The sequence below is a fragment of the Capricornis sumatraensis genome, chromosome 7 (assembly GCF_032405125.1).
Source record: "Capricornis sumatraensis isolate serow.1 chromosome 7, serow.2, whole genome shotgun sequence".
NCBI lineage: Eukaryota > Metazoa > Chordata > Mammalia > Artiodactyla > Bovidae > Capricornis > Capricornis sumatraensis.
In genome coordinates this window covers 17,809,413-18,097,770 of record NC_091075.1, presented here as the reverse complement: position 1 = coordinate 18,097,770, position 288,358 = coordinate 17,809,413, and the positions used below count along the sequence as shown (strand labels likewise).

The following is a 288,358-nucleotide window of genomic DNA, read 5'->3' as shown; positions in this document are numbered from 1 at the left end:
CTTTGATAATCTTACTTGTGTGTGCCTGGTGATTATTATATTAATTAAAACGTCTTTTGTGAGCAGCACATAAATGGGTTTTTAGTCTTTGAAATAAGTTGATTTTCAAATTGATAATGTAGTTAAATTCAGCTTCATTTTGAAATGTATTTTAGAGTAGAAAAAAAATTGGAGCTTTCCCCCACTAAGAGTAACTGTGACTCCTTAGAGAGATGCTTGATTCTGGGTCTGGGTGAGGAAAAGCACAGGTGAGCTTGGGACTTTCTGTTTTGGCTGAAGGAGAGGAATCTCTCAGAGACTTCTGAGGCAGTCCCAAAGGGTGCTCATTGCCTAAAGATGGGACAAGCTGAGTAGCCAAAAGAGAATAATGACTACAACTGGTTGAAAAATATAAAAACCCATGAGTTAATAAAGATAATGAAAATAAGAGAGTGAAAGGGGAAAAAAAATCTCAAAACTCATTTGTCACCTTTGGAAGTCATGGCTGCACCAGACAGATACTCTGAAAATCATTTAAGGATAGAATTAAGAATTTATCCTACCTTTAGTTTCCAACATAAATTGTATTTTAGAGGCCTGAATTACCTGAGTTGATAGAGAATGATTATTTTTTGTTTTCCATTAAAGCTTATTCCAGGATGCTGAATATAGTTCCCTGGGCTATACAGTAGGACCTTGATGCTTATTTTACTTATAGTACTGTGTATCTGCTAATCTCAAACTCCTAATTTATTTGTCCTCCCACCCACTTTCCCCTTTGGAAACCATAAGTTTGTTTTCAATGCATGTGAGTCTGTTTCCATTTTATAAATACATTCATTTATATCAGTTTTAAGATTCCACATGAGAGTGATAATCATAATATTTGTCTTTTTCTGTCTGACATCCTTCACATAGCATGATAATCTCTAGGTTCATCCATATTGCTGCAAATGGCACTTTTCATTCTTTTTATGGCCAAGTGATATTCCATTTTATCTGTATATCTATATACCTCATCTTCTTTTTAAAAATATAAATTTATTTATTTTAGTTGGAGGCTAATTACTTTACAATATTGTATTGATTTTGCCATAGATTGACATGAATCCTCCATGGGTGTACATGTGTTCCCCATCCTGAACCCCGCCTCCAACCTCTCTCCCCATCTCATTCCTCTGGGGCGTCCCATGCACCAGCCCCAAGCATCCTGTATCATGCATTGAACCTGGACTGGCGATGTTTCACATATGATAATATACATGTTTCGATGCCATTCTCCCAAATCATCCCACCCTCACCCTCTCCCACAGAGTCCAAAAGACTGTTCTATAATTCTGTGTCTCTTTTGCTGTCTCGCTTACAGGATTATCATTACCATCTTTCTAAATTCCACTCAGTTCAGTTCAGTCACTCAGTCATGTCTGACTCTTTGCAACCCCATGAATCGCAGCACGCCAGGCCTCCCTGTTCATCACCATCTCCCAGAGTTCACTCAGACTCAAGTCCATCGATTCCATGATGCCATCCAGCCATCTCATCCTCGGTCGTCCCCTTCTCCTGCTGCCCCCAATCCCTCCCAGCATCTAAATTCCATGTATATGCGTTATTATAGGAGGACATCAAGGCTGTATATTGTCACCCTGCTTATTTAACTTATATGGAGAGTACATCATGAGAAATGCTGGGCTGAAAGAAGCACAAGCTGGAATCAAGATTGCCAGGAGAAATATCAATAACTTCAGATATGCAGGTGACACCACCCTTATGGCAGAAAGTGAAGAGGAATTAAAAAGCCTCTTGATGAACGTGAAAGAGGAGAGTGAAAAAGTTGGCTTAAAGCTCAACGTTCAGAAAACGAAGATCATGGCATCTGGTCCCATCACTTCATGGGAAATAGATGGGGAAACAGTGGAACAGTGTCAGACTTTATTTCTCTGGGCTCCAACATCACTGCAGATGGTGATTGCAGCCATGAAATTAAAAGATGCTTACTCCTTGGAAGAAAAGTTATGACCAACCTGGACAGCATATTGAAAAGCAGAGACATTACTTTGCCAACAAATGTCCATCTAGTCAAGTCTATGATTTTTCCAATGGTCATGTATGGATGTGAGAGTTGGACTGTGAAGAAGGCTGAGCGCCAAAGAATTGATGCTTTTGAACTGTGGTGTTGGAGAAGACTCTTGAGAGTTCCTTGGACTGCAAGGAGATCCAACCAGTCCATTCTAAAGGAGATCAGCCCTGGGTGTTCATTGGAAGGACTGATGCTGAACCTGAAGCTCCAATACTTTGGGCACTTGATACGAAGAGTTGACTCACTGGAAAAGACCCTGATGCTGGGAGGGATGGGGGGGCAGGAGGAGAAGGGGACAACAAAGGATGAGATGGCTGGATGGCATCACTGACTTGATGGACATGAATTTGAGTAAACTCCGGGAGTTGGTGATGGACAGGGAGGCCTGGCATGCTGCAGTTCATGGGGTCACAGAGAGTTGGACATGACTGAGCAACTGAACTGAACTGATACTGTATTGGTGTTTTTCTTTCTGGCTTACTCCACTCTGTATAATAGGCTCCAGTTTCATCCACCTCATTAGAACTGATTCAAATGTATTCTTTTTAATGGCTGAGTAATAACTCCATTGTGTATATGTACCACAGCTTTCTTATCCATTCATCTGCTGATGGACATCTAGGTTGCTTCCATGTCCTGGCTATTATACACAGTGCTGCGATGAACATTGGGGTACATGTGTCTCTTTCAATTCTGGTTTCCTCGGTGTGTATGCAAAGCAGTGGGAGTGCTGGGTCATGTGGCAGTTCTATTTCCGGTTTTTTTTTTTTACAGAATCTCCACACTGTTCTCCATAGTGGCTGTACTAGTTTGCATTCCCACCAATAGTGTAAGAGGGTTCTCTTTTCTCCACACCCTCTCCAGCATTTATTGCTTGTAGACTTTTGGACAGCAGCCATTCTGACTGGCATGAAATGGTACCTCATTGTGGTTTTGATTTGCATTTCTCTGATAATGAGTGACGTTGAGCATCTTTTCATGTGTTTGTTAGCCATCTATATGTCTTCTTTGGAGAAATGTCTGTTTAGTTCTTTGGCCCAGTTTTTGATTGGGTTGTTTATTTTTCTGGAATTGAGCTTCAGGAGGTGCTTGTATATTTTTGAGATTAATTCTTTGTCAGTTGCTTCATTTGCTATTATTTTCTCCTGTTCTGAAGGCTGTCTTTTCACCTTGCTTCCTTTGTTTCCTTTGTTGTGCAGAAGATTTTAATTAGGTCCCATTTGTTTTTCTTTTATTTCCAGTATTCTGGGAGGTGGGTCATAGAGGATCCTACTGGGATTTATGTTGGAGAGTGTTTTCCCTATGTTCTCCTCTTGGAGTTTTATAGTTTCTGGTCTTACATTTAGATCTTTAATCCATTTTGAGTTTATTTTTGTGTATGGTGTTAGAAAGTGTTCTAGTTTCATTGTTTTAAAAGTGGTTGACCAGTTTTCCCAGCAATATTTGTTAAAAAGATTGTCTTTTCTCCATTGTATATTTTTGCCTCCTTTGTCAAAGATAAGGTGTCCATAGGTGCTTGGATTTATCTCTGGGCTACTTTGTTCCATTGATCTGTATTTCTTTCTTTGTGCCAGTACCATACTGTCTTGATGACTGTGGCTTTGTAGTAGAGCCTGAAGTCAGGCAGGTTGATTCTTCCATTTCTATTCTTCTTTCTCTGGATTGCTTTGGCTATTCGAGGTTTTTTTGTATTTCCATACAAATTATGAAATTATTTGTTCTAGCTCTGTGAAAATACCATTGGTAGGTTGATAGGGATTGCATTGAATCTATAGATTGCTTTGTGTAGTATACTCATATTCACTATATTGATTCTTTCAATCCATGAACACAGTATATTTCTCCATCTATTTGTGTCCTCTTTGATTTCTTTTACCAGTGTTTTATAGTTTTCTATATATAGGTCTTTTGTTTCTTTAGGTAGCTATATTCCTAAGTATTTTATTCTTTTTGCTGCAATAGTGAATTGAATTGTTTCCTTAATTTCTCTTTCTGTTTTCTCATTGTTAGTGTATAGGAATGCAAGGGATTTCTCTGTGTTAATTTTATATCCTGCAACTTTACTATATTCATTGATTAGCTCTAGTAATTTTCTGGTGGAGTCTTAAGGGTTTTCTATGTAGAGGATCATGTTATCTGAAAACAGTGAGTTTTACTTTTTCTTTTCCAATCTGCAATCCTTTTATTTCTTTTTCTGCTCTGATTGCTGTGGCCAAAACTTCCAAAACTATGTTGAATACTAGTGGTGGGAGTGGGCACCCTTGTCTTGTTCCTGACTTTAGGGGAAATGCTTTCAATTTTTCACCATTGAGGAAAATGTTTGCTGTGGGTTTGTCATATATAGCTTTTATTGTGTTGAGGTATGTTCCTTCTATTCCTGCTTTCTGAAGGGTTTTTATCATAAATGGATGTTGAATTTTGTCAAAGGCTTTCTCTGCATCTATTGAGATAATCATATGGCTTTTATTTTTCAATTTGTTAATGTGGTGAATTACATTGATTGATTTGTGGATATTGAAGAATCCTTGCATCCCTAGGATAAAGCCCACTTGGTCATGATGTATGATCTTTTTAATGTGTTGTTGGATTCTGTTTGCTAGAATTTTGTTAAGTATTTTTGTATCTATGTTCATCAGTGATATCGGCCTGTAGTTTCCTTTTTTTGTGGCATCTTTGTCAGGTTTTGGTATTAGGGTGATGGTGGCCTCATAGAATAAGTTTGGAAGTTTACCTTCCTCTGCAATTTTCTGGAAGAGTTTGAGTAGGATAGGTGTTAGCACTTCTCTAAATTTTTAGAATACAGCTGTGAAGCCGTCTGGTCCTGGGCTTTTGTTTGCTGGACGATTTCTGATTACAGTTTCTATTTCTGTGCTTGTGATGGGTCTGTTAAGATTTTCTGTTTCTTCCTGGTTCAGTTTTGGAAAATTATACTTTTCTAAGAATTTGTCCATTTCTTTCAAGTTGTCCATTTTATTGGCATATAGTTGCTGATAGTAGTCTCTTATGATCCTTTGTATTTCTGTGTTGTCTGTTGTGATCTCTCCATTTTCATTTCTAATTTTATTGATTTGATTTTTCTCCCTTTGTTTCTTGATGAGTCTGGCTAATGGTTTGTCAATTTTATTTATCCTTTCAAAGAACCAGCTTTTGGCTTTGTTGATTTTTGCTATGGTCTCTTTTGTTTCTTTTGCATTTATTTCTGCCCTAATTTTTAAGATTTCTTTCCTTCTACTAACCCTGGGGCTCTTCATTTCTTCCTTTTCTAGTTGCCTTAGGTGTAGAATTAGGTTATTTATTTGACATTTTTTCTTGTTTCTTGAGGTATGACTGTATTGCTATGAACCTTCCCCTTAGCACTGCTTTTACAGTGTCCTGTAGGTTTTGGGTTGTTGTATTTTCATTTTCATTCATTTCTGTGCATATTTTGATTTCTTTTGTTATTTCTTCTGAGATTTGTTGATTATTCAGAAGCATACTGTTCAGCCTCCATATGTTGGAGTTTTTAATAGTTTTTCTCCTGTAATTGAGATCTAATCTTACTGCATTGTGGTCAGAAAAGATGCTTGGAGTGATTTCAGTTTTTTTGAATTTACCAAGGCTAGATTTATGACCCAGGATGTGATCTATCCTGGAGAAGATTTCATGTGCACTTGAGAAAAAGGTGAAATTCATTGTTTTGGGGTGAAATGTCCTATAGATATCAATTAGGTCTAACTGATCTATTGTATCATTTAAAGTTTGTGTTTCCTTGTTAATTTTCTGTTTAGTTGATCTATCCATAGGTGTGAGTGGGGTATTAAAGTCTCCCACTATTATTGTGTTATTGTTAATTTCCCCTTTTATACTTGTTAGCATTTGTCTTACATATTGTGGTGCTCCTATGTTGGGTGCATATATATTTATAATTATATCTTCTTCGTGGATTGATCCTTTGATCATTATGTAGTGTCCTTCTTTGTCTCTTTTCACAGCCTTTGTTTTAAAGTCTATTTTATCTGATATGAGTATTGCTACTCCTGCTTTCTTTTAGTCTCTATTTGCATGAAATTTCTTTTTCCAGGCCTTCACTTTCAGTCTGTATGTGTCCCTTGTTTCAAGGTGAGTCTCTTGTAGACAACATATATAGGGGTCTTGTTTTTGTATCCATTCAGCCAGTCTTTGTCTTTTGATTGGGGCATTCAACCCATTTACATTTAAGGTAATTATTGATAAGTATGATCCTGTTGCTATTTACTTTGTTTTGGTTTTGAGTTTATACACCCTTTTTGTGTTTCCTGTCTAGAGAATATCCTTTACTATTTGTTGGAGAGCTGGTTTGGTGGTGCTGAATTCTCTCAGCTTTTGCTTGTCTGTAAAGCTTTTGATTTCTCCTTCATATTTGAATGAGATCTTTGCTGGGTACGGTAATTTGGGCTGTAGTTTATTTTCTTTCATCACTTTAAGTATGTCCTGCCATTCCCTCCTGGCCTGAAGAGTTTCTATTGAAAGATCAGCTGTTATCCTTATGGGAATCCCCTTGTGTGTTATTTGTTGTTTTTCCCTTGGTGCTTTTAATGTTTGTTCCTTGTGTTTGATCTTTGTTAATTTGATTAATATGTGTCTTGGGGTGTTTCTCTGGCATTGCCTTTCTTTCGAATTGGAATGAAAACTGACCTTTTCTAGTCCTGTGGCCACTGCTGAGTTTTCCAAATTTGCTGGCATATTGACTGCAGCACTTTCACAGCATCATCTTTCAGGATTTGAAATAGCTCAACTGGAATTCCATCACCTCCACTAGCTTTGTTCATAGTGATGCTTTCTAAGGCCCACTTGACTTCATATTTCCAAGATGTCTGGCTCTAGATTAGTGATCACATCATCATGATTATCTGGGTCGTGAAGATCTTTTTTGTGCAGTTCTTCTGTGTATTCTTGGCACCTCTTCTTACTATCTTCTACTTCTGTTAGGTCCAGATGATTTCTGTCCTTTATTGAGCCCATCTTTGCATGAAATGTTCCCTTGGTATCTCTAATTTTCTTGAAGAGATCTCTAGTCTTTCCCATTCTGTTGTTTTCCTCTATTTCTTTGCACTGATCACTGAAGAAGGCTTTCTTATCTCTTCTTGCTATTCTTTGGAACTCTGCATTCAGATGCTTATATCTTTCCTTTTCTTCTTTGCTTTTCACCTCTCTTCTTTTCACAGCTATTTGTAAGGCTTCCCCAGACAGCCATTTTGCTTTTTTGCCTTTCTTTTCCATGGGGATGGTCTTGATCCCTGTCTCCTGTACAATGTCATGAACCTCAGTCCATAGTTCATCAGGCACTCTATCTATCAGATCTAGGCCCTTAAATCTATTTCTCACTTCCACTGTATAATCATAAGGGATTTGATTTAGGTCATACCTGAATGGTCTAGCGGTTTTCCCTACTTTCTTCAGTTTGAGTCTGAATTTGGTAATAAGGAGTTCATGATCTGAGCCACAGTCAGCTCCTGGTCTTGTTTTTGTTGACTGTATAGAGCTTCTCCATCTTTGGCTGCAAAGAATATAATCAATCTGATTTTGGTGTTGACCTTCTGGTGTCCATGTGTAGAGTCTTCTCTTGTGTTGTTGGAAGATGGTGTTTGCTATGACCAGTGCATTTTCTTGGCAAAACTCTAGTAGTCTTTGCCCTGCTTCATTCTGCATTCCAAGGCCAAATTTGCCTGTTACTCCAGGTGTTTCTTGACTTCCTACTTTTGCATTCCAGTCCCCTAGAATGAAAAGGACATCTTTTTGGGGTGTTAGTTCTAAAAGGTCTTGTCGGTCTTCATAAAACTGTTCAACTTCAGTTTCTTCAGGATTACTGGTTGGGGCATAGACTTGGATAACTATGATATTGAATGGTTTGCCTTGGAGACAGAGATCATTCTGTCGTTTTTGAGACTGCATCTTAGTACTGCATTTCGGACTCTTTTGTTGACCATGATAGCTACTCCATTTCTTCTGAGGGATTCCTGCCAGCAGTAGTAGATATAATGGTCATCTGAGTTAAATTCACCCATTCCAGTCCATTTTATTTCGCTGATTCCTAGAATGTTGATGTTCACTCTTGCCATCTCTTGTTTGACCACTTCCAATTTGCCTTGATTCACGGACCTGACATTCCAGGTTCCTATGCAATATTGCTCTTTACAGCATCGGATCTTGCTTCTATCACCAGTCACATCCACAACTGGGTATTGTTTTTGCTTTGGCTCCATCCCTACATTCTTTCTGGAGTTGTTCAATCTGGTTTTAGAAAAGACAGAGGAACCAGAGATCATATTACCAACATCTGCTGGATCATGGAAAAAGCAAGAGAGCTCCAGAAAAACATCTATTTCTGCTTTATTGACTATGCCAAACCTTTGACTGTGTGGATCACAATAAACTGTGGAAAATTCTGAAAGTAATGGGAATACCAGACCACCTAACCTGCCTCTTGAGAAATCTGTATGCAGGTCAGGAAGCAACAGTTAGAACTGGGCATCGAACAACAGACTGGTTCCAAATAGGAAAAGGAGTACGTCAAGGCTGTATATTGTCACCCTGTTTATTTAACTTCTATGCAGAGTACATCATGAGAAACGCTGGACTGGAAGGAAGAAGCTGGAATCAAGATTGCCGGGAGAAATATCAATAACCTCAGATATGCAGATGATACCACCCTTATGGCAGAAAGTGAAAAGGAACTAAAAAGCCTCTTGATGAAAGTGAAAGAGGAGAGTGAAAAAGTTGGCTTAAAGCTCAGCATTCAGAAAACAAAGATCATGGCATCCGGTCCCATCACTTCATGGGAAATAGATGGGGAAACAGTGGAAACAGTGTCAGACTTTATTTTTTGGGCTCCAAAATCACTGGAGATGGTGACTGCAGCCATGAAATTAAAAGACGCTTACTCCTTGGAAGAAAAGTTATGACCAACCTAGATAGCATATTCAAAAGCAGAGACATGACTTTGCCGACTAAGGTCCGTCTAGTCAAGGCTATGGTTTTTCCTGTGGTCATGTATGGATATGAGAGTTGGACTCTGAGGAAGGCTGAGCGCTGAAGAATTGGTGCTTTTGAACTGTGGTGTTGGAGAAGTCTTGAGAGTCCTTTGGACTGCAAGGAGATCCAACCAGTCCATTCTGAAGGAGATCAGCCCTGGGATTTTTTTGGAAGGAATGATGCTAAAGCTGAAGCTCCAGTATTTTGGCCACCTGATGCAAAGAGTTGACTCATTGGAAAAGACCCTGATGCTGGGAGAGATTGGGGCCAGGAGGAGAAGGGGATGACCCAGGATGAGATGGCTGGATGGCATCACGGACTCGATTGACATGAGTCTGAGTGAACTCCGGGAGATGGTGATGGACAGGGAGGCCTGGCATGCTGTGATTCACAGGGTCGCAAAGAGTCAGACATGACTGAGCAAGTGAACTGAACTGAACTGAACTGGGGTGTTTCACCTCAGGTTTATCCTATTTGAGACTCTCTGGGTTTCTTGGACTTGGGTGATTATTTCCTTCCCCATTTTAGGGAAGTTTTCAACTCTTATCTCCTCAAGTATTTCCTCATGGTCTTTCTTTTTGTCTTCTTCAGGGACCCCTATGATTTGAATGTTGGGGCATTTAACATTGTCCCAGAGTTCTGAGATTGTCCTCATTTCTGTTAATTCTTTTTTCTTTTTTCCTCACTGTTTCATTTATTTCTACTATTCTGTCTTCTACCTCATGTGTCCTATCTTCTGCCTCCGTTATTCTACTGTTTGTTTCCTCCAGAGTGTTTTTGATCTCATTTGTTGCATTATTCATTATATTGACTCTTTTTTATTTCTTCTAGGTCCTTGTTAAACCTTTCTTGTATCTTCTCAATCCTTGTCTCCAGGCTATTTATCTGTAACTCCATTTTGTTTTCAAGATTTTGGATCATTTTCACTATCATTACTTGGAATTTTTTATCAGGTAGATTCCCTATCTCTTCCTCTTTTGTTTGGTTTGGTTTGGTGGGCATTTATCCTGTTCCTTTACCTGCTGGGTATTTCTCTGCCTTTTCATCTTGTTTATATTGCTATGTTTGGAGTGGCCTTTCTGTATTCTGGCAGTTTTAGGTTCCTTTTTATTGTGGAGTTTCCTTGCTCTGGGTGGGGTTGGACGTGTGTCTTGTCAAGGCTTCCCAGTTAGGGAAGCTTGTGTTGGTGTTCTGGTGGATGGAGCTGGATTTCTTCTCTCTGGAGTGCAGTGAAGTGTCTGGTAATGAGTTGTAAGATGTCTATGGGTTTGGTGTGACTTTGGGCAGCCTGTATAATTAAAGCTCAGTGCTATGTTCCTGTGTTGCTAGAGAATTTGCATTGTATATCTTGCTCTGGAACTTGTTGACCCTTGGGTGGTGCTTGGTCTCAGTGGAGGTATGGAGGCATTGATGAGCTCCTATCAATTAATGTTCACTGGAGTCAGGAGTTCTCTGGTGTTCTCAGAATTTGGACTTAAGCCTCCTGCCTCTGGTTTTTAGTCTTATTCCTACAGTAGCCTCAAGACTTCTCCATCTATACAGCACTGATGATAAAACATCTAGGTTAAAGATTAAAAGTTTCTCCACAGTGAGGGACACCCAGAGAGGTTCACAGAGTTACATGGAGAAGAGAAGAGGGAGGAGGGAGATAGAGGTGACCAGGAGAAGAGAGGGGGAATCAAAAGGGGAGAGAGCAAGCTAGCCAGTAATCACTTCCTTATGTGCTCTCCACAGTCTGGACCGTTTAGAGATGTTCACAGAGTTACACAGAGAAGATAAGAGGGAGGAAGGAGACAGAAGTGGCAAGGAAGATAAAGGGAGGAATCAAAAGGAGAGAGACAGATCCAGCCAGTAATCAGTTCCCTAAGTGTTCTCCACGACTTGGAACACACAAACAGATTCACAGAGTTGGGTAGAGAAGAGAAGGGGGAGGGAGGAGATAGAGGCAACCTAGTGGAGGAAAAGAGTCCAAAGGGGGAGAGAGCAGTCAAGCTAGTAATCTCGCTCCCAAGTAAAAATGGATACTGAAGATTGGGTTCTTAAAGGTACAAAATTGATAACAAATACCAAAAAGCAGAGATTAAAAATCTAGAGTAGAGGTTGGATTCTCAAAAATAAAATATTAAAGAAAAAAACAAAGTCATAGAAATTATAAAATATATATATATGAAGTTTGCTTTAAAAAATAGGGTCTTTTTTTGCAAAGTAATAGTAGGTTATAAAAATGAAAATTAAAGGAGTATTAGAGGACTTAAAAATAAAACAAAATTTTTTAATTTAAAAAATGACAATAGTAAAAATATATCTAGGATTTTCTCTGGTGTTGTTGTGGACAGTGTGGGGTCAGTTCATTTTCAGATAGTTCCTTGATCTGGCTTATACTTCTCAAGATCTATAGGCCCCTTCCTATGTAGTCAGTTCTAACTACAGGGTTTTAATGTATTGCACCTGTCACTTCCAAGGCGGTTCCCTCTGTTTTAGTTTGTTTGCTGGTCTCTTCAGTGTCTAATTTCCACCCTGACACAAGGGGGTGCTGTGAGGAGGGAGGAACACTGCAAACAAATAACACTGGCATGTGTGGGGAGTGTTTGCAGTGTTGCAGCCACACTGGGTTTGCCCCCGCTCACGGTGTGTGTGCTTTCCCAGTCTACACTGCTCAGGCTCTAGGTTGCTCTGGCAGGAACTGTCTGAGACTGGTCCTGGGTTGAGTGCACTTCCCAGGTCTAAACCGCTCAAGTTCAGTTACTTGGGTACTCCACAAAGGCGCAGACTCGGTTGGACCTGCGTTTTTTTTTTTTTTTTATTTTTTTATTTTTTTTAAATTAAATTTTAAAATCTTTAATTCTTACATGTGTTCCCAAACATTTGTACCCTTTCCATGTCCGAGCAGCTCAGGTGACCAGGTGCTTGGCGAGCACGGTTGCTGCGACTTATCGCCTCCCCTGTCCCTGCCGCTCGGTTTTCTGGGTGTACAACCTGCACACCTTCTCAGGTGTGCCGTGTGTCTCTTCTGGGGAGCTGATCTCTGGCTGTGACCCTCCTGGTAGATGTCGACCATCCAGAATCCCAAGAAGTCTTGGTTAGCAATGAAGCCTGCTTGCAGTTTGTAGATGATGTCTCTTTGGGGCCACGATTGCCCCCTTCTGGCTCTGGCTGCCTCCACCTGCTTGTCTCCGGCGGAGGATGGGCCGGTCCACAGCTGGCTAGCTCTGCTCAGTCCTTTGTTCTGTGAGCAGGCCTGGCAGTGTCTTAGGTTAGGGCTTTTCACGGGATAGCTATGCCACAGTCTGGTTTGCTATCTCAAGTTAGTTTCCTCAGATTGCCCTCGGGGCATTCAGGCTTGGTCCTTACTCTAAGCAATGCAGCCTGTGCCTCCCTGCCCAGCCCCCGCTTGCTAGTGGCAAATGCAGGCGTCTGCACTGCTTCTCTGCTGGGAGTTACCATTTGGCATGTAATCTGTGAGTTTAAATTATTTATTTATTTTTCTTCCTGGTTATGTTGCCCTCTGAGGTTCCAAGGCTCGCCACAGACTTGCCAGTGAGAGTGTTTCCTGGTGTTTGGAAACTTCTCCTTTTTTTAAGACTCCCTTCCCGGGATGGATGTCCATCCCTACCTCTTTTGTCTCTCTTTTTATCTTTTATATTTTTTCCTACCTCTTTTTGAAGACAATGGGCTGCTTTTCTGGGTGCCTGATGACCTCTGCCAGCATTCAGAAGTTGTTTTGTGGAATTTACTCAGCGTTCAAATGTTCTTTTCATGAATTTGTGGGGGAGAAACTGGTCTGCCCATCCTATTTCTCTGCCATCTTAGGACCGCCCCCCTCCCATCTTCTTTATTCATCTATTGATGGATATTTAGATTGTTTCCATGTTCTGACTGTTGTAAATCAGTTCAGTTCAGTTGCTCAGTTGTGTCTGACTCTTTGTGACCCCATGAACTGCAGCACACCAGGCCTCCCTGTCCATCACCAACTCCCAGAGTTCACTCAGACTAACGTCCATCCAGTCAGTGATGCCACCAGCCATCTCATCCTCTGTTGTCCCCTTCTCCTCCTGCCCCCAATCCCTCCCAGCATCAAAGTCTCTTCCAATGAGTCAACTTTTCACATGAGGTGGCCAAAGTACTGGAGTTTCAGCTTTAGCATCATTTCTTCCAAAGAAATCCCAGGGCTGATCTCCTTTAGAATGGACTGGTTGGATCTCCTTGCTGTCCAAGGGACTCTCAAGAGTCTTCTCCAACATCACAGTTCAAAAGCATCAATTCTTCGGCACTCAGCTTTCTTCACAGTCCAACTCTCACATCCATACATAACCACAGGAAAAACCATAGCCTTGACTAGATGGACCTTAGTTGGCAAAGTAATGTCTCTGCTTTTGAATATGCTATCTAGGTTGGTCATAACTTTTCTTCCAAGGAGTAAGCGTCTTTTAATTGCATGGCTGCAATCGCCATTTGCAGTGATTTTGGAGCCCGAAAAAGAATAAAGTCTGACACTGCTTCCACTATTTCCCCACTATTTCCCATGAAGTGATGGGACCAGATGCCATGATCTTTGTTTTCTGAATGTTGAGCTTTAAGCCAAGTTAGTGCTGCCATAAACATTGAGGTGTATGCATCTTTTCGAATTAGTGTTCTCTGGATATATGCCCCGGAGTGGAATTGGAGGATCATATGGCAACTCTATTTTTAGTTTTTTTAAGGGGCCTTCATAATGTTTTCCATAGTGGCTTCACCAGTCTACTTTCCCACCAATAACAGTGTCAGAATGTTCCCTTTTCTCTGCACACTCTCTAGCATTTGTTATTTGCAGATCTTTTAATGATGGCCATTCTGACTCGTGTAAGGTGATACCTGCTTGTAGTCTTGATTTGCATTTCTCTAATAATTTGTTAGTGTTCAGTTTCTCAGTTGTGTCCAACCCTTTGCAACCCACTGGACTACAGCATGCCAGGCCTCCTTGTCCTTCACCATCTCCTGAAGATTGCTCAACTTATGTCCATTGAGTCAGTGATGCCATCCAAACATCTTGTCCTCTGTCGTCCCCTTCTGCTCATGCCTTCAGTCTTTCCCAGCATCAGAGTCTTTTCCAATGAGTCAACTCTTTGCATGAGGTGGCCAAAGTACTGGAGTTTCAGCTTCAGCATCAGTTCTTCCAATGAATATTCAAGATTGATTTTCTTTAGGATTGACTAGTTTGATCTCCTTGCAGTCCAAGGGACTTTCAAGAGTCTTCTCCAACACCACAGTTCAAAAGCACCAGTTCTTTGGTGCTCAGCCTTCTTTATGGTCCAACTCTCACATCCATACATGACTACTAGAAAAATCATAACTTGGACTATAGGGACCTTTGTTGGCAAAGTAATGTCTCTGTTTTTTAATATGCTGTCTAGATTGGTCATAGCTTTTCTTCTAAGGAACAAGTGTCTTTTAAGTTCATGGCTGTAGTCACCATCTGCAGTGATTTTGGAGCCCAAGAAAATAGTCTGTCACTGTTTCCATTGTTTCCCCATCTATTTGCCGTGAAGTGATGGGACCAGATGCCATGATCTTCGTTTTTTGAATGTTGAGTTTTAAGCCAGCTTTTTCACTCTCCTCCTTCACCTTCATCAAGATGTTTTTTTGTTCCCCTTCACTTTCTGCCATTAGGATGGTGTCATCTGCAGATCAGAGGTTAGTGATATTTCTCATCTGCATATCTGAGGTTATTAATATTTGCCCCAGCAATCTTGATTCCAGCTTGAGCTTCATCCAGTCTGGCATTTCACATGATGTACTCTGCATAAAAGTTAAGTAAGCAGGATGACAATATATAGCCTTGACATACTCCTTTCCCAATTTTGAACCAGTCTGTTGTTCCATGTCTGGTCTAACTGTTGCTTCTTGACCTGAAACAGGTTTCTCAGGAAGCAGGTCAGCTCGTCCTGTATGCCTATCTTTTAAGAATTTCCCACAGTTTGTTGTGATCCACACAGTCAAAGGCTTTAGTGTAGTCAAGGAAGCAGTAGAGTTTTTCTGAAATTCACTTGCTTTTTCTATGATCAAATGGATGATGGCAATTTGATCTCTGGTTCCTCTGCCTTTCCTAAATCCAGCTTGAACATCTGGAAGTTCTCGGTTCACATACTGTTGAAGTCTAGCTTGGAGAATTTTGAGCATTACTTTACTAGCGTGTGAGATGAGTGCAATTGTGTGGTAGTTTGAGCATTCTTTGGCATTGCCTTTCTTTGGAATTGGAATGAAAACTGAGCTTTTCCAGTCCTGTGGCCACTGCTGAGTTTTCCAAATTTGTTGGCATATTGAGTACAGCACTTTAACAGCACCATCGTTTAAGATTTGAAATAACTCAGTTGGAACTCCATCACCTTCACTAGCTTTGTTCGTAGTAATGCTTCCTAAAGCCCTCTTGACTTTGCACTCCAGGATGTCTGGCTCTAGGTGAATGATCACACCATCATGCTTATCTGGGTCGTGAAGATCTTTTTTGTATAGTTCTTCTGTGTATTCTTGCCACCTCTTCTTGGTACCTTTTCCTTCTGTTAGGTCCATACCATTTCTGTCCTTTATCGAGCCCATCTTTGCATGAAATGTTCAGTTGGTATCTCTAATTTTCTTGAAGAGATCTCTAGGCTTTACCATTCTATTGTTTTCCTCTATTTCTTTGCATTGATCACTTAGGAAGGCTTTCTTATATCTCCTTGCTATTCTTTAGAACTCTGTATTCATATGGGTATATCTTTCCTTTTCTCCTTTGCCCTTTGCTTCTCTTCTTTTCTTGGCTTTTGTAAGGCCTCCTCAGACAACCGTTTTGCTTTTTTGCATTTCTTTTTCTTGGGGATGGTCTTGATCACTGCCTCCTATACAATGTCATGAACCTCTGTCTATAGTTCTTCAAGCACTCTGTCCATCAGGTCTAATCCCTTGAATCTATTTGTCACTTCCACTGTATAATTGTAAGGGATTTAATTTCGGTCATACCTGAATGGCCTAGTGGTTTTCTCTACTTTCTTTAATTTCAGTCTTAATTTGGCAATAAGGTATTCATAATCTGATCCACAGTCAGCTCCTGGTATTGTTTTTGTGGACTGTACAGAGTTTCTCCATCTTTGGCTGCAAAATATAATCAATCTGATTTTGGTATTGACCATCTGGTGATGTCCATATGTAGAGTTGTTCCTTGTGTTGTTGGAAGAGGGTGTTTGCTATGACCAGTATGTTCTCTTGGTAAAACTCTATTAGCCTTTGCCCTGCCTCATTTAGTACTTCAAAACCAAACTTGCCTGTTACTCCAGGTATCTCTTGACTTCCTACTTTGCATTCCAATCCCCTATAATGAAAAAGGACATCTTTTTTTGGTGTTAGTTCTAGAAGGTCATGTAGGTCTTCATAGACTCATTCATCTTCAGCTTCTTCAGCATTAGTGTTTGGGGCATAGACTTGGATTACCGTGATACTGAATGGTTTGTCTTGGAAATGAGTAGATATCATACTGTCATTTTTGAGACTGCACCCAAGTGCTGCATTTCACACTCTTTAATTGATTATGAGAGCTACTCCATTTCTTCTAAGGGATTCTTGCCCACAGTACTAGATATAATGGTCATCTGAATTAAATTCACCCATTCCAGTCCATTTTAGTTCAGTTCAGTTCAGTCGCTCAGTTGTGTCCGACTCTTTGCAACCCCATGAATCACAGCACGCCAGGCCTCCCTGTCCATGACCAACTCCCAGAGTCCGTCCAGACCCATGTCCATCGAGTCAGTGATGCCATCCAGCCATCTCATCCTCTGTCGTCTCTTTTTCCTCCTGCCCCCAATCCCTCCCAGCATCAGGGTCTTTTCCAATGAATCAACTCTTTGCATGAGGTGACCAAAGTATTGGACTTTGAGCTTCAACATCAGTCCTTCCAATGAACACCCAGGTCTGATCTCCTTTAGGATGGCCTGGTTGGATCTCCTTGCAGTCCAAGGGAATTTCAAGAGTCTTCTCCAACATCACAGTTCAAAAGCATCAATTCTTCGGCACTCAGCTTTCTTCACCGTCCACTCACATCCATACATGACTACTGGAAAAACCATAGCCTTGACTAGATGGACCTTTGTTGGCAAAGTAATGCCTCTGCTTTTAAATATGCTGTCTAGGTTGGTCATTACTTTAGTTCACGGATGCCTAAAATGTCTATGTTCACTCTGCCATCTCCTGTTTGACCACTCCCAACTTATCTTGATTCATGGACCTAACAATCTAAGTTCTTACACAATATTCTTCTTTACAGCATCAGACTTTACTTCCATCACCAGACACATCCACAGCTCTTCATTGTTTTTGCTTTGACTCAGCCTCTTCATTACTTTTGGAATTAGTAATGTTGACCATTTTTTCATGTGTCCATTGACCATCTGGATTTTTTTGTTTGTTTATTTTGGAGAAATGACTATGCAGGTCAGGTCTTGCTGCCCATTTTCAATTAGACTATTGGTTTTTTTTTGTTGTTGTGAATGAGTTGTATGAGTTTTTTGTATACTTTGGAAACTAAGCTCTTGTTAGTTACATTATTTTTGAATATTTTCTCCCAGTCCATAGGTTGTCATTTCATTTTGTTTGTGGTTTCTTTAAGCCATTTTGAATTCATTTTTGTGTATGGTGTGAGGATGTGTCCTAACATCATTGATTTACATTTTGCTGTTCAGCTTTCCCAACACCACTTGCTGAAGAAACTGTCTTTTCTCCATTGTATATTCTTACCTCCTTTGTCAAATATTAATTTATTGTAGGTGTGCAGGTTTATTGCTGGGCCTTCTCTATGCTACTCCATTGGTCCATATATCATTTTTGTGCCAATGCTAAACTGTTTTTATTACTGTGGCTTTGTGTTATTGTCTGAAATCTGGAGGATTAAGCCTCTAGCTTTTTTTTCTTTTTCCTAAGGATTGCTTTGGCAAGTCTGGGTCTTCAGTGGTTCCATATACATTTTAGGATTACTTGCTCTATTTCTGTGAAAAGTGTCATGGGCAATTTAATAGAGATCACATTAAATGTGTTGATTGCTTTGGGTACCATGGCCACTTTAACAATATTAATTCTTTCAATCCAGGAACATGAATATCTTTCCATTTCTTTGAATCATTTTCCATTTTCTTTATCAATGTTGAATAGTTCTCAGTGTATAAGTCTTTCACTTCCTTGATCAGGTTTATTCCTAAGTTTTTTTTAGGATACAATTTTAAAAGGGATTGTTTTTAGTTTCTCTTTCCAATGTTTCATTGTTAGTGTGAAGAAATGCAAGTGATTTCAGTGTGTTAATCCTGTGTCTTGCTACGTTGCTGAATTCATTTATCAGTTCTAGTAGCTTTTGTGTGGAATCTTTAAGGTTTTCTATATAGAGTATCATATTATCTGCATACAGTGACAATTTTACTCATCTTCCAATTTATCTTTTAAAATTTTTATTGAATTATAATAAATTTACAATGTATTGATTTCTGCTATAGAGTAAAAGGACTCAATTATTCATATGTAGGCATTTTTTAAATTCTTTTCCATCATGGTTTATCCCAGGATACTGAATATACTTCCCTGTGCTGTACAGTAGGACATTGTTGTGTATCCATTCTATATGCAATAGTTTGCATTTACTAACCCCAAATTTCCAGTCCGTATTTCTGCAACCCTCACTCCCCCTTAGCAACCACAATTCTGTTCTGTATGTCTGTGAATCTGCTTCTGTTTCATAGATAAGTTCATTTGTGTCATATTTTAGATTTCACATAAGTGATACCATATGGTATTTGTCTTTCTCTTCCTTCCTTACTTCACTTGGTATGATCATCTCAAGGTCCATCCATGTGGATAAAAATGGTATTTCATTCCTTTTTATGGTTAATTTTCCATTATATGTATTTGTGTTGTATTGTGTTTAGTCACTCAGTCGTGTCCTACTGTTTGTGACCCATGAACTGTAGCCCACCAGGCTCCCCTGTCCTTTCGGGATTCTCCAGGCAAGAGTACTGGAGTGGGTTGCCATGCCCTCCTCCAGGGGATCTTGCCGACCCAGGAATCAAACTGGGGTCTCCTGAATTGCAGGTAGATTCTTTGCCAGTTGAGGTACCAGGGAATCCCTGTGTGTATGTGTATGTATACATACACATCTTATTTATCCATTCCTCTCTCAAGAGATACTTAGATTATTTCTATGTCTTGGGCATATATTGTCAATAGTGATACTATGATCATAGGGATGCATGTATCTTTTTCAATTGGAGTTGTCCAGATATATGCCTGGGAGTGGGATTATTGGGTCATATGGCAACACTACTGTTCATTTTTTAAGGAGTCTGCATACTGTTCTGGAGAAGGCAATGGCACCCCACTCCAGTACTCTTGCCTGGAAAATCCCATGGATGGAGGAGCCTGGTGGGCTACATTCCATGGGGTCACTGAGAGTCGGACACGACTGAGCAACTTCACTTTCACGTTCATGAATTGGAGAAGGAAATAGCAACCCACTCCAGTGTTCTTGCCTGGAGAATTCCAGGGATGGGGAGCCTGGTGGTCTGCCATCTATGGGGTCGCACAGAGTCGGACACGACTGAAGCGACTTAGCAGCAGCAGCAGCATACTGTTCTCCATAGTGACTAGACCAATTTACATTCCTGCTAACTGTAGGAGGGTTTGATGGCCATTCTGCCTGATGTGAGGTGATACTTTATTGTAAGTTTGATTTGCATTCTCTAATAATTAACAATGTTGAACATCTTTTCATGTGCTTATTGGCCATTTATATGTCTTAGCCCAGTTTTCTTTTTTTGGAAGGTATATACTTTTATTTTAACCATTGTATTACCAGTAGTAACATTTTTAAAAAAATCTGATAATGGCAATCCTTCACTAAACTTCATTGTGATAAAATTAGTATCAAATTAATCCATTTTTGATTGCTTAAAAAATTCTCAAACTTTTTCAGCAGTTGTACCTAGTGTTGTCAAATATCATAAGCCTTCTTAGGCCATAACCAGTTTCGCACTTCAAATATTTTCAATAGGAAATATGTAGGGAAACAAAGTGATTTTTGTTATTGCAATTTTTAAATTCTACTTCCATATAATATGTACTACATAAAATTGTGGTAGTAATTGTAATTTGTAGAAATTGCCGTAATGTGTGTGACATTTAATTTCTGTTCATGAGCAGCCAGTTAGCACAAGGATCCTTTATTTTATTTTTGTGTAATGAACAATTTGAAGATTCCTTTTTATCTTTATCAAAAATAATTGAATTTATACTTCTACTAAAATAGAAAGATGGATACAAAAACTAAACCAGATATGAGTGGATACAATTCTATCTTTATACAATGAAAGCCATATGGCTTTTTCAGTGAGGATGAGCAAAAGCACACTTTTAGAGTTTCACATAGGAAAACCACATTGAATCAGGTAGACTTGACTGACTATTTATTTTCTCTGTCCTTTTTTCCCTTAATTTTTATTTTATATTGGATCTGCTGCTGCTGCTGCTAAGTCACTTCAGTCAAATCCAACTCTCTGCAACTCCATAGATGGGGGCCCACCAGGCTCCCCCCATCCCTGGGATTCTCCAGGCAAGAACACTGGAGTGGGTTGCCATGTCCTTCTCCAATGCTATATTGGAACATAGTAGATTAACCATGTTGTGGTTTAGGTGTACAGCAAAGTGATTCAGTTATACATATATAAGTATCTATTCTTCTTCAAAATCTTTTCCCATCTAGGTTATTACAGAATATTGAGTAGAGCTCCCTGCGCTATTCAGTAGGTCCTCAATGGTTATCTATTTTACATATGTTAGGTTGAAGAAAAGTGGTGACAGTGGGCACCCTTGTGTTGTTCCAGATTTCAGCAGAAAGACTTAGCTTTTTGTGGTTGAGTATTATATTGGTGGTGGGCTTGTTATAAATGGCTCTTATTATGTTGAGATGTGCTTCTTTTATACCCACTTTGGTAGCAGTTTTTATCATGAATCAATGCTGAATTTTGTCAAATGCTTTTTCTGCATCTATTGAGATGATCATATGTCTTTTGTCATTTCTTTTGTTGATGTGGTGTGTATCATGTTGATTTTGCATATGTTGAGCCATCCTTGTGAGCTTGGAAAGAATCCCATTTGGTTATAGTATATAATCTTTTTTATGTGTTGGATTTGGTTTACTAGTGTTTGAGAATTTTTGTGTCTATATCCATCAAAGATACTAGCCTTTAATTTCAGTTTTTGGTATCTTTGTCTGGTTTTGGAATCAAGGTGTTGGTGGCTTCATATAATGTGTTTGGGAGTGTTCCCACTCCTTCAGTATTTTGAGTTTGAGATTGATTGGCAAAAGTTCTTTGTATGTTTAGTAGAATTTGCCTCTGAAGACATCTAGAATTGGATTTTCTTTGTAGAGGGTTTGTTTTCTCTTGTTTATTTTTATTTTATTTTTAAAAATTACAGATTGTAAGAATCCACCTGCAATGTGGGAGACCTGGGTTCCATCCCTGGGTTGGGAAGATCCCCTGGAGAAGGCTACCCACTCCATTATTCTGGTTCAGAGAATTCCATGGACTGTATAGTCCATTGAGTTACAAAGAGTCAGACATGATTGAGTGACTTTCACTTTTCACACACTTTACTTCTAGTGATCAGCCTGTTCAAATATTTTCTTGATTCAGCTTTGGTGGGCTGTATGTTTCTAGAAAGTTGTCCATTTCATCTAGGTTGTAGAATTTGCTGGTATATAATTGTTCATCATTTCAGTTCAGTTCAGTTGCTCAGTCGTGTCTGACTCTTTGCGACTCCATGAATCGCAGCACGCCAGGCCTCCCTGTCCATCACCAACTCCTGGAGTTCACTCAGACTCACATCCATCCAGTCAGTGATGTCATTCAGCCATCTCATCCTCTGTTGTCCCCTTCTCCTCCTTCCCCCAATCCCTTCCAGCATCAGAGTCTTTTCCAATGAGTCAACTCTTCGCATGAAGTGGCCAAAGTACTGCAGCTTCAGCTTTAGCATCACTCCTTCCAAAGAAATCCCAGGGCTGATCTCCTTCAGAATGGACTGGTTGGATCTCCTTGCAGTCCAAGGGACTCTCAAGAGTCTTCTCCAACATCACAGTTCAAAAGCATCAATTCTTCAGTGCTCAGCCTTCTTCACAGTCCAACTCCCACATCCATACATGACCACTGGAAAAACCACAGCCTTGACTAGATGGACTTTAGTCGGCAAAGTAATGTCTCTGCCTATGCTATCTAGGTTGCTCATAACTTTTCTTCCAAGGAGTAAGCGTCTTTTAATTGCATGGCTGCAGTCACCATCTGCAGTGATTTTGGAGCCCAAAAAGATAAAGTCTGACACTGTTTCCACTGTTTCCCCATCTATTTCCCGTGAACTGATGGGACCAGATGCCATGATCTTCGTTTTCTGAATGTTGAGCTTTAAGCCAACTTTTTCACTCTCCTCTTTCACTTTCATCAAGAGGCTTTTTAGTTCCTCTTCACTTTCTGCCATAAGGATGGTGTCATCTGAATATCTGAGGTTATTGATATTTCTCTTGGCAATCTTGATTTCAGCTTGTGTTTCTTCCAGTCCAGTGTTGCTCATGATGTACTCTGCATAGAAGTTAAATAAGCAGGGTGACAGTATACAGCCTTGATGTACTCCTTTTCCTATTTGGAACCAGTCTGTTGTTCCATGTCCAGTTCTAACTGTTGCTTCCTGACCTGCATACAGATTTCTCAAGAGGTGGGTCAGATGGTCTGGTATTCCCATTACTTTCAGAATTTTCCACAGTTTATTGTGATCCACACAGTCAAAGGCTTTGGCATAGTCAATGAAGCAGAAATAGATGTTTTTCTGGAACTCTCTTGCTTTTCTGATGATCCAGGGGATGTTGGCAATTTGATCTCTGATTCCTCTGCCTTTTCTAAAACCAGCTTGAACATCAGGGAGTTCACAATTCACGTATCGCTGAAGCCTGGCTTGGAGAATTTTGAGTATTACTTTACTAGCTTGTGAGATGAGTGCAATTGTGCGGTAGTTTGAGCATTCTTTGGCATTGCCTTTCTTTGGGATTGGAATGAAAACTGACTTTTCCAGTCCTGTGGCCACTGCTGAGTTTTCCGAATTTGCTGGCATATTGAATGCAGCACTTTCACAGCATCATCTTTCAGGATTTGAAACAGCTCAACTGAAATTCCATCACCTCCACTAGCTTTGTTCATAGTGATGCTTTCCAAGGTCCGCTTGACTTCATATTCCAGGATGTCTGGCTCTAGATGAGTGATCACACCATGATCATGATTATCTGGGTCATGAAGATCTCTTTTGTACAGTTCTTCTGTGTATTCTTGCCACCTATTCTTAATATCTTCTGCTTCTGTTAGGTCCATGCCATTTCTGTCCTTTATAGAGCCCATCTTTGCATGAAATTTCCCCTTGGTATCTCTAATTTTCTTGAAGAGATCTCTAGTCTTTCCCATTCTGTTGTTTTCCTCTATTTCTTTGCATTGATCACTGAAGAAGGCTTTCTTATCTCTTCTTGCTATTCTCTGGAACTCTGCATTCAGATGAGTATATCTTTCCTTTTCTCCTTTGGTTTTCACCTCTCTTCTTTTCACAGCTATTTGTAAGGCCTCCCCAGACAGCCATTTTGCTTTTTTGCCTTTCTTTTCCATGGGGATGGTCTTGATCCCTGTCTCCTGTACAATGTCATGAACCTCAGTCCATAGTTCATCAGGCACTCTATCTATCAGATCTAGGCCCTTAAATCTATTTCTCACTTCCACTGTATAATCATAAGTGATTTGATTTAGGTCATACCTGAATGGTTTAGCGGTTTTCCCTACTTTCTTCAGTTTGAGTCTGAATTTGGTAATAAGGAGTTCATGATCTGAGCCACAGTCAGCTCCTGGTCTTGTTTTTGTTGACTGTATAGAGCTTCTCCATCTTTGGCTGCAAAGAATATAATCAATCTGATTTTGGTGTTGACCTTCTGGTGATGTCCACGTGTAGAGTCTTCTCTTGTGTTGTTGAAAGAGGGTGTTTGCTACGACCAGTGCGTTCTCTTGAGAAAACTCTATTAGCCTTTGACCTGCTTCATTCCACATTCCAAGGCCAAATTTGCCTGTTACTCCAGGTGTTTCTTGACTTCCTACTTTTGCATTCCAGTCCCCTAGAATGAAAAGGACATCTTTTTTGGGTGTTAGTTCTAAAAGGTCTTGTAGGTCTTCATAAAACCGTTCATCTTCAGCTTCTTCAGTGTTACTGGTTGGGGCATAGACTTGGATAACTGTGATATTGAATGGTTTGCCTTGGAGACGAACAGAGATCATTCTGTTGTTTTTGAGATTGCATCCAAGTACTGCATTTCGGACTCTTTTGTTGACCATGATAGCTACTCCATTTCTTCTAAGGGATTCCTGCTAGCAGTAGTAGATATAACGGTCATCTAAGTTAAATTCACCCATTCCAGTCCACTTTAGTTCACTGATTCCTAGAATGCTGACGTTCACCCTTGCCATCTATTGTTTGACCACTTCCAATTTGCCTTGATTCATGGACCTGACATTCCAGGTTCCTATGCAATATTGCTCTTTATAGCATCGGACCTTGCTTCTATCACCAGTCACATCCACAGCTGGGTATTGTTTTGGCTTTGGCTCCATCCCTTCATTCTTTCTGGAGTTATTTCTCCACTGATCTCCAGTAGCATATTGGGCACCTACTGACCTGGGGAGTTCATCTTTCAGTATCCTATCATCTTGTCTTTTCATACTGTTCATGGGGTTCTCAAGGCAAGAATACTGAAGTGATTTGCCATTCGCTTCTCCAGTGGACAACATTCTGTCAGACCTCTCCACCATGACCCACCCGTCTTGTGTTGCCCCATGGGCATGGCTTGGTTTCAGTGAGTTAGACAAGGCTGTGGTCCTAGTGTGATTAGATTGACTAGTTTTCTGTGAGTATGGTTTCAGTGTGTCTGCCCTCTGATGCCCTCTTGCAACACCTACCATTTACTTAGGTTTCTCCTACCTTGGGCGTGGGGTATCTCTTCACAGCTGCTCCAGCAAAGTGCAGCTGCTGCTCCTTACCTTGGACGAGTAGTATCTGCTTACCACAGCCCTTCCTGACCTTCCACTTGGGATAGCTCCTCTAGGGCCTCCTGTGCCCCCGCAACCACTGCTCCTCGAGTTGCTCCTCCTGGCCACTGCCCCTGGCCTGGGGCGTGGGGTGGCTCTTCAGGGCCACCGCCCCTGGCCTCGAGCACAAGGTGGCTTTTCCTGGCCACCCCTGGCCTTGGACACAGGGTTGTTCCTCTCGGCTGCCGCCCCTGACTTCAGACACGGGATGTCTCCTCCAGGCCGCTACTGACCTCGGACGTGGAGTAGCTCCTCTTGGCCACCACTCCTGGCCTCGGATGCGGGGTAGCTCCTCTTGGCCACTGCCCCTGGCCTTGGATGTGGGTTAGCTCCTCTCAGCTACCGCCCCTGACCTTGGATGCGGGGTGTCTTCTCCCGGCTGCCCCTGACCTCAGACGCAGGGTAGCTCCTCCCGGCTGCCACCCCTGACCTCGGACTTGGGTAGCTCCTCTCAGCCATTCCTGCGCCATTGCAGCCTGGCACTCTCGGCTGCTGCCCCTGACCTCGAACGTGGTGTAACTCCTTTCGGCTGCACTTAGTGCGCTGGGTCGCAGCCACCCTCCTCTTACATCTAGCTATTAGTATCTCTCAAATTCCTAACCTCTATAAGCTATAGTAAAATATGCTAACATTACAACATTCCTTAATTCTTTAACTTCTAACTATTTTAATTATTTCTAAGCCCTAAATTCAGTAAACTCCTTTGCCATAAACATTTTCCTCACAAATAGGCTTCAGATAGCAATCCCTCCCATGGCCTCAAGCTGCTGCCTATGTGCTCATCCTGGAATACTCTTTTGTAAAAGTCCTTAAACAAATGTCAATGATTAACTTTATGAATTACTCTCTGAGCACATGTGCAGAAGGTTTCGTGCCTTCTCATGCTCCTCTCAAGAACAATAAGCACCTTAATATTCCTTTTCAGTCAACTCAGCCGAGGAGAGGAAAAAATTAGTCAGAATCACAAGGCCTAATTCCTTCATCCCAGGTCCGTGCCTGTGGGACAAAGAGAGGGGGGTTGGGGCTGTGCCTCCATTTTGTCAGTAATGCCTAATGTGGCTCCCAACACTTGTGTTTATCTTCATTTTCACAAATAGATTATTTTTTCCTTTTTGATCTGTATACTGGCTTCAGTGATTTACTTTTGAATTTTGATTTCCTTTTTCTTATATCATCTTCTTTCCTATTTAGAAAAGCTATTTCAATATTTCTTTAAGGATAAGTTTAGTATTGCTATACTCTTTTAGTTTTTGCATATCTGAGAAATTCTTTATCTTTCCTTCTATTCTAAATGATTATCTTGCTGGGTAGAGTAGTCTAGATTGCAAATATTCCCTTTTCAAGAATTTGAATATATCTTGCCACTCCCTTCTGGCCTGCAGTGTTTTCTGTAGAGAAATCAGGTGATAGCCATATGGCTTTGTAATTGACTATCTGCTTTTCTCTGCTGTCTTTAGAATCCTTTAACTTGCTATTTTTATTGTAATGTGTCTTGATGTTGGTCTGTCAGGGTTCATCTTGTTACACTCTATACATCCTGTATCTGGATATTTGTCTTCTTTAGGTTTGGGAAGTTTTCAGCCAGATTTCTTCAAATACATTTTCAATCACCTTTTTATCTTTCTTATCCTTCTGAAATCTTTATTGTGTCTAAATTGGCATGCTTTATATTATCCAATAGGTCTCTCTTATATTGCTTTCATTTTTTCATTTGGCTTTCTGTCTGCTGTTATGATGGGAGCTCATGTCTGCTCCTGGTGATCTCCTATTGCCTGAGAGCATCTATGACAGTACCACCTCTTTCCTCGTGTGCCCGCTAACAATGGCACTTTGCCTCTCTGGTGCGCCCAATGTTCTATCACATATATCCTCAGTTGCCATACTCCAGCCCCTTCAGGCTGTCTCTGCACAGCCAATCATGGTCCTTTTCCCAGGTCTGACCCCTAAATCCTGAGCTTCAGCATCCAGCCCCCACCTCTACTGGCAGACAAGCATCTCAGCCTGGAGAGTGCAGGGTAGTGGTACCAACCGTCTATGCAGGTCACTCTCTGTTTTTCCTTCCTCAGACTGATTGCTGTGCTCTCCTCCAAGGCTCCAAAGCTCCCCCTTCATCCAGGCTGACCTTCGTGCCAGCAAGGGTACATCCCAGGGTGGGGGAAACTTTCCTCCTTCACAGCTCCCTCACGGGGGCACAGGTCCCATCCTGATTCCTGTTTCTCTTTCCTCTTGCCCTACCTCGTTATGTGGAAGTTTTCTTGCCCTTTCAGAAGTCTGACATCTTCTGCCAGCATTCAGTAGATGTTCTGTAAGAATCATTCACATGTACATGTATTTTTTAGAGGATGTAATGTCTGTGTCCTGCTCCTCCAGCATCTTGATTGCTCCCTTCTCTTCCAATTTGGTTACCTTTTATTTCTTTTTCTTCTTTGATTGCTGAATCTAGAAGTTCCAATACTATGCTGAATAGAAGTGCCCAATATGGGGATCCTTGTTTTGCTCTGATTTCCGTGGAAAGGCTTTCGGTTTTTCACCATTGAGTATTAGGTTGGTTGTGGGTTTGGCATAAATAGCTGTCATTTTGTTGAAATGTTCCCTCTATACTTACTTTAATAAGGTTTTTAAATCTTGAATGGATGTTGAATTTTAAGAAGTGATTTTTTAAAGCAAATATTGTATTTATTACCTATGACTGAAAGATATATCCCTGATTTATTATCTCCATATTCAAAAAGAATTTCAAAGTAACAAAGTAAAAGTTTTATACACCATACAATCCAGGGTAGGGTGGGACTCAGGGGACCAAATTCATTATTTACAGGGTGGGCAGAACCCTCTGCCTCCAAACAGTGTTTTGAGTTAGTTTAGATTTCAGCTCTGAGTCTTGGTCCCAGGCTTGAAATCACAGAAAGTTAGGGGCCAGAATTACTCAGTTATAGAGATGACCTTCTAGTTCAAACATGAGGAGAGGGCTTCCTGGAAGGGACCAATGAAGCCTCTGCAGCAGAAATAAAAGACAAGGGCAGAGGGCATGGGACTGAACCAGAGGGGCTTGGCATGGAGCAGGGGAGGGTGAGAAGCCCTCTCACCATGCATCTCTACTCAGTAGAACAGGGGCTGCATTAGAGCAGCAGCAGTTAGTAAATCTGATGTAAAAGCGTTCTTCTCATAGCTTCCAGAATTTAAAGACAGGGCCGAGTAGGACCCTTGACTGGACCCAGGAGAACCCAGGATGCCAGGATCTGCAAGCCCTTGATAAATGAGGTGTCTCAGCCAGTGGGCCCAGCTCCTGGAAGGCACGGTCACATTGTTTTACAGGGACAGCCGTCAACTAGGTCTGACTTACCTGCCCAATGACACTGGATTGGGACATAGAGACTCCACGTTGCTCAGGCCTCAAGTCAAATCCCTTGATCCTGTGCTCAAAGAACACAAAGCAGATGCCCTTCTTGATGTTGGTGAATGCATGTGTGATCCACAAGGAGAAACTCTCTGCCACCAGACAGGAAAGTGTTTATAAAAAAATGATGCAGGATGGCATGCTGCTGCTACTGCTAAGTCACTTCAGTCGTGTCCGACTCTGTGTGACCCCATAGATGGCAGACCACCAGGCTCCCCTGTCCCTGGGATTCTGTAGGCAAGAACACTGGAGTGGGTAGCCATTTCCTTCTCCAATGCATGAAAGTGAAAAGTCAAAGTGAAGTCACTCAGTCATGTCTGACTCTTTGCGACTCCATGGACTGCAGTCCACCAGGCTCCTCCATCCATGGGATTTTTCCAGGAAACAGTACTGGAGTGGGGTGCCATCAGCTTCTCTGGCAGAATGGCATAGTTAGCATCTAAAAGTTTGATGACTAGCTGATACAGATGGTCACTGCCTTGTTCTGTCCAACAGAGAGAGACACAAATCCAAATCTTTGCTCTATCCAGTTCTGGCCCCAAACCCTCCTTCTCCAAGTCTTACATTTCTCCCTTGTACCAACACCTGTAGGCAGGGCAGTAGCTTGCCTCCCAAGAAGCTCCTGGCCTGACCGCCAAGTTTTCCTCCTCTTCCTAGTCATTGCCACCGTTTGGCATCATATGGTTACAGAAGCCTTTTTTGCCTGTGGGGTTCAGGATGAATTTACATCCTTTGTTTCTGCACTCACAGAAGCAGCCCAGGATGCAGGCCTGGGGTTGTCGTCATCCTGAGTGGGGTGGGAGTGGGGAGACAGGCAAGTGTTGATGATGAGCCACAGCTTGGCATGGTTATAGGGCAGGATGTTCAGCTACACATCTTGGGTGTCCACCAGGGGTGCCAGTACCAGCAAATCTGGCGACATTGCTGGAGCAGCATGCTTGGCAGCAGGTAGCTCAGCATTTCCAAGAGCAGCTTCAAAAGCAATTGGTTTAGGCCTGGTGCCTCGTCTGATTCTCGGTTGGGAGCCAGGACACTGGTGGACAGGCCCCGGGAGGCTGAGGCACACATGGTCTCCTTATCAGGCCCCCGCTGCCTGCATCTCAGCCTGTGCTCCTCAACAGTGGGCCTTCACCTTGCCTCACTATAAGGAGTGATTTTTTTTTTAAGCAGAAATTTTTTTGAGTTACTGTGGGATAAAATAAAAGAATGATAAAATCTCAGCTCTTTTTAATCCCCCAGTGAAATAGATGATTCAGGCAACTATTATCAAAATGGATGCCCAAAGGATTAGGTTGATTGAAAGGTTTATTGTTGTTCATTTGCTAAGTGGTGTCCAACTCTTTGTGACTCCATAGACTGTTCAGTTCAGTTCAGTTGCTCAGTCATGTCTGATTTCTTTGTGACCGCATGGACCGCAGCACACCAGGCCTCCCTGTCCATCACCGACTCCTGGAGTTTACTCAAATTCATGTCCATTGAGTTGGTGATGTCATCCAACTGTCTCATCCTGTGTCTCCCCCTTCTCCTGCCCTCAATCTTTTCCATCCTCAGTCTTCTCCAATGAGTTGGCCCTTTCCATCAGGTGGCCAAAGTATTAAGGCTTCAGCATCAGTCCTTCCAGTGAATATTCAGGGTTGACTTCCTCTAGGGCTGACTGGTTTGATCTGCTTGCTGTCCAAGAGACTCTCAAGAGTCTTCTCCATCACTACAGTTTGAAAGTATCAATTCTTCAGTGCTCAGCCTTCTTTATGGTCCAACTCTCATATCCATATCTGACTACTGGAAAAACCATAGCTTTGACTATACAAACTTTGTTGGAAAGTGATGTCTGGTTTTTAATGTGCTGTCTAGTTTTGTCATAGGTTTTTCTTCCAAGGAATAAGTGTCTTTTAATTTAAGGAACTGTATATTTGAAAGATGTCAAAATACTAGCCTATAGTATAAGGGGGAAAGAGGACATTAATCTCAGCCTCCCTAAAAGTAGGATATGCAGGCATTGTGCACCTCCTTTGAGAAGCAGTATAGCATGCTTGAAGCATGTGTGCATGCTTGGCCGTGTCTGACTCTTTGTAACCCTGGGACCATGACCCACCAGGTTTCTCTGTTCATGGACTTCCCAGGCAAGAAAATTGGAGTAAGGTACCATTTCCTACTCCAGGGGATCTTCCAGACCCAGGATCAAACCACATCTCTTGTGTCTCCTGCTTTGGCAGGTGGATTCTTTACCCCTGTACCACCTAGGAAACCAATGACATATTCTTGCCAAAAATAGCTTGAATTTAATCAAACTTTAAGATTTTACCTCTTTAAGTCAGAAAGAGAAGGAGATATATCATATGACATCCCTTATATGTGGAATCAAACAAGAAATAATACAAATTAACTTACGAAACAGAAAGAGACTCAAAGACTTAGAGAATGAACTTAAGGTTTATGGGGGGAAAGATGGTGAGAAGGGATTGTTAGGGAATTTGTGATGGACATGTACACATTGCTATATTTAAAATGTATAACCAATAAGAATCGACTGTACGGCACATGGAACTCTGCTCAGTGTTATGTGGCAACCTAGATGGGAGGGGGAGAATGGAAGCATGTATACGTATGGCTGAGTCCCTCCACTGTTCACGTGAAACTCTCACAACATTGTTAATTGGCTATTCCCCAATACAGCCGCAGCCCTGGGCTTCCCAGGTGGTGCTAGAAGTAAACAGCCCACCTGCCAATGCAGGAGAAACAAGAGACTCAGGTTCAATCCCTGGGTCAGGTAGATCCCCTGGAGTATGAAATGGCAACCCACTCTAGTAGTCTTGCCTGAAGAATCCTGTTGACAGAGGAGCTTGATGGGATACAGTCCATGGGGATGCAAAAGAATTGGGCACAACTGAAGCAACTTAGCACATACCCCAGTACAAAATAAAAAGTTAAAAAATTTGACTTCTCGCTGATAGGCAAAAAATTTTGACTTCTCAAGAGATAGATGAATAAGTTAAATGATGCCACAGTAGCAAACAGAAAAATCTAGAATGTTGGATATTTCATAAGACCATTAACCCTGTTTCTTTATAAAGCACTCAGCATGAAAATAAACAAGGAGAAGCTCTCTGAACAAATGCATTTTGGAGATAGCCAGGGATTTTGAAAAAAAAAATGGCTGGCATATTAGATGGTTATCAGAAATTATTAGTAATTTTTCTAAGTATCACAATATCTATACTGTGGCTATGTAAACAAATACCTTTTCTTAAAGCAGTGATTCTTGAAATATTTAAGAATAAAATATAATGCCTGCAATTTGCCTTAAATATGGCAGATATGGCAGATGTTAATAAATGTTAAAAATCTAGGTGCTGAGAAAATGGGAGCTTATTATATTATTCTATTTTTATATGTGTTTAAAAGTTCTTATAATAAAAGGATTCATGAGTGGTTCAGTTCAGTTCAGTCACTCAGTCATGTCCAACTCTTTGAGACCCCGTGGACTGCAGCACACCAGGCCTCTCTGTCCATCACCAACTCCCGAAGTTTACTCAGACTCATGTCCATTGAGTCGGTGATGCCATCCAATCATCTCATCCTCTGTCGACCCCTTTCCTCCTGCCCTCAATCTTTCCCAGCATCAGGGTCTTTTCAGATGAGTCAGTTCTTCACACCAGGTGGCTAAAGTATTGGAGTTTCAACTTTAGCATCGGTCCTTCCAATGAATATTCAAATTGATCTCCTTTAGGATGGACTGGTTGGATCTCCTTGCAGTCCAAGGGACTCTCAAGAGTCTTCTCCAACACCACAGTTCAAAAGCATCAATTCTTTGGCACTCAGCTTCCTTTATAGTCCAACTCTCACAACCATACATGACTACTGGAAAAACCATAGCTTTGACTAGATGGACCTTTGTTGGTAAAGTAGTGTTTCTGCTTTTTAATGTGCTGTCTAGGTTTGTCATAGCTTTTCTTCCAAGGAGTAAGTGTCTTTTAATTTCATGGCTGCAGTCACCATCTGCAGTGATTTTGGAGCCCAAGAAAATAAAGTCTCTCACTGTTTCCACTGTTTCCTCATTGTGAGTGGTTAGGCTCAATAAAATCTTTATGAATTAAGCTGTAAGGAGCAGCCCAAAATACAGAAAAAACTGAAAATTCCTTAAAAAAAAAACATATATGTGTAAATATGGGATATTTTGATAAGAACCAAAACAGCTTTTCAGATATAGTAAGGATTTTCCTTGATAAACAATTTTTATGTAACAACAAAAAAAAGGAAATGTAAACAGGTTCTAACATCCTGCTTGTTAGGGATGCTGACTTTATTTTAGTTTCAGAGCTGTATGTTGGATAAATCCATTAAGTAGAACTGCAGTTTTGAAGAAAAAACATGCTGTTATAATTGAAATGCAGTTACTGTAAAATAATTGCAGATTAATACAGAAATGTAAAGTGCACGAAAATTCTAGACAGAGAACCCTTTTTAGTGGCATTATACACTATTATTATATTTAATGGCAATATAAATTAAATGAGGTTTAAATAATACCCACAGGTCAAAGCAAAATCCATGGTCTAAAACCTCAAAATGCCTTTAATCTAGTTCAAATAGGCAAATATACCTCCTCGCACGAGAACAAGTTTTCTTCATAAGACTTCATTACAGACACTTAAAAATTGAAGTTTTATTTGTGAGCTTAAAGGTAAAGGAATAGGTCTACATCTAATGATGCTTCTAGTGATCAGTGTTTCATTCACTACTTTTGAATGACAAGTACATGTTTAATTAGCTTAGAATTTTATATGTAAATTCCAGAATTTTAGGGCCTTTTGAATACAATAATCCTTTGGGAGATGTCTGTATTCCTGGAGTCAAGTTTCTTTTATTAGAAAGCTTCATTAAAAAACACACATTAGTTATTGACAGAAACAGCCACCAGAGCCATGATACAGGAAGGCCATTCTGTTCGTGTTGTATTGAGAGCCCTGGCAACTTTTCAGTGTGGTATGCTGAAAACCTAATATTAAAGCTATGCATCACAAGAACTCACCTCTATCTCCTCAAGAACTCTTTTTTGCTACAGTATTGATGCTAGAAGTGAGCTGTGGAGCCAAATGATCTTTCAGGACAAGTTAGAAGGCAATGGCACCCCACTCCAGTACTCTTGCCTGGAAAATCCCATGGGCAGAGGAGCCTGGTGGGCTGCAGTCCATGGGGTCGCTGGGAGTCGGACATGACTGAGCAACTTGACTTTCACTTTTCACTTTCATGCACTGGAGAAGGGAATGGCAACCCACTCCCAGGGATGGGGGAGCCTGGTGGGCTGCCGTCTATGGGGTCACACAGAGTCAGACACGACTGAAGTGAGTTAGCAAGCAAGCAAGCAAGAATAATATCTGCGCACAAATACTGGGTACTCAGATGAAAGATTTTTTTTTTTCTTTCTCTCAAGGATCTTGGTTGATCAGGAGTGGATATCAAAAGCAGCAAACAAAAAACAAACCATGACAGGAATGTCAGAAAAAACTTTACATTTACCCTCATTGTTTTTTTTTTTTAACCTAGCATCTCATTCTATTTTAACCTAGAAAGGATATTTTTGTTGTTTGTAGAATGCATTATAATAATAAGACAATTTATATAGACAAACTTTAGGAGGATCACAGTGAAGACAAAACAGAGGTTATTGTATTTGTGGGCTTCCCTGGTAGCTCAGCTGGTAAAGAAGCCACCTGCAATGCAGGAGACCCTGGTTTGATTCCTGGGTTGGGAAGATCCACTGGAGAAGGGACAGGCTACCCACTCCAGTATTCTTGGGTTTCTCTGGTGGCTCAGAATCCGCCCGCAGTGTGGGAGACCTGGGTTCAGTCCCTGGGTTGGGAAGACCCCCTGGAGGAGGACATAGCAACGCACACCAGTATTCTTGCCTGGAGAATCCTCATGGACAGAGGAGCCTGGTGGGCTTCATGTAGTCCATGGGTTGCAAAGAGTCAGACATGACTGAGTGACTAAGCACAACGTGTATATTTTATCACCCAGAAGAGAGAAAGTAAGAAATAACAGAAGTAGTAACATTAGCTAATATTTATTGAGCAGTTGCTACGTGACAAGTACTATGCTAAGGGCTTTACATGGATTAGCTCATTAATTCCTCACAATAACTATGTGGTAGGTATATCATGTCAAAGGCAAGAGGAGCTGGTAAAATCTCTTTTTTTGACTTAGGAATGCCATCTTCATACTTTAAGGACTGAGAATCATTGGAATTGATAGGAATTACAACAAGAACTTAAAAAGAAGGACAGACAGTTTTCAGTTTGGGTTTTCTGGGGTTTTGGCAGAGGATGAGACAGATAGCATCACTGGCTCAATGGACATGAGTCTGAGCAAACCGTGGGAGACAGTGAAGGACAGGGGAGCCTGGCGTGCTGCAGGCCATGGGGTGCAAAGACTCGGACACGACTGAACAACAACAGCGTTGCTGGGATTGAAGCTGAATTTTGATGTAATGGTGGGATTTCAACAGGCAGAGACAAGTAATGTAAAAAGCAGGCAAAAAGGAAAGGCACTACGTCAAAAAATCAGATTAAGGAGAAGAAATACCTTTGTAGGAGAGGTTTATTTGGAGATGCTAGCTAGAGATAAGTCTGGAAAACCCATTGGGAAAAAAAGTAAGGATAATTAATTGATGAAAGGCATTATGCAGAAAAGGTTAACCCATGACTATTTACGTGGGGAGAAAAGAACTAAATCTATACATGAGTGCATGAGAGAAACTGCAGGTATCCAGGAAAGAGATGATAAGGATCAGGCAGGACAGTGACTTCAGGACAGACAGAAGAGGATACAGTGAAGGGAACGGTCTGGAGGCAACATAGTCAGGACTGGCAGACTAACTGGCTACGGGGAAGAGATGAGCTAAAGTTACAGATCAAGGATGCTCCAGAAGTCTGATCTGACAGCCCACCTTTCACTGACATTAGAAACAGAAGAACCAGGTTTAGAAGGGAAGGTCATGGGTTTGGTGTCAGATGTGCTGAATGTTAGATATCTAGGAAGAGATGTCTAGAAGATATCTGGATAAATAAATCTGAAGCACAAGGTTAGGACTTGGGATAAAGAGTTAAGTGGAAACTTGGCAGAAAAGAAATCAGTGAGATGGTCATAAAAAAGGGTGTGTGTGTGTATGTGTGTGATATCCTCACACGTGGATATGTATCCTCACTGTAGTTCTGATCTTGAAATTTTAACTATATGTCAGTTTATTCATTATATTCTTAGATTGATGTGTTAAGTTATTGGTATGCCCATTATCAATAAAGAACAGACTTGGTGGGGGGAGGCCTTGTTTACTTGTTGCAGGATGCGTAGTAATTTCCTTTATGTTGGAAGCAAGGAAACAAAAACAAATTTTACGTAAGTATCCTCCACTTAGAAAAAGAGCTGTTGGAAAATAAATTAAAATAATTAGCTGGTTCAAACCACCATAAAAATAGGTTGGAGTCTGGATAATAATCTAAATGGGTTGTTTTGCACCGATCAGCTCCCGTACTTAATTCTGGAACCCTGTACTAAGTCTGCAATGATACTTAGTTGTGGCTGCCTCACCTGCATCGGAAGTCCTTTGTTTAAGTTTTCACCCAGACCTTGCTGTTCATTTGCTGGCTCAAGTTATTAAACTACTGAACGTAGCCTGAGAGCCTTCATTGGAAACAGTGTGCCAGATGATTTATGAGGCAGTCAGGCAGTTGTTTTAAGTTGATTCCAAGTGAACGGCTTGGTGCTTGCATCATCACTTCCTCTCCCTTCAGCTTTCTCTGAGGTTTCCTTAATCTCACCCACTCAGAGAAGTCAGAGGAATGCCTTCCCTTTTGTAAAACTAACAAGCTACGCAGAATTATGTTTTTAATGTGCTGGGTCTAGTAAGTGACTTATTAACATGATGTGGAGAGGCCCCTGTAGAAAAATGGTTTACCTCGGCACATTTGCCTAGCATTATAATTATTCAGGACATACCCAAGAGTTACTCCTGAACAGACTGTGATTAGCCAGGCTTTTTCCATTAAATTTGCAAAACAATTCATCTAATTTTAAAAAGAAGCTTTCACCACTGAATAAAACCCCTCCAGAGAAGTCATTGTCTGAAATGGTTTTTTAAGGCTATCTCATGTACATTGTTTTCAAATTTGCATATATTTAGAAAACTTTAGTAACTCTGATGGAATTTAGCATATACAAATAGGGCCTTTTTAAAAAACTGAAGAATACTTGATTTATAATATTAGTTTCAGGTTTATAGTATAGAGATTCGATATTTTTACAGATTATACTCCATGTAAAGTTACTATAAAATATTGGCTACATTCCCTGTGCTGTACAATATATCCTGAGAGCCTGTTTCATTCATAGTGGGCTACACCTCTTAATCCCCTGCCCTTATCTTGCCGCTCCCTGCTTCCCTCTTCCCACTGGTAACCACTAGTTTGTTCTCTGTATCTGTGAGTCTGTGTCTGTTTTATTATATTTGTTGTTGCAAATAGCAGGCTCTCATTCTTTTTTATATATATATAAATTTATTTAATTGGAGGCTATTTACTTTACAATATTGTACTGGTTTTTCCATACGTCAACATGAATCCGCCATGGGTGTACACGTGTTCCCCATCCTGAACCCCCCTCCCTCCTCCCTCCCTGTACCATCCCTCTGGGTCATCCCAGTGCACCAGCCACAAGCATCCTGTATCCTGCGTCGAACCTGGACTGGCGACTCATTTCCTATATGATATTATACATGTTTCAATGCCATTCTCCCAAATCATCCCACCCTCTCCCTCTCCCACAGAGTCCAAAAGACTGTTCTATACATCTGTGTCTCTTTTACTGTCTCTCATACAGGGTTATCATTACCACCTTTCTAAATTCCATATATATGCATTAGTATACTGTATTGGTGTTTTTCTTTCTGGCTTACTTCACTCTGTATAATCGGCTCCAGTTTCATCCACCTCATTAGAACTAATTCAAATGTATTCTTTTTAATGGCTGAGTAATACTCCGTTGTGTATATGTACCATAGCTTTCTTATCCATTCATCTGCTGATGGACATCTGGGTTGCTTCCATGTCCTGGCTATTATAAACAGTGCTGTGATGAACACTGGGGTACACATGTCTCTTTCAGTTCTGGTTTCCTCAGTGTGTATGCCCAGCAGTGGGATTGCTGGGTCATAAGGCAGTTCTATTTGCAGTTTTTTAAGGAATCTCCACACTGTTCTCCATAGTGACTGTACTAGTTTGCATTCCCACCAACAGTGTAAGAGGGTTCCCTTTTCTCCACACCCTCTCCAGCATTTATTGCTTGTAGACTTTTGGATCGCAGCCATTCTGACTGGCATGAAATGGTACCTCATTGTGGTTTTGATTTGCATTTCTCTGATAATGAATGATGTTGAGCATCTTTTCATGCATTTGTTAGCCATCTGTATGTCTTCATTCTTTTTCACAGTTGAACAACAGTCACTGTATACACACACACTACATCATCTTTATCCATTCATTTGCTGGTGACTCTTAGGCTGTTTCCATATCTTGGCTATGAACATTGAAGTGCATCTATCTTTTCAAATTGGTGTTTTCACTTTTTTCCCAGATAGATACCCAGGACTGAAATTACTGGATCACATGGTAGTTCTATTTTTAGTGTTTTGAGGGACCTCCATGCTGCTTTCCACAGTGACTGTACCAATACATATTCCCTGCAATGTCCTACCAGGGTTCCCTTTTCTCCACATCCTTACCAACATTTATTATTCGTACTTTTTGTATTCCTGTTGTCAATGTGGTGTATCACATTGATTTATGGATCTTGAACCATCCTTCCATCTCTAGGATAAATCCTACTTGATGGTGTCTGATCTTTTTTATTTATTGTTGAATTCAGTTTGCTAATATTTTGTTGAGGATCTGTATATCTATATTCATCTCTGTTTTTGCTTATTTTCAGTATCAAATTAATGGTGGTTTGTGGAGTGAATTTGGAAGTGTTCCCTCCTCAATTTTTTTAGAATATTTTGAAAAGGATAATGTTAACTCTTCTCTCTGTATATATTCTATATTGGTAGAATTCCCCTGTGAAGCTGTCTAGTCCTGCATTTTTGCTTGCTAAGAGTTCTTTTTAAATTGGTCTATTTCAGATTGTCTTTTTGTTCCTGATTCAGTCTGGAAGACTGTATGTCTCTAGAAATGTATCCATTTCTTCTAGGTGGTCCAATTTATTGCTTTATGCTTTATAGCTGTACATAATATTCTCTCATGTTTATTAATCTTCGTTATATTGGTTATAATTTCTCTTCTTTCATTTCTTTATTTGTTAATTTGTGTCCTCTCTCTTTTTTCTTGGTGAATCTGGCTAAACATTGATAAATTTTGTTTATCTTTCCAAGGAACAGCTCTTGGTTTTATTGATTTTTTTTTCTATTTTTTTAGGTTTCTATTTATTTCCTTCCTGATCTTTATTATTTCCTTCTTTCACTGACATTGGGCTCGGTTTGTTCTTTTTCTTTCAGGTTGTTTATTTGAGACTTTTCTTGTTTCTTGAGGTGGCATGTGCTTCTATAAACTCTCTTAGAACAGTTTTTGCTACATCCCATAGACTTTAGATAGTTTTTATTTTCATTTGTCTCAAGGTATTTTCTGATTTCCTCTTGATTTCCTGATTGAAACACTGGGTTTTTTTTTAGTAGCATGTTTTTTAGTCTCCACCTGTTTGTGTTTTTTCTCATTCTCATTCCTGTAAATGATTCCTATAGTTTCATAATAGTTTCATAAAAAATGCTCGATATAATTTCTGTCCTCTTAAATTTGTTTAGACTTGTTCTGTGGCCTAACATACATCCTGAAGAACATTGCATGTACTCTTGAGAAGAATGTGTTCCTGTTTTTGGATGTAATATCCTATGGATACATATTAAGCACAACTAGTCCAAGGTGTCATTTAAGATCACTGCTTTCTTAATGGTTTTCTAATGATCCTATCTGAATGACTGTCCATTGAATCTAGGAATTTTTACTTTTAGAAGAGGGTTTTCCCCATAAAATCACATAGGCTCTGAACTTAAAAAACAGACAAACAAATAAAATCCACATTTCATAGCCCTTCTGGTTGATGAATGTCACTATATGTACACCAGTGTAAGTCCAGATCACTATGATTGAGTGGGACTTGCTGTAACTAACATTTGCTGACAGGACCACCAACATGGACCAAACTACCACACAGAGATCTCACCAATACCGTCCCATTCCATTTCCAAAGGTAGGCTCCAATGTACTATAATATAATAAGGCATCTTTCCCCTACAATCAAGCACAATCTCTTTTAAAGAGAGATTGTGAGCAAAGGACGGAAAATTCTTCTTTCTCTTAGATGCTTAGGAGTACATACTGTAGCATAGACACTGAAACCAAGTATTTGAAAACCTACCCAATGGCTGTTGCTTAGAATAGTATTATTCCACTCTTCATCACATCACCTCCCACACACATGAAGGTGCATGCACATGCACATGCTCACGTGTGCACACACACACATGCTCACATGCACACACACACACATGGTCTCTCTCTCATATTCCCAAATTAGTGGGCTGGCTTATTTCTGAGATGTGACTAAACTGAAACATTCTTGCAGAGAGTAACTTTTCCTTTTCTTTTGTCTGAGAAAGAAATCAGAATCCAGAAGAATTCAGAAGAAAAAAGCAGCTGACTAAACATGGAGTTGGAGCTAATGAATCTTATTATAAACCTTCAGTATTCTGGGAAAGTGTATAGGTTTCTTTATGTTCTGATGTATTTGAGATTCACGCTTCCCTTGTAGCTCAGTTGGTAAAGAATCTGCCTGCAGTGCAGGAGACCTGGGTTTGATCCCTGGGTTGGGAAGATCCCCTGGAGAAGGAAATGGCAACCCACTCCAGTATCCTTGCCCAGAAAATCTCATGGACAGAGGAGCCTGGTGGGCTGCAGTCCATGGGGTCGCAAAGAGTCGGGCACGACTGAATGACTAACACTTAGGTATCATTCTTATGCCCATTTCACAGATGAGGAAACTGAGGCACAGGGTAGTCAAATAACTACCTCCAGGCAGATGGCAGAGTTAGGCAACTTGATGCCAGAGCCTATTTTTTGAAGTCCTAGACAAGAACTTTTGCTAATCAAACCATGATATTGCATGAGATTTAAAAAATTCCCACTGGAATAAGCAACTAATCCAGTGGCTCAAAACACAGTTCTGCCTATTTGTAAGTATACAGTGAAAAAGGACAAGAGCTTTCCCAGAGCACACAAACATTTACAAACACACAGAGCACACAGAGGAGAAAGAAGACAGAAATCTAAAATGCTGTTTACATCCACAGCTGCAACTAACATTTTTTTTCATCAGTTCAACAAATATTTAACTCCAAGGCACTGGAGTCGCCAGTGGGGACGGGAGAACTTGATTCTTTGTGCTATAAATCAGCAGTCCCCAACATTTTGGGCACGAAGAACTGGTTTTGTGAACACAATTTTTCCGTGCATCAGGAGTTGGGGGGATAGTTTGAGGATGATTCAAGTGTTACATTTATTGTGCACTGTAATTCTGTTATTATTACCTCAGCTCCTCCTCAGATCATCAGGCATTAGATCCTGGAGGTGGGGGACCACTGCTGTAAAGATTGTAATCTACTGAAGTCAGATTTTTCAACAGTCCACAAATAACACATAATATATTTATGTGGTGATTAGCCACACAAGGTAGGAATGCACAGGCAGGGATATAAGAACTCAACAAGTGCCCTAACCTCTACTTTCCAGGCAGATGAAATGTGCACACGAGAAGGCCATAGTCAGGGATAAAGAGAGAAAGTCTAAGAAATTGTCATGACTTTCTGCAGTTTACCTGTTTAATTCAAAAGTTGATTTTCACTAGAAAGGAAAGAACTTGTTTAAGTATGTTTTCATTATTCAGTAGCTCAGTTCAGTTCAGTTACTCGGTCTTGTCCGACTGTTTGCAACCCCACAGACTGCAGCATGCCAGGCTTCCCTGTCCTTCTCCCAGAGTTTGCTCAGAACTCATGTCCATTGAATTGGTGATGCCATTCAACCGTCTAATCCTCTGTCTCCCCCTTCTCCTCCTTGCCTTCAATCTTTCCCAGCACCAAGGTCTTTTCCAGTGAGTCGCCTCTTTTCATCAGGTGGCCAAAGTATTAGAGTTTCAGCTTCAGCATCAGTCCTTCCAATGATTATTCAAGGTTGATTTCCTATAGGATTGACTGGTTGGATCTCCTTGCAGTCCAAGGGACTCTCAAGAGTCTTCTGTAGCACCACAATTCTAAAGCATCAATCCTTCAGTGCTCACCCTTCTTCATGGTCCAACTCTCACATCCATATATGATTACTGGAAAAACCATGGCTTTGACTAGATGGACGTTTGACTAGATGGCATATCTGAGGTTATTGATATTTCTCCCAGCAATCTTGATTCCAGCTTGAGCTTGATCCAGCCTTGCATTTCACATAATTTGCTCTGTATATAAGTTAAGTAAGCAGGATGACAATATACAGCCTTGACATACTCCTTTCCTAGTTTTGAATCAGTTCATTTTCCCACGTCTGGTTCTAACTATTGCTTCTTGACCTGCATACAGGTTTCTCAGGAGGCAGCTCAGGTGGTCTGGTATTTCCATCTCTTTAAGAATTTTCCACAGTGTGTTGTGATCCACACAGTCAAAGGCTTTAGTGTATATAATGAAGCAAAAGTAGATTTTTTTCTGGAATTCCCTTGCTTTTTCTGTGATGTAGGAAATTTAATCTCTGTGTTTTCTAAGTCTAGCTTGTATGTCTGGAAGTTCTCTGTTCATGTACTATTGAAGCCTAGCTTGAAGGATTTTGAGCATTACCTTGCTAGCACGTGAGATAAGCACAATTGTGGGGTAGATTTAACATTCTTTGGCATTGCCCTTCTTTGGGATTGGAATGAAAATCGACCTTTTCCAGTCCTGTGGCCACTGCTGATTTTTACAGATTTGCTGGCATATTGAGTGCAGCACTTTAACAGCATCATCTTTTAGGATTTGAAATAGCTCAGCTGGAATTCCATCAACCACACTAGCTTTGTTTGTAGTAATGCTTCCTAAGTTCCACTTGACTTCACACTCCAGGATGTCTGGCTCTAGGTGAGTGATCATACCATCGTGGTTATCGAGGTTTTTAAGACCTTTTTCATACAGTTCTTCTGTGTATTCTTGCCACCTCTTCTTAATGTCTTTCTGCTTCTGTTAGGTCCATACCATTTCTATCCTTTATTGTGCCCATCTTTGCATGAAATGTTCCCTTGGTCAGTGTGCTTAGCATTTCATTTTTACAAACTTGGCAGGGTGCCTGGGCTGAATTTAAGTGCATCTCAGAGATGCCTGGACCTGTAATGGGGACAGATAATGGGGAGCCAGGAGGAGACCTGGGAGGCTTCTAGAAAAGGAGCTCCACCTGTGTCCTCTGTTAGACTCAGATGTCAGGGCAAGTCTAAGGAGCACAGGTGGTCGCCATAGGAGTCCATTTATAGTGGGGCTGAGGGACTTCTGGGGATAATACTTCTCCAGGTAAAAGGAGATCCAATTAGCTCAATCCAAGGGCCGGCTTTGCCCCTGGCAGAAGAAATAGACATTCTGATTCAGTGCAGTGGCCACTTCTCAAATCCATTCTTCAGTTCCTGGATGCATGTCTGGCTGTTAGGTAGAGAAGGGGGTGCTTTTTCTCACAAAGCACATCTAACCAAGGGAAAGAGGCATCTTGTCTCACTGCAGAGCAGAGGGTGCCCTGTCTCTCTGACGGGCAGTGGAGGCCTTCTGAGAACCGCTCCACCTGGCCAGGCTGAGAGGTTGCAGGGCCCAGTGAACAGATGCAATAGCAGCTGGGCGGCTGTGGAAGGCAGGGAGGTGGGGTGGGAGTGACCACATAGCAGAAATGCCTGACAGAGGCTGTGAGACTCCCCTTGGTGATTTCTAGAATTAGATGCAAGGGACTTGGCAGGAAGTCAGTGGGAGCTACAAACCAGCAAACAATTTGCCTGTACAGGCCAGTGGGTCCGGGGGAAATTCGGCTTAGGTGAAAATAAACAAATGAGTTGCCTTGGCTGCCTAAGTCAGTTTAGAAGCTCAGTAGATTTATGTTGTATAGATTTGATTATTCTAAAACCAAGTTGAAATAAGAACTGCTTCTGACTAGGAGACAAAGTGCTCATTTTGCAAAAATGAACTGGTATTTTATAGTAACTCACACAGAGTTACGAGCCAGACGAGATGCAAGCATTGCAAACCTGTTTGCCTTCTCTTTGTAGAGAGAGATTGGCTGCCTGAAGAAACACCCAGTAGAGTTTTCATAAATAAAACATAGCAGAGCAACACCCAGGGGGGCAGTTTTTCCCTCTAGTATGAAAGGAATTAGTGTAGTCGATAGAAAAGGAAGCTGTGTATGAAACCCCAGCCTGTAGCACAGGGCTTTCACCCTGGGGGGCTGAAAATACCAAAGATTGCAGAATCCAGTAGTGAGATGGCAGGGGTTGTGTCAGGAGGGGCCACCCCACGGGTTTAACCCTGAGAATGCTGTGTTGTTTTCTGAGAGCCTATGTATGTTATCTTTTCCATATAAATACGTCTTCTATAATGCATATATTTCCCCTGGTGGCTTGTATGGTAAAGAATTTGCCTGCAGTGCAGGAGACCTGGGTTCGATCCCTGGGTTGGGAAGATCCTCTGAGGAAGGGAATGGCAACCTACTCCAGTACTCTTGCCTGGAGAACCCCATGGACAGAAGAGCCATATATAAGTAAGGTGGAATACTAATGGTTACATCCTTCAACTATTACATAGGTAAAGAATGAAAAGCAGAAGGAAATGTCAAAGGTTACAGAGTGAACTGGGTTGGTGCATTTCATCTGATCTAATCCAGAGCTTCTAATCTTGCCTGGAGCCCTTTATGGTGACATGAGGGTGCAGATATCACAGGCTAACGGGGAGAGCATATGTATGATTCTGTGTATGTCTGAGTGTACAGTTTTGTGAGGGCTGGGGTCACTTGGTGCAGGCCACCTCTCCCCGCACAATGGAAACCCCTGTGGTCACCAGTGCACTGAGCAAGACCTCCCTGTTTAGTCTCAGGACAAGTGTTTGGCAATAAACGAAACCTTGCCCCAGATCTATGAGACCTGGAGATTCATCAGCAATAGACCAACCAGTGGGGAGCCCGTTTAATTACTTTGTGTTGACCATGCATTTAATGATACCTTATTATGGGTCCAATTAATTTCATTTATGTTGCAGAAACAACCACGAGTGGTCATGTTGCTGAAATACTGTATTCTGACCCTATTTGTATTTTTCCATCCCTGGGAAGCCTGCTATAGCATATTCTTGGTCTTGAAGTGTCATCAGTACAGCATTTTTGCTATATAGTGATATAAAAGGCTCATGTTTTCATGTGTGCCATGTTCATTTCTGAAGCTTGTATACTGTTATACGAGATTGTGTTTCTGTCAGAAGCTACCTGATGGCACAATCATTTGTATCGGGGTTCTGAGACTGCTATGGAAAAGAGAAACACCTCTAAGGTTTGCTTCTGCTTTTCTTCACACACACTATTTTTTGTTGTTGTTGCGAAGTTAATAAAAATGACTTTCTGTGCAGTATAGGTCTCCCCCTTCCCATCCACCCATTTGGACCTGAGTTCAGAACATACATTAAATGAGTTACAAATGGGAAGTTTTGTCTTATTCTGAGATGATGTGAAAAGAAAGGCGTGTTCATAGCAATTTAGCTACAGAGAACTTTCACAAGTAACAGGTTCTTGGTTTTAAATATAAATACTGTAGGCACTTTGCTATTGTACACATTGTAGAGAAAAACACGGACATGTAGCCTGAAACATATACAGCAGATCATACAAAAACATTAGGAGTTGAAGCCAAATTGCAGCAGTGGGGAGCAGACGGCTGTGCTCCCCTTGCTAGTCACGGGGGTGTAAGCGATGGGAGGCAGGCGCTACGTTTCCTGTTTCCAACACATTTTGTCCTGGAACTCTTTGTCCAGTGACGTGGCACCGTGCTTCCTGGTGCAGGGCTGAGCCTTGGAATTTCACTCACTTATACTTCTTTCAGGAGATTATGTTTACATCTTGTTCCTTCTACTTCAGTGACATTTGATCTAACGAACATATTTTTCTCAACCTGTTAAACAGGGATCCAGCTTAGACTACCTGCCCTATGAGGACTGCCCTGACATGTCAGGTCTGGATAATGTGCTGTGTTTCACCCTTGAAACACCATGGGAGGGCTGGACACCTGTTGGGTTTTGATCAGAAGTATCTGGCACCCACATCGGTCCTGGGCTTTGCTTGAAAACTGGGGAGTTTCAGTGACTCTCCTGTGTCCATGAGCACACTGGAAGGCCTTTCTGAGATTTCTAAGTAGCCTTTATGGATGCCTCCTTTGTACTGCCCAGAAGAAGAAAGAAAAGAACGGGAAACAGTTTGGTTTTAAATCAAAAAGTTATGATTTTATTTTTAATATACCAGAAAAAAAAATTTCTTTTAATGTCGTGAAATCAGCACTTGAAAATAACAATTCCAACATTGCTGTGATTTGCTCTGTGAGGCTTATATGGGTGGGCTTTTAGTTGAATAGAGGCACTGGGTCCTCTAAGAAGCAGAATCTTCCAGTGGTTTTCCAGGTAGCAGTAAGCAACCTCTTGCCTGAACATGCCCAGAGAGCAGACTTGTTTGAATTGACAGGCTTGGGCAGCACTATGAGGCTACTTCTGGAGCATTCTAGGGTTCTGTCTTCTGGGGAAAAGTCTCCAGAGACACCAAGCATTGAGAGAATGACAGTGTTCAATACCAGCATTGAGTCGGGACCTTGAAATCTTGGCTTAAATATGTTGCGAAAATGGCCTGACTGTGATTTATGCAACCAGTTTCTTTAACCAGTTGCTTCAGGAGCTGTTTACTACAATGTAGTGCTATGTTTGGATTTCTGTGAAGTGTATCTGATGTGAAGACTTTTACTTGCCCAACATGAAATTAAACCGCCATTCTTAAGATTTCCCCAGCACCCCTGAACTCCGTCACAGATGTGTTCCCACTGTCTGTTTTAGTGCTAGAATACCTTGTTTCACTTAAAAGAAAAAAAGTATAATTCAGGAGGAAGGGAGATCTGGGGCCTATTTTTCCCTCTCTGTGAGCCCTGAATTTTCAGAGTATCTGGGGATGAAGCAAGTAACTTGGTGATTCAACAGGCCTGTGAATAGTCTTTGATGCTCTGCACAGGGGTACCTAACTGGTCTCTTTAGCTATGGGTTTTGCCATATGGCTCAAAGATGTTTATAATTGATATGTTACAACTGGCATTCAAGAAAATGCTATAACTACAATGATTCTTTTTTTGCTTAAGTATTGGGTACCAGCATACAGAGGCTGTTGGTTCACTGCAAGGCTGGGACCTAACACTTCATCCTGATTGTCAGCACAAAATAGAGTATCATTGCTTTATCACTTTAACGTGTATGCAACAGAGGCCAAACCCTGTGGTGCATTCTTATCAAAATCTCTTTTGGTTGGTGATGGGTCTGAGGCACAAAGAATTGGTTCCTGTATACAGATAGAAAAAGGACAGAATAACAAGTTAAGTTACAGGAGACAATGACTCACAGCACGAAAATAGGCTCTACTACCATCCTGAATTGATAGCAAAATATTTATTATTGAAAACAAAAAGATCGGACCACTAGACTTTCATCATAAAGCTCTCACACAATTGTAATTTTCAGGATGGAAACATTTTCAGGGAAAGAAGTGTCTAAGAGACAGGCACAGACCATGCACACACAGCTCAAAGCACTGAACTCAAGGAGGTGGTCTGTTTGACCATCTCCACTCTCCTAACAGCCCTCTTGAGTCAGCACATGACCAACCCAACAACTATGTTGAAGATTCATTAACCAAACTGGGGGGGGGGGGGGGGGGGGAAGTGTACTGGAGCTTAGTTGTATCTGAAGAAAGGCTGTTCTCTCATAATAGCAACCTGAGCTTATTTCTCCCTGGTAACCCAGCAGTCTGGAACCAGACCAGACTTGTGGAATATTCTACTCCAGTGTAGTTTACTCCAGGTGCTTTGTTGTTCTTAATGTGACAGGTTTTATCTTATGATAATGATACCACAGCTGATTAAAAAAAAATTTTTTTTTTTTTCTGTGAGTCTCTTTCCTAGAAGTATTCTTCCATCTCATTCTGCAAAAACCCTACTCAGTAAAGTTCCAGACTCAGAGCCACATTAATAGAAATGACAGGGAATATAATTTTTTCTTTCCATATCAGCAACATATTTGAATGTATTGTCCCTGTCCCCTTGTGTTTATAGCAGCGTATGATTAGAAAGTTTTCCCTGGTGGCTCAGATGGTAAAGAATCTGCCTGAAATGTGGGAGATGCGGGTTTGATCCCTGGGTTGGGAAGATCCCCTGGAGAAGGGAACAGATGGTTAGAAGGATGGGAGTAAATTAACTGAAATAATCATCTCAATACATGATTTTTGAATATAGTAGTGGCTCTGTTCTCATGAGCAAAATTAGAAGGTCCAGATAAAACCTCCTGATCTGTGAATAGAGCATTTCTCACTAGAATGTTTTTCACTGCAAACTCATAGACTTGGGTTGATGCTCAGACCTTGTGTATCAAATTGCATGTATTTATGTTTGAAATGAAGATTTGGTTTAAAAAACTTTTTCAATCCAGGAATGTTTTCACGATACTGGAATTGAAGTGCAGTGGAAAATCTTCAAGAGAAAGGAAATCTATTGCAGCATAGTGGGGCAGCTATAAAAACTTGCCTGCCCAAGTTTTTCTGGAATGTTAAGTGATAGCAGGATTATCTATGTGGCAGTCAATTCTCTTATAGGCTTCAGATTTGCCACGGGGTAGTGGTCCAGCCTCATGTATTAATAGAATTAATCACTTAAGCTGAGATGTTAGAAACAGTGTATTGAACCTGTAATACCAGAATTTCAGTTTTTTTAAAGGTGTGATTTTTTCCCCCTCCCATGATAAGCATCGGAAATGCCTTTAGATATATTTAGCTAATTTTAAAACTATTTATTAGACATTCAACCCGTAAACAAAATTTCTAAATTATCTCATAAGTAGACACAAGTATGAACCTGTACCAAGATGAAAGTGCTTTGGAAGCATCAGAGTCTGTTTAAGGTCTATGATTATTTCCTTATTCTAACCTGCATTAAAGGATCACTGATAAATCAATGGATTAAATCATTAAATTAAATTAACCAGATAAGCTCTAACTGTCCTTCAGTTAAATTCAAGTCAACTGTTATTTGGCCTTTTCCTCATTATTCTGCTCATTTTCTGTTATAAGAAAAAAAAGCTTATTGCACAGTATCATGTATTTTCAAAGCTCAAAATAACATTGTTTGCATCCTAATAATCTATTAGTTGTTATAGCAGGACTTGTCTTTTCAGTCCATGTCAGTTTTTGCCCTAATAATACATTCTCTGATCAATGCATGTATGAACCAACGTCAAGACGTCATAGATTGTTCACAATAATTTAACACAGACATAACAGCTTCCCTTCCCTGCATACAGCCCACCCTCCATCCCATCAGTCATGACTTGGTTCGCACGGATTCTCTGTTCATGGTTCAGACCATTCACACAGAATGGAATAAAACTTTATTCTTTTCAATTCCACACATAGACGAGATGCTGAGAAAGCCCTTGTCATCTCTGACAGAGAAGCACAGCAGCTCTGTTTCATGAATGACAGCACAATTAAAGCTAAAATAATATAAAAATAATTTGAAAAATCCCTTTTCTGTACACACTCAAAGCAAGAAAGCTAAACAGCTTCTTTTTCTGCTAGCCAGAAAACATGTTTCTATTTATTTGGGCTTTAAAGTTTGGTGGACTTCACATCTGTGTGTATATATGTGTGGTTATGCATGTCTAATCTATGCAGTGTAGTAGCCCCTAATTTTTATCTAGTTTGTCTAATCATTAAGCTATATAACCAATTAGAATACTATTATATCACATTGAACAACTTGACATAATTGCTTCTTTGAAATACAGGAATGTTTACACATTTGGCTTGTAAAGGACTGAAATATTGCAGATATTATAGTATCTAGCTTTTTTTTAAAAGAATATGGCTCTTAATAAGTTGATTTTTGAATTCCAGAGCGTAAGTCCCTTTTCAAAAAATTTCTGAAGCTGACTCAAAGTAGGAAGAATGTCTTCTGATTTGGCCAAAAATATGGTGAATATTTTATATCATTTAAAATTTGAAGACTAAGTCTCGAAGGGGGCCGTTTGTGTGTCAACTGTTCAGCGCAACTTGCCATAAAGTGTGTTTGTCAAAGTATCTCCGCTTGACCAGCAGAGGGCACTTTAAACACCTCTGCATTGCTTTAGGGAGCAAAGGCAGATGATGCAGAAACACAGTGTTCACCCAAGATCAAGGAGAGCCCTGTGGGTTGCTTTGTGAAATTCACAAAAATATAGAAACTATGGACTGTACCACAGGGTTTCATTTGGAAAGTTATGTGTGGAGTCATCTATGGAGGGGTGTACTTATTCTCTTATATTGATCTTCGGCTCATTCCTCTTTCCCAGCTCAAGAACTTCGGTGTAGGGCCGCAACTTTTTACAGGTAAGAGAGTCTATTTTTCAAATAATTTGGTTGAGTTGTCTGTTTTTTATATTTATTCTTCTGTTTGAAAGCCCAAGGCAACTGAACAAAGGATGCTGTGTCCTACTCCATTTAGGGGTAGAAAATAAAACTATCAGAAATACTGAGATTGGAGCTGCCCTTTCAGGAGTTGGGCGGCACTGTTTCCTTCCTCCCAGGGTGAACCCTGGGAAAATACTGTGCCCCGTTTTGTTATGGTGAACTCACTAGACTGAGGCTATGCTATGAAGGGGAACGAGTCTTTCTCATAGTTGAAATATAGTTTATCATCTGTTTTCTCAGGAGGTGATTAAGACATCTTTTCTCACGGGGGCTACAACCCATAACCTTTCTGAAAAAGTACTTTCAATTTTGCAAACGCGTTACTCTAGATACACAGCCCGTGTCGCTTCCATTTTTACCTTTTCTGTTGGCTCCAGTTTAGTGTCAAAAAAGATTAGAAAGGATTGTGTGTATGTGCTCACATGGTTTTTAAGTAAACTTCTGTGATCCTTAGAGAAATATAACAGTAAATTCATTTTTTCCATATACTGTTAATAGCTTGTTTGCCTTCCTACTTTGTTCTCATTTCTCCTAGAGTTGACAGATAAGGAGGGAATGGATTCTTCCAGCAGCAGTCCTTGAGATGGAGGTGCACTCAGTGAGTCCTCACCCAAAAAGGATCACTAACTTACTGGGTTAAGTCAACCTAATTATCCCTAAGCTGCCTTGGGTTGTGTGTTTGCTCATATGTCTTGTTTTGTGTTAGCTGCACCATATGTGATTCCTTGTGCCATTTTCTTTTGTCTGTTATTTTTCTTGATGACCCTGAGCTACGGCTTCCTCCTCAGTCCCGACACTAGTCAGCCTTCGTTGCTTTCCTCATCTTGCTGCCAATGTAGGCCTCGAAGAAGAAGTGGCAGAAGAGCACGAAGTAGCTGAGGTACATGAGCGAGGACCAGAAGATGTTCTGGAAGTGGGAGTGACACTGGTCGTGCTGCATCCACTGGAAGACCAGGTAATTAATGACGCAGCCCACCAGCATCTGAAGGATCTGGGACAGGGTGATGAACATGGCGAACTTCCGGGAGACGCGGAAACCCGCCGCTCGCAAGGCATAGTACGAGTACATCACAGAGTGCACGCTATAGTTCATAGTCATAAACCAACCACCCCCAGCAACCATGTCCTTGTAGGAGTACCAGGAGTACAGAAGCACAGTGATGTGGTGGTACCAGTGTAGGAAGATCAGCTTCTGCTTCCTCAGAATAATGAATATTGTATCTCCTGGAAGACACAAACAGAAACGGACGTGAGCCGCCTGACTAGACTCCATATCAAGAAGGTGAATGTCTTGAACTTGTACCTCAGAATGAGACGGATTGGGGTTAGACTTGTGGACTGATATTTACTAGCTCGGTGCCCGTGGCAGGTTATTCGTCCTATTTTCTAGTTTCCTCATGTGTAATATGGAGACAATAGCTTGGAATTATTTGAAGATTCAATAGGATACAAAACAGGCACATGGTAAGCACTCCATAAATGTTACTGTCAGAAAGCTGTTTTGCATACAATCATATTTTTGATTTGGAAGGGACACTAGTAAGTATATTGTCCATTTCCAATGAGGCTATGCATTTTAGGAAATATCACCTAGAAGAGAGTCAAGTGATATTCATTAATCAAGAGAAACAAATTTGAATTCAAGTCCCCAGTAAAATGTTCTTAGGCCGCTCTGGGGTAATAAAACCACCTTTCTTTGGTACACGACAAAAGTACACACTTTTGCAGGTTCCCTATAAAATGTAAAGCCTTGGCATATGGAAATTAGAAAAGTAAAATGTAAACAAAAGGCTATTCCTGGATAAGAGACAAGATAGCGGAGTAGGACTTGAGCTTACCTCTTCTCACAAAAACATCAAAATCACAAGTAACTACTAAACAACTGTTGACACAAAAGATACTCTATATCCAAAGACAACGACATCACACTAGTCAGAATGGCCATTATAAAAAAATCTGTAAAAAATACCTTTTTAGGCTATTTACATATAAGTAATATTATATAACATTTGTGTTTGACTTATTTCACTCAGTATGACAATCTCTGGATCTATTCATGTTGCTGCAAATACCAATATTTTGTAATTTTTTAATGACTGAGCAATATTCCAGTCTGTATATGGAACTTATTTACAAAACAGAAGTAGAATCACAGATGTAGAAAACTAGGTTATGGTATGTAGGATTACTACGGGATAAAGTAGGGGAGGGATAAACTGGGAGACGGGGATTGACTTACATACACTCCAGTATGTAAAATAGATAACTCAGAACCTGCTGTAGAGCACAGGGAACTCTACTCAATACTCTATAATGGCCTATATACAACTGATTCACTGCTGTATACCTGAAACTAACACAGCACTGTAAATCAACTATATTCCAATAAATTGCTTTTAAAAAGTCTACAAACAATAAATCCTGGAGAGGGTGTGGAGAAAAGGAAAGCAACCTGCACTGTTGGTAGAAATGTAAATTGGTACAGCTACCACGGAGAACGGTATGGAGGGTCCTTAAAAAATTAAAAATAGAACTATCCTATGATCCAGCCATCCCACTCTTGGGTGTATATTCAGAGAAAACCATAACTTGAAAAGATACATGCACCCTAATGTTCACTGTAGCACTATTTGTAATAGCTAACACGGAAGTGATATAAATGTCCATCACAAGAGGAATGGAAAAGATGTGGTACTTATATACAATGGAATATTAGTCATAAAAAAATGAGTAAAATAATGCCATTTGAAGCAATGGATGAGAGATTATCATACTAAGTGAAATAAGTCAGAGGAAGACAAATATCACACAATATCACTTATACATGGAATCTAAAAATGATACAAATGAACTTATTTGCAAAACAGACTTCAAAAACAAACTTATGGTTTCCAAAGGGTGGGGGAGGGATAAATTAGGCATTTAGATAATCAACAGGGGCCTACTGTATAGCACAGGGAAATCTACCCAATACCCTAATGATCTATATGGCAAAGGAATCTGAAAAAGAATGAGATGGATTTGGGATGGATATTTATAAGTGAATCATTGCTGTGTACCTGAAACTAACCACACTGTAAATCAACTGTACTCTAATATAAATTTTGAAAAGTTAGGCAAACAGAAAAAGAACAAAAATCCTCTGTATTTACTGAAGAGGATAATAGGTATTATTTTGGTAGCAATGAATCAAGTGATAAAAAACTGAGGATGACACTTTCTTGTGGAATTAACTCTGAAAATGCTTTACAGGATTATCCAAAATCTCAGTAACATTAACCCCTTGAAGAAAAAGACTATTGTTTCTCTGGTCTGACTCTCCCATCTGAGCTATTCTGGCTACCCAAAAGACCACTATTCACATCTAAGGTAAAGAATTTATGTTATAGAAGCAAGAATGGTGCTCATGTAGGTAGATGATAATGATTCTCTGAAAAGCCTAGGGATTCTGAAAAATATACTTTCGAACACTTACATAAAAATAGATGAAGAGCAGGCACAGTAACAAATACACCCAATTCCATTAACAAGTACCAGAGCAACAAACACGGATGTGGGACAAAAGCAGGATTTATGTGGCAGATGCTTCACTCTCTTTCCTATCTCTGTGGATTTCAGATATGAGAAAAATCAATATCCTTCATGACCTTTGGTGACCTTGATTTCTTTTTTGTATAGCAAGGGTAACTAGTACTTACCCTTGTCTTATCCCTTATTCTTCAAGGATGCCCTAAAACATTGGGTACAAAGGAAAGACAATGTTGGGTCTTGGAAAGACTTAAGGTTCTGATGGGACCTTAAGTAAACAGAAAAGACTGATGGGAATGTAAATTGGTACAGCCACTATGAAGAACAGTATGGAGGTTCCTCAAAAAACTAAAAACAGACCTACCATATGATCCAGCAATCCCACTCCTGGGCATATATTGTGAAAAGACAAAATCTCTAACTCAAAAAAATACATGCACTCCAATGTTCATATAAGCATGATAAACAACATAAGTGTCCATCAACAGATGAATGGATAAAAATATGATATGGCAACCCATGCCAGTCTTCTTGTCTGGGAAATCCCATGGACAGAGGAGCCTGGTGGGCTACAGTCCACAGGGGTCACAAAGAGTTGGACAGTACTTAGCTACTAAACAACAACTACTACTACACACACACACACACACACGAAGGAATATAACTTAGCCATAAAAAAGAAATATTGCTATTTGCAACAACATGAATGGACTTAGAGAATATCATAAGTGAAGTCAAAGAAAAATATTATAATGATATCACTTATATGTAGAATCTAAAGTATATGCAAATGAATTCATTTACAAAACAGACTCACAAACATAGAAAACAAACTTATGGTCACCAAAGGGAAAAGTGGGAGCAGGGCATGGGATAAATTAGGAGTTTCATTCCAATCCCAAAGAAAGGCAATGCCAAGCAATGTTCAAATAATCATACACTTGCACTCATTTCACATGTTAGCAGATTATGCTCAAAATCCTTCAAGCTAGGCTACAGCAGTTCATGACCCAAGAACTTCCAGATGTACAAGCTGAATTTAGAAAAGACAGAGGAAGCAGAGATCAAATTAGATCTGGTAGACAGAATGCCTGAAGAACTATGGACAGAGCTTTGTAACATTGTACAGGAGGTGGTGACCAAAACCATTTTCAGAAAAAAGAAATGCAAGAAGACAAAATGGTTGTCTGAGGAGGCCTTACAAATAGCTGAGAAAAGCAGAGAAGCTAAAGGCAAAGGAGAAAGCGAAAGATATACCCAACTGAATGCAGAGTTCCAAAGAATAGCAAGGAGAGATAAGAAAGCCTGAAGTGATCAATGCAAAGAAACAGAGGGAAATACTAGAATGGGAGATTAGAGATACCAAAGGAACATTTCATACAAAGATGGGCACAATTAAGGACAGAAACAGCAAAGACTTAACAGAAGAAGAGATTAAGAAGTGGCAAAAATATACAGAAGAACTGTACAAAAATGACAGTTAATGACCTGGATAATCATGATGGTGTGGTCACTCACTTGGAGTGTGAAGTCAAGTCGGCCTTAGGAAGCATTACTACAAACAAAGCTAGTGGAGGTGATGGAATTAAGTGCTCTACTCAATATGCCAGCAAATCTGTAAAATTCAGCAGTGGCCACAGGACTGGAAAAGGTCAGTTTTCATTCCAATCCCAAAGAAGGGCAATGCCAAAGAATGTTCAAATTACAGTACAAGTGCACTCATTTCACATGCTAGCAAGGTAAAGCTCAAAACCCTTCAAGCTAGGCTTCAACAATATGTGAAAAAAGAACTTCCAGATGTACAAGCTAGATTTAGAAAAGGCAGAGGAACCAGAGACCAAATTGCCAATATCTGCTGGATCATAGCAAAAGCAAGGGAATTCCAAAAAAATCTCATCTACTTGTGTTTCGTTGACCATGCTAAAGCCTTTGACTGTCTCGATCACAACAAACTGTGGAAAATTCTTAGAGAGATGGGAATACCCAACTATTTTACCTACCTTCTGAGAAACCTGTATGCAGGACAAGAAGCAACAGTTAGTATTGCTTAGTTAGTATACATGGAACAATGGACTGGTTCAAAATTGGGAAAGGAGTAACTTAAGGTTATACATTGTCACCCTGCTTATTTAACTTATATGCAGAGTACATCATGCTAGGCTAGATGAATCACAAGTGGAATCAAGATTGACAGGAGATATCAATAATTTCAGATATGCAGATGATAGAAAGCAAAGAGGAACTACAGAGTCTCTAGATGAAGGTGAAAAAAGACAGTGAAAAAGCTAGCTTAAAATTCAACATTCAAAAAATTAAGATCATGGCATCTGGCCCCATCACTTCATGGCAAATAGATGGGGACAAAGTGGAAACAGTGTCAGATTTTATTTTCTTGGGCTCCAAAATCCTGCGGTTGATGACTGCAGCCATGAAATTAAAAGACATTTGCTTCTTAGAAGAAGGCTATGACCAACCTAGACAGTGTATTGAAAAGCAGAGACACCACTTTGCCAACAAAGGTCCATATAGTCAAAGCTATGGTTTTTCTAGTAATCGTATATGGATATAAGAGTTGGACCATAAAGAAGGCTGAGTACTGAAGAATTGATGCTTTTGAAGTGCGGTGCTGGGGAAGACTCTTGAGAGTCCCCTGGAAAGCAAGGAGATCAAACCAGTCAATCCTAAAGGAAATCAACCTTGAATATTCATTGGAAGGACTGATGTTGAAACTGAAGCTCTAATACTTTGGCCACCTGATCAGAAGCAGTTCATGGGGTCACAGAGAGTCGAACACAACTTGGTGACTGAACAACAACAGCAATGGGATTAACAGATACACATGCTATTATACATAAAATTGATAAAGATTCACTGTATAGCATAGAAAACTGTATTCAATGTCTTGTAATAAACTATAATGGAAAAAAAATTTTTAAACAAAAAATCTGAATCAGTTTGCTGTACACCTGGAATTAACAAGATTGTAAATCAGCTATTCTTCAAGAAAACACATAGTCAGCTACTACCTAAGGAATATGAAAAAAAAAGAAAAAAGAAAAAGCAAACTCCAACATTATTACTTATTTGTTTAGAACAGAAAGGAAGTTTCCAGCTGCTGCATTTCTGAACCTTTTATAAAATTTTCTTTGAAGTCTTCTCTATTGTGAGATGTTTGACATATTAAACCTATAAATGTCAGACGGAATAATGATCAATGGTGACAGTAACTCTCAGTTGTATGTTAAAGGGAGACAACTAGTGTTAGGAGACCTGGTGTCTACTTATTTGTGTTAATCTGTGCTATTTTTGTGTGCCTGTCAAAGATCCACTATTTCTGTGTAATTACTACTCTGCGCCTCCTTTCCTTCTATGGACTATAACATAGACATGGTAATTTCAACTTACCTTTGTTCACAGCAGAAAGAAGGTAGAATTTCCAAGGAATTGTATGTTAAAAGCAAATTTATTTATTTGTAATTGAGACTCTGAGTCTCTAAGTATTAACTAAATTAAAGCCTGTACAATATTCAAACATAATTATTTGCCATAAAATAATGAGCATTTTATCCTTTTAAATTCCTTAGATTTAATTTTACCTCTGTAATCACCTTTATATTAAAACTTTATTGTCTAAAGAACAGTCTGAGTGGGAAGAGTGGTAGGGGACAAACCATAGACCATGAGAATGGGCTAACATAGAAGCTACAAATCTGGAATAATATTGTGTTCTTCCTGTCTGAGTGGGGGGCTCTGGCTTGATATAAGACATACTAGGTGTTTTCACTTAACATGGGGAGGTGGGGGCAAAGGTCATGCCATGATATCTTCAAAATGAAATTAATTTAGATACACATAACAGTTTTTCTCAGAACAGCTATACAGGGTGATTAGATGGAGAAAGAAGATGAGAATCTTCCAGTAATGGCCCTGAATCTCTCAGGAGTAGCACTCCGATTCCATATCAAAGTTACTGTCTCCAGGCAGGCCACCAACCAAGAGAAGGGGAGTTTCCCTTGAATGAGGTTCTAGAAAGGACGCCCTGAGACCTCTCACGGTTCTTCTGATATCACAGCTGAGATGCACCAGTCATGCAGCTCTGGGAACAACTACACAATAACTCATTTAATTTGTTGTGAGCCAATCATACTGATAGCATTCCACATCCAGGCCTATCAAAAGCTACAGAGCAACCAAGAAATGCAAACAAAAGATATTGAGACTGTGAATGCAGTGTCAGCCAACCAATCTTTCTTGGTCAAATGTCCTGCGGGCATTATGGGAAGAATTTTGGCCATGTTTAGGGAGTGGATCTTCTGACTCATGAATGTTTTGGGCATGTCACATATTTTAGCTTCCTCTGGTTCATGTTCTTTACCACAGTCTAACCTTTGGTTTGGCTATTTTCAGTCAAGAGCCAGCCTGAAGCCAGATCGTGGTGATCCGGTATCTAAGTGTCCCTCCTGAACTCTGCCTGCTACACCTGTGTTGTCAAATGCAGGCCTGTGTGCAGCTCTGGAGAAGCTCATGAGCATGCGGAAGCCCCAGCCGCCAAGAGACGGAGCGCCCACTGGGTGTGTGGTTTGTTACAGATGGCTGTGCCCCTCTTCGCAGAGTTAGCGGGAGCTCCGCTGAGTCAGAGTTTCAAAAACAATGACGAGCTCAACTGAGCAAGGACCTAGACTCAGAGCAGATGTTTCCAAGTTTTAACAAAACAAAACCTCAGCAGGTTTTAATATAATTCAAACAGTAGTCAGTCAAAGATTTTGGCACACAAAGCAGGTTGGTGGCTCTCTTCCCCTCACTTGTTCTAGTAGACAGTAGCTGTGGAATTCACTGAAATGAGCTCATTGTTCTCTGCTGAGACAGAAAGCCCTTCTTGCTATTAAAAGTCCAGTGAAGGGGGAATGTTAGTGTTTAATGGGCACAGAGTTTTCAGCTGGGGAAGATAAAAGTTCTGGAGGTGGATGGTGTGATGGCTGCACAACAATGCCAACGCCCATAATGCAGCAGGCCTGTTACCTGGAAATGGCCAATTTTACATATGCTTTGCCACAATTAAAAAAAAAAAAACTTTAGTGAAAACTGTAGGCAGGCAGGTTTTGGGAGTGGGAAAATAGAGTTTTCAGTATTGAACATAGAAGAACTGTTCTTTTTTCTCTCTCAAGACCTTTTCTTTCTGGTATACATTAGGAAGTTCAGAATAGAGAACTGAAAGCAGAACTGGGAACCTAAAAAATAAGAAAAATTCTAAATAATCCAAATGAATAAAGCTTTCTTAATTAAATAGTAGCGACAAGGTTTTCTAAGAATGTTTTACAGGGAAGGAATTTAAATTCCCAAACCAACAAAAAGCCATCTAAAGCACACATGTTCACTAAACTAGGCGAACTGGTTTAGGATCTATTTTGATGAAGCGGTTTACCTTGGGAAGATAGCTATCAAGTAAGATCCAGGATATCTGAAAGGGAATAAGTCATATTTGAAAATTGGAAAAGGGTACTCAAGACTGAAAATATCTGTATAATGGATCTGAAACCACGGGAAGAATTGGTGTCACACACTACCCTCATTAAAGAGCTGCATCAAGTTTAGGATTTGTTTTTCAACTCTTTAGCCCACTGACAGCACTTCAATCCCTTGTTTGAACTGTGAAGGAATGGACTGTTTGATATGCAGCCTATAAACTGCTGTGGTGAATGAGGCTTCTCCAGGCAAAGTGATTATCAAGCCAATGGCATAAGGAACTAGAGTACAGCTCCCCTGGGCCTCAAGAGGGAACAGAATTGTGTCTAATTACAAGGTCTACATTGGGGCAGGAGGGAGTGGTATGTTCGAGCCTACAGTAATAAAGACAGGTGACTGACTGCCCTACCCTCCTCAGGACCAACAACACTCCAACAAGACAGAGGATTATAGCACAAATACCTCTGAGTGATGCAGTTCTCATCCACAAATCCTAACCTTGCGACTCAGGTGTCCATCTAGAGTAGAAGCTGGGAGGACAGACAGCACAGAGCTACTCACGCCTTTGAAGGAAAATGGCCACTATGAATGGGTTGGTGTGGCTCTTCCATGTATTATTCCTTCAAAAGGTAGAAGGAGCTATTTTTATTCTCAAGTCCCTCAGACACAACTGGCTAAAACTCCGAACATAGCTAAGCAGCCCTGGCAGGGAAATGCATTTCCAGAAGCCAAGACTGAAGTACCTCCTTTGCAATTAGAGGCCTAAAGGCCAGAAGCAGAGAGGCACCTTTCCTGACTAAAGCAAGCAAGAAAGTACTTTTTGAGGGTAGGGAGGGGGAAACTGTAAAGGTGTTCAGGGATGGCATGCAGAGGGAATCAAGGTTCATGCATTTACTGTATTCATGTATCTGTAGACAATTCTTTACCAAAAAGGTGGGGAGGCAGTTCCTAAGGATACTTACACAGAATAAGGTAAAAGTCAAAGGGATATATTTCTCAATTTGAATAATTCTTTAGTCTGACTCATAGCAGAGACTCTATGACTCTAAATAAAAAGTCACTATGAGAGATGTAGACAATCTTTTTATCTATACCTGAAAATACAAAATTAAAATGTCCTCACAGAATTTTGAAATTCCTAAAAGACACATCTGTAGGCTTTTAGGCATTGTCTATAGCTCCAAGTCTGAAAAACACTTCTCTAGTGTAAGACTTTGCAGCTAGTGGTCCTAATCTAAATATTAAAAAATAGCTGCCTGGGGGCCTGGCTCATAAAAAAATTCATACAATAAATTTCTCTTTTTGATAAAGTAGCAATTCCATTTCAGCATTTTAAATGTCTGGCCCATGGTAGATGCTTATTAGAAGTTTATTAAAGGACACACACACCTATGGTCAAATTAATCTTTGACCAAGGAGGCAAGGGTAAGAAAAAGACAGTCTCTTCAGCAAGGGGTGTTAGGAAAGTTGGACAGCTTCATAAATAAATCAATGAAGTTAGGACACACCCTCTCACCATACACAAAAAAAAACTCAAGATGGCTTAAAGACATAAATATAAGACATGATACCATAAAACTCTTAGAAGAGAACATAGGCAAAACATTCTCTGATGTAAATCTTACCAATATTTTCTAAGGCCATTCTCCCAAGGCAATAGATATAAAAGCAAAAATTAAAGGAGCTAATTAAACTTGCAAGCTTCTACACAGCAAAGGAAAACATACACAGGAAAAAAAAAAGACAACCCATGGACTGTAAGGAAATATCTGTAAACAACATGACCAACAAGAGCTTACTTTCCAAAATACACAAACAGTTCATACAGTTTAACAACAATAAAAACAAACATCCCAATTGAAAAATGGGCAGAAGACCTAATAAGCATTTCTTCAAAGACATACATATGACCCGTAGGCACATGAAAAGATGTTCAACCATCAATAATTATTAGAGAAAAGCAAATCAAAGCCACAATGATGTACTACCTCATACCAGCCAGAATGTTCATTATTAAAACGTTTACAAATAACAAACGCTGTAGAGGACGTGGAGAAAAGGGAACCCTCCTACACTGTTGGTGGGAATGTAAGTTATTAGAGCCACTATGGAACAGTATGGAAGTTCCTTAAAAAACTAAAAACAGAGCTACCACATGATCCAGCAATCCCACTTGTGGGCATATATTCAGACAAAACTATAATTCAAAAAAATACATGCAACCCCTATGTTCATAACAGCACTATTCTCAATAGCCAAGACATGGAAACAACTAAAGTATCTGTCAACAAATGAATAAAGATGCCGTACATATATACAGTGGAATGCTGCTCTGCCATAAGAAATAAAATACTGCCATACGCAGCAGTGTGGATGGGACTATCATACTAAGCGAAACAAGTCAGAAAAAGAAAAGCAAATACCATACGATATCACTGATATGTGGAATCCACCATATGACACAAATGAATTTTACAAAACAGGAATGGATTCACAGACATAGAGAAACGACCCGAGGGTGCCAAGGGGGCAAGCAGGGGAGGCATGAAGTGTGAGTTTGGGATTAGCAAATGCAAACTATTGTACATAGAATGGATAACAACAAAGTCCTACTGTAGAACACAGGGAACTATTAATATATTCAATACCCTAAGATAAGCCATAATGAAAAAGAAGGTAGAAGAGAAGAATGTGTGTGAATAACAGAATCACCTTACTGTACAGCAGAAATTAGGGCAACATGTAAATCAACTATACTTCAATAAAAAAATTTAAAAATTTATTAAAGGAATAAACCAATGAGTCCATACTAATGCAATTCACTGTAAGACTTTTGATAGGCTGTGTGTGTGAGTGCTGAAGTTTTTTCCTGCTGTTCCTCCCGTGTCTTTGGCCTGGGAAGAAGTGGTCAAACCAACAGTTCAAACCAATTGCCAGCAGACTAGAGCCCCTGCTGCAGAGTGGCTAGAGGAGAGGATGCATACATCAGAGACACGTCATACCCTCTGTGAACAGATACAAACCAGGGGAACCTTTCAGAAAGACTCGATAGCTAACACTGTAGGTAACTTAAAATGAAATCACAACTTCCAACCCCCTTTTCAGGAGAAACAGGAGATGGAACGCAATTGATAGATAAGAATTTGGAACTAAATAAGCCAATTCTTAATTATAGACAAAACATTAAGAAACCCAGAGGATGCACAGGTGTCCCCTAAGGATGTGGGCCAATTTGTGAGACTCTGGCCAGCATGGCTCAGAGATGAACTCAGATCTTTTTATCACTGGTGGCTCCCTTTTTCTGGCAACAAAGATATTTTTCTGGGAAACTGTGCCTGTGTTAAAAAAAAAAAAAAGCCCTTGCTACTTGATTTTCCACTGTCTGTTAACTTGTGACACACTTATAGTCAAGACTATTAAAGAGTTAAAGCAAAAACTGTTAGGAATCTACCTATCTATCTAGTACCAGAATTTTGGACTAATTTCTAGAAGATGAATTACATTTCTCTAAGGCCTATTCCTTCAACTGATTAAAATTAAACAACATCAGAAACTAACCCTTAATATTTTGTGAATGAGAACATAAGGCTACTCAAACAAAGGCTGAATGTCCTAGTCTGTATCCAAACTCCAGAGCTGAACATACACTTTGCTATGAGACTGGGAAATAGCTGTGAGGCTAACTTTCCCCAATATTCTAATATTAGCTCAGCTGTTAAAGGCCTCAGAGAAGGGGCTAGGTAGATGTTCTTAGCCCCTGGAACTGTGCTTTCAGTGGGGCTTGGATCCATGCACATTCTGTATAAACTTTTTGGCTCTTGATATACACAAGGTACAATTATTTAAAAGGAGGGAAAAGAACAAAAATAACAGAAGTTAGTTAAGAATGCAAATTCACTTATTGTAATTTTCCTGCAACCAGTAAAATAGGACCTTCAAATTATTTTTTTGTTCATTTTTCAATAAATATTACACGTATGTAACTACAAAGGGGTGAGGGTGGGAGAGGAAATGGAAGGAGAAAAGACACTCACCTAGTTCGGGTGCTTTGCTTAGCACAAATGCATAAGCCCAGAATTTGCTGACAGGTCCATTGTAAAAACCCTGGTCACAAACTGAATGCTTCAGGCCTTTGGTCATCACAGTGTACACCATATAAGCACCAGTTCGAAGAGCACCGAATATACTTCATAATGAAAAGAGAAAAGAAACAATATTCAGGAAAATAATTTCATGTCTGACATTAACCATTAGTAGAAGACTGCCATTGGCAGAAATAGGCAGAACTGCACCACAATCATTTGCATTTACCCAGAAGCATTTAAAAACGTTTTGTTAAGAGCAAGAAAACTGCTCAGAGCTTTATTCTGAAGGCCGTGCCACTTCACTCTTCATCCATGTTCCAAAAAGAGGTCATGGAAAAGGGGATTAGATCCAGGGCAGGATCTCAAGAACGCCAATTACCTTAGTGTTTCAACTTGAGAACGATCCCTTGGGGATGAGAGGGAATTGGCTGAAAACTTTTGGAATTATCTCAGTTCTGTCCCTTGCCCAATCATTCTCCAAATCCCCTGCCTCTGTTCCCTTGAATCTCTCTAATCCATTTTTTTCTCACAGAAGCCAGAGGAAGAAGGCTGAGCTCTACTGTCAACCCTGCAGCGCATCCAGGTTCACTCCCCTGAGCTCCCAGAACTAGGCCCTGACACTGTGCCAACACTGTTCTTCAGTGCCCTGTAATGTATCTGTCTCTGCGTAGTCAGAGGAGCTCCAAGTGCGGAAAAAGTCAGATCGCTGCTTGAGAAGTAAACTCACACATGGACTTGTTATCACGGAACTGCTAAAGAAACAGGAGAGCTCTGGAGTGTGTTGAGCTCAGCGACGTAAGTGAAGTATGAGAGGACTTGTCAACTGGAACACACAGGCTCCATCACGGTGTGAACCCCATAGACATGTGTCCCAGAGTTCACAAGCCACATGCATGAGTGAAGGGAGAGCTGACTGATCACGGGAGAGATGTGTTTGCCCATCTTTTTTTCTGGCAGCATTCCGTTTTTAGGTTCTAAAGTCAGCATAGAAAACAAACTTACGGTTACCGAAGGGGAAAGGGGGTTGGGGGAGGGATAAATTAGGAGTTTGGGAGTAGCTGACAAACACACTGCTATATAAAAAATCAACAACAAGGTCCTACTGTATAGCACAGGGAACTATATTCAGTATCTTATAATAAACCATAGTGGAAAATATGAAAAAGAACTACACACACATATACATATATATGTATGTATAACTGAATCACTTTAGCATTTAAAATGTCTTCAGTGTTGCTTGACTAAGTCATTCCACTTGGCTACCTCATCCACAAACATGCATCCGCTAGCGAGAACTAAAGGCCAGCTTTGCATAGAATAGAGGTGATGAAGTTGAATTCTTGGCAACTGCCTATTAATTAAGTGAGGACTCTATAAGCAGCTTCTCTAATAACATATGGCCTACCTTAAACAGAGTTACTCTTTCCAACACATAAAACCATTCTGCATAGGATTATTGGTATGATTTTACAGATCCCTGTTTAATCCTTCAGTGTCTTCCTGCTGAACACAGAATGTAACCCCCAGCTCCCTAATAGAAACTGCAAGACTCTGGATGGCCCGTCCTTCTTCACCCCTGCATCCTGCCACGCTCTTCCTGCTCCTGTGAGCCAATCACTCCAACAAGTTCTGATCCTTCCAGTTTTCTGCCTTAGGACCTGTGCATATGATATTTCCTCTTCTTGGGGAGCTTTTTCCTGTGTTTACTCGAAGGCTGCTCTTCTCACTCTTGTCTCAAAGAAATGTCCCCTCCTGGTGGAATGACCTAAAAGCCTTTAGAGTCAATAAACTTGTCCCAATTTGAGGATGGGGAGTTGGATTTCATTGGTACTGTCAAATAATGCAGAATTTTCCGTCTTAACCTGAATTGATTTTTCCTGTTTTGTCTTTATTCCACCTGACGATGGCTAAATTTCATATGAAAAGTTGCCACCATCACCAAATTATTAGCAAATTGGGGACTGATTTGCTGCTGTGGAAGGTAGTACGCAAAAATGGATATAGCACTTCTGCTGAGCCTACAGAGAGACTTTCTGTTTGTCTATTTGGGGACCAAGTCCCTTCCTCCTTCTCCATGTGATGATTTTGTCCAGGTTCTCTCAAATCATGATTGCCTCCAGGAAGGTGATCTTATCTTCAATTTAGGAGTAAATCCTAATTACCTAAGCAAGTTTTAGTAATCCCATTTCCCTTTCTCACAATGACTTGTTAGGGTGGACAATGGCCCAGTTCTAATCAATATGATGCGAGGAGAGAGCTGCTGGGGGCCTTCTGGGGAAAGTTTTCCTTGCTCATTAGCACATACTATTTGGAAGAGCAGCAGATGTCTTGCCACCAGGAGGAAGCTCCCTTGAGGATAAAGTTTAGTCAGAGAGGATCTCAAAGTATTCCTCCAAGGTGTGACTGACCTGCTGAATGCGCCAATCTTTCAGTGACTTTACCACAAGACTTCTTGGCTTGGGGATACAGCTTCCTTACTGTATAAGCCATTTGGAGGCCTGCTTTTTATTATTTAGACCCCAGAGCATCCTACTTTCAGGAAACTTCTGAACACTGGTTAACCTTTTGTGGCTATCAAATATGTCTTGGTCACAGATGCTGCTGGTGAACCACCTACTGTATCAGTTAGCTGGTTTTCATAGATACGTCAGTGGGAGACACATCAGTGATTTCTATGCCAGTTGAAAGCAAAGAAACACACACTTTACACACTTTAAGATGTATCAGTCCCTGCTCCTGAGGCCCCAGATCTGTGACTTTTCTGAACAACCAACGCACTGTAGAGACCATGTCTTTCCCTGCTGAGCCCCGCCCAGCACACCCAGGAAGCAGAGCCCTTCCTCCACCACATTTTGCTGCTAGACTATGTGCTTCAGACATGACCATAGTAGATCCAAGGAAAGGAGTTTTGGAATGATGATTTTGTTTATCTTCCTGAGTTTCAAAAGTCACTGTAGTTTAACTATACCCGATAGTCAAGTATTGGCACAGCTATTCATTCTTTCACTTGTTAAATACTCATTGGCAATGTTCCAGGTGCTAGGGGGACAAGAATCGGTACATTAACACTGGCTGCTGCTAGCAGTCCTGGAAGAGGAGGTGGCATTGGAGTTAGGTTAAATAGGTATCCAGACTCTGAGGGGAGGGCACGAAGGGGAGGTCATCTCAGAGCACTGCAGAATTAAAAGTTTAGGTCTCACAGTGACCCACAATATTACTGGCAACAAGTCCATAGCTCATCTTATTGTCCCATATCGGGACATGCGCCTCCCCGCCTAAGCTCTGAACAATAAGGCTGACTCAAAACAGAGGACAGTGCATTTTTCAGGGAAAACCTCAGTGCCAGCCGTCGGGCGCATGTGTCTGAGGGCAAAGGCGCTTTGTTGTGGTGTGACAATGCCACTGCCGGGGAGCCATCAGGGAGCTGCTTGGCCAATGGGCTGATTGTTATTTGTGGGAAACCAGTACCTCTGGCCCTGGCATATCTCAGCCACTGTGCGCTTTGGAACCAGGCAGCTTTCTGTTATAAGTGGGCACAGGGTTCTTAGACTGGGAGACTTCACCAACATGTACTTTAAGGGAGGAGGCTTTTTCCCCTCCATAATTTACATCATATTGCTATGATGCAAGAGATAAATATACAGCTTATGTCTGGCTATTCCCAGTCCTTACTCATGCTCATGGCAGACAGTATTCTTACCAATCTTGACACACTTTCCAGGCCACGTGCCTGGACCACTGAGCCGATACCCATAGATTAGAGTTGCAAATTCCAATCACAGGGCTCTCATTAGTTTCATGACTAGACAAATTACTTAACCTCTCTCAGTCTTTATTCATCTGAATTAATACCTAATTTGTAAATTAGTTCTATAAATTTTATAGGACAGTATAAGTAAGGTATTTAGTTAGCACACAGCCTCTCATATGCAGGTGCTGAATAAATTATTATACTATTATTTCTTTTTTTATTATTTATTGTTATCATTGCTGCTTTACTTTGTCTGTCCTTTAGTGTTGAAAATCACTTTTAACTTCCTCCAGTTAAGGCTAAATATCCTTAATTGAAATTGTCCTAATTGGAAGTCAAGGAAATTGATAAATGGAGAATTTGATTGGCACTGAGATCCAACCAGTCCACTCTAAAGGAGATCAGTCCTGGGTGTTCTTTGAAAAGAATGATGCTAAAGCTGAAACTCCAGTACTTTGGCCACCTCATGCAAAGAGTTGACTCATTGGAAAAGACTCTGATGCTGGGAGGGATTGGGGGCAGGAGGAAAAGGGGACGACAGAGGTTGAGATGGCTGGATGGCATCACTGACTCGATGGACATGAGTCTGAGTGAACTCCGGGAGTTGGTGATGGACAGGGAGGCCTGGCGTGCTGCGATTCATGGGGTCGCAAAGAGTCGGACACGACTGAGTGACTGGACTGAACTGATGATTATTCATGTTATTATGTGTTTTATTCTTAAGTGTTATGGGCATTTGCTAACAGAAAGAAGAGATTGTTGGTATAGAAAAGCTCCTGGTTCATGTGAAATTTATCTTTTGATCAGATGATGAAGATTGTAAATCTAGGGCTTCAAAGAGGCTAAGAGTATGGGCCATTGTATTTAATGGGGGCATGTGACTACATGCATCATCACATCCTTTTCCCAGCTGTAAAGTCACACCAGCATCCTTTTTTTTTTTTTAAAGAAATACATCATTTTTCTTTCCTGAGTCTAGTTTTGATTAGAAGAGTTAATGGAAGAGGGGAGAGCTCAGTGGAGGTAGATGTTCCTGCCCTGCTTCAGCTACTGGGTCCTATTAGACACAATGCAGGAAGATCGGGAAGAAACCACTGTCCTGATTAACTAAGGTGCTTCTCAATCAGATGTTCTAGATTTCTGGCCCAGAAGAACCCTGTTTCATCATTATTACCATTTGCCACAGCATGTACTCAAGGAGGTGCCAAGAGTGCCCACTGGACTCCTGCTGTGACACTCTGGGGATGGAGATGGGAACCTATTTTGTACCGTACACAGATTTCTGCAATGCCTGACTATTGGACAGCAAGCTGGTATTAGACGGACAATTTTAAAAATACATTTTAAAATAGGCACCTACTTACAACTGATACGCTGAATAATCACGATGGCACTAGCTTGCAACTTCTTAGTATGAGACTGAGAACTACTCCCTGATTGCCTGTGGATGACACACGGGCACTGGTGAAGAAAGACTGACTCATTTATTGAATCAACATCTATGTCATCAACATCCACCAAGTATCAGATATTATAATCCACTGGGGCAGGAAGAGACTCTCTACAGCTCATTATAAGTGGTAATAAACATATATATATATATTATATAAACAAATTTCAAATTCTGAGAGAAACAACTCACGGTATAAACACTGGGGTCCCTTCTAAAAAAGCTTGAGCAGTATGGCTAATCTTTCAAACCCACACTGTGATCATGAGGTTTGACTATGTATTTACCTGAGAAAAAGTTGAATAACTGTATTCTAATCTTCCAATTTTAGTGCCTTCTGGAAGTCAAAGTGGAATATCTCAGTAATGACTATAAGAATTCCAGAATTCTACCCTGAGAATAAAGAGCCTTGGGTATAAATCATCAATAATACTTTCAATTATTTCTGCATAAACACTAAGAGTTGATAAAACCACTTTTGCATTGCTTCCTTCTTGGCCCTCAACTTAAATGTATTTAGGGCTCAAAACAAGGATTCTCAAAGATTTTTTATTCTACAGTGCCAACCACCCTGGTCTCCCTTCCTCCACCCCCCACCCCCTGCTAACTCAATAACCAAAGGTGCAATCCCTTCCAGTATTGAGCAACAAAAATGTTTCATTACACTTGTATTTGTCATCAGGAAAAAATATATCTACCAGATCTTATCAGTTGTCAAAAAAATGAGGATGGCTGATCTAACAGTAGCAACTTTGTAAACATGGGCGAGGCCACTGATTTCCCTGACAACAAACTTTAACTGCCATTAGACTGTCTTAAAGTGCAAGTGAAGTTGCTCAGTCACGTCCGACTCTTTGCGACCCCATCGATTGTAGCCTACCAGGCTCCTCTGTCCGTGGGATTTTCCAGGCAATAGTACTGGAGTGGATTGCCATTTCCTTCTCCAGGGTATCTTCCCAACCCAGGGATCGAACCCAGGTCTCCTGCATTGTAGACAAGACGCTTTACCATCTGAGCCAGACTCTGACAACTGTCCTAGACTCTGACAGTTTCCAGAATAGGAAGAATACTCAATGATCCCTGAATACGTTAAAGCAAATCAATGAGAACCAAAATATTACAGTGCTTATGACACGGAATGAAGGCATCTCCACATCAGTATCTTGTCTCTACCGACAACCCACCTTTCCACACTTGAGGACACATATCTGTAATAGAGAATGTCTCCTTTTGTGTAGTCTAGACTGTTCCTTGCTACAAACACATTTTCCAATAATAATATAGCAAGTCAAAGTCTGAAGCTTTTTTTTTTGTCCAATAAACAGGCAGTAAAATGGGGATGTATTGGATTGGCCAAAAAGTTCCTGCATATTTTTCTGTACAATACTATGGAAAAAAACCAGAATGAACTTTTTGGCTAACCCCACATAATGTAGTTTTTAAAAATTTATTTTCTCTACTTCTTCACTAACAATTCAGAGTGCACAATTTCACTTTTTAACTGAGTGGTTATTTATAGCTGTGACTGATTGCTCTTGACTTGGATATTTAGTTGCATATCTCCATTAGCAAGTTTGAAGTTTCTTTTGGATCAAGAATGTTGATATTAAAATTGTATAATGTAATGCATATATATATATATATATATTTCTTCTTGAAAAAGAAATGCAAGAAGGCAAAGTAGTTGTCTAAGGAGGCCTTAAAAATAGCTGAGAAAAGAAGAGAAGTAAAAGGCAAAGGAGAAAGGGAAAGATATTCCCAACTCAATGCAGAGTTCCCGAGAATAGCAGGGAGAGAAAAGAGACTTCTGAAGCAAACAATGCAAAGAAATAGGGTAAAACAACAGAATGGGAAAGACTTGTGATCTTTTCAAGAAAATCAGAGATACCAAGGGAAAGTTTCATGCAGAGATTGGCACAATAAAGGACAAAAATGTCAAGTACCTTACAGAAGCAGAAGATATTAAGACGACATGGCAAGAATACACAGAACTGTACAAAAAAGCTCTTAATGACCCAAATAACCATGATGGTGTGGTCACTCACCAAGAGCCAGACACCCTGGAGAGTGAAGTCAAGTAAGCCTTAGGAAGTATCACTACTAACAAAGCTAGTGGAAGTGATGTAATTCCAGCTGAGCTATTTCAAATCCTAAAAGATGATGTTGTTAAAGTGCTGCACTCAATATGCCAGTAAATTTGGCACACTCAGCAATGGCTACAGGACTGGAAAAGGTCAGTTTTCATTCCAATCCCAAAGAGAGGCAATGCCAAAAAAATGTCCAAACTACTGTACAATTGTACTCATTTCACATGCCAGCATGATTATGCTCAAAATCCTTCAAGTAGGGCTTCAGCAGTATGTGAACCAAGAATCTCCAGATGTACAAGCTAGATTTAGAAGAGGCAGAGGAAGCAGAGATCAAACTGACAACATATGCTGGATGATAGAAAGAGCAAGGGAATAAAAAAAAAACCAAACACATCTACTTCTGCTTCATTGACTATGCTAAAGCCTTTGACTGTGTGGATCACAACAAACTGTGGAATAGTCTTAAAGAGATGGGAATACCAGACCACCTTAACTGCTTCCTGAGAAACCTGTATGCAGGACAAGAAGCAGCAGTTAGTACTAGACATGGAATAACAGACCGGTTCACAATTGGGAAAGGAGTAAGTCCAAGCTGTATATTTGTCACCCTGCTTATTTAACATATATACAGAGTGCATCATGTGAAATGCTGAGCTGGATGACTCAGAAGCTGGAATCAAGATTGCTGGGGAAAATAACAACCTCAGATATGCAGATGATACCATTTTAATGTCATAAAGTAAAGAGGAACTAAGGAGCCTCTTGATGAAGGTGAAAGAGGAAACTGAAAGGCTGGCTTAAAACTCAACATTCAAAAAACTAAGATCATGGAGTCCAGTCCCATCACTTTACAGCAAAAAGATGGGGAAAATGTGGAAACAGTGTCAGATTTCATTTTCTTGGGCTCCAAAATCAACACCAACGGTGACTGCAGCCATGAAATTAAGACACTTGCTTCTTGGAAGAATAGCTATGACAAACCTAGACAGTGTATTAAAAAGCAGAGACATCACTTTGCAGACAAAGGTCCATATAGTCCAAGCTATGATTTTTCCAGTAATCATGTATGGACTATAAAGAAGGCTACACACCAAAGAATTGATGCTTTTGGACAGCAGTGCTGGAGAAGGCTCCCAAGAGTCCCTTGGAGAGCAAGGAGACTAATCCAGTCAATCCTAAAGCAAATCAACCTCTTAATCTCTTTTGGAATATTGCCAAATTACTAGGACAGCAATAACTCCAGTGCAAGACAAATAGCACTGACCCATTAATTCCATTGCACAGTCTTAACTAGAGTTCACAACTGAATATTCTATTGGAAGGACTGATGCTGAAGCTCTAATAGTTTGGCCACCTGATGCGAAGAGCTGACTCATTACGAAAGACCCTGATGCTGGGAAAGACTGAGGGCAAGAGGAGAAGGGGTTGACAGAGGATGAGATGGTTGGATAGTATCACTGACTCAATGGACATGAGTTTGAGCAAACTCCAGGAGATAGTGAAGGACAGGGAAGCCTAGAATGCTGCAGTCCATGGAGTTGCAAAGCGTCAAACACAACATAACAACTGAGCAACATATATATATTCATCAAAATTGAAAATATACACATCTTTTGAAACCTAGCCTTTTGGGACAACATGGGTGGACCTTGAAGTGGTTTAATAGGTAAGTGAAAAAAGTCAGACTGACAAATTCCATATTGTTTCACTCATATGTAGAATATGAGAAAACTAATAAACTAACAACAAAATAAATGAATAAACCAAACCAAACAAAAAAACACGTAGATGCAAAAGAGAGAAGGTATTAATTACCAGAGAGCAAAATGGGTAAAGGGGATCTACTGTATGGTAACAGATACCAGAAGTTTGCTGGTGAGCAAGCTGTAAGGTAGACAGAAGTAAAATTGTTACGTATTGGGTTGGCCAAATGTTCATTTGGTTTTTCTGTAAAATCCTGTGGAATAATCCAAATGAATTTTTGGCCAACCCAGTACCAGTGGGCTTCCCTGGTGGCTCAGATGGTAAAGAATATGCCTGCTATGCAGGAGACTAGGGTTCAATCCCTGTATCAGGACGATCCCCTGGAGAAGGGAATGGCAACCCACTCTAGCATTCCTGCCTGGAGAATCCCATGGACAGAGGAGCCTGATGGGCTACAGTCCATGGGGTGGCAAAGAGTCAGACATGACTGAGCGACCAGCAACTTTCGATACCCATAAAACTTGTAAAATATTATGAGCCAATGTTACTGCAATTTAAAAAATTGATTAAAAAAAAAAAGATGGCTAAGACATAATATAAACCTCTCAATATAACTGACATGAAATGATTAAATTAATTACAATGAAAATAATATAGCAATAAAATATACCAGGTACATTTGCCTTAGGTGTTGACATAGAAGAGCTCCAGGATATGTGGTGATTAAGTGAAAAATATAAGGAACAGAATATTCTATAGGATGATCCAGGTTGTAAACATTTTAAAAAGATTATACATACATAGACTGAGTTCAGTTGTAAAAATATATAAGAAGGTAAGTCACATGAAACCAGCTTCAGTTCTGCTAACAAGTGTTTAACTAGATGGTGGCATAGTATTTCACATTTAAAGAAATTTATTGAGTCCCTACATTATGAAATTTGATTTTCACAACAACTTCATGTGGTACCACTATGGTGTGGTATGTAACCTTCATGGTTACATAGACAAAGAGAGAAATAGGCATGGAGACGGCAGGGGACTGGCCTGAGATTACAGTTACTAAATAGCCGAATCTTCTGACTATAGCTCCAGTCCTTTACCCTTTATCCAGACCTGACCCTGAACTTGCCAGGAGGCTTTCATTTAGTATAGTGATTCTCAAGTTGACTGGACATTACAATCATCAAGATGCATGCTAAAACAATTCTAATAGCCAGGACCCATCTCATACCAATTCACTTAGCATCTTGGATGTGGAAGCACCTATGAGTGCTGGCTCTGAATTAGGGGTGTCCTGGAGACTTTACCCTGCAGACTGCCTTCCACTCCCTACTCCACGAGCCTTTGGATGAAGCCGTCCAGGTAACTGATGAAGACAGATGCCTGTCTCTGCATCACTGCTGTCCTAGGTGAGAGCTCTTCTCCCTGAATTTCACCACTGATGGGACGCCATCTAACTTATGCCTGGGTGAGTGGAGACTTGCTCATGACTAAGGTTTATTGACTGTCACCAACATATGGAAAGAACAATGTGCTGATTCCTGGACTTTTAAGATGGGAACAATGAGATAAAGTCTTACGATTAGTGATCCTAATTAAGTATGGCAGAAAATTAAAGAAAGAGATTTGAATGAACTAAAAAGAACCTGAAAATAAATGTGGGCATAGTAAAAATTAATGTTGAAGCAAAAAACTCACCAGAACTACAAAAGTGGTTACATATCTTGTTTCTACAGAAAGCTTTGTTCCTTTGAGAAAACTCTTAATCTCTTTTGGAATATTCCCAGATTACTAGGCAATGGTAACTCCAGTGCCAAGACAAATAGCACTGACCCATTAATTCCATTGCACAGTCTTAACTAGGGTTTGCAACTGCAAGAAGAAATCAAACTTTTTTTTTTCCACCTGAGAGATGATTAAGGAAAATTTCACTGGGAGGGTACTTGAATAATGATATATAATATTATTTGTATAAATGGTCTCTCCCCTGACCCAAAAACTGAAACAAAAAAGAAAGAAAGTGAGGAAAGAAGAGAAAAGTAACTATGATGCTCAGCTTTCCATATCCTTAAAACTGGGGACTACGAATGTCTTTCAGGATTTGAGCCCTAAAATTACATGAGATCATGTTTTACCCATAAGAAAGGGAGGAGACATAAGCCATAAGTTTCTGCTGTCTATGTGCCCAATTCCTTTTGTTGGGCTGTTCTAAAAATCCATTAGACAAATGGATGCATGAAATGAAAAAGAATTGCAGCAAGGCAAAATGGCTGTGAGGAGGCCTTACAAATAGCTGAGAAAAGAGGAGAAGCTAAAGGCAAAGGAGAAAAGGAAAGATACACCCATTGAATGCAGAGTTCCAAAGAACAGCAAGAAGAGATAAGAAAGACTTCTTAAACAAACAATGCAAAGAAATAGAGGAAAACAACAGAATGGGAAAGACTAGAGATCTCTTCAAGAAAATCAGAGATACCAAGGGAAAGTTTCATGCAAAGATGGGCTCAATAAAGGACAGAAACAGCAAGGACCTAACAGAAGAAGAAGAGATTAAGAAGAGGTGGCAAGAATACACAAAAGAACTGTACAAAAAAGGTCTTAATGACCTGAATAACCATGATGCTGAGGCCACTCACCAGGAATGTGAAGTTAAGCCAGGCTTAGGAAGCATTGAAAGTGAAAGTGAAGTCGCTCAGTCATGTCCGACTCTTTGTGACCCATGGACTATAGCTGGGATTCTCGAGGCAAGAGTACTGGAGTGGGTTGCCATTTCCTTCTCCAGGAAGCATTACTACAAACAAAGCTAGTGGAGGTGATGGAATTCCAGTTGAGCTGTTTCAAATCCTATAAAATGACGCTGTTAAAGTGCTGCTCTCAATATACCAGCAAATCTGGAAAACTCAGCAGTGGCCACAGGACTGGAAAAGGTCAGTTTTCATTCCAATCCCAAAGAAAGGCAATGTCAAAGAATGCTCAAACTGCCAGACAATTGCACTCATTTCAATGCTAGTAAGGTAATGCTCAAAATCCTTCAAGCTAGGTTTCAACAGTACGTGAACTGAGAATTTCCAGACGTTCAAGCAAGATTTAGAAAAGGCACAGGAACCAGGGATCAAATTGCCAACATCTGCTGGATCATCGAAAAAGCAAGCGAGTTCCAGAAAAACATCTACTTTTGCTTTATTGACTATGCCAAAGCCTTTCACTGTGTGGATCACAATAAACTGTGGAAAATTCTTCAAGAGATGGGAATACCAGACCACCTGACCTGCCTCCTGAGAAACCTGGATGCAGGTCAAGAAGCAACAGTTAGAACCAGACATGGAACAACAGACTGGTTTCAAATTGCCCAATCGCAGCCAATATCAACACCAGAGTTAAGAGACTGCCTGATAAATGACTCAGGACTTGCAGCCATAAACTGAATGCATTTCTCACTAAAGGTGAAGAATCAGTGGTGAGTGGTTGGAGGAAAGAAATAGAAATAAACATCAGTACAAATGTCTTGGGATAGGAATGCTACAAAGCATGAGAGGAGGAGGATGAAATCAGAACACTTCTCTATAACATACTATATATAACTATATGTTATAGGATGTATCAAGTTTTCATTCTTGTTGTTCAGTTGCTAAGTCATGTCCCATTCTTTGGAACCCCACAAACTGCAGCATGCCAGGCTTCCCTGTCCTTCACTAACCCCCCAAATTTGCTCAAACTCATATCCATTGAGTCAGTGATGCCCTCCAACCATCTCATCCTCTGTCATCCCCTTCTCCTCTTGCCTTCAATCTTTTCCAGCATCAGGGTCTTTTCCAATGAGTCAGCTGTTTGCATCAGGTGGCCAAAGTATTGGAGCTTCAGCATCAATCCTTCCAGTGAATATTCAGGATGGTTTTCCTTCAGGACTTACTGGTTTGGTCCAAGAAAGAGTCTTCTCCAGCACCATAATTTGAAAGTATCATTTCTTCAATGCTCTGCCTTCTTTATGGTCTTCATTATAGAATCATAATGAACTCAACCATTATCAACAAACCCTTTTAGGAGGTTCATAGAAATTTCAGATTAAGGAACCCATTGGTATTGTTTCATGTAAATATCAGAGTTCATAATCCTTACTTGAATTCTGAGACAAGAATCTGCACTCAATGTAAGTAAAATCATCGCACATATATCCCTTTACAAAAATGTAATCAGATTGTTTCTACCTAGGTTTATTCATTTAAAAATACTACTACCTTTTTATTCCTCATGGTGTGAAAGTTCCTATGATCTGCTGACAAACACACAACATCAGTGGGAAAAACCAAAAATGTTCCTGGAGATTTAATCCATCCGGGCAGCTGGTTTACTTCAAAAGAAGAAACAACTAATTCTCCCATCAGAAGTGCTAAAGCTAAGAGAAAGGGACAATATCAATGGTTGGAGAGAATGGGGAGCAACTGGAATTTTCACATGCTGTTGGTGAGAACTTAAATTGGTATAAGCTCTTTGGAAAACATTTAAGCCAAACCCTCTGACTGAGCAATTCCTCTCTTAAGTAAAAACTGAGCAGAAATGCCAACATAGTACACACTAAAGGACAGGTATTCAAATGTTCACAACAGCATTATTCATAATAGCTACACAGTAAAGACCAAATGTCAACCTACCACAGAGTAAAATAAATGAATAGATGAAGTACTATAGAGTAATAAGAGCAAAGCAACAACTTCTACATGCAAAACATGGATGAGTCTCACAAATGTAATGAATGAAAGAATCTGGACACCCAAGGATATGCATTGTGTGATCCTATTCATGTGAAGTTCAAATACAGGCAAAGTCAGATTGGTAGTTACTTTTGGAGAGATAACAGTTGGAAAGGGGGACAGAGGGAAGCTTCCGAGGTGCTGGTAATATTCTATACTTTGATTGGGGTGGGGATTACACAAGTGAGTTCACTTTGTTAAAAGAAAAATCGTTGCGTTCTACGTTAATTATTGTGCATTTTTTCTGAATATATATGAATATCTCAAATAAAAAGGCTTACAGAAAAAAAAAAAGTGATATGAGAACTGATGAAAAGGAGCCACTCTGGCCAAGACCTGGAGAAGAACGTGACAGGGACAGGTGACAGCAGAGCAGGAGTGAGCTGTGCGTGCTTGTGGTGTGAGGCTGGGAGGTGACAGAGGCAGGAGGGAAATGCGCTTCAACAGGTGGACAGGCCCAGCACTGGTAGGGCCTTTGAGGGTTTCATATGCCACAGTGATAGTAATATTAAAAATTAACAATCAACGTCATAAAATGTACTTCATTCTAACTGCACTGCACAGACATTGATGGATTTTAAGCAAGGGAGTGACACGATGTTGATATACATTTTTAATGATCACTCAGACCACTGTGTGAAGAATAGACTATAATACAATCAAAGACAACCACAATAATTAATGTAACATTAATAGCTAATCATAAGGACTTCCCTGCTGGTCCAGTGGTTAAGACTCCACCTTGCAATACAGGGGACTCGGGTTCGATCCCTGATTGGCTAAGATCCCACATGTCTCAAAGAAACTAAGCCCGTAGGCTACAACTAGGGAGTCTGTGAGCCCCAGCTGTATCCCAAAAGATCCATCATGACTTAATGAAGATCCTGAGTGTTGCAGCTAAGACCTGATAAGCCAGGTAAATAAACAAATTTTTTAAAAATAGATAATCATATATAATGAAGACTAATGTGTAATTATGAATAATATTAAATAATTTATCATTATGTAAGAAATCTACCAGGGAGAACATTTAAAAGGATATTATATTTCTATTTCCAAATGAGAGAGGTGGTCACAGCAGACATGAGCAGAAAGCAGCAGACAAATCTGTATGCCTGAGAGGATGCCCTGGACCACTGTGAGTGGGGCCAGATAACAAGGAGGAAGACTAAGATTTCTTGCCTGATGAACAAGAATGGATAATGATGCCAGGTACTTAGCAAGAGAGGACTTGACCTAATAGTGAACTTATCTGCATGTTAATGAAGTCATAGTGGGGCATGGGCGGAGAGGAAATGCAGACCTCTGTGTAAGGACATAAGACAGGAGAGGCCTACCATATGCACATCTAAGTGCAGATGTGCTTCTAAGTGAAGATGTAGCTTTAGATGAAGGGAAGTTTGCAGTTTAGGGAAGAGATCAGGGCTGGACACTTCAGTATAAGAGTCATCTGATATTTAAACATGGGCTGAATAAGGTGAGATCCCTTAGGGAGAGGACGGAAATAGAGGGGAACAGAGCCCCTGACTGAGCCCTAGGGCACTTTGACTTCTAGAGGTCAGAGCAGAGGGGTGCAATGGAGCACCTACTGCAGAGGGAGTGAGGAAGCTGCTGGAAGGTTCACTAGAGCTGTCACCTGAGCAGAGAGCTGCCTGATGAGGGTGCAGTCAAAGCTTACTCCCTCCACTGAGCCTCGTAAATAGGACGCAATCAGGCCACCCTGATTGCAAAGTTTGATAAGCTTTATTAAAAAGATAAGTAATTACAGCAGATAGACTTTAGAAAATTCAGAAAATACAGAGGAAAAGACCAATCGTGATCCTATAAACATAACACAATGGTTATAATTTTTATGACCTTCCAGTCTTGTTCACTTTCCATTCATGGTTGAACTTAGAGTACCCAAGCCGAGCAGCCTACCTAAGTACATTTCCAACTTATCATCAGCAATTTTCCCATATTTACCCAGTTTTCCTGAACCCCGTATTTAATATCTGCATCATGATTCCACCGGATGTTTGCACTGTAACTTACCACTCCCTTCTTTATTTCTTTCTATATTGCTTATTTAAGTGCCAATAATGCCGCCATAAATATCATTATACAGGAAGCCTCTCCTTGTTTGACTTTATTTCCTTGCAATATATTTCCCATGGTGAAATTTTGAGTTCAGGGACTGGCTGTGAACATTTTCCATTAAACAGGTTCAGGTAGTGTTGAGTTTGAGGCCAGATGTGGCAGCCAAGAGAGAAAATCCAGACTGATAATGGAATAGGAACTCAAGACTTGGCAAATCATGTGTGCATGTTGAGCGGAGGGGGGTAGGGTGGAGAAACCAGAATTACGGAGAGATTTCCCTCACAGGAAGTCATAGTGGAGGTCTGAGACACTGTTAAGGGGCGGCTGGCTTTGCCTCCCCTGGCTCTGCCAAGATGGCTTTTGGTCGACCAGGAAGCTGATTGTGATATAACGCACCTGAGTGAATACTCCATGGTGCTGGAGAAAGTCTGTAGAAAGGCAGAGGCACAGTAAGAATGCATGAGTAAGGATCAAGCGTGCTGGCCTTGGCAGTCAGTTTGTCACCCCTGTAGGGCAGCTCACCACACACTGGACATCTTCTGAAAGCCTTTTGCTGTTCTATTGCCAGTGTGTGTGTAGGGCTATGTATGTGTGTGTGTAGGGGGGTGGTTATCTAGATTTCGGGTTAGGGGATAGGGTGATGTCTCAAGAGCCCTGAAATTACACAGAAATTTTAATGACAGTAAACCATGGAGGTCAATAAAAATGCAGATTTCCAAGCTCTACCACCAGAGGCGCCAACTTAGCAGCTTTGGAGGAAGACCCAGAACTGGGAATTTTTAATAGACATTCCAGATGTTTTGATGCAGTTTAAGAAACAGTCGTTTCTCCTCCTTCCCTGGCTCGTAAGATCATATTCCCCCTCTTATGTAAGCTACTCACAAAGTCTTTCTGGAATGAGGACTTTTATTTCTGATTTTCTCAGTTATGTGACTAGCATGGCATTGAGCAGACAGTGTGGGTTTTTGAGTCAGACCAACTAAATGTGGTCCTGTCACCTATAAGCCGTAAGGTAAATTTCATCACTCTAAGCAAAATAGCAATGTAGATGCATTTTACATAGATTTGGATCATGACATTGTGAAATACTGATGTATTATATGATATCAATCAGGATGTACCTAATATGTGAAATTTGAAGGATGACATTGTGAAATACTGATGTATTATATGATTATCAATCAGGATGTACCTAATATGTGAAATTTGAAGGAATATGAATCCCCCACATCTAAAATACACTCAAGAATCATACAATTTCAAAGCTGGTGGACCTGATTTAAACTACCTTTACAGTGTTGCCCATGGGCACACCACATCAATGAGGAACAGAAATACCCAGAGCTTTGGTCATTATCTTTTGAACCACTTTTTCGTTCAGGTACCTCAGAGGTCTTAGTGGTGATTTTGGTGACTACCGGGGGCTGTCAGTTTAACAATCATTGTTGCTAAATTATAACAATGCTATTTGAGTAGTCATTAAGTGGAGGGGTTAGTGGTAGAACAGAAAAATGTGTTAGAAACCAAGAACTTTCAAATGAAGAAACAGAAGTTAGATATGATGAAAAGTTACTCTTAGGTATATATTTGTTGTATTTAAAGTTATTCCTATGGGAAAATGCTTTTGAATTATGAAAGTTCTAAATTATTTGAAATATCCAAAGAACTCATTTCATCTGGAAAATCTGACCTCCCTAGGAGAGTATTTTCTGTTGTGAGGATGAATACAACAGTGTAGATAAAGTGACCAGCATATACCATCTGATCTGGTTATTAGGTTTGGAAATTTAGAGCAAAACCTATCATTTCTTCTCTATTCTAAACAAAGGGGATCTGTTCACTTTAAACCAGGGTAATCTTTAAAAAATTTGGAAAATAAGGAGCTTTCAAGACAATAAAAATTTCCCATTCAACATTGAGATCTACTTCTGTTTCCCTGTCCCAGCAAAGGCTTTCATGAATTACCTAAATAAAAGTCCCAATGAAGCCTGGTTGAAATTCTCAGCTCTTTGATTATTAGGGGAGCCTAGGAGTGGATAATGAGTCTGATTTCCTCTCTTTCTGTTGTCTGTGGTTTTGACTGGATGGTTGTCTACTTGGCACTCTGTTAGTCAAAGCAAAAGGACCATTTTTGAGAAAATTGCTCCTTGGAAATATTCTTTTTAAAATCCAATCACTATTCTTATACCTTGGCCCACATTTCTTTCCTACTACAAGATCAGGGTTTTCTGAATAGCCTGAAACCTTGGCAGTTCTAGAGGGTAATTATCCTCACTTTTGGACTTGATCCAATACAGGAAACAATAAAAGACTTCCGGAAGGTTTTGCAAGCCCAGCTGGCTCTGACACTTCTCATTCTGCAAACATACTTGAATGAGTTTCTTAGTGTGCCTGTCACTAATGTCACAGCAGAGACACTCGGCCTTGCCTTTTCTGTGTAGCTACTTAAACTGCATTAAGAAATAATAATTTAAAACTTACGGTGGGTTAGAGGAGGAGTTAAATTTTTAAAGTAGCTCCTGTTTTTTGGTTGGTTTTTGGTACAAAATACTTTTAATCAAAGTGATTTCTACTAGTTTTGTTTTGTCAAAAGTGCTCATTTTGTCCTTAAAAATCAGTCACTTTGGTTCTAGTCTTTCCTTTTGAATAAAGATTAAAAAAAAATATGGTTTTATTTATTTTAAAAACATTTTAAATTATAAGTCTATTTAGGATTTATAGAACATCTCATAGGGTTCTGCCCAGAAGTTTCAAGGAAACATGAGACAGTGGTACAGAAGCTTACACAACCTTTGGTCATTTCTCCTCAAAGCCTTCAGTGGAACTAAACATGGAGTTTGTTTTCACCGAAGCCAACATCAGGGTTTTATGGCTTGTATATTTCATGAGAACAAATATTACTTTCTATCCAAATGCCGAGTGCAGCAAGAGTAAGTAAAAGCAGGACTTACTTGGGTATACTGGTGTTTTAATGTAGAGACTCTATTATTTAACTTAGCCAGAACTTTCACAACAGATTTCCGTTTCCTTTAAAAAAAAAAAAAAAAAAAGTCTTTTTTTGGGGGGGGTTATTTTATTTTTTCCCCTTTCTGGCAGATGCTACTTTGATAAATATTTCAAGTGATAATCACATATTTACGATAAAGTGTTTTTAAAAAAATCAAAATTAATAGTTCAGCCTTTTCCTCATGAAGAAATAATGGACACTGTGTATGAAAACATGCATTTGGCTGAATATAAAACTCTACTAGACTGCCTACACACCTGGTGTCCATTTCTACTGGCAGTTTCACAAACGGATCAACACTGCATCTCTGCATTTCTCAATAATTGAAATCACTAACAGATCACGTGCCTTTTAAAAAAAATTTTAGATGCAGGCATTGGGTGCTAACATTGTGAACTATATGGGATTCTTGCTCAATGAGAACTTGTCATCAGATGAGCCATATTTCCTCCTCAGAGCTGCTCCTTGTTCTGATGTGGTATTGCATCAGGACAGCAAGTCATAAAATTACCAATGAGGTGCTCCTAACCAAAGGGCCATGGGCTGCAGAAGAGCACAGCCGTGATGATGACTAGGACTATGAGGAGGAAGAGAGCAGTAATTTACCCCAAAGGGCAGTAGGTTCTTTGCAGCAATTTTCTTTGTAAAACACAATAGGCTTTAGGTTTATTGCCTAACAATAAGCATGGGAAGATTACTTAAACCTCTCTGAGATTCAGTTTCCTCATTTGTAAATGGAGAAAACATATACCTCAAGGCAGCTGTGAAAGTCAGCTGGTGAGCTAAGATCCCATATACCAGAGATCATGGCCATTAAAGAAATGTTAACTTAAAAAAAAAAAGCGGGCATGGGTGTACCTATGGCTGATTCTTGTTGACGTTTGACAGAAAACCACAAAATTCTGTAAAGCAATTATCCTTCAATTAAAGAAATAAAGTGGCAAAAATATAAATAGATAAGCATCGGTCCTAAAAAAAAAAAAAAAGAAAGAAATTCACAAGGCAGGAAAATGGGTATTTGCTTTAACTTTTAATGACTTCAAACTTTAACCCCATTCTCCTCAACGCATTTAAGGAGAAGTCCTTAAGGAGTGCAGGAAATGTCATACATTTACATCCTAGAGGTGTCAATCCGTGGATTAGTGCATGCCCAAGTGCAATTCCCTCACTGCTGTGTGACGAAAGATGGGTTTGGTCTCAGCAAGAATGTAAGTGGTGGTAAGAACATCTTGAGAGGTTTAGATGCAACCTCCTGGGCCAGGCTGTCCATTCAAAATTGGAAAAATTCTACAGGGTTTTTCTTTCTTTTTTAAAGAGTTTTAATTATATTCTTTTTAAAGGCAAAATTTTATTTTCCTTCCTCAGTACTTCTTTCCTGATCTCTGTGTCTTTGACCTGGATCTTTTTGAAATTTTTTTTTTCACCAAGTCAGTATAAACTATATTTTAAAGCAAAACCCTTTCAGAGAACCCGAATCCCTGCCTCCTGCATAAGAGAACTCTGAATAGCTAATGATTCATAATTTCTTCAAGTGATAGGCAATTCTCTAAGCTGTACTGACAATTTCTGCTGTGGGTTAACACATATATACCTAGAATCAATGGACAGTTTTCTCCAGCTACTGTAATCACGCTGCTCATCTGCTTCTCAGAACAAAAGAAAACAAAAAGCCACCTGACTGTCCACTATGGTACTGTTAATAATGAAATAAAAAAGAATAAAAGAAAATCATGCTGTTAGGAAAATGCAGCATGACAGCTATGAAGTATTATGCTCCAAATCAACCATTTGGGTCATATCAATTTGTTTCTAAACCCCAGGGCTCTGAAAACTATAAAGGAAATAGTGGATTGCAATGAATACAGTGAGGACTGCTGGGGTACCACAGCCTCCACCACAAATAACCATCCAGTCCTAAGCGATGAGAAGGCATCCAACAGCCCGCATCAATTTTCACTCAAGAGTTGGTAAGACAAACGGCAGGAATCAGCTTCCAAGAAGAACCAGCAATCGATTAAAATAATCCATCTGTTGGTAGCATGGACCACAAGACACGTTAGTTACCAGGGAGAAAACTGGGTCCTTCTATCACATGCAAAATCAAGTGGGATGTGCGCAGCCTGTCAACTTTACAGCATCATCAAAAATAGATGAGCAGTTACTATGTGGAGTTCTTGGCTGAAATACAGAAAATAAAAATAGCTCTCATGAAAGGACTGCTGATACTTTGAAGATGGTGGTCAGAAGTTTCCTGCGAGAACTGTTTCATATTTCCATTGATTCTGACAGCTGTGGTTAACCCTAGGGTGAGTTATCAATGTTTCTTTCCTGAACCCTCATCTCATGTCCTCCCTGTAGTTCACTCTCTACTCACACTCATGCCTTGAGGACATGTGGACCTTGAGAAGAAGGAAGTTTTCTCTCTCCATATTTCGGTTAATTCTGTGCAAACAGGCCTTTCCAGAACAAGCTTCTAGTCCTTTTCCATGTTACTCATTTTGCTTCCTTCAGCCAGTCTACAATTGCGGTGATTCTAGTTACTTCATTTGATAAGGATGTCACGTCACCTGAGGCACTCTAGATTATGCAGTTAGGGGATTTTATGAACAGTTAGGTCTGAAGAGTTTTGAGGATTCAGTTTTTTGTTCAATATCATATATTTTTTAAACCCTGCTAAACAAGGATTCTTTAAGAATTTGTGAGGTAATACTGCAAATTTATAAGCAAAGTAATCCTTAACTCAGCTTTAACTCAAAATAATCCTTAACAAATGGTTCAGAATTATAACACTTATATCCTAAATGACTGAAATCTCTTCAAGAACACTCATGTTATTTCTCACACAAGTTTCAGAAAAGCTGTTATTCTAGCTATTTAAATACTAATTCCTTTTGGTAAAATGATTTAAAATGCCCTATGTGTCACTGTTCTACATTGTTCTAGCATCCTGTAATACAAACATATTACTGAAGTCCTATTTTCATCCAGACTCAAATTTATTAATTGGATTACACAAAATTAAAATTATGAGGAAAGAATCTCAAGCTTAACATTATCGAGAGGGCATGCACCAAAATATTAATAGCAAATATATGTGGATTTCTGAAAGGAAAAGTTTTGTGTTTGTGCTTTTCCGCAGTTACTAGTTTTACGAACAGCGAATTCTCACTCTTATAACTATAAAAAATCATTTAATAAAACAATGACTACTGGATCCCATTTCCAGCTGTAAAGAAGCAAAGGTTAGCAGACAGACTAGTTCTGGAAGCAGGAGGCCACTGCCGCCTGGACTCATTAACCTGCAGCTCCCTTCATGCACACACTGGGGACAGTCTAGGTCCTCTCATAATTTACAACAAACTATACACTTTTCTCTTATTTGGACCAGATCATGACACTATGAGTTGATTTTTCTCTTAATCTGGAGTGGCAGAGTGACCTGCAGGTCCGTGCCATCCCCAAGGAAGAGGCCAGGGCTCTGCTGAGAGCCCAGATTCCCCCTGCAAAGCAGGGTGATGTTTGCTCTCCTGGCCTTCCTCAGAAAGCACCTCTTACAGCAGCTCTGAATCCTCCCCTATAATGGACATCTTAATTTTTTTAAAAGCAAAATATTAAGCATTTAGTTAATCAATCTAATTACTCTTTTCCCAGGAATACTGGAAAATCCACATTGTTCCTGGAGTCAAGGGAAAAGCATATAAAATACCCTATTTCCCTCTTTGGAAAGAAGACTTTTCAAAAAAGGCAAGGAAATTTACAACTATTCATAAATCTCTTTTCATTTCCTTTTTTCATTTTGAAAAGCTATTTTTTTCAATGCCTAGGTGGACACTAGAGACACAGCAAAAAAAATCAGACAAAATCCTTCCCCTCATGGAACTCAGAGTTGAATTACAGACCGGAATGAGCAAGATTAGCAACACACACAGTGGCTGGAAGGTGATCCGTGTCAAGGAGAAAAGGGAATCAGGACAGTGAGGAGCGAGGGTGGGTGTTTGTGTGATTTTAGACAGGGAGGTGGGAAGGTGAGATTTGAGCCAAGGTCTGAAGGAGGCAAAGGACAGGCTATTAGAATAATGGGCAATGAATGTTCCAGTTGAGAGCCCTGAGGCAGCAGCCTTGTTAATAGGTCTGAGGAAGAAGGGAGCTGCCACTCTGGCCTGAGGGATGGGAGAGGAGGAGAGGTCAGACAGGAACAAAGGCAATTCTGTGCACCACTCTGCAGGCCTCTGCAAGGCACCTCCAGCTCCAGGACATCAACCCTGGATTTCTTGAAGCACATCTGTACTTTCACAGGTGAAGCCTGATGATACCAAAGGAAGACTGGACTGGGGTCTGTCTGTGGCAGTTGATACAAGAAATATAAAGCATGGACAAGTGCAATGAATAAAAACATTGATTACACATGACTGGAGAAGTGGCTAAGTGTGAGATTTTTATTCATTAATTCAGAAATTGTGCGCATGCCAGGGTGTTCCAGGAACAACTGGACACAATTCTGGCCCCAAGGAACTCACATGGCCCCTCAGTGGTACACAGATAAGGTCGCATATAGCCTGGCTAACTGACCATCAGCAACAAGGTCGATAGAAGCTGAGATGATCAGAGAATCCTTTACAGAGAAGACACTCTAAAATGGATAAGACTTAAAAGGGAGGGGGGCAGGGGAATGGAGGATGAATGGAGAAAGAGGAGGGATATTGGGTTCAAAGATATGAAATGAGCATGGGCAAAAGTATGCATTTTGGGGGGCAATGAGGCGGCAAGTTGGCTTGAATGGAAAGCTTGTATAGGGCAGTGGTGAAAGATCCATCAAAGAAAGACTAATTTTTGATGGGCAGGTTGAAGTGTCAACCTAAAGGCAAAGGCATTTCAATTAATGCTTAAGCAGGGAAATAAGTAAGATATGTAGAGTAGCTTTGATGGAGAAAACATTTGGGAAACAGGAACTGGTGGTTTGCAGTACTAAGATGTGAAGTGATGAAGGCCAGACCAGAGATTCCAGCATGGAAATGGAGATGAGACAGCTACTCAACATATTTAAGAAGAATTTTATAACTCAGGAGTTTTTGGACACTAAGGACACTGGATATTCAGAATCCAGCAATTGGTGAGTCTTTCAATACAGCCTTTAAAAACAAACAAGCCAAACCGAATCAGTATTGTTGGTTCTAGCTGTTCCTTCTGTGGCGGACTTAGCTTTACATCAGTAACAATATTAGGGCACAGGGGTGGGGTTGGAGCAGTTATATGACCCACGGGAACCATTAAACAGGAAGAAGAGCTACAGATGGACGATACTTCTGCTATTCAATCCAGAAATATCTTTTTATTGCAACAGTAGATTATCATATGATGCAACTGACTATTGATTTATAGCTTTATGACCAGGTGTATCAGAGTATTTTTAAATAATATCGCCTTATGATGATTTTTTTCCAAAGAGATTTTTCTCCAGATCTTTCAGTCTCCCTGGGTTTTGGCCATAACCTTGTCATGTACATGGCATATCATCTCCCAGTCACAGTGTAGAAAGGTCCTTAGGTGCCCCCAGAATCAACTCAGGGAGTATTGAAGGCAGTTTCACCCCAAACTCCAGAGTGTTGAGATAGGAAGTGACCCTTGGTCGGGGAAGGCATATTGATACCTTTAAAAGCCTCTCAGTAGCAATGAGAGCAGATTTACTTGGGTTGAGGCTCTATTTCACTCTGGATTTATTTCTCTCCTTTAGTGTTCATCTTTTTTGAGGGGTGGGGGTGGGGTGGGGGTGGGGGTTAGCATAGTGCAAGGCAAAGGGAGAAATAAGAATCATACTCAGAACAACTGTGTTGAATTTACCCATCTTCCCAGTCCTCCCTGCCTCTCAGGTTGCCCTGAGACAGCGTATTAGATAAGATTTTAAAATCCATAAAAGATGAGCTGGATCAGTAAAATCTAGATTAGTCCAGTTCATAGTTCCTTCTATTGCATAGCTTCATTACCTCATCCTTTAGAATTACCGGGATGAGTACGGCTGTCTTGTTTTGAACAAAGAATACAGCTACCTGGCACCAAGCCCATGAGCTGAAAAATGAAACCCACACTCCACTGGGTTATTTGACCACAGGTCTCAAACCGGCTTCATCTTCCCAAGAAGTGACATGGTCTCCAGCATTCACTTAGACGGCTTAGATTGTAAAGAATCTGCCCACTATGCGGGAGACCCAGGCTTGATTCATGGGCCAGGAAGATCCCCTGGAGAAGGAAATGGCAACCCACTCCAGTCTTCTTGCCTGGAGAATTCCATGGACAGAGGAGCCTGGTGGGCTACAGTCTGTGGAGTTGCAAAGAGTTGGACATGACTGAGTGACTAACTGGAGAAGGCAATGGCAGCCCACTCCAGTACTCTTGCCTGGAGAATCCCATGGATGGAGGAGCCTGGTAGGCTGCAGTCCATGGGGTCGCGAAGAGTTGGACACGAGTGAGCGACTTAGCAGCAGCAGCAGCAGCAGAGTGAGTAACACTTCACTTTACAATTCAGTGACTAGTTGAGCTGTTATTTTTGAATGACCTAAAGATGTTCACTAGGAAAATAGTGACAAATTTTGAAAAATTTTAAAGGGCTATCAAAAAGACATCTGGTTCGAATACTTTTAAGTTTGAGTGACAATATGTTAAATGTTTGGGAATATTATGGACAGAAGAGCAAGTTTCAGAGAGGAGAGAAATTCTAAAAGATTTGTTGGGGCAACTTGGCAAATGATAGTTGGAATTTCCCCTTTTTCTGTTTTATTAAGCCAACTCACTTCCTCAGTGGGTTATAACTAGATTAACCATTATCTTTTACAATTCAAAGTGAATCACTGTTGAGAGTGAAAGGGGAGCTATTAATGCTGAGACAATGGGTATAAAACTAAGGTTGCCCTGAGCAAAACCAGGATGTATGGATTTTAGTGTACCGGTCCCACTTCACTTTAAAGGATGGAGAGTTGCCATTTCTTTTTAGTAGTGCTCTTGGTTTTTCAAAACGAGTCAAAAGTGACTCAACTAGTGTCACAAGAAAACAACCAGAAGAAAGGTCCCCAAATTATCCTTCCAGCTACACATACACACTGAGCTCAGGGTCACTTTCAGAAAATAGAAAACCAAAAAAGTACTTAATTTGGACTTTGCGGTGGCACAGTGGATCAGAACCTGCCTGCAAAAACAGAGGACACAGCTTCGATCCCTGGTCTGGGAAGATTCCTCATACCACATAGCCACTGAGCCCACAGGCTGCAACTACTGAAGCCTGAGGGCCTAGAGCCTGTGCTCAGTAACAAGAGAAGCCACCGCAATGAGAAGCCCATGCGCCGCACCTAGAGAAAACAGCAGCAATGAAGCGCAGCAGTGAAGACCCAGAGCAGTCAAACAAAGAATGTATATATAAAGCAGCTTCCCTGGTGGCTTACACAGTAAAGAGTCTGCCCGCAATGCAGGAGACCTGGGTTCAATCCCTGGGTCAGGAAGATCTCCTGGAGAAGGAAATGGCAACCCGCTCCAGTATTCTTGCCTGGAGAATTCCATGGACAGAAGAGCCTGGCAAGCCCCAGTCCACGGGGCTGCAAAGAGTTGGACACAACTGAGCCCTGAATATTCAACGGAAGGACTGATGCTGAAGCTGAAGCTCCAATACTTTGGCTACCTGGTGTGAAGAGCTGACTCATTGGAAAAGACTCTGATACCAGGAAAGATAGAAAGGAGGATAAGAAAGGGACAACAGAGGATGAGATGGTTGGATGGCATCACTGACTCAGTGGACATGAGTTTGAGCTAATTCCAGGAGATAGTGAAGGACAGGGAAGCCGGGAGTGCTGCAGTCCATGGGGTCACAAGGATCGGACACAACTTAGCAACTGAACAACAACAATATATAAAAAACCATTCTTAATTATAACTATAAATCTGCCATTATTGTGGTGCGTGTTTGGATCAACAGGGCACAAAGTTTGTGTTTTGATATAAACTTGCTCTATTTAATGTACACCAGCATTTTGCCAGAATCTTATAAGTGACTAGAATTGTTGCTGCTGCTGCTGCTGCTGCTAACTTGCTTCAGTCGTGTCCGACTCTGTGCGACCCCATAGATGATGGCAGCCCACCAGGCTCCCCTATCCCTGGGATTCTCCAGGCAAGAACACGGGAGTGGGTTGCCATTTCCTTCTGCAGTGCATGAAAGTGAAAAGTGAAAGTGAAGTCGCTCAGTCGTGTCTGACTCCTAGCGACCCCATGGACTGCAGCCCACCAGGCTCCTCCACCCATGGGATTTTCCAGGCAAGAGTACTGGGGTGGGGTGCCACTGCTAGCTTTCCTTTAATCAACTGACTTCTTTTCATTATTTGCTTTCAACTTAAAAAAATTTGCTATCCATACTTGTATCGAACAGTTATTTTTTTAATTTAACTTTCTCATAATAACAAGGTCATATAAAATCAGGGCAAGCCTCCGTCAGATCCTCTCTGATCTCACTGGGCTCCCTGCATCCCCAAAAAGAATCACTAGCTTGAACTTTTGAAATGTTGTTTTTATGGTTTACTACACTGCTGCTGCTAAGTCAGTTCAGTCGTGTCCAACTCTGTGCGGCCCCATAGGCGGCAGCCCACCAGGCTCCCCTGTCCCTGGGATTCTCCAGGCAAGAACACTGGAGTGGGTTGCCATTTCCTTCTCCAATGCAGGAAAGTGAAAAGTGAAAATCAAGTTGCTCAGTTGTATCTGACTCTTTGCGACCCCATGGACTGCAGCCCACCAGGCTCCTCCGTCCATGGGATTTTCCAGGCAAGAGTACTGGAGTGGGGTGCCACTGCCATGTTAATAAATACAATGTAGTGTTAATTTATGGGTTATTAAACTTTTTACAAAAGGTATCACATTACCACAATTATTCATCAGCTTGCCTTTTTTTGCTACTTAGTATATGCTTTTTAGAAATACCTTTTGCTTTCTTACATTTGGCCTTTTGATGCTGTGTCTTAAAAAATGTGAAGTTTATAACCTGTTGTTGAAAAACTAGGAGCTTTTCCCCTATGACGTTTATAATTTATGTATTCATTTCCTTCATAATATTAGTATCACTGTAATCATTGTCTGTAATGTTCTCTGTGGATTAAGAAGGACCACTTCTGGAAACCAAAACAAAGCACTAGATACAAGGCGCGTGAGTATAAATTCAGTTCTGAAATTTGTTATTTTCAATGTTTCATCACTTTATAGGCCAATGATGTACTTAACTCCTTCAATATGGGTTTTTTAAATGTCATATTTTTCTCATCTGAACAGTTTCAGTTAGTTTTATTATATATCTGTTTCTTTAAAAATAAGGCAGTTGCCAATAATTCTTCCAATATTAAATACTGATGGGTGAATAAAACCACAAGTGGATTTTATCAAATATCATTCATATGCATCTTTGCTCTGTTAAACACACTTTTCTGAATGTGTCCTATGGTATATATAAGCTCTTTGTTCATGGAACTCTTGCTAAAGAAAAAGAGTAATTTTCTATTCATTTTGAATATATTTTATACCTAAGCCGAAGATAAAATTCAATGACAAAATAAAAATAAGGCCAGGAAATAAAAATGAGTTTCAACAGAGAAAATCGCTGTATAATAACATGGCAAAAAGTCCAACTGTAAAGTGAGTGTATCTGGCTTTGAACAAATAAAGCCTAAAGCAATTGACGCCAGAGTGAATCACCAGGAGACAGGAATAAGCAAATTTGAAGCAGGTGTGATACTGGCATCTACAAATATGCTGCACAAAGTAATTAACTTATTCTAATGTGCACTGACTAGACACCTGTCCTTTGATCTGCTCTGGGTCAGAGACCTAGAAGGCTCCTTATTCTGCCAGTGAGAAGAAAGCTCTGCCAGACACCGACCTGGTGAAGGCTGCTTGAATCAGAAGCAAGCACATCTGCGCCCAATCTAGAAGGATCTGAAGTTATTAAATCAGTACATAGAAAGTCTTTTACAAATCAACAGAAGTAACCCCGCTGAGATGCCATAGCAACATGATTTAATGACTCAGGAAGAATGGGTGGCTGGCACCTTGTAGGGCTTGAGGCTGTCTGCCATAAACAATAATCTCAGGATTTACTAGTTCAAATTACCAGAATTTTTTTCAGTATTACCCTAAGGAAATATCCAAATATCTAGGGCCAAATGCCACCTGGAATTGTCTCATCAAATAAGAAAATGCTTATCCTTGGGTTGTAGGCTGCTATGTCCTAATCTTATCTGTAAAGACCGATACAGAAGCTGATGGCTTGGGTCTAAAAGGGGAGGCATGGCTTGAGGTTAATGGGAAGAAATTATTAAGAAAACCCCAGAGAAGTCATTTTTCAATGAAATGAATCCATCGTGGAACTGGGAAAAACCTCACTTGTTCATATCCTATCTACTCCGTCAAAACTTGTGATAGCCTTCAATAAATTACAATGTATTTGACCTGTATGAAAACTGCTGTTATATTCAGTCAAAACACAAAGATAAAGAAAGAAAACACGCTACAGGTAATGCTCACCAAATCATATAACACCCCCTCCCTCCTTCTGACACAGAGCAGTAAGAGGGGTTTCTTTTTGCTTAGGGAGCCTGCATATCTGATTTAATTTCCACCCAGTTGTCTCATTTCATGAGTAAACACAGTTTGGGGTATCCAGAAATAAGTCTAAGTTCGGTCTCTAGTTACTGTAAAGGAGCTAACAGGCAAGATTGAAAAACTGGGGAAAAGACATTCATTTTAAGCAGTAATATAGGCAATGCCATCCTACTCCAGTACTCTTGCTTGGAAAATCCCATGGACGGAGGAGCCTGGTAGGCTGCAGTCCATGGGATCGTGAAGAGTCGGACATGACTGAGCGACTTCACTTTCACTCTTCACTTTCATGCATTGGAGAAGGAAATGGCAACCCACTCCAGTGTTCTTGCCTGGAGAATCCCAGGGACGGGGGAGCCTGGTGGGCTGCCGTCTATGGGGTCGCATAGAGTTGGACACGACTGAAGCGACTTAGCAGCAGCAGCATACATTAAAAATTCTTTCCAGTGATTTTCCAAAAGCAAAAGCTTACCCTTCCTCTCCCTCATTTCTAATTCCTCTAACAGAAAAGTTAGGTTCTCTCTCCTCTTTTTTCCAAATCCATGATATCCTATTAGTGGTAAGCAGTGGCTCTTAAGGGTCCTACACAATTGCATGCCATTTCATGCAGGAATCTCTTGTGTAAGGACTTTATATACTTATATATTAAACACCATTTATAGGTGAATTTGAAAATTTGTGAATTATAGTAAAATAAGTCATAATTGTCTACAGACATATTTTTATAATAATGAAGTTATTTTATTAATATATGACCTAGATAGGAGAATTTTTATTAATACTCATCAAAACATCTGTTTGTATTATTTTTTTGATGCTTTATATAAATTTTTGATACTTTATGTCAATTTCATTCAAAAGTTATTTGGATTCTAAAAGAAAGAGCAAATACCACTTGAGAGTCTCTAAGCTGTGTATGAGATTGTGTATGCATGTATGTATATTTTAGGAAATGCTGTAAATGCAATAAAGCACAAAGAATAATAAACACCCAGTATCCAGAACTGAGCTGTCAACATGATGCTTGTTTCATTTCTTTTGAATAAGAAGATAAGGCATCACAAAAAATTTAAATCCTTTTTGCTCTACATTACTGGTCCACTAGAACCAACCTCTATAAGCTCTGAATTTTTTTTCTGCTTATTTTACAGTAAATAGTGGGCATTAAAAAAAAAAACACCTGTCTCCTCTCCCTTACCATAGATGTAATAAGAATTGAGTATGTTTTCTTCTATTATCTTTTTAGATATTTTTACAAATACTTAAATGTATTAATGAACAACATGTGTTTTATGTCTAGGAGTAAAATTTACATAAACATTCCATTAAAAAATTCATTCTGTATTAAGCCTTTTCATTCAATGCACTGTTGATCAGAATTAAGCACAGAGAAACCTTAATATACTCTTCCTAACATGGGACCATGTTCAATTAATACAACCACAGAATTCCATTATAATGTTTCCAAATAAATGATTAGAATATTATGATCAATTTTTATAAGATCCAAGACAGTCCATGCTTGGACACCTTTCAGTAGTTCCAGCTTTTACAGTTTTATACGAAACATGGCTCTGAAGAAAGTAAAGTAACCAATAGAAATAAGGAAATTGAAGATGAAACAGGAACTTGTCAGTCTAAAAAAGATGGTAGTGTTAATGACTATTGCATATGTTCTATGGTGTAAGTAAGTACTGAGCTTGGGAACTTGGGTTTTGGCATAGGAGGAAAGAGAAATCTATTAAGTAAAAACTCTCTAGTCATAAATATGAATCAGAAGTATGAATACTAACTCTGGATACATTCTTTCAAAATAACGAATAATTTTTTTTCTGCTCTCTTAGAGGCCTAAAAATAAGAACTTAGTGACAACAACCACCCCTGGTACTTAGAGTTATTTCTAAATACTACTTCTCCCAAAGGAAGCTGGGATCTTTTGAGAAATGACTGATTTCACTTCTGGACAAGGATATGCAACATGCTTGGCCTGGGACAGCTTGTCATCCCCACCGCCTCCCCCAATCACACACACACCCCAAAATACACACACATATACAAAATCAAGCTATGAGCACTACTCAGGATGGGGAAAGGATTCAGGAGCTAATCTGAAGAAACTCCCTCTGGCCAAACATGGGTTAACTTAGCATCAAAAAGAATAATAGCATTGGACTATAATCCATCATATCCAAATTCACCTCACACTCACTGACATATAAAAAAGCGTAATTCTGTAAGTTCATAATGATACTTAAAAACACCCATTATTATTCACATGCTAAGTAATCAAATTAATTTTTTTGAAACTGCTAAATATGAGTAAAGAATCAAGTATTTATCCTTGCTTTTGTTTCACTAACTTCTTATAAGAAGTCCTATCAAATCTAAATATAAAAATTTCTAGCTCTGTTGACTAACAAATAATACAGGGTTTCAGAAGAATATAATCAATAACATCTTGTCTGGGGGAAACTCTAAAAGAGAAACAATCTGGATTATCCAAAGAATGGATTGGAAGTGGAAGGAAAGACAAAACCTCTAAGTTAAATCAACCAATGGGAAAGTGTGGACCCGTTTGGGTAAGGATTCTTTACTTTTTTTTAGGTCCTTACCAGTTGACTATTTTATATACAGAGAATCCCAGGGACAGGGGAGCCTGGTGGGCTGCCGTCTATGGGGTCGTACAGAGTCGGACACGACTGAAGCAACTTAGCAGCAGCAGCAGTGTGTATAAGTCCTTTGGGTCAAAATTCTTGAAAATAAATTGAACAACAAAAAAAAATTGAAACAACTGGAGAAAATGGAACACTCAATAAGAAAGAATTATTACTAATTTAGGTGAGATAATGACACTGACCAGTCTAGTAAGACTACTTAACTTTTAGAAATGGTATCATTTCATTCAGAAATAGTTGAGTCTGTAATAGTTCCCAATAATTTGGGTCATGGGAGAAGTTAGTGGTAACACAGACGAAACAGTGTTGATAACTGTTTAAGCAGGAGAACAGGTGTGTAGGGGTCCCTGGACTTTCTTCTTCCCTCTTATCTGTGCTACGGTTAAAAAACAGAAGATAAAGGTTCAGGGGATGTTGAAAGATCTGTAAAATGCTGAAAGGCATCATCAAGATAAATTTCCCCTCAAATATCAAAGTACTTAAGGTAAGGCAGACTTTGTGAACCTTCAATGTAAATAATAATAAAAATAAAAATGCTGCTTTGTATTAGAGAATTAGGACTTGATACACATGAAATGGAAGGAGTCTTTAGTGATAGGTTCAAACCACAAGTATCTCACATGCCTTATGAAATGCACCAAAATAAAGAGTGCCTGCAGTAGCAAGCACATCAGTGTTTCAGATGCAGGGAGCCAGCTTGACGGAAACGTACAGATCAGAGTTTGTGAAAATTCTCTTCCTGCCTGATCATCTTTAAAAAGCCTTAAGTGACTAATGAGGCTTTTAATGATTCTATGCGTTTCTCATTAGTGGTGCATGCTAAGTCACTTCAGTCATGTCCTACTCTTTGTGACCCCATGGATTATAGCCCCCGAGGCTCCTCTGTCCATGGAATTCTCCAGGCAAGAATACTGCAGTGGGTTGCCATGCCCTCCTTCAGGGGATCTTCCCAACCCAGGGATCGAAGCCAGTGTCTACTGTGGCTCCTGCATTGCAGGCAGATTCTTTACCACTGAACCACAGAAGAAGTAGAACTGTTAATATGCAATACAAGAAAAGTAGAAATACTCCTATATACTAGAAAGAATAGGTTTTTATTCTGTAGCGTATTTATATCTGCTTCCCTACCCGCCCCCAAGGCCAGTTATCAACGTGCTGGTTTTGACAACCAAAATACAAAAGGAATAGGTGCCTTTGTTAGCACTGTAGGTAAGTGCTGGCACCTGTTTGGATACCAGCTGTGTGTTAATTCATCTTATGATTGTCAAATCACCAAATATTACAAAGCTAGACATGCTCCTTCAGGGTTCCAGGAGTGTGTCTGCATGTTGGCTGGCAGATACTCCTGGAGAGACCAGACCTGATCCTGACCAGCCTCTATGACGAGTTTTGTCTGACGCAAAGTAAGACCTGAATGCATAAGCATATGCCTGTCAGTCAGTTCAGGTGGAGGATGCTTTGGGGATATGGGACAGAAGCATTCTCTGGTCCAGTGTCTCATCAAATGCCCGAAAGCCATTTTTGACTATGTACCAGTCCGTAAGAGTATGCCCACCCCATCTGAACACTACCATACACTTCCACAGTTTATTGCCGCAGCTTTCCATTTACCCCTACATCTATATTTATACGCCAAAGAATGGAACTCATGTACTGCTTCTAGTCCTAAGACATAAACTGAGTTACTGCACGAACAGTTTGGACAAGAGAGGAGGTGGCCTGAGGGTTCTCAAAATGAAGAGAGCGTGGCAAGCTTGGCTGCATAAAGCCTTTCCCTCGGGCTGTGGTACTATTTTACATCCTTAATGATAAAAAATATGAGATGCAGGATTAAACGTGGGTGTCTTTCAGCTAATCTGATGAAATAGATGGATTTTATTTGGAAAAGGAAAAACAAACAAACAAAAAAACACAACCTACCTGAAGACTGCAAGGGTCAGAGACCAGAGCACTAGAGGCTTCCTCAGTTCAAACTTCGCCCGCTTGTTCATTAGGTGCCGACCGCCGAAGACAAAGGCAGCATACAGAGCGGAAAACAGGAAAGATTTCTTCCTGGGAACAAACAGAAAAACAAAATCTTATGAAATAAAGGTCTTTAAGCAGCACTGAAAATATACCCTTGGGAATGTGCCCCGTTCCCCGAAGAGAGAAATGTGAGTCCATTTGGCAACATGGTGGCTAGTGACTCCTCCCCTGATAAAGTAGGCCATCCAGGGTAACTCATGTCAGGATAGATGTATTTTCTTTGGGGGCTCTGTAACTCTAAACATTTCATCCACATGGTACTGAGGTACAAAGAGAAACATTTTTACCAAGAGAACTGATTTTCAGAATTTGTTGGACAATTTCGATAGATTAATTTAAAAGGATCATTTTGTTGGAAATAGAAAAACTACATGACAGACCTGTGTCCTAGGACAAGAAAGCCTTTAAAAATGGCATCTTCCTAACAGACTAATGATACTAAAAAAATGATCTGAGAAACACTTCATGATTTAAAACACTAAAATCAAACTACATGAATTACGGCTCCTGAAAGATGGATTCCCGACATCTTCACCAGGGGAGGCAGGTATTAAATGTCAGTATAATCATTAATAATAAGCCTAATTGTCAGACATCATACAATGCAATAGGAAGAACACAGAACTTCTTACAGTACAGTGGCCTAAAACCTTGAGGTTGAATCTTGGCAAATATCTGATTTTTCTACCTGCTTATAGGAAAGATAGGGGATAAAGCCAAACTGAAACATTCTGTTGTTATTTAGTTGCTAAATTGTGTCCAACTCTTTGAAACCCTGTGGACAATAGCCTGCCAGGCTCCTCTGTCCATGGGATTCCCCAGGCAACAATACTGGAGTGAACTGCCATTTCCTTTTCCAGGGGATCTTCCCCACCCAAGGACTGAGCCCACATCTCCATCTTGGCAGGCAGATTCTTTATCACTGAGCCAGCTGCGAAGCCCAGGACATTCTGTAGGACAGCTGACTTTCTTTCTTCAAAATGTCAGTGGTAAGAAATAAAAATCTAGGGCTGTTCTATATTAAAAGCAACTTGAAAGACATAATTAAATATAACATGTTGAAATTTTGGGGATCCTTATTTGAACAGATGTTTAAAAAAATCTTTAATAAAATCAGAAAGTTATCAGTCATAATTTTAAAAGTTCTTATCAGTTAATATTTATGGGTGAAATTACATGTCTTGGATTTGCTTTAAAATAGTCTAGGAAACAGAACTCAGGCAGTATTAAGAATGGAGAGATGAAAGGAGATTTAAAAAAAATGATGGAACACAAGGTCTTCAGCACCCATTTATGATTAAAACTCTTCAAAAAAATGGGCAAAGAAGGAAACATACCTCAACATAATAAAGGCCATATAAGATAAGCCCACAGCAAACATTCTCAATGGAAAAAACTGAAAGCATTCCCTGTAAGATCAGGAATAAGACAAGGGTGCCACTTTCACCACTATTATTCAACATAGTTTTGGAAGTCCTAGCTACAGCAATTAGAGAAGAAAAAGAAATAAAAGGAATCCAGATTGGAAAAGAAAAAGTAAAGCTCTCACTGTTTGCTGATGACAAGATACTATACACAGAAAACCCTAATGATAGTATCAGATAATTACTAGATCTAGTCAGCGAATTTAGCAAAGTCTCAGGATATAAAATCAATACACAGAAATCACTTGCATCCCTATATACTAACAATGAAATATCAGAAAGAAAAATTAAGGAATCAATCCCATTCACCACTGCAACAAAAAGAATAAAATATATAGGAATAAACTTACCTAAAGAGACAAAAGAACTGTATGCAGAAAATTGTAAGACACTGATGAAAGAAATCAAAGATGACATAAACAGATGGAGAGATATTCCATGTTCTTGGGTAGGAAAAATCAATGTGAAAATGACTACACTCCCAAATGCAATCTGCAGATTCAGTGCAATCCCTATCAAATTACCAATGGCATTTTTCACAGAATTAGAACAAAAAATTTCACAATTCATATGGAAACACAAAAGACCCCAAATGACCAAAGCAGTCTTGAGAAAGAAGAATGGAGCTGGAGGAATCAACCTTCCTGACTTCAGATTATACTAAAAAGCTACAGTCATCAAGGCAGTATGGTACTGGCACAAAAACAGAAATACAGACCAATGGAACAAGATAGAAAGCCCAGAAATAAACCCATTACTTTGCCAACAAAGGTCCTTCTGGTTAAAGCTATGGTTTTTCCAGTAGTTATGTATGGATGCGAGAGTTGGACTATAAAGAAAGCTGAGCGAAGAATTGATGCTTTTGAACTGTGGTGTTGGAGAGGACCCTTGAGAGTCCCTTGGACTTCAAGGAGATCCAACCAGTCCAACCAAAAGGAAATCAGTCCTGAATATTCACTGGAAGGACTGATGCTGAAGCTGAAACTCCAATACTTTGGCCACCTGATGTGAAGAACTGACTCATTTGAAAAGATCCTGATGCTGGGAAAGATTGAAGGCGGGAGGAGAAGGGGATGACAGAAGATAATATGGCTGGATGGCATCACCAACTCAATGGACATGTGTTTGAGTAAACTCCAGGAGTTGGTGATGGACAGGGAGGCCTGGCATGCTACAGTCCATGGGGTCGCTAAGAGTCGGATACGACTGAGTGACTGAACTGTACTGAACCTATGGGTACCTTATTTTTGACAAAGGAGGCAAGAATATAAAATGGGGCAAAGACAGCCTTTTCAATAAGTGGTGCTGGGAAAACTGGACAGCTGCATGTAAAAGAATGAAATTAGAATGCTTCCTAACACCGTACACAAAGATAAACTCAAAATGGATTAAAGACCTAAATGAAAGACCAGAAACTATAAAACTTAGAGAAAACATAGGAAGAACACTGGATGACACAAAGCAAGATCCTCTATGACCCACCTCCTAGAGTAATGGAAGTAAAAACAAAAGTAAACAAGATTAAACTTAAAAGCTTTTGCACATCAAAGGAAACTATAAGCAAGGTAAGAGGACAACCCTCAGAATGGGAGAAAATAATAGCAAATGAAACAACTGACAAAGGATTAATTTCCAAAGTATACAAGCAGTCATACAACTCAATACCAGAAAAATAAACAACTCAATCAAAAAGTGGGAAAAGACCTAAATAGACATTTCTCCAAAGAAGACATACAGATGGCTAACAAACACATGAAAAGATGTTAAACATTGCTCATTATTAGAGAAATGTGAATCAAAACTACAATGAGATATCACCTCTCATTGGTCAGAATGGCCATCATCAAAAAGTCTACAAACAATAAATGCTGAAAAGGGGGTGGGGAAAAGGGAACACTCAGCACTGTTGGTGGGAATGTAAATTGATATAGCCACTATGGATGACAGTATGGAGATTCCTTAAAAAACTGGGAATAAAACTACCATGTGACCCAGCAATCCCATTCCTAGGCATATAGCCTGAGGAAATCAATATTGAAAAAGACACATGTATCCCATTATTCATTCCAGCACTGTTTACCATAGCTAGAACACGGAGGCAACCTAGGTGTCCATCAAAAGATGAATGGATAAAGAAGTTTTGGTACATATACACAATGGAATAATACTCAGCCATAAAAAGGAACACATTTGAGTCAGTTCTAATGAGGTGGATGAACCTAGAGCCTATTATAGAGGTTGAAGTAAGTCAGAAAGAGAAAGAAATATCATATACTAACATATATATACAGAATCTAGAGAGATGGTCCCGAAGAATTTATTTGCAGAGCAGCAATGAAGAAATAAACATAGAGAATAGACTTATGGACATGGGGAGAGGGGAGGAGAGGGTGAGATTATAGAGAGAGTAATATGGAAATTTATATTACCAAATGTAAAATAGGTAGCCAACAGGAATTTGCTGTTTATCTCAGGAAACACAAACAGGGGCTCTGTATCAACCTCAAAGGGTAGAATGGGGAGGGAAATGGGAGGGAGGTTCAAGAGGGAGGGGCTGTATACCTATGGCTGGTTCATGTTGAGGTTTAAAAACAACAAAATTCTGTAAAGCAATTATCTTTCAATTAAAAAATACAGTAAAAAAAACACAAAACCCCCTCACATTTCAGGAAATACCTACCCACCAACAAACACTTTTAAAGAACTTGTTTGTTTTTGAAGTGTGTTTCATCAACATAATGTATGAAATTAGGAAAACAACCAAGAGCTCAGGCACTCTAAACCAAAAGGCAAACTCAAGAGAATCAATTAAGTTTTCAGAACAGTTGAACCTAACAGAACTTCACTTTTTTTACTACTAAATTTTATAAGAATCCATAGGAAATTTTTAGCTAAAGTCCATCTTCATTTGAGTTATGTCAAATAACATAATAATTTTTTAATTGGCTTCCTCATATACTAGTAAGCTGATTATTTTCCAAACTTTAAACTTTTTATTTTGTATTAACAAAATAAATTATTATTATTTTTTTTAGTAACAATCTTGTGGCAGTTTCAGGTGAACAGCAAAGGGACTCAGCCATATATACCCACGTATCCATTCTCCTCCACACCTCCCTCTCATCCAGGCTGGTACAGAACACTGAGAGTTCCATGTGCTATACAACAGGTCCTAGCTGTTACATTGTTATTTTCAATGAAAATCTAAAAATGGTAATTTTTAACAAGTCTAAAATATTTTCAGAAAAATAAATGAAATTTCAGAAATAAAAAAGATAAAGAAAAAATAATGGAGAGATGAAAGGAGAGTAATAAAAAAAATGATGGAACACAGGATCTTATGAGTCCTTTTTCCTTTTTGTTAGGTTTAGGTGGACTTTTAGTCAGGAAGGTCTAGATAAATAGAATAGAATCTGCATGTCCTGTACATTTATTAGTGTACCAAGGAGAAGTGAACAGTAGTATCGATAATGTCAAAAGAACAAAAACACAAAGTTTTCGCAGAGTACAATTCAATAGAAAGTAACAAAGGTCATGTATTACAAATAACTGAGTACTTTCTGATACGATAAAGCAATGTTTCTTTTAAAATGGGTACTCCTCACTCAAGGGCTGAAAAATAAGTTCCGAGATGTAATACAAAAAGAAAAATGCATTCACCCAAAGAGCATTACTTGTAAAGGGTTTTGCATTTTTTCCCCAACGACTGCCACAAATTGCTGACTCATGCGAGATCTTATTGTTCACACAGCATCACTCTTCTTCCAGTGATTGCAAGAGACTGACTTGGTGAACACCACCAAATAAAGTGGTGATTCCTGAAATCAACTGGTAAATAGATTTAAATAAAATCACTTCCACCGAGTGTCACAAACGCTTGGAAACATAAGACTGGCACAGACTAGTGCTTAATAAATGTTTATTGAATGATCATGATCTTGTTGTATTGCATTTCCTGATAAGAGAAAATATACTTAATGTACTCAAGCACATGGAAGCTCAGAGAACACTGAGTAAATTAACAGTTGGTGGGTCAGATGGAAAAGAATCTGCCTGCAATGTGGGAGAGCCAGGTTCGATCCCTGGGTTGAGAAGATCCCCTGGAGAAGGGAATCACTCCAGTATTCTTGCCTGGAGAATTCCATGGACAGAGGAACCTGGCAGGCTACAGTCCATGGGGTCACAAAGAGTCAGACACAGCTCAGCATCTAACAGTTTCACATTTTCCCTTTCCCTTTCCCAGTTAATGTCTTAATAACTAAAGAATAAAATATTTAGAAAAAAAATATGATCCATTTTCTTCCTCCAGAAAGAAAGAGACTATTTCTGTATTTCAAAGAGAAGTGGAAAAGTGAGACAATTTTATGGAAACTGTTAACTATTGAACATTTGAAGAATAAAGCAGTTTGGGCCATAAATACATTTATTGTTTTACTCCTTTGAAGTTTGAAAGTATATGGCATTGCTTTAAAAATCAGAATCACTATCTCTACTTATGTGTACATAAGGATTCACTCAACAAAAACAAAATTTATTAAGTTAATGTAGACAGTAGTCTACCCGGAGAAGGCAAAGCAACCCACTCCAGTACTCTTGCCTGGAAAATCCCATGGATGGAGGAGCCTGGTAGGCTGCAGTCCATGGGATCACTAAGAGTCAGATACAACTGAGCAACTTCACTTTCACTTTTCACTTTCATGCACTGGAGAAGGAAATGGCAACCTACTCCAGTGTTCTTGCCTGGAGAATCCCAGGGATGGGGTAGCCTGGTGGGCTGCCATCTATGGGGTCACACAGAGTTGGACATGACTGAAGCGACTTAGCAGCAGTCATAATTAAAAGCATATATTCTTTTCTAAATTAAAGGTAATGATAAGTGACAATAATCATAGTACTATGATTTAAGGAGTGATTCCTAGCGGTAGAGATAGTGCTAAAAAGCTTTGGTAGTTAATTCTCTTCAGTTCAGTCACTCAGTTGTGTCTGACTCTTTGCGACCCCATGAAATGCAGCACACCAGGCCTCCCTGTCATCCTTAAATGTAGGTAAAACATTTTCTTCATGTTATGGCCAAGGAGCCTGACTTAGAGATTAAGTAGCCTCATTCCTACGGTAAGAAGCGTTTATCTGCTGTTATAAGAATTCCTTAAACACCTTTACAGAACTACAAGGCTGTTGTGTAACTTTGTAGCACACTGTTTGTGAAAAGATGAAGAGGAATCTCTACACCTTTGTTTCAACTGCCACATTTTCTGGGAAGTGGAAATCTTTGATCCAAATCCTCTTCAGAACAAATTCATTATATGTATCACTGAAAACTCTTCCTTTCAATGATTTATTATTCTTTCTCCTGCTCATTCACTCTAATTCCAAGTTCAGTTATAGTTACATTAATTATATTACTCATAATTATGAAGCAAGTTAAAGAATGTCTATATGATCCCATCATTCTAATCTAAGGGAAAAATAATGTGCCTTGAAGAACTAACCAAAGAATAAAAGTCTTCCCTCTGTAGTCTTTCCTCAAATTTCTTCAGTTCTAGAATGAGAATTAGTCCTAAGGTACTGCTAGGTTCCTGGCCAGGGCTGTTCCCTCTTTCACATGTTTACCATAAGATCTCTTTAAGAATCTTCATTTCCTCAGCTAGAGCAACCAAGCTGATCAATATAAACATGCAGAATTTGAGAACCGTGAGGGACAAACATTCTACAGAAAAAGAAATGAGGTGGGGCTTGCTGATGACATTGGTTGTTCAGGGTTACGTGGCTGCATTCACACTTATTGGTCACAACTACCAAAAATTGAAATGGCTGTGATCAAGCATGCAGGTAAACAAATATCAACTGTCTAGGCTCTATCTGGGTCCCAGGCAGTCAATAATGAGTGCTATCACTTCAGTCGTCTCTGACTCTCTGTGATACAATGGACTGTAGCCTGCCAGGCTCCGCTGTCTATGGGGATTTTCCAGGCAAGAATACTGGAGTGGGTTGCCATGCCCTTCTCCACTAGTGGTAATCACTAGTTTTCCAGGGGATCTTCCTGACCCAGGGATTGAACCCACATCTCTTAATGTCTCCTACACTGACAGGCAGGTTCTTTACCACTAGAGCCACCTGGGAAGCCCCCAGTCAATCACAGGAATTGAGTATAAATAGTATAATAAAAAACAAGTTACTTATTGTATCCTACATAAATCTTCCACTGTGGTGAAATTTAAATAATGTTTTGGCAACAATGGACTTGGAAGGCCATTATGCTAAGTGAAATGAGACTGATAAGAAAGAATACTGTATGATATAACTTATAGAAGGAATCTAAAAAATACAACAAAGTAATGAATATAAGAAAAATGAAGCAGTCTCACAGATATAGAGCACTACTGGTTAGCAGTGGGGAAAGGAAGGGGAGGGGTAGTATAAAGGTGGGAGGGAAGAAGAAATCAACTGTTGGATGTAAGACAGGCTACCAGGCTGTATTTTACAAATGGGAAATATAACCAATATTTTGCAATAACTGTAAAAGGAGTATAAACTTTAAAAATTGTAGTAAAAATGAGTAAATACACAAAAAATAAAAATGTGAAATAATGCTTTGAGTTAATTTAGAACTAAGTTTAGGGTTCTATTAAGAGAAAGAGTCATCTGAGGAAGCATTAACTGACTAAAAATTAATCATTCATAGTTGAATGTTATGATTTTTCCATTTTGCTAGAAGAAAATTTTTCTTTAGCCAAAAGGGTGATTTAAGTGGATGAAAACTGTACTTCCATCCTGGTATCTCTTTGGTAAAGTTTCAATTACAGTCAAGATGAATAATGACTTGCCGCAGGTCCACTTACTATTTAATGTGGATAGATGACGTCCCTAAAACTTCAACAGTAATCCAATAATACTTCATATTCTGACAGGTCTACATAGCTGAGTATAATGGTAACACTGCACTGTTTTATCACCAGATAACTAGAAATTTCTAGATGGTATGGACTCTTGTTTATTAATGCACTCTTAAATGCACAATGATACAGCACAACCTTTAACTGTAGGTACTTAATACTTTTCATATTGTTCATAGGGTTCTCAAGGAAAGAATAGTGAAGTGATTTGTCATTCCCTTCTCCAGACCACATTTTGTCAGAATTCTCCACCATGACCTGTCCATCTTCGGTGGCCCTACACAGCATGGCTTATGGTTTCATGAATTAGACAACGTTGTGTTCCATGTGATCAGATTGGTTAGTGTTCTGTGACTGTGGTTTTAAGTCTCTCAGCCTGTGATGGAGAAGGATAAGAGGCTCATGGAAGTTTTCTGATGGGAGAGACTGACTGAGGAAGAAACTGAATCTTGCTCTGATGGGTGGGGCCATGCTTCAGTTCAGTTCAGTTGCTCAGTCCTGCCTGACTCTTTGCGACCCCATGAATTGCAGCACGCCAGGCTTGTTCATCACCTGTCCATCACCAACTCCCGGTTCAGTTCAGTTCAGTAGCTCAGTCGTGTCCGACTCTCTGTGACCCCATGAATCGCAGCACGAAAGGCCTCCCTGTCCATCACCATCTCCCGGAGTTCACTCAGACTCACGTCCATCGAGTCCGTGATGCCATGCAGCCATCTCATCCTTGGTCGTCCCCTTCTCCTCCTGCCCCAATCCTTTCCAGCATCAGAGTCTTTTCCAATGAGTCAACTCTTCACATGAGGTGGCCAAAATACTGGAGCTTCAGCTTTAGCATCATTCCTTCCAAAGAAATCCCAGGGTTGATCTTCAGAATGGACTGGTTGGATCTCCTTGTAGTCCAAGGGACTCTCAAGAGTCTCCTCCAACACCACAGTTCACAAGCATCAATTCTTCGGCGCTCACCCTTCTTCACAGTCCAACTCTCACATCCATATATGACCACAGGAAAAACCATAGCCTTGACTAGACGGACCTTAGTCGGCAAAGTAATGTCTCTGCTTTTGAATATGCTATCTAGGTTGGTCATAACTTTTTTTCCAAGGAGTAAGCATCTTTTAATTTCAGGGCTGTAGTCACCATCTGCAGTGATTTTGGAGCCCAAAAAAATAAAGTCTGACACTGTTTCCCCATCTATTTCCCATGAAGTGATGGGACCAGATGCCATGATCTTAGTTTTCTGAATGTTGAGCTTTAAGCCAACTTTTTCACTATCCTCTTTCACTCTCATCAAGAGGCTCTTTAGTTCCTCTTCACTTTCTGCCATAAGGGTGGTGTCATCTGCATATCTGAGATTACTGATATGTCTCCTGGCAATCTTGATTTCAGCTTGTACTTCTTTCAGCCCATAATGTACTCTGCATATAAGTTAAATAAGCAGGGTGACAATATACAGCCTTGACATACTCCTTTTCCTATTTGGAACCGGTCTGTTGTTCCATGTCCAGTTCTAACTGCTGCTTCCTGACCTGCATATAGGTTTCTCAAGAGGCAGGTCAGGTGGTCTGGTATTCCTTTCTCTTTCAGAATTTTCCACAGTTTATTGTGATCCACACAGTCAAAGGCTTTGGCATAGTCAATAAAGCAGAAATAGATGTTTTTCTGGAACTCTCTTGCTTTTTCCATGATCCAGAGGATGTTGGCAATTTGATCTCTGGTTCCTCTGCCTTTTCTAAAACCAGCTTGAACATCTGGAAGTTCACGGTTCACGTATTGCTGAAGCCTGGCATGGAGAATGTTGAGCATTACTTTACTAGCCTGTGAGATGAGTGCAACTGCGCAGTTGTTTGAACATTCTTTGGCATAGCCTTTCTTTGGGATTGGAATGAAAACTGACCTTTTCCAGTCCTGTGGCCACTGCTGAGTTTTCCAAATTTGCTTGCGTATTGAGTGCAGCACTTTCACAGCATCATCTTTCAGGATTTGAAATAGCTCAACTGGAATTCCATCACCTCCACTAGCTTTGGCTCTAGGTGAGTGATCACACCATTGTGATTATCTTGGTCATGAAGATCTTTTTTGTACAGTTTTCTGTGTATTCTTGGCACCTCTTAATATCTTCTGCTTCTGTTAGGTCCATACAGTTTCTGTCCTTTACAGAGCCCATCTTTGTATGAAGTGTTCCCTTGTTATCTCTGATTTTCTTGAAGAGATCTCTAGTCTTTCCCATTCTGTTGTTTTCCTCTATTTCTATGCATTGATTGCTGAGGAAGGCTTTCTTAACTCTCCTTGCTATTTTTTGGAACTCTGCATTCAGATGAGTATATCTTTCCTTTTCTCCTTTGCATTTCAATTCTCTTCTTTTCACAGCTTTTTGTAAGGCCTCCCCAGACAGCCATTTTGCTTTTTTGCATTTCTTTTCCATGGGGATAGTCTTGATCCCTGTCTCCTGTGCAATGTCCATAGTACATGTCACAAACTTCCGTCCATAGTTCATGAGGCACTCTATCTATCAGATCTAGTCCCTTAAATCTATTTCTCACTTCCACTGTATAATCATAAGGGATTTGATTTAGGTCATACCTGAATGGTCTAGTGGTTTTCCCTATTTTCTTCAATTTAAGTCTGAATTTGGCAATAGGAGTTCATGATCTGAGCCACAGTCAGCTCCCAGTCTTGTTTTTGCTGACTGAATAGAGCTTCTCCATCTTTGGCTGCAAAGAATATAATCAACCTGATTACAGTATTGACCATCTGGTGATGTCCATGTGTAGAGTCTTCTCTTGTGTTGTTGGAACAGGGTGTTTGCTACGACCAGTGCATTCTCTTGAGAAAACTCTATTAGCCTTTGCCCTGCTTCATTCCGCATTCCAAGGCCAAATTTGCCTGTTACTCCAGGTGTTTCTTGACTTCCTACTTTTGCATTCCAGTCCTCTATAATGAAAAGGACATCTTTTTTGGGTGTTAGTTCTAGAAGGTCTTGTAGGTCTTCATAGAACCGTTCAACTTCAGCTTCTTCAGCGTTACTGGTTGGGACATAGACTTGGATTACTGTGATATTGAATGGTTTGCCCTGGAAACGAACAGAGACCATTCTGTCCTTTTTGAGATTGCATCCAAGGACTGCATTTCAGACTCTTTTGTTGACCATGATGGCTACTCCATTTCTTCTAAGGGATTCCTGCCAGCAGTAGTAGATATAATGGTCGTCAGAGTTAAATTCACCCATTCCAGTCTGTTTCAGTTCTCTGATTCCTCCAAGGTTGACTTTCACTGTTGCCATCTTCTGTTTGACCAATTCCAATTTGCCTTGATTCATGAACCTGACATTCCAGGTTCCTATGCAATTTTGCTCTTTACAGCATCGGACCTTGCTTCTATCACCAGTCACATGCACAGCTGGGTATTGTTTTAGTTTTGGCTCCATCCCTTCATTCTTTCTCGAGTTATTTCTGCACTGATCTCCAGTAGCATATTGGGCATCTACCGACCTGGGGAGTTCCTCTTTCAGTATCCTATCATTTTGCCTTTTCATACTGCTCATGGGGTTCTCAAGGCAAGAATACAGAAGTGGTTTGCCATTCCCTTCTCCAGTGGACCTCTTTCTGTCAAATTTCTGCACCATGACCCACCTGTTCTGGGTGGCCCCACAAGACATGGCTTAGTTTCACTGAATTAGACAAGGCTGTGGACACCTCATGCAAAGAGCTGACTCATTGGAAAAGACTCTGATGCTGGGAGGGATTGGGGGCAGGCAGAGAAGGGGACAACAGAGGATGAGATGGCTGGATGGCATCACTGACTCGATGGACATGAGTCTAAGTGAACTCCGGGAGTTGGTGATGGACAGGGAGGCCTGGTGTGCTGCGATTCATGGGGTCGCAAAGAGTCGCACACGACTGAGTGACTGAACTGAACTGAACTGTGGTCCATGTGATTAGACTGATTAGTTTTCTGTGATTATGGTTTCAGTGTGTCTGACTCCTTCTGACCCGATGGACTGCAGCCTACCAGGCTTCTCTGTCCATAGGATTTTCCAGGCAAGAATACTGGAGTGGGTTGCCATTTCTTTCTCCAGGAGATCTTCCCCACCCAGGGATTGAACTCAGGTATCCTGCATTGTGAAGGTGAAGGTGAAGTCACTCAGTCATGTCTGCCTCGTTGCGACCCATGGACTGTAGCCCATCAAGCTCCTCTGTCCATGGGATTCTCCAGGCAAGAATACTGGCATGGGTTGCCATTTCCTTCTCCAGGGGATCTTCTGACCCAGGAATTGAACCCAGGTCTCCCACACTGCAGGCAACATGCTTTGTAAACCTTTAATCCAATTTTCTGTTGATGGGTGGAGCTGTGTTCCCTCCCTGCTATTTACCTGCAGCCTTGGCTCAGACAGTAAAGCATCTGTCTACAATGCAGGATACCTGGGTTCGATCCCTGGGTGGGGAAGATCTCCTGGGGAAAGAAATGGCAACCCACTCCCGTATTCTTGCCTGGAAAATCCTATGGACAGAGGAGCCTGGTAGGCTACAGTCCGTGGGGTCGAAAAGAGTCAGACACGACTGAGCAACTTCACTTTCAGAAACTATGGTGGAGGTAATGAAGATAATGGTGACCTCCTTCAAAAGATCCATGCATGTACTGCTACACTCAGTGCCCCCAAACCTGCACCAGGCCACCCATGTCTCCGCTGGAGACTACGGGACACTCACGGCAACTCTGGGTCAGTCTCTTGTGGAGTCACTGCTCCTTTATCCTGTTCCAATGCTGTAAAGAGCAATATTGCATAGGAAGCTGGAATGTTAGGTCTATGAATCAAGGCAAATTGGAATTGGTCAAACAGGAGATGGCAAGAGTGAAAGTCAACCTTTGAGGAATCAGAGAACTGAAACAGACTGGAATGGGTGAATTTAACTCTGACGACCATTATATCTACTACTGTGGGCAAGAATCCCTTAAAGGAAATGAAGTAGCCATCCTAATCAACAAAACAGTCCGAAATGCAGTCCTTGGATGCAATCTCAAAAAGGACAGAATGGTCTCTGTTCGTTTCCAAGGCAAACCATTCAATATCACAGTAATCCAGGTCTATGCCCCAACCAGTAACACTGAAGAAGCTGAAGATGAACAGTTCTTTGAAGACCTACAAGACCTTCTAGAACTAACACCCAAAAAAGATGCCCTTTTCATTATAGGGGACTGGAATGCAAAAGTAGGAAGTCAAAAACACTTGGAGTAACAGGCAAATTTGGCCTTGGAATGCGGAATGAAGCAGGGCAAAGGCTAGTAGAGTTTTCTCAAGAGAATGCACTGGTCGTAGCAAACACCCTGTTCCAACAACACAAGAGAAGACTCTACACATGGACATCACCAGATGGTCAATACTGTAATCAGGTTGATTATATTCTTTGCAGCCAAAGATGGAGAAGCTCTATTCAGTCAGCAAAAACAAGACTGGGAGCTGACTGTGGCTCAGATCATGAACTCCTATTGCCAAATTCAGACTTAAATTGAAGAAAGTAGGGAAAACCACTAGACCATTCAGGTATGACCTAAATCAAATCCCTTATGATTATACAGTGGAAGTGAGAAATAGATTTAAGGGACTAGATCTGATAGATAGAGTGCCTGATGAACTATGGAATGATGTTTGTGACATTGCACAGGAGACAGGGATCAAGACTATCCCCATGGAAAAGAAATGCAAAAAAGCAAAATGGCTGTCTGAAGAGAAGTTACAAATAGCTGTGAAAAGAAGAGAATTGAAATGCAAAGGAGAAAAGGAAAGATATACTCATCTGAATGCAGAGTTGCAAAGAATAGCAAGGAGAGATAAGAAAGCCTTCCTCAGTGATCAGTGCAAAGAAATAGAGGAAAACAACAGAATGGGAAAGACTAGAGATCTCTTCAAGAAAATGAGAGACACCAAGGGAACATTTCATGCAAAAATGAGCACAATAAAGGACAGAAACAGCAAGGACCTAACAGAAGAAGAGATTAAGAAGAGGTGGCAAGAATACCTAAAAGATCTGAAAAAAAAGGTCTTAATTACCTAGATAACCATGATGGTATGGTCACTCACAGGGAGAGTGAAGTCAAGCAAGGCTTAGGAACCGTTATTACAAATGAAGCTAGTAGAGGTGATGGAATTCCAGTTGAGCTGTTTCAAATCCTGGAAGATGGTGCTGTGAAAGTGCTGCACTCAATATGCCAGCAAATTTGGAAAACTCAGCAGTGGCCACAGGACTGGAAAAGGGCAGTTTTCATTCCAATCCCAAAGAAGGGCAATGCCAAAGAATGCTCAAACTACCACACAATTGCACTCATCTCACATGCTAGTAAAGTAATGCTCAAAATTCTTCAAGCCAGGCTTCAACAGTATGTGAACTGTTCACTTCCAGATGTTCAAGCTGGTTTAGAAAAGGCAGAAGAACCAGAGATCAAATTGCCAACATCCGCTGAATCATGGAAAAAGCAAGAGAGTTCCAGAAAAACATCTATTTCTGCTTTATTGACTATGCCAAAGCCTTTGACTGTGTGGATCACAATAAACTGTGGAAAATTCTGAAAGAGAAAGGAATACCAGACCACCTGACCTGCCTCTTGAGAAATCTGTATGCAGGTCAGGAAGCAACAGTTAGAACTGGACATGGAACAACAGACCGGTTCCAAATAGGAAAAGGAGTACGTCAAGGCTGTATATTGTCACCCTGCTTATTTAACTTCTATGCAGAGTACATCATGAGAAACACTGGGCTGGAAGAAGCACTAGCTGGAATCAAGATTGCTGGGAGAAATATCAATAACCTCAGATACGCAGATGACACCACCCTTATGGCAGAAATTGAAGAAAACTAAAGATCCTCTTGATGAATGTGAAAGAGGAGAGTGAAAAAGTTGGCTTAAAGCTCAACATTCAGAAAACTAAGATCATGGCATCTGGTCCCATCACTTCATGGCAAATAGATGGGGAAACAGTGGAAACAGTGACAGATGTTGTTTTTTGGGGGGCTCCAAAATCACTGCAAATTGTGACTATAGCCATGAAATTAAAAGACACATTGCTCCTTGGAAGAAAAATTATGACCGACCTAGACAGCATATTAAAAAGCAGAGACAGTACTTTGTCAACAAGGTCCATCTAGTGAAGGCTATGGCTTTTCCAGAGGTCATGTATGGATGAGAGAGTTGGACTATAAAGAATGCTGAGTGAAGAATTGATGCTTTTGAACTGTGGTGTTGGAGGAGACTCTTGAGAGTCCCTTGGACTGCAAGGAGATCCAATCAGTCCATCCTAAAGGAAATCAGTCCTGAATCTCTAATGGAAGGACTGATGTTGAAGTTGAAACTCCAATACTTTGGCCACCTGATGTGAAGAACTGACTCATTTGAAAAGACCCTGATGCTAGGAGAGATTGAAGGCGAGAGGAGAAGGAGACAATAGAGGATGAGATGGTTGGATGACATCACCGACTCAATGGACATGTGTTTGAGTAAACTCTGGGAGCTTGTGATGGATAGGTAGGCCTGGCGTGTTGCAGTCCATGGGGGTTGCAAAAAGTCGGTCATGACTGAGCAACTGAACTGAATACTTTTGAGATAGTCATTGTACAGCCCAGTTACATTAGTTATAGGACTTCCCAGGTGGCGCTAGCAGTAAAGAACCCACCTGCCAATGCAGGAGATATGAGATGTGGGCTTGATCCCTGGGTTGGGAAGATCCCTTGGAGAAGGAAATGGCAATCCACTCCAGTATTCTTGCCTGGACACCCCACGGACAGAGAAGCTTGGTGGCCTACAGTCCATGGGGTTGCAAAGAGTCAAACACGACAGAAGTGACCTAGGACACACAAGAAGTAACCAACCAAATAAGGACTACCCAAATGCAATACGGATATGTTTGTATATACCCTTTCTTCTCCTTTTATTTCTGTCCCTGTGATTAATGAAAATAGCCCATAATTAATCAAAACAATAGTTTTACTTTTTATCTTCAGATCTGGATTTCTTCATCATGCTATATTGTTCCAAAACATTCCTACATGTTTTTCCTATTCCGACCTAGTCTGTGTACCTGTTTACGATTCGTATTGATATTTATTGTTCTATCTAACAAAACTTAACAAGTGTATATGTGTGTGTGTGTGTGTGTGTGTGTGTGTGTGTATTCAACTTTTTTTCTTTTCAATTCCTGGGATTACACTGAACCAGCACTTAGTAGCCTGAGTAGCTCATCAAAATCTCTGCCAGATGACCTGCATTCCTTTGGAAGTCAGACAGGTTTGAAAATGGGGAAACTTTCATGTGGGTAGCATTTCACATCAGATAATTGCTAATGATACCCATGGGGAGATGACCTCTTTATATCTGCAATTTTGTTTTAATGGCTACTGTGTACGTGTCAGACACAAGGAGTTGTGAAAGAGAAAATTCTATTAGACCTGTTGTAGAATGTTGTCTGTACATTTTCTGTCAACATCTTTTTTCCCTTTGCTACAAAAACAAACAAACCAACCAACCCAACTTTCACAAATTATGTGAGGGAGAAAAGGAACAAAAAGGAAACCTAAAAGGACTTCGGCTGATCTATCTGGTACATAGAAAGTCTCCACCTTCTAAGCTAAAGAGTGTGAAGCCCAGAAAGTATGCTGCTCAGTAAGGCCACATCTCCTTTAAGATTTTTCCTTTAGTTTGGCTGCTGATTCAAGTCACAAAAATAATTCAAGGTTCTGAAAGTAATTGTAGGACACACATGAATTGGAGACTAAAAATCAATGAACAGAAACCTCAATTAAATAGAGTCTGGAGACCTGAAGGGGAAAGTCCCGTCCCACGGCCATCTTCTCTTTTGTTGTTTCAGTCACTAAGTCGTGTCTGACTCTTTTGCAACCCCATGGTCTGTAGTCTGCCAGGCTCCTCTGTCCATGGGATTTCCAGGTGAGAATACTGGAGTGGGCTGCCATTTCCTTCTCCATGGGATTTTCCCTACCCAGGGATCAAACCTGCGTCTCCTGTATTGGCAGGCAGATTCTTTGCCGGTGAGCCTCCAGGGAAGCCCCTGTGACCATAGCAGAGACCAACAGGAAAAAGAACAACTTCTCTTTTTTCCTGGCAACAACACAGCCAATGGAAAGTCATGGATTCTGTTTATTATAGCCCTCTGTACTTCCTTATCAAAGCATTCTCCTTTCCTTGCATGAGGTTCACCACGGTTATAACACCCTAAACTGAAATTCTCTGCTGATCCCCAACAAATTCATCTTTGCTGGAGAAATATCTGGTCATCTATTTGTTTGATGTCAAACAAGACCCAGAGACTGAAGGAAATGTACTGCTTTCTCCCCCGACAAGACACTCAGGGGATGTGTATCATGGTTACAATTTGATGAGGGTATAAAAGGAGGTTTTCTGGTGAGGGATCCTGAAATTATGCACAGTCTAGCCAGGGCTGGACTGTCACTTTCTTGAGAGTTCCACCAAGACTTCAAGCATTTTCTATATTAAAAATGATGGGAAATTTTCAGCCGTTTTTATCCTTAAGTAAATTGTATCTGGGAATTAACTCTGTGCCCAGAAATTCTGAGAAATAATTTTGTGAATAATGGAGTATGTCCATAATTAATACAAATGGTGAGTTTATGATGGCAAGACAAGCCATTACTAAAGAAAAGGGTGTTATTCTAATCTGTTTGACCCAGCACATATAGTGTGACTTCTGAGCTTTGAATTGCAAACACCTCTGCTTCTCATTCTGCTTTCCCCTCTCATGCTAATTTAAAGATCACAGGTTCTCTTTATTTAAGGTGAGAAAACCATTTTTTTAAATCATTCTATTGTCAAAGTAGGTCATGATCAAAGTAGTTACATTAATACAATGGATTCAATGACATGGTCATATATTCCTTTCCAGGGAAGAGCACTCCTCTTAGGACAGACCTGTTGCAGAATGTTGTCTGTACATTTTCTGTCAACATCTTTTTTCCCTTTGCTACAAAAACAAACAAACACAACTTGATAAACTGTTTCCTTGTTATTTTCTTTTTACAGTTGGAAATAAGATCTTTCGGGGAAAAATACTTTCAAAATGTGTAAAACGCGCGCACACACACAGCCCCCTAAAATATACCACCTCTCTAATACTTAAATTGGTAAGATACCAATTAATTACCTTTGTTTCCCTAGATATTTTCACCTGTTGATGAAAAATGCTGACATCTGTCCATCCATTCAAAATGTAATCATCTTTTTCATTTGCAGTGTGGTTAAGTATGCCATCGAACGGTTTAAAAAAAATTGCTACGTAGGCACAAATTCTGCCTTCGACAGGAAAAAATGTGTTGGTGCTTTGAGGTGGACCCTTAAGGCTTTGGATGGATGGACAGAGGCAAGAGAACTTGGGTGCGAAGAAGCGGTGGTGTTTGGCATGAGCTAAGTGGAGTGGAGAAAGCTAGTTTGGAAATAAAGGGGAAAGTCAAAGTATTTAGAGTTCTGAAAACAGCAGAGCTAACCCTGCCTGTATCTTAGCTCAAAGTTGCAATAGGTTTTAAGGCAGGTGGCCAGTAATTTGTTACCATTAATAGTTAAAGTACATTACCAAAATTTGTGGCTTAATTTTCTTTTCTTTCCTCCTTCTTAAAATATATTATGTGACTTGGATGCAAGAAGAAGCGGGGGAAGAATGATGGATAGTGATTCCAGAAAGAGAGAGATGGAGAATGCTGGTTTAAGTTGTGGAGAGCAATGAAAGACTTAGAGATGGGAGGGGGCAGAATAAAAAAGCCTTTGACTGTGTGGATCACAATAAACTGGAAAATTCTTAAAGAGATGGGAATACCAGACCATCTTACCTGACTCCTGAGAAACCTGTATGCCTGTCAAGAAGCAACAGTTAGAACTGGACATGGAACAACAGACTACTTCAAAATTGGGAAAGGAGTATATCAAAGCTGTATATTGTCACCCTGCCTATTCAACTTCTATACAGAGTACATCATGCAAAATGCCAGGCTGGATGAAGATCAAGCTGTAATCAAGATTGCTGGGAGAAATATCAATAACCACATATATGCAGATAACTACCCTAAATGGCAGAAAGCAAAGAGGAACTAAACAGCCTCTTGATAAAGGTAAAAGGGGAGAGTGAAAAAAACTGGCTTAAAACTCAACATTCAAAAAACGAAGATCATGGCATCCAGTCCCATCACGTCATGGCAAATAGATGGGGAAACAATGGAAACAGTAACAGACTATTTTCTTGGGCTCCAAAATCACTGATGGTAGTGACTGCAGCCATGAAATTCAAAGACACTTGCTCCTTGGAAGAAAAGCTATGACAAACAAAAACAGCATATTAAAAAGCAGAGACATTACTCTGCCGACAAAGGCCCATCTAGTCAAACCTATGGTTTTTAACATAGTCGTGTATGGATGTGAGAGTTGGACCATAAAGAAGGCTGAGTGCCAAAGAACTGATGCTTTCAAATTGTGGTGATGAAGAAGACTCTTGAGAGTCCCTTAGACTGCAAGGGGATCAAACCAGTCAATCCTAAAGGAAATCAACCCTGAATATTCACTGGAAGGACTGATGTTGAAGGTGAGACTCTAATACTCTGGCTACCTGATGCAAAGAGCCGACTCACTGGAAAAGACCCTGATGCTGCAGCTTGAGAAATGCAGCTTGAGAGAAAGCTTGAGGGCAGAAGGAGAAGGGGGCGATAGAGGATGAGATGGTTAGATGGCATCACTGACTCAATGAACATGAGTTTGAGCAAGCTCCAGGTGATGGTGAAGGACAGGGAAGCCTGGTATGCTGCAGTCCTTGGGGTTGCAAAGAGTCAGACATGACATAGCGACTGAACAACTACAACAAAGAATTAAAGAAAAGATATGCTCACAGAGAAACTTGGCATTAAATACATCTATTCTAGTGGGCAGATGTGGCTGAACTTTAATCCTAGTACTCTAAGTTAGTACATCCTGGCATATTCTCCATAACCTATATTGTCAGCATCTGTAGCTACAGGAGTTGCTGAAGCACATGTATGAACTGAAGGATCTTCTTTAATGAATTATTCCTCTTCACAGTCATTATCAGATGGGACCTTCCTTAAATTATCACTTAAGAATGGATATCCTCCTGTTCTGAGAAAATTTTTGAAAATGGCTAGGCTAATCATGGCATTATTTCAGTCAAGCTGTGTCCTGAATTGTCACATAGAGTAAAGGTCAATTTTAATCCTAAAGTACTGCATCCTCGAGAGATACAAGAATATTTTTGTTTTGGAAGACATGGTTTAACCTAACAAATCAGAAAGAATTAATGTCAAAGTTAGCATCAAAGATTTTTGAGGACAGTAAATAAAAGAAAAAGACTTTGACAAAAGTTTTATTTCCTTAAAAAGGGTAAACACATGCCAAAACCTCTGAATAACATGTTAGCCAAAAATGTATCAGTGGTTTTAATTAGACACATCTCCTCCCATCTTACAATGCTAACTTACAATGAGCTCTGCATTGACAAAACAGTTTCTAGCTTCTGTTTTGTTTGCAAATATTGCTCTCAATCATCCTGATTCTTAGCTAATGATTGTCACTTCAAGTTAGAATTTTCAAATAACTGTCTTATATAATACATAAGCTACTGATACTAGTCATGGTAAAACGTTAAACTCTAGAGGCCATTACCAAAAAAACAAACAACAAAACACAGTACATTCCTAATAGGAGAGGCACCAAGCAGAAAGAGAATCCAGAAAGTAATTTCATCAACAATTCCGTTTCATTGTGCTAAAGCCCTTAGAGAAATGCCCTTTGTTCTAAGGAACAGACAGCTTGCATCTTAATTTCCAACGAAGAAATGCTCACTTGTTGGTTATTTTAAAGTATAATAATAAAGATAATACAGAAAGCATACCAGAATTCCAAAATGGCTATTAAACAGAAGCAGGTGAAGGACACTCCTGTGAACAGATTAAACTGTGCCTCTCACAGGCTTAAAACCTACCAAGTAATATAAATGAGGTCTTGATGATTTTTTTCCCCCTGAATATGAAATTTTCTTGGACCAGAAGTTGTACAATGTAGAATTATGGGCTTGTTTCAAGGCTGCAAGCTTAAAAAAAGATCTTGTCATCCACTTAAATGGCCAGCTGACTATAGAAATAAAAAATATCTGAAAAATAAAAATAAAATCAGAGTCAAACTAAAAATGTTTCCTGTTTGTCTTTATTCTGAAGAAGCCCTGAACGTTCTGTGGATAATAGGTTTATCTCAGTGCTGAAGACTAAAACCAGAAATGAAAAAAACACTATGAAAAGCATATGATTGTTCACAATGGAATGGAAACCGGATTTCAGGATTACAAGATTAAATCCAATTCAGACATAAAATGTTCCCAGATTTAAGTCAAAATGACAGCCACACAGATAACTATGTAAATAAGCATAAATGTACCCAAATCTGAGAGCATTTTCTCTACACTCAAGGAGGAACTGTTTGAACTGAAAGGTGATCCATTTCTGTTAACGATCTCCTTATATTTACAAAGAGTTTTAGTTGAAAGGACCTACTGTCCAGCATAGGGAACTCTGCTCAATGCTATGTGGCAGCCGGGATGGGAGGGGAGCTTGGGGAGAATGGATACATGTACATGGATGGCTGAGTCCCTTTGCTGTTCACCTGAAACTATCACAACACAGCTAATCAACTGTATCCCAATACAAAATAACAAGTCAAAAAAAATTTTTTTGTTGATATTCATTGCTTCAGGCAACTTTAAAGTTAGAAAATACTCTCAAGGAAAAAAAATTACATTTTCATGTTAACTATTGGGTGATTAAATATATTTCTGGCTTAGGGAGAAAATAAGTCAGCAATAGTAAAGATTACTTCATGGTCTAACTCAGGGACACCTTTTTGTCACCAAATCATATTTACATAAGAAATGAAGACTGAGTAAAAACTAGCAATGACAAGAAGAAGCAATGACATACTAGCAAGGCTGCTGTAGTTGTTTACTGTTTAGTCGCTAAGTTGTGTCTGACTTTTGTGATCACGTGGACTGTAGCCCATCAGGCTCCTCTGTCCATGAGATTTCCCAGGCAAGAATACTGGAGTGGGGTGTTACTTCTTTTTCCAGGGGATCTTCCTGACCCAGGGATTGAAACTGCATTTCCTGTGTCTCCTGCTTTGGCAGGCAAATTCTTTACCACTGAGTCACCAGGGAAGCCCATTAGCGAAGTTAACAGACATTTTTTCACCCATGAGTTATCACCCACTTATCCAAGCAAAGACTATCAATTTCATTTTACTCTTGAAAATAATAATAAGGCAAGATTTTAATTAGGCTATTCACACTGCTACTTCAAAATCTGAAAGCTCATTCAGTGACATAAGATAAGGCCCAAGGACAGTCGCTTTGAGAAGGCTGGTCATCAAGAAAACCTGCCTTACAAATTGGATTGTATTACTTTCCTACTATTGGCAGTAACAAATTTCCACAAAGTTAGTGGGTTGAAAATGACATGATTTATGATGTTATAGCTCTGAAGGTCAGAGGTCTCCAATGAGTCTCATGGGATTAAAATCAAGGTGTTCCCAAGGCTGGCATTCTTTCTGGAGGTTCTGGGGAAAATCTGCTTCTTTGCCTTTTTGTGTCTTCCCAGATATTCCAAACCACTCTCCTCACCTTAAATTCCTAAACTTACTCACACATGCAAAGTCTCTTTTTAATCTGTCAGGTAACATAGTCAACACTTCCAGGGATTAAGACATGGACCTCTTGGAGGGACTATTTTCATCTTACCACATGGTTTAGGCTGATTGACAGCAGAGTCTAAAGGCCCTTTTCTATTGTGACAGAGAGGAATTCCCTATAGAGGGCAAACTTTCAACTTTATTCTTGGTTTGCTAGATCCAAAAGCAGTCTCTTCAGCTCAAGAAAGCATTTTAGAATTCAACGGGCTGAGACACTGTTAAGGATTGTCCTGAAACGACTCATGAATATATAAATTCACAAATTTACTTGAATTTGCATTAGTAACAAATGACTTATCATATACTATTAATACCATAAATCGACAAGGCACCAAAGATTAGGATTTCTAGTGAAACGTGCAGTCAGAAATTAGTATGTACTCAGTCTATCCCAAATGTCACAGGTTCTAAAGCGCCATCTTATACTATTTTTCAACAAGTTTATTTGGCTTGTGACCACCCTCTGAATTTCAATTTTAAAATATATGCTATAGGGACTTCCCTGGTGGTTCAGTGGTAAAGACTCTGTCCTCCCATTGCACGGGGCATAGGTTCAATCCCTAGTTGGAGAAGTAAGACCCCACATGCCACCTGGTGTGGCCAAAAAAGAAAAAACAATTGAACTTGTTTCTATGGCATGTTAAACAATCTTGTGTTTAATATGTCATAGAAACACACACACTAAAGGCTTCATCAGGTGCATTTTCCTATTGCAGCAATCCATTTATTCTAAACTTTAAAACTCTTAAATACCTAAGGAAGAGTCTTCATCTCGAGTGGCCTGATGAACAGCAGCATTTGACACAAATGGTAATCCCTTCTTTTCTGCGACACTTTTTTCACTTGATTTATGGTACACTATATTCTCTTGTCTCTTCTTCAATTTCACCACTGCTCCTTTTTCCATTCTCATTTGCTAGCTCCCTCTTCAGTTTCCTCAATCTTTAAAGTTTGAAGGGCTCCCAGGGTACAGTCTGTGGACCTCTTTTCTCTTCATCTACACCAGTGGTTCTCAAAGGGGGTGATACCCTCCTGCAGAAGACATTTCACAATGTCTGGAGATGTCCACACAGCTGGTGGAGAGCTGACTGCTGGCATCTGGTGTGTAGAGGGCCTGCTGGGTGCTGCATGGGACAGCTGTTCACAACAAGCACTATCCACACCTAAGGTCAACAGTGCCAAGGCTGAGAAGAAAAATATAGAGAGTCCAGGAGCTGGTGAGGGACAGGGAAGCCTGGCGAGCTGCAGTCCATGGGTTTGCAAAGAGCTGGACACGCCTGAGTGACCGAACTGAACTGAAGAATAGAGAAGTTGAGACATGTAACAGTGTATGGCCAGACGGCATCCCTGACTCGATGGACGTGAGTCTGAGTGAACTCCAGGAGATGGTGATGGACAGGGAGGCCTGGCGTGCTGTGATTCATTGGGTGGCAGAGTCAGACACGACTGAGCGACTGAACTGAACTGATCAGGACTTACACCCCTAAATCTGATCTTAAATGTTCTTAGTCAATTTCTTCTAAATCAAAGTATGACAGTTTGATAACAATAAAGGTTTCTGCACTGCAACCTTTTTAAAATTAAGATAACTCTATTTTGTAAATCTCAGAACTATGTAAGTAGGTGCTATCATATTCCAAAGAATGCCAATTGTAATGAATAAAATGAACTGCACTGTTTTCTAAATCTTAGCACAAATTATTATTTTCATTAGCCACACTCAGGCATGGGGTCTCCTGCATTTCTGCCATGTCGAGAGATACTGATCCTCCCCTGATGTTTGTGTACCAAGCTGAACGAGTCAAGCAGGAAGCTGCTCTCTATTACGTGTGTGTCTTCAATTTCTACAGGAGGAACCAGAATAAAACCTGCCAGAGAGTGGCCAATAACTGGTTTAGGAGCTTTTAATCTTTATATCTGTGTTCATTGTTTCCCACAGAGACTTTCACTTTGCTTTTTTTTTTAAAAAAAAAAAAAGCAAAACAAAAACCTTCAATTATAGGATCAAAGCTAGGAACAATGATAAAAATTTCTCTTGGGAAAAATGTTTAATAGAAAAATCTCCAGGTCTATCAAACATAGAAATGAAGAGCACAGCTCCCAACTCTCCAGAAAGTGAAAAGAGAATTTGTCTCTTTGCTAAAGTTTCTTTTTACTACTAGGCTGTAAGACAAGAATGATTTCTACTTCAGTTGCATGGCAGGTGAATCCTGAGACATCACTAAGGTACAGCTGGGATTTATCAAGCATGTGTTCTGAGAAGAGAGATTCTTAAAATAGCAATATGCCCAGAGCACGCCTTTCTTCAATCAGACAATTTCAGAAGGAAGTAAAATTTCTTAAGGAGACACATGTGTATCTGACTCACGGTTTCTTTGAAGGCTGGAAGCTTGATGGGTCTTCCCATATTCCCAACAGCATTCCCCTCGGGAACGTGCGTTATGAGGGACAGAGTCCTTGACATTATCCACAGTGGCATGCACATGCAGTGTCAAGAGAGCCATCACTCTAAATAGGAAACCTCAGACTTCGCTTTTCTTATTTGTCAAGGCCAATTTAATAAGCAACAAGATTTGGGACAAAGAATATTACTTAGCTATGTTTACACAAAGGGTCCATGCCCACCCCCCCACAAAAAAAAGTTAAAAAATGATTTGGCAAGTGGTAATTCAAAATACACCCTTCAGTCTAAAGCATTTTTGAAACAATTTGAGAAATTCTAGATGCCTACCTGCTATGAGCGTGCGTGTGCACGCACAGTCATTAAGTCGTGTCCGACTCTTTGCGACCCCATGAACTAAGAATACTGGAGCAGGTTACCATTTCCTTCTTCAGGGGATCTTCCAGACCCAGGGATTGAACCTGCATCTCTTGCACCTTCTGCATTGGCAGGAGGATTGTTTACCACCTGGGAAGCCTCACCTATGTGCTATAATGACATTTAAACACCAATAACATTTAACATCAACATTACCATGGGTATTTACTGAGCACCCACAGTAAATATCTATTACATGAATTTACTATTCCACAATAGAAACAAAATTGAACACTGGCCTAGAATGTATATTTGTGTACTGCTCCAGACCACTAAGATGGAATATTTGGTATAAGACCACTAAGATTCAACTTGGTAAGTAATAATAACTTGTTTCACCAAGCACTTACTATATTCCAAATTCTTAGTGTTCCAAGGACTTGTAGGCGCAGACCACAGTTTAAATAGGGTGGCCAGGGCAGACACACTGAGAAGGTGAATTTGAGCAAAAACAGTATAGATAGGAAGTGAACCACTCTGAGAAAAGCTGTGTAAGGCTGAGAAAAAAACCAGGGCAAGAACTGTCTTCCATGTTTACTTTTACCAGGTTCTGCCAATTTTGCCCTTGGAAATTTCATTATACTGGGATATCCTTTGGGCATGAAACTCTAAGTGTGTATCTGAAAAAGTAATTCTGCTTGTTTCAGTAACTTTTCTTGTAAATATAGCTATGTTTGCATAGTCATAAATATCATTCAGAAAGAGTGAGCATAGAAGTATTTTGATTATGGTAAAGAAAGTTATTAATTTATATAAGCAAATAATATTTATTTAGGGGATAATTATAATTGAAAATCTGAGTGCCTAAGAAATCCCCAAACTTTTGAGTTTCTGATTTCTTGTAAATTAAGGTAGTCTGTAGACAAAAGATTATGAGCTACCATGGTAGAATCTTAAATTAAGACAGATCTAAAGTAGCTTGACACTAGAAATGAATTTATTTACTCTTTCTCATAAAGAAGATGTATATTATTCTTTCAGGATTTCCTCCTGCAAACCCAAACCTGAATATACAAAAGCAAGGGCTGGTTCTAAACAACAACAACAAAAAAATTGCCAAGATTATTCCCCAACTAGAGACAGAATTTGATTTTCTGTGAGCACGTTAATTCTGCTTCACTGGCAAAATGGCTTTAGGTCCAAGTAGCAAAAAAATGGGTAATAATTCCTGACAAGGACAAAGAAATAAGTTTTCAGTTTTCTTCCTGAATCAACAGGGGGAGGGACAGGGCGGGGGGTTGTAGGACAGAGGTGACTTTTTAATGTATATTTTTCTAAATGTCCTTTAAGAAGCAAAGCCCAATGGTACTGTAGAAATAAAAACTTTAAAATATAAAGGCTAGTTGTTTCTCTAAACGCCAAAAGCTAATAACTTACTTAAAAAAAAAATTCTGTATTTGTCTAGTTCATCCTTTCTAATGTCACAAAAGATTATCTTCACATCCTTACAGAACTCAGATTGCTGCCTGCGAAATGAAAGGCTAAAAGTATATTAATATATATAAAGAAAAGAGTGGATAAAAGTTAATTTTCTTTATTTAATCTTTATTAAAAAGAAACATTGAGATGGTAGCCTTAGGGGTAACTTATTTTCTACTTGTGTTTTGCAAGATATATTTTAAAACAGGATATATTTTATAAGTTTTAATTTGAGTGAGATAAGAGAGCTAGAGATGGGAGTGAGAATTGAGGAAAACTGGCAAAAAGTGAAAGTCTTAAACAAAAAATGTCCAGTCCTAGTCTGAGTTGGAGGAAGGCCTGGCATTTCCAGTAATCGCAAACCAGTGGCTCAATGTGGTCCCTTCAGCAGCTCAGGAGGCCTTTGGAACAAGTGTTTCTATGGAAGGTGAGGAATGGATTAGAAGCCAATTTTCTCCCACCTTCTAACTTGATCCCTGATAATATGGCAAGAGTTTAAGCAGATCTGGAGGTGGGTGCTGGTCTTCTAACATCTATGTACAAGTGCACATTTTCTAACTATGCACCTTTTCCCAGCAAATCCTAAGTGTTTCTCAACGTGGTCCACTGACTACTTGCATCAGAGCCTCTGGGTGCTTGTTATAGTGGCAGATTCTCCCTTCCCAGACCTAGACCTGAATCTAGAAGAGTTCTATGGTCCAAATGTCTGTGTTCCCTTTAAAATTGGTGCCGAAATCCTAACCTCCAGTGTGACAGTGGTAGGAGATGGGTCCTTTGGGAGACAGCAGAGATCGCCTGAATGGAATCGGTGTCTTTATAAAAGAAAGTTCCACACGAGGGTGGAGAGAGACGATGGCCATCTAAGGAGCAGGACCTTTCCAGATATGGAACCTGCCTGCTGCTGTCTTGATCGTGAACTTTTCAATCTCCAGAACTGTAAGAACACTTTGTTGCTTAAGCAACTCAGTCTATGGTCCTGTGTTATAGCAGCCTGAAGAGACTAAGAAAAAGTAACCCTGAAAGTCTGCACTTCAGTACACCTCTTAGGAGACGTTTAGACTTGAGCTTGATCGACCCATGTCAGGATCAAACAGCTTCCTGTCTTTGGCCAACACCATCCCTCCTGGTTCTTTGATTTCCTACCCCAAATATAACACAACTGTAACGCACAGCAAAATCAGTTATATCCTAGAATCAAATTTAAAAACTTCTAATACCATATTTACAAAAAAAGAATAAAGAAAAGAAAAAAAAAATCAGTGCATTACAAAGAGCAAAGACTCTGACAAAAGAGAGGAAAACAAAAAGAAAGGAAGTTGTTGTTGAGTCGCTCAGCCATGTCCAACTCTTTGCGATCCCATGGATGGTAGCCCGCCAGGCTCCCTGGTCCAAGGGATTTCCTAGGCAAGAATACTGGAGTGGGTTGTCATTCCCTTCTCCAGAGGATCTTCCTGACCCAGGGACTGAACCCACGTCTCCTGCCTTGGCAGGCAGATTCTTTACCACTGAGCCACCAGGGAGACCCAAAGAAGGAAGAGTGGCACACATCTCTTGTGCTCTGCATTGACAATAGAGACAGGACACTGCACTGCAGCTGCCCGAGGACTCTGATGATGAGAAGGTAAGTCTACATCTCGCCAAGCTTCTCATTTACGTGAGAATGTAATACACACATTAGTCTCATTCTTTGCCCTTTAGACAGATAACTAACACATAGGAACTTTTCTTCATAGATAAGCTATGTCAGTTGAAAGATACACTTTTTAAGGAATTCCTTGGAGGAGGAGAATTTAGTCTAATAGCATAGATCAAAGACACTTACCTCCTAGTTAATATAAATTTATGAAGTCTTTTGGCTCACAGAACCAAATTTTGCTGAATTTGTACTGCTAAGAGTTTATCTGGGCCAAGAGTATGGAGAGTTCTGATTCATTCATTCTTTTATATTGCAATTCAACAAATATTTATGAAGTGCTGACTACATGCAAGGCATTGAGAAGAGTTGATTATGCTCAAGGCATTGAGAAGGGTTGACAAAACAGATATACTCCCTGATCCCTTGGAGACTTTAAAGCTTTTGGGGGGTAATAGACAAGTGAACAGGAAAGTGGAGGAATAGATAATAAGGAAACACCCCAGTAATAGGTGAGGAGAAAATGGAACCCTCCTGCCACTGTTGGTGGGAAGGTAAATTGATACAGCCACTATGGAGAACAGTATGGAAATTTCTTAAAAAAAACAGAACTACCATATGACCCAGCAATCCCACAAATTGGCATATAACCCGAGAAAACCATAACTCAAAAAGACACATGTACCCCAATGTTTACTGAAGCACTATTTACAATAGCCAGAACATGGAAACAATCTGAATGCCCAAGAACAGATGAATAAAGAAGATGTGATACATATGTGCAATGGAATATTACTCAGCCATTAAAAGGAATGAAACTGGGTCATCTGTAGAGATGTAGATGAACCTGGAGTCTGTCATACACAGTGAAGCAAGACAGAAAGAGAAAAACAAATATATTAATGCATATATATAGAATCTAGAAAAATAGTACAGATGAACCTATTAGGAAGGTAGGAATAAAGACATAGACATACAGAACAGACATGGGGAAGGGAAGGGTGGGATAAACTGTGAGATTAGGATTAACGTATATATGTTGCTGCTGCTGCTGCTAAGTCACTTCAGTTGTGTCTGACTCTGTGTGACCCCACAGAGGGCAGCCCACCAGGCTCCCCCGTTCCTGGGATTCTCCTAGCTAGTAGGACCCTCTATACAGCACAGAGGCTCAGCCCCATGCTCTGTGATGACCTAGTTGGGTGGGTGCCATGGAAAGGAGGCTCAAGAGGAAGAGATATATGTAGCTGATCCATTTCATGTTAGAAACTAATACAACATTGTAAAGCAATTATACCCCAATTAAAAAAAGAATAAGGATGCTCTTTAACCCATATGTAGACCGAATGAGTGAGTGAGTGGGAATAGCATGGGCAGAGGGAGAAACCACATTCAAGCAACTATAAGAAATTTAGTGGGCTTGATCTTCAAATTCCAAGAGAAGGTTTTGAGAGTTTTGAGCTGACAGCCCAAGAAATAGGTAGAAGCAAGAGTATGAGGGCTCTTATAGATGATGTTAAAATGTTTCCTTTTAATCCTAAGAGCAACAGGAAGCCACTGAAGACTTTAAATAAATGAAGTCAATAGGCTCTTATTTGTGATATGTAAAGATTGCTCACTGATAAGATGAAGGCAGGACCTTGTCTAAGTCTTGAATGAGTGGCACAGGTTTTAGATAAGGGCAGGTTCTGGAGCTGAGGAAAAGGGAGGAGAGTGCAGTATGGTTTTAGGCAGTCTCCAGTTTGAACATTCCGAGCTGAGGAGTCATTTCATAGGAACAGATCATAAACTTTAATAATGCTCAGTGTTAGGAAGGGTGTATGAGGTTAGTCAAGTGACTTCTGCAAATTATTTTCACTCTACCCATCCATGAGTATAGGGAACCCAGCAAAGTATATTATTTCCTCATGGTTTTGGTGCTTATCATGATCTTGGCTATACAATTACGCTCCTTCCTATAATGTGTCAAACAGTGGATGTGCAATGATGTCAGGACTAAGAAAACATTCACCCATTTTCCTAACCAACAAGGCAGAACTTTTAAAGTTCTAAGCTCATGAAGATCTAATACATAAGTGACTGATTACCAAGATTTTGTTACGAATTTTATAGTCATGTCTCAAAAGTAAAATATACCTTTTTAAAGTACAGGTTTATCTTGCTTTAAACAACAGATTCCCCAGAAAACTGTTTAATTGTACAATTGTTTAATTACATACAATTGTATAAATTATTTTAAACTATTTTGAGAAACTTTGGGGAACTTCCCTACTGAAGAGGAACTGAATGATTACTTGTAAAGATCAAATCTTGTTATTGTAGTATATATTTTTGCAAGTGAGGCACATCTATACTGGATTGCTCCAGCTTCTCGCCAGCTGAGAGGAGAGTGTCCCCAGTGTCATTTCCTGCAAAGTCCCTAATCTCTCAAGAGATGCCCCACCACCAGGGCAAACATTACAGAGAGTGATGTGCTCTGCAGATGGCCTCTGACTGGAACCCTAGTTTCAGCAGGATGCATCCTTAGGGAGGTTGTCTGAGGATGGCCGTATGACTGAGCTGCTGATCACAATGCCTTTCTCCCTGGCTCCCTTCCAGCAAACGGTCTAAGGCTAGTCACGTGATGGAGTTCTGGCAATGACGCAAAAAGTAGAAGTAGCCAGATGGGTTTCTTGCTTAAGCTGACATGCCCCTTCAGAGTTTTGCTCCTGTGCGCTTCTTTCCTGCTTTCCTGCTCTGTCATAGAGCAGATGCCTGGTTGCAGCCACCTTGTAGCCATAGGAGAGAAAGCTGGCAGCACAGAAAGGTGAGACAAGCTGGGTTTTCAGATGGCATCACTGGGCTGCTTTGCCAACTCTGGATTTCTGTTGAATGAAACAAGGAAATCTCTATACTTAATTAAGGTTCTATTTGTTGATTTTTCTGTTTCCAATATACTCTTAATCAGCACCCTGAATTTCTATTCAAACTTCTCTTTGCTACTGATATATATGGAATTCTGTGGCGAGTTGATGACACTGGCTGTTACCTCCAAAACATAAATGTTTATATAGTGACATTTCTAGAGCCTCCCTATAGAAAAAAATGCTGGGCTACCTGATCTACTGTGTTGTTACCAAAAACCAGCAGGGAAACAAAACCCCCAAACTGTCTACATTCTGCCAAGGCATTTTGGCCACAGTTACCTTCACTTAGTTGAGCTTGATTGGTCAAGTATTAAAAATGACTGAGCTCTGAATGCTAAAGCAGAAAAGACACACTGGCCCAAGGATATAACTTTCTAAAAAATCAAGAACCAGATGCTTTATGGATAATTTGGGGCAAATTTAAAGTTATGCAATAGTAAGCACTGTGCAAACCAGCCGAAAGCATTAGCCACCAGGGACTGGATGGTTCTCTTTGCACAAACATGAGCTAAAGTTCACAACAGCTAACGGCTATTGTGCAACCTGTCTGGCAGACTCCAGGATCTTCAGACTAGTTTATAAGCACATGACGATAAGTCTTTATAGGATACCAAACACAGCAAAGTCATCCTTATGCATGTATGTATTTATATTGGCACTTAAAAGGAATAAATGTTGGTAAGTACATATTTCTGTTCATGGAAATAATATGTGAGTTTAAACATCACAAGAGACTTCTCACTCCCACTCATATATAGAAGTTCCGGCTGCACTGTTTTTTAGTTTTCTTTGCATATAATAAAAATTTCAGTTAAGGGAGCTTCCTAAGCATTAATACTATACTATGTGTAGGGGCTGCACCTGGACATTGAACTCAAAATGATGGAACACAAAAAGTGTCTGCCACAGTGATTTTCAAATTCCTATAAGCCATCTGGAGCTATGCCCAGGAATTTGAATTTGCACAGAGAGAAACTGAGTTTCAGAGAGGTGAGACCAAGTGCTTATGTAATTAACAAGAAGAGTCATCTGGCCTGCTTAAATCTAGTTGTGTGGATTATTTCATTTGAACTGTTCAAATTGTTTATTAAACTGATTAGAACTGACCACGGGACTTTCAAATCCCCAGTTCATTTTATGACATAGAGGTCAACTTTTCTTTATGAAATTAAATGGTTTTTTAGAAACAGGATGAGTATTTATAGAATGATCAGCAACAAATCCAAGTTACTACAGTGTACGTGAACTAGTAAAATATAAGCTCAAAGGCACTGGCTGATTTATTTTAAAATATTTGTTAAATACATATATTCATAGAACTATCTGGGGAATCTGTTAAAAAACAAAAACAGAAATTCTGACTCTCTGGGTCCTATGGGGGAGAGGAGAGCCCAACAACATGGATGTTGACAACGGCTAAATGAATCTGACCCAGGAAGGCCTGTGGACCTCCCTTTGAGAAATGCTAATCTATATGCTTCTAGATGCTAGAGATACAAAGCTCAGACTGTTCAGACTAGTGAGAGGCAAAAAGAAACAACAATTTTCCAATGCCTTCAAAGTATTCCGAGAGGAGTGAAGGCATAAAACTGAGTGCACAAGTGAGACTAGGCTCCTTTGTGACATGAACTAGTTTTAAAAGAGTGGAACAGCAAAAGAATGGGAGGAAAGCGCTCAGGCAGAAAGAAGCGCGGCAAGGACAAGCACTGGGCAAGGCTTGTTGGGGACTGAACGAGGAGTTTGGACTCACCGAGACACCCAAGGAGTCGGAAATGAGGAGGGAGAGTTGGGAAGTGGTGTCCCGAATGACTTTTCTATGTGGGACTTGTTTGAACTTTTGAAGGCACAGGAGGTAGCTGAGGGTTGAGGCATGAGGGGCAGAGTTAAATTCAATTTTTAGAAAGCTTGCAGGCCATAGTCACACAGAGGACACCTGGGAGGAATGCAATCTGATGGAGGCAGAGAGGCCAGGGAACTGCAGTTCTCAAGAGAAGAAGCCAGGACTGGTGAAGGCACGTGCATGCCATTTGGGAGATGGTAATGACCAACCTAGATAGCATATTCACAAGCAGAGACATGACTTTGCCAACAAAGGTCCGTCTAGTCAAGGCTATGGTTTTTCCAGTGGTCATGTATGGATGTGAGAGTTGGACTGTGAAGAAAGCTGAGCGCTGAAGAATTGATGCTTTTGAACTGTGGTGTTGCAGAAGACTCTTGAGAGTCCCTTGGACTGCAAGGAGATCCAACCAGTCCATTCTGAAGATCATCCCTGGGTGTTCTTTGGAAGGAATGATGCTAAAGCTGAAACTCCAGTACTTAGGCCACCTCATGAGAACAGTTGACTCATTGGAAAAGACTCTGATGCTGGGAGGGATTGGGGGCAGGAGGAGAAGGGGACGACAGAGGATGAGATGGCTGGTGGCATCACTGATTGGATGGACGTGAGTCTGAGTGAACTCTGGGAGTTGGTGATGGACAGGGAGGCCTGGTGTGCTGCAATTCACGGGGTCACAAAGAGTCGGACACGACTGAGTGACTGAACTGAACTGAACCCACAGTAATCATTCCCTATGTGAACGGAAGTGGATTTAATAGGCGAGGAACAGATAGGTCTTAGCAACTAATATGGCTGTGCTCAGTCACTCGGTCATGTTCAACTCTTTGCAACCCCATGGACTGCAGCCTGCCATGGTATTTTACAGGCAAGAATACTGGAGTGGGTAGCCATTTCCTTTTCCAGGAGATCACTCCAGCCCAGGGATCGAACCTGTGTCTCTAGTGTCTCCTACATTGGCAGGTAAATTTTTTCTTACCACTAGTGCCACTTGGGAAGCCCTTAGCAACTAAGCTAACGTGGAGAGAAAGGCAAAAAGGAGAGGTTAGGTGATGGTTCTTAAGTTTCTGGTTTGTGTGACTTGGTAACTGGTGTTAGTTTTGTGGGTGGGGAGTAAAGAAGTCACATTTTAATATTTACTAATAAAGAGAGTTGATAAGATTGTGTGACTTGCTGGTAGAGATTAAAAGAGACCCATAGGGCGTGGGACTTAGAAATGTCTGGGTTGGTCTGGTATCTATTTGGAAGCCATTCACGTCTGCGTGGTGATGGCTGAAGTCACAAAACTGGATAGATCATCCAGGGGGAATGTCCTGAAAATCAAGGTAGAGCCTAACTGGGAGGGAGGGAGGGAGGGAGGGAGGCAGTGACAGTCTCTCAGTCGTGTCCAACTCTTTGTGACCCTATGGACTGTACCCTGCCAGGCTCCTCTGTCCATGGATTCTCCAGGCAAGAGTACTGGAGTGGGTTGCCATTTCCTTCTCCAACTGGGAGGGAGGTATCACCATTTAAGGGGGAGGTGAAAAGAAAAGAGTAGCAAAGAACAAGAGAGAATCAAAAGGTAAGAAGAAAACCTAGGCGTATCATGGAAAAAAGGTCACAGCAGAGAGGGTCAAGTGTCCCGGAGCAATCAAGACAGATAAGTGCTGATAAAGAGTGTTCCAAGGGCTTGCCTCCTCTGTGCAAGGATCATTCATTTCTTCAAATATTTACTGAAGTCCCTGAGTGCCAGATGCTGGAAAGATAAACCTCAAGGACAGCATCATCCTACTTTGAAAGCATAACAAAAGCACTTCGATTTCCTTACAAATGTTGCACTTTGTAGATGTGAATGGAAATTGGATTCGTATGCAAAGCACTGGGGGAAACTGCAGGTGGGCAGACAGCAAAAAGAGGTGAGGTGACCTGCTTCAGAAGGAAGGAGTCTGAGATGAAAGGGGGGACAGGAAGAAAAGGCACTGCAGCATCACCTCCTCATCCTGAGCTTTTCTCTGTTTAACCCTGACTTAACTCCATCTTAAGGATGTCTGCCTGGGGAGCAAAGTCCTCTGCTGAGAAGTCCTTATTTCCCAAAAGACTCTTGGTATTGCAAGAAGAATAAGATAGGAAAGAGTTAAACTCACCAAATTTAACTGAAATGTTTCTGGACTACATTTTTGAAACCTCATCTCATAGTTATTTAGCACAGTGCCTTAGTTTCGTTCTGTTTTTTTCTTTTAAAATAAAACAAGTCTTTCAGGTTTTTTAATTGCCAAAAAACTTTTTTTTTTTTAAATTTCTGACTCTGTGGTTGTGCCTTCCATACTTTGACCAGGATTTTCTGTTCCTCAGTAAGGAGAGTGAGCCTGACCCAGTCACAGACCCATTTAGCACACATGGGCCCACCACAGGCCCTGCTGATATGTTTTTTCATTTTAGGTAACCTCTCAAGAACTTCGGGTCTCACAGCATGAACTTCTCAGCACACACCACATACAGATTTTGGTGCTTTCCCCAATCCTCTTGGTATAGAAGCAAGTAATTCTACTACCAGGGGTTCAATACTGCCTAGTTTTATTAGAGGTTGTATTTCAGGAGAGCCTGCGATGATGCGTCAAGCTTGGGACCATTATGCTGAATGCCTCTAAACACCATTCCTGGAAGAGCTTCCACTTTTTAAAATGACTCTGCAAACTTGACCTCTAAGCCTCTAAAACAAGTAGTTAGAAACCCTGTTTTTATACCTTTAGAAAATAAGAATGCATACCATCTGTACTTTAGCAAGAGTAAAGCCTGTAATTATTTCAGTAAAGGAAAACGTAGGAAAAGAGGTCTGAAAAAAAAAACCAAAACACCTTATCACAGAAAAATCCAGTCTTCTGGGATTGTCATTTAAAGAGCTGTGGAAATCACATAAACTCAGAATTCTGCTCTTTGCTTCTTCTTGGCTGGAAGCCCGAGGACACAGGTCAAAGTTTGGTAGGGAAAATGGCACCTTTGGAAATTTTAGTCTGGCCTTATATAAAGGTCAAGAAATACAATAAAACTGGTTTCTTTGGTTTCCTTAGAAGACTGGAAATCAAGAGACCTTTGGGGTTAATATAAGTACATTTTAGTTTCTTCCAGCACTAGATTTCAGAGGTTCCTAACTCTGAGCTGGTATTAAATCTACCTTGGTTGAGTATAAACCTGGTACTGCCTGGCTGCCTTTAGTGATTTTGCACTTTATGGCTGCCTCCTCTTAAAAAGTGCACCATTGTGACTAATCTCTTGGGCAGTACGTTGGAAAGTGAAAGTGAAGTCGCTCAGTCGTGTCCAACTCTTTGCGACCCCATGGACTGTAACCCTACAACACTCCTCCGTCCATGGGATTTTCCAGGCAAGAGTACTGGAATGGGTTGCCATTGCCTTCTCCAGAGGATCTTCCCAACCCAGGGATCAAACCTGGGTCTCCCGCATTGTAGGCAGATGCTTTACCATCTGAGCCACCAGGGAAGTCCAGCAGAGGGCAAAGTCATTCTGGAATGGAGCAAATAAACTCACCTTCCACTCCCTGGCAAGGCGGACATTTTCACTGTTGATAATGAACCAAACTTGGGTCTACTTACCCGTGCACAGTACAATGTACCAACACCAGGTTGTTGTGAAGAAAAGGGCAGTTTAGGTAAGGTACCAGACAAGGAGTCCAGGGCAACCAGTGCTCAAAAAGCCTGAGCTCCCCGTGCGTTCCAGCAAAGCACTTCTAAAGGCAAGGTGAGAGAGGGGTGTCCCAGGGCAAGCGATCAGCTCAGGCACAATTCTCTGATTGGTGGATGGTGAGGTAATAGGGCGGCGTCACAGGACTTAATGAGTCTTAGGTGCCAGGAGGTCTTGGGGCTGCATGCTCATGGTCATTAAGTAGTTAATTGCTTTTACTTGGTGGTAATTTTAGCCTCTGATGTGCATCAGGTGGTATTATCTAACCACCTCTGAGAGGAGCTGAAGCAGAGGGTATGGGGGAGGAAGTCTGTCCCAAGAAGGCCCTACAAGGTCCTGCTTGATTACATGAAGAAACATTACCGTTGACCAGGTTTTACAAGTTATTCTGACTATACTGGAGTCACTTAAGCTGATGCTTCTAGTGCTGTGCTTAGTCGCTCAGTTGTGTCTGACTCTTTGCGACCCCATAGACTGTAGCCTGCCAGGCTCCTCTGTCCATGGGGATTCTCTAGGCAAGAGTACTGGAGTGGGCTGCCACGACCTCCTCCAGGGGAACTTCCCAACCCAAGGATCGAATCAGGGTCTCTGGCATTGCAGACAGATTCTTTACCAGCTGAGCTACCAAGGAAGCCCATGCTTCTAGTAAGTCTATCTAAATTTTAAAAGAGTCACTATTAATTGGTTTATCTTACTTATTAATAGAATCTATTTTTTTAACCATATAATAATAAAGCAACCATAAATTCATCTGGCACTTTGCAGTTCACAAAACACTTCTACTAACATTACATAGATTCCTCGGCAACCCACTCTGAGACAAAAACAAATCTGTGGAACTAACACAATTGGCAGTGGGCTCACACATGTCTGGAATTCCCAGGCAATCAGCTGCATGTGTTCCCCTTTTCATTCATTTCAAAATAATAAGATTTTCAGCTTCACTTATACATTATGGCAGGTTTTAATTGTATGTTATCACCTACCTTATTCCTATGAGACCAAATCATTTGCCTTTTACAGGTAAGAAAATGGAGGCTCTTAAAAAAAAAGAAGTTACTAATAAATGAATAAGAAATAGAAGATCTATGATTAGAAAAAGTACAATTGTCTCCTCCATCCCACAGCTTCTGCCAAGTCATTATAAAAATGCGCAGGGAGGTTCTTATCCCTCGCTGCTGGGTTTCTCAAGAATGGTAACCCAGTTTAGTAACACGGCATGCTCTGTAATTTACTACTGACAAAGCTACTACTAGAAGTTTACTAGTAACTTTTAATTTGGTAAAACATGACTAATAAAAAGCAACCCAACACTAACCTCTTCACTACCTCACAGTTGTAAAGCAAGCTAGTTTTATGTTTGCGGATTTGTGCTAATGATAATATATAATGATAATAAACAGATATACAGATCATTAATTTCACAAATATATACTGAACACCTATTCTCTGCCAGACCCTATGTGAAGTGCTGGAATCACAGTAGTGAAAAAAGATGGGCACTGCATTCTGTTGAGTAGAGGAGAAACGTTAATCAACAGATAAAGAAAAATAACCCGGTATGGTGCATTTTGAAAAAAAATGAGAGTACTAGGAGTTGCTTTTTTTTTTTTGGCCACACTTGGAGGCATGCAGGATCTTAGTTTACTGACCAGGGATAGAACTCATGTCTCCTGCAGTGGAAATGCAGTCTTAACCACTGGACTGCCAGAGAGGACCCACAAAAGATTACTGGGAAAGAGAGTGTTTGAGGATGGGAAGCTCTTTTGTGGAGAATGAGAATATTTCAGTAGAGGTGGCACATAAATTGAGATCACAAAAATGAGAAAGAGCTGGTCTTGAGAAGCATGGAAGAATATTCAGGGTAGAAAGAAACACATGCTGAAAAGTCTGAAAACTAGAGTTTCATTTGTGTAATGGACTCAGAAACGGTCATTGTGTGGGTAGGACCAGGCAGTGTTAGGGAAGGACTGAGATAAAGCTGGAGTCCTAAACTGCTTTGTGTGTGCTTAGTCGCTCAATACTGTCTCACTCTGAATGTCGCCTGTCAGGCTTCTCTGTCTTCTAACTGCCTCAAGGCATCGCCTACCCTACTGCTGCTGCTAAGTCGCTTCAGTCGTGTCTGACTCTGTGCAACCCCATAGACGGCAGCCCACCAGGCTCCTCCATCCCTGGGATTCTCTAGGCAAGAACACTGGAGTGGGTTGCCATTTCCCTCTCCAGTGCATGAAAGTGAAAAGTGAAAGGGAAGTCGCTCAGTCGTGTCCGACTCTTAGCGACCCCATGGACTGCAGCCTACCAGGCTTCTCCTACTCTTTTCCAGGCAAGAGTACTGGAGTGGGGTGCCACTGCCTTCTCCAGCCTACCCCACTACTTGCCTTCAACTGACTACACTTAACTGTCCTGTGACTTCCCAGGTGGCGCTAGTGGTAAAGAACCCAGCTGCCAAAGCAGGAGATGTAAGAGATGTGGGTTCAGTCCCTGGATGGGGAAGATTCCCTGGAGGAGGGAACGGCAACCGACTCCAGCATTCCTGCCTGGTGAATCCCATGGACCTAGGAGCCTGGCGGGCTACATCCACAGGGTTGTGAAGAGTTGGACACGACTGAAGCAACTATCACTTTCACTTTCAACTGCCTTGTAATCCAGAAACTATCCCTGATCAAGCAGATAAAGCTAAAAATATAATATTAAAAGACTACCTAGACCAAGGGGACACAAGGTTTCATCTTTTTAATGAAGGTTTACATCAAGTTAAATCATTATAGATACCGATACAGAAACAAGAATGGACAGATACATATCTCTAGGTGTTCTAGAAGAAAAGTAGTATATCTCAAGGTGGGAGGACAGGGAGTCAGATTACAGGGATTTGCTTTTTTGTGTATATTTTTTAAATTAAGGAAATAAACAGCAAAATGAAAACATTCTTTTTGCTTTTAGGAAAGGCTGGTTTTAAGAAGAATTTCAGCTGGCTACATTTTGGAAGCTTAAAGAAAAAAATCAAATTCAAGAATGTTCCCTGGACCTGAGCCTATGCATTTTTATTTAAATAAGAATTGAATGTGCATTTGTATCCCCATAGGGCCCTGGAATGTCAATATTTTACTTTTCAGAGATGGGCAGACAGCATAGGTAATCATGGTGACCTCAGTAACACTTTCCCTTATTTAAATCAGTCTTCTTTCCAAAGTATTTTTGCCGTTAAAGATGACTATCTTTTTTTTGGCTCACAGATATGTTTTTAGAGAATAGCCATGCACATAAAAATTCTTCCTTTTGCTCTGGTGGATCTGGACTTTTTCTTTTATATGTCTACTCTTTTATCTTTTTTTAGAGGCGATGTGGAAGCAAAGAAGAGAATGGCTGTATAGTTGACCGAACTCTTTCTCTTTTTCTTGTTCTTTTTTTTTTTTTTTGGCTGTGTCACTCAGCATGCAGGCTCTTAATTCCCCAACTGGGAACAGAACTCAAGTCTTTGGCAGTGGAAGTGCAGAGTCTTAACCACTGGACCACCACAGTTGGCCCAACTCTTTCTATTAAACAGTGTTTTAACTTGGAATTTTTAAGTGTAAGTGAATTACATCTTAAGTTTGTTTGTTTGTTTGTTTTCTTTTTCAGGTTAACTCTAGCCCCCTTCCTCTTTTTCAGCAATAACAATCTCTTAACAACTGCAACCATCTTACCATGGCTGAACTTTCATAGCGAAGAATCTCAACTTTTCATTGGTTACAAACTGTTTTGTCACATGTAAGTGTCTGACAGGTTTGGTCCTGCCCCTTCCCTTCTGTGGCAGAACACCTTACCTAAATTGCCCTTAAATTAGTCACATTAAGCATTGTTGGGGAAGGTTCGGGATAGTTCTGTCACCCCCATGCGCTTGGTATCCCTCTACTCCAAGCATATGTTAATTATCTGTGACTCCCCTAGTCCCGGGCTGCCATAGATAGGGCTGAACTCACTTGCTCTTTCACTCAGTGAAAGCTTCTCCTTTATTCCCCATGGCACTTTGGAGGTAGGGCTAGCACTGGTCTATAAGTCCCAAACTTGACTTTGCATTCCACAGAAAGGTGGAGAAGTTGGGTCTCCTCCCACTTTTTCTTTTTACAAGAAGATAAGACCAGAGGAAGCCTGTACTGTCTTTATTTCTGCAATTGCAATGATCAGCTGCTTTATGCTCCTCACTTCTAAGTTTTTGTGCACTGAAGTATCAAAGCAGGACTAATCTCAACCACTCCCTCTGCTAAAGAGATTTGTTGATGCTGAGGGTCTAGTTCTTTTTAATGTTTTGGATCACTTTTTGCCTTCAGTTCTGAGCGCTGTTTACTTGTAACCAAGAGACAATATTTTTGTGAATTTTTAAGATCAATGAATACTCAACATTTTGACAATATCTGAATGATAATAAGCATGTTCTTATTGTCCAAGTGCCTTCAGTGACTGCTTGTTAATTGTAACCAAGGATAATATTTCTTAATGTTGAGGTCTTCAATAAGGGTCTTAGATTTAACAACACACAAACAATACCGTGTGTAAAGGGCACCTCTTGGATACAATAAAAACACCACAGTAAACTCTTCCAGGGGAGAGGGCAGTGGCACCCCACTCCAGTACTCTTGCCTGGAAAATCCCATGGACCAGGAGGAGCCTGGTAGGCTGCAGTCCATGAGGTCGCTAAGAGTCAGACATGACTGAGCGACTTCACTTTCACTTTTCACTTTCCTGCATTGGAGAAGGAAATGGCAACCCACTCCAGTGTTCTTGCCTGGAGAATCCCAAGGACGGGGAGCCTGGTGGGCTGCTGTCTATGGGGTTGCACAGAGTCAGACACGACTGAAGCGACTTAGCAGCAGCAGCAAACTCTTCCAGAATGATTAATTTTTCTAATGTTTCTTAGATAACCTTTAATTCTGATCTTAACAACCAACAGGTAAAGGGACATTTAACAACTTATTGAGGGCATATTATATCAATACCCTGCTCTTGGCTCCAAGAAAAAGGCAAAATCTTATGCTGTTTTTCTGCAAGTGGTTTGCTACCAGTTGAATAGCTTACAGTTTAAACTAAACAAAATATTGACTTATATTGTTACCCCAAATGTATAGACTATTAAAATGTTTGTTTTTTTAATGGCTCACAATGACTATTAAAATTTCTCATTCACTCATTCTCATACCTCTTTGTTCTGAAAACACTCAGTCCAGGGGGAAACTGACTCACCTTGAGGTATAAATAAATGAATGATAGTTCTCATGTTTAATTATTGAAAGTTGCATGGTTCTAAGCCCTGGAGCACATTAGAATCATCTAGAGAGCTTTAAAAAATACAGTATTTGAGAACCGCCTCCTAGAGGATCTGATCTGTTTGGGGTAAGAGACATTGGTATCTTTTAAAAACTTCCCAGGTAACTAATATTCAGCTCCAGCACATCTGAAGGATACTGACAATGTACCTGAGGAATACAACAGAAACAGCATTTCCTGAGGCCACCTACTCAGAAAAGGGTCTATCAGATGACCCACAAGGAGGGCAGTAGAAGAAGTGGGAAGTCTGAAGGTGACTGATAATTAACCACATGGAGGGGAGTGGTCCTTATCTGGAGAGTCACTATGATTCTTGCAGAAATATTCAAATTCTACTAGTATGAATTCGTGTTTTATTAATCTAAAAGAACCTTGTGATGCTTTGGAATTTCAGGTAAAATGTTTACAAATATGAGAAAGTCAGCTGGTGTGAGAGACTATACAATAAAGCAGAATGACTACCATATAGATAGCTTAGCCCCACTGTAGTAGCTTCACTTTGCAACTTTCCTGTAAGCTGGTCCTGAGCTTCTGATCATATTCCTTTTGTCCACTTCTGAACTTGCAGAATACCCCTGAATGGCTCACATTTTTTTCAGTGGGAAAGTGTCCTGTAAGCCACAATGGCCACCTGTCCATGTCTGTCCAGTTATTACTATGGTCTCTTTCCAGTTTGTATCAAATGCCAATACCCATCGTGTTCCATAGTCCAGTGGAGCTGGCAGACAACCGAACAGGAAACTTGATTATTTTCTGGTCGCCACTGCAGGACAGTTCTCCCCACTAAAACTAACTGAATGGAAATTTGTTCCTGATCCGAATTTATATAATGGCAGATACCTCATGTCCCATCTTTGAAGTCTTCTTTAAGCTCCAAAGATTAGAGAGGCACTTTGCTTTTTCCTCGCTGGTGGGATGCCTCCTTTTTCATACAGATATCACAAAATGACTGATTCTGAAATGAGCAGCTCTTCTTTCTAGTAGAAATAGAATTTTTCTTATGCATAAGGATACCTCCTGATTAAATTCTATAAAGAGGTATTCCCATTCCCATACTAACAGGTTTAATGTCAATGTATGGCAAAACCCAATACAGTATTGTAAAGTAAAATTAAAGTAAAAAAAAAAATTAAAAAAAATTTTTTTTTTCTTAATCACAAAATAAGTTTTCACATTCCCAGAGTTACTATTTCTACTATGGCAAGTGAGGAATACACTTTTTAGTGGGTTGTGACATAGTATTAGAGCTGGCTATGCTCACTTACCTGATAAGTAGCTGACTCGGTCTGGAGAATTTCATCCCCAGAGTAAGTTATGGTACACAAATAGTTCAAATTGTCAGTTTAACTATTTTCTGCAAATTTCTTGCATGGATGTTGTATTTTTAAAAACTTAGCACTATATGAAAAGTGGTACCACTTAATTCATCACTTGAAGTCACTCAGTCGTGTCCGACTCTGTTACCCCATGGACTATAGCCCACCAGGCTCCTCCATCCATGGAATTTTCTAGGCAAGAATACTGGAGTGGGTTGCCATTTCTTTCTCCAGGGGATCTTCCCGACCCAGGGATCGAACTCGGGTCTCCCGCATTGCGAGCAGACACTTTACCGTCTCATAAGACACACTAAATTGTAGGGGATACTGCTGGAAATTGTCACATGCTCTTCTTGCTATTACCTCTTCTTACTATTTCCCAGGCCTGTGTTTAACAGCATTGGGCCTAGGCTGTAACAGTCAGAAAGGTTTTGATTCCCATGTGTATGTTTTAAGAGTATTAACTGCATTCCTAATTTTACACTCCTCCAGGTAAAAAAATTTTAAAGTCTGTATATTTTTGTTTTTTCTAACAAGTCCTCTGCCATGTATACTGTGAGAATACAGTAGTGCCCCCCATCCCTTACCTGTGCTTTTCCTAAGTTTCAGTTAACTGTGATGAAAATATACAAATATTTGACAAAAATATTAAATAGAAAATCCCAGAAACAGACAATTTAGAAGTTTTAAGTTGTGTGTGCCAGGTTCTTGGCTTGTATAGCTTGATCTAGATTTGTTTTTCATGATTCTCCATAAATATCCAAACATACTGGCAATTTCCATATTATCATATGGCACTACATTGTCTGGCAAAAGGAAATCTCTTACTCATCAATAAGGCAATAAGTCAAGCCAGTTTCTAAAACCAATGATTTCTCAACAATAAGTAAGATTGAGCAAATATTTTCAAAAGTCCTCCAATTTATATTTTACAAAACTAAAAGATGTTTAAAAATCTTCAGGGCTTCACTGGTGGCTCAGTGGTAAAGAAACCACCTGCCAATTCAGGAGACATGGGTTTGATCCCTGATCCAGGAAGATCCCACATGCTGGAGATCAACGAAGTACATGTGCCACTAACATGAGCCTATGCTCTAGAGCCTGGAGACAACTACTGAGCCCCCACGCCACAGCTCCTGAAGCCTGTGTGTCCTAGAGCCCGTGGTCTGCAACAAGAGCGTGTGTGTGTGTTTGTGTGTGTGTGTGTGTATATGATTGTGTCCAACTCTTTAGGACCCTTTGGACTGTAGCTCCTCGGTCCGTGGGATTCTCCAGGCAAGAACACTGGTATGGGTTGCCATGCCCTTCTCCAGGGCATCTTCCCCCTCTAAGGATCGAACCCACGTCTCTTACATCTCCGCATTGGCAGGCAGGTTCTTTACCACTAGTGCTACTTGGAACGCCCCAACAACATAACAAACCACCACAATGAGAAGCCTGCACACCGCAACTAGAGAGTAGCCTGCACAGCAACAAAGACCCAGCACAACCAGAAATAAATAAATACAATGTAACATAATTTTTTTAAAAAGCAGACTACTTAAAGCATCAACTTGACATGATTTAAATGACTTTGGATATCAGTTCACTACATGATCCCTTCAATTCCATAATTTAACCTTATTTGGCAATATATTGATAACTTAAAAAATAAAAATGTATCTTTAAAATGAAACAAATTCTTAGCTAGATTTCTATACCTCTTATTTGCATAAGTTCCACATGAAAGGAGAGGTTTCTAAGTCTTTTAATAGCATTATTATAGTAATGAGTCACCAATGAGACCAGCATTTGGGTGGGAATGATAAGACAGGTGCTTGGTTGTCTCAAAAGATTTACATGTAATTATTTACAGAAAGGTTTTACTAACTAGAGCAATAATGAGGTTTGAAATATTTTCCATTCCTAAGAGCCGGTGCTCTTGGGCCATAAAGAAGTCTAGAATGCAATCTAGCATCCTAATTGAGAGACTTTGGAATGAGTGATCTTGGACTTATTACTTGCTTCTGCCACTTACTAGCTATACAGTTTTTAACAATTTACTTAATTTTGTAGCATCTCAGTTTCTTCATCAGTACTAAAAGGAAATAATTAGTCCTTAGTTGCCTAGGAGTATTGTGAAGATTAACTTAATGAATTCTGATGGCTGTATTTACTAATCAGCTAATAAATATTAATCTTAGAGAAGCTGTAGCAGTCAACAATAAGAAGTCATTACCTAAAACTATCAACATCTCTAAATTCTAAACTGTAATGAAATTCTAGTGGTAAAAAGAGTTTATCTAATACATGTGTCAACTAGAAACTGGCACTTACCAAAGGGATTTGCCATCTGCCTCTGCAATTGAAACCTGTGCAGGCCTTTGACACACCCCAAAGGGAGTTCAGGGTGGAGAGTGAGGCACACACCAGGTAAACTGGTGGAACAGGTCTTTCAGTTCAGTTGCTCAGTCCTGTCCGACTCTTTGTGACCCATGGACTGCAGCACGCCAGGCCTCCCTGTCCATCACCAACTCCCGGAGTTTTTACCCAAACTCATGTCCATTGAGTCAGTGATGCCATCCAACCATCGCATCCTCTGTCATCCCCTTCTCCTCCTGCCTTCAATCTTTCCCGGCATCAGGGTCTTTTCAAGTGAGTCAGCTCTTCACATCAGGTGGCCAAAGTATTGGAGTTTCAGCTTCAACATCAGTCCTTCCAATGAATATTCAGGACTGATTTTCTTTAGGATGGACTGGTTGGATCTCCTTGCAGTCCAAGGGACTCTCAAGAGTCTTCTCCAACACCACAGTTCAAAAGCATCAATCCTTCAGCGCTCAGCTTTCTTTATGGTCCAACTCTCACATCCATACATGACTGCTGGAAAAACCATAGTCTTGACTAGATGGACCAGGTCTTTAGATGGTTAGATATTTTCAGGAACTGATTTCATAATTCAATCCTTGCATCTTCTCATATCTAGAAAAGCAGTAAATTTCTTCATGGTGCCTCATGACTAGCAGAAAACCTTCTGTAAAAGAAGTGCTTCAACTCCCTCTTCAACAGAATCGTGTATTGATATGTTGACCTTCCCCCACTCCCTCTTTGAAGCAGTCTCCTCTCTCAGAGCTCTCTGAGGTGCTGTCTCCCAGGCTGCAGTCCTTATTGTGCCACCAATAAAACTTAACTCGCAACTCTCACGTTGTGCGTCTCTTTTCAGTTCATACATGTTAACAATAAAATGAATATTACATGAGAAGTACTCAATTCTAAACAGTGGACTCCTATTGATTTGGCTCTTGGAACTCCCACACCCTCCAAAAAATATTTTTACAGCTTCATACTGTTTAGATGACTATAAAAAGAAACAGTTTTCCTTAGAGACTACTGCAAGGCCACATTTTACATCATCCCAGTCCCCAAAGTGGACCTTTCTCTTTGCAGATCTTTAACTGAAGACACCATCTAAGAGGAAACTGCTGAGGGGAAAAAAGGAAATCTGTCACAATGGATTCTTTTCAACTGTTTCCCAGGTATTAGTTGACAGCTGCTGCTGCTACTGCTGCTGCTAAGTCGCTTCAGTCGTGTCCGACTCTGTGCGACCCCATAAATGGCAGCCCACCAGGCTCCCCCGTCCCTGGGACTCTCCAGGCAAGAACACTGGAGTGGACTGCATTTCCTTCTCCAATGCATGAAAGTGAAAAGTGAAAGTGAAGTCGCTCAGTCGTGTCTGACTCTTAGCGACCCCATGGACTGCAGCCTACCAGGCTCCTCCGTCCATGGGATTTTCCAGGCAAGAGTACTGGAGTGGGGTGCCATTGCCTTCTCCAGCTGCTACTGTCACATTATTATGGTTATAAAACCTTTACCAGCCTAAGTCTCACCACCCCATTCAGGATCTCCCTTGCCTAGGGAAAAAAAAGCAGGATTCTCTCAAGCACAGAAAAATACAGACAGTGCCTTTCTGCCAGACAGTGATTGATTCCCTGACACCAGCTCTTCAAATTCTGAGTATGTTTGAGCATAAGAAACACCTGGAGATCTTGTTAAAATGCAGATTTTGATTCAGTGGGTCTGGGGTGGGGCCTGATATGCTGTATGTGTAGCAAGCTCCCCAGTGATGCTGCTGGTCCACACACAGAGCCAGGTCCTAAGTAGTGAGTATTGTGACAATCCTAGTGAGGTCACTATAGTGTGTGTGTGTGTGTGTGTGTGTGTGTGTGTGTGTGCGCACACACGCATATGCATGTGTGACCTGGCTAAAAATATTTCAGAAATTTTTAGATGAAGAAGGGAGAAGCACTCGCTGCACTGTCCTAGAAACCTTATTTCAAGATGAACACTTGGTTCTTCCAAAATTTGCTTTTTCAAATTGGTAAAGACAGTTTTTTCTCTCACAGTGAGGCTCTGAAACCTAGGTGACCCCTCCATAACTAAAGACAATGGCCTGTGAGAGAGCAGAGAGGACACAGTAGTTAATGAACTACTTCTCTGACATACCATGGTCACTTTCTAATGTCATGATCAGCCTGGCAGGTACTGACAGACACGAACAAAACTACAGACAGAATATACGTGAGGGCAGTTTCCTGATGTCATGGATAATATTTTTCAAATTTATTAATAACAATAGTAAACTATAACTTTGGCAACTTTGTGAAAATGATACCATTCTGTACAAAGTAAATGTCTAGTGTCACTTTTGAGACCTTATTTAAGGCCATACTTAATCTCTTACCCCCAATTTTTTTTCTTAATCTTTTAAACAGAATGACAGCATTAACCACCTACCTATCTTTCTTGAATGCTTTAAACCTTAAGAGACAGTAGGATAAGTTCATAGATAGTTATTAGACAGTGAGGTGAAGTTTAATTGATAGAGGAACAAAATGAGAAATATCCTAAGGGTGGCAATTTTGAAGAAGCTCATTTGAAAAACAAAAAAACTTATTTGATGATATTGAAATCCAGTAGAGTAGTTACATGAATGGTGCCATATAAGGGAAATAAAGTATAAGAAAATGCTTAAGATTCATAAGCTGCTGACATATTTTATTCTCCATGTAAATCTTAAAAGAAGACAGATTTTTTTTGTTTCAAAAATTAAACCTTTAAATCTTTTGTTCCCATGTAAAAAAGTGAAAAGTATTATAATCTAGAAAATTTTATTTAAACAAAACTAACAGATCTTTGTTTAAAATGGGATTCACTGAACTTTGCAGTGCCATTCCTGAAATAACTCTAGAGATGGAATAATGGGCTGTTTCTTATTTTGTAGTTTCTTAATGCAAAGTAAGCAGCTTTACAGAGCTTAGCTGTCTCCACTGACCTAACAGCATTCTTTACCTCATTTGCAATGAAACAGAAATAGTTTTCTCTCGAAAGGCAATTTTATGCCAAGGCATAGACTTTGTCTATTAAAAATTAAATTTCCTCTTTTGTTTAGAAAAGTTTAGAAATGTTAAAAGTCCCAGGTATTGTGTTGTCAATACTAATTTCTTAGTGTCTTCCTAATTGCCTCTCTCCAGTAATATTTTAAGGCTATCTCTGTCATTGGACCCAAACTCTGCCTGAATTTCTTATCAGCTGCCACCTTTTGTCTTGTACACCACTGAGTAGAGGAGGGGGGTGGTGTGCATGGAAATGAAACAGGAAAGGCAATGTAATGGCCAAGACAGAGACTCCTGGGATGCTGTTCTCCAACTGTGAAACTCTCTTTCTTATTTGTAATTACCTTGGAGAAGAAATGCTATTCTGGCTGCTGTAAGGCCAAAAATGTGATAGAAGCAGAAACAACAAAAGCCTTTCAGAAAGACAGCGCTGAGTCAAAATCCTACCCTTTTGAGTTACTAATTCTGTGATGGAGCCCCAGCTTTTTCATCTGTAAAATGGAGAGAATCTCTTCCCTGTAGCAATATTCTGAGAATTAAATAAGTAATACAGTTTAAGCAGGACAGGCAATTAATTTACTTTATTAACCCCAACAAATTGTAGCAAATTTTGGGCACAACTAGTAACACATTTTTTAAATTCCTTGAAAATATAATGTTAACATATATATTGAACACGTTTACACAGACAAAAACTAACTTTTACTTCTTAGAAGTTTTCAGATGATAAATCATTATAATTGCATGTTTGGAACCAAATCCTAAGCCTAATACATACTAATGACTTTGGGGTTTTAGAAATCCTCTTACAATTAAGTCACACATATTTATTAGTGTGTTAACATATTTATTAGTATTTATATATCATTTAAAACATTATTTAAAAATATAGGCACCAAAAATGATTAGCCCCGGGACCTGAGGGAATAGAAAACTTTCCTATCTTTAGCAAAAAATTTTGTTTATAATAATGGAAAAAAGAAAACAAGAAAGATAACTATAAAATCTATTGAAAGTATTTAAATGCATTTTATTTCATATCAGATTATATATAACAAAATCAAAATTTTAAAACTTGTTTAAGTATCAAGATTTAACTACTTTATAGGCATTTGCTGGAGTATTTATTTTTACTCTAACACAATTTCAGTTTTTTCAGAGAGTAAGAAAAAGAGACTCATGTTGTCCTGGTTCATATACTCATATCTAGAGGCATGGCAGAATGGCTACGTTTTCTAGGTAGATTTTAAATAATCAGAATTACTTGGGCAGATAAACAGACCTCATGTCTCTAACATCTTCCTACAGACATGTTCTCCTCATCTCCTAGTAAGATGTTAAACCTGATCTCTACCTCCAAAGATGCTAAGGTGACTTTGCATGGTGACTGCAAAATCTTTCTAGGTGATTACAATGTGGGAAGTGCAAGTCATGTGAAGAACCAACTATGCTAAATAATAAGAATGGCTACAAGGCAGTGCAGGAATAGTAAAGCACAGGAGTGTTAAAAAAGACACGAACAAATGTTCTCTTAAGAATAGTGCCTTAGTGGGCATACCTCCAAATATGCCTGCTGTCTTCTCTTTAAATATCTGTAGAAAAAGATCAAAAAAAAAAAATAAATAAATAAGGATAGAACAAGAAGAGGTAGACAAAAGAAAACCAGAATCTACTGGAAAAGGAGGATTTCATCAGAGCCACCTTGAAAATGCAAGAGATGGGTAGTTGTTACTGACCCTGCCACATTTGGTGAAATCTGAATATTTGGGAAGTTCAGATGCTTTCAAGAGTGGGAGGCGTGTCAGGAAAGAGGATTAGGTAACAAGTGACCTGAAATTAGGATGGGATTCTCCCTAAAGGAGAGAACTATACAGAGGGTGTAATGAAAGGAAGGGTTTTTCTAAGATACTTCCTTGCCTGTGCTGTCTAAAATCTTACTAATGTTCATGAACAGAAATGAAAGGGCTCCATGTATGCTGAATTACATACTTCTTTTTCAGGAAAGGAAGGACAGGAGAATTGAATTAGTTTCTCTAAGCAGTTAGTTTTGTACTTTCTTGGTTAGTTAAATAAAAATTTGATTAATAAATGTCTGCCTTTACAAAATGTATCAAGACTCAGCATCTACACCCAAGCACAAAATTATTCCTCAAAAAACTCTTTCAGATGGTAGCCTGTGGCTGGATATTTGTGGTTACAGGAAGCCACAGCCAAACTGGCAAAAGATGCTGTTTCCTCACTCACTCGACTGATCTGTATCAACCTATGCAACTGGCTAATCATCATCATTTGGACCCGTTTTTCAAGACTTGGACAGGGGGAGAGTCCAAGAGCATAAGGCCAGGCCCCGCGGGGTTTCCTTGCAGCAAGGCCAGAGCCCAGGATTAGTGAGAGGTTTGTGAGAGAAAGTCTCAGACACTTCATCTATCCTAATATCAACCTCACTTTTTCCCTCCATAATTTACTGCTAACTGAAGCATAACAGGAACATCTGTACACAGTGACTGACCGTTGTTCAGATGGTCCCTAAGTTAAGTAACAATTTGGAATATGCAATGTGAAGCAAAGAGAGCCAGATGTCAAATAATACTACACAGTATTGGGGAGGGAGGTCCTGACCGAATAATCTGTAATATAGTTCTTAAAGATAGTTTATCTTTAGAAAGAAAACCAACAGCAATTCAATAAACACTTACCGAGTACTAACTCCCTCAAAGAATTATGTATCTGCCATGGAAGATATAAAAACACCTTCATGAGTTACACATGTTGAATTAGCCATTAGGCTAAATGACACTTTTTGTCATTGCATGCTAAGTTGCTTCAGTCCTGTCCGACTCTTTGCAGCCTTATTGTATCATTATACAGAGTAAATTTTTTAAAGGAAAAGAAGTAAGAAATATGTTCATGACGCTAAAAAGTGAACCAGAGATCAGTGCTTAGTATTTTGACATCTAATCACAAATTCTTTTCTAGGAAAAGGAAGGATTAAACAAATACATATAAATAGTAACCAAATACTCAGTTACTTTATATTTAAATACAAAGGTAATCCAAAATTCATGGATATAATACACTGAAAAATAAGTTTGCCAAATCAGTCAATTATGCTTTCATACACAGCTTAAGAAACTTATTACATTTTTTTCTTGTACTTATTTACAGTTTACTGAATTTATTAACGTGAATGTTATTTTTAAAATATCCAATCATAGTATACATCTCTATATTACTTTATATTATATAAGGGTGCATTTTCCCATGACACTACATATTCATCCATCGCCACAGAAATAGAGAAAGGACTCCACAGTGACCATTGTATAGAGGGCCCATAATTTAAGTAGTCCCATTTTGAATATCACAACAAATTTTAAGCCAAACATGATGCAATTTATTTTGTGCCACCTATGGAATCAATCTGCACATTTTCTTCAATTGTGATCTGTTTACTGAGACAGAAACACAGCTTTGATGAAGGGAAACTCACTCTCATTAACATCTTTCTGGACCCCTGGCACAAGAAGCAGGGCAAAACGGAACAGCCATTCTCCAGCTGGTAACCAAGAAAGCTGGATAGTACACTAAGTTAAACAACTAGTCATGACGCACAAAATCTTAGCCTCAGCTCTCATGTCAAACTTGCTTTGCACAGTCGCTTTATTTTCTCTATTCTATTCACAACAGACTTACAAAAACTTTGTAAGTTTTTCCATAGTTTGTCTGTAAAACAGAGGTAATAGTGTACCTGCCCAGGATGACGGTAGTGTTGGTAATACTGAACACTATTTCAAAATCATTTTCCTTTATTCATTTAGCCAGCAAACTTTCATGGAGTGCCTACCACATGCCAAGGAATCAGAGCACACCCAGGGGAGCAAGACAGGCAAATCCTCCACTGTCATGGGATTTATAATACAGGGGGACTGTCAGTCAATAATATATATGAAGGCAATTTCAAAAATTGATGATTACTTTGCTTAATCATGAAAAAGATAAATGTTTTTCAATTTAAGTAGGTGAGATTAAAATTTTTACCATAAAAATAAGAAATGCCCAGGGTTAGGGAAAAAAGAGAAAGTCAAGTAATACAGGAATGATGCAAAGTGAAAGCCAAGTCTCCTTCCCTTTTCCACTGACTCCCCATTCCACTCCTTGGATTTTTATGTATATTTGTGTATTAATATATGCATACATGTTTTTTAAAAGGTGTATCTTAATACTATTGCATATTTTTATATTTTCACTTATGGCAATGTATCTGAAATCTTTTCACATCAGCAGGAGTCACTACCTCCATCTTTTTAACAGTTTGTAGAGAATACAAAATTACCCTCAAAAATGACTCCAAAAAGTACAAGAATTTCTATCCTTCAACCAAAATATTTTCCCATACTCCCCAGCATTGAGAGTGTGGAAAAATTTTAATCTCATAGTCTAGAAGATAAAAGTAGTATCTCATTGCTGTTTTCTACTCTTAAATTGGCACCTAAAGCAAACAGTAAAACAAAAATTAAATTTTTTTAAACAATACAATGGGAATTTGTTTACCACTTTGCTTCACATTAAACACAAACACATAAAAGGCACACACAGGCATGTACTATTAAATGCCATGATTTCTTATCATTTTAACAATGTGTATGGCAGATCTTCCCATCACAGCACCTGAAGCTTGACCTCATTTTTTCTGCAGTTCTGTAGTATTTCATGGCTTCAATGTGCCCTTGGAAAGCATATAGAATGCCTTCAATTGTTTGCTATTAGAAACAATACTGCAAAGAACATTCTTGCACCTGTACTGTTTTGTACACATGTATAAGGGCGGCAGGGGGATGGGAGGCGGCGGGATCCTAGTCATGGGCAAAATGCTTTTACATTGAAAAGTCTTGACAGTGTCTAAAGCTCTCCAAGACTGTAGCCATTGACAGTCCCACCAATAGTACATATGACCATCTATTCTCCCATACCCTCAACACACCGATAGTGATCAAATTTTAAAATCTAGTTCCTTTGACTCTTTGCCTGGAGTTTTTTCCTCTTACCTGTCCCCTCACTAACCTGCTCCAGCCATCCTGGCCTTGACAGACATGTGACTTTCCTGCCAGACAGAGCCTATTCTTGGACCCTTCCCTCATTCCAGAATATGCATAGCTTACCCTCATTACCTTACAATCTTTACTCAGATACCATCTTTCCTAACATTCCTGCCAAACCGGACCTTCCAACTATCCCCAGTTCCTGTCTAAGCCATCCTGCTTTGCTTTTCTCCATAGCACACATCGCTATCAGGCACACTAGATATAAATCAGAAATATACATGGTTAACTTATTTTATCTACCTCTTACTACTAATTTATAAACATCATAAAAAGAAAGTGAAAGTCACTCAGTCATGTCTGACTCTTTGTGACCTTCATAGAGGCAGGGATTAAAAATGCTATTTCATTAAACAATCTGCACAGCTATGCCATTTTACTAGGTTTAATGCACATCAACTTCATGGTAATGAAGCTTCAGATATTTTAAATGTATTCAAATTATCCACTCTAGTCTATTGTTACAATCCTAAAAGCATGCATGTTGCCCATATGTTGCTACAACATGTACTGATTTTGGAAACATGATATGTTCTATAGAAAGTGTAACTAGAATGGGAAATAACAAATGGATTCATGTGAAATACCAAGAAGGGTGATGTACCAAATAAAAAGTTTAGGAAATAGGTAGACAAAGGGGGAAAGGAACCTCATTATCTCACACACTGACTCCTTTGAGGTTTTTTCTTTTTTTTTTTTTTTTAACTATTTTCTATTCAGTAGTTTCTTATGCCTTACTGGGAAACTTAATAAGATGCTTTCTCTGACATAGGGGATTGATATTAAGATATAATTCATATCATTACAACCAGCAAAAGATGATGCTATGAGGAAGAATACCATTCCCTCTTAAAATAGTGGTAGCAGTGTATAATGTACATCATCAGAGATGGCAATTTGACAATATCCATCAACATTTTCATTGCAGTTTGTTCCTTGTATATCTTACAGATATACTGTATCTCAAATAATAAAGGACTGGAAACAACACAAATCCCCAAGTAATGAAACAACATACAGCTTCAAAAATATACAATGCAGAAGCTCCTTTTTCACTGAAATAAAAACAATACATGTCTGTGTATATAAAATAAGTTTAAATAGTAGTGCTCAATGAAGAAATGAAGATGTAGAACATTATGTATAGTATCCTACCACTTGTGTATCTAAAATTAGAAAATAGAATATATTTGCAGATTTTGTATTTGCAAATCCTCCTACTCACTAAAATTTATTACTACCCTCTCCTGAAATCAAAGCACTTTCAGCGTCAACTGTGGACATCTACAGAGTGGCAAAAAAATTTGAGTCACATGACATATGTGCCCAACTGAGGTAGAACAAGACAAAGGACTCTGCTTCCAATTTCAGCTCTCGCACTGTAAGCACGTGTCCTTTCCAGGTCTTAGCACTCTGTCTCTTGCAATTCTGTGCTTTTTTTGTTGATGTTTTGTTTTTAAAATAGCCCCCAGTGCTAACGTGCTGCCTAGTGTTCTCAAGCAAAGCTGGGATATGTCTTATGAAGAAATTTCATGCATGAATCAGAGAGCCACTGGCTGGGTTCACTGTTAATGAATGAACAAATATATATTAAATAGTATGTATTTAAACAGAAATGCATACAAAACAAAAATACATATTGATCAAAGTGATGAGAAGCTCTCAAGAACCAAATCCTGTATTTCCCCTGAGTGCATTGGTTCTGTATTAGCTAATTCAGTGTTTGTGGTGATTTTATAGAACATAGCTATCACCAACGGAGAAGGCAATGGCAACCCACTCCAGTACTCTTGCCTGGAAAATCCCATGGACGGAGGAGCCTGGTGGGCTGCAGTCCATGGAGTCGCGAAGAGTTGGACACGAGTGAGCAACTTCACTTTCACTTTTCACTTACATGCATTGGAGAAGGAAATGGCAACCCACTCCAGTATTCTTGCCTGGAGAATCCCAGGGACAGGGGAACCTGGCGGGCTGCCGTCTATGGGGTCGCACAGAGTTGGACACGACTGAAGCGACTTAGCAGCAGCAGCAGCAGTTATCACCAATAATACATCCCAGGTGGTGCTAGTGGTAAAGAACCCACCTGCCAGTGCAGAAGATGTAAAAGATGTGGGTTTGATTTCTGGGTTGTGAAGATTCCCCTGGAGAGCAACCCACTCCAGTATTCTTGCCTGGAGAATTCCATGGACAGAGGAGCCTGGCAGGCTACAGTCATAGGGTCACACAGAGTCAGATATGACTGAAGCGACAGCATGCACGTACTACCAATAATGAGAACTGACTGTATTCACAGCTGCTTTTACTGTGGTATGCTGGTACCACAGTATGCTGGTAAAGGTATGCTGGTTATCCACAGGAAGGGGCATTCTGAATTAAAACTGGATTTATACCCTTTTATGGACTTTCCAAGTAGCTCAGAGGTATAGGAGACACAGGTTTGATCGCTGGGTTGGGAAGATCCCTTGGAAAAGGAAATGGCAGCCCATTCCAGTATTCCATGGGCTACAGTCCATGAGGTCACAAAAGAGTCAGACACAACTTAGCGACTAAACAACAACAAATCCCTTTACATTGAATACATTTTTCAATAAGTACCCTTGTGTACATTTTTTATTTTATACCATGCCTGTGTTAAATTATTTTTTAAATGAATAAAACTAAAGGTAAAAAAAAAAAATTAACTAAAAGAATGCTACCAGTAGAAAGTTCAACAACTGGCTTTAAAGGCTACCCAGAGTAGAATTATAAAGATAATAGACAACCAAATACCAAAATTCTATCAACTTTTGACTCAATACAGCTTTAATGTGGCTATTTCAAGGTGGTATAATAAACCGTTTTGCTGAATATATTTAGCTATTTTGAACAATTTCTCCCCAGAAATTTTTTTTTCTTTTTGGCCATTTTCCCTCTGTCTCTCACTGCTGTAAATATAAAATAAGGGATGGATCCTGAAACATGCCGATTTGGACTCTAAAGACAAATTGAATCATATTTTGGTTAAGGAAATATCTACTGGCAGTTTCTCCACCTCACTTAACATGTTATAGTCTATTCTTAAATCACCATAGTTCCCTCATCAAAACAACTCCTTGGGGGGTTTTTGGGGAGAGGAGTGTGTGTGCAGGCACCTTCCTTGAGGACTTGCTATACTTCTGATTTTAGCAGGCATAAATTTGCTTTCTTAAGATGAAAACTCCACAGCAATGAATGTTTAACCACTGAAATGAGTGGCAGTGATATAGAAACACAACCTCAGAATCTAGATTTACATACCATATTGATAATTTATTTTAATAGGATAATATATTTTAAGATACTTGAAATATCAGGCTTCCCAGGTGACACTAGTGGTAAAGACCTGCCTGCCAATGCAGGAAATGTGGGTTTGACCCATGGATCGGGAGGATCCCCTGGAGAAGGAACGGCAACCCACCCCACTCCAAGGAAACGGCTCCACTCCAGAGGAGCCTGGGGGGCTATAGTCCACGGGGTTGCAAGAGTCAGGCACGACTTCCTGACTAAATAACAACAAATAGTTATTGAACTTACTGTGCTTTGTGGCAGGCTTGACTGAAAGGCAAATCTTATCAAAATTAGTATAAAATGCTATAAAGATGATAATACAAGTCACAACTAACTATTAAGAGAGAATTTGCCAGAGCTAAATTGGAGTTTAGGGGTTTTAAATGCAATTGGAAGAGTTAGGGGTTTAAAGGCAAAGATTAAAACCATTTCAAAAAACTTAAGTATTTATGAAGGTGGTAGGGAACGTGGAGCTTTCTGTGTACGTTTTCAAAGCAGGGAAAAGGGATGGATATTCCTGGTGACAGAAATAAAAGGAAAAGATGGGATGGAAACACAAGGGAAGTAAGAAGTGCTTCAGTCTGCCATGAACATAAGCTATCCCTAGGAAAAAGAGGGAACTAACACTGATTTGATGGACGTGAGTCTGAGTGAACTCTGGGAGTTGGTGATGGACAGGGAGGCCTGGCGTGCTGCGATTCATGGGGTCGCAAAGAGTCGGACACGACTGAGCGATTGAACTGAACTGAACTTAATACAGAAATGGTGAGTTGAGATCATATTGCCAAGAATCTTGCGTATCAGGTTGTGAAATTTGAGTCCATGGATAGGCAATCTCCAGCAGTGACAAGGTTTTAGATAGAATTGTGATACAATGTTTCTGAATGCCTACTGAGAAGTTAAAAAGAAGTGTTGGATTAGGAACCCTATTGTTATATGGAGAGGCAGGTAAAAATAAAATGGTGGTTCACAGACAAACCAGTAAAAAGCTAACTTTTACAGAGGGTTTATATAACTCTGGACATTTATAAGAGGTTTACACACTTTATCGAGTTTAATTCTGGCCAGAACCCCATTTGATTACCCAAATTTCACACTGAGAAATGAAGACCCTGGGAGGTTAATGAACAAGTGAACAGCAAGTGAACAAGAACTAAAGAGCCTCTTGATGAAAGTGAAAGAGGACAGTGACAAAGTTGGCTTAAAGCACAACATTCAGAAAACCAAGATCATGGCATCTGGTCCCATCACTTCATGGGAAATAGATGGGGAAACAATGGAAACAGTGAGAGACTTTATTTTCTTGGGCTCCAAAATCACTACAGATGGTGATTGCAGCCATGAAATTAAAAGACGCTTGCTCCTTGGAAGAAAAGATATGACCAACCTAGACAGCATATTAAAAAGCAAAGACATTACTTTGCCTACAAAGGTCTATCTAGTCAAGGCTATGGTTTTTTCAGTAGTCATGTATGGATGTGAGAGTAGGACTATAAAGAAAGCTGAGCGCCGAAGAAGTGATGCTTTTGAACTGTGGTGTTGGAGAAGACTCTTGAGTCCCTTGGACTGCAAGGAGATCCAACCAGTCCATTCTGAAGGAAATCAGTCCTGGGTGTTCATTGGAAGGACTGATGTTGAAGCTGAAATGCCAATACTTTGGCCACCTGATGTGAAGACCTGACTCATTTGAAAAGACCCTGATACTGGGAAAGACCGAGGGTGGGAGGAGAAGGGGATGACAGAGGATGAATGGCTGGATGGCATCACTGATTCAATGGCCATGAGTTTGGGTAAACTCCAGGAGGTGGTGTCGGACAGAGAGGCCTGGCGTGCTGCAGTCCATGGAGTCGAAAAGAGTCGGACACGACTGAGCGACTGAACTGAACTGAACCGAAATTCAGCAAACCATGAAGTGGCAAATGGCAAAGGTGGATCTGGAACTCAGTGTGCCTGCATCCACAGGACAGACTATATACTAGGCCATAAGACAACCTTCAAAATAGTTTAAAAGTTTGGAATCATACAGGGTATATTCTCTACACAAAGGAATGAAATTAGAAAGAAATACCAGAAAGAGGTGCCAGACAGCCACATGCTGCTTCTTTAATGACACATGCAGGGAAAGGAAAGGTGAGGCCACGGTTTTAAAAAGAGAAATGGAAAACTGCATTTATGGCATGGGTATTATAACCCAGGCTCTAGGTAAACACTTAAATAATTCCACTATCACAAGTCTGCCATAGACACGTCATGAGGATTTGTTGAAAGACAGAAAATAGGATGGAAGGCAGGCAGGTAGGATGTTTGTTTCTGATGAAAGCAAAGATTTCCAAAAAGTAATACTGTGCATGGCCTTTCTCTTGAATTTAATTTTTATAATGTTTATTGGAATCGTGGCAAATACAGAAACTTGTGCAGCAGGTTTGGCCTTTTTTCTGCACAAAGAGAACTGACTTCCAAGTAGTTGGACAAGCAATACAGATTGTTTGCTTGGTGTCTGCAAGCAATGCTAAATTAAAGGTAACCCTCTCTAACAGCCTCTAGGTGAAAGTGGATGTGAAGTAAAAGTGTGATTAAAACAACAGGGAACCTGTTTTAGCTGAAACATATGATGCTGTCATTTCAAAGGTCAAAATATTTAAGTATGGGCACTTGCGTATCAGTTCAGTTCAGTTCAGTTCAGTTCAGTTCAGTCGCTTAGTCGTGTCCGACTCTTTGCGACCCCATGAATCGCAGCACGCCAGGCCTCCCTATCCATCACCAACTCCTGGAGTTCACTCAGACTCACGTCCATCGAGTCAGTGATGCCATCCAGCCATCTCATCTTCTGTCGTCCCCTTCCTTTCCTGCCCGCAATCCCTCCCAGCATCAGAGTCTTTTCCAATGAGTCAACTCTTCACATGAGGTATCCAAAGTACTGGAGTTTCAGCTTTAGCATCATTCCTTCCAAAGAAATCCCAGGGTTGATCTTCAGAATGGATTGGTTGGATCTCCTTGCAGTCCAAGGGACTCTCAAGAGTCTACTCCAACACCACAGTTCAAAAGCATCAATTCTTCGGTGCCCAGACTTCTTCACAGTCCAACTCTCACATCCATATATGACTACAGGAAAAACCATAGCCTTGACTAGACGGACCTTAGTTGGCAAAGTAATGTCTCTGCTTTTGAATATGCTATCTAGGTTGGTCATAACTTTTCTTCCAAGGAGTAAGTGTCTTTTAATTTCATGGCTGCAGTTACCATCTGCAGTGATTTTGGAGCCCAAAAAATAAAGTCTGACACTGTTTCCACTGTTTCCCCATCTATTTCCCATGAAGTGATGGGACCGGATGCCATGATCTCCGTTTTCTGAATGTTGAGCTTTAAGCCAACTTTTTCACTCTCCTCTTTCACTTTCATCAAGAGGCTTTTAAGTTCCTCTTCACTTTCTGCCATAAAGGTGGTGTCATCTGCATATCTGAGGTTATTGATATTTCTCCCGGCAATCTTGATTCCAGCTTGTGTTTCTTCCAGTCCAGCGTTTCTCATGATGTACTCTGCATAGAAGTTAAATAAGCAGGGTGACAATATACAGCCTTGACATACTCCTTTTCCTATTTGGAACCAGTCTGTTGTTCCATGTCCAGTTCTAACTGTTGCTTCCTGGCCTGCATACAGATTTCTCAAGAGGCAGGTCAGGTGGTCTGGTATTCCCATCTCTTTCAGAATTTTCCATAGTTTATTGTGATCCACACAATCAAAGGCTTTGTCATAGTCAATAAAGCAGAAATAGATGTTTTTCTGGAGCTCTCTTGCTTTTTCCATGATTCAGCGGATGTTGGCAATTCGATCTCTGGTTCCTCTGCCTTTTCTAAAACCAGCTTGAACATCAGGGAGTTCATGGTTCACGTATTGCCGAAGCCTGGCTTGGAGAATTTTGAGCATTACTTTACTAGTGTGTGAGATGAGTGCAATTATGCGGTAGTTTGAGCATTCTTTGGCATTGCCTTTCTTTGGGACTCGAATGAAAACTGACCTTTTCCAGTCCTGTGGCCACTGCTGAGTTTTCCAAATTTGCTGGCATATTAAGTGCAGCACTTTCACAGCATCATCTTCCAGGATTTGAAATAGCTCAACTGGAATTCCATCACCTCCACTAGCTTTGTTCGTAGTGATGCTTTCCAAGGCCCACTTGACTTCGCATTCCAGGATGTCTGGCTCTAGATGAGTGAGCACACCATCATGATTATCTGGGTTGTGGAGATCTTTTTTGTACAGTTCTCCTGTGTATTCTTGCCATCTCTTCTTAATATCTTCTTCCTCTGTTAGGTCCATACCATTTCTGTCCTTTATCGAGACCATCTTTGCATGAAATGTTCCCTTGGTATCTCTAATTTTCTTGAAGAGATCTCTAGTCTTTCCCATTCTGTTCTTTTCCTCTATTTCTTTGCATTGATCGCTGAAGGCTTTCTTATCTCTTGCTATTCTCTGGAACTCTGCATTCAGATGCTTATATCTTTCCTTTTCTCTTGGCTTTTCACTTGTCTTCTTTTCCCAGCTATTTGTAAGGCTTCCCCAGATAGCCATTTTGCTTTTTGCATTTCTTTTCCATGGGGATGTTCTTGATCCCTGTCTCCTGTACAATGTCACAAACCTCATTTCATAGTTCATCAGGCACTCTATCAGATCTAGTCCCTTAAATCTATTTCTCACTTCCACTCTATAATCATAAGGGATTTGATTTAGGTCATACCTGAATGGTCCAGTGGTTTTCCCTACTTTCTTCAATTTGAGTCTGAATTTGGTAATAAGGAGTTCATGATCTGAGCCACAGTCAGCTCCTGGTCTTGTTTTTGTTGAATGTATACTTGTATATAGCTCATCCTAAATATGACTTAGGCTTATGAAAGAAGAGGGCACTTTTACCATTATGTTCCTACCTGATTTACATGTGTTTTTCTTCCCCTTCCCACCCTGCACCCCCCAACACCATGCCTACTGAAGTTTCTCCAATTCCTAAGGCTGGTTTTCAAGTTGCCAATCTACCCGCATGTATCCAACTTCATTCCTTACAACAACCTCAAGTAAACCTCAGTCAGGCAAGGCTGAGTCTCCTTGCAGCTAGCGATGCTTATCAAATCCTTCATTTTAATGTCACTGCAAGAAAGAGCAGGTGGGAATGAGTTCGGCTTGTCCAACTCACAGAGACAAGGAAGGGCCACGCTTTACCTGTTCTCCTCAACGTGTGGGGCTGTAGTGGGTCAGAAGGAGCATGGATTCCAGTCTTGGGAGATGGGCATGCTCAAGATTGAATCCCAAGTCAGTCACTCATTTGCTCTGGGGCAGAAGTGAGCCAATCATTTCTTTAACACTCACTTTCCTCAATGATAAAGGAACAGTTACAATGCATTCCTGCCCAGACTATCAGGGGAATTTATGAAATAAGGTATGTGGAAGTTACTGGTAACATCTGCTTCAAAAAACCAAACATTTACCCATGCATTGGAGAGAAGCCAAGATGGGCTTCCGAGGACAATCAACCCTACACTGTCCACCTGCACGCTTCGGCCCACCAGGGCGGGTGGAAAGGAGGGGTGGTTCTCTCTGAGCAAGGTGACCAACTAGGCTTTTCTACCTTCCTAATTATCAACAAGTGATCTGCTTTTCAATATACCTGGCCACTTCCCCTGTCAGTGACACAGCGTCCCAGTACTCCTGGGACAGCTTATCAACACAGCCTGGCTCAGAGCCCAGGTTCAAGGATGATACAGCATTATCCATTCCCCTGGGGACTGAATTCTAGCCTGCTAGTGAGATTAGGAAATGCCCTGGGCCACATGAATCTGGGCCCTTTGCTGGTGTGTTCTTTGGTATCGTATCACTGACTTTCTTCAAACACTACTCTAGTCTTTGTTCTAGGACATTGCCTTGTCCTCACCTTATTGCCAAAATCATCTAAGTCTTTTGAGCACTAATTAGATACCTGGATGCCCTCCTCTTTTCAGATATTAACTCTCTTAAATTCTGTGTTTGTACTTTTGGCCTGGCTAACAGAGAAGCTGAACACTGCCTCTAAATCTCAGCCCTATGCATACAGTCATAGCTGGCATATTGGAGAACATGGGGTTGGTTTTCTCTTCCTCCACCTTAAAAGTAAACGCCCAGTTCTCCTTTTTGTCAATCTACCTACCATAAAAGCTCTCAAGGTTCCTGCCTCTTAATGGAGTCTTTCTAAAGTCCCACTATAGTGATTTTCTTTTCTATTTTCTGTAATTCCTATATTCCAGCACTTGAATATTTGCTCTGCTATATGACACCTACCTATATTTTGCATGGATATTTGCCTTCCTGAATGGGTTGTAATTCAAATAGAGATATTTACAGAGGATCTAACTCATAGGACCTTGCCTTCCTCTCTCTCTTCTTGCCCGTCTCCTGCATGTCACGCACACTCTGATCTTTTAGTAATTGCTAGCTGGTTTGACCCAAGAACAGATGGATCAGCCTGGATGCACACAGCTGCTGAAGAGCAAGACCTCTAGAAGTCTCTCCACTAGTAAAATATTAGGTGCATTAAGACAACTATTGGTTCCCTGGAGTAAAAACTTAACCCTGTCTTCAAAAGACAATCATAATTAGAATTTTGGTACATACACAGTTAAAACTGTAACAAACTAACTGTACTAACTATGTATATGTATGTGTGCAATGTGTGTGTTTTACAAATTGGCCAGACTGTTTTGTAGGCAGGTAATTTACCCCTGTAACATTATGTGATGTATATTTTCTACCAAGATATATTTCTCAGTAATGTAATTTTAATGGGTATATAAGTATCTATAAAGGTTTTCCTGGGGGTTATTTTTTGGGAGGGCAGGTAGAGGACCCTTCTATCAGACTATTTGTGACTACAACTGATCTTAGTCAAGTATATACAAGAAGATCACTGATATCAATTTTTAATAATAATTACATATATATATACTTATTTTGTAGTTATTTTCTTAGCCATAGAAGAACAGAATGCCTACTTCAATGTTTAAGGCTAATTTAATAATCTGCACAAAACTTTTTGAGGCCTATAGGTGCTGACAAAAAATTAAGGAAGTTCTTTCTTGTATTTTTGGTATAAAATTCTAGATTTAGTGCTTGATTCCAACTGGAAAGTCCAGTAAGGGAATTTTTTTTTTTTAAGATTAATGTTCAGTAGAAATTCTGCCTTTGTATCGCTGTAAGACTACAACCCAGAATATGTGAACACAGAAGAGATTACCAAAAATAAATAAATAAATGAAACTCTTCAAGAGTGAATAAGCATATTCTATAAGTATTCTTAGCTTCTTAAGTGAGCATTATATTGCTGTAAATTATTGGAACAAGAGTCCCATCCAAAAGATACAACCATAATTATTACCAAAACTCCTATTTCATACAGTATACTTCCAGTGATCTGGACTTTGCTAAAGAAAATGAATGAAGCCTACTCTGTCACCCATCCCTACACTTTTAAAACACTGTCTTTGGAAATGGTTTCTGTGATTTTCCCAGTAAGTACTGGGTTGCAGGCCAAAGTGGGAGACAGAGTGCAGCCCAGTGGGTGGACTCAGCCTACCAGGCTATGAACCCATCTCTGCGGATGCCCAACATCTGAACCCATTTCTGTAGGAGTCTCTGCGAGTTACTCATGCTCTTTGTACCTGGGGTTCCTCAGCTGCAAAACAGGCCCCGTCACAAAGTGCATTTTGTAAACCGGAGCCTTAGCTGAGTCAGTGTTCATAAAGTCCATGTTAGACCTGGGATAGGCTCTCAATAACTGTTAGTTAACAGCCTTGTTGGGCTTCCCAGGTGGAACAGTGGTAAAGAGTCTGCCTGCCAATGCAAGAGACGAGTTTGATCCCTGGGTCAGGAAGATCTCCTGGAGAAGGAAATGGCAACCCACTCCAGTGTTCTTGCCTGGAAAATTCCATGGACAGAGGAGCCTCGTGGGCTACAATCCACGGAGCTGCAAAGAGTTGGATGTGACTAAGCACACGCACACACACACACACATACATAATACCCTTATTAAATGCCCAGAAGTCTTCAAATAAGTATTACTCACAAATTCTAGCAAACACAATTTAATCACTTTCCACAATCATAAATCCAATTGATAAGGATTAATTGTATATGTTTGAGTGCATGTATAGGTGTGTTTTCAATTATCCATCCTTCTCTCCCCAGTTCTCTCTGGATTCTCCCTTAGAAAACCCCGAGTTTTCTTTTGTCCCTTAATAAAATTTCAAATCTCGAGCTTTTAAAGGCATGCTTTGTGATACAAATCTGAAAAGACAAGTTCTCTGTATGTATGAAGAGATGCCTTCTCAGCATTCTGTGAAAAAGTATTTTCACTGCTAAGCATAGCTGAGTGCTGCCATTATAAATCAGGGTTATCCAGGACAGTACGAACACTTGAACTCTGGATGTTACCTCCTATAGCAGAATACAGTTGATCCTCATTATTGCAAGTTCACCTACTCATTAGACTCTGTTTCTCACCCCCACTCAGTGCTTCCACGGTCATTCATGGTCATTCATAGAGTGGTGAATAATCTGAGTTGCCCAATGCCTGAGCTTCAGGCTTAGGTCAAACAAGGTAATGCTCTGCCTTCTTATTTCAACTCTCATATTGTAAATAAGTGTCCATTTTTCAGTCTACTTAGTGTCACATGTTGGAGAATGCAATGGCACCCTAATCCAGTACTCTCGCCTGGAAAATCCCATGGACGGAGGAGCCTGGTGGGCTACAGTCCATGGGGTCGCAAAGAGTCAGACACGACTGAGCGACTTCCCTTTCACTTTTCCCTTTCATGCATTGGAGAAGGAAATGGCAACCCACTCCAGTGTTCTTGCCTGGAGAATCCCAGGGATGGGGGAGCCTGGTGGGCTGCCATCTATGGGGTCGCACAGAGTTGGACTCGACTGAAGTGACTTAGCAGCAGCAGCAGGGTCACATGTTCTGCATTTTTGTGCTTTTTTTGTTGGTGATTTCCCTGTTAAAAATGGCCCCCAGGGCTGAAATGCCATCTAACTAGTGTTCCTAAATACAAGGCTGTGCTGTTTTACAGAGAAATTCATGTGTTAGATAACATTCTTTCAGGCATGAGTTATGGTGCTGTTGGCTATGAGTTCAGTGTTCATGAATCAACTATATATAAATAAAGTGTAAAATAAGGTGTCTTTAAACAGAAACACTGGAGTAGGAAATGGCAACCCACTCCAATATTCTTGCTTGGGAAACTCCATGGACAGAGAGGAGCCTGGTGGGTTATAGTCCATGGGGTCACAAAGAGTCAGACGTGACTGAACAAGCGAGCATGCCAACAGAAACACATAAAACAAAGTTATGTGTTGACTGGTTGAGAAAAATATGGCCAGAAGCTTGCGGGAACCTAATTCTATATTTCTTCTAGGAACAGAATTTGCCAAGTTAATGTTTCCAGTGACTTTATAGAACATATCTAGTCAAGTAATGAAAATCAATTGTACCACCTATAAGGAAAGTGGACAGAGGGGGACAGTACTAATCCATACAAGAACTTTGTGGAGTATAATCCGGGCTTCGTATCGGTGGCTTAGTGAGTGATTACCTTCCCTTTTGTAACCAAGGACTCTATAAGGCTTTTAAGTCTTGTTACTGTGAGACAGGGGTTTCGTTGGTGGCTCAGAAGGTGAAGAATCTGCCCACGGTGCCTCAGGACCAGGGTTCGATCCCTGGATTGGGATCCCCTGGAGAAGGGAATGGCAACTCACTCCAGCGTTCTTGCCTGGAAAATTCCATGGACAGACAACCTGGTAGGCTACAGTCCACGGGGTGGCAAAGAGTCGGATACAACTGAGAGACTAACACAGTGAGACAATGAACCTATGGGGCCTGGAATATGGGGAGTTTTCATCTGAACTTTATGTTACCTAGTGCAGAGGAAGTACACTAACATTCACGGATCTCCCAAACCTGCTTTCCTTGAGATCCCAAGTCCAAGAGGAGAAACAGCATTCAGAGCCATGCTGACTTTTCATACGTTCATGTGCTACCTTCCTGTATCAGCCCTGTGCTGAGTCATCTGCAGATCTGTGTAAGAAGTAGAAAAAGCCCAACCTGCATAACCATAGCAGTGTGCTATCTCATCTACTGACGTCATCCGCTTATCACTGTATTCAAATAGCACCTCTGACCTGCTTCCCTGCCTCAACAAACACAAATTGCTGGGTGTGACTTAGTCAAGTGTGAGAATGAATGCCAACAGAGAAAGGTGAACTTGGGCCTGACAAGGCTCAGGAACAGGCCATAACAGAAGCAGGTAGACACAGTAAGGACGGTAAAAACCCCGATAGAACCTGAAACACTGATGCCATTATTAAGCCCCTGAACGACTACAGAGCTTTCCAATCGGAGCTACTCTTATGTGAAATAACTAAAGGTTTTTATGTTTTTAAGCCACAGTTAATTATAATGTTACTTGCAGTTAAAAGCATCTTAACACTGTTCCTTGATTGGTGGTTTGTTCTGCACAGCAAACTGATGTTATTACCCAAAGAAGACATAATCCATGAAGAAAATAATCTGAAATATACTGCATATTTATTCTACTGGTCAAACTTAAAACCATTTTCATGCTATTAACCAGTGTAGTCTTTGCTCTTTTGAAAACAGTGACACATGTCTCCTCAAGCTTTTCCAATGTCAGCTGCTGCTGCTGCTGCTAAGTCGCTTCAGTCGTGTCTGACTCTGTGCGACCCCATAGATGGCAGCCCACCAGGCTCCCCCATCCCTGGGATTCTTCAGGCAAGAACACCGGAGTGGGTTGCCATTTCCTTCTCCAAAGCATGAAAGTGAAAAGTGAAAGTGAAGTCGCTCAGTTGTGTCCGACTCTTAGCAACCCCATGGACTGCAGCCCATCAGGCTTCTCCATCCATGGGATTTTCTAGGCAAGAGTACTGGAGTGGGGTGCCATTGCCTTCTCCATCCAATGTCAGCTAGAACACTACATTAAAGAAACACAATTATCCCACTTAACAATTTGGTGAAGAAATATTTAAAAATAGGGAAAAATGATCCACCCTTTATCAAGAAAAAAAAGTCAGGTTACAGAAAAATAGTGTATTGCTAAAAATATAAAGACGGGTAAATGGAAAGAAAGATGTTTAAAAAGATTTACACCAAAATGTTTATCTAAAGGTAACTTTTACTCTATTCTTTCTTATGTTTCCTATATTTCTGACAATGTATAATTTCAAGTTACTTGCACCAGGCCTACCCAATGAATGAAGAAACTATAATTACAAAGAAACTGGAAAAAAAAAAAAGCTACAACTTAATAAGAGTTTATTCCCTTACAAAGTGTTTGTGACAATACATGTCTCTATCAAGATGCATCCTAATACTTTTCTACATAAAATCTTAAGAAAAAAGTAAAGATTTTATGTCTATCTCCTAATTCTAGGCCTCCATACGCATATAATTTGATGAAAAACAATGCATATACAAACTTCAGGAACTAGCATGGAAATATTAAATCCTTAAACTCAGCTGAACTCATGAGAAAACAAGAGTATTATTTTCAGGTGAAAAACAAGCAATTTCAGCCAACTGCTGAAAACAACTGGCATGCTATTGATGGTCTGACTCAAGATCAATGAAAACACAGCTTATAGCAATACTTGAGTAAACTACTATATTCCAAATATTCTAGACTTTGCATATAAACAAGGCATTTGGAGCTGTTATATTGTAACCACCTAAGGAAAATAGTTTAAATCTAGACAAGACAGACTATAAACATAAAAGAGACTATGTATTCTACTCACTAAGATAAGTTTTATCCTGAAAGTATACAATTGCACCACTTTTCGTTAGAATCTATGTTCCAGTGAGTCCCTTGGACAGCAAGGAGATCAAACCAGTCAATCATAAAGGAAATCGACCCTGAATATTCACTGGAAGAACTGAGGCTGAAGCTGAAGCTCCAATGCTTTTACTTAATGAAAACAGCCGACTCACTGGAGAAGACTCTGATGCTGGGTAAGATGGAGGGCAGGACGAGAAGGGGATGACAGAGGATGAGATGGCTGGATAACATCACCAACTCAATGGACATGAGTGTGAGCAAACTCCGAGAGACAGTGGAGGACAGGGAAGCCTGGTGTGCTGCAGTCCATGGGGCTGCAAAGACTAAGACACAACTGAGCAACTGAACAAGAACAGTATTTCAATGTGCGAAGGTGGGATGAGCATAATTCACCAGCTTGACTCCCTATACCCTGTCCATTCAGCATTGCTGGGGAAAAAAGAGGCTCTGGATACCAAATGTTTTGCGGGGAAGAAACAATCTCCCCAAAACCGAGCTTTTGTTCCTTAGCCAAGAGATAATTCACAAAAACACAGTAGAGTCTTTCTTCTTTTTTTCGTCCAGGTTATTCTGTGCAGATTTCCATTGTGAGTGTGTTAGTCTCTCTATGTAATAATGCAATTTTAAAAAAGCAGCTCTCTGGTTTGCCTGAACTATCCACATAAATACCACCAATCCAAGCCTACACAGCAGCTACAGGATGTTGACCACTTCTTATCTGCCTCAGCAGAACTAAACGAGGGATAAGCATCAACATTGGCTCAATTAAAAAAGAATTCAATAATTAATAAAGATTTCTTTGTAAAAGTATCACAATATTCATATCATATGGCATTGAAATGAAAGCTTATTTTCAAGATAAAGCATAAATAGATATCAAGTGTTTAAAATGTGAAAATTTGTTTGAACATTACAAAATTTATCTAAGTTTATAATGTGAAAATGTCTGTTTAAATGTTTTACAAAGTCAAGAACAATCATATAGCCCTCACCCTCTACCAATTGGAACTGTAACTACATACTCAGAGACTGTGCCAATCAGAACACCATATACCTGATTGGCTATAATTTTGGTATCAGACTCATAAGCATGTGGCTCTAGAATATGAAATGATGAACAATTTCTTATGTTTTATTTTAGAGTAGTTGTCAAATTTAAAAAAAAAAAAGATTTTTTTCTACGATAGGAAAAAACTTGCCTTAAAAAATTACCTGAAAAGGAATGAAGGTACTTTTTCTTCTAATGTTATAGAAGTCATAAATATTTAGCAAATTAAATTTTAAAATTTACTTCAAGGAATATTATTTTTTGAGGAAAGTTTCAGAGAAGGCAATGGCTCCCCACTCCAGTACTCTTGCCTGGAAAATCCCATGGATGGAGGAGCCTGGTAGGCTGCAGTCCATGGGGTCGCTAAGAGTCAGACATGACTGAGCGACTTTAATTTCACTTTTCACTTTCATGCATTGGAGAAGGAAATGGCAACCCACTCCAGTGTTCTTGCCTGGAGAATCCTAGGAACGGGGTAGCCTGGTGGGCTGACGTCTGTGGGGTTGCATAGAGTCGGACTCGACTGAAGTGACTTAGCAGCGGCAGCAACACTCTTTTAGAAAAATCAAGTCTAATATACCTAACACATATTAAGTATGCAGTATTTTCCTTATAGCGAATATTTTCTTTTTTGGTCCTTTAGAATATTTCTAACCATATTTCTTGTTTTCTTGTTTCTAAAAAGAACACTTAAGTTGTCTGGAGTTTAAGTGCAGAACTTTTTCTAAATTTATAAAAGGTAAAACCAAAATCTCATCATTAATTCAATTACAGAAATTTTGTTACAAACTATATCCCATAGGATTTGGAGCCATTCTCCTTCACCCTTTTTTCCCCGCTCCAGTAACCTTTTGTATGCTGACTGAGACAATGCAAAGACTCTTATGGAAAAAGGAACACCAAGTCTTCCTAGGTACAGCGAACTAAAAACAAAACATTACTTCTCACGTGCTCACATGGAAATCCCTGTCTCTCTCTTCTAAGAGGAAATACAGAAGCAGTGAGTGTTCAAAGCAATGCCCCAAAGTGATTAGATCTCTGCAAGGCAATCCTGTAAAAAATCTCTCGTCACTTAGTTCCCAATCAGATCCCTGGTCCTTCCTACCAGACCAGACACACCAGATTTTCTGGCTCCACACAGGCTGGCCTCTGGACTAGATTGGTCCTTTATACCCCTTATAACCTTCACTGCAGACAGTAACTAAATCCTTCCAGCGCCTCTAAATCAGACTTCATCTCCCAGGCAGTGGGCAGTGCTGGAGTATTTGTTAATGATATATCCAATGTACGTGTGTTCTGTCTATTTCCAGATGCCACAAGGTCCCTGAGCCAATTATCCTATTGTTTTTTACTCTCCAGGGGCAGGTTTATGTTTAATCTTTCATTGCTGTTAGATGACTCTTGTCCCTGGGGAACCTTTGCCCTATTAGATACATTCCTGAAACCCAGACGTAAAAGTTGTCATGTTCAAGTCAAACAAGTGTCTGTTATAACCTTCCCTTAAAGAAGCAGGACACTTTCCTACTTAAAAAAAAAAAAAAAGAAAAAATCAAACTGTATAATTTGGAATCAGAGAGAGAGAGAAATTTATTGTGACCTCAATCAACAGTATGGCTTACCTCTACCTTAATCTGACAAAGTACATTTATCTGAAGTAAGAATGTGCATTTCTGTCCTCACAAAATGCTTTTATGTTTGAAGGAAAGTTATGACCAACCTAGATAGCATATTCGAAAGCAGAGACATTACTTTGTCAACAAAGGTCCATCTGGTCAAGGCTATGGTTTTTCCGGTGGTCATGTATGGATGTGAGAGTTGGACTGTGAAGAAAGCAGAGTGCTGAAGAATTGATGCTTTTGAACTGTGGTATTGGAGAAGACTTTTGAGAGTCCCTTGGACTGCAAGGAGATCCAATCAGTCCATTCTAAAGATCAGTCCTGGGTGTTCATTGGAAGGACTGATGCTAAAGCTGAAACTCCAGTACTTTGGCCACCTCATGGGAAGAGTTGACTCATTGGAAAAGACTCTGATGCTGGGAGGGATTAGGGGTAGGAGGAGAAGGGGACGACAGAGGATGAGATGGCTGGATGACATCACTGACTTGATGGACATGAGTTTGAGTGAACTCTGGGAGTTGGTGATGGACAGGGAGGCCTGGCGTGCTGCGATTCACGGGGTGGCAAAGAGTTGGATACGACTGAGTGACTGAACTGAACTGATGCTGCTTAATGTTTATTAAAACATGTACTGGTTTTTTCTTTAAGTAATTTTTACCTTATATTGGATAATACACCATTGTAAAATAAAGCCTGTCTTTTACTATGAAGTAAATATAGTATAGTTGATGCAAAAAATGAAAAAAAAAGACCAATATGCAAAATCTTACCACCTTACATACCCAGACGTAATATAAAAAATTATGGAAAACTGGAACAGCAAAAAGAAAAATAAATAACTATCATTTTATACAACTACTTTTTACTATTTTGGTATTATTTTCTTCCTGATTTTTTTTTTTTCCCTTGTGTATACAATCCCATCTTCCCTACCACTTTAAGCAAACTTTTGACTTCTTTCTGATTGGAGTATTATTATTTCAAGAAGGTACTAATCAGTCCATAATTCACTTAAGGACAACATAAAGAGACATTGTATAATAAATACATCTGAGAGTGAGTAAACAGCCTTGTGCATTCATGCATGACTTCCCTGGTGGCTCAGTGGTAAAGAATCTGGCTGGCAATGCAGGAGACTGCCTGCCAATACAGGGTTTGGTCCTTGCGTCGGGAAGATCCTCTGGAGAAGGAAATGGCAACCTACTCCAGCACTGCCATGCACAGAGGAGACTGGTGGGCTACAGTCCAGGGGGTTGCAGAGTCAGACAGGATTTAGACACTAGACGATAACATCCATGCATACCTGCATTCATCTAGTCCACACACAGTAAGGGCAACTACACACCAAATTCTGTGATAGGCACTTATTTCAAAGACAGAAGAGAGAAAAGTGAAAGTCACTCAGTTGAGTCTGACTCTTTGTGACCCCATGGACTGTAGCCCACCAGGCTTCTCTGTCCATGGGATTCTCCAGGCAAGAATACTGGAGTGGGTTGCAATTTTCTACTTCAGGGGATCTTCCTGACACAGAGATTGAACCCAGATCTCCTATATTGCAGATAGATTCTCTACCATCTGAACCACCAGCGAAGCCCAATATAGAAGAAAGAATACTAACCTATTTATGAGCCAAGTGCAAGCAAACCACAAAAAAAAATAGCAACAGATTTTGATGGGTGGGAAAGAGAAGGAATTTTTATTTGAATAGGCCTGGGAGAAAGTGAAGTCGCTCAGTCATGTCCGACTCTTTGCAACCCCATAGACTGTAGCCCACCAGGCTCCTCCATCCATGGGATTCTCCAGGCAAGAATACTGGAGTGGGTTGCCATTTCCTTCTCCAAAGGATCTTCCCAACCCAGGCATCGAACCCAGGTCTCCTGCATGTAGGCAGACATTTTACCGTCTGAGCCACCAGGGAAGTCCTTTCAACAGGTAACATTAGGAAGATAATCTTAGAGCTGGATTTTGAATGACCTTTCAAATCAATCAGAACATTTTGGATTTATCCTACAGACAGTGGGAAACCATTGAGAGTTTTTTTACCATAGGAGTCACAGGAGAAGGCAGAGAGCTGGGGTAGGAAAGTGAGCAAAGAGAGATGGAGGTAGGAAACAGAAGTAGTGACGGGGGCCTGAAGGAGGTGACTGGCAATGGAAACCATTGAGAGAAAGCAAATTGAGGGCCAGATCACAAAGGTCTTTGTTGTGCGTTAGAGATAAGGATGAATAGCAGGGTGTTGGGCAGCTTGATATCCTGGTCCCAGGGAGCTGACAAAGGAGGCAAAGCAGGCTGGAAGAGGAAGAGGCGTCCAATGTGTGAGATCAACGACCTGAGAAGACAGACCCAGAGACGGAGATGAAATCAGCAGTTATCAGGGCAGCGCTCATCACTGACACAAGCTTCAGCTTGGAAGATCTTTCCTAGTACCTGGGCCCCACCATGGACCCATCATTTCTGAATCTCGGAGATGAAGCCCGTACATGTGTATTCCGAGGAAAAACAAACTCTCCGTGTGACCCTGGCCCAAACACCTGGTTAAGGATCGAGGACACAGAACGCGGTTCTCACTTTTTTTTTTTTTTACCCCCAAGCTACCCTTTTGTCGGTAGACAGTGAGCCCAGTAATTATAAAGAACTGAAGAAGAGCTGCTGCTGCTGCTGCTAAGTCGCTTTAGTCATGTCCGACTCTGTGCGACCCCATAGACGGCAGCCCATGAGGCTCCCCCATCCCTGGGATTCTCCAGGCAAGAACACTGGAGTGGGTTGCCATTGCCTTCTCCAATGCATGAATGTGAACAGTGAAAGTGAAGTCGCTCAGTCCTGTCTGACTCTTCGCGACCCCATGGACTGCGACCTACCAGGCTCCTCCGTCCATGGGATTTTCCAGGCAAGAGTGCTGGAGTGGGGTGCCATTGCCTTGAAAAACAGCTGAGCACCAACCAAAGCAGTATAATCACAAACAATATCAACCATCATGAAATAGTTTCCAAAAAATGTTTCTGCAAACATGAAAGCAGGAACAGTCACTGAAAAGCAACTACAACTCAAGACAAGCCCGGTGGCTCAGGATTAAGAGAGTCCTTAAAATTTCCAGAATGTCATATACAATAGGAGCTTTGTAATGTTCCAAAGCACCATGTGGCAGACTTTTCAGCAGAATACTAAATTAGAAGTCCCCCCTTGCCTGCTGCACCTCTAATATAGGCTTATTCATTTTAATGTATAAGTGCCAAATTTGAGTAAGTTTTAATATCTTTCTCAGGAGTTTCCTAGTAGGTAACATTTAATTATTCAAAAGTATAGGAGTTCTAATTTTTTATTTTTCACAAGTATCCATGTGGATTACCAGAGGACTGCTGATGATATTCTAGAAAAGAAAGCCTAGAGAGGAGATAGGAATTGTTTTCAAATGCATCCAAGACAGTCACAGAGATGTGAGAATAAACTACAGCTAGCCAGGACTAGGAGGATCATAACTTTCAGGCAGTAACCGGAACAGTCTTCTAATAATCAGAGCCACCCCAAGTAGAATGGACTGAAAGGAGCTTCCTGAGAAAGTTCTCAGGTTCTTTCAGTGGTTGACCAAGTCAAGAATAAGGAAGTGTTTTGCCCAATTAGAGGCTTCCCTGGTGGCTCGGTGGTAGAGAGTCCACCTGCAATGCAGGAGACCTGGGTTTGATCCCTGGGTTGGGAAGATCCCCTGGTGAAGGGAATGGCAACCCACTCCAGTTATTCTTGCCTGGGAAATCCCACGGACAGAGGAAGCTGGCGGGCTACAGTCCCTGGAATTGCGAAGAGTCAGACACGACTGAGTGACTGACACTTGGCCGATTAGGAGAATAGCCCTAATGGCAACACACACAGAAATGCTATCGGCTATAACCTCCTCTATAGCCAACAAAGGATCGTTTAAGACATTACCTGCATCTCTCCTTTTTGCCCCAAAAGCAGAGTAAAAATGAACAATGATGTGAAGCATAATGATAATCTTCACTTTTTTCCCCTACTGATTAGACCATACATTTTGAATGTTAAGCTGCTCTGAATTCTTAACAACCAGAAACAGTATAGGACGAGTACACCTGAAGTCTTTTAAATGTTATCAGTGTGGAATACAGACTGTTTCTTTCAGCTAACGATGAATGAAACCATGGACTGGAATCTTATGCATTTCAGCTTTGTTGTCCATTACTCACTAAAAAGATAAACCTATCTTACCAAGTCATGAAATATTTATTAAAACTAGCCCATCCTCATCTTATTTCTTCTATCTCTATTAAAAATTTAATTTACTTCAACTTACAAAGGAAAAAATATTAAATGTGTGAGGCAGTACATAATTTTTCAAACATCTTTTAGGTGGATGTCAGCAAAAACAGTTGAAGAATCCTCCTTTAATACAGAAAATTTAATTAAACCACCTATTTTTTTCCTGATTAAGGATCACAATGTTCCTTGATCTCTTAATCTTCTCTTACTTTTAGAGTCAGTACCCAGTGTTGCACTCCTTTGTGGGGCCATTTTTCACAAGGACATAAGCTTTTACCTCCAAGATTTCCTACCTACCAGACAATAAAAGAAAGCAAACATAACTGTGCTGAGAACTTAAGCAAAAAAACAAAGAAGCAAACGAAAAAACCCAAACCGTTTCATTTCCTGGATTGCTGGAGCATTCTCCAAGTCAAAACTGCTGGTGTTAAAAGCACAAATTCCATCTACAACACTAGGTCTTAAAGGGGAATCACCCTACAGTGGATAGGGGCCCAGTGGTCAGGCCACATATGAGTTAAGTATTAGTCATAACAGGTTAATTATAAAACATCTTTAATAGCATGGTACATTTTACCTGTGCTCTCATCACAAAGAAGGTCTCACGCTGCCCACTGCAATGTCAACTCCGGGCCTAGAAGGAGAGCTGTTAGTTTGTGTCCCTAGGAGTTCCAAAGTGAAATTTGAAAAGTGGACCCCTTACACTGGAAGGCAGGAAGAGGCCAAAAAAGAAGGCAGCTGCTCGAGACGGGGAGGGTGGCAGGTAGTGAGCAAGGGACTTGCCTACCAGGCTGGTCTTGGGCGGCTGCTGACCAGAGCTAGGAGCCCATATACTGTCCTTAATGAGGCTTCGTGCGTGTATCATCCGGATGATCTCAGCAACACATCACCCTCTCAAGGCTGCATCCCTGAAACGGCTCCTGCTGTGGGAACAGCAGGAGCCTTGATTGCCCAGGGCTGGCTTTCTGGTCAGCTGGGGGGCCACATACTCTTGATGACCTCCTATAATGTCAAGAGGTCTATTTGTACAGCAAAATATTAGAAATTTAACACATTCAACCTAACATGTAAGGGAATGGTTACCTAAAGTTCAAACAATACAATGTTAAATAGTCACTGAAAATTATACCTATGGAGAGGAGAGGTTTTAGTGACATGAAAAACATTTATAACGTAAAGAGGAAACAAAAGCAACATATAAAGTTGTAATGAGGCAGTAGGTGAAAGAAAACTATCCAGTGCGGTCCCTGGCACATAAGAGACAACTCAGTTCACTGCTGACATGCATTGAATGATCTAAAGTATATAAAAATCTTAAAAACAAGGCTGGAAGAAATGTGGCAAAGAACAGTGGTCACCCCTGGATAAGAATTAAAGGTGTTTTCTTTCCGGAACCTTTATGCTTTTTAACGTTTTTATTTCTTTTTTCTATAATAAATATTTACTTTGAAATCAGGAAAAGGATTTAAAACTAATTTTTAACAGGTTCTATTTCTTCACACTGGAGGAACTGACCTTTAAGAACAGGGACATCTCCAAGTCATATGTATGGGTGTGTGTGAGTCTGTGTGTGCATGCATGCTAAGTCACTTCAGTTGTATCAGACTCTTTGTGACCCTATGGACTGTAGCCCACCAGGCTCCTCTGTCCATAGGATTCTCCAGGCAAGAATACTGGAATGGGTTGCCATGCCCTCCTCCAGGGATCCTCCTGACCCAGGGATCAAATCCATATCTCATGGCTCGTGCATGGGCAGGTGAGTTCTTTACCACTACTGCCACCTGGGAGCCCATATATATACATACAGACATACACATATATAAATATATTCTTTCCCCCTGCTGACAGGCAGTGTAACAGGTAGAAATACAAGCTTGGAGTCTAGAACCAAGCTGAGTGGACAAAGCATAGAACATAGAAAAGCAGACAGAAAGTATGCTTTGTAAGAAATGTTCCAAGTCTGTGTGTCATGGTTTGAGATGAAACTGAAATATTTTATGATAGAAGCATTATTAAAGGTAGCATGGCTTTCCACAAATTTAAAAGTACTGGTAGATTTTGATTAAGTAATATTCTGAAAATAATAGTTCTGCATGATTACAGTATCCATATCTACATAGGGCAATTATAACATTAATAGTGCTTTTTGTCGTTATTCTTGCCTTCAGTGTTCAGGATCCACTTATTGAACGATAGGAAACAGACACTGTAAGATCCTAAACTAAAAACTGCAGATCTCTTCCATGTTTACAGTGCTGCCAAGTCTCCAAGCACATTTTTTAATTGACTGAATATTTATTCTAACACAAACAGGGGGATGATTAAGGCCTGGGTGGCTAAGCTTTGGTCAATGCTGGAGCCCATTTCTCTTTTTTCATCCCTACATACAAATTCCAACTTGTGAAACCTCATTGGGCCTAATTTCCTGTTGTTTAAAATCAGAAAGATAATACATCAAAGGGTGGCTGGGAGGATTTAGTTATTAACATATATAAAACATTTTAAAAGAATGCCTGCAATTAGTAAATGACCATGTTCTCAACTGTAAGTATCATTACTTCAGAATGAAGAAAACTTACCCTCCTTTCTAAGATCTTTAAATCTATGTCAAAAAGTCATAACATTGAAAGAAAACTACAGACCTTGATATTTAGAGTAACTTTTTATAGAGCTTCCTACACTCTTATTGTAATGATAACCACTGCTATACCAGCTTTTAAATGCATCCATAGACGTCAAGAGAAATCTCACACCATTAAAAAAAAAAAAAAGAAAGTTTCCGGTGTAAACCTTTTCATCAGGGTTTCCCCCACCAGCCGCCACCCCCCCACCACCACTACCTCATTGAGGCTCCTAAAACAAGATCATGAAATTCTCAACTTCAAAGCGTTCAATTCAACTGAACCCACTTCACCTGAAAAAGTTAATTACCCCAGTTGGAGTGGACCAAGTATCTTAAAAACTTTTATACCATACTTCCATTATAAATAGAAGGAGCCAGGCAACTGGGACTTGAGGGTTTCCCCTACTATTACCCATATTGAAGATTTTTTAAAATTATTAATAACTGGGGTTAAATCCAAGTACTAAATGTTCAAATTTTGTAGTTTTAAGAAATTTACTAAAATAGTATTATTTAGTTTAAAAAATTGACAAAATATTCAAATTAGGACCTATTTGCAGCGAATTTTAGAAAAGTACATTGGGTTCAGGAAGATGCTTCTGTTGCTGTGTTTATTGCACCAGGTAGCTTATGGGATCTCAGTTCCCCAACCAGGGATTGAACCTTGGCCCATGGCAGTGAAAGCTTCAAGTCCTAACCAATGGACCTCCAGGGAATTCCCAAGGAAGATGCTCTTCTATTAGCAGGAAATACACAAAAATTGGTCTTTAATGGGGTATCAGTTTTCAGTTTTTCAAAATGTCACTTTAACATAGTTATGTGTACTTACAGGTTTGTGTGTATATATATAAACATATACTTTTCTAAGTAAATGTATGGACATTTATGCATAAACATGCATTTCATTAATCTTGCCTGTCTTCAAAGAATGATCTTGTGTGCTGCCCATTAAGTGTTAATAGTCAATTCAAAAATTCAGCCTCACAAAGGCTGTACTTTCATCAGGTGGAATTGTTTGGGGTGAGGCCCTGAACATTATCCTGCTTAAAAATCTGCCAAGAGAAAACAAGTCAAGGGGAGCAAAAGAGCCACTGGGCCCGAGGCAGGACAAGGGATGGGACCCCGGGGGCCCAGGGCAAAGGAGGGGCTCCAGGGATGAGAGGCGCTTCCTGGGGTAGGAGGATACAGCCACAGTCTCCCCCTTCCCTACTCCACACCAGCTCCAGCCTGGCCTTCTCTTTTCACTCCTCTCCTCCACTAAGAACCTGTGACACTGGCCACATTCCTGTGTCCCCTGAATGTTCCCCACTCTTCACCCCTTCCTTTTGTGTGGACCTCATTACAATAAGTTTTAAATAAAATCCAGGAAAAAAAAATCAGTCTCAGAATTTAAAAGATTGTTTAAAAAAAAATTAAGGGTTGAGCGAAAGACATCTGAAATTTATCTTTAAGAAAATGAATCTTTCATTTGTACATTATTTTGGACACACAGGTTTAAAGTTAAATTTTAGGAAGTTCACAGTGGATGACTGACTCAACAAAAGGGTTCCTAAAAATACCTGTCATTCTAATATACTAAGATAAATAACCTTGAAACTTAAAATCATGAGTACTCAGTACAGAAAGAAATCACAATAAAAATTGTAAGCTTGATGACTTACAAAGCTTAGATGTAAGCTTAGATGACTTACAAAGATCTGGGATTTGGGATGCTTTTTGCTCAATGAACTTAAAATTACAAATCCATTTTTGACTAGGGCAGTCTTTTTTCAAAAAAGGATTAATCTTATAAAATTATTGTAAGTTAAATATAGTTAAGGATGCTGTTAAAGTTCTGAACTTTACATGTTCATACCTGCCTGTATATATATACTCACAGAAGAAGTAAAGTTGCTCAGTTGTGTGCGATTCTTTGCGATCCAATGGACTGCAGCCTACCAGGCTCCTCTGTCCATGGAATTTTCCAGGCAAGAGTACTGGAGTGGGTTGCCATTTCCTTCTCCAGGGGATCTTCCCCACCCAGTGACTGAACTCAGATCTCCTGCATTGCAGGCAGATGCTTTACCCTCTGAGCCACCCGAGAAGCCATATACTCATAATAAGAATACAAACAAAGAAATGAAGTTATGAGCCTTTACCTTTCAATAAAGCCATGTTATATTTTCATTCAGATTTCCTTAGACTATCAACAGGAATAACTGTGATATGGGTAATTTCCCTAAGGTAAACTTTTCCAGGTAAGTGTCTGTGCTCTTCTAACAAAGATAAATGGAAAGTAGGTGGAACAGATGGATTTGAAGCTAAGAATAAAAATAGAAAGCTAAGGCAAATTTGTGGACTGTGGTCTGATTCTTATTAATAAAAGCCAGCTCAGCTCACCTGTATCCAGACATGACAAATTAAGTGAATTGTAGCAACAATTTTTGGTTAACTCATCTTAGAAAGTGTTGGACATGAAATATCCAGATCATTGAACCAAATATGAATTCTTGATTTGCTGTACTCCATTTTACTTTGTTGGCTTAAGACAGGTCAGATGGTTGTTTATGCTCTCCAAAGTATTTCTAAGCCTCTTTCCCCTCTCAAAACTTTCCCACAAAATAGATTCTCCTTAAAGATAAACAGGCAAAGCAAATTCTGGATCTAGAGTGGATTGACTTTGTAATTAAATTCCAATGTGATCCTGACACTTAGAATTTACTATCATCTAACTAAGATTAAAAACTAAGATCATGGCATCTGGTCCCATCCCTTCATGGCAAATAGATGGGGGAAAAGTGGAAACAGTTTAAATATAAAGAAAAATATAAAGTCAGACTTTATATTTTTGGGCTCCAAAATCACTGCAGATGGTGATTGCAGTCACGAAATTAAAAGACGCTTATTCCTTGGAAGGAAAGTTATGACCAACCTAGATAGCATATTCAAAAGCAGAGACATGACTTTGCCAACAAAGGTCCATCTAGTCAAGGCTATGGCTTTTCCAGTGGTCGTGTATGGCTGTGAGAGTTGGACTGTGAAGAAAGCTGAGCACCAAAGAATTGATGCTTTTGAACTGTGGTGTTGGAGAAGACTCTTGGGAGTCCCTTCTGCAAGGAGATCCAACTAGTCCATCTTAAAAGAGATCAGTCCTGGGTGTTCTCTGGAAGGACTTATGTTGAAGCTAAAATTCCAATACTGTGGCCACCTGATGGGAAGAGCTGACTCATTTGAAAAGACCCTGATGCTAGGAAAGATTGAGGGCAGAAGGGGACGACAGAGAATGAGATGGTTGGATGGCATCACCGACTCGATGGACCTGAGTTTGAGTGAACCCCGGGAGTTGGTGATGGACAGGGAGGCCTGGTGTACTGCGATTCATGGAGTCACAAAGAGTCGGACACGACTGAGTGACTGGACTGAACTGAACTGAACATTAAAAGCACCAAGGAGTCGTGTCTAGACCACAAAATTTAACTTCCAATTTAACAAAAGGCCTATGTAAACATTTTTTCACTATATTCATATTTAGTTACTAATGTGAATATAGAGACAGATAATCATAAAATAATTTGCATTATTCCTGGAAACCCTAGAGAAACCAGACTGCATGAATATACATCACATAAAAGTTCAGATTAAAGTTCTTACACAATATTATTTGCTAGGATCACATCAGACATCACAATTTTCCTCTGTATACATTTTCTCAGTGTTCTCACTCTTAACCTAGGGCATAAGAGGCCAACATCTCAAGTGCTTTCTAAAGTTTATTGAATGAATGTTAAGTTCCTCACACTTCGGATTTTCAATTTTAAGGCTAATATGAACTGTGATTCTCCAAACTAAATGGCAAAAACACACTGGGTACAGTGTGGACATAGTAGTTTCCTAGACAGCTGACCAAATTTGTATTGATTAAATGAGACATTGTGGCCTTTTCTGTCTTATGGCCACAGGCGGTACTGTTTTACAGCCACTTTTCTTACAAAAACATACAAGTCACAAGGAGGATTTTAGAGATCAATGCAAAGCAATTGTCACTACAGGAAAAACAGCCTGCATTCCAAAGTGTGATAGACATTAAATGCTATATTTTGAGTAAAAATCTAACACAGGCTTATAATACTTTTATGTTTTTTCATATTGAAATTGTATGTTACCTTCCAAATCTCACATCTAACAAAAAACAAAAAGATGTGCAATTTCTCTTTAACAGTGTTTAATTTTTTCCCTTAGTAAAAACCAATCTGTACTTTCCTTAGCCAGACAGTATGTACTTCTAAAAATCCCCACACTATCTTATAGACCTCAAACACAGCATACAACATATAAAAACAATAAAATCTTTATAACCATTACCACGGGTGGAAAGAAGGTCAGAAAAATATACAAAGCAGTGAAAGGCTGGATGTGAAGGATGCCAGAGGGGAGCGGGGGAGGGTTTCGTGAGGTTCTAGGCAAACCCTGTGATGACGTCACCTCACATACATAATGTTACAGCAGTCAGCACAGGCCTCCTGCTTTCTTATTGGTGAACACCGTGTCAGCCGACATCAGAAGATAATCACCATTGGTCAGACAATTACAACTGAAGCAACTAGCATCTACCACTGCGAGCACAGACCTGGCAGGCTGCTGAAAGAGAAGGCAGAGCAGAGCCCAGCTGCCCTTCTCAGTCAGTGAATTTTATGTCACTTTACCAATCCCTAGGCGATTTTGCCCCCTTCCCAGCAGACCTAATAAATGAAGTCAGCTATTTGTGAAAATAACAGGTAAAGGCCAGACATCTCATAAAAGAACAAAATGCCTCTATTTTCAATGCTGTAAAACCACAAGGGCTTTTCAGTGTCAAATCAGAACTTAAAAATGTTAAGCTAAAAGCAGGTATTTTCCTCTATCTCATGCAATATACCCTCATTTACCAGATAATATTACCCAGGATATTTTTTCATTGACATATAAAGATGTGGCTCAGGGTGATTCTCCAAGGCATATTTATTACTCTGCATTTTTCCATAGTTTTTCTAATGTATTATATGTGAAACTATTTGCTAGAAAAGTAAAATGGTCTATAGTATTTATCCCATGTCTAAAACAGTGAATACAGGGTTAATCATTGTTTGAGCAGCAATAAACTTGATAAATTTGCCTCAGTTGAACTCTTTAGTTTATAAAAACATCACTCCAAAATAAGGGTCCCATTACATTAATATGTAATAAAGTAATGAGTACAGATTATAGGATAAGTTTAATAAAGGCCTTCTTAAATCATATTCGAAAGGTAGTGCAGACAGCATCCTGACAAAACAACACTCCTGACCTTCCTTACAATCCTTCAAAAACACAGTGAGTGCAGCTTAATCTTTGAGAGATAAGTTATAACTTAATTCTGTAAACTGAGTTTTATTTGAGGCTATGTCTAGGGAATTTTTAAGGACGACTGAAAATAATTTGTAAAAAAAAAATACAGTGGAAACTTCACAACATTGTTTTTCCTCCAGAAACTATTTCAAGTTATCTGTAGTTAATGAGTCTGGCAAATGCAAGACCTTGTGCTTCCTAAACGGTCCCTCTCCTCAAGAGGGTGTAAGCTTTGGTTAACAAAGGAAATGAAAAGGAAAAAACCTTCATTTTCTTATACACGTAGTTCAAGACTTTTTGGCTGTTGACATTTTGGGAGAGGTTTATAAAATGGGCACCCAAGGATACTGGGAGAAATGCATACACTCTGGGATATAAAAAGAAACAAGACAATTAGGGTCAAAGAGAGAAAAAGTCAGGAAAGGGAACTCCTGATATGTGACTATGTCATAGTATTCAAAACTCAAGGGAAGGCCAAGTCTGCTAAGGTTCAGGTAGCTGTGCTGGTAATAAAATAGACATCCATCATCACTTTAACTCACTAATTTAAGACTTTTCCCAGGCATCTGCCTGTACAATGCATTCTTCAAGGTGCATTCAAGAGAGGAATAAGAAGCATGCCCTGAAGAGATGATGGTCTAGCAGGAGGCACAGTGTGTGTTAGTCACTCAGCCGCGTCCGACTCTCTGTGACCCCATAGACTGTATGTAGCCCACCAGGCTCCTCCATCCATGGAATTCTCCAGGCAAGAATACTGGAGTGGGTTGCCATTTCCTTCTCCTAGAAGGCAGACATACATCTAAATACTTACGCATATGAATAAAAAGCTAGGAAAGATACTGCCAGATGAAATGTACAGAAAAAGAGCTAAGAGTGGTAACAGTCCAACAGGCGAAGATAAATTGGTGCATTTTTTCCCATTTTCAATCCCGAGGGTTAGGCCCTGTTTGATGTATTGGTGTATTGGTCAATAGAGAACGTCAAAGTGAAGTCGCTCAGTCGTGCCCGACTCTTCGCGACCAAGCTCCTCCGTCCATGGGATTTTCAAGGCAAGAGTACTGGAGTGGGTTGCCATTTCCTTCTCCAGGGAATCTTCCCAACCCAGGGATCGAACCCAAGTGTCTCATATTGTAGACAGACGCTTTATGGTCTGAGTCACCAGGACAGTCCAATAGAGAAAGAGGCGGGAAATAGTACCAGGCGGTGGTGGAAACACAGAAAGTGGCCCCAGAAAAAAGGCAACAAGTGAGTAGGAGGAGCATCCACCGAGGAGGTGCAAGGAGAGGGGCTAGCCCCCAGTGAGGCGGAGCAGCCGGCCCGAGGGGAGGCCAGTTCCGGAGGGGCAGGTTCAACAAGGGTGCAGCAAGTTGGAGACTGGTCAGATATTAGGAAACACAGAGAGCGCAGGGCCGATGGGGCGGGAAGATGGACTCAGCGGTGTGACAAGACACCACGACAAACAGTTGCAGAGAAGACCTTCGCCTTCTGCGGGTCCGCCTTGCGGCTCCCGGCTCCACTCCCCACCCCCAACCCCCCCCAGGCACCGCCCCCGCCCGGCCTTCAGCGCCACCCCCTACGCGGGAGGAGGAAGTGCCTGTAAAGAAGGTCCCTTTGGTGGGGCCCGAGGGAGGCTTGGCTTCCCCAAGCGCAGAGGCCTTAATTGTCTAAACTCCTACGGAATCGAGCCTCCGGGTGCACAACCGTCTTCCAGGCCCACCCTCGGTGCCTTCGCCCTCGGAGGCCCAGGACGGGCCTCGGCCCAGAGCGCTGCCGCACTTCCCAGCCTTCCGAGCAAATCGCGTGGCCCTCCTGGCTTCCGGCTGTGGCCCTCCGCCCCCGCGCCCGAGGAAGCCCCCAGCCACGCCGCAGCGAGTGTGAGCGCGCCAGGCCGCGCGCCGCGCCCACCCAAACCGGCCCGGCTCCGCCGGCGCGCCCAGCGCAGGGGGCGGGCCCGGCCGCGCTGAGGCCGCAAATGGCCAGCTGGTCCCCTGCGGGCCGGCCGCGAGGGAGGAGGCGGGAGCGGCGGCCGAACCTCCCGGGGAGAAGACGTTGAGCCCCATTCCCGGGTTCCGGCGCAGAGCACCCACCCGCCCCAGCCTCCAGGCGCGCTAGCGTCTCCGGTTTCCCATTGATGACCTGGGGGAGGGAAGGCAGGTCGTGAGGGCGCCGGGGGCACGCGCTAGCGCACGCGGCAGGCGGAATCCCCCACCTTCCGAGAGCCCCCTCGGCCCGACCCTCTCCAGCAGTACCTGGGAGGCTGCCAGCAGCTGCCTAGCTGGGGGTTGCCTTGAGCTTTCTCTTTACTGATCGTCAGACACGGGCTTAAGGTGGGGTGGTTAGAGAATGTCTGCCACAGCAGCTCCGTCTACAAGCTAGAAGCGAGATGAACATACACACCCTCCCCTGTTAAATATTGCAAGGTGACACGGGATCGCTTCCCACACAGGGATTTCCAAAAGGGCTGGAGGAGGGAATACAGTTAACAAGAAAGATGCTTTCCCAGGTTAGAAGTTGTGTGGGGAACATTCCCCACCCCACAAGGACTCTGCGGACCCAGGGGTTTTTAATTTGTCTCAACTCCAATCAGCAGCTTCCCACTAAATTAGAATCCAGTGTGTCCAAAAGGCGTTTCCGTAAAACAAACTTAATAATGGCGTGGCTCCACTCGCTCGGGTTCATTCATTTTTATTACTGTTTTCATTGTCCCCTCTTCCCCCACTCCCCGCCTCCGTCTCTTCATGAAACTGGAAAGGGATCTGCGTGGGGAAAAGGGGTCCAGGAAAGGAAGAATCTGGCTGGGGAGCAGCCAAGGAGAAAGACAGTGAAGTAGGAGAGCTACAAGGAGAAAGAAAGGACAGACAGGAGGAATGGGGAAAGGGCGAGGGCCAGAGAGCAGAGAACGGCGGATGAGAGAGGGTTAAACAGAGCCGGAGACCGGGTCCTATCTCCACTGCCTTTCACACTCTGCTTGCAGGAGGCCAAGCAAGAAAACCCAAATCTAGAGGGAAACCAGGAGCAGCACAGGTAGGGTCTGTGGCGTCTCTCCCGCCTTCCCTGTCGCACTCTATGTACACATGTATGTTCTATGTTATATAATCTATGTTAAAGATGCATGTGTAGCCACGGTTCACCCAGGGGCAACCACAGACTCACGCGCTTCATGCAGCCCCAATGTCTCCTGCACCGGGGAGACCCGGGAACTCAGCGATCCGCTCCCGCTACCCGCGGTTCCTCGCTCCATTCACGCCCCAGAAAGGGAGTACCGACATTAAGGCACACGGGGAAAACGCGCGGGGCTCCTGGGGACAGCATCACACGAAAGCATCACCTACCAGTTTTCCTGCATCCACTGGATGGCTTCATTCTCGTTGAACTGCTTTTCGAATTCATATTCTTGTAAAGTCAACACTGACATGTTCACTGGGGCTGATCTTCGGAGTCGCTACGTATTCTCTACACAAAATAAAATAATCTGTAAAGCGCTAGATTTCGAGTGCTCTCCAGTCTGTTTCCCCCACCCACCCCCCAAGGTCTTCCCCTCGCCGGTCGATCTCCGGCAACCGGTTTCCCCCAGCCTCTCTCAGCTACAGTCGGGGTTGAGCATTGCCTGCGCCTCTGCTCCCAGCTCCTCTCTCCGGGACTCTCCTCCTCCCGGCGTCCGCATCCACCGTAGGAGGAAATGAATGCCTTGCGGTCTTAGTGCCCGCACGTTTGTCCATCGCCCTTTTTACTTGTCTATGGGGAATCTCCTCCCCCTCATGCGATCCGACAAATTTTAACCCTTTGCGAGAGAGAGCGAGACCTCTCTAGCCCCGGGGGCAGTTTTGTATACGTAAAGGTGACTAGGGGAGAGAAAGAAGGGCTTGGAGGGGGAGGAAGTAGCTTTGAGGTCATCTACAACGCCCAGTCCCGACCTCGTGGGCCGCTTCGCCTGGCGTTTGAATGAAGTTTCTGAAAACCAAGCGAAGCCCCAGAGCGAGCTTAGCATGTAGGCTATAAGTAAATAATAAAACCTGCCCTCTTCCTCGCCAAGAACTCCAGACAAATTTGCGCTGAGATGCCACGTGAAACGAACGCATTTTCTACCTCCTTGCCCCTGCCACACCGTCCAGGTCGCTCACCACCGAGCCTCTGGCTTTGACTCAAGGAAACTCGGGGCCCGGTCTGCGGAACCCCCCAGTCACGTGCCGGCTGGGGATGCTGAGGGCGAAGGTGGCAGAAAATCGAGAGTGACTAGAAGCCAGAAGAGGAGGAAGGTTAGGTGGAGGGTTTGGATATGGGAAAGGGTAGAGATAGTCCAGCAGCAGAGAGATAGTGAACTGAAACCAAGAGGGTAAGGAAGTTAACAGATAGGAGACCTGGACCAACTGGTTCAATGCAAAAACTATTTGCATGCATAAGAAATTCGCTTTATTTATTTTACGGGTGTAGGTGAAACAGAATCACCTTTGAGAAGAGGGCTAAATGTACCATTGACCCCTACTGACCTCCCAGTCTCACACCAGTGTTTTAATCTCAGTTTCCATATACACCCTCTTTCTTTACTCAGAGGGAAGTATTTTTCATTCTGTCCCTCCCTCCAGTCATTCCCCACAAATTAAGAAAAGTGAAATGGGACATCAAGGCATCTAATAATATACGCATGTAATTGTAAGCTTAAAATATAAGAAGAATAACGAACCTATGCTTTAAAAATTAGGTGGACATTAGGACCAGGAAGAAAATTCTCTTTCTCCGCACCTCCCCACCTCCAAGGCAGTCCAAAGAGGATATTTCCATTTAAAGTGGTGTGCCTCAAACCACTGAAAACTGGAAACTGTGAGAAACATCTCTTTAAATAAGGAGGGTATAAGAAAAAGAGTTTTTTGTTTTTTTTTAATCCAGTATATGTATAGATAGAGGGAGAGACAGACAGACTTCCCAGGTAGCGCTAGTGGTAAAGGACCCGCCTGCCAGTGCAGGAGACACAGGAGACATGGGTTCAATCCCTGGATTAGGGAGATCCCCTGGAGGAGGGCATGGCAACCCACTCCAGTATTCTTGCCTGGAGAATCCCACGGACAGAGGAGCCTGGTGGGCTACAGTCCATCGTGTCGCAAAGAGTTGGACACGACTGAACCGACTTTGCAGGCATGCACATACACACACACACACATATATGGCAAATTAATTTATAAGTTGATGCTCCCAAATATTCCATATACAAACTTTCCTCATCTCTCCATTTAAGGGTTGTTATTCTAGAGACTTCTGCAGCAAAAGTCTGAGTAAATCTGAAAGTACAGCTAGGCCAAAATACTTAGTAGTCTTAAAAGGTGGGTGTGGACTGATTAGATCAGGATTTTAGCACTGCACCTGGGCATATGAGTAATCAATGAATATTTGTAAAGTGAAGTGATTTAAGTAGATGAAAGAAGGGAGGCGTGTTTTGGTTAGTCTTTCAGTCCTGTCCGACTCTATGCGACCCCACTGGACTGAGCCCACTAGGTTCCTCTGTCCATGGGATTCTCCAGGCAAGAATACCGGAGTGGATTGCCATGCCCTCCTCGAGCGGATCTTCCCAACCCAGGGATTGAACCCAGTCTCCTGCACTGCAGGTGGACTCTTTTACCATCTGAGCCACAAGGGAAGGCTCCTAAAGAAGCAAGGAAAGTGACAAAGGAAACAAGGGTGAGAAAATCCAGCAAATATTTTGCTATATTTTGCAAGGATAAGTCCTACTTTTGCCTTAAAAAGACCCCATTTTTAAACTAAGTGTTATTCTCACTAGGCATCGTGTCAATTTTAAACTAGTATGAGAAATTTTTATTGACTTACTTTGTTGTCTCTTATTACCTGTTTATTTTCTGGAGATGGAGTTGGGGTTTTGTTAAAAGCAAATATCTGATTTGTTCTTAACAGTGTCTGAAGAAAAATTACAATGGGAGGTAAGTCCCTATTTCTTGACCTTTAAAGTGGACAAGTACCAAAAATGGTAAATTCTGATAGTATTATGTATTTTTAAGAGCATTCAAAACAGACACTGTCAGTGGTAGTGAAAACTGGTGACTTTACCTGGAAAGCAATTTGGCAGCCTATTTAATCATTTTAAATACACTATCCTTTGACCATTTATTTGCCAGATATTCCTTGAGCCTGTGCCCTGCTGAGCTCTTGGGAGTCAGGGGAAGAAGAAAGACAGGTCTCCCGCCGTTTTGGAGCTCATATTCCAGAGAAGACAAAATAATGTCATATAAGGTGACATTCTAAGATTAAAATTACGTAGAATCATCTGAAGAGATGGGAGTGTTCATTTAAACGCTGAAGGCTTCAATGAGAAGGTGACTATGAGTCTTAGAAAAAATTAATACACAGAAATCTCAATTAAATAAAGCTGCGAGACCAGAAGGGGGAGCCCTCCGGCCCCGCAACCACAGCAGAGCCCAACAGGAAGAAGAAAGACTCCTCTTTTTTTCTGGCAACAACTGAATCAATGAAAAACCGTGGTCTCTTTGTTTATTACACCGTCCCCACTTCCTTTTCCCCTCTATAAGAGTGTTCTTCCCTTCCTCTGCGGCGACTTGCACATGGTTTACCACAGTTACACACTCTCAATTGTATTTCTCTTAATTCTGAATAAACTCATCCTTGCTGGAGTAATAATCACCAGTCTATTTGTTATAGGTCAGTAGTTGAAACCACAGTGACAAAGAGTCACTAACTTTTGCACAAGCAAGAGCAAGTACAAACACTCTAAGGTAAGGGATAAGTTTGTAGGTTGGTGTGTTTCCAGGTCATAAGAAAGGAATGACTGATAGGTTGGAGAGGCGGGGCATGGGCCAGATCTTGGCGGACTGGCAAATCAAGATGAGATAATTGGATTAGACCACTCAAGTATTCTTGCTTGAAAATTCTATGGACAGAGGAGCCTGGCAGGCTACAGTCCATGGGGTCACAAAGAGTCAGACATGACTGAGCACACACACACATTAACTGCTATAGGGTGAGGAGAAATTAAAAGGATTTTAGATAGAGAATAGCATGATAATTCCTAGTAATTCCATTACTAGGAACTTAAGCTGTGGATACACTCATAAACACATTTTAGATATATGTATAAGATATTGTTCAGCAATGTTTGCAATAAGAAAACATTGGAAATAATGGGGGGCTAACTAAATGATGGTTAATATTAATTAGATGATGGCAAACCCTTGCAATAGAATATTTTAAAGCCTTTTGAAAAGAAATGGTTCTGTTGGTTGCAATATTCAGAGAGCTTCCAGAAATATTTTTAAGGAAAATTAAAAAGCAAGGCACAGGGCATTTTGTATTGTGATATATTTAAGAAAAACATTTACAAATGTACACTTTTGTGGGGTTTGGAGGGAAGAGTTTGTTGGTGATGTATATGTTTGGGGAAAGACCTGGGAGCAAACTAAAGAGAGTTCCTAGTGTTTATTTTTTCACAGTATTTGAATTTTATAATGTATTTGTATTTCATTAAAAAAAAGTCAACAGGAGTTAGATGAGTAGTGAAATAATGGATTATTTTTCTATTAGAAATAAAATATTTTAAAATGATTTTTCTACATTTATTTTGCACTGCAAAACACATACTAAGACCTGGCTATTTGTGTTGATTATTTTTTTCCTGCAAGGGGGCTATAGAAGCTTGGGAGAAATGGAGAAGAATGTTAGGAAGGTGCCCAGCAACACCACTAGGAATTTTGATGAAAAGATTTATTGTGTGTGTTTCTAACCCATACCCAGATAGGTAGTTGATGTTGAATATAAATAATTGGGGCTTAAAAAATAACAGCTAATTGACATTTAGTAGTAAAATTCTCAAAATTAGTTCAGAGAGTAAGGCATACTTTGAAAGACATATTTATTTACAAAGATGAATGACAGCTAAGCAAAAGATCTGGAGTTTGGTCCTGACTCTATTCCAAACCTGGCTATTCGGGAAAGTACATTGATCCTTAATTTCATTTTCTGTATGTAAAATAACCACTGGGCTGCATGCTACCAGCTCAAAATCTCACTGGTTCAGAAATATGTTAAAATATACTCATCGTTTCTGGGCCCTTCTAACACTAACCTACTTTTCTAGACCTCTGGTCCCTAGATGAGTCTAGCCATGCTGACCCATTTCACATCCTATGAACATCTTGAGTCTGGACTTTGTTTGTCCTGTCATTCTCTCTGCTTGGATACCCTTCTTTCCGAAACCCCTTTGGATATTCGCGAGCTACTCCCAGCTTAAGGCTTTTCAAATATAAGATCTGTTCAAACGTAAGATCTCTTGCTCTCTCACCTCCTAAACTCTTGTGCTTGTTACCACAGCTCTGAAGCCCTCAGCCACGTGGGAGGCGGTGGTGACTGATGGTTTCAGTCACTAAGTTGTGTTAGTGACTTTTGCAACCCCATGGACTGTGGCCTGCCAGGCTCCTCTGTCCATGGGATTCTCCAGGCAAGAGTACTACAGTGGGTTGCTATTTCCTTCTCCAGGGGATCTTCTTGACCCAGGGATCCAACCATGTCTCCTGTCTTGCAGGCGGATTCTTTAACACTGAGACACCGGGGGATCCATTGTACCTTATATCTTAAGGGCAGAGACAATGAGTTCTTAGTTTCATAGGGCTGCTGTGGCAAATGACTACAAACAACCACATCACATCAGAGTTGTTTCAACCACATCTCTGTTTCAACAGATCTAAAGATTTCTGAACTGAAAAACACACATTAAGTAGGTGATTCCACTTTTCCTTGTCCTCTGATTTAGTTGACCCCTTGAGAGGGATTCAGATCATAATTTCTTCATGTACCTTTTTTGATGCCACCAAGCTGGCATTGGATCTGGCACAGGTGGAAAGGGACTACATCTCTCTGACAACAGTGGTAAGTTGCAATTTTATTCTGGCCCTGCTTACAGAGGTTGGCAATACAGGGACCACATTTCATTTCTCTTTTTTTCCCCAATGAACTTTGCTAACCTAGCTGGAGATAGTTTCCAAAGTTGGAAACTATATTGATTTGTAAGCAAGAAATTCTAACATTGGGGGGAAAAAAAAAGAAAAAAAAAAAAAAACTCCTGGAGAGAAAAATCAATATTCAGTTCCTGGTCATTTTCACTTTCTTTCTTTTTTTTTTAATTTTCACTTTTGATCTCTCTGAAAATTAAAAAGTTTAGGAAGATCTTTTTTTTTTTCTCAAAGACACAATTTATTTACAAACAAAAGAAGCCAAGGAGCCTTAACTTTCCCCATTCCTTTTCTGCAAAAACTGACAGAACTGAGGTGGCTTCCAATCAAGATTTTTGATTGGAACAGGGAAGTTGGGGCCTGGAACCTTCTTAAAGACTGTGGCGGGGCAGAGGCCTCCCCCAAACACTGGGAGAAACAGGGTGACCTAGGGACCCACCTTCTGCTCCTGCTTCCACTGCCCCCTCCAGAGGTGCTCTGTATGTGCCTCAGGTGGCAACCTGCATCTCCCTATCGTGGTGCTTGGCCAGAGTTCCAAAGTATCGTCTTCCTTTGCCCCAGAGTTTGAGGTGGGCCTGAGCCACTTCAAAGCCCATCCCATGTAGACCTGTCCTAAAAAGATCTTATCATAGTGATCAACATGCCTTATTAATCTTGGAAGAGATTAAGGGAAATATACAAGATCAAAATTTTATGCAAATAGGAGATGTACAAATAGTTACGTAAAAATAAACTCACACTCCAAAATAGACACTTTCAATTCAGTGAACTGAAAAAGTTCAATTAAGTGAGTGGTGAGCACAGCATTTCAGAGGAAGACATCTGATTTAAGAAAATGTAATAGGTGTTCAAAAATCCAGTTTAACTCTGGGGTTTTCACAACACTCTGAGCATGTACCTTCCATGCTGCAGACAGTTGCTTGCTGCCTGAAAGCCTCTGAGTTTGTGAGCCAAGACTTTTTGCTCTGGGAGTAGCCAAGAGCAATTAAGGCCCAAAGGAATGAGTTTTCCTTGGCCCTTGAGGGACGGCTGGGAAAGACGATCAAATAGGAGGTAATGGGATCCTACCTCGCGTGCTTTCTTTATTCAGATATATTCTGATAAACTTCCCCTGTATGTGTTCAACACACAGAATTATGTGGTAGCACAAAAAATGTATTTGAGATATAAAGGAAAACCTGAAGAACATTATTTGATAATGAAAACAATTTCTTATTATTGCTATTAAGATCAAAGCACCCCTGGGGAACAATTAGGCAACCTGCATGTTAATGGAAATCTAGAATTACTTTTCACGGCAGATGGCGATTGCAGCCATGAAATTAAAAGACACTTACTCCTTGGAAGGAAAGTTATGACCAACCTAGACAGCATATTAAAAAGCAGAGACATGACTTTGCCAACAAAGGTCCATCTAGTCAAGGCTATGGTTTTTCCAGTGGTGATGTATAGATGTGAGAGTTGGACTGTGAAGAAAGCTGAGCACCGAAGAATTGATGTGTTTGAACTGTGGTGCTGGAGAAAGACTCTTGAGAGTCCCTTGGACTGCAGGGAGATCCAACCATCCTAAAGGAGATCATTCCTGGGTGTTCATTGGAAGGACTGAAACTCTAAAGCTAAAACTGAAACTCTAATACTTTGGCCACCTGATGGGAAGAACTGACTCATTTGAAAAGACCCTGATGCTGGGAAAGATTGAGAGCAGGAGGAGAAGGGGACGACAGAGGATGAGATGGCTGGATGGCATCACTGACTCGATGGACGTGAGTCTGAGTGAACTCCGGGAGTTGGTGATGGACAGGGAGGCCTGGCGTGCTACGATTCATGGGGTCACAAAGAGTCAGACACGACTGAGCGACTGAACTGAACTGAACTGAAAAGTTACTTTTACATTATATTAAGGTTCTCACATATATATATGTGTGTGTGTGTGTGTGTGTGTGTGTGTGTGTGTATATCCATATACATGTTCGTATGTATTAATGAGGGCTTCCCTAGATGGCTCAGTGATAAACAGTCCCCCTGCCAATGCAGGAGACACAGGTTTTGTCCCTGGGTTGGGAAGATCCCCTGCAGAAGGAAATGGCAACCTACTCCAGTATTCTTGCCTGGGAAATCCCATGGACAGAAGACTGGTAGGCTACAGTCCATGGGGTCACAAAAGAGTCAAACATAACTTAGCGACTAAACAAATGTGTTAATGAACTGGCTGCTAGGAAACTGCATTTATTCTTTATATTTGCATTAGTAGAAAATAGGAGATGCATGGAAATTTACAATGAATAAACTTCTTTTAATTACAAAGAAATACCTAGACCCTCTCAGACTCTCCCTCTGATAAATATTGGTCCAAACTATGAAGGAGACCTTGAGAAAGGCATAAATCTCAGTGAGTCCCTTTCCCACCACGATCCAACTTTAACCTGTCAGAGGCATGTGGCAGGGCAGTGGAGCCTTCAGACCTGCAGAGCAGTTACTCTCATGTAAGACTGAGGAGGGCTTTACCACCTTATGACTTGGCCTAAGACAGTGAATACTAATTAAACTCCTACAGACTGTCTTTTCAACGTGTTCTACAGCAAATAGCCTGAAAGGAACAACAAATCTTCAAATATTTTGATTATAAGGAAACTCTGAAAAGTATTTCTACCTGGTCTCAGTATTAATAGTTGTGCCATCTTAGGTACTTGATTTATTATCAAGAATAATGTAAATTATGTTTCCACTGTTAGAAAAATATGGAAGCAAATCTGGGACTTACCTTTGTAGACGTTTATACCTTAATAGAATACACACTTTTAACCTTATTCCCATCTCCATCTTGTAATCTCTACCCTTATTTTTTCTTCTGTTACTTGTTTTTATGATTGTATTGTATTGTATACATCATTTTGTTGTATTTTATATACAACAAGGAAGGCAAAGAATGCAAGGGAGGAGGAGAGAGGGAGGGAGAGCTGGAGGGAAGAAGACCACCCAGCCCCAAATGTAGGCAAAGGGAGCCTTGGCAGGAGAAGTCATTTCGGCTCCTGTTAGAGGAAGGATAAGAAAGGGAAAGCTGTAGCACAAGGGAAGAGCACTAGACCTATTCTTAGAAGGCCTGAGTTCTTTCCGGATGGTGGTGGTGGTTTAGTTGCTAAGTCATGTCAGACTCTTGCAACCCCATGGACTGTAGCCCGCCAGGCTCCTTTGTCCATGGGATTTTCCTCTGGAGTGGTTTGCCATTTCCTTCTCCGGAGGCCCTTCTTGACCCAGGGATCGAACCCCGGTGTCCTGCACTGCAGGCAGATTCTTTACTAACTGAGCTGCCAGGGAAGCCTGAGTTCTTTCCTAGCCCTGCATTAATTAATTTACGAGGTATCTTAGGCAAATCCCTTTCCCTTTGGTGACCTCAGTTTTCTCCTGTAGAATGAGGATTATTGGACAGTTAGGTGTCCTCTACTCGTCATGTTTTATGGTTCTTAGTAGGAAAAGCAGGAAGAGGGAAGGCTGAGTTTGGCCATCCACACTGCAGATGGCCAGGCTCACACCCACACCCCCACCCTGGCCTGACCATCTATGGTTCACGTTCTCTCAGTGCTGCAGGCATTCACAGCAGCGGATTCCTCTCCAACAGTTCTACTTTGAGCCTGCAGTCTTTCTCAATTAGACCATGTAGAGAACTCTTGTAATGGTTCAAGTATCTTAGGAGAAAAATTAATGCTTCTGAACTGTGGTGTTGGAGAAGACTCTTAGATCCAACCAGTCAATCCTAAAGGAAATCAGTCCTGAGTATTCATTGAAAGGACTGATGCTGAAGCTGAAACTCCAATACTTTGGCCACCTGATGTGAAGAGCCGACTCATTGGAAAAGACCCTGATGCTGGGAAAGACTGAAGACAGGAGGAGAAGGGGATGACAGAGGATGAGATGGTTGGATGGCATCACTGACCTGATGGACATGAGTTTGAGCAAGCTCTGGGAGTGGGTGAAGGACAGGGAAGCCTGGTGTGCTGCAGTCTGTGGGGTCGCTAAGTGTAAGACAAGACTGAGTGAACTGACTGAACTAGGAGAAAAAACTGTGGAAGAGATTGGAGGATGTTTAAAGTTGGAAAATAAGGTGACCTTGAGAAAAAATATCATCCAGAAAAGAGTTTCCAAGAAGCCAAATAAGTAAAACAGTTCCCAAAATGTGGGATTTCCAAAATCATGGTGATTTATTCATGCATTTGGCTGCACGGGTCTTAGCTGTGGCACTTGGGATCTTCTGTTACAGCACATGGACTCTCTTGTGGGCTTCCCTTGTGGCTCAGCGGGTAAAGAATCTGCCTGCAACCCTGGAGACCCGCGCTCGATCCCTGGGTTGGGAAGATCTTCTGGAGAAGGGAAAGGCTACTCACTCCAGTACTCTGGCCTGGAGAATTGCATAGAACTGCACATTCCATGGGGTCGCAAAGAATCGGACGTGACTAAGGGACTTTGACTAACCGACTCTCTAGCTGTGGCGTGATCTCTTCAATAGTTGCAGCACCAGTATTCTCACCTCGGGCCTAGCTGCAGGTGGGATCCTAGTTTCCTGGACCAAGGTTCCTGGACCATGTCTCCTGCATTGCAAACTGAACTCCCAACCGTCAGACTGCTAGAGAAGTCCCCATATTGATTTATTAATGTCTGATTCTCTGTTTGAAGTTCTGTACTTTAGACTTTTGAAGCTTTTTTCTTTTTTAAGATCACATAGTACCTGTTATAAAGTCTAATGATTTCCAGGGTATTGTGAATTTGGATCCAGTTTTTTGTTTTTGTTTGTTTGTTTGTTTAATGGAGAAGGAAAGAGTAGCTTTGTTACTTTGCCAGGCAAAGGGGGGACACAGTAGGCTAGGGTCTCAAGAACTGTGCCCTCACTCTCTGGTGAATAGGGAGAAGTTATAAGTCAGGCAAGGGTATGTGATAAAGATCAAGGCAGTAACAACAGTCTTGCATTCCTCTTTCTTCTACAAAGTTTCAAAAGGTTGGGGTTGCTGATAAGATTAGGGTGTATGCAGAGTCGTAGGTGGTCCAGTCTCCTAATCTTGATGAGCCTCTCACGTCCCTTTAATCTTGCCTCAAGTGGTTTCTTGGCTGCTTTGGGTGTACCTTCTAATCACTGAATTTTTAAAACTGAAGTTTTAATCAAGATGGGGAAGAAGAAAAAAAAAGATTATTGGAGATAAGTTAATAGGAAGGGGATTAGACATAAACATATCCCTGGTGGCTCATCTGCCTATAATGCAGGAGACCCAGGTTTGATCCCTGGGTCGGGAAGATCCCCGGAGAAGGAAATGGCCTCTCACTCCAGTACTCTAGCCTGGAAAATCCCATGGACAGAGGGGCCTGGTGGGCTACAGTCCATGGGATCACAAAGAGTCCGACACGACTGAGACTTCACTTTCTTTTCTTTAAACATAAACAGGGCTTCCCTGATGGCTCAGTTGCCTGCAATGTAGGAGACCCCGGTTCGCTTCCTGGGTCAGGAAGATCTGCTGGAAAAGGGATAGGCTACCCACTGCATTTATTCTTGGGCTTCTCTTGTGGCTCAGCTGATAAAGAATCCACCTACAATGCAGAAGACCTGGGTTCAATCCCTTTGGATCCCTGGGTTAGGAAGATTCCCTGGAGAAGGGAAAGGCTAAACACTCCAGTATTCTGACCTGGAGAATTCCATGGATAGCCCTTGGGGTCACAGAGAGTCGGACACGACTGAGCGACTTTCACTTTCTTTAGACATAAACAAGAGTTGCAAATTGACTTGAAAGACATTTGAAAGTAAACACACTGAAAACTTTCCAAAGCCACAGAAAGATCTGAGATCAGTGACATAAGGGATTGTGTTTGTAGCATCAGTAGGAAAATTCAGAAAAACAGAGCCTGTACTCATTTCTTTCTATATTGATTTGGATGTTTGCTGTCTTGGTCTTTCATCTTTTGGTAACTGCATCACACTGCAGCTTTGGGGAGCTTTTGTTACTGAGTCCAAGCTCCTACTGCTATCTGCATGACAGGTGAATAAATCAAGAGATGATTTGTTGAAGCAAGGAATAGAGACTTTATTTGGAAAGCCAACACACCAAGAAAATAGTGAACTAGTGTCCCAAAGAACTGTCTTCCTTGAGTTAGAACTCAAGCTTTTTTTTTTTATTATACTCAAAGGAGAAGGCGTAAAGTCCTGGTTCTAGCGAGACTCCAGAACAGTCATATTAATATATTACTTTCTGCAGCTAATCACAGGTGGGCCTGGTCAGGATGTTTCCTGTGAGCCAAACAAAAGTATTTGAGCTTAATGTTCATATACCTGAGCCATTATGTATGATTTAAACTTATAGGAAACATCCCTTTTGTGATTAATTTGTAATAGAATACAAAGATTCTTCCCTATCACACTTTAGGAAGCCCCTTAATTCCATGTGGATCCTGGCAATCATGGGGCAACACATTGCTCTCTCTTACCTCTATTCCCTTCTCTGAAAATGAGGATTAAATACAGTAAAGGCTTAAATGGATAATCTATATAATGTGACTAGCATAGTGCCTGGGACAATAACAGCATGATATTCATGTTATGACCTTTCCTCAAGTCCCTATAGAACAACAGAGGTGCAGAAGGCAAACCAGGCCAGCCACTTCCATGCTAGAAAAGGGGAAATAGGCTTAGAGAGGTTGAGTGACTTTTGCAAAGGCATTTGTTCTCAGAGCCTGTTCATTTAGAAACAGTGAAAGCCTCAGACTAGAAATCACTGGTGCTCATGACTTAGCAAACTTTTCACCAAGAGAACACTAAACTGAGCTTCAGCTATGATCTGGGGGAGCAGCTGCCACCCTGTCAATTTTCATGGCCTCTGGGGCCACTGGGTGTATTCAGATCCATGAACTCCACAAACATTACATTCTTTAGAAAATGAAAAAGAGGGGTGACCCTGGTGGCTCAGTGGTAAAGTATCTTCCTGCCAAAACAGGAGACCTGGGTTTGATTCCTGGGTCAGAAAGATCCCCTGGTGAAAGAAATGGCAACCCACTCCAGTATTCTTGCCTGGGAAATCCCATGGACAGAGGAGCCTGGTGGGCTACAGTCCATGGAGTCCCAAAGAGTCGGACATGACTTAGCGGCTTAACAACACGACAACAAACTAGAGGGTTAGCCACAAGTCAGATCATAAAGGATCCTGTGGGTCTTTCCAAATTAAGGAATGGGGACCTTATTATTTATACCGTGAGGCACTTCTGAGGAATTTGTCCACGATGGAGAACGATAAGTTTTGCAATTTTGAACAATTATAGAGTCAAGAAAGCACTGTGAAGAATGGATTTTTCAAATAATAGACTTGTTTGATAGAGCAATTGCACTGGTCAGCTTAGCTGCACTCTCCACTGACTCACAATCCCCTGCAAATTTGCCAGATTTTCCAGCCCTACAGCCTCTTTTCCATCTGGGGAGAGGCTGGGAAGAGGCAATCCTATGAGAAACTCAGGTTAACACTTAATTAAACAAACCTTCTAGTTGCTCTGATCTCACTAAGGACTTACCGGCCTAAGGTAGTTTTTCTCTCTAGGCCTTCTCTCTCTAATGTCGTAAAGTTCTGTTGGACCCACTTGTGCTCATAGGTCGCAGAAGATGATGACCCTCTGCTTAGGGAGGCTTTCAGTCCCTCAGTGACCATAAGAAGGGGCTCATCTGCTTCCTGCCAATAGTGATTTAGGAGCCATGCCTCCCTTCAACTCGGATGAGCTCAGACAGACACAAAGGTCTAAGCCCAAAGAAAGGTGACTTCACTGTGTTTCTATTCTGAAGTGTTTTGAAATGATTCTGCCAAAATCCAGTAAACCTCTCCTGTGGTGTGGCAGAATGAGGAAATCCACAAATGACCCTGAACTTATAAGATTCTTCAGTTCAGTTCAGTCGTTCAGTCGTGTCCGACTCTTTGCGACCCCATGAATCACAGCACGCCAGGCCTCCCTCTCCATCACCAACTCCCGGGGTTCACTCAGACTCACGTCCATCGAGTCAGTGATGCCACCCAGCCATCTCATCCTCAGTCGTCCCCTTCTCTTCCTCCCCCCAATCCCTCCCAGCATCAGACCCTTTTCCAATGAGTCAACTCTTCGCATGAGGTGACCAAAGTACTGGAGCTTCAGCTTTAGCATCATTCCCTCCAAAGAAATCCCAGGGCTGATCTCCTTCAGAATGGACTGGTTGGATCTCCTTAGAGTCCAAGGGACTCTCAAGAGTCTGCTTCAACACCACAGTTCAAACACATCAATTCTTCATGCTCAGCTTTCTTCACAGTCCAACTCTCACATCCATACATGACCACAGGAAAAACCATAGCCTTGACTAGACGGACCTTAATTGGCAGTCATGTCTCTGCTTTTCAATATGCCATCTAGGTTGGTCATAACTTTTCTTCCAAGGAGTAAGCGTCTTTTAATTTCCTGGCTGCAGTCACCATCTCCAGTGATTTTGGAGCCCAAAAAAATGAAGTCTGACACTGTTTCCACTGTTTCCCCATCTATTTCCCATGAACTGATGGGACCAGATGCCATGATCTTAGTTTTCTGCATGTTGAGCTTTAAGCCAACTTTTTCACTCTCCTCTTTCACTTTCATCAAGAGGCTTTTCAGTTCCTCTTCACTTTCTGCCATAAGGGTGGTGTCATCTGCATATCTCAGGTTATTGATATTTCTCCCAGCAATCTTGATTCTAGCTTGTGCTTCTTCCAGCCCAGCGTTTCTCATGATGTACTCTGCATAGAAGTTAAATAAGCAGGGTGACAGTATACAGCATTGACGCACTCCTTTTCCTATTTGGAAACAGTCTGTTGTTCCATGTCCAGTTCTAACTATTGCTTCCTGACCTGCATATAGGTTTCTCAAGAGGCAGGTCAGGTGGTCTGGAATTCCCATCTCTTTCACAGTTTTCCACAGTTGATTGTGATCCACATAGTCAAAGGCTTTGCCATAGTCAATAAAGCAGAAATAGATGTTTTTCTGGAACTCTCTTGCTTTTTCTATGATCCAGCAGATGTTGGCAATTTGATCTCTAGTTCCTCTGCCTTTTCTAAAACCAGCTTGAACATCTGGAAGTTCACAGTTCACGTATTGCTGAAGCCTGGCTTGGAGAATTTTGACCATTACATTACTAGCATGTGGAATGAGTGCAATTGTGCGGTAGTTTGCGCATTCTTTGGCATTGCCTTTCTTTGGGACTGGAATGAAAACTGACCTTTTCCAGTCCTGTGGCCACTGCTGAGTTTTCCAAATTTGCTGGCATACTGAGTGCAGCACTTTCACAGCATCATCTTTCAGGATTTGAAATAGCTCTACTGGAATTCCATCACCTCCACTAACTTTGTTTGTAGTGATTCTTTCTAAGGCCCACTTGACGTCACATTCCAGGATATCTGGCTCTAGGTGAGTGATCACACCATCGTGATTATCTTGGTCATGAAGATCTTTTTTGTACAGTTCTTCTGTGTATTCTTGCCACCTCTTCTTAATATCTTCTGCTTCTGTTAGGTCCATACTATTTCTGTCCTTTATCGAGCCCATCTTTGCATGAAATGTTCCCTTGGTATCTCTAATTTTCTTGAAGAGATCTCTAGTCTTTCCCATTCTGTTGTTTTCCTCTATTTCTTTGCATTGATCGCTGATGAAGGCTTTCTTATCTCTTCTTGCTATTCTTTGGAACTCTGAATTCAAATGCTTATATCTTTCCTTTTCTCCTTTGCTTTTCACTGCTCTTCTTTTCACAGCTATTTGTAAGGCCTCTCCAGCCAGCCATTTTGCTTTTTTGCATTCCTTTTCCAATGGGATGGTCTTGATCCCTGTCTCCTGTAAAATGTCACGAACCTCCGTCCATAAGATTCTTACCTGGCTTTAAAAAGACTCATATTTCATCCATGTAAGATTCATCTATATTAAGGACACACAGGTCCTTTCCTGGGATGACAGTAAGGCAAAATAATTTGAGCAGAAGTAAGGGTGGACCTACAAGATATAAGGGGCTTCCGGTTTGGACTTTCTACCATACAGTACTGGAAAACATCTTCAGTTTACTGAGTGCTTAGTGTGGCATTATGATAAGCAGCTTGCATTTATTATTTTTTTTAATTCTCACAACCAACTTGTATTATCTTCATTTTACTTCATCAGGAAATTGATATTCAAAGAGATGAATGACTTACCCAAAGTCACAAACTTGGGGAGTATGAGATTTGGTATTCTTACCCAAGACCTTCAGGATCAAAAGACTATGTTTTACATCTTCCATGAACTTGTATGCTAAAAATATATTCCTCATTAATTTATTTGCTCAGTTAACATTCACAGATTATTTGCCAAATGCAGATAAGTGTTCTAGATACTGATTTTTTTTTTTTTGAGATAAAGGGCTTCCTCTGCTGCATTTGGGTGATTTGTTATTAAATCTCCTCAAATAGGCAAGACCAGTGGTTGCCAAACATTTTATTGTACACTTCTGTTAGTAAAATAAAAAAGAAAATTAGTGAGCACTCCCTTCATACACATTCATTTAAAAAAAAAACATACACAGGTACCACTGGTATGTATTGTGTTCATTTTATGCATTATTAAAAATATAAAAATCTAAGATAAAAGGAAAATATAAACAGAAATTAATTTTTTAATTAAATATTTAACACTTACTTTATGCACACAAATGGGTATTGCACGTCCCACCATTGGAGACTCTGAACCAGAATGTGAAGCTCATAATATTTCATACATTTCTCTTGAGGAATTCACGATCCAGTTGGTAAATGCTCTGCAGTACTTGATATAAAGGGAGCATTCAGGGTTACCTGGGAAAATCAACAAAGGCTTTATGAAACAGATGACATTTTCACTGAATGTTGGAGGATGGGTGAGAGTGATGGCAAGAGAAAGAGTCCAGTTCAGTTCAGTTCAGTTCAGTCGCTCAGTCGTGTCTCACTCTTTGCAACCCCATGAATTGCAGCACGCCAGGCCTCCCTGTCCATCACCAACTCCCGGAGTTCACTCAGACTCACGTCCATTGAGTCAGTGATGCCATCCAGTGCATGAGCAACCATGCATTTGGGAAGGCCTAGTGTATGGGAGGAAAATAAAAATGTTAGCGTGTAATTAGAACCACGAGTGTGGGGAGAAATAAAGTAGTGAAGCAGTTTGGGGTCAGATAATGAAAAGTTATTTGTGTGATGCTATACTCTTGGAGGAGAAGGCAATGGCACCCCACTCCAGTAGTCTTGCCTAGAAAATCCCATGGACAGAAGAGCCTAGGAATCTGCAGTCCACGGGGTCACAAAGAGTCAGACACGACTGAGCGACTTCACTTTCACACATTGGGGAAGGAAATGGCAACCCACTCCAGTGTTCTTGCCTGGAGAATCCCAGGGACGGCGGAGCCTGGTGGGCTGCCGTCTATGGGATCGCAGAGTCAGACACAATTGAAGCACCTTAGCAGCAGCAGCATACTCTTGGACTTTATACCTTAGGTAACAGGGAAGCATTGAAAGTAAGTAGAAAGAGTTGGGAAACTATTACCATGATCTGGGGGAAAAGATATAAAAGGCATAAACTGATGCAGTGGCAGTGGGATGGGAGGAGGAAATGGATCCAAGAACTGTAACTGAATTTGGACAGGAATGGCTTCCTTGTTGAACAGGTGCGGGTAAGAGGAAGAGGGAGAAATTGAGGAGGAAACCTGGGTTTCTACTAGGATTGGAGTGGAGAGTGACCCCAGTGGTGACTTCAGGGAACTTGGGTCCACTTTTCAGCCGTACCATAGACTGGAGAAAGCACAGCCTCTGGAACCAGAAGAGGCCTAGGTTCAATCCCTGGGTCAGGAAGCTCTGCTGGAGAGGGAAATGGCAACCCACTCCAGTATTCTTGCTTGGGAAATCCCATGGACAGAGGAGCCTGGCAGGCTATAGTCCATGGGGTCGCAGAGTCAGACACGACTGAGCGACTAACACTACTACTGAAATCAGAGCACCCAAGCTTAACTCACCAGTGAGGCACTGTCTGTCTTGTGGGAGCTAAAAAGCAATGTGCTCTGTCTCTGACTCACTCCTCCACAGCTCTATCCGCCGGGGCTCCATAGCAACGCGTCATTGGACAAAAATTGCCTTAAGCAACTGAGCTGCTGCTGCTTCTAAGTCTCTTCAGTTGTGTCCGACTCTGTGCGATCCCTTATACGGCAGCCCACCAGGCTCCCCTGTCCCTGGAATGCTCCAGGCAAGAACACTGGAGTGGGTTGCCATTTCCTTCTCCAATGCATGAAAGTGAAAAGTCAAAGTGAAGTCGCTCAGTCGTGTCCGACTCTTAGCGACCCCATGGACTGCAGCCTACCATGGGATTTTCCAGGCAAGAGTACTGGAGTAGGGTGCCATCACCTTCTCCGAAGCAACTGAGCTAGTAGGCTCTAATATTTCAGTTGTGAAATATTTGTCCTGTGACTATTACAGTAAATCACTGTAAATCTGGTTAGCTTAAAACAACAGAAATTTATTTCTCACAGATCTAGAGGCCAGAAGTCCAAAATCAGTGTCACTAGGTCAAAATCAAGGTGTCAGCTGGGCCATGCTCCTTTGTTGACTAGAGGGGAGAATCTCTTAGTTCTTCCAATTTTTGATGGCTGCTGGCATTCCTTGGTTTGTGGCAGCATCACTCTTATCTTTGAGGCCAGTATCTTCAAATCTGTCTTCATATACTTTTCTCCTCTGTATATCCATGTTAAATCTCCCTCTGCCTCCTCCTAATAGGGATACATGTAATTGCATTTAGGGCCCACCTGGATAAACCAGGATAAGCTCTCCATCTCAGTATCCTTATTTTAATCAGATCTGAAAAGGTGTTTTTTTTTTTCATATAAGGTAATGTTTATAGGTTCCAAGGATTAGGACCTAATATATTTGGGTAGCTGTTGTTCAGCCTACTGCAGTACTTTACTTAGTATTTGTAGAGTTTTCAGATTTTATGTGATGCAAGCCAGAATGCCTTTCTTCCTGGATTTTTTTTTTCCCCATAGGAGAGAATGAATAAATTTGAGGAAAGCACAGGTTTTAAAATACTTTCAAGATCAAATGGGCACTACACATGTCAGATTCTTCTCCTTCCCTGTAATATCAAGCAGTTAGAAATTTGGCAATGTGTAGCCACAGATCATGAATAAATGGAAACTGTATGCTTAATCATTTCATTGATATTCAAAGTTGCCAGGTAACACTATTTGCATTTCCTCTGCTTTCAACAGAATAGATTTACTTAAAATAGTTTATTTCCCAAAGCGGGCAACTTCCATTATGTTTTTCTGGCACTGTATAATTTTAGAATGCATAAATACAAGATATTAGGACAGTGATACAATGTCTGTGATAGATATTGAAGAATGGCCTGCTAAGGGTCTTTCCACTCTCCTATTAGAATGTCTTTATGTAAACTTGGGGGCTCTTCCTTGTGGCTCAGCTGGCAAAGAATCTGCCTGTAATGCGGGAGATGTGGATTTGATCCCTGGGTTATCCAGTCCCATCACTTCATGGCAGATAGATGGGGAAACAATGGAAACAAAGACAGACTTTATTTTGCGGGGCTCTAAAGTCACTGCAGATGGTAACTGCAGCCTTGAAATTAAAAGACGTTTGCTCCTTGGAAGAAAAGCTATGACCAATCTAGACAGCATATTAAAAAGCAGAGACATTACTTTACCAACAAAGGTCCATCTAGTCAAAGCTATAGTTTTTCCAGTAGTCATGTATGGATGTGAGAGTTGGACTATAAAGAAAGCTGAGCACCGAAAAATTGACGCTTTTGAACTGTGGTATTGGAGAAGACTCTTGAAAGTCCCTTGGACTGCAAAGAGATCCAACCAGACCATCCTAAAGGAAATCAGTCCTGAATATTCATTGGAAGGGCTGATGCTGAAGCTGAAACTCCAATACTTTGGCCACCTGATGCGAAGAACTGACTCATTGGAAAAGACCCTGATGCTGGGAAAGATTGAAGGTGGGAGGAAAAGGGGATGACAGAAGATGAGATGGTTGGATGGCATCACCGACTCAATGGACATGAGTTTGAGTAGGCTCTGGGGGTTGGTGATGGACAGGGAAGCCTGGTGTGCTGCAGTCCATGGGGTCAAAAAGAGTCAGACATGACTGAGCAACTGAACTGAACTGAACTGATGTAAATATGAGACTGGAAAACTGAAAACTATGTTGACCAATTGCCTTTGCATCTGTAATCTGGATGCAAGTTAAAGTGAAAAGTGAAAGTGAAGTCGCTCAGTCATGCCCGACTCTTTGCAACCCCATGGACTATAGCCCACCAGGCTCCTCCATCCATGGAATTTTCTAGACAAGAGTACTGGAGTGGATTGCCATTTCCGGGAATCAAACCTGGGTCTCCCTCATTGCGGGCAGACGCTTTACCATCTGAGCCATAGGTTCTGTCTATTAGATGCAGTCATGACACATTTGGAAGGAAGAAGGTTGTGGGAAAAAACTTGTTTTTCTGTGCCATATATGTCATTCTCAGTACTTCACTTCTGATGCCAGATGTGTAGGGTTTTTCATGCTGAGCAATTTTCCAATTTGCTATAGACACCAACTGGGTGTCAGAGTGGAACTCAGTTCTGACATTACCTGGAGATAGTATCAGATTGCTCAGGTTAAAGGGCTTATTCCTGCAAGACTGCACCCCACGTCCTCAGTTCAGATGCCAATCATAAGTCCAGGTTATCACCTGTGCTTTTGACATAGCCTGCCACAAATAGGAGTTTCCCCAACCCCTCCATAGGTTTAATAATATGCTATAATGAGTCAGGGAACTGAAGAAAATATTTTACTTACTAGATTACTAGTTTATCATAAAGGTTTCAACTCAGGAACAGCCAGATGGAAGAGATGCATAGGGCAAGGTATAGAGCTTTCCATAGTCAGGGGATGGCTGATCGTTCCCTTGGCCTTTATCTTGAAGCTAACTGAAAGTCATGTCATTGATAAAAACTCAGGTGTGATTGAAAGGACCTTGGTATGAATAATAACAGTACTCCAAGTCCATCCATGTTGCTGTAAATGGCAAACTTTCTCTCTTATGACTGAGTAGTATTCCATGTTAATATACACACCACTTCTTCTTTGTCCATGCATCTGTTGATGGACACTAAATTTGCTTCCATATCTAAGCAATCATAAACAATGCTGCTATGAACATTGGGATACATGTATCTTTTACTGTTAATATTTTTATGTTTTTCATATGTATACCCAGGAGTGAAATTTCTGGGTCATGTGGTAGTTCAAGTTTTAGTTTTTTGAGAAACCTCCACACGGTTTTCCACAAGGGATGCACCAATTTATATTTCCACCAACCTTTCACCATATAATTTCCGAAATTTCTTCTTTGTTGTCTTTTTGATGACAGCCATTATGACAGGTGGTTTTGGTTTGCATTTCCCCGATGGTCAGTGATGTTAAACACCTTCTCAGCACCTGGTAGCTGTCTGTATGTGTTCTTTGGAGAAAAGTCTATTTAAAGTCTCTGCCAAATTTTTAAGCAGATCATTTGTTTTTTTAATATCGAGTTGTATGAGTTCTTTGTATATTTTGGATATCAACATCTTGTTGGATGTGTCATTTGCAAACATCTTCTCCCATTCAGTAAGTGGCCTTTTCGGGTTTTTTTGATAGTTTCTTTTTCTATGCAAAAGCTTTTTCATTTGATTAGTCCATTTTTTATTTTTGTTTTGTTTCCCTTGCCTGAGACATATTTAAAAAAAAAAGTTCTGTGAGTGATGTCAGAAAATTTAACTGTTTACATTATCTTCCAGAAATTTCATGTTATCAGATCTTAAAATTATATCTTTAATCTATTTTGAGTTTATCTTTGTTCATGAAAGAACATGTTCACATGTCTGACTTTGCAACTCTATGGGCTGTAGACTGTCAGGGATTTTGCTGGTAAGAATTTGGAAGTGAGTTGCCATTTCCTCCTTCAGGGGATCTTCCTGACCCAGGGGTCAAACCTGGGTCTCTTGCACTGGCAGATGATTTCTTGACCACTGAGCCACCCACCAGGGAAGCCCAATAGAATAGTCCAGTTTTATTCTTCTACGTATAGCTGTCCAATTCTCTTAAGACCCTTTATCAGAAAAGCTGTTTTCTCCCCTTTTTTCTCAATTTTATATCCCCATATAAGAGGGCTTCATTTCTGGGCCCTCTATTCTGTTCCATTGAGCTTTGTGTCTATTTTTATGCCTGTACCAGACTGTTCTGGCATCCCAGTACTGGTGCCACAGGCTGGTGGGCAGGCCTGGGCCCTGGGCCCCAGGCGCTAGAAAAGCTAAAGGGAGCAGTCCAAATTGCCTAAACCAGTGTCCTCAGAGTAGATCAAGCTCCCCAGAATGACTGGCACCAGTGTTTATGTCTCCAGGACGAACTCCAATTGCCTCTGCCTCTTCGGGAGACTCTCCAAGATCAGCAAGTGGGTCGGACCCAGGCTCCTTTCAAATTACTGCTTCTGCCCTGGGTCCTGGAGTGTGTGAGATTTTGTGGGTGCCCTTTATGAGTGGGATCTCTATTTCCCACAGCTCTCTGCCCCTCTGGAAAGTAAGCCCTGCTGGCTTTCAAAGCCAAATATTCTGGGGGCTTGTCTTTCTTGTACCGGACCCTTGGGCTGGAGACCTCAGTGTAGGACTCAGACCCCTTGCTCCTTGGGGAGAAGCTCTGCAGTTCTAATTTGCAACTCCCATTTGTGAGTTGCCTATTTGGGGTTTGCCTATTTGACTATGTCTCTGTACTTTCTACCATTGCGTTGTGGTTTCTCCTTTGTATCTTTGGTTGCATAAGACTGAATTTTCTTAATTATAATTTTTTTAATACCGTGATTATTTATTGGGATAGATTTAAATTGCATGAAGTTTTAGGTAAATTTCCTGAGATGGGTTAGTCTTAACTGTTCAGGCAGGTTTGGAGTTGATGTGGCTCAGGTATAAGAGTTAGACCATCTGAGTTCTATTTCTAAGTACCATGGCTTTGGGGTTGGAGTAGGTAGAGAGACAGGGAGCAGAAAGTTAACCTCTCCTTTCACTAAAGTGAAAATGAAAGTCTCTCAGTTATATCCGACTCCTTGCAGCCCCATGGACTATGCAGTTCATGGAATTCTCCAGGCCAGAATAGTGGAGTAGGTAGCCTTCTCCCTTCTCCAGGGGATCTTCCCAACCCAGGGATCACCAGGTTTCCCGCAATTCAGGCAGATTCTTTACCAGCTAAGCTACAAGGGAAGCCCAAGGATTGTGTAGTGTGTAGCCTTATCCCTTTTCCAGCGGATCTTCGCGACCCAGGAATCAAACTGGGGTCTCCTGCATTTCAGGTGAATTCTTTACCAACTGTGCTATCAGGGAAGCCCTCCTTTCAGTAAGCAGTATACATGTGTGTATACTGGTGTGTTTTCCTAAGCTGCACAAAAGTCCTTGTGGGCTAGCAGTGGTCATGGCTGCATTGTTGAGGGGAAGGCAGGAGGTCAGTGTTGTCCTTGATGTCATCTGGCATGCATTGGAACAGTCATCCTATCTGGTCCTTAAATGAAGGTCCATGTAATTGCCTGCTGCTGCTGCTGCTGCTAAGTTGCTTCAGTCGTGTCTGACTCTGTGCGACCTCATAGACGGCAGCCCACCAGGCTCCCCCATCCCTGGGATTTTCCAGGCAAGAACACTGGAGTGGGTTGCCGTAATTGCCTAGTTGTACCTAATTCCCATCCATGGGCCCTCCATTTTTATCACTCTCTCTGTGCTTCTCTGAGGAGCCATGCAAATCATCCAGTCTGCGTTGGGGCATGGGGAAGCCTAAGGCATTGCCTCCAATGCCATCTGGGTATGCATGCCGTGTAACAACTTTTCCTCCAAGGCTATGTCATTTCCACAGGCTCTGCCTAAACAATGGAAGCTGGTTTCCTTTCCTCCCAGAGACAACCAGCCCATATAGGGGTTTTGGATCCGTCCTAGAACTCAACCCAAGAGCTCGAGGGCAAGCTTCCTCTTTCTGGGACCCTTTAGATGCTCTGTTACCACTTCTGTGTTTCCATTGCAATAAAATGCAGAGTCTTCTTTTAGCCTGAGGACTCCTTTGTATTTTAGAGGTTGGAGATTGACAGGGAGTAGAGTGAGGATGGGATATTTTTCTCTTATGTATCAGGTAGTTTCCCATTTATATTGTATCTGTCATGGTTCTTTGTTGGTCTCCAAACTGCCTAAGTTTTAAAATCCCAAATCTAAGAATTAAATCTTTTAATTTGTTGACACATTCTGTCCTTTAGTCCAGGAGGTGGAACAATCTGGTTGTCTGAATGTGGTGGTAGTTTGTGTGTGGGGAGGCAAATGGGAAATTAGAGAAGAAAATATTGAGGAGTGGGGGTATAAGAATATTTTAATATTTTAAAGTATCAAATAAAGTTTTTTTCTTGTGTTCTTTTTGTTGATCCTAACTAAGGCCCTCAGAGGCATTATTTCCCCAATTTGAATAATGCAGCAGCCCTTTTAAAGAGAAAGTCATTTGTGACTTCCCTGGTGGTCCAGCAGTTAAGACTCCATGCTTCCACTGCTGGGGGCACCAATTCACTCCCTGGTCGGGGAACTAAGATCTCACATGCCACTTGGTAGCTAAAAAGTAAACACTGAAATAAATAAGAAAAAGAAAATCATTTGGCACATCCCCGAGAATAAATCTGTGGAGCAGGTGCACTGAACTATCGTTGTGAAACTGTGCCTCTGGAGAAGGTTACTCAAGTGCTGGACAGGGGTTCTGACTCAACATCTTTATTTGGCGATGTTTCCCTGGAGCAGAGCCCTCTCTGTTTTCCTGAAAAGGATTTAAAGTCACAGTGCACATATAGGTAAAGACTTTGGGGATGCATTCTCTTTCATGAGAGCTAACTTGTGTTGCATGGGGCTAAGCATGGTTATTTCTTTGTCTCGCTTCCAGTTGCTTTGACACGAATTTGAAGGGAAATGTGATCATTTCCTGCTTGGTGATCATTGTCTTCCTCTCTTTTTGACTGCCCTTAATTCTTTCTTTGGGATCTATCACTTTCAGAAATCCGGAGAATTACAGAAAGTCTGGAAGTGTTTTCTTATTTGAAAAACATTTGGCTGTGTCTCTTCTTTTCTTAAAAAAAATTATTTTTTTCCCTTTTTTCTTGAGTTATATTCTATATGCAATGAAATGCACAAATATTAAGTGAACAGTTGGAAGAATTTTTGCTTACTTATATATCCAGGTGCAGCCACTACTGAGATCAAAATAGAAACAGTTCCATTATTCTGGGGGTTTCCTAAAGCCCCTGCCTAGTCAATACTTTCTCCCTTCAGGTAGTCACCACTGTGATTCCTACGAGCTCTTTGGTGGAGTCTTTGGCATTCTGTGGGCGTTCTCTCCTGACAGCTGGTGAAGGAAGCTCGTTACATTGTTCATTTGGCCCATGGAAAGAGTGAGTCTGTTGGTATTGTGGAAGAACCCTAGCTCTTTTGTTCTGTCATGCAGTATTCCTCTGCTGCTGTTTTTTGTTGGACAAGCTTTTCCCTCTGGATTGGAGAAGTTTGAAATTCAAGTGCTTAGGGAATAGGGGCAATGTAGGTCATTTGGTTTGCTTTGGACCCAGGTCTTAGGCTGCCCTTGGCTAGGGAAATGATGTCTTTCAAATACTGCATCCACATTCATCAATAAGAAGGACGTTTTTACAATTTTCCATAGTCTACCTTCTTCTCCTCCATGACACTGTCTCTGAGGTGGCCGACAACTGGTAACAATGATGCGGTTTTGGGTTGTAGCTAAGGTCTGAAATATCCACTTCAGCTCAAGAATGCAACTGGTGGTTGGTAGTTGCTGAGATTTAAGTGTTAAGGCTTACATTTTGTTTTAGACATTTCCATAAAGTTTTAAGTTCTAAGCTCAGTCGCTCAGTCCTGTCTGACTCTTTGCAACCCTATGAATCACAGCACACCAGGCCTCCCTGTCCATCACCAACTCCCAGAGTTCACTCAGATTCATGTCCATTGAGTCAGTGATGCCATCCAGCCATCTCATCCTCTGTCGTCCCCTTCTCCTCCTGCCCCCAATCCATCCCAGCGTCAAAGTCTTTTCCAGTGAGCCAACTCTTCGCATGAGGTGGCCAAAGTACTGGAGTTTCAGGAGGGCTGGTCCTGTGAACATTTGTAAGATTGGGACTCATGAGACCATTGAGGTTGAAGTGATCCAGTTCTGCAGGTGCTAATGTTGGTGCTACCCCAACGTGACCCACTAAAGAAAAATACAACAGTTGGTGCAAGTTGTTGAGGAAGGAATAAGACTCAACCCAGGTGTGGAGTGTGAACTCTCCTGTTGGGTCAGAGAAAAATAAGAATTTGGGGCGGAGAAGCATTGATTCCCTCTTCTGGGACTTAAAATTGAAGGAGGGATCTACCTAGAGGGATATTAATTTATTTATTTTTGGAACAAGGATGGACTTGTTAGTTGGAGGAGCTTCATTATCTTAAATTTATAAGGTGGTGGCCAGGTTCAAGGATTTCACACATTTGGATTTACAGTTTCATGTGATCCATGTTGTGCATCCATCCATATTGGCTGGAAAGGTTAGCACAGCTTAATTTGATTGTTCTAAGGAGGCAGCATGAGTTTCGTCTGTTGTGGTGTTGTAGGTTAGTTTCCCAATAGTCTGTATGTATACGGACACAGTAGTCTGTGTGTATATGTGTGTATTTGGGTCAGAAGACTTTACTTTCTGCAGGTGCAGAGTTTAATCAGGGGAATAGAGAAGGTACAAATACTGGAATGGGGAGAACTTCATTCTGAGGTCTTCCTCCCTAATTCTCTCCAGGAAAGAGCTACAATTGTATTTTTAAAAATCCTTAATGTTTTGTTGTTGTGTGTCTGTTTACTTTTTCTCTGTAGGTAAAATGCTGGTGCTCGTATGAATAGAGATAGGAATACATGAGGATGGGAAGGGCAGACAGTGGCTCACTGACTGGGGCATGTTTTCCATGGTCAGAATTGTACTTACACCTCTGCCTTTGGCCTGCTTTTATTTTTTCCCCCTAGGCCACTTCAGATATTCTCATTCAGTGTCTTAGAACTCTGAGTGGTTCTTTTTTGCTGAAATCCCTTCCTTTTCCTCTGCAAGACCCTGGTATTTTCATCTTCTTTCCATCCACTAGAAACTTGTTGAGTTTTCATGTCTACTGACTGTGCCCTCTTGTTCTCTTTTGTTGTCTGCCATCTTGAACCAAAGGCTGTCAGACATAATTTGGGATATACACAGACAGTTGTAAATAGTGTGCCTTTAAGACTGAATTCTTTGGCGCTCAGCTTTCTTCACAGTCCAACTCTCACATTCATACATGACTACTGGAAAAACCATAGCCTTGACTAAACGGACCTTTGTTGGCAGAGTCATGTCTCTGCTTTTCAATATGCTGTCTAGGTTGGTCATAACTTTTCTTTTAATTTCATGGCTGCAATCACTATCTGCAGTGATTTTGGAGCCCAAAAAAATAAAATCAGCCACTGTTTCCACTGTTTCCCCATCTATTCCCCATGAAGTGATGGGACCAGATGCCATGATCTTAGTTTTCTGCATGTTGAGCTTTAAGCCAACTTTTTCACTCTCCTCTTTCACTTTCATCAAGAGGCTTTTTAGTTCCTCTTCATTTTCTGCCATAAGGGTGGTGTCATCTGCATATCTGAGGTTATTGATATTTCTCCTGGCAATCTTGATTCCAGCTTGTGCTTCTTCCAGCCCAGTGTTTCTCATGATGTACTTTGCATAGAAGGTAAATAAGCAGGGTGACAATATACAGTCTTGACGTACTCCTTTTCCTATTTGGAAACAGTCTGTTGTTCCATGTCCAGTTCTAACTGTTCCTTCCTGACCTGCATATAGGTTTCTCAAGAGGCAGGTCAGGTGGTCTGGAATTCCCATCTCTTTCAGAATTTTCCATAGTTTGTGGTGATCCACATAGTCAAAAGCTTTGTCATAGTCAATAAAGCAGAAATAGATGTTTTTCTGGAGCTCTCTTGCTTTTTCTATGATCCAGCAGATGTTGGCAATTTGATGTCTGGTTCCTCTGCCTTTTCTAAAACCAGCTTGGACATCAGGAAGTTCATGGTTCACGTATTGCTGAAGCCCGGATTGGAGAATTTTGAGCATTACTTTACTAGCATGTGAGATGAGTGCAATTGTGTGGTAGTTTGAGCATTCTTTGGCATAGCCTTTCTTTGGGATTGGAATGAAAACTGACCTTTTCCAGTCCTGTGGCCACTGCTGAGTTTTCCCAATTTGCTGGCATATTGAGTGCAGCAGTTTCACAGCATCATCTTTCAGGATTTGAAATAGCTCTACTGGAATTCCATCACCTCCACTAGCTTTGTTCGTAGTGATGCTTTCTAAGGCCCACTTGACTTCACATTCCAGGATATCTGGCTCTAGGTGAGTGATCACACTATCATGATTATCTGGGTCATGAAGATCTTTTTTGTACGGTTCTTCTGTGTATTCTTGCCACCTCTTGTTAATATCTTCTGCTTCTGTTAGGTCCATACCATTTCTGTCCTTTATTGAGCCCATCTTTGTATGAAATGTTCCCTTGGTATCTCTAATTTTCTTGAAGAGATCTCTGCTGCTGCTGCTGCTAAGTCACTTCAGTCGTGTCCGACTCTGTGTGACCCCATAGATGGCAGCCCACCAGGCTCCCCCGTCCCTGGGATTCTCCAGGGAAGAACACTGGAGTGGGTTGCCATTTCCTTCTCCAATGCATGAAAGTGAAAAGTGAAAGTGAAGTCGCTCAGTCATGTCCGACTCTTTGCGACCCCATGGACCATAGCCTACCAAGCTCCTCTGCCCTTGGGATTTTGCAGGCTAGAGTACTGGAGTGGGGTGCCATCGCCTTCTCTGGAAGAGATCTCTAGTCTTTCCCATTCTGTTGTTTTCCTCTACTTCTTTGCATTGTGAAGAAAGCTGAGGGCTGAAGAACTAATGCTTTTGAACTGTGGTGTTGGAGAAGACTCTTAAGACTCCCTTGGACTGCAAGGAGATCCAACCAGTCCATTCTAAAGGAGATCAGTCCTGGGTGTTCTTTGGAAGGAATGATGCTAAAGTTGAAACTCCAGTACTTTGGCCACCTCATGAGAAGAGTTGACTCACTGGAAAAGACTCTGATGCTGGGAGGGATTGAGGGCAGGAGGAGAAGGGGATGACAGAGGATGAGATGGCTGGATGGCATCACGGACTTGATGGACGTCAGTTTGAGTGAACTCCGGGAGTTGGTGATGGACAGGGAGGCCTGGCGTGCTGCAATTCATGGGGTCGCAAAGAGTTGGACACGACTGAACGACTGAACTGAACTGAACTGAAGACTGAATTGGGCTTCCCTGGTGGCTCAGCAGTAAAGAATTTGCCCTCCAGTGCAGGAGATATGGGTTCAATCCCTGGGTTGGGAGTATCCCCTAGAGAAGGAAATGGCAACCCACTCCAGTATTCTTGCCTGGAAAATCCTATGTACAGAGGAGCCTGGTGGGCTATAGTCCATGGGGTCTCAAAGAATTGGAGACAACTTAGCGACTAACCAATCCACTCTTGCCTGGAGAATCCCATGGACGGAGGAGCCTGGTAGGCCACAGTCCATGGGGTCGCAAAGAGTTGGACAGGACTGAGCGACTTCACAATAGCAACTAACCAACAACAACAAGATTGAATCTTAATAGCCCATTCTAGGTTATTTCAGATGCTTCTAGAATAAGAAAGTAGAAATATTCACAAGGTACTAATGGACAGAACTCCCTGTCATATCTAGGAGCATTGACAATTTCCTGACAAAGGAATATATTCCAATATTTCCCTCCTGCTAATTGACCACTGAAGTGCTACTGAGCCTGTTAACAGGCTAAAAACCAAAATGCTGGTGAATGTTGTTGGCTTAGGACAAGATTACTGTTCCTTCACAAATTATTCCATCTGTGGCCAATTTCTCTTTTTTCCTAATATAAAAGTGTCCCCTTCCTTTATTTACTTATTTTTGGTTATGGTAATACTCACAGCCATATGTCCTGCCTCCTTTACAGGTAGAGATGTCACTGGATACAGTTCTAGCAAATGAGATACAAGCAGAAGTGATGAGAGGGTGGCATTCTTGGAAAGCTCTTTAAAAGGAGACTGATACTACTGACAGAATCCTTCTTTGCCTTCTCTTCCTCCTGACTGAAGGGACTTTCAAGATTGCAGGAGCTCAGAGTATACTCTAGAAGGGGCTCTGGACCCAGTCCCTTGTCCCTTTATGCATGTGGAAGGATGAATTCAGAGGAGAGCTTAAGTTGGTAGGACTTCTTTGTCTGGGCAAGAATGTCAATTTAGCTCTCTTTCTGATTTTACTTTCTATGCATAGATAGGTATTTCCTGCTTAATTCCAGTAATTCATTTCTGAAGATCAGACTTTATGGTATTAATACAAGAACATTCACAGGAAATGTATTTCACATTATTTTAAATTATAAAAATTATATAATGCTGCATATTAATCCCAAACTCTGAGCCAACTTCTTGAAATGTAAACACATCCAAATACTATGTATAATAAATAAACTGTCTGTACGAATGGAAAATGTTTAAAATATCATTTCCCAGTCACCAAAAAAAATTAATATGGATGTTCATTTATTTGCTTTGTCTGTAGTTAATACAACCTCTCTTGGTGCCAGCAAGAATTATACATCCACTTAACTGACCCTTGGGGTTCTTTTCACATGATTCTTTCATTCTGTCAGTTTGGAAAATAATTGAGGCTTTTTATGTGTATTGTATTGTTTAAAATATTGTATTGAGTTTTAAAGGCATACATACACATTTTGCCTATGTAAATATTATTTCTCAAAATGTTGTGCTAAGAGATATGTACCATCATGAGGTATGGATGTTAAAGACCAAGAGATGTCCCACCAGGAAAAGATGACTTGTCTGCCTTTCTTTCAGGGATTTCTCTGCTAGTATGTGTATCTTTGTGAGTAAAATTTAAAGACTCAGAATTTCATGTGCTTACTAGCCATCCTTTCACCTTTTCCCATTTCTATACCATTATCACATCAAGACAAGTTTCTTTGTGTGATTAAGTAAAAGGGTTATATTGAGAAAGGTAAACTTGTCAAATGCCACCCAGCAGCACAGCTTGAAAAGTTCTCATAGAGAGAAACATATTTAAAAAACAGAGCCACACACTCTGGCACCTTGACCTGGAATCATAATGAAGGTTCTTCTAGCAACCCTGATATAATTTTCTTTAATTCATTTTGAAGCTCAGGGATAGATGAAATATACTTTTTGCTCTAAAGTCAAAGCTGGGTTCAAATCTTCCCTCATCACTTACCATCTTTGTGACCTGTTGAAGGAAAATTGTAAAACTTTACTGAGAGAATCTTAATAAATGTCCAGTATAAGAACATACGACATGCTTTCAGTTTGTCTTCTTTTAAACCTGTAACTGTCTTTCAGTGAGTTCAAAGTTGGGTAGAAGCTTCCTCTTGACCTCTAGACCATCTCCACACTCACCTCCAGTCAGTTCCAGTCGATCAACTTCCAGGTTAGGTCCTTGAATAACAGGTGCTCCTTCATCTTCTCTCCCTTGACCAGGTAGAATGTCCTCACTCTCTGGTGGTTCCTCTTGTTGAGACTGTTCGCCCGTGGGCTGCTGGGAAACCACAGGTCCAGCTGGATTATTTTACTACTTGGAGCCCCAATTTCCCTATGATAAAAACTGGTGTCTTGAGAGGGGTTTTGGTGAGGTTTAAATGAGATACTATTTATAAAGCAAGCAGCACACCACCTGGCATAAAATAGATCTTCAAGATATATAATCTTTTTTTTGAATTTATTTATTTAGCTACACCCAGTCTTAGTTGCAGCATGTGGGATCTAGTTCCCTGATGAGGGATTAAACCTATGGCCCCTGCATTGGGAGCTCAGAGTCTTAGCCACTGGACTACCAGGGAACTTCCAACATATATAATCTTAATTTAGCTAATAGTTATTAGGGAACTACTCTATGTCCAACAGTATGCGAGACACTGGAAACATATATTGAATAAGACTTAGTCTTCACTCTTTAGGGTCTTATGTATCCCAAGACGATACAGACAGGTAAACTGATGAGGAAAGCTTACTGTGATAGATGCTGCCAGATGAAGAATTAGAGCTTTTATGGAAGTTTGTAAGAAACGCTAAGAATTAAAAAGTGGAAGCTTGGGGCCCCCTGACAAAAGGATGCCAGAGTTGAGGCATGTAGAGTGAGTAGGGATGAGCCAATGGAAGAAGGGAGAAGGAATATGTGCTATTTCTAGTGAATCATGGAGAGATTAGGATGCTTGAAACCAAAAGCTGCAGACCAAGACTAAGGCTAACAAAGTGAGAATTGAGGCTGGAGAGGGAAACAAGAGTCATTAGTGAGTGCTTTATAAACTGTGGAGGATTCAAAACTATCCTAAAAGGGATGTGCAGCCATTAAATGTTTGTAATCAGAGGGTGGATATCATCTGAATGGCCTGGGTTTTTTGTTTTTATTTATTTATTTATATTTACTTATTTATTTATGTATTTATTTTGGCCTAGGGTTTTTAAAGAAATATTTTAATTTTTTTCTTCACAATATGCAGCACGTGGCATCTTAGTTCTCCCACCCGGGATCAAACTGCTCTAGGGTGTTCTATTATTATTGTGGTGGTGGTTGTTATACTAACATTTTTGAATTCTTGTTCATTTGAATTTTTTAAAAATTTATTTATATTACTCACTAAATTTCATAATAATCATATAATAATGCTATTTATATTTTCTGGGTACACCTGAGGTGATCCCAGTTCAATCCATGTCTTCCTTGACCCCCAGTCACACTGGACTTTAGTTCATCAAACTGATTAAAAGATTAAATATATGGTATATTACATTCACCAGAGAAACAGAAGAAATAGGATATACAGTTGACCCTTAAATAACTTAAGGGTTGGGGTGCTGACCCTCCATATAGTCGAAAATCCATGCCACAGTTCTATAGTGGCCCTCTGTATCCACTGATTCTACCAACTTTGGATCATGGAGTATCGCAGTATTTATTGAAAAAAATTTACATATAAGAGGACTTACACAGTTCAAATCTGTGTTCAAACCTGTGTTGTTCAATGGTCAACTGTATATATACATACACATACTGTGCATCATGCTTGTGTTCAGTCGTGTCCAACTCTTTGAGACACCATGGGCCCCATAGCCTGCCAGATTCCACCATCCATGGGATTTCCCAAGCAAGAATACTGGAGTGGGTTGCCATGCCCTCCTCCAGGGGATTATCCTTACCCAGGAATCAAACCCGTGTCTCTTACGTCTCCTGCACTGGCAGGCAGGTTCTTTACCACTAGCGCCATCTGTGTATTACATACACACATAATAGGGAGCAATGCTATCTTTTGTGGAGAAGTGCGTATTATTGATTTGCCTTCTCTCCAGTCAACTTAGTAATTTACATTTGTGGGGAAGACCACCCCTCCAGTGATTACTGCAGAAATATGATATGGTTGGTGCTACTGAACATTTATTTACAGCTTTTCCATTTTTTTGGCTCTCTGATTACAATTTTGTTTCCTTCTCTCTCCTTCTCTGTTTTCTTTTTGCACCTTAGCAACCCCTTCTAGGCAATTTTCATTTGAATCTTCAGTCCTGCCATGACATCTAACAGCACCAATGGCCTGTTTATTATATCTCCCTTGGCTGGACTTGCTCTCATCTCAAAATAACTTGTTTCAAGGCTCCTTCCTTCAAACAACACAATCAAAAATATGTCAGATTTTTCTATCAACTTTTCCAGTATATTGATTGATTTTATATTCTTTTGGGATGCACAAGGAAATTCATTGTTCAATTCTTCATATTAACTTGGTGCAAATATTAGACACTTCCATTACTTTCATTTGATTGCTCAATCAAAAAATCATCTGACTTTCTTAGCATGTAGCTTAACCCTATTCGCTTCCTTACATTCACACTACTTCTGCCCCCATTCTTGTTCTCAGGTCCTGATGTGTGGACTCACGGAGTTTCTCCCCATTTCATACTGTGTTGCAAGATATTGTTCTCTAATACAATTCAATAGTCAAAGAACTTCAATGGATCCCTTATGCCAATTGTACAAACAAAACTGCTGGTATTTAAGGATGGCAATATGTATTTTTGTCCTATTTATTCAACTGTCCTCGGAGAAGGCAACGGCAAACCACTCCAGTACTCTTGCCTGGAAAATCCCATGGATGGAGGAACCTGGTAGGCTGCAGTCCATGGGGTCGCAAAGTTGGACACTACTGAGTGACTTCACTTTCACTTTTCACTTTCATGCATTGGAGAAGGAAATGGCAACCCACTCCAGTGTTCTTCCCTGGAGAATCCCAGGGACGGGGGAGCCTGGTGGGCTGCTGTCTATGGGGTCGCACAGAGTCAGACACAACTGACGGGACTTAGCAGCTGCAGCAGTGTTCAACTGTCCTATCCTTCTGAACTTGGATGGCGAGTACTGCTGGAGAGACATATGGACTGGCACCATCACAAACTTGTTATCTCCATTCAGTCTTATGAGCTTTCCATACCACCTGTCAACATTCAGCTTTCTCTGCTCTACTCTTCAATGACTATTCCAAATTCTCTTGAGCATTAACTTAAAACTTTCATTCTCAGGAGGTCATCTCTTTGCCCTGGAAGATTGAGAAAGTAGGTATCATTTTTCTCAACTATCTTCCTATCTTCTTGTAAGTTTACTCACACCAACTCATTTTTAGCAACTTGATTTTAATATGCTGAAACCTGTCAGGGTGCAGTTTAAACTCTGCTGAAGAGTCAGTGAATGAAAATATGCAGATTAAGGGTGAAGGATATTTTTGTGGGCAATGTGCTTTATTTAATTAGCTCAATTATTTCTTTTCTGTTCCTGATTATAGGGGATATGCATATTAAATATTTTCATCAATTTCTTGGGTATGAATAAAATAAATATCTGTGGTTTGTGACTTTAGTTGTCACCACTTGTAATTTGATCCTCCCTGGAAAAGGTCAACTTAAAACTGCTTTCTGCAAGACAAAGATATTTTTTAAATGCAAAACTTCTGATTTTATAGGCCAACATTTCATAATATTTCTAGTGATTAAAATTATATCTGTCTGTCTCTCACAGATATAAACATCAAACTATTGGTTACTAATGAGGAGAGGGAACGGGCGAGGGGCAACATGGAGTAGGGGAGTAAGAGGTACAAATTATTATGGATAAAAATAAACTACAAGAATATATTGTACTACACAGGGAATATAGCCAATATTTTATAATAACTATAAGTAGATAACTAAAAATTTTTGAATCACTCTGTTGCACTCTATTGTAACTTATATGAGACCGTATATCAATTACAGGCTTCCCTGGTGATTCAGTGGTGAAGAATCCACCTGCCAATACAGGAGACCCGGGTTCAACTCCTGGGTTGAGAAGATCCTCTGGAAATGGAAATGGCGATCCACTCCAGTATTCTTGCCTGGGAAATCCCATGCACAGAAGCCTGTCAGTCCATGGGGTTGCAAAAGAGTCAAATATGACTTGGCAACTAAACAACTTGTTGACTGAAAGAAAAACACACAACATAAAAGCTCCAAGTTTTATTCAAGCACCTTACGGAGGACTGGGCTTCCCTAGTATATCAAACAGTAAAAAAAAAAATCCACCTGCAATGTGGGAAACCTGGAATTGATCTCTGGGTTGGGAAGATCCCCTGGAGAAGAAAATGGTTACCCACTCCAGTATTCAGTCACTCAGTCAGTTCAGTCAGTTGTGTCCCATTCTTTGAGACCCCATCACCAACTCCCAGAGTTTCCTCAAACTCATGTCCATTGAGTTGGTGATGCCATCCAACCATCTTATCCTCTGTCATCCCCTTCTCCTCCTGCCTTCAATCTTTCCCAGCATCAGGGTCTTTTCCAATGAGTCAGTTCTTCGCATCAGATAGCCAAAGTATTGTAGTTTCTTTAGCATCAGTCCTTCCCGTGAATATTCAGGACTGATTCCCTTTAGGATTGACTGGTTGGATCTCTTTGCAGTCTAAGAGACTGCCAAGAGTCTTCTCCAACACCACAGCTCAAAAGAATCACTCAGTATTCTTGCCTGGAGAATTCCATGGACAGAGGAGCCTAGCGGTCTACAGTCCATGGAGTCACAAAGAGTTGGACATGACTGAGCGACTTTCCAATCGCAAAGAAAGGCAATGCCAAAGAATGCTCAAACTATCACACAATTGCACTCATCTCACATGCTAGTAAAGTAATGCTCAAAATTCTCCAAGCCAAATTTCAGCAATACGTGAACCGTGAACTTCCAGATGTTCAAGATGGTTTAGAAAAGGCAGAGGAACCAGAGATCAAATTGCCAACATCAGCTGGATCATGGAAACAGCAAGAGAGTTCCAGAAAAACATCTACTTCTGCTTTATTGACTATGCCAAACCCTTTGACTGTGTGGATCACAATAAACTATGGAAAATTCTGAAAGAGACAGGAATACCAGACCACCTGGCCTGCCTCTTGAAAAATCTGTATGCAGGTCAGGAAGCAGCAGTTAGAACCGGACATGGAACAACAGACTGGTTCCAAATAGGAAAAGGAATGCGTCAAGGCTGTATATTGTCACCCTGCTTATTTAATTTATATGCAGAGTACATCATGAGAAACGCTAGACTGGAAGAAACACAAGCTGGAATCAAGATTGCCGGGAGAAATATCAGTGACCTCAGATATGCAGATGACACCACCTGTATGGCAGAAAGTGAAGAGGAACTTAAAAGCCTCTTGATGAAAGTGAAAGAGGAGAGTGAAAATGTTGGCTTAAAGCTCAACATTCAGAAAACAAAGATCATGGCATCTGGTCCCATCACTTCATGGGAAACAGGGGAAACAGTGTCAGACTTTATTTTTTGGGGGGCTCCAAAATCAGTGCAGATGGTGAATGCAGCCATGAAATTAAAAGACTCTTACTCCTTGGAAAGAAAGTTATGACCAACCTAGATGGCATATTGAAAAGCAGAGACATTGCTTTGAGGACTAATGTCCGCCTAGTCAAGACTATGGTTTTTTCCTGTGGTCAAGTATGGATGTGAGAGTTGGACTGTGAAGAAGGCTGAGTGCCAAAGAATTGATGCTTTTGAAGTGTGGTGTTGGAGGAGACTCTTAAGAGTCCCTTGGACTGCAAGGAGATCCAACCAGTCCATTCTGAAGGAGATCAGCCCTGGGATTTCTGTGGAAGGAATGATGCTTAAGCTGAAACTCCAGTACTTTGGCCACCTCATGCGAAGAGTTGACTCATTGGAAAAGACTTTGATGCTGGGAGGGATTGGGGGTAGGAGGAGAAGGGGACGACCGAGGATGAGATGGCTGGATGGCATCATAGACTCGATGGACATGAGTCTGAGTGAACTCTGGGAGTTGGTGATGGACAGGGAGGCCTGGAGTGCTGGGATTCATGGGGTCGCAAAGAGTCGGACACGACTGAGCGACTGAACTGAACTGAACTGAACTGAGAAGATACTAAAGACAAACTCTGGGAGTTGGTGATGGACAGGGAGGCCTGGCGTGCTGCAATTCATGTGGCTGCAAAGAGTCAGACAAGAGTGAACTGAACTGAGCGACTTTCACTTTCACTTTCACTTTCCTGAGGACTACAGCCTCTCAGAAGCTCTGAGAGGACTTGTTCTAAAGAGGTAGGGGAGGAGCTGTATATATATATGAATTATTTTTAAATCTGGGAAATAGGTGTAGTCAAGCATTTGTGGTTGTTGTTGTTCAGTTGCTAAGTTGTGTCCAACTCTTTTACTATCTCATGTATTGTAGCCCCACTAGGCTCCTCTGTCCATGGGATTCCCAGACAAGAATACTGGAGCAGGTTGCCATTTCCCTCTCCAGAGGATGTTCCTAACAGGGATCAAATCCATCTCCTGCATTGGCAGGTGGATTCTTTACTACTGACCACGTGGAAAGTCTGTAGTCAAGCATACATCTCGGTAAAAGATGACTGCTAATCACACACACAGAAAACAAACTTCTCAAGTTTAATGATTTCAGTGCTTCTTTACTGGAAGATATAAGATCCAGTGTCATTGAAATCTCTCTTAGATCTGTATCTTAACTATCTAGGGACTGCTGCTGCTGCTGCTAAGTCACTTCAGCCATGTCCGACTCTATGCAACCCCATAGATGGCAGCCCAACAGGCTCCCCCATCCCTGGGATTCTCCAGGCAAGAATACTGGAGTGGGTTGCCATTTCCTTCTCCAATGCATGAAAGTGAAAAGTGAAAGTGAAGTCGCTCAGTCATTTCTGACTCTTAGCGACCCCATGGACTGCAGCCCACCAGGCTCCTCCGTCCATGGGATTTTCCAGGCAAGAGTACTGGAGTGGGGTGCCATTGCCTTCTATGAACTATCTAGGGATATATATATCCAAAATATGAATGTTTCATCCTATTTTTCTTCCAGCCCAAATTCCCTTCAGGGCAGCTGTCCTGGGCAACTGCAGAGGGATGAAACTTAAGTTCAGTTCAGTCACTCAGTCATGTCCAACTCTTTGTGACCCCATGAACCGCAGCATGCCAGGCTTCCCTGTCCATTACCAACTCCCGGAGTGTACTCAAATTCACATCCATCAAGTTGGGGATGCCATCCATCCATCTCATCCTCCATCGTCCCCTTCTCCTCCTGCCCCCAAACCCTCCCAGCATCAGAGTCTTTTCCAATGAGTCAACTCTTTGCATGAGCTGGCCAAAGTATTGGAGTTTCAGCTTCAACATCAGTCTTTCCAATGAACATCCAGGACTGATCTCCTTTAGAATGGACTGGTTGAATCTCCTTGCTGTCCAAAGGACTCTCAAAAGTCTTCTTCAACACCACAGTTCAAAAGCATCAGTCTTCGGCATTCAGCTGTCTTCATAGTCCAACTCTCACATCCATACATGACTACTGGAAAAACCATTGCCTTGACAAGACAGGCCTTTGTTGACAAAGTAATATCTCTGCTTTTGAATATGCTGTCTAGGTTGGTCATAGCTTTTCTTCCAAGGAGTAAGCATCTTTTAATTTCATGGCTGCGGTCACCATCTGCAGTGATTTTGGAGCTCAAAAAAATAAATTCTGCCACTGTTTCCCCATCTATTTGCCATGAAATGATGAGAGTGGATGCCATGATCTTTGTTTTCTGAATGTTGAGCTTTAAGCCAAGTTTTTCACTCTCCTCTTTCACTTTCATCAAGATGCTCTTTAGTTTTTCTTCACTTTCTGTCATAAGGGTGGTGTCATCTGCATATCGGAGGTTATTGATATTTCTCCTAGCAATCTTGATTCCAGCTTATGCTTCTTCCAGCCCAGTGTTTCTCATGATGTACTCTGCATATAAGTTAAATAAGCAGGGTGACAATATACAGCCTTGATGCACTCCTTTTCCTATTTGGAATCAATCTGTTCCATGTCCAGTTCTAACTGTTGCTTCCTGACCTGCATACAGGTTTCTCAAGAGGCAGATCTTGTGGTCTGGTATTTCCATTTCTTTCAGAATTTTCCACAGTTTATTGTGATCCACACAGTCACAATAAGGGATGAAACTTTACTCTTTGTGTAATTGGATAATGAGAGATACTCTGTTCTTTTTGTTTACAGTACAAGTACTACTTGTTGTTGTTTAGTCTCTAAGTTCGACTCTTGTCCAACTCTTTGGTACCCCTAGGACTGCTGCACACCAAGCTTCCCTGTCCACTATCTCCTGGAGTTTGCTCAAATTCATGTGGGTTGAGTTAGTGATGCCATCCAATCATCTCACCCTCCATTGCCCCCTTCTCCATCTGCCCTCAATCTTCCCCAGCATCCGGTCTTTTCCAATGAGTTGGCTTTTTGCATCAGGTGGCCAAAGTATTGGAGTTTCAGCTTTAGCATCAGTCCTTCCAATGAACACCCAGGACTGATCTCCTTTAGGATGGACTGGTTGGATCTCCTTGCAGTCCAAGGGACTCTGAAGAGTCTTCTCCAACACCACAGTTCAAAAGCATCAATTCTGGGAAGCACCAAAGGATCTTTGCTGTTAATGGCATCGCAATGTGTGTGGACTGTGTGGAGAAGGAATATCCCAACCAGGGTAACATCTGCCTGGAAAATGAATCTTTCTTGCTGAACTTTACAGGCTGTGCAGTGTGCAGTAAGTGAGATTTTATGCTGATCACAAACAAATCTTTGAAAGAGGAAGACGGAGAAGAAATAGTTACCTATGATCATCTTTGTAAGAATTGTCATCACGTAATAGCCAGGCATGAGTATGCATTCAGTATCATGGATGAATTTCAGGAATATACCATGCTGTGTCTGTTATGTGGTTAAGCTGAAGATACTATCAGCATTCTCCCGGATGACCCCTGACAAATGACTCTGTTATTCTAAGGATCCTTCTGCAGTTCTGTAATAATACTGTTGTGTTGGTTTACAATACAGCAAGCCTGATGATTTGCTTAGTTTATAATGGAAATTATTTGCATATTATTTTTTACTGCTTAGACTCACCTGTTCTTGAAAGAAAAAGAGTTCCCTGGCAGTCCAGTTGTTAGGACATGGCACTTTCACTGCTGTGGCCAGGGATCGGTCCCTGCCTGGGAAACTAAGACCCCACAAGCTGTATAGTGCAGCCCCCACTGCCCCCACAAAAAAAAGTAATTTAGGAAATTGCTGAGCTCTTCTGCTAAAATTCCCAGTGCATATCATTGCAGCCAGAATGAGGCATCTTTGTTAGCTGTTATATGTCTGAAAAATAACTAGGATGGAAAGCACATCTAGTGCCCAGATCTTGGTTCCAACAAAAGGAATCTAGGGCTCCTTGGAGAAGTGACTGAGTCTAGGACTGGGGCAGTAAATATACAAGATGAGCTTGGAGTATCTTGAGCCACAAAAAAAGGAAGAGCTTGAAGGGCAATCACAATGATTGGGAGTATGTCAAAAGGACAGAAGAACCCCCCAAAGAACCTCCCCAGTGACCAAGGCTGGAACAATCTGAGCAACAAAATAAAGTAGTATTGGATTATAACCCCCCAAAAAAACACAAAACAAAAGCATCAGTTCTTTGGCACTCAGCTTTCTTCACAGTCCAACTCTCACATCCATACGTGACCACTGGAAAAACCATAGCCTTGACTAGACGGACATTTGTTGGCAAAGTAATGTCTCTGATTTTCAATATGCTGTCTAGTTTGGTCATAACTTTCCTTCCAAGGAGTAAGTGTCTTTTAATCTCATGGCTGCAGTCACCATCTGCAGTGATTTTGGAGCCCAGAAAAATAAAGTCAGCCACTGTTTCCACTGTTTCCCCATCTATTTCCCATGAAGTGATGGGACCAGATGCCATGATTTTAGTTTTCTGAATGTTGAGCTTTACGCCAACTTTTTGACTCTCCCCTTTCACTTTCATCAAGAGGCTTTTTAGTTCCTCTCCACTTTCTGCCATAAGGGTGGTGTCATCCCCTCCAAGTCCATCCATGTTGCTGTAAATGGCAAACTTTCTCTCTTATGACTGAGTAGTATTCCATGTTAATATACATACCACTTCTTCTTTGTCCATGCATCTGTTGATGGACACTAAATTTGCTTCCATAACTAAGCAATCATAAATAATGCTGCTATGAACATTGGGGTACATGTATCTTTTACTAATAATGCTTTTATTTTTTCCATATGTATACCCAGGAGTGAAAATTCTGGGTCATGTGGTAGTTCAAGTTTTAGTTTTTTGAGAAACCTCCACACGGTTTTCCACAAGGGCTGCACCAATTTATATTCTCACTGACAGTGTAGGAGGACTTTTTTTTTTTCCCCTTATCCTTACCAAAATTTCCTCTTTGTTGTCTTTTTGATGACAGCCATTATGACAGGTGGTTTTGGTTTGCATTTCCCCAATGATCAGTGACGTTGAGCACCTTCTCAGTACCTGGTAGCTATCTGTATGTGTTCTTTAGAGAAATGTCTATTTAAATCCTCCTACTAATTTTTAAGCAGATCATTCTTTTTTTTTTTTTTTTGGTGTTGTATTGTATGAGTTCTTTGAATATTTTGGATCTTGTTGGATATATCATTTGCAAACATCGTCTCCCATTCAGTAGGTGACCTTTTTGTTTTGCTTGATAGTTTCCTCTGCTACGCAAAAGCCTTTTAGTTTGATGTTGTCCCATTTCTTTGTCTTTGTTTTGTTTTCCTTGCCTGAGGAGACATAGCCAAAAAACCATTGCTAAGACTGATGGCAGAGAACTTAACTATTTAACTTCACTATTTATTTTCCAGAGGGTTCATGGTTTCAGAGATCTTAAGTGAAGTCTTTAATCTATTTTGAGTTTATTTTTGTTCATGGTGTGAAAGAATGTGTTCAGTTGCTCATTCGTGTCTGACTTTGCAACTCTATGGGCTGTAGCCTGTCGGGCTGCTCTGTCCAGGGGATTTTCCTGGCAAGTTACAGAAGTGAGTTGCCATTTTCTCCTTCAGGGGATCTTTCTGGCCCTGGAATCGAACCTGCATCTCTTGCATTAGCAGTCGGATTCTTGACCGCTGAGCCACCAAGGAAGCCCAATAGAAAAGTCCACTTTGACTCTTCCACATGTAGTTGTCCAGTTTTCTAAGACCATTATCAAAGAATCTATTTGTTTATTTGTTTTTTCTCCCTTTTGTTTTCCTAGCTCCTTTGTCATTGATTAATTGCCCATATAAGAGGGGTTCATTTCTGGGCCCTCTATTCTGTTCCATTGAGCTTTGTGTCTGTTTTTATGCCTGTACCAGACTGTTCTGGCATCCCAGTACTGGTGCCACAGGCTGGTGGGAAGGCCTGGGCCCTGGGCCCCAGGCGCTAGTAAAGCTAAAGGGAACAATCCTAATTGCCTAAACCAGTGTCCTCAGAGTAGATCAAGCTCCCCAGAATGACTGGCACCAGTGTTTATGTCTCCAGGACGAACTCCAATTGCCTCTGCCTCTTCGGGAGACTCTCCAAGATCAGCAAGTGGGTCGGACCCAGGCTCCTTTCAAATTACTGCTTCTGCTCTGGGTCCTGGAGTGTGTGAGATTTTGTAGGTGCCCTTTACGAATGGGGTCTCTATTTCCCACAGCTCTCTGCCCCTCTGGAAAGTAAGCCCTGCTGGCTTTCAAAGCCAAATATTCTGGGGGCTTATCTTTCTTGTACCGGACCCTTGGGCTGGAGACCTCAGTGTAGGACTCAGACCCCTTGCTCCTTGGGGAGAAGCTCTGCAGTTCTAATTTGCAACTCCCATTTGTGAGTTGCCCATTTAGGGTTATGGGTCTTGACTATGTCTCTGTACCTTCTACCATTGCGTTGTGGTTTCTCCTTTATATCTTTGGTTGTATAAGTTTGAATTTTCTTAATTATAATTTTTTAATACCATGTTTATTTATTGGGATAGATTTAAATTGCATGAAGTTTTAGGTAAATTTCCTGAAATGGGTTAGTCTTAACTGTTCAGGCAGGTTTGGAGTTGATGTGGCTCAGGTATAACAGGTAGACCATCTGAGTTCTATTTCTAAGTACCATGGCTTTGGGGTTGGAGTAGGTAGAGAGAAAAGTCAGCTGAAAGCTAACCGCTCCTTTCACTAAGCAGTATATGTTTTATAGGTATTTTTCCTAAGCTGCACAAAAGTCCCTGTGGGCTAGCAGTGGTCATGGCTGCATATTGTGGAGAAGGCAGGAGGTCAGTGTTGTCCTTGATGTTGTCTGGCATCCACTGAAACAGTCATCCTATCTGGTCTTTAAATGAAGGTCTATGTAATTGCCTAGTTGTACCTAATTCCCATCCATGAGCCCTTTACTTTTATCACTCTCTCTGTGCTTCTCTGAGGAGCCACGTAAATCATCCAGTCTGCGTTGAGGCATGGGGAAGCCTAAGGCATTGCCTCCAATGCCATCTGGGTAGGCATGCCGTGTAACAACTTTTCCTCCAAGGCTATGTCATTTCCACAGGCTCTGCCTAAACAATGGGAGCTGGTTTCCTTTCCTCCCATATAGGGGTTTTGGATCCGTCCTAGAACTCAACCCAAGAGCTCGAGGGCAAGCTTCCTCTTTCTGGGACCCTTTAGATGCTCTGTTACCACTTCTGTGTTTCCATTGCAATAAAATGCGGAGTCTTCTTTTAGCCTGAGGACTCCTTTGTACTTTAGAGGTTGGAGATTGACAGGGAGTAGAGTGAGGATGGGATATTTTTCTCTTATGTATCAGGTAGTTTCCCATTTATATTGTATCTATCATGGTTCTTTGCTGGTCTCCTAACTGCCTGTTTTAAAATTCCAAATTTTAAATTAAAAATTAAATCTTTTAAGAATAAAATCTTTCAATTTGTTCACACATCCCCTCCTCTAGTTCAGGAGGTAGAACAATCTGGTTGTCTGAATGTGGTGGTAGTTTGTGTGTGGGGAGGCAAATGGGAAATTAGAGAAGAAAATATTGAGGAGTGGGGGTATAAGAATATTTTAATATTTTAAAGTATCAAATAAAGTTTTTTTCTTGTGTTCTTTTTGTTGATCCTAACTAAGGCCCTCAGAGGCATTATTTCCCCAATTTGAATAATGCAGCAGCCCTTTTAAAGAGAAAGTCATTTGTGACTTCCCTGGTGGTCCAGCAGTTAAGACTCCATGCTTCCACTGCTGGGGGCACCAATTCACTCCCTGGTCGGGGAACTAAGATCTCACATGCCACTGTGTGACCAAAAAGTAAAAGCAAAAATAACTAAAAATGAAAATCATTTGTCACATCCCTAAGAATATATCTGTACATTAGTTGCACTGAACTATACTTGTGAAACTGCCTCCAGAGAAGGTTACTCAAGGGATGGACAGCAGTTTGGACTCATCATCTCTATATGGCCAGGTTTCTCTGGGATGGAGCCCTCATTGTTTTCATGAAAGGGCTTTGAAGTCACAGTGTACATACAGGTGATGACTTTGGGAATGCACTCTCTTTCATGAGATCTAAGTCGTGATGGGGTGAGGGCATTATTTATTTGTCTCTCTTCCAGTTGCTTTGCCACGAGTTTGAAGGGAAATGGAAACTATCCTGCTCTGTGATCATGGTCTTCTTTTTTGACTGCCCCTTAATTCTTTCTTTGGGATCTATCACTTCCAGAAATCCAGAGAATTAAAGAAAGTCTGGAAGTTTTTCTTATTGGAAAAAAGTTTGGCTATGTGTCTCCTTTTTTAAAAAAAGTGTCCTCCCCCTTTTTTCTTGAGGTATATTCTACATGTAATGAAATGCACAAATCTTAAGTGAACAGTTGGAAGAATTTTTTTGCCTATATATATCCACATGCAATGACTACCCAAATCAAAACAGAAATATGTCTGTGACTCTGGTGGTTTCCTAGTTCTCCTTCTCAGTCAATACTTTCTCCCCCAGGTAGCCAGCACTGTGATTCCTATCAGATCTTTGGTGGGCTCTTTGCCATTATGTGTGCATTCTCTTCTGACAGCTGGTGAAGTAAGCTGGTCTAGATTGTTCCTCTAGCCCATGGAAGGAGTGAGTCTCTTGGCATTGTGGAAGAAACCAACTTTTTTGTTCCGTCTCTCGGGACTCCTCTGCTGCTGCTTTTTGTTAGACAAACTTTTCCCTCTGGATTGGAAAAGTTTGAGATTCAGGTGCTTAGGAAATAGGGGTCAATTTGGTCATTTTGGCTTGCTTTGGATCCCGGCCTTAGGCTGCCATTGAAAGACTTGCCTTAAATGAGACCTCAGGGTCTCATCAAATATTCCCACTTTGCCCTCCCCCTTCTGAGATGCTCAGACTCTGTGCTCTTTCTAACCAAGGTAGGTATAAGCTTAGCTTGTCTTATCAGCAGGTTGTCTTAGTGATATTTTAGGGAGCCAGGCTTCCCTGGTGGCTCAGATGGTAAAGAATCTGCCTATAATGTGGGAGACCTGGGTTCAATCCCTGGGTTGGGAAAATTCCATGGAGGAGGGCATAGTAACCCACTCCAGTGTTCTTGTCTGGAGCAACCCCATTGACAGAGAAGCCTGGCTGGGTACAGGCCATGGGGTCACAAAGAGTAGGACATGACTGAGTGACTCTGTTCAGTTCAGTAGCTCAGTTGTGTCAAGCTCTTTGCAACCCCGTGGACTGCAGCACACCAGGCTTCCCTCTCCATCACCAACTCCCAGAGCTTACTCAAACTCATGTCCATCAAGTCAGCGATGCCATCCAACCATCTTATCTTCTGTCGTCCCCTTTTCCTCCTGCTTTCAATCCTTCCCAACATCAGGGTCTTTTCTAGTGAGTCAGTTCTTCACATCAGGTGGCCAAAGTATTGGAGTTTCAGCATCAGTCTTTCCAATGAATATTCCAACTAGTCTATCCTAAAGGACTGAGTGACTAAGCATACACATAAAAGGCCTTCCTTGAAAATTCTTATTAAAACTGCAGTCCTGTTTTAATTCCTGGAACTTTGTTTCCCCCTTTGCTGTTTTAATATCTTCCATAGCATTTCTGTTTTTATGTGCTTAATGTGGTTCTACTAGAAAAATTTCAGTCCCCTGAAGGCTGGCATTTCTGTCTCAAAGTCCAGAACAGTTGCTGATACCTAATAGATTGTTGATTTTTATTGTTGAATAAATGGATATTATCTAATTACTGTAAACACAAATAACTTAAACCCCAAATTGCATTTTGGGCAGACATCTTTAATCATTTAATTGACTTCCATTATGTTCAGTTCAGTTTAGTCGCTCAGTTGTGTCTGATTCTTTGCAACCCCATGGACTGCAGCATGCCAAGCTTCCCTGTCCATCACCAACTCCTGGAGCTTGCTCAAACTCATGTCCATCGAGTCAGTGATGCCATCCAACCATGTCATCCTCTGTTGTCCCCTTATCCTCCTGCCTTCAATCTTTCCCAGTATCAGTGTGTTTTCCAATGCGTCAGTTCTTCACATAAGGTGGACAAAGTTTTGGAGTTTCAGCTTCAGCATCAGTCCTTCCCATGAAAATTCAGGACTAATTTCCTTTAGATTGACTGGTGTCATCTCCTTGAAGTCCAAGGGACTCTCAAGAGTCTTCATAGTTCAAAAGCATTAATTCTTTGGCACTCAGCCTTCTTTATGGTCCAACTTTCACATCCATACATGACTACTGGAAAAAGCAAAGGTTTTATTAATTGACTTTCATCCAACAAAACTGTATGAGTTTTCCTCACATTAAAGAAGGTCAAGGACGACATGTGGAAGCCATGGTAGGATTCTTTTATTGAGATTTTTGTTTTTATGACTTTGTAGATACTGGAAAAACATGCTCTGGGAGGTTTCTAGCTAACAATCACATGGAACCTGGGTTCTTTGTTAGTTCATTTGTCTTCGGTTACACAATCTTATAATCATTTTCTGAGGGACACATGGGACTTAGCCATAGGAACTCTATCACCCCATCTCCACATCCATTCCGGCTGGCCTCTCATTCATCAAATTGATTTAAACTAGACAACAGCAATCAAACCTTCTGATTACTCCCATCAATCTTTAATTCCAGAGAAGTTCTCTCAGTAAAAACTTCTTTGTGAGAAATGATACCCATGCCTACTGAATACACTATCTTTTCATCCTTTTGGGTATTATTAAATTTACTAGTCCTGAATCTAGCCAGATTATCAGTAAGATTTTTCTTAGAGTATCCTTGTCACTCCTGGTTACTTTTACTGAAATAAGCTTTGATGTAACACTTTCACTTTCACAAGACTCAATAATAGACACACACACAATAAGAACTCACTAGTGAAGGGGTGTGCGGTCCTAAGATGGTGGAGGAATAGGATGGGGAGACCACTTTCTCCCCCACAAATTCATTGAAAGATCATTTGAATGCTGAGCAAATTCCACAAAGCAACTTCTGAATGCTGGTGGAGGACACCAGGCACCCAGAAAGGCAGCCCATTGTCTTTGAAAGGAGGTAGAACAAAATATAAAAGATGAAAAGAGAGACAAAAGAGTTAGGGATGGAGACCCGTCCCAGGGAGGGAGTCACGAAAGAGGAGAAGTTTCCAAATACCAGGAAACCCTCTCACCAGCGGGTCTGTGGGGAATTTTGGATTCTCAGAGGGCAACATAACCAGGAAGAAAAAATAAATAAATAAAACCCACAGATTACCCGCCTAAATGCAACTCCCAGCAGAGAATAGCCCAGATGCTCGCGATCGCAACCAGCAAGCGGGGTCTGAACAGGGAGGCGCGGGCTGCATTGCTTAGCATAAGGACTGGACCTGAATGCCCCAAGGGCAATCTGAGGGAACTAACTTGAGATAGCAACCCAGACTGTGGCATGGACAGAGAGAGGAAAAAAAAAAGAGAGAGAGGGAGAACTTTCCTGCGAAAAGCTCTAACCTAAGATACTGCCAGGCCTGCTCACAGAAAAAAGGACTGATTGAATACCAGAGGAGAACTAGTCAGCTGCGGATCAGCTCATTCCCCACCAGCCGGAGGCAAGAGGCAGGCAAGTAACAGCCAGAGCTGGAAGGCGAGGGGCAATCTCAGCCCTAGAGATGGCATCCTCTACCAAATTGCAAGCAGGCTCCCAGTTGCTAACCAAGTCTTCCTGGGATCCTGGACAGTTGACATCTGCCAGGAGGGTCACAGCCAGAGATCAGCTCCCCAGAGGAGACACACGGCACACCTGAGATGGCACTCCTGCTTGCACCCAGGAAACCGAGTGGCTGGGATGGGGGAGATGATAAGATGCACGGCCCACCTGGGGAGAGTGTGCTCACCAAGTACTTGGTCGCCTGAGCTGCTCGGACCTGGGAAGGGCACAAAACGCAGGCCCAACCGAGTCTATGCCTTTGTGGAGTACACGAGAACCTGAACCTGAGCAGCTTAAACCTGGGAAGTGTGTGCAACCCAGGGCCTGCTTTAGACAGTTCCCCTGCAGTGCAACCTGGAGCTTGAGTAGTGTAGACTGGGAAAGAACACATGCTGTGAGTGGGGGAAAAGCCAGTGTGGCCCAGACACTATGAGCACTCCCCACACATGCCAGTGATATTTGTTTGCAGTGTTCCTCCCTCCCCACAGCAAGACTGAACAAGTGAGCCTAAATAAGTGACCACCTCCACCACCTTCTGTCAGGGCGGAAATTAGACACTGAACAGACTTGCAAACAGAAGAAGTCAAAATAAACAGAGGGAACCGCTTTAGAAGTGACAGGTCCAACAGATTAAACCCCTGTAGTTAGCACCGACTACATTGGAAGGGGCTTATAGACCTCAAGAAGAAGTATAAGCTGGAACAAGGAACTATCTGAAACTGAACTGACCCCACAATGGCCACCACAGCTCTGAAGAAATTCCTAGATATATTTTACTATTATCACTCTTTTACTTTAAAATTTTTAAGCCCTTTATTACTCCTTTAATTTTCATTTTTATAACCTACTATTACCTTGAGAAAAAAAAGACCCTATTTTTAAAGGAAGTTTCATATATACTTTTTATGATTTTGTTTTTTTTTAATATTGTATTTTTGAGAGTCTAACCTCTATCTAGATTTTTAATCTTTACTTTTTGGTATTTGTTATCAATTTAGTACCTTTAAGAATCCAATCTTCAGTACTCATTTTTACTTAGGAGTGTGATTACTGGCTTGATTGCCCTCTCCCTCTTTTGACTCTCCTTTTTCTCCCCCAGGTCACCTCTATCTCCTCCCTCCCCCTTCTCTTCTCTACCCAACTCTGTGAATCTCTTCGGGTATTCCAGGCTGTGGAGAACACTAAGGGAACTGGTTACTAGCTAGACCTGTCTCTCTCCTTTTGACTCCCCGTCTTCTCCTCCTGGTCACCTCTACCTCCTTCCTCCCTCTTCTCTTCTCTGTGTAACTCTGTGAACCTCTCTGGGTGTTCCAGGCTGTGGAGAGCACATAGGGAATTGATTACTAGCTAGTTTGCTCTCTCCCCTTTTGATTCCCCCTCTTTTCCTCCTGGTCACCTCTATCTCCCTTCTCCCTCTTCTCTTCTCCATGTAACTCTGTGAACACCTCTGGGTGTCCCTCACTGTGGAGAATCTTTTCTCCATTAACCCAGATGTTTTATCATCTGTATGGATGGAGAAATCTTGAGGCTACTGTAAGAATATGACTGAAAACCAGAGGCAGGAGACTTAAATCCAAAACTTGAGAAGACCAGAAAACTCCTGACTACAGGGAACATTAATCGACAAGAGCTCATCCAAAAGCCTCTAACACTAAACCAAGTTCCACTCAAGAGCCAACAAGTTCCAGAGCAAGACATACCAGGCTAATTCTCCAGCAATGCAGGAACATAGTCCTGAACATTAATATACAGGCTGCCCAAAGACACACCAAACCCATAGACACCTCAAAACTCACTACTGGACACTTCATCACACTCCAGAGAGAAGAGATCCAGCTCCACCCAGCAGAACACTGATGCAAGCTTACCTAACCAGGAAACCTTGACAAGCCTCTCGTCCAACCCTACCCACAGGAAGGAACCTCCAGAATAAACTGGAACCACAAACTTCCAGCCTACAGAAAGGCCACCCCAAACACAGCAATCTAAACAAGATGAAAAGACAGAGAAATATTCAGTAGGTAAAGGAACATGATAAATGCCCACCAAACCAAACCAAAGAGGAGGAGATATGGAGTCTACCTGAAAAAGAATTCAGAATAATGATAGTAAAAATGATCTAAAATCTTGAAAACAAAATGGAGTTACAGATAAATAGTCTGGAAATAAGGACGGAGAAAATGCAAGAAATGTTTAACAAGGTCCTAGAAGAAATAAAAAAGAGTCAATCAATGATGAATAAGGCAATAACTGAGATCAAAATCACTCTAGAGGGAACCAAAAGTAGAATAACTGAGGCACAAGTAGGATAAGTGAGGTGAAAGATAGAATAGTGGAAATAAATGAATCAGAGAGGAAAAAATAAAAAAGAATTAAAAGAAATGAGGACAACCTCAGAGACCTCTGGGACAATGTCAAATGCCTCAACATTTGAATCATAGGAGTCCTAGGAGAAGAAGACAAAAAGAAAGGCCATGAGAAAATACTTAAGGAGATAATAGTTGAAAACTTCCCTAAAATGGGGAAGGAAATAGCCACCCAATTCCAAGAAACCCAGAGAGTCCCAAACAGGATAAACCCAAGGCAAAACACCCCAAGATACATAATAATCAAATTAATGAAGATCAAACACAAAGAACAAATATTAAAAGCAGCAAGGAAAAGCAACAAATAACACATAAGGGGATTCCCCTAAGGATAACAGCTAATCTTTCAATAGAAGCTCTTCAGGCCAGAAGGGAAATGCAGGGCATAATTAAAGTGATGAAAGAGAAAAACCTACAAACCAGATTACTGTACCCAGCAAGGATCTCATTCAAATATGAAGGAGAAATCAAAAGCTTTACAGACAAGCAAAAGCTGAGAGAATTCAGCACCACCAAACAATCTCTTCAGCAAATGCTAAATGATCTTTTCTATACAGGAAACACAGAAAAGGTTTATAAACTCAAACCCAAAACAACAAAGTAAAAGGCAATGGGATCATACTTATCGATAATTACCTTAAATGTAAATGGGTTGAATGCCCCAACCAAAAGACAAAGACTGGCTGAATGGATACAAAAACAAGACCCCTATATGTGCTGTCTACAAGAGACCCATCTCAAAACAAGGGACACATACAGATGAAAGTGAAGGGCTGGAAAAACATATTTCGTGCAAGTAGAGACCAAAAGAAAGTAGGAGTAGCAATACTCATATCAGATAAAATAGACTTTGAAATAAAGGCCATAAAAAGAGACAAAGAAGGACACCACATAATGATGAAAGAGTCAATCCAAGAAGAAAATATAACAGTAATAAATATATATGTACCCAACATAAAGCACCACAATATGTAAGAAAAAGGCTAACAAGTATCAAAGGGGAAATTAACAGTAACACAATAATATTGGGAGACTTTAATACCCCACTGACACTGATTTAGTGGCTAAATCAACTAAACAGAAAATTAGCAAGGAAACACAAACTTTAAATGATACAATGGACCAGATTGACCTAATTGATAACAATAGGACATTTCACCCCAAAACAATGAATTTCACCTTTTTTCTCAAGCGCACACGGAAACTTCTCCAGGATAGATCACACCCTGGGCCATAAATCTAGCCTTGGTAAATTGAAAAACATTGAAATCATTTCAAGCATCTTTTCTGATCACTATGTGGTAAGATTAGATGTCAACTACAGGAAAAAGGATGTTCAAGCTGGTTTTAGAAAAGGCAGAGGAACCAGAGATCAAATTGCCAACATCCACTGGATCATGGAAAAAGGAAGAGAGTTCCAGACAAACATCTATTTCTGCTTTATTGACTATGCCAAAGCCTTTGACTGTGTGGATCACAATAAACTGTGGAAAATTCTGAAAGAGATGGGAATACCAGACTACCTGACCTGCCTCTTGAGAAACCTATATGCAGGTCAGGAAGCAACAGTTAGAACCGGACATGGAACAACAGACTGGTTCCAAATAGGAAAAGGAGTATGTCAAGGCTGTATATTGTCACCCTGCTTATTTAACTTATATGCAGAGAGTACATCATGAGAAATGCTGGGCTGGAAGAAGCACAAGCTGGAATCAAGATTGCTGGGAGAAATATCAATAACCCGTGGCACCACCCTTATGGCAGAAAGTGAAGAGGAACTAAAAAGCCTCTTGATGAAAGTGAAAGTGGAGAGTGAAAAGGTTGGCTTAAAGCTCAACATTCAGAAAATGAAGATAATGGCATCTGGTCTCATGACTTCATGGCAAATAGATGGGGAAAAAGTGGAAACAGTGTCTGACTTCATTTTTGGGGGCTTCAAAATCACTGCAGATGGTGATTGCAGCCATGAAATTAAAAGACGTTACTCATTGAAAGGAAACTTACGACCAACCTATATAGCATATTGAAAAGCAGGGACCAGATGCCATGATCTTAGTTTTCTGAATGTTGAGCTTTAAGCCAACCTTTTCACTCTCCTCTTTCACTTTCATCAAGAGACTTTTTAGTTCCTCTTCACTTTCTGCCATAAAGGTGGTGTCATCTGCATATCTGAGGTTATTGATATTTCTCCTGGCAATCTTGATTCCAGCTTGTGCTTCTTCCAGCCAAGCATTTCTCATGATGTACTCTCCATATAAGTTAAATAAGCAGGGTGACAGTATACAGCCTTGACATACTCTTTCTCTTATTTGGAACCAGTCTGTTGTTCCATGTCCGGTTCTAACTGTTGCTTCCTGACCTGCATACAGATTTCTCAAGAGGCAAGTCAGGTGGTCTGGTATTTCCCTCTCTTTCAGAATTTTCCACAGTTTATTGTGATCCACACAGTCAAAGGCTTTGGCATAGTCAATAAAGCAGAAATAGATGTTTGTCTGGAACTCTCTTCCTTTTCCCATGATCCAGTGGATGTTGGCAATTTGATCTCTGGTTCCTCTGCCTTTTCTAAAACCAGCTTGAACATCTGGAAGTTCATGGTTAATGTATTGTGAAGCCTGATTTGGAAAATTTTGAGCATTACTTTACTAGCATGTGTGATGAGTGCAATTGTGCAGTAGTTTGAATAATCTTTGGCATTGCCTTTCTTTGGGATTGGAATGAAAACTGACCTTTTCCAGTCCTGTGGCCACTGTTGAGTTTTCCAAACTTGCTGGCATATTGAGCATAGCACTTTCACAGCATCATCTTCCAGGATTTGAAATAGCTCTACTGGAATTCCATCACCTCCACTAGCTTTGTTCATAGTGATGCTTCCTGAGGCCCACTTGACTTCACATTCCAGGATGTCTAGCTCTAGGTGAGTCATCATACCATAGTGATTATCTTGGTTTTGAAGATCTTTTTTGTACAGTTCTTCTGTGTATTCTTGCAATCTCCTTTAATATCTTCTGCTTCTGTTAGGTCCATACCATTTCTGTCCTTTGTCGAGCCCATCTTTGCATGAAATGTTCCCTTGGTATCTCTAATTTTCTTGAAGAGATCTCTAGTCTTTCCCATTTTGTTGTTATCGTCTATTTCTTTGCATTGATCGCTGAAGAAGGCTTTCTTATCTCTTCTTGCTATTCTTTGGAACTCTGCATTCAGATGCTTATATCTTTCCTTCTTTCCTTTGCTTTTTGTTTTTCTTCTTTTCCCAGCTATTTGTAAGGCTTCCCCAGACAGCCATTTTGCTCTTTTAGCATTTCTTTTCCATGGGGATGGTCGTGATCCCTGTCTCTTGTACAATGTCACAAACCTCCATCCATAGTTCATCAGACACTCTATCTATCAGATCTAGTCCCTTAAATCTATTTCTCACTTCCACTGTATAATCATAAGGGATTTGATTTAGGTCATACCTGAATGGTCTAGTGGGCCTCCCTGGTAGCTCAGAGGTTAAAGCATCTGCCTGCAATGTGGGAGACCCTGGGTTTGATCCCTGGGTTGGGAAGATTCCCCTGGCAAAGGAAATGTCAACCCACTCCCGTATTCTTGCCTGGAGAATCCCATGGACAGAGGAGCCTGGTGGGCTACAGTCCACGGGGTTGCAAAGAGTCAGACACAACTGAGCAACTTCACTTTCACTTTCACTTTGTATGGTCTAGTGGTTTTCCCTACTTTCTTCAATTTAAGTCTTAATTTGGCAATAAGGAGCTCATGATCTGAGACACAGTCAACTCCCAGTCTTGTTTTTGTTGACTGTATAGAGCTTCTCCATCTTTGGCTGCAAAGAATATAATCAATCTGATTTCGGTGTTGACCATCTGGTGATGTCCATGTGTAGAGTCTTCTCTTGTGTTGTTGGAAGAGGGTGTTTGCTATGACCAGTGCATTTTCTTGGCAAAACTCTATTGGTCTTTGCCCTGCTTCATTCCACATTCCAAGACCAAATTTGCCTGTTACTCCAGGTGTTTCTTGACTTCTTACTTTTGCATTCCAGTCCCCTATAATGAAAAGGACATCTTTTTTGGGTGTTAGTTCTAAAAGGTCTTATAGGTCTTCATAGAACTGTTCAACTTCAGCTTCTTCAGCGTTACTGGTTGGGGCATAGACTTGGATTACTGTGATATTGAATGGTTTGCCTTGGAAATGAACAGAGATCATTCTGTTGTTTTTGAGATTGCATCCAAGTACTGCACTTAGGACTCTTTTGCTGACCATGATGGCTACTCCATTTCTTCTGAGGGATTCCTGCCCACAGTAGTAGATATAATGGTCATCTGAGTTAAATTCACCCATTCCCGTCCATTTTAGTTTGCTGATTCCTAGGATGTCAACAGTCACTCTTGCCATCTCTTGTCTGGCTACTTCCAATTTGCCTTGATTCATGAACCTAACATTCCACGTCCCTATGCAATATTGCTCTTTACAGCATCAGACCTTGCTTCTATCACCAGTCACATCCACAACTGGGTATTTTTGCTTTGGCTCCATCCCTTTATTCTTCCCGGAGTTATTTCTCCACTGATCTCCAGAAGCATACTGGGCACCTACCTACCTGGGGAGTTCCTCTTTCAGTATCCTATCATTTTGCCTTTTCATACTGTTCATGGGGTTCTCAAGGCAAGAATACTGAAGTGGTTTGCCATTCCATTCTCCAGTGGACCACATTCTGTGAGACCTCTCCACCATGACCCACCTGTCCTGGGTGGCCCCACACAGCATGACTTGGTTTCATTGAGTTAGACAAGGCTGTGGTCCTAGTGTGATTAGATTGACTAGTTTTCTGTGATTATGGTTTTAGTGTGTCTGCCCTCTGATGCCCTCTTGCAACACCTACCATCTTACTTGCGTTTCTCTTATCTTGGAGGTGGGGTATCTCTTCATGACTGCTCCGGCAAAGTGTAGCCACTGCTCCTTACATTGGATGAGGGGTATCTCCTCACAGCCACCCCTCCTGACTTTGAACGTGGAGTAGCTCCTCTAGGCCCTCCTGTGCCTGTGCAGCCACTGCTCTTTGGGCGTGGGGTAGCTCCTCCCAGCTGCCGCCCCAAAACCTATGGTACTCAGTAAAAGCAGTGCTAAGGGGAAGGTTCATAGCAATACAATCTTATCTCAAGAAACAAGAGAAAAGTCAAATAAATAACCTAACTCTACACCTAAAGCAACTAGAAAAGGAAGAATTGAAGAACCCTATGGTTAGTAGAAGGAAAGACATAAAACTTAGGGCAGAAATAAATGAAAAAGAAACAAAGGAGACCATAGCAAAAAATCAACGGAGCTAAAAGCTGGTTCTTTCAGAAGATAAATAAAATAGACAAACCATTAGCCAGACGCATCAAGAAAGAAAGGGAGAAGAATCAAGTTAACAAAATTATAAATGAGAATGGAGAAATCACAACAGACCACACAGAAATACAAAGGATCATGAGAGACTACTATCAGCAACTATATGCCAATAAAATGGACAACTTGGAAGAAATGGACAAATTCTTAGAAAAGTATAACTTTCCAAAACTGAACCAGGAAGAAATAGAAAATCTTAACAGACCCATCACAAGCATGGAAATTGAAACTGTAATCAGAAATCTTCCAGCAAACAAAAGCTCAAGACCAGACGGCTTCACAGCTGAATTCTACCAAAATTTAGAGAAGTTCTAACATCTATCCTACTCAAATTCTTCCAGAAAATTATAGGTGTAGGTAAACTTCCAAATTCATTCTATAAGGCCACCATCACCCTAATACCAAAACCTGACAAAGATGCCACAAAAAAAGAAAACTACAGGCCAATATCACTGATCAACATAGATGCAAAAATCCTTAACAAAATTCTAGCAAACAGAATCCAACAACATATTAAATAGATCATAAATCATGACCAAGTGGGCTTTATTCCAAGGATGCAAGGATTCTTTAATATCCACAAAACAATCAATATGATATATCATATTAACAAATTGAAATATAAAAAACATATGGTTATCTCAATAGGTGCAGAGAAAGCCTTTGACAAAATTCAACATCCATTTATGATAAAAACTATCCAGAAAGCAAGAATAGAAGGCACATACCTCAATGTAATAAAAGCCATATATCATAAACCCACAGCAAACATTATCCTCAATGGTGAAAAATTGAAAACATTTCCCCTAAAGTCAGGAACAAGACAAGGGTGCCCACTCTCACCACTACTATTCAATATAGTTTTGGAAGTTTTAGCCACAGCAATCAGAGAAGAAAAAGAAATAAAAGGAATCCAGGTTGGAAAAGAAGAAGTAAAACTCTTGCTGTTTGCAGAAGACATGATCCTCTACACTGAAAATCCTAAAGACTCCACCAGAAAATTACTAGAGCTAATCAATGAATATAGTAACATTGAAGGATATAAAATTAACACACAGAAATCCCTTGCATTCCTATACACTAACAATTAGAAAACAGAAAGAGAAATGAAGGAAACCATTCCATTCACAATTGCAACAAAAATAATAAAATACTTAGGACTATATCTACCTAAAGAAGCAAAAGACCTGTATATAGAAAACTATAAAACACTAATGAAAGAAATCAAAGATGACACAAATAGATGGAGAAATATACCATATTCAAGGATCAGAAGAATCAATATAGTGAAAATGAGTATACTACCCAAAGCAATCTATAGAATCAATGCAATCCCTATCAAGCTATCAATGGTATTTTTCAGAGAATTAGAACAAATAATTTCACAATTCGTGTGGAAATACAAAAAACCTCGAATAGCCAAAGCAATCTTGAGAAAGAAGAATGGAACTGGAGGAATCAACCTGCTTGACATCAGGCTATACTACAAAGTAACAGTCATCAAGACAGTATGGCACTGGCACTAAGACAGAAATCTAGATCAATGGAACAAAACAGAAAGCCCAGAAATAAATCCACACACCTCTGGACACCTTATCTTTGACAAAGGAGGCAAGAATATACAGTGGAGATAAGACAATCTCTTTAACAAGTGGTGCTGGGAATACTGGTCAACCACTTGTAAAAGAATGAAACTAAAACACTTTCTAACACCATACACAAAAATAAACTCAAAATGGATTAAAGATCTAAAAGTAAGACCAGAAACTATAAAACTCCTAGAGGAAAACGTAGGCAAAACACTCTCTGACGCAAATCACAGCAGGATCCTCTATGACTCACCTCCCAGAGTAATGGAAATGAAAGCAAAAATAAACAAATGGGACCTAATTAAACTTAAAAGCTTTTGCACAACAAAGAAAACTATAAGCAAGGTGAAAAGACAGCCTTCAGAATGGGAGAAAATTCTGAAGGAGATCAGCCCTGGGATTTCTTTGGAAGGAATGATGCTAAAGCTGAAACTCCAGTACTTTGGCCACCTCATGCAAAGAGTTGACTCACTGGAAAAGACTCTGATGTTGGGAGGGTTTGGGGGCAGGAGGAGAAGGGGACGACAGAGGATGTGATGGCTGGATGGCATCACTGACTCGATGGATGTGAGTCTGAGTGAATTCTGGGAGTTGGTGATGGACAGGGAGGCCTGGCGTGCTGCAATTCATGGAGTCGCAAAGAGTCGGATACGACTGAGTGACTGAACTGAACTGAACTGAACAGGAAATGAAGCAACTGACAAAGAATTAATCTCAAAAATATACAAGCAGCTCCTGCATCTCAATTCCAGAAAAATAAACGACCCAGTCAAAAACTGGGCCAAAGAACTAAACAGACATTTCTCCAAAGAAGATGTATAGATGGCTAACAAACACATAAACAGATGCTCAACATCACTCATTATCAGAGAAATGCAAATCAAAACTACAATGAGGTGCCATCTTATGCCAGTCAGAATGGCTGCAATCAAAAAGTCTACAAACAATAAATGCTGGAGAGTGTGTGGAGAAAAGGGAACCTTCTTACACTGTTGGTGGGAATGCAAACTAGTACAGCCACTATGGAGAACAGTGTGGAGATTCTTTAACAAAATGGAACTAGGACTGCCATATGACCCAGCAATCCCACTCCTGGGCATACACACCAAGGAAACCAGAATTGAAAGAGACATGTGTACCCCCATGTTCATTGCAGCACTGTTTACAATAGCCAGGGCATGGAAGCAACCTAGATGTCCATCAGCAGACGAATGGATAAGAAAGCTGTGGTACATATACACAATGGAATATTACTCAGCCATTATAAAGAAGGCATTTGAATCAGTTCTAATGAGGTGGATGAAACTGGAGCCTATTATACGGAGTGAAGTAAGTCAGAAAGAAAAACATCAATACAGTATACTAACTCATATATATGGAATTTAGAAAGATGGTAATGATGACCCTATGTGTAAGACAGCAAAAGAGACACAGATGTAAAGAACAGTCTTTTGGACTCTGTGGGAGAAGGCGAGGGTGGGATGATTTGGAAGGGTAGTGTTGAAATGTGTATATTATCATATGTGAAGTGGATCGCCAGACCAGGTTTGATGCATGAGACAGGGTGCTCAGGGCTGGTGTACTGGGATAACCCTGGGGGATGATATGGGGAGGGAGGTGGGAGGGTGGTTCTGGATGGGGAACACATGTGCACCCGTGGCTGATTCATGTTGATGTATGGCAAAAACCACTACAATATTGTAAAGTAATTAGCCTCCAATTAAAATAAAGAAATAAAATTTTTTTTAATTGAAAAAAATAAAGAGAGAGAACTCACAGGTATATTTACTGTGGGGATGATGTTGAGAACATCATCTACAACACACCTAACTATCAAACCTTCATAAATATCTATAGGAAAAAAAAGCCATAATACCAGAAAAAAGCTATGCTTGTTTTGTGCAACAAGCAGGCTTTGAATGTGTACTCTATTCAATTATTTTATTAATTTCTTTCTTTGCTTTGGTGGCTAGGAAACTCAAAGCTAAATCTGCTCCTTACCTTGAGTAGCTGTGTAAGAACTTTTGGAAATTTTACTTTGGCTTTATTTTACTCTTCCTCCCATACTCCCCTTCACTTTGACTCTTCTATCTAATTTATCCCATTTAATTTTATGTATTTTATCTGTTGTCTCAAATTCTTTTCAGATATAGGTGTGTGGGCATAAGTTAATAACTAAATTAAACACAATATAAGGATTTGTTCAAGAAGGATGGTCTTTTAATCGTAACTTTCTGACTTGTCCATACCTTTTACTTTCCTGTCTTTTTCTTCTACTAACTAAAAAACTCCCCCCAGAGACCAGTTATCAAATGTAAAAAATGCACAGTATGATTGATGTCATTTAGAAAACCATACAGATTATTTAATTAATACATAATTGCTTTATTTAAATGATATACAGGGTACTACGGTTGATTAGCTGGTTCTTTTTTCTTATTAATTTTACTAAATGAAGCAGCTGTTAATAAAATATTCAGGAGGTCAATTCAACATTCATGAAGCATCATATTTTACCTTTAAAGCTTTGTTGTCAGTTATCAAACTTAAATAGAGTGAAAAAATGAGTCTAAGAAAACTAATTTAAAAGCTATCAACATGGTAATTTATGTTAGACATTTAAACAAACCCTAACTATCCATGTCAATAATAAATGACATAGAAATACTTAAAAAGTCTTTACTGTGTTCCACTCCAAAACTATCTTCTGGAGAGTTTTAAACCTATTGGACACTTTTCTAGACCTAAGTGCTTCAGATCACCTACTTCTTTTCCATTTCATTCCCTGGGCTGCTCAGAATGGGTGCTTTGGTCCTGTAATTTTCAGGCTGTAGCTTTTAATTCATACAAAATTTTCTTCAAACAATGTCAGAGCTTGAGCTGCCTTTTGGGGTTATATCTCTTTCTTCCCTATGGGGGAGCTTCAATCTGTGATCCTCTGGGTAACCCAGATGAGAGACTTTTCTGCAAGTCTCTAAATCTGTTTTAAGATTCCGAATTTAAGACCAGGATTCATGGAAAAACTGCTCCAAGATATCTGTTTTGATGATGTTTCTGACAGCCAAAGAAAGGATAATGAGCATTCAGTTTCTCTATTTGGGACCAAGACTATCCTGATATCATTCCCTTTGAGCACAGTTTTTATGTGCATCATTTGAAACTGAGAGACAAAAAGGGGTGGAAACAGGTCAACTGAAGCCCTTTTCCCAATTATCGCCTTGAACAGGGATGTATTTGACAAACTATGAATGAAGATGTGTGCTTAACAAGCTTCCCAGGTGGCACCAGTGGTAAAGAACCTGCCTGCCAATGCAGGAGACATTAAGAGATGTGAGTTCAGTCCCCCAGTCGGGAAGATCGCCTGGAGGAGAGCATGGTAACCCACTCCAGTATTCTTCCCTGGAGAATTCCAGGGACAGAGGAGCCTGGGAGGTTGCAGTCTACAGGGCTACAAAGAGTTGGACACGACTAAAGCGACTTAGCACACACACACCTGCCCTAACATTTTGCTAAGTGAGATGTGAGATTTGAAATTCAGGAGTGATAGGGCTAAAGATCTCTCTCTTTACAACAGAAAGGATGTTGAGCATGTGTCAGTCAGAGTCCAGTCAGGAAAAGAGAAACCACAACTGTTTTAACAAAGACAATTTAATGTGGGGAGTTGGTCAAATGGGAAATGGAAGGGGTACAGATAAAACAGATACTAACTTCAGGAAGTACCTTCATTTTTAGTACTAGGGAAACAAAGGGAAGAGATTAGGGTTCTCAAAAAACTTAGACACCTGGAGCAAGTGTCCTCAGAACTGCTTGCCTGGTGGTTACCTCTCTAAGGGGCCTGATATGAGGTTGGATCCAAAAGGTGGGAAAAACTTGGAAACTGGAACTACCTGCTTCTGGAACCAACTGTGCTACTTGGGTAAAGAGCCATAGTAGGGTGACCCACAGAGCAGTAGAAAGCAAAAAGGAAAATGGTGAATTCTTTCTCCTTCCTCCTGCCTTCTGGTCACCCTCTAGATTCTCTTACTGGTGAAACTTTCCTCTAAAAGGAAACCATAGAAGTATTTCCAGAAACCCAGTCTCAATATCACAAAGATAAAGGGGCAAGTTTGAAGCTGAGGGACAACAGATTAATAACTGATAGAGATGTTACACTGGGATGAAAACAGGAAAAGATAATCTAATGACTGGATTGTAAGAGAGAAACACTGGGAGCTGAAGAGGAGATGATTGTAAATAAGTGTTTAGGAAAATCTGTACTAATTGACAATAACTTGTGTTAGGTTTGTGTTTTGAAGGGTTGTGATAAATCACTGTGACTTTATCTCACTAAGCATGGGATGGAAGCATAGTCTGCCTAAGAGGACCAATCACTCTGGCTCACTTGTGGATAAACAAAGAAAGGTAAGGCATAACTAAAAGAGAGCCACTAGGGCTTCCCTGCCTTTCCAGTGGTTGAGAATCTGCCTGCTAGTGCAGGGGACACAGGTTTGATCCCTGGTCTGGGATAATCACATGCTTTGAGGCAACTAAGGCCGTCTGCCACAACTACTGAAGCCTGAGTGCCCCAGAGCCCATGCTCCACAACAAGAGAAGCCACTGCAATGAGAAGCCCATGCACTGTAACTAGAGAGTAGTCCTAGTTTGCTGCAACTAGAGAAAGCCCAGGCACAGCAATGAAGGCCCAGTACAGCCAAAATAATAATAATCATCATCATCATAATAGTAGTAGTAGTAATAATAAATTTTTTAAAAAATAAAAGAGAGAAATCAAATAAAAAACATAGAAATGAAATTTAATAGCTCCTCAAAAGATTAGGTACATTCTTCTTTTTTTTTCTTTTTAAAGTTAAAAGTGACCCAAAAGAAGTAGCAAATACCAATTGCCCAGTCTAAAAGATGATAGTGAACCAACCATTCATTCTAGACATATTCATGGAAATGATTCTGTATTGAAACAAATAATTTAATAACTACCTTAATATGTGATCAGACAAAAAATCTCTTTGATCCTTTCTTCTTATTTGTAATACATGAGTTGAACTAAGTGGATTCTAAATGTTCATGCCTATTAAAATGACTACCTTTCCCCCTGAATCTGATATCTTAAGTATTTATAGTCTAAACCCAGCAAACCAGAGATTCTCCTTTAGTTTTGATTTTATCATTCCCAAATCTTTAGATAACAGAATTTAATTAACTGCTGTGGTACCAGAGATTATGAAGGTGGTGAGTTAAGAAAAGAATACATGACAACCAAAGAAAGAATCACATTTAATTATCTGGTATAGCAGGCTCTATACCATTTTCTCCTATTAAGACAATATATTCAGTGTTTAAATAATCGCAGGTATTTAAAAACTTTTCAATAAGATGACTAGAAAGAAAGACACGAAGCTATTTTAAGAATCAATTTCTGAACGTTTGAAATAGAAATTCTGGAGAGAGGAGAAATTTCATCAAGGTCCTGATATCATCTGCTTGCTTACATCATCACTTGTTTGCCTTAAATCACTATTTCTTAAACCTGAGAGCCATGAATATCTGAAACTACATCTGCAGACTCCAGTCGTATCTTGGAATTATCAAAAAATTGGAGAAGAGTTTATCCTGATGACCTAGCAAGAGTCAGTGCAATTTTCTGTATTGTCATGGATGAGTTATTGATTAATTACTTAGTGTCTTTTTGCTGGTGTGGAGGAAGGGACAAAGAATCAAAGATTACTTCTTTTGCTTTTGTGGATGCTCAGCCAGATCTTTGTGCTCTGAGTGTGTCAGGTGCATTGATACTAACCAAGAGTATACTGAGTGGGGAGTGAAAGGAAACATCATCTGCTCTGCCAGAGTAAGACAAGGATGTGGGTTTACCTTGGAAAGAGGGTTGGATTTATCAAGACTAGAAGGACTCAAGGGTAGAAGGGTTCTGTGGTGATCAGTGCACTGGCCTGATGGAGTTGACTGTGTGGATACCTGGTGACTGGGCATTCACACTGTTTCCTTGGTTGGATAGCAAAGGTCCCAGTGGTGAAACTTGCCTCAGTGGGTGTAGACACTGCTCACTGACTCTCTGATCTTCATCTGGACCATGTAGACTTGGACAATAAGCATCTCAGCAGTGACATAATGGAATGAACATCAGATCTTCCTCACTTTTACCAAATTATATAAATATTAGGGGTCTTGTACAATTTTAAAGGAGGGGTAGCATCCCCAAACTGACCAATACTGGATTTCCTCCCAACAGGTGCTGTTAACATCTAGGGACATCAGTACATGGACAAGAAATTCACACCATAACATGATACATTACCTGCTGAGGGGAACAGAGTCTAATCTAACAGTTTATTGTAGAAAAAGCTTTTTGCTGAAAGCTTAAAAAAGAAAAACCTATCCATAATTATTTCTAAGCCCATACTATGTGGCTAGTATGATATATTAGGCACTTAAAATTTAAAAATTAATAATAACAATCATAACAGAACGTTGTATTTTACAAAATATTTTAACAGTGATCATACCTATCATCTTCACAGTTCTGTAAGGTGTCATTACTCCTCACCTATAGATAAGAAAGCTGAAGCTCAAAAAGTTACTGAAGCTACTTTGCATAGGTTTAAAGTAAATAAACTCATGAGTTAGGTTCTATCAACTGTATGCCTTCAGACCCAATACTATTAAAATCCTTGCTTTCCAAATAAGAAAGCTGAGGTTCCAAAGGGTGAAATAACATTTCAGAGGCCCCATAACCCCTTGCAAGTGGCAGAATCAGGATCTATGACTCTAAACTTCACCACTGTAATAAATTCTAGACACAGAGGTGAAGGGAAAAGCTGGTCTAGGAGGAAGAAGAGCTGTGTGAAGGACTGAAGTGAGGAATGTATTCTGCTTCCTCCATCAACTTTTTATTCTGAAATGTTTTAACTTGGAGACAAGTTAAACAAACAGTTTAATGAACATTCTTCTTTTAGATTCCCACTTCTTTTTTTTGGGGGGGGGATAGGAAAGTAAGATTTATTGGTGGACATGAGTAAGGAAGGAGAAGACAGAGCCAAGGTTCTCATGAATGCAGGGCCTGCCATTTGTCCAGAGGGTCATGATTAGCGATATATTTGACCCCACAGCCATCCAGGATGAGCTGTTTTTCTGCCACCATATTTTCAAATTCATCCATATTTAATTTAGTAAATCCCCAATTCTTGGAGATATGGCCCTTCTGGTAGCCAGGGAACTTGAGCTTGGCCCTGTGGAAGGTCTGGCCTCAATCACAGGCTCCTTGTTCTGCAGCTTGGTAAAGATGGACATTATGACTTTGCCAATGTGGACCCTGGCCACTATGCCCTGGGGCTTTCCAAAGGTACCACACATACCTGTCTGGAGCCTAGACTGGGGACAGCATGCCAGTCGTGATTGACCCCTGGAAAGAGTTGTCTCCAAGGTCCGTTAGGGCACACTGTACAGGCAACAGGCTGTGTACACTACCAAGAAGGCTGCTCTTTGCAGTCACTTCACACTGGGCGCCCATGGGGAAAGGAACACAGTCTGCTTTATTGTATGCAAATTAGATTCCTACATTTAACATTTTGCCATGTTTCAAAATAAGTTGCAGATATAATGACATTTCATCTTTGAATATTTCTGACACCACACTTATGGCAGAAAACGAAGAACTAAAGAGTCTCTTGATGAAAATGAAAGAGAAGAGTGAAAAAGTTGGCTTAAAGCTCAACATTCAGAAAACTAAGATCATGACATCTGGTCCCATCACTTCATGGCAAATAGATGGGGAAACAGTGGAAACAGTGACAGACTTCGTTTTCTTGAGCTTCAAAATCACTGTAGATGGTGACTGCAGCCATGAAATTAAAAGATGCTTACTCCTTGGAAGAAAAGCTATGACCAACCTAGACAGCATATTAAGAAGCAGAGATATTACTTTGCCAACCAAGATCCATCTAGTCAAAGCTATGGTTTTTCCAGTAGTCATGTATGGATGTGAGAGTTGGACTATAAAGAAAGCTGAGCACCGAAGCGTTGATGCTTTTGAACTGTGGTGTTGGAGAAGACTCTTGAGAGTCCCTTGGACTGCAAGGAGATCCAACCAGTCCATCCTAAAGTTGATCAGTCCTGAATATTCATTGGAAGGACTGATGCTGAAACTGAAACTCCAATACTTTGGCCACCTGATGTGAAGAGCGCTGACCCATTTGAAAAGACCCTGATGCTGAGAAAGATTGAAGGTGGGAGGAAAAGGGGATGACAGAGGATGAGATGGTTGGATGGCATCACCAACTCAATGGATGTGAGTTTGAATAAACTCTGGGAGCTGGAGATGGACAGGGAGGCCTGGTGTGCTGTAGTCCATGGGGTCACAAAGAGTCAGACATGACTGAGTGACTGAACTGAACTGTACACCCTCTTACACTTCTTGTAGAAAATTTGAGCTTGAGTTTTGAAGAACAAAAAGAACATATATTAATAAAAAGAGAATGGACACATTATTATATTACAATCTTAATCACTACATGATGCTGTGATACAGAATGAACCTAACTTTCTCAGGGTCTAATCAAGATACTGTTTAGGAAGCAACAATTATTTTACCTTTATTTTATTCTGTATGAGTGTATTTAATTTACACACAAGGTTGCCTTTGATTTCCACAATAGCCCTTGGAGATAATTAAGATAGTTATTTTTAAAAGTCAAATGAGGAATTTGAGATGCTACAAAAGTTATTTTTCCCCAGGTCTTTTGGTGAATACGTGAACAAGCCAGGTTTATAATTCTGAAAAACACATTCTTCCAAATTTTTCCAGCTTATGCAAATACATACTTTGCATCCAAAAAGGAATCATAAGAACTAGGAAATTTTGGTTCAGTTATGTTTCTAGAAGCATGCTCCTTGGATGACTGCTCCCTTTCTTAAACATTTGAGTTTCTGCTAACTTGTAATATATTTTATGCTGCAGTCCTTGAACTGATGTTATAGCCCTTTTGTACGTATGAACTGCATTCTCCCCAGCTCCTATAGCTGTCAATACAATTGGTTCTTGAGATATCCACAGCCAGCATGACAGACATGATACCCCACCTTTGGATTTTTAACAGTTCTGAGTAGCTCTCTGGATATATGTTTTGTACTTATGTGAGAGAAAATTGAACATATATTTCTAAATTTCTGGGTAATTATTTAGAAGTGAATATGAAGCAAGAGAAATTTGTATGTGGGTCAAGAAGCAACAGTTAGAACTTGACATTGAGCAACTGACTGGTTCCAAATTGGGAAAAGAGTATGACAAGGCTGTATATTGTCACCCTGCTTAGTGTTAGTGTTAGTCGCTCAGTCGTGCCTGACTCTTTGTGACCCCATGGACTGCAGTCCACCAGGCTCCTCTGTCCATGAGATTTTCCTGGCAAGGATACTGGAGTGGGTTGCCATTTCCTTCTCCAGGGGATCTTCCCAACCCAGGGATCAAACCCGGGTCTCCTGCACTGCAGGCAGATCCTTTACCGGCTGAGCTACAAGGGAAGCCCAACGCAGATACATCATGTGAAATGCCAGACTGGATGACTGACAAGCTGGAATCAAGATTGCCAAGAGAAAGATCAACAACCTCAGATATGCAGATGATACCACTCTAATGGCAGAAAGCAAAGAGGAACTAAAAGAACCTCTTAATGAGAGCGAAAGAGTAGAGTGAAAAAGCTGGCTTGAAACTCAATATTAAAAAACTAAGATCATGGCATCCAGTCCTATCACTTCATGGCAAATAGAAGGGGAAAAAGTGGAAGCACTGGGCTCCAAGATCACTGCAGACTGTGACTGAAGCCATGACATTAAAAGACACTTGCTCCTTGGAAGGAAAGCTATGACCAGCCTATACAGCATGTTGAGACATCATTTTGCCAACAGAGGCACATATAGTCAAAGCTATGGTTTTCCAATAGTCAGGTAAGGATATGAGAGTTGGGCTATAAAGAAAGCTGAGCACCGAATAATTGATACTTTTGAACTATGGTGTTGGAGAAGACTCTTGAGGGTCCCTTGGACTGCAAGGAGATCCAACCAGTCAATCCTAAAAGAAATCAGTTCATTGGAAGGACTGATGCTGAAGATGAAACTCTAATACTTTGGCCACCTGATGTGAAGAGCTGGCTCATTGGAAAAGACCCAGATGTTAGGAAAGATTGAAGGCGGGAGGAGAAGGGGGTATCAGAGGATGAGATGGTTAAGCATCACTGACTCAATGGACTTGAATTTGAGCAAATTCTGGAAGACAGTGGAGGACAGAGGAGCATGGTGTGCTGCAGTCCATAGGGTTGCAAAGAGCTGGACATGACTTAGGGACTGAACAACAAAACAACAAATGAAGCAACTGCTCAATGAATAGTTAGCATACATGAAAAAATATTTCAGCATAAGCAGGATGCTTGCCATAAGTTGTTAAACACTTATGAGCCAGAGTATCTGATCTCCTGCGTTCTTAACAAAGACTAGGAATGAATACCTCACGTTCCTGCAACTTAACCATTTGTCTTCAAATGAAGAAATAACAAACCTAATGTTTCCTAACTGCTATAGATATGTGATGAGACATTGGAATTTTTTTCAGAATTTTCTGAGGACCTGTTAAAATAGTACTAAGAAAGGTAGCATTCTCCTCATATTCTTTTCTGAATTAGGTAAGAGAAATATAGTTTTGTGGGTGTTTTTCTTTTATTTTTGGAGGTTTAAGTGAAACTCAGTCCTGGCCATGAGGACCAATGAGCTGAGAGCAGAAAGAGGTAGAGAGAGGTATTGAAATGATCCAGGTTTCCAGAGTTCTAACAATCACAGCTTTTCTAGGTCATTGTAAACTCTGATAACTCTGATTATGATATAATTCTGGTTATATGATCATAGATTTTGCTGATGCTATACTTGAATGAGATCTACAATCTTTTTTATGTTTGAGAACCATCTGCTTCATTGCTTTGGAATAAATTTGTTGAAAACTTTTAAACTTGAAAATTCCAAGTTTCACATGAACTTTAGACAGTAACTTGTTGCTTCAGTGCTTCAGATTGTGGTCATCAGTGTCTGTTTCATTTTTTCTGAACTTTGGTGGTGAATTCCCTGACCTTTGCTCCCTCAGTTCTTCTATCCTTCGGATAAATCCTTACTCTTATAACAAACCCTTTATTTCTGGAATTTTAAAGTTTCTCTACTTTCATAATGGGCTTCCCTGGTGGCTCAGAGGTTAAAGCGTCTGCCTACAATGTGGGAGACCTGGATTCGATCCCTGGGTAGGAAAGATCCCGTGGAGAAGGAAATGGCAACCCACTCCAGTATTCTTGCCTGGAGAATCCCATGGACAGTGGACTGCAGTCCACAGGGTCATAAAGAGTCAGACACGACTGAGTGACTTCACTTCACTTCACTTCACTTCACTTCTACTTTCATAACCAAATCCAGACTGAAAGAGTCCAGTTCCCTGGGTATATGTGTTGGTAGTTGCTGTTTAGTTGGGAAAGAATGTAAATACCAAGAAGAAAAATGGAAGTATTGTAAGTAATAATGGTGAGGTAATAAAGTATGAGAGATGACAGGAGGGGTTGTGGTTAAAAGTACTGTTGAATGAGCTGTCCTTAAGCAGGAGGAGGAAGGAATATATTCTTAAGACTAGAAACAAGAATGATGTTGTATTAGTTTGGTTCCTCTGAGAAGAAGACACCAGAAGGGAACTAAATATGCAAGTTATTTCCTGGGGAAAATGACTGTCAGGGAAAATGAGGGGGAAGCTGGAGGAGGCTTTAGTTCAGGGGAGAATTCTAGTTCAGGTATGACCTCTGTGAAGGAAAGATGGAAGAAAAAAATGTTGAGTAGGAAGTGCAGGTGCCATTTTGGAATCCTTTATCTAACCTGTTATCGCCTATGGGCACATTTCACAGGAAGGCCCACCCACACTGCACCTTAGCTAGACCTTACACCTGCCTAATAGCCACTGGTGCACTGAGGCAGCTACCACTGGGTCTTAAAACCATCTGGAGGCCATCTCCACCCACCTACACCCTACAGTAGCTATAGCCCAACCACTCCAGAAGGGCACACACAGACCACAGGGGATACCCTTTGATCTCCTGGCTCTGATGGCACTTCTGAGCCCTACAGGACATCCTTGAAATAAGGACAGTCCTTCGAAACTGGGAGACACAGCTGACATACCTAATACATAGAAACATGCAGAGAATTAGGCAAACAGAGGAGACAGAGGAATATGTTCCAATCAAAAGAATAAGACAAAAACCCTAGCAAAAGAGGTAAATGAAAAGGAAATAAGCAATGTACATGATAAAGTGTTCAAAGTATTGGTCATAAAGATGCTCATGGAACTTGGGAAAAGAATGGACGAACAGAATGATAACTTCAGCAAAGAGATAGAAAAAATAAGTAAGTAACAAACAATTTAAAACTGAACTGAAAAAATATATTACAGGGGTTCAGTATCAGAATAGATGAGGCAGAACAAATCAGTGATCTGGAAGGCAAAACAATGAAATGTAAGACTTGAGATCATTTCATTCCTTGAAGGAAAAATAAAGGTAGTAACTTCACTGAGATTTGGCTTACTGATGATGTCTGTTTGTTTGTTTTTATCTGTCTCCATAGACAAGAGGGGAAAAAAAAGAATAAATGGGACTGTATCAAATGAAAAAGTTTCTGCAAAGTGAAAGAAACCATCATCAAAATGAAAAAGTAGCCTACTCAATGGGAGAAGATATTTGCATATCATGTATCTGATAAGACGTTAATATTTAAAATATTAATAAAGTACTCATGCTGCTGCTAAGTCAGTTCAGTTGTGTCCAACTCTGTGTGACACCATAGAAGGCAGCCCACCGGGCTCCCCCATCCCTGGGATTCTCCAGGCAAGAACACTGGAGTGGGTTGCCATTTCCTTCTCCAATGCATGAAAGTGAAAAGTGAAAGTGAAGTCGCTCAGCCGTGTCCGACCCTCAGCGACCTCATGAACTGCAGTGTTCCAGGCTCCTCTGTCCATAGGATTTTCCAGGCAAGAGTACTGGAGTGGGATGCCATTGTCTTCTCCAAAAGTACTCATACAACTCAATAAAAAGCAAACATTCTGATTAAAAAGTGGAAAGAGAATATGAATAGACATTTTCTATTCCAAATAGAAATGTGGACAATAGACATTTCTTCTGTTCCAGAGAAGATATACAGATGGCCAAGAGACACATGAACAGATGCTCGACATGTCTAATTATTAGGGAAATGCAATGACATATCACCTTATGCCCATTAGAATGGTTATAATGGAAAGGACAAGAAACAACCAATGTTGGAGAGTACAAAGAGAAAGGTGAAGCCTTGTACACTGTCAGTGGGAATATAAACTGGTGCAACCACTATAGAAAACAGTATGGAGATGCCTCATAAAATTGAAAATAGAGCTATCATATGACCAAGTTATTCTACTTCTTGGTATTTAACTGAAGAACATGAAAATACTAATTAAAAAAGAAATATGCCTTTTTATGTTCACTGAAGTATTATTTACAATAGCCAAAATATGATAACAACCTAAGTGCCCATTGATGGATGAACAGACAAAGAAGATATAGTATGTGTATACACATATACATACAATAGAACATTATTCAGCCATAAAAAATGAAATGTTGCCATTTATGATAACCTGGCTAGACTTTGAAGACATCATGCTAAGATATCTTTATCTTAGATAGAAGAGTCCTCATGACAAGAGTCCTCTTAGATATTTCTCCATGTGAAGTAATTCTGGTGGAGAAAGACAAATACTATACGATTTCACTCATATATGGATTCTTTAAAAAAAAAAAGGGAAAAAAAATAAAACAAAAACAAACTGATGAATACAGAGAACACACTAATGGTTACCAGAGGGAAGAGGCAGTGGGGGGTGAGTAGGTGAAATGAATGAAGAAGGTCAATTGTATTGTGAAGGATGATAACTAGACTAGTGGCAGTAATCATTTTGTAGTATATACAGATGTTGAATTACATTGCTGTACACATGAAACATATATATGTGTGTGCATATATATAAGCATGTATGTCATACAAAAGCCAAAACAACGAAAAAGAAAGACAGATATCAAAATGAATTGTGAGAGAATTAAAGTTTTAAATTATTTGTATTTAAATGAAATCTTACCTAATAAGAAATGGTGTGAATAATCGTTCTCCACTGGAAGTATAGCTTCTAAAAGGAAGGAGAAAAACCCTTCTGTGTTTCTAGTCAAGTTGCTGGCAATTTAGGCACAATTTTGATCATTTTAAACAGGTTCATTCAAACTGACTTATGTGGGGAACATTTTGAACAATTGTGCTGACAGTTTGAAATAGGTTCTGTCAACACTGAACTGAGTTATTTCAATTGCTTATTTTTTCTCTTTGTGAAGCTAGCCAAAATGAGGGGATAAGATAGGTCCAATATTTGCACTGAATTTAGTCCAATTAGAACTTTGGCAGTAGAAGTATAATCTCAGCCAATAGTTGAGTGTTTTAGAGAAGTCTGCACGCAGTCGAGGCATGCACTTGCAATGGTTTGGCAATAGGTAGAGGCTGTCCAGAGCATAAGACAGTCTGTGTCCTTTATTCACTTTGACTTCATGGAATAAAGAATAATTCTTTCACTGGGGGGATTTTTCATGTTCACAGGAAAACTGATGATATTAAAATTATTAAATGATACCATGTTCTCTTCAATTGATGCCAGTACCATACTTTTATCCACATTGAATTGAAAGATTTTGGATTGCTAACTTTAAAAATAGGGGAAAAAATTCTTAGATCTTTCTTCTAGTGAATTCATTCACTACAAAGAGTAGTATTTAGAACTCCTCATTTTAGAAGAACATAACAATTTTGTTGATTTAATGTACAATTATGGCATGTTGTGAAGACCTTCATCTTGGCCTGTGGAATAACTCTTGAATAGATAATCCAGGCTTAGGAAAATTATAATGTTTACTGACAGTTATTATTGTTCTTTTTTGGGGGGACCATTTCCAAGTGGGTATTTTTTAAAGTTAAGTTTTCCTACAGCTGACAAAGGAGAGTAAATTTTATTATTTACTTATTTATTTGGCTGCTCTGGGTCTTAGTTGTGGCATGAGGACTCTTCAGTCTTGGTGGCACAAGGGATCTTTAGTTGCAGCACGTGAGGTCTAGTTCCCTGGCCAGGGATTGAACCTGGGCCCCCTGCATTGGGAGCTTGAAGGCTTAGCCTCTGGACCACAAGGAAGTCTAAAAGAGAGTAAATTTTAGACTTATATTGTCCAGTATGGCAGCTACTAGCTTACATGGAGCTTTTAAACATTGAAATGTGGCTGGCTCAGATTGAGATGTCCTATAAGTGTAAAATACACACCAGTTTCAGGTCTTAATACAACAAAACAAAGTTAAATGGCCATTGATTACATGGATACAAATGTTAAATAGCATATACACATGCACTAATTAATTTTAACTATTTTAACTTTAGATTTACATATGTGGCTCACATTACATTTGTTAGATAACATGGCTATAGAGTATTCCACAAAAAAAGATGAAGTATCAGGACTTAGACTGCTACAAGACAAGAAGAAGGTTAAAAAAAAAAAAGCACAGAAAAAGCGGGGTGAGTAGAAATCAGGAAAAGTACGGTGGAAATAAAATAAACATATAAGTAATAATAATAGATGTAGAAGTCTCACGATCTTATAACTGAGATCACAGACATGTAGATGAGAGAAAAGTGCTTATGAAAGAAGTGTCTTTTTGGTTTTTTACATTATTCTGTGTCGTGTTATAGTTAGTCTTTTCTTCTAACGGTAGGGTTACAGACATACAATCTAGAGATGGGCAGGTGGATAAAAAATTTTAGAACTAAACTAGGGAGAAAAAAGATTTCTTTTAAAATCATATTTTATTATGAGAGACAAGGAACTATATAATAGCTAATCATCTTGGTGATATTATCACTCTGAATAGCTTATTACTACACTCAGAATTTTAAGGTTCTTTCTATTTAATTTCAGAAATTCTATTCCTGGAAGATTAATTTGCAGACTAGTATTCTGAAAAATATGCAAGGAATCGTATGAATAACTGTTGAGTTGAATAAAAGAAAGGATATATGCTCATGTTCATATTGTGTGTTCATAAGTTAAACAATCCCATCTGTAGGAGGCAATTTGTAGCTACCTTGATTAACACTTTCAGTTTTGATCAAAATAATTCAACACCTATCATTTTCACAAGGCTAGAAAGGATTATAATTTACAACAGTAGAAGAGATGATGATTAAAAAAAAACATAAAAAAGAAGCGATGATTTATTTGCCCACTGAAATTTTCATTTGGATTTGATGTGGCAGAATATCTGAAATCATGCAAAGAAAACCCACAACCATCAAATCCCTTAAAATCTAGTGGAAAAAAATGGTATCTCTTATATAAGCATGTTTTATAAACTTAATTAAAAATATATAGTTTAAACATCTAGACTAGTTATGGCAAAAAGACATTGGAGAATTTTTTGTTTTGCAATTCTTTACTTATATGTTAATTTAATTTTGAACTCAATATTATAAAGTAATGAAACTACTCTAGATCTTTATTTGAAAACTTATTTTAGGTGACTTTATCCAGAGATTGGTATAGTAGTATGTCATCTTTTACTGCATCATTCATTAATTTAATCAATAAATATTTATCTACCTACTGTGTGCCAAGAAGTAACTCAAGTATTAAGGATTCATAATGACAAAAGACATGATTATGTTGTCATGTTGCTGTCAGTTGAGTGGAGGAAATAGTCATATGAGTAGAAAAGTCAAACCTAATGAGGGAAGGAGTGTAATATGGAGCTAAACAAAGCATGATGGAGCACAGAGGGAAGCAAGAAATCTTCGTTTGCAAGAAACTTTCATTTTCCTAAAAAAAAAAATAAATCATTTTCTTTCACAAATAGAAATTAAAGCTGTAGGAATATAGATATAAAGTAATGCATTCCTTGTTTGTACAAATATTCAAGTTGAATAAAGATTTCTGATTAGATGCTATAGCTGCTTCTGCATTTATAAATGGAGAATTTCACTACCTTCTACAATGTACACCTTATACTGTGCATTAAGAGTATACGTATGACAGGATATTCATTATGTAGCAAAAGGAAAATAATTATATAGAGAGCGTAACATGTCCATGCTGAGCATCTTATTAGTAAGCAGCAAAGAGGTGATTATAAAGAAAAAGGCTTCAATCATATGGAATATGCAAGTGGTGAGCAGTCAGCATCTGCGCTCTTATTTCTTTACACAATACTTGCGACTGCAGTGTTTGCTGGGAATCAGTCTTGGGCTAATGTGTTCTGGGTAATGTGCCATTTACTAATCGTGAACACTTGGGAAAGTCAATCTGTTTCTTGAAGCTTCAGTTTCCTTCTTTGAAAAATGAGGATAACAGTAATACTTCATATGTTTGTTGTGAGGATTATATGAGAAAATCTTATTGAAACTCTTAGCACAGAGCCTGGAAATAAGACATGCTTAATAAATGGTAGCTATTATTGTGATTAATTTGCTTTGTCAAATAATTTTTAAAATCTTTACATTGGTTATTGATCCTCTGGCATTATTTCTGGGACTTCTTTTACTTCCTAAGGCTAGAAGGCAATCAACAAAGGGAAAGATTTATGGAGAGACTGGTTTCAGCCCTAATAGAAGTAACCACTTCCTTCTAGTGCTTTCTTTCCTAGAAAATCTAATTTGAGGAGAAGTATTATGGCTGGCTAGTATACAGGTTGAAACTCAGAAGATCAATGAATATTTATTGAGGTACAGCTATGGATCTCTCTGATTCTCTTGTCTATAAGGAGTTGGGTTAAATCTCCAACTCAAATTCCAAATTGTATTATTTAGAATTGGATGCTGCTCTAACTGGAAAAGAAAAGCTAAACAGGACAGAGTTTACTTCTCTGTCACAACAGAGTCCAGGACATTTCCATGGGGAGGGTGTGACAGACTGACTCTACAAAAACCTAAAAAGCTAAAACTCCTTTGGAGGATCACTGAGGAAATAGTCCCCATCTTCTTTGGTATCAAGAGATCAAAACCTGGTTAGAGATGCCAGCCTTTGCAATGAGGGTCAGTCATGAAAGAACAACCCGTAAGGGGCTTAATGGACAATGGGGATAGAGGAGGCCTCTGGGTGGCAACTACCTGGTCACAGTGGCTATTAAATCTTTATTGACTGAAATGACCCCTCCACTCTATTTTTGGATCATTTTTATACAGAATCCAGAAATTGAAGTCTGCCAATCCGAGTAGTTTCCAAATGCGAGGAACTATTGGTCTTGGATTTTTTTTCCCCATAAAATTCAGCTGATCATATTGATCAGTAGATAAAGGTAAATAGCTTCAAATTTTACAAGTCAAATTTAAAAGTCGATTCAGTGTTTTTTTCTTTTTACTATATCAAACAAGGTCAGCACTATAGTTATTTTTTTTTTCTGTATCGTAGCAATTGTTACTTGCTTATATATTACATTGTCAATTATGCATTTGCAAATTTACATATAAATGCATTATTGCCAGTTTCATTATATAGGCTATGGACCTTGCATGCATATAGAAGGACAGAAAACTAGCTCTACCACAGGTTGTGAAATGTTATCTAAGATCTTAGAAGATAGACTGCTAGTCTCAGCTCACTCTGTGGTGTCAAGTGCAGAATGTACAATTAGCCCATGATTTTCTCACACCTTCGATATTACTTGTCCCTGTATGTCTTTCAGAAAGACATTGGTGGACTCAGTATCCTTTCTGTATTTTTAATATAATAATAGTGTATATTTGATATGTTTTTGATGAAGATGGTAGAAAGGTACTATGTTTATACTTCTACATCCAAGTTTGTCCAAACTGGAAAATAAATAAATATGACATAATGTCTTGTCTATAAAAAATAAAAAAGAATATAGTGACTGGAGTGCTAGAGCTACAGCCAGAAGTGATATCAGCACACTGGGCATCACAATGTGACAAAGAATAATGGGCAAAGAGCCCACTAGGTATTTCATTTAAAAAGTTAAAAAAATAACTATTTTAAAGGATAAAACTTAATGACATTTAGAATATTCACAATGTTGTGCAACTGCCACCTCTAACTAGTTCTAAAACATTTTCACCATTCAGATGAAGCCCCTCAATACTCAATTAGGCAGTGACTCAAATGGTCAAGTAGCATTGACAAATATACACTACCATATGTAAAATAGGAAGCTAGTGGGAAGCTGCTGTATAATGTAGGGAGCCCAGCCTGGCCCCCTGTGATGACCTAGAGGGATGGGCTGGAGGTGGGGTGGGAGGAAGGTTCAAGAGAGAGGGGATATATGCAAAATTATGGTTGGTTTGTGTTGTTGTATGGCAGAAACCAACACAACACTGTAAAGCAATGATCCTCCAATTAAAAATTAAAAAAATATTTTAAATTGCAACCTGTACACTATTGTTATTCCCTCCTTAAGCTTCCTAGAGTTGCCACAGCAAAGTACCAAAAACTGGGGGACTTAGAACAGCAGAATGTATTGCTTCACATATCTAAGACTATAAGCCTGTGATCTAGATGGCAGACTTGGTTCTTTTGGGGAGTTTCCTTTCCTTATTTATTTATTCTTAATTGGAGGATAGTTGCTTTACAATATTGTGCTGGTTTATGCCATACATACATGGAATCAGCCATAGGTATATGTAGGTCCTTTCCTTCATGAACCTCCCTCTCACCCTCCAATCCTTTTGGAGAGTTTTAAGAGACAATCTGTTTCATGCCTCTCTCCTGGCTTCTGGCAGTCTTTTTGTTTTTGTTTTTGTTTTAGCAGTCTTGGGCGTTCTTTGGCTTGTAAGGGTATCACTCTGGCACATGCACATGACATTTTTCTGGTGTATATATCTGTGTCCAAATTTCTCTTTTTTATAAGGATGTCTGAAATGCTGGATTAGGGGGCCCACCCTGCTCCATTATGACCTCATATTAACTAATTACATCTGCAGTGGTGTAACTGACAAATATGGTCACATTATGGAGTACTGGGAGTTAGGACTTCGACATATGAACTTTGAGGGGCTCACAATTCAACCCGTAACATTATCCAACATACTATATGTTTTCTTTATTATGCTTGTGGTTTGTTTTCTCTCAGTTAAAATATTAGCTGCCAGGAGGGCAAGTATTGTCAGTCTTCCCATACTAGCTAAGCAATAAATTGACAACTGAGATGTAAATTCCTTGAAGACAGCGAATTTGTCTGTTTTGGACTGTTGAATCACCTTCACCTAAAACAGAATCTGGCACACAGCAGGCACTCAATAAATGTTTGTTGAATGAACTGATGAGATGCAGAGTCAGATAGACCAGTCTTGCCTTTCTTTAATAGATTCTATGTTGAGCAATCAATATAATAATCACTTATGGGGAAAAAAGAGGGACATCTGCATTTCTGAACATCTGGACACAGGAAGGATATTTTCCCTAGAAGGAAATTCTTTATTCATGACTGTCAACCATGATGTGAAATGACTAATATACTAGGAAAACTGGTATATTAGAATCATTACCCTAACACTTTCCTTAATTTTCCCAGAAATGAGATCTGAAATTTTCTATATTTCCCTGAATGAATCATTTCCTTATTCAATACTATGTTAATATGTTTTAGTTTCACAATATCAGCTAGACAAATGTTTTTGGTGATAATTACAAGATAAAAAAACAAGAAAAAATAAAAAAGAATTAAAAAAGAAAAAATTTATATGGCCACATAAAAATTACTGTGTGATAGCATGAAAGAGAACTGAGCAAAGTTCCAAAAGGCAATTGTTAAAATGAATTAGAGAACAAAACACTTATAGAAAGGCCAAAATAAATCATTTCATCAACATCAACATGCTGACACAGGTGGTGCTATTCTACCTTCACTAAGAAAGTGAAATTAACTACGTTGGAAAGGACTGTGAAAGACACCTGAAGCATTCCTCTTTTTTCAGCATAGGAATTTGGACAAATGACCCAGAATTAAAAATGCTTTTTATAGAAGTACATCTTTCTCTGTTATTTTATTCTCATGAAAACTACTTAAACATGGATATTCTATTCAACTAAAGAATAGAAAATTAGTGAAGTAGATAACAAAGACAGGAAAATAGATTAGAACTTGTTTTGCGGATGTTTCTCACCATGCTCAGAATATCCATTCTTAATTAGTTGGTATTTAACTGATTGAGTTCTTTAAAAAATATTTAGTACACACAATATGTTCAGCAAAGTAATAGGTACTTAGTGTACATCCATAAACAAAATCAACGAAGATTCCTGTATCAGTGCAGCTTCTGTTGTAGCAGAGGTAGAAAGATAATACAAATAAGAAGTAAGAAAAATGTATAGTATGTTAGAAGGTGGTGAGTGCTACCATGAAAAAAAGAAAGTTTGAATATGGTGAGGAGGTTCAAGAATACTGGGCAGTAGAGAGGGTTTGATTCTGCTATTAAGAAGGGAAATTTAAACAAAAATATGAAAGATGTAAGCAAAATGGCCTGGTAAATATCTGGGTAAAGATTAGTCTATGCAGAGAGAGAACAGACTATCCAAAGGCCTTAAGGTGGGAGCTTATCTGGGTTGTTTGGAGAACTCAGCAAGGAGGCGGGCACAGCTGCAGGGGAGAGTGGTAGGGGATGAGGTCAGGAAGGTGAGGGCAGATCACGTGGGACCATGCAGAGTACTACAGGATATTAGAGGAATTAGTGCTATTCCCCACTTTTGAACAAAGCAGTAACAAAACTGATTTGTATAAGTTTTCTTTAAGGATCATTCTGTCATGTGATGAGAATAGCAGACTTTCACGTGGGTGACAAGGTAGGGGCTACCGCAACAATAGAAGCAAAAGTTGAGAGTGGCTCAGGCCAGTGTCAGTGGAGGCTCTGAGAAGTAGCTGGATACATACTTTGATACTACACGTGACAGATTTTTTTTTTTTTTTTCCTGAAGGACTGGATGCTAAGTATGGGAATGTGTGCATGCTAAGTTGCTTCAGTTATGTTCGACTCTTTGCGACCCTATGGACTATAGTGCGCCAGGCTCCTCTGTCCATGGGATTCTCCACACAACAATACTGGAGTGGGTTGCCATGCCCTCCTCCAGGGGATCTTCCCAACCCAGGGATCGAACCCATATTTCTAAAGTATGGGAATACATATCTCTCAAGTATGGGAATGCTGCTGCTACTGCTGCTAAGTTGCTTCAGTCGTGTCTGACTCTATGTGACCCCATAGACGGCAGCCCACCAGGCTCCCCCGTCCCTGGGATTCTCCAGGCAAGAACACTGGAGTGGGTTGCCATTTCCTTCTCCAGTGCATGAAAGTGAAAAGTGAAAGTGAAGTCGCTCAGTCGTGTCCGACTCTTAGCGACCCCATGGACTGCAGCCCACCAGGCTCCTCCATCTGTTGCAGGAAGTGGGACTCCTTCCAGGGCCCGGAACTGGGCTCTTGTCTAACGCTCAGAAATGAATTATCCGAGAAGACACATGTGCTGACAAAGCAAGAGATTTTATTGAGAAAGGGCACCCAGGTGGAGAGCAGTAGGGTAAGGGAACCCAGTAGAACTGCTCTGCCACGTGGCTTGCAGTCTCGGGTTTTATGGTGATGGGATTAGTTTCAGGGTGGTCTTTGGCCAATCATTCTAATTCAGAGTATTTCCTGGTGGTGCACGCATTGCTCAGCCAAGATGGATGATAGCGAGAGGGATTCTGGGAAGTGGATGGACACATGGTGTCTCCTTTGGACCTTTCCTGAACTCTTCCGGTTGGTGGTGGCTTATTAGTTCTGTATTCCTTATCAGGATCTCCTGTCATAAAACAACTCATGCAAATGGTTACTATGGTGCCTGGCCAGAGTGGGCGGTTTCAATCAGTATGCTTCCCCTAACACATCCATGGGATTTTCCAGGCAAGAGTACTGGAGTGGGGTGCCATTGCCTTCTCCGAAGTATGGGAATAAGAGGAATTTAAAAAAAAGACTTGAAGGTTTTTTCCCTGATTAACTAGAATGACAGTGAAAACTATAGGAGTGAGTTTTGCAACATAAATCAGGAGCTGCCAGCGAAACATGTTGATTTTGTAATGCACGCCACTGACTGAGATGGAAAGAATATAGGAAATGAGAGTTTGGAGGAGATTAAGGCCACATTTTTGGACATACTGAATTTGAGATAACTGCTAGCCATCAATGTGGCAAGGAGGAGCTTCTGAAGGTTTTTGAGCGTAGCATTGGTAATTAGTTTGCATCGGCAGGGAATGACTCAGAACACGGAACAGAGGAAATGATCTTGAAGGCAGTTATAACTGGGGCCAGATAAGGAAAGCCAGAATTTGAACTGGCGTGCTGAGTTGCTTCAGTTGTGTCTGACTCTGCGACACGATGGACTGTAGCCCACCATGCTCCTCCGTCCTTGGGATTCTCCAGGCAAGAAGACTGGAGTGGGTTGCCATGCCCTTCTCCTGGGGATCTTCCCAACCCAGGGGTCAAACTTGTGTCTTCTGTGGCTCAGAAGACTGTGATACTGCACAGGCAGAATGTCCAGAATCTAGTGGCTGACTAGACTTGTAGGGTGGGAAAAAGATTAAATGCCTGGGGGATGGTGGTTAATGACATTAGTCCAATAGAAGAGCTGAATTACAGAGGAAGATTTTTTTCTGCATGTTTATATATTGATTTCTCAATTCTCCTGCATTTTGGAAAATGAGACAGAAAATTCTCTGTCTCATTTCTAACAAGCCTTAAATGAGGGAGTTCTCTGGAGGTCCAGGAGATAAGACTTGGCACTTCCCCTGCTCACTGCTGTGGCCCGGGTTCAATCCCTGGTCAGGAACTATGATTCCTCAAGGTGCATAGTGTGGCCAAAAAAAAAAAAAAAAGCATCAGGGAAACTGGGGAATACACCCCACTGGGTTTGGGGTGGCAGGGCAGGGGGGAACCCTTTGATATATTCATTCTTTTATTAAATTATGATTCTTTTAAAATCTCACTTGAGTCATGTCTATTTCATTACTGAGACTGAGAAACTCACATTGCTTTTTAAGTTGAAGTAACCTGCACTGCTTTTGGTAATGAATAATGTGGGGAATACATTTTCCATCAAGAAAGTAGGAAATAGGTCAAGATCAACTGTGTTGAGAAGGGCAACAAGGACCACTCTGAAGTAACACTTAGGTATTTGCCCTTCCAAAGCACATATTTGCAAAATACCATATAATGACTTTGTAGTATTGAGAGGGTAACAGGCAGGAAGGCTAGGAGTCTCCAAACGGAGAAAACAGGCTGCAAGTGTCAGACATTTTCAGTGTAAGATTTTTTTCCCTTCTCTATACAAAATTAAAGGGAGGTTTCTCTTAAAATTCTGTGTTCCCATGACACTTGGCGCTACCTGAACTTTTCTCAAACCTTGAGCTAACCAATACAGTTTTCTTATGGAAATGTTTTTCTTAAGCTATGTATTTACCCTATGTATTTATGAACTATGTATTTACCCTAGACTCTGTCTTTCTTCAAATTGGTTCCAACTAAGACTCAGAACAAACCTATAAGGGCTCAACAAACCAATGTTTTACTCATACATTGTTCTCCTAGTCTATGTTAGTGAATCTATATATTTACTTGGAAACCTGCATTTCTTTGACTTCCCTGGTGGCTCAGATGGTAAAGCATCTGCCTACAATGTGGGAGACTTGGGTTCGATACCTGGGTCGGGAAAACCCCTGGAGAAGGAAATGGCAACCCACTCCAGTACTCTTGCCTGGAAAATACCATGGACGGAGGAGCATGGTAGGCTACAGTCCATGGGGTCACAAAGAGTTGGACACGACTGAGCAACTTCACTTCATTGCCTTTCTTCAAGATTCATGTCAATCGTTTTATGGCATGGGATGACTCACCTGGTACCAACGTTATCTCAAAATGCATGTTGTGGGTGAGGGGCCTGGTGCCACTCTGAATTTTCAGACATCTCCTTTCTCTAATTAACAGCTTGCTGATAGATATATAGTTCAGTTCAGTTCAGTCGCTCATTCATGTCCGACTCTTTGCGAACCCATGAATCGCAGCACGCCAGGCCTCCCTGTCCATCACCAACTCCCAGACTTCACTCAGACTCACGTCCATCGAGTCAGTGATGCCATCCAGCCATCTCATCCTCTGTCATCCCCTTTTTCTCCTGCCCCCAATCCCTCCCAGCATCAAAGTCTTTTCCAATGAGTCAACTCTTAACAGGAGGTGGCCAAAGTACTGGAGTTTCAGTTTTAGCATCATTCCTTCCAAATAAATCCCAGGGCTGATCTCCTTCAGAATGGACTGGTTGGATCTCCTTGCAGTCCAAGGGACTCTGTGTTCTGTGTTCTCCATTTCTTGCTTATAGACTTCATTCAGCCTCCTTGACCTTCCCTGAGTTAAATTCACCCATTCCAGTCTGTTTTAGTTCGCTGATTCCTAGAATGTCGACGTTCACCCTTGCCATCTCTTGTTTGACCACTTCCAATTTGCCTTGATTCATGGACCTGACATCAAGGTTCCTATGCAATATTGCTCTTTACAGCATTGGATCTTACTTCTATCACCAGTCACATCCACAACTGGGTATTGTTTTTGCTTTGGCTCCATCCCTTCATTCTTTCTGGAGTTATTTCTCCACTCATCTCCAGTAGCATATTGGGCATCTAATGACCCGGGGAGTTCCTCTTTCAGTATCCTATCATTTTGCCTTTTCATACTGTTCATGGGGTTCTCAAGGCAAGAATATTGAAGTGGCTTGCCATTCCCTTCTCCAGGGGACCACATTCTGTCAGATGTTCAAGCTGGTTTTAGAAAAGGCAGAGGAACCAGAGATCAAATTGCCAACATCCACTGGATCATGGAAAAAGCAAGAGAGTTCCAGAAAAACATCCTATTTCTGCTTTATTGACTATGCCAAAGCCTTTGACTGTGTGGATCACAATAAACTGTGGAAAATTCTGAAAGAGATGGTACCAGACCACCTAACCTGCCTCTTGAGAAATCTGTGTGCAGGTCAGGAAGCAACAGTTCAAACTGGACATGGAACAACAGACTGGTTCCAAATAGGAAAAGGAGTACGTCAAGACTGTATATTGTCACCTACTTATTTAACTTATATGCAGAGTACATCATGAGAGACGCTGGACTAGAAGAAACACAAGCTGGCATCAAGATTGCCGGGAGAAATATCAATAACCTCAGATATGCAGATGACACCACCCTTATGGCAGAAAGTGAAGAGGAGCTAAAAAGCCTCTTGATGAAAGTGAAAGAGGAAAGCGAAAAAGTTGGCTTAAAGCTCAACATTCAGAAAACGAAGATCATGGCATCCGGTCCCATCACTTCATGGGAAATAGATGGGGAAACAGTGGAAACAGTGTCAGACTTTATTTTGGGGGACTCCAAAATCACTGCAGATGGTGATTGCAGCCATGAAATTAAAAGACGCTTACTCCTCAGAAGGAAAGTTATGACCAATCTGTCAGGCAGGCCGGACGGCTCAGTGAGGTGCATAGCACCAGGGACCTGAGTCATGTTTCCTGTTAGCTGGGAAGAAAAAACAGCATTCCTGACCAAATTAGGAAGACTTCCCATACACACCAACCAGAAAGAGACAGGACATGCGCTCATCCTGTCTAGCCAATCATGTAACGCCAGCTACTCCTGTAACTGAGACAAAGAACTGACTGTATATAAACCGCCATATTCCTTTGTTTGGGGTCCCTGTCGGATTCCACTGTGTCGGATGAGACTCGAACCCTAGCGCGCTAGAAATAAACTCCCTTCCTGCCTTTTTGCATTACTGTGGAGGACTTGCTTTCTCTCGGTCGGTTCGGAGATACAGGCTCGGTGCATAACACAATCTAGATAGCATATTGAAAAGCAGAGACATTACTTTGCCGACTATAGTCTGTCTAGTCAAGGCTGTGGTTTTTCCTGTGGTCTTGTATGGATGTGAGAGTTGGACTGTGAAGAAGGCTGAGGGCCGAAGAATTGATGCTTTTGAACTGTGGTGTTGGAGAAGACTCTTGAGAGTCCCTTGGACTACAAGGAGATCCAACCAGTCCATTCTGAAGGAGATCAGTCCTGGGATTTCTTTGGAAGGAATGATGCTAAAGCTGAAACTCCAGTATTTTGGCCACCTGATGCGAAGAGTTGACTCATTGGAAAAGACTCTGATGCTGGGAGGGATTGTGGGCAGGAGGAGAAGGGGACGACTGAGGATGAGATGGCTGGATGGCATCATGGACTCGATGGACGTGAGTCTGAGTGAACTCCGGGAGATGGTGATGGACAGGGAGGCCTGGCATGCTGTGATTCATGGGTTCGCAAAGAGTCGGACACGACTGAGCGACTGAAATGACTGAACTGACTGAACTGAACTGACCTTCCCTGAGTTCCAAAGGGTGGATTCAAATAACTGCTAATCAGGGAAGGGAGGGGATACAGAAACAGAGGAGAAACAATCAAAGGTTGGTACAGCCTCCAGACAGGGTCCTGGTTCCTACTCAAAAAAACATGCATAACAATGTCTTTGAGTTCTTCTACAGAACTGGGCCCCCACCCAGGTGGAGGATGGTAACTTCAGACTGAACACAAGATTCCTGGAGCACAGCTCTGTTGCCTAACCACCAACCAATCAAAAAAGAAGTCACAGACCCTGCAGCCCTCACCCCAAATGTTGCCTCCTGTTTCTGGGGACCAGTGATGACCATCCTGTTAGGTCTCCTGTTTGCCCCCTGTCTATTTCATCTCTGAGAGGAACCAACAGTTGCAAAATAAATTGCCATTATTACAAGGGAGAATGCTGGTTTCAGGCAAAAAATATCTTGACTTAGATGAGGGAGAGAGATCTAATCTGCTCTGCTCTGCTAGGCAGGCCTATGCCCATGCACAGCAGGAAGAAGTTACAGAAGAAAGAGACCTCCACCCTAATTCCCAAGAAGTATTTTGAGTTTGAAGTCTCCTCGGGTGGGGTGGGGGAGTGGTTGTTAGGGGAAGTACACTGACTGAAACCGTGCGCCCTGGCCAGGTACCATAGGAACCATTCACATGAGTTGTTTTACAACAGCAGGTCCCAGTAACAAACACAAAACTAATAAGCCACCACCAACAGGAAGAGTTCAGGAAAGGTCAAAAGGAGCCCCCACATGTCCGACCACCTCCCAGAATCCTTCTTTCGGACACCCATCTTGGCTGTACAAGCATGCACCACCAGGAAGGACTCTGAGTCAGAGTCTGTTAGGTTCATTTCAGTCACTCAGTCATGTCCAAATCTTCTCAGCTCCATGGACCACAGCACCCCAAGCCTTCCTGTCCATCACCAACTCCCGGACTTTACCCAAACTCATCTCCATTGAGTCAGTGATGCCATCCAACCATCTCAGACTGCCTCCAATCTTTCCCAGCATCAGGGTATTTTCAAATGAGTCAGCTCTTTGCATCAGGTGGCCAAAGTATTGGAGCTTCAGCTTCAGCATCAGTCCTTCCAATGAACACTCAGGGCTGATCTTCTTTAGGGTGGACTGGTTGGATCTCCTTGCAGTCCAAGGGACTCTCAAGAGTCTTCTCCAACACCACAGTTCAAAAGCATCAATTCTTCAGCACTCAGCACTCAGCTTTCTTTATAGTCCAGCTCTCTCATCCATACATGACTACTGGAAAAACCATAGCTTTGACCTTTGTTGGCAAAGTAATGTCTCTGCTTTTTAATATGCTGTCTAGATTGGTCATAACTTTTGTTCCAAGGAGTAAGCATCTTTTAATTTCATGGCTGCAATCACCATCTGCCATGATTTTGGAGCCCAAAAAAGTCAGCCACTGTTTCCACTGTTTTCTCATCTATTTCCCACGAAATGATGGGACTGGATGCCATGATCTTGGTTTTCTTAATATTGATCTTTAAGCCAACTTTTGCACTCTCCTCTTTCACTTGTATCAAAGGGTCTTTAGTTCTTCACTTTCTGCCATAAGGGTGGTGTCATCTGCATATCTGAGGTTATTGATATTTCTCCCGGCAATCTTGATGCCAGCTTGTGCTTCATCCAGCTCAGGATTTCTCATGATGTACTCTGCATATAAGTTAAATAAGCTGGGTGACAATATACAGCCTTGATGTACTCCTTTTCCTATTTGGAACCAGTCTGTTGTCCCATGTCCAGTTCTAACTGTTGCTTCCTGACCTGCATACAGGTTTCTCAAGAGGCAGGTCAGGTGGTCTGGTATTCCCATCTCTTTCAGAATTTTCTGCAGTTTATTGTGATCCACATAGTCAAAGGCTTTGGCATAGTCAATAAAGCAGAAATAGATGTTTTTCCGGAACTCTCTCACTTTTCCCATGATCCAGAGGATGTTGGCAATTTGATCTCTGGTTCCTTTGCCTTTTCTAAAACCAGCTTGAACATCTGGAAGTTCATGGTTCATGTATTGCTGAAGCCTGGCTTGGAGAATTTTGAGCATTACTTTACTAGCATGTGAGATGAGTGCAATTGTGCGGTAGTTTGAGCATTCTTTGGCACTGCCTTTTTTGGGGATTGGAATGAAAACTGACCTTTTCTAGTCCTGTGGCCACTGGTGAGTTTTCCCAATTTGCTGGCATATTGAGTGCAACACTTTCACAGCATCATCTTTCAGGATTTGAAATAGCTCAACTGGAATTCCATCACCTCCACTAGCTTTGTTCTTAGTTATGCTTCCTGAGGCCCACTTGACTTCACATTCCAGGATGTCTGGCTCTGAGTATTCACATCATCGTGATTATCTGGGTCATGAAGATCTTTTTTGTACAGTTCTTCTGTGTATTTTTGCCATCTCTTCTTAATATCTTCTGCTTCTGTTAGGTCCATACCATTTCTGTCCTTTATTGAGCCCATCTTTGCATGAAATGTTCCCTTGGTATCTCTAATTTTCTTGAGAAAATCTCCTAGTCTTTCCCATTCTATTGTTTTCCTCTATTTCTTTGCACTGATCACTGAAGAAGGCTTTCTTATCTCTTCTTGCTATTCTTTGGAACTCTGAGTCAAAATGATTGGATAAAGACAAATCCCATCACCATAAAACTGGAGACTGTGAGTCACAGCAGAGCTGTTCTATGGATTCCCTTACCCTACTGCTGTCCACCTGGTGCCCTTTCCCAATAAAATCTCCTGCTTTGTCAGCAAACGTGTATCCTTGGACAATTCATTTCTGAGTGTTAGATCAGAGCCCAGTTTTGGGCCCTGGAAGGGGTTCCCCTTCCTGCAACAGGGCCACCTGGGAAGCCCACTCACCTGCACAGACATTACTAAATGAAGAGAGTTATTATACACACATTTCCAATTTATAAGTTATTTTAAAATCTACCCAAGTTTCCAAAGATTATCCTATGAGTTTTATTCAACACATATTCACACCTGCCAGGTGCTAGGCACCAGTCCAGGATGTAACCATGCACAATTAAAATATCTGTATTTCATTAAACTTAAGGCACTTTGCTGTTGGTGCCTTCTTGCTCTTTCCAAATGGTATCTAGGAAAGCTTTTAGATACCTACATCAGGACTGCTACTGGCTGGCAAAGATTGTAAGATACCATGGATTTCTGGTTGCAACCTGATTCTACAGGTTTAAATGAAAAAAAGTACATTTTAAAACTGATGAACTAGGCAATAGGTAATATTTTTGGTGTGCTAACTCTGTGCCAGGCACTATGCTAATGATCCAAACTGATTTCAGTTTGGAATATCTGCATTCAAATTAAAATTTTGTCCAAGTTACAGTTTCCCTAAGAACATGGGAGATGCTTGTTTTAGTTTTTTAACTAAATTACTTAAATACAGCTTCCCTGCTTGCAACTTAGAAATGCAAGGTTTATTTTCTTTCCTAAGTTTGCCAATTGAGAATTCTTCAAATCGTAGATCCTGAATTTTAAACAGGAGATATTTATTATATAATTTGTATAAATTAAATTCAACCAAGATTTCTTTACTACTTATTTTATGATAAGAACTATGGTAGATACTCTGAGACTGGGCTATTGCTATCAGGAAGCACAGATGTTATCAGATCCTATAAGCTGTGGGCTGAGAGTCACACGTTGTAGACGTGAAAGAAAACCAAGGCGGGGGGAGGGGGTCCTAAGATGGCAGAGGAATAGGATGGGGAGACCACTTTCTCCCACAAAAATTCATCAAAAGAACATTTCAATGCTGAGTAAATTCCACAAAACAACTTCTGAATGCCAGCAGAGGACATCAGGCACCCAGAAAAGCAGCTCATTGTCTTCGAAAACAGTTAGGAAAAAATATAAAAGACAAAAAATAGAGACTAAAGAGGTAGGGAGGGAGCTTAGTCCCGGGAAGGGAGTCTTAAAAAGAGAGAAGTTTCCAAACACCAGGAAACACTCTCACTGCCAAGTCTGTGGCGAGCCTTGGAAGCACAGAGGGCAACATAACAGGGAGGAAAAATAAATAAATAAATAATTAAAACCCACAGAGTATGAGCCCAACAGTAACTCCCCCAGTGGAGAAGCAGTGCAGATGCCTGCATCTGCCACTAGCAAGTGGGGGCTGAGCAGGGAGGCGCGGGCTGCATTGCTTTACAAGGATCGGGCCCAAATGCCCCGAATGCCCTGAGTGTAACCAGAGCAAGCTAACTTGGGCTAGCAAACCAGGCTGTGGTATAGCTACCACGTGAAAAGCTCTGACATAAGACACCACTGGAACTGCATACAGAACAAAGGATGGAACAGAATTAGCCGGCTGCAGACCATCCCCATCCGGCAACAGGCAGCGAGAGTCGAAAGGGCCGGAAGTGGGCAATCGCAGCCGCAGAAAGACATTACCTACGAAACTGCAAACAGGCTTCTTTGCTAACTAAGATTTCTTGGGGTTCTGGACATCATCATCTGCCTGAGAAAGTATGCCAGCTGTACACCCAGAAAACTGAATAGCAGGGACGGGAGAGGCGATAAGTCGAAGCGACTGCGCTCACCAAACACCTGAGCTACTTGGACCTGGGAAGGGCACAAAATGCAGGTCCAACCAGTCTGCACCTCTGGGGACTACCTGAGAGCCTGAGCCTGAGCGGCTTAGACCTGGGAGGTGCGTGCAGCCCAGGGCCGGCCTCAGACAGTTCCCAGTGGAGCAACCTAGAGACTGAGCTGTGTGTGCTGTGAGCGGAGGCAGGCCCAGCATGGCTGAGACACTGCAAGCACTCACCAGTGTTAATTGTTTGCAGCATCCCTCCCTCCTCAACTGTTCTCCACCGCCCCCCTTGTGTCAGGGTGGAAATCAGACACTAAAGAGACCAGCCAATAGAGGAAGCTAAAACAGAGGGAACCGCCTTGGAAGTGACAGGTGCAATAGATTAAAATCCTGTCGTTAGTACCCACTACATAGGAAGGGGCCTATAGATCTTGAGAAATATAAGCTGGACCAAGGAATTATCTGAAAATGAACTGACCCCACACTGCCCACAACAACAGAGAAAGTCCTAGATATATCTTTACCATTTTTACGATCATTCCTTTTTTTGATGTTTGTTTTTTCTTCTTTTCTTTTTCTTCTTCTTTTTTTTAACACTTTTTAATTTGTAAGTCCTCTATTTCTCCTTTTGTTTTCATTTGTATAACTTAGTATTACTTCCCCACCCCCAAAAGACCCTATTTTTAAAGCAAACTTCATATATGTATATATTTTTAATTTCATTATTTTTTATTATTTTTTAAATAATTCTTGTGACTTTGTTTTTTCCTTTTTTTCTTCTTCTACTTTTTAATATTGTATTTTGAAAATCTAACCTCTACTCTAGATTTTTAATCTTTGCTTTTTGGTATTTGTTATCAATTTTGTACCTTCAAAAACCCAATCTTCAGTACCCATTTATACTTGAGAGCGAGATTACTGGCCTGACTGCTCTCTCCTCCTTAGGACTCTCCTTTTTCTCCACTAGATCGCCCCTGTCTCCTCCCTCCCCCTTTTCTTCTCTACCCAACTCTGTGAATCTCTGTGTGTTCCAGATGGTGGAGAACTCTTAGGGAACTGACTACTGGCTGGATCTGTCTCTCTCCTTTTCATTCCCCTCTTTTATACTCTGGACCACCTTTGTCTCCTTCCTCCCCCTCCTCCTCTCTGTATAATTCTGTGAACATCTCTGAGCAGTCCAGACTGTGGAGCACTCATAAGGAAGTGATTACTGTCTAGCTCGCTCTCTCCTCTTTTGATTCCACCTCATCTCATTCAGGTCAGCTCCAACTCCCCCCTCCCTCTTCTCTTCTCCATGTAACTCTGTGAACCTCTCTCGGTGTCCCTCAATGTGGAGAAACTTTTCATCTTTAACCTAGATGTTTTATCAACAGTGTGGTATAGAAGGGGAAGTCTTGAGACCACTGTAAAAATAAAACTGAAAACCAGAAGCAGGAGGCTTAAGTCCAAATCCTGAGAACATCAGAGAACTCCTGACTCCAGGGAACATTAATTGATAGGAGCTCATCAAATGCCTCCATACCTACACTGAAACCAAGCATCACCCAAGGGCCAACAAGTTCCAGAGCAAGACATACCACGCAAATTCTCCAGCAACACAGGAGCACACCCCTGAGCTTCAATATACAGGCAACTCAAAGTTACTCCAAAACCATTGACATCTCATAACTCATTACTGGACACATCATTGCACTCCAGAGGGAATAAATCCAGCTCCACCCACCAGAACCCCGACACAAGCTTCCCCAACCAAGAAACCTTGACAAGCCACTGATACAAACCCACCCACAATGAGGAAACTCCACAATAAAGAGAACTCCGCAAACTGCCAGAATACAGAAAGGCAACCCCAAATGCAGCAATATAAACAGGATGAATAGACAGAGGAATACCCAGCAGATAAAGGATCAGGATAAATGCCCACCAAACCAAACAAAAGAGGAAGAGCTAGGGAATCTACCAGACAAAGAATTCTGAATAATGATAGTGAAAATGATCCAAAATCTTGAAATCAAAATGGAATCACAGATAAATAGCCTGGAGACAAGGATTGAGAAGATGCAAGAAAGGTTAAATGAGGACCTAGAAGAAATAAGAAAGAGTCAATATATAATGAATAATGCAATAAATGAGATCAGAAACACTCTGGAGGCAACAAATAGTAGAATAATGGAGGCAGAAGATAGGATTAGTGAAATAGAAGATAGAATGGTAGAAATAAATGAAGCAGAGAGGAAACAAGAAAAATGAATTAAAAGAAATGAGGACAATCTCAGAGACCTCCAGGACAATATGAAACACTCCAACATTCGAATTATAGGAATCCCAGAAGAAGAAGACCAAAAGAAAGACCATGAGAAAATACTTGAGGAGAAAATAGTTGAAAACTTCCCTAAAATGGGGAAGGAAATAATCACCCAAGTCCAAGAAACACAGAGAGTCCCAAACAGGAAAAACCCAAGGCGAAACACCCCAAGACACATAATAATCAATTTAACAAAGATCAAACACAAAGAACAAATATTAAAAGCAGCAAGGGAAAAACAACAAATAACACACAAGGGGATTCCCATAAGGATAACAGCTGATCTTTCAATAGAAACTCTTCAGGCCAGGAGGGAATGGCAAGACACACTTAAAGTGATGAAAGAAAATTATCTACAGCCCAGATTACTGAACCCAGCAAGGATCTCATTCAAATATGAAGGAGAAATCAAAAGCTTTACAGACAAGCAAAAGCTGAGAGAATTCAGCACCACCAAACCAACTCTCCAACAAATCCTAAAGGATATTCTCTAGACAGGAAATACAAAAAAAGTGTATAAACCCAAACCCAAAACAATAAAGTAAATGGCAATGGGACCATACCTATCAATAATTACCTTAAATGTAAATGGATTGAATGCCCCAACCAAAAGACAAAGACTAGCTGAATGGATACAAAAACAAGATCCCTATATGTGCTGTCTACAAGAGGCCCACCTCAAAACAAGGGACACATGCAGACTGAAAGTGAAGGGCTGGAAAAAGATATTCCACGCAAGTAGAGACCAAAAGAAAGCAGGAATAGCAATACTCATATCAGATAAAATGGACTTTAAAACTAAGGCTGTGAAAAGAGACAAAGAAGGACACTACGTAATGATCAAAGGATCAATCCAAGAAGAAGATATAATAATTATAAATATATATGCACCCAACATAGGAGTACCACAATATGTAAGACAAATGCTAACAAGTATGAAAGGGGAGATGAACAATAACACAGTAATATTGGGAGACTTTAATGCCCCACTCACATCTATGGCTAGATCAACCAAACAGAAAATTAACAAAGAAACTTTAAATGATACATTAGACCAGTTAGACCTAATTGATATCTATAGGACATTTCACCCCAAAACAATGAATTTCACCTTTTTCTCAAGTGCTCACAGAACCTTCTCCAAGATAGATCACATTCTGGGCCATAAATCTAGTCTTGATAAATTCAAAAAAATTGAAATCATTCCAAGCATCTTTTCTGACCATAATGCATTAAGATTAGATCTCAATAACAGGAGAAAAACTATTTAAAAATTCCAACATATAGAGGCTGAACAACACGCTTCTGAATAACCAACAAATCACAGAAGAAATCAAAAAAGAAATCAAATTATGAATAGAAATGAATGAAAATGAAAACACAACAACCCAAAACCTGTGGGACACTATAAAAGCAGTGCTAAGGGGTAAGTTCATAGCATTACAGCCATACTTCAGGAAACAAGAAAAAAGTCAAATAAATAACCTAACTCTACACCTAAAGCAACTAGAAAAGGAAGAAACGGGGAACCCCAGGGTTAGTAGAAGGAAAGAAATCTTAAAAATTAGGGCAGAAAAAAATGCAAAAGAAACAAAAGAGACCATAGCAAAAATCAACAAAGCCAAAAGCTGGTTCTTTGAAAGGATAAATAAAATTGACAAACCATTAGCCAGACTCATCAAGAAACAAAGGGAGAAAAATCAAATCAATACAATTAGAAATGAAAATGGAGAGATCACAACAGACAACACAGAAATACAAAGGATCATAAGAGACTACTATCAGCAATTATATGCCAATAAAATGGACAACGTGGAAGAAATGGACAAATTCTTAGAAAAGTATAAGTTTTCAAAACTGAACCAGGAAGAAATAGAAAATATTAACAGACCCATCATAAGCACAGAAATTGAAACTGTAATTAGAAAACTTCCAGCAAACAAAAGCCCAGGTCCAGATGGCTTCACAGCTGAATTCTACCAAAAATTTAGAGAAGAGCTAACACCGATCCTACTGAAACTCTTCCAGAAAATTGCAGAGGAATGTAAACTTCCAAACTCATTCTATGAGGCCACCATCACCCTAATACCAAAATCTGACAAAGATGCCACAAAAAAGAAAACTACAGGCCAATATCACTGATGAACATAGACACAAAAATCCTTAACAAAATTCTAGCAATCAGAATCCAACAACACATTAAAAAGATCATACACCATGACCAAGTGGGCTTTATCCCAGGGATGCAAGGATTCTTCAATATCTGCAAATCAATCAATGTAGTTCACCACATTAACAAGTTGAAAAATAAAAGCCATATGAGTATCTTAATAAATGCAGAGAAAGCCTTTGACAAAATTCATATCCATTTATGATAAAAACTCTCCAGAAAACAGGAATAGAAGGAACATACCTCAACATAATAAAAGCTATATATGACAAACCCACAGCAAACATTATCCTCAATGGTGAAAAATTGAAAGCATTTCCCCTAAAGTCAGGAACAAGACAAGGGTGCCCACTTTAACCACTACTATTCAACATAGTTCTGGAAGTTTTGGCCACAGCAATCAGAGCAGAAAAAGAAATAAAAGGAATCCAAACTGGAAAAGAAGAAGTAAAACTCTCACTGTTTGCAGATGACATGATCCTCTACATGGAAAACCCTAAAGACTCCACCAGAAAATTACTAGAGCTCATCAATGAATATAGTAAAGTTGCAGGATATAAAATCAACACACAGAAATCCCTTGCATTCCTATACACTAATAATGAGAAAGTAGAAAAAGAAATTAACAAAACAATTCCATTCACCATTGCAACAAAAAGAATAAAATACTTGGGAATATGTCTACCTAAAGAAACTAAAGACCTATATACAGAAAACTATAAAACACTGGTGAAAGAAATCAAAGAGGACACTAATAGATGGAAAAATATACCATGTTCATGGATTGGAAGAATCAATATAGTGAAAATGAGTATACTACCCCAAAGCAATCTATAGATTCAATGCAATCCCTATCAAGCTACCGGCCGTATTTTTCACAGAGCTAGAACAAATAATTTCACAATTTGTATGGAAATACAAAAAACCTCAAATAGCCAAAGCAATCTTGAGAAAGAAGAATGGAACTGGAGGAATCAACCTGCCTGACTTCAGGCTCTACTACAAAGCCACAGTCATCAAGACAGTATGGTACTGGCACAAAGACAGAAATATAGATCAATGGAACAAAATAGAAAGCCCAGAGATAAATCCACACACCTATGGACACCTTATCTTTGACAAAAGAGGAAAGAATACACAATGGATTAAAGACAGTCTCTTTAACAAGTGGTGCTGGGAAAACTGGACAACCACTTGTAAAAGAATGAAACTAGAACACTTTCTAACACCATACACAAAAATAAACTCAAAATGGATTAAAGATCTAAACGTAAGACCAGAAACTATAAAACTCCTAGAGGAGAACATAGGCAAAACACTCTCCAACATTAATCACAGGAGGATCCTCTATGACCCACCTCCCAGAATATTGGAAATAAAAGCAAAAATAAACAAATGGGACCTAATTAAACTTAAAAGCTTCTGCACAACAAAAGAAACTATAAGCAAGGTGAAAAGACAGCCTTCAGAATGGGAGAAAATAATAGCAAATGAAGCAACTGACAAACAACTAATCCCAAGAATATATAAGCAACTTATGCAGCTCAATTCCAGAAAAATAAATGACCCAATCAAAAAATGGGCCAAAGAACTAAATAGACATTTCTCCAAAGAAGACATACAGATGGCTAACAAACACATGAAAAGATGCTTAACATCACTCATTATCAGAGAAATGCAAATCAAGACCACAATGAGGTACCATTTCACACTAGTCAGAATGGCTGTGATCCAAAAGTCTACAAGCAATAAATGCTGGAGAGGGTGTGGAGAAAAGGGAACCCTTTTATACTGTTGGTGGGAATGCAAACTAGTACAGCCACTATGGAGAACAGTGTGGAAATTCCTTAAAAAACTAGAAATAGAACTGCCTTATGACCCAGCAATCCCACTGCTGGGCATACACACCAAGGAAACTAGAATTGAAAGAGACATGTGTACCCCAGTGTTCATCGCAGCACTGTTTATAATAGCCAGGACATGGAAGCAACCTAGATGTCCATCAGCAGATGAATGGATAAGAAAGCTGTGGTATATATACACAATGGAGTATTACTCAGCCATCAAAAAGAATACATTTGAATCAGTTCTAATGAGGTGGATGAAACTGGAGCCTATTATACAGAGTGAAGTAAGCCAGAAAGAAAAACACCAATACAGTATATATGGAATTTAGAAAGATGGTAATGATAACCCTGTATGTGAGACAGCAAAAGAGATGCAGATGTACAGAACAGACTTTTTGACTCTGTGGGACAGGGAGAGGGTGGGATGATTTGGGAGAATGGCATTGAAACATGTATAATATCATTTAAGAAATGAATCACCAGTCTAGGATCGATGCAGGATACAGGATGCTTGGGGTTGGTGCACTGGGATAACCCAGAGGGATGGTATGGGGAGGGAGGTGGGAGGTGGCTTCAGAAATGGGAACTTATGTACCCCCGTGGTGGATTCATGTTGTTGTATGGCAAAACCAATACAGTATTGTAATGTTAAATAATAATAATAATAATAAAAGATAGAAAACCAATCTATTCTAATGAGCAAAGGGTGGGGAGGGAGATCAGGGCCAGCTTGATGGAAACACTGACATTTGAGTTGGGTATCATGAATAAGGCTTCAAAAGTGGAGAACTAGTCCAATCAAACATACTTTTTGTTGGTTTTCAGTTGCTAAGCCGTGTCCTATTCTGTGACCCTGTGGACTGCACTACGAGTGGACGAATGGAGGCTCCTCTGTCCTCCACTGCTTCCTAGAGTTTGCTCAAATTCATGTCCACAGAGCCGGTGGTGCTATCTAACCATCTCATCCTCTGCTGCCCCCTTCTCCTTTTGCCTTCAATCTTTCCCGGTATCAGAGTCCTTTAAGTTCAGTTCAGTTGCTCAATCGTGTCTGACTCTTTGGGACCCCATGAATCGCAGCACACCAGGCCTCCCTGTCCATCACCAACTCCCAGAGTTCACTCAGACTCACATCCATAGAGTCCGTGATGCCATCCTGCTATCTCATCCTCTGTCGTCCCCTTTACCTCCTGCCCCTAATCCCTCCCAGCATCAGAGTCTTTTCCAATGAGACAACTCTTCGCATGAGGTGGCCAAAGTACTGGAGCTTCAGCTTTAGCATCATTCCTTACAAAGAAATCCCAGGGCTGATCTCCTTTAGAATGGACTGGTTGGATCTCCTTGTAGTCTAAGGGACTCTCAAGAGTCTTCTCCAGCACCACAGTTCAAAAGGATCAATTCTTTGGTGCTCAGCTTTCTTCACAGTCCAACTCTCACATCCATACATGACTACTGGAAAACCATAGCCTTGACTAGATGGGCCTTTGTTGACAAAGTAATGTCTTTGCTTTTTAATATGCTATCTAGGTTGGTCATAACTTTTCTTCCAAGGAGTAAGCGTCTTTTAATTTCATGGCTGCAATCTCCATCTTTAGTGATGTTGGAGCCCAAAAAAATAAAGTCTAACACTGTTTCCACTGTTTCCTCATCTATTTCCCATGGAGTGATGGGACCAGATGCCATGATCTTAGTTTTCTGAATGTTGAGCTTTAAGCCAACTTTTTCACTCTCTTCTTTCATTTTCATCAAGAGGCTTTGAGTTCTTCTTCACTTTCTGCCATAAAGGTGGTGCCATCTGCATATATGAGGTTATTGATATTTCTCCTGGCAATCTTGATTCCAGCTTGTGCTTCATCCAGCCCAACGTTTCTCATGATGTACTCTGCAGGGTGACAATATACAGCCTTGACGTACTCCTTTTCCTATTTGGAAACAGTCTGTTGTTCCATGTCCAGTTCTAACTGTTGCTTCCTGACCTGCATACAAATTTCTCAAGAGGCAGGTCAGGGGGTCTAGTATTCCTATCTCTTTCAGAATTTTCCACACTTATTGTGATCCACACAGTCAAAGGCTTTGGCACAGTCAATAAAGCAGAAATAGATGTTTTTCTGGAGCTCTCTTGCTTTATACAGTCAGCAAAAACAAGATCAGGAGCTGACTGTGGCTCAGATCATGAACTCCTTATTGCCAAATTCAGACTTAAATTGAAGAAAGTAGGGAAAACCACTGGACCATTCACGTATGACCTAAATCAAATCCCTTATGATTATGCAGTGGAAGTGAGAAATAGATTTAAGGGCCTAGATCTGATAGATAGAGTACCTGATGAACTATGGATGGAGGTTCGTGACATTGTACAGGAGACAGGGATCAAGACCATCCCCATGGAAAAGAAATGCTAAAAAAGCAAAACGGCTGTCTGGGGAGGCCTTACAAATAGCTGTGAAAAGAAGAGAAGTGAAAAGTAAAGGAGATAAGGAAAGATATAAGCATCTGAATGCAGAGTTCCAAAGAATAGCAAGAAGAGATAAGAAAGCCTTCTTCAGTGATCAATGCAAAGAAATAGAGGAAAACAACAGAATGGGAAAGACTAGAGATCTCTTCAAGAAAATTAGAGATACCAAGGGAACATTTCATGCAAAGATGGGCTCAATAAAGGACAGAAATGGTATGGACCTAACAGAAGCAGAAGATATTAAGAAGAGATGGCAAGAATACACAGAAGAACTGTACAAAAAAGATCTTCATGACCCAGATAATCACGATTGTTTGGTCACTCACCTAGAGCCAGACATCCTGGAATGTGAAGTCAAATGGGCCTTAGAAATCATCACTATGAACAAAGCTAGTGGAGGTGATGGAATTCCAGTTGAGCTATTTTAAATCCTGAAAGATGATGCTATGAAAGTGCTGCACTCAATATGCCAGCAAATTGGGAAAACTCAGCAGTAACCACAGGACTGGAAAAGGTCAGTTTTCATTCCAATGTCAAAGAAAGGCAATGCCAAAGAATGCTTAAACTACCGCACAATTGCACTCATCTCACACACTAGTAAAGTAATGCTCAAAATTCTCCAAGCCGGGCTTCAGCAATACATGAACCGTGAACTTCCAGATATTCAAGCTGGTTTCAGAAAAGGCAGTGGAACCAGAAATCAGAGTCCTTTAAATACAATCAAATGTCAAACAACCTCAAACCACAGATAATAATGTATGACTGTGGGACACGTATATTTTAGAGATTATGTCTGACTGAAATCTACGCTACCCTAGAGCATAGTTAAAACTCGACAACACTATGTTTTATTATTTATGTTTTGTTGGAGGAGGTATCAAAAGGATGTGATGCCCAGTTGCCCCTTGAACTGGACTGGGGCATTCAGAGGCTCCTCACCCCCTCCACCATCCTTGCAATGCACACTCTGTCCCACATTCCCACAGCGGGAGTTACTCCAAGGACATGAGTGAGGTGTTGTTGGGACCATCTAGACTCTGTATGTGACTGAGCCCAGTTAAGGCCTCTATAAAATTTTTTATGAATCTGGGGGCAAGAGCAGAGATTTATTTGTCTTGTGTATGCCAAAAATAAGCCCCCAAAGTAGTTCCCTTACTTATGAAAACTGCCACTTACCAATCTGTACAGTGCCCTGCTTCTTTTGTTTGGTCTCCCCTTACTCTCCACATACAAAGGCCAGTTTGAAAATTAACATTTATTAAAATCAACTCTGAGAAGAACTTTATGGTCAGAAATAAGTGGAAAATATTTTTTCTTAGGTCCAGAGAATTTCAGTAGGATTTTAAAAGTCTTAAAAGATTTTTATGTTGAAATAATTATAGATTCACAGAAAGCTGCAAAAACAGAAGAGTCTCATGCACCTTTCATCCAGCTTTGCCCAACAATTACGTCTTACAGAATCAGAGTACAATATCAATACCAGGAATTTGACATCAGTCTTAATTGTTGTGTAGTTCCATGTCATTTGATCATGTAATCATTTGATCGTACAAATTGGAAGAAAAGCTATGACCAATCTAGACAGCACATTAAAAAGCAGGGACATTACTTTACCAACAAAGGTCCGTTTAGTCAAAGCTATAGTTTTTCCAGTAGTCATGTATGGATGTGAGAGTTGGACTGTGAAGAAAGCTGAGCGCTGAAAAATTGATGCTTTTGAACTGCGGTGCTGGAGAAGACTCTTGAGAGTCCCTTGGACTACAAGGAGATCAAACCAGTCCATCCTAAAGGAAACCAGTTCTGGGTGTTCATTGGAAGGACTGATGCTAAGGCTGAAACTCTAGTACTTTGGCCACCTCATGTGAAGAGTTGACTCATTGGAAAAGACCCTTATGCTGGGAGGGATTGGGGGCAGGAGGAAAAGGGGACGACAGAGGATGAGATAGCTGGATGGCATCACCAACTCTATGCACATGAGTTTGGGTGAACTCCAGGAGGTGGTGATGGACAGGGAGGCCTGGCATGCTGTGATTCGTGGGTTACAAAGAGTCAGACATGACTGAGCGACTGAATTGAATTGATTCCAGCAATGGGGCTTCCCTGGTGGTTCAGATGGTAAAGAATCTGCCCACAATGTGGTAGATCTGGGTCCTATCCCTGGGTCAGGAAGATCCCCTGGAGAAGGGAATGGCAACTCACTCCAGTATTCTTGCCTGGAGAATTCTATAGACAGAAGAGCCTGGGAGGCTATAGTCTATGGGGTCACAAAGAGTCGGACATGACTGAGCACTAACATTCCAGCAATAAATATGACATAATATGGATGTGTCCTAATTTATTTAATTTTTCATCTGTTGAGGGAAATTTTCATTGTTTCCACTTCTTAACTGTTATGGCTATGAACAACTGTGTATAGGTTTTGTGTGGGCCTAAGTTTTCTGGAATAAATGCCCAAGAGTGCAATTTCAGGGTCATATGATAAGTACATGTTTAGTTTTTAAAGAAACTAACAAACTATTTTCCAGAATAACTGCACCATTTTTTGAGGACCATATGAGGGAAGATAATTCTTAAAAGAGTCATCTCTGTTTAAGAATCCCTTTAAGCTGTAAAGGGCTGTAAGCAGCACTTTCCTCGAACTTACTTCCTCTTTCCCCTATGGCGTTTGGCTGCCAAAACATCTCCCTTTCTCTCTCAATCTGTTTCTCACTACTGCAATTAGACTTTTAGTGTGTGGTGAAGAAATAAACTGCTCACTGCTGGAAGCAAAATTCCTAGCTTTCTGTTCAGTAGGCAAAGGTGAATCAGGCATTGTAAGCAAAATAACATTGCTCTGATAAAATATGCCTGGAGGTAACTGAGGGTTTCCCATTCAGTCCACCTCCTAGTTTCTGTTTTCTCAGTCTTCCTACAGTTAACCTGTCCACATCCAGGACCTAGGTTTGTCATTCTGCTCCTCTGTAAGTACTGCTGCTGCTGCTGCTGCTAAGTCGCTTCAGTCATGTGTGACTAGTAGCGACCCCATGGACTGCAGCCTATCAGGCTCCTCCGTCCATGAGATTTTCTAGGCAAGAGTACTGGAGTGGCTTGCCATTGCCTTCTCCGTCTGTTAGTACTAGTATATGTTTAAATGCTATCTCAAGCAACACAGAGTCCCTGGCTGGTTTGATTTTGCACTCACTCGTAGCTCCCAACTTCTGCTAAAGTTCTAGCGTTTCTCACTGTTTTAGACTAGTGGCTCATCTGTTCACTTCATTCAAGTCTCAGATCAAATGGCACCTCATCTGAGAGGTCTTCTCTGGCTGCCTTAATCTCACAAAACTGTTCATTTTAACTTATTTTAAAATCAGAAGTAAAAGAATATAAAATAATGAATCGAGCCTGGATTATATTTGTGTTTATACCAATAGAGTCCATTTTTCATATTTTTGGTGCAACAAGAGTTTCATGAAAGCAAAAATGCTTAGGCTCCATGAAGATCACCTGTAACCCAGGGGAGACCGATGATAACCAAAATTTAAAAGATAAAATATATGGTATATTTGAGAAAAATAAATCAAGGAATGGGAATTAAAATTGTTAGGGAAAGGGGAGTTGAAATTTTAGACAGGAGCCCCAGGAGCAGTTTCCTGAGTAGGTGACATTTGAGTAGACCTGAAAGAGGTGAGTATTAAGATATTTGTAATACAGACAGGTGTGCAGGTCCTGACACAAGAAGATGCTTGATGTCTGAATAACAGGAAGGAAGCTGGTATGACTTGAGAGCATGAACAAAGAGGAAAACAAAGGGCAGAGATGAAGTAGATGAAGTCAAGGAGGTGACTGAAACAGAACAGAACACTACCGTCCTTCTCTATGTCCTCTGCCTGCCTTTCATCTGTGGAAAAACTTTAGCCAAAGAATAAGTTTACACAGAGAAGTGAAAGAATGCAGAAACAAAGGAAAATAGTCCAACAAGACTAAACAATAATAGTTTGGTAGTAAGAATAGGCAAGGATCTTTAGTTCTTTCTCAAGGCTACAGATAATATTCTGAGCGCTGTCTTATAGATGCTGAAACACCCATCAAGTGGGAGAAGTTAATGCATGATGACCAGATTAGAGCTATGATATAAGCTGCCAACATTTCAGAATTGGCCTCAAGGAAATGGGGATAGACTAATCCTGAAACTGAAGACTAACTGTACTTAAAACAAGATGATGCAGGTCAGACCATCACATGACCAATTTCCAGATGATTTTCAGAGCTGACTGTGCTCTTTCTGCACATAGCCCTTCTCCCTCAGCCTGTAAAACCTCTTACCCACTGACTGTCAGTGTGGGGGGTCAGCCTTTGGACAGGGATCTACCCTCCCCTCTGGTTGCTGGCATCCAAAATAAAGCTAACTTTCCTTTCCA

General features: G+C 40.6%; 1 protein-coding gene, 1 non-coding gene and 2 pseudogenes across 2 annotated transcripts; 1 reads left to right on the top strand and 3 right to left on the bottom strand.

Annotated features, from left to right (window-relative positions):
• Nucleotides 1-46,400: 46,400 nt before the first annotated feature.
• Nucleotides 46,401-185,605, bottom strand: ELOVL6 (ELOVL fatty acid elongase 6). Its single transcript, XM_068975091.1, has 4 exons — nucleotides 185,459-185,605; nucleotides 97,518-97,649; nucleotides 63,423-63,574; nucleotides 46,401-51,621 (listed from the first exon to the last, which is right to left on the bottom strand). The coding sequence occupies exons 1-4, from the start codon at nucleotides 185,539-185,541 to the stop codon at nucleotides 51,194-51,196; spliced, it is 795 nt and encodes a 264-aa protein (XP_068831192.1). The 5' UTR covers nucleotides 185,542-185,605; the 3' UTR covers nucleotides 46,401-51,193.
• On the bottom strand, nucleotides 133,471-133,930 carry LOC138082203 (large ribosomal subunit protein eL34-like; annotated as a pseudogene).
• Nucleotides 185,606-225,280: 39,675 nt separating the features above from the next.
• On the top strand, nucleotides 225,281-225,619 carry LOC138082374 (protein Churchill-like; annotated as a pseudogene).
• A 24,907-nt stretch (nucleotides 225,620-250,526) lies between these two features.
• LOC138082466 (small nucleolar RNA SNORA70) lies at nucleotides 250,527-250,661 on the bottom strand. The gene has a single exon (XR_011145096.1). It is a non-coding gene; the product is annotated as a small nucleolar RNA SNORA70 (small nucleolar RNA).
• Nucleotides 250,662-288,358: the final 37,697 nt, after the last annotated feature.

What these genes read in the sequence shown, in the direction of transcription:
- ELOVL6 (XM_068975091.1), bottom strand. Translation starts at nt 185,541, where the DNA reads ATGTCAGTGTTGACTTTACAAGAATATGAATTCGAAAAGCAGTTCAAC. An exon ending in CAGTGGATGCAGGAAAACTG is followed by an intron (nt 97,650 to 185,458) that starts GTAGGTGATGCT and finishes GTTTGTTCCCAG; the next exon opens with GAAGAAATCTTTCCTGTTTT. An exon ending in AAGCAAAGCACCCGAACTAG is followed by an intron (nt 51,622 to 63,422) that starts GTGAGTGTCTTT and finishes TGTGTCTTCCAG; the next exon opens with GAGATACAATATTCATTATT.